At 44.1% G+C, this 286,449-nt stretch overlaps 16 protein-coding genes and 1 non-coding gene across 26 annotated transcripts in view; 9 read left to right on the forward strand and 8 right to left on the reverse strand.

Annotated features, from left to right (window-relative positions):
* Nucleotides 1-15,483, reverse strand: part of LOC121575422 (dihydropyridine-sensitive L-type skeletal muscle calcium channel subunit alpha-1-like) — a 28,638-nt gene extending 13,155 nt beyond the window's left edge. The window contains exons 1-14 of the mRNA XM_041888536.1: nt 14,951-15,483; nt 12,848-12,953; nt 6,264-6,403; nt 5,819-5,961; nt 3,256-3,408; nt 2,960-3,165; nt 2,477-2,580; nt 2,244-2,389; nt 1,704-1,785; nt 1,415-1,575; nt 1,025-1,250; nt 615-822; nt 273-393; nt 1-91 (exon numbers count right to left, since the gene is read on the reverse strand). The exon at nt 1-91 is cut by the window's left edge and continues 124 nt beyond it. Coding sequence (XP_041744470.1) covers nt 1-91; nt 273-393; nt 615-822; nt 1,025-1,250; nt 1,415-1,575; nt 1,704-1,785; nt 2,244-2,389; nt 2,477-2,580; nt 2,960-3,165; nt 3,256-3,408; nt 5,819-5,961; nt 6,264-6,403; nt 12,848-12,953; nt 14,951-15,141 — 2,078 coding nt within the window. The 5' untranslated portion in view covers nt 15,142-15,483. The remainder of the gene's footprint in view (nt 92-272; nt 394-614; nt 823-1,024; nt 1,251-1,414; nt 1,576-1,703; nt 1,786-2,243; nt 2,390-2,476; nt 2,581-2,959; nt 3,166-3,255; nt 3,409-5,818; nt 5,962-6,263; nt 6,404-12,847; nt 12,954-14,950) is intronic.
* Nucleotides 15,484-18,104: 2,621 nt separating this feature from the next.
* On the reverse strand, nt 18,105-18,884 carry LOC121574640 (achaete-scute homolog 5-like). The gene has a single exon (XM_041887178.1). The coding sequence runs from the start codon at nt 18,774-18,776 to the stop codon at nt 18,105-18,107; it is 672 nt and encodes a 223-aa protein (XP_041743112.1). The 5' UTR covers nt 18,777-18,884.
* Nucleotides 18,885-39,596: 20,712 nt separating this feature from the next.
* Nucleotides 39,597-57,819, forward strand: LOC121575433 (differentially expressed in FDCP 6 homolog). Its single transcript, XM_041888550.1, has 12 exons — nt 39,597-39,692; nt 44,975-45,115; nt 45,251-45,433; nt 45,601-45,828; nt 45,966-46,112; nt 46,357-46,465; nt 46,867-47,054; nt 47,306-47,416; nt 50,651-50,817; nt 55,034-55,232; nt 57,316-57,406; nt 57,581-57,819. Exons 1-12 carry the CDS (start codon nt 39,597-39,599, stop codon nt 57,691-57,693), a joined length of 1,773 nt encoding a protein of 590 aa, XP_041744484.1. The 3' UTR covers nt 57,694-57,819.
* A 10,586-nt stretch (nt 57,820-68,405) lies between these two features.
* LOC121575434 (peroxisome proliferator-activated receptor delta) lies at nt 68,406-115,832 on the forward strand. 2 transcript variants are annotated; one of them, XM_041888552.2, is made up of 8 exons: nt 68,406-69,013; nt 94,029-94,485; nt 108,553-108,704; nt 108,914-109,052; nt 109,184-109,389; nt 110,928-111,134; nt 111,399-111,642; nt 111,902-115,832. In XM_041888552.2, exons 2-8 carry the CDS (start codon nt 94,095-94,097, stop codon nt 112,147-112,149), a joined length of 1,587 nt encoding a protein of 528 aa, XP_041744486.2. In that variant the 5' UTR covers nt 68,406-69,013; nt 94,029-94,094; the 3' UTR covers nt 112,150-115,832. The 2 variants fall into 2 exon arrangements, with proteins under 2 accessions (XP_041744486.2, XP_041744485.2); XM_041888551.2 differs by having other exon boundaries at nt 68,407-69,013; nt 109,184-109,404.
* A 3,569-nt stretch (nt 115,833-119,401) lies between these two features.
* LOC121575449 (60S ribosomal protein L10a) lies at nt 119,402-122,060 on the forward strand. Its single transcript, XM_041888577.1, has 6 exons — nt 119,402-119,477; nt 119,970-120,041; nt 120,247-120,327; nt 121,084-121,232; nt 121,413-121,585; nt 121,850-122,060. Exons 1-6 carry the CDS (start codon nt 119,473-119,475, stop codon nt 122,018-122,020), a joined length of 651 nt encoding a protein of 216 aa, XP_041744511.1. The 5' UTR covers nt 119,402-119,472; the 3' UTR covers nt 122,021-122,060.
* Nucleotides 122,061-127,032: 4,972 nt separating this feature from the next.
* LOC121575452 (inositol 1,4,5-triphosphate receptor associated 2-like) lies at nt 127,033-129,107 on the forward strand. The gene is made up of 6 exons (XM_041888581.2): nt 127,033-127,123; nt 127,252-127,324; nt 127,435-127,465; nt 127,543-127,683; nt 128,567-128,698; nt 128,894-129,107. Exons 3-6 carry the CDS (start codon nt 127,445-127,447, stop codon nt 129,077-129,079), a joined length of 480 nt encoding a protein of 159 aa, XP_041744515.1. The 5' UTR covers nt 127,033-127,123; nt 127,252-127,324; nt 127,435-127,444; the 3' UTR covers nt 129,080-129,107.
* A 136-nt stretch (nt 129,108-129,243) lies between these two features.
* Nucleotides 129,244-131,390, forward strand: LOC121574641. The gene is made up of 6 exons (XM_041887179.1): nt 129,244-129,324; nt 129,496-129,546; nt 129,675-129,772; nt 130,191-130,313; nt 130,446-130,631; nt 131,075-131,390. The coding sequence occupies exons 1-6, from the start codon at nt 129,244-129,246 to the stop codon at nt 131,229-131,231; spliced, it is 696 nt and encodes a 231-aa protein (XP_041743113.1). The 3' UTR covers nt 131,232-131,390.
* Nucleotides 131,391-140,559: 9,169 nt separating this feature from the next.
* LOC121575439 (calcium/calmodulin-dependent protein kinase type 1D) lies at nt 140,560-147,809 on the forward strand. Of its 2 annotated transcripts, none has more exons than XM_041888562.2 (12): nt 140,560-140,663; nt 143,393-143,518; nt 143,589-143,663; nt 143,838-143,976; nt 144,125-144,248; nt 144,373-144,448; nt 144,613-144,725; nt 144,892-144,970; nt 145,134-145,221; nt 145,343-145,650; nt 146,513-146,620; nt 146,808-147,809. In XM_041888562.2, the coding sequence occupies exons 1-11, from the start codon at nt 140,578-140,580 to the stop codon at nt 146,583-146,585; spliced, it is 1,287 nt and encodes a 428-aa protein (XP_041744496.1). In that variant the 5' UTR covers nt 140,560-140,577; the 3' UTR covers nt 146,586-146,620; nt 146,808-147,809. The 2 variants fall into 2 exon arrangements, with proteins under 2 accessions (XP_041744496.1, XP_041744495.1); XM_041888561.2 differs by lacking the exon at nt 140,560-140,663 and adding an exon at nt 143,213-143,289.
* A 641-nt stretch (nt 147,810-148,450) lies between these two features.
* Nucleotides 148,451-176,836, reverse strand: LOC121575423 (laminin subunit beta-3). 3 transcript variants are annotated; one of them, XM_041888537.2, is made up of 21 exons: nt 176,693-176,836; nt 168,180-168,294; nt 168,006-168,079; nt 167,550-167,741; nt 167,177-167,240; nt 166,781-166,968; nt 157,386-157,506; nt 156,980-157,168; nt 156,664-156,819; nt 156,225-156,515; nt 155,664-156,036; nt 155,310-155,470; nt 154,820-155,031; nt 154,052-154,255; nt 153,744-153,888; nt 153,298-153,505; nt 152,949-153,090; nt 152,542-152,718; nt 151,766-151,928; nt 150,526-150,668; nt 148,451-150,390 (listed from the first exon to the last, which is right to left on the reverse strand). In XM_041888537.2, the coding sequence occupies exons 1-20, from the start codon at nt 176,786-176,788 to the stop codon at nt 150,529-150,531; spliced, it is 3,411 nt and encodes a 1,136-aa protein (XP_041744471.1). In that variant the 5' UTR covers nt 176,789-176,836; the 3' UTR covers nt 148,451-150,390; nt 150,526-150,528. The 3 variants fall into 3 exon arrangements, with proteins under 3 accessions (XP_041744471.1, XP_041744473.1, XP_041744472.1); XM_041888539.2 differs by lacking the exon at nt 176,693-176,836 and adding an exon at nt 171,300-171,504; XM_041888538.2 differs by lacking the exon at nt 176,693-176,836 and adding an exon at nt 171,285-171,504.
* Nucleotides 169,177-169,231, reverse strand: LOC121576091. The gene has a single exon (XR_006002443.1). It is a non-coding gene; the product is annotated as a U7 small nuclear RNA (small nuclear RNA).
* A 7,752-nt stretch (nt 176,837-184,588) lies between the features above and the next one.
* Nucleotides 184,589-185,677, forward strand: LOC121575454 (G0/G1 switch protein 2). Its single transcript, XM_041888583.1, has 2 exons — nt 184,589-184,665; nt 184,810-185,677. Exon 2 carries the CDS (start codon nt 184,839-184,841, stop codon nt 185,187-185,189), a length of 351 nt encoding a protein of 116 aa, XP_041744517.1. The 5' UTR covers nt 184,589-184,665; nt 184,810-184,838; the 3' UTR covers nt 185,190-185,677.
* A 5,291-nt stretch (nt 185,678-190,968) lies between these two features.
* LOC121575438 (low-density lipoprotein receptor class A domain-containing protein 2-like) lies at nt 190,969-196,585 on the reverse strand. 4 transcript variants are annotated; one of them, XM_041888556.2, is made up of 6 exons: nt 196,171-196,585; nt 194,806-194,948; nt 194,203-194,533; nt 193,329-193,529; nt 192,823-192,960; nt 190,969-191,838 (listed from the first exon to the last, which is right to left on the reverse strand). In XM_041888556.2, exons 1-6 carry the CDS (start codon nt 196,259-196,261, stop codon nt 191,537-191,539), a joined length of 1,206 nt encoding a protein of 401 aa, XP_041744490.2. In that variant the 5' UTR covers nt 196,262-196,585; the 3' UTR covers nt 190,969-191,536. The 4 variants fall into 4 exon arrangements, with proteins under 4 accessions (XP_041744490.2, XP_041744494.2, XP_041744493.2 ...); XM_041888560.2 differs by having other exon boundaries at nt 193,380-193,529; nt 196,171-196,583; XM_041888559.2 differs by having other exon boundaries at nt 193,371-193,529; nt 196,171-196,583.
* Nucleotides 196,586-201,807: 5,222 nt separating this feature from the next.
* On the forward strand, nt 201,808-225,963 carry LOC121575426 (ubiquitin carboxyl-terminal hydrolase 48). 2 transcript variants are annotated; one of them, XM_041888541.2, is made up of 27 exons: nt 201,808-201,993; nt 202,451-202,585; nt 207,434-207,554; nt 207,752-207,893; nt 207,985-208,112; nt 208,299-208,423; nt 209,313-209,421; nt 211,245-211,378; nt 211,536-211,618; nt 212,795-212,977; nt 213,206-213,343; nt 213,703-213,852; nt 219,346-219,546; nt 219,638-219,752; nt 219,938-220,080; nt 220,307-220,506; nt 220,848-220,970; nt 222,128-222,189; nt 222,291-222,401; nt 222,536-222,666; nt 222,796-222,902; nt 223,025-223,135; nt 223,331-223,513; nt 223,601-223,726; nt 223,907-223,955; nt 224,089-224,115; nt 225,237-225,963. In XM_041888541.2, the coding sequence occupies exons 2-27, from the start codon at nt 202,452-202,454 to the stop codon at nt 225,257-225,259; spliced, it is 3,159 nt and encodes a 1,052-aa protein (XP_041744475.1). In that variant the 5' UTR covers nt 201,808-201,993; nt 202,451; the 3' UTR covers nt 225,260-225,963. The 2 variants fall into 2 exon arrangements, with proteins under 2 accessions (XP_041744475.1, XP_041744476.1); XM_041888542.2 differs by having other exon boundaries at nt 212,798-212,977.
* A 4,547-nt stretch (nt 225,964-230,510) lies between these two features.
* On the forward strand, nt 230,511-238,677 carry zbtb40 (zinc finger and BTB domain containing 40). 2 transcript variants are annotated; one of them, XM_041888543.1, is made up of 13 exons: nt 230,511-230,606; nt 231,297-231,459; nt 231,630-232,156; nt 232,295-232,410; nt 233,217-233,418; nt 233,647-234,054; nt 234,258-234,464; nt 234,598-234,762; nt 234,910-235,124; nt 235,999-236,158; nt 236,333-236,383; nt 236,516-236,742; nt 237,239-238,677. In XM_041888543.1, the coding sequence occupies exons 2-13, from the start codon at nt 231,311-231,313 to the stop codon at nt 237,422-237,424; spliced, it is 2,613 nt and encodes an 870-aa protein (XP_041744477.1). In that variant the 5' UTR covers nt 230,511-230,606; nt 231,297-231,310; the 3' UTR covers nt 237,425-238,677. The 2 variants fall into 2 exon arrangements, with proteins under 2 accessions (XP_041744477.1, XP_041744478.1); XM_041888544.1 differs by lacking the exon at nt 230,511-230,606 and adding an exon at nt 230,632-230,723.
* A 770-nt stretch (nt 238,678-239,447) lies between these two features.
* LOC121575448 (probable transmembrane reductase CYB561D1) lies at nt 239,448-245,724 on the reverse strand. Its single transcript, XM_041888576.2, has 3 exons — nt 245,023-245,724; nt 241,563-241,600; nt 239,448-240,038 (listed from the first exon to the last, which is right to left on the reverse strand). The coding sequence occupies exons 1-3, from the start codon at nt 245,177-245,179 to the stop codon at nt 239,538-239,540; spliced, it is 696 nt and encodes a 231-aa protein (XP_041744510.1). The 5' UTR covers nt 245,180-245,724; the 3' UTR covers nt 239,448-239,537.
* Nucleotides 245,725-246,596: 872 nt separating this feature from the next.
* Nucleotides 246,597-259,875, reverse strand: LOC121575455 (ataxin-7-like protein 2). Its single transcript, XM_041888584.2, has 11 exons — nt 259,696-259,875; nt 258,339-258,407; nt 256,120-256,453; nt 255,737-255,898; nt 255,477-255,586; nt 255,125-255,207; nt 252,530-252,744; nt 252,267-252,438; nt 250,061-250,182; nt 247,186-248,056; nt 246,597-247,021 (listed from the first exon to the last, which is right to left on the reverse strand). Exons 1-11 carry the CDS (start codon nt 259,823-259,825, stop codon nt 247,004-247,006), a joined length of 2,286 nt encoding a protein of 761 aa, XP_041744518.1. The 5' UTR covers nt 259,826-259,875; the 3' UTR covers nt 246,597-247,003.
* Nucleotides 259,876-267,931: 8,056 nt separating this feature from the next.
* Nucleotides 267,932-279,416, reverse strand: sypl2a (synaptophysin-like 2a). The gene is made up of 6 exons (XM_041888575.2): nt 279,195-279,416; nt 278,924-278,998; nt 270,852-270,970; nt 270,317-270,515; nt 269,463-269,636; nt 267,932-269,266 (listed from the first exon to the last, which is right to left on the reverse strand). Exons 1-6 carry the CDS (start codon nt 279,207-279,209, stop codon nt 269,144-269,146), a joined length of 705 nt encoding a protein of 234 aa, XP_041744509.1. The 5' UTR covers nt 279,210-279,416; the 3' UTR covers nt 267,932-269,143.
* Between the last annotated feature and the right edge of the window lie 7,033 nt (nt 279,417-286,449).

Here is a 286,449-nt window from a genome sequence, read left to right on the forward strand (position 1 = left end):
TCCTCAGACTTCTCCTTCTGGGCCATGGTCAGACTCTCGGCCTCTGCCAGGTTGTCCACGGCGATGGCCAGGAACACGTTCAGCAGGATGTCTAAGAGCTAGGGGTCAAAGTTCATTACAGTAGGAAATGGAAGAGAGACTAATTTACCCAATGACAGCATTTAAGTCTAATTTCTGTCTGTTGAGGTTTGTTTTAGTTTAGACTAGCAAGTTGAGTGTGCAGACACAACGCAGACACACAACACACACACACACACACACACACAGGATACAGTTTCCGCAGACGAAGAGGATAATGAAGTAGATGCTGACGAGGATCCCGGGCATGGTGGGACCGCCATGCGCCATGATGCCGTCATACATCACAGAGTTCCAGTCCTCCCCTGTCAGGATCTGACAGAGAGAGTGAGGCAGGGAAGCAACACAGTCAGGGTCCCATTGACAAATGATCGGCCTGCTTTTCCACAGTGAATGAAACAAAAAGCAAGTGCTAATGTCCAACATTTTCATATCATACATGTACATATGCTCCTTCAGATGTCCATATCATCCTTCATCTTGTTAGTGGGATACATCTGTTATAATAATGAATAAAACTGTGTTTCCTTGCCTACCTGGAAGACACTGATGAGAGCTTGGGGGAAGCTGTCGAATGTGCTGCGGGGTTTGGGCGCATTGGGGAAGTTGAACTTGCCTCCGAACACCTGCATGCCCAGCAGGGAGAAGATGACGATGAAGAGGAAGAGGAGGAGCAGCAGGCAGGCGATGGAGGGGGTCGAGTTCAGCAGGGACACCACCAGATTACTGAGAGACGTCCAGTACCTGAAGCACACACAGAGAGTAAGTGCTACACACTTCCTGTGAAGCTACTGGGGGTTGGGGGATGTAAGACGCAATCAATTAATCAATCAACCCATCAACTGGACCAATCCTGGACCTGGAGAGCCGTGGTGTGTGAAGGATATTAATCCAGTCCACCACTAACACACCTGAAACCCTAATGCAGCCTAATGTAAAGTCTTACTTGGTTACTTTGAGCAGCCTAAGTAGTCGAATGCAGCGCAGCACCGAGATGCCCGTGACGGTCATGACGTCCATGCGGACCAGGATGAGTTCCAGAATGCCGGTGGAGACCACGAAGCAGTCGAAGCGGTTGAACAGAGACATGAAGTATTGCTGGAGACCCAGGGCGTACATCTTCATAAACATCTCAATGGCAAACAGAGACAGCAACACCTTGTTGGCAGTGTCTGGGATGGGGAAGGGAGAAGTGGTGGGGAGAGAGAGACATGGGGTAGAGAGAGAGAGAGGTCTGCATGTGTTAGCCATGGCATAGACAACAGCCTTGTTAGATGCTGGGATTGTGTATATACAGTATGTGTTGAAGCTATAGATGTGATATGTAGATACTGACCTTGCCACTCGGTGAGTTGCTGGGACTGCTGGTGGTGTTCAGTAGCGATGGCCAGCGTGTTCAGAAACACCAGAAGGATCACCCACCAGTAGAACATTCGGGACTTCACATAAACAAGACACTTACGCCGGAAGAAAATGTTCCATTTACGCGCCAGCTTGCTGAACAGAGTGAGAGATGAGAGAGAGGAGGAAGAGATGGTATGTTAGGAGGAGGTCTGTCAGACTTTTCTTTCATCAAAACACCTGAGTGTTGTCCCAGTCAGAGGCTGGTGTAGGTGTGTACTTACTAGTAGTACATGATTTTTTGCATGGTGTCCATGTCCTTTAGGCTCCCTGCCTCGGATTCTCCATCCTCCAGGGTTAGCAGGCCTGGGGACAAGAGACACTGATGTCAGCAGGTTGACGTTTATTGTCATAAGTCTTGTCCTGGAGGCAGAACTGAGCGATTTCCTCTTAGATAGGCCAGCTGCAAAGTCAAAATTGTCTATATTGTAAAAATTCATGAAAACAAAAATATTTAAGGTTAGGGTTAGCCATTAGAGTTAACATTGTGGTTAAGGTTAGGGTCGAGGTTAGGATTAGGGTTAGGTTTAAAATCAGATATGATGACTTTGTGACTGTGCCAGCTAGTGACCACTCTGCAGACCTGCCACCAGAACAAGATTCATGACAAAAAATGCTAACCTGCATGACGTTTGCAACGGGCTGACTCCTTACTAACTGTAAGTCGCTCTGGATAAGAGCATCTGCTAAATGACTAAAATGTAAATGTATGTACTCCTCTATTCTATTGTGTGTTGGTGATAGGGTTAGGAAGTCATAAGTACCCTGTCCCTCCCCATTGGCATCCATGACTTCGGCCTGTGTGATCCACTCCATGTAGCCCTTCAGATCCTCATCCAGCTGCTGGGTCTCCCTCATCTCTGTGTACTCTCCACGCGCCTTACCCTTCTCTCGCTCCTTAGTGAATTCACTGATGGAGGGGAAAGAGAGATATAGAAGGACAAGGTGTGTGTGTGTATGTGTGTTTGTTTGTGTGTGTGTGTGTGTGTCCTCTTACCCACTGAGCACACCCAGAACCAGGTTGAGTACGAAGAAAGAGCCAACCAAGATGAGCGTCAGAAAGTACATCCACGGCCACTCCATACCTATGGCATCATTCACCTGAGGGAGCGAGAGAGAGGGAGTGAGAGAAGGAGTGGAAGGAGAGGAGAGAGAGAGAGAGAGAGAGAGAGAGAGAGAGAGAGAGAGAGAGAGAGAGAGAGAGAGAGAGAGAGAGAGAGAGAGAGAGAGAGAGAGAGAGAGAGAGAGAGAGAGAGAGAGATGGATGGATGGATGGATGGATGGATGGATGGATGGATGGATGGATGGATGGATGGATGGATGGATGGATGGATGGATGGATGGATGGATGGATGGAGAAACAGACAGATAATGAGACTGAGTGAGAGTACAGGTATGGGCTACATTAAGAGGGGAACATAATGGAACAGGATGAAACAGTGCAGTAATATTAAGGTATAGGGGTGATGTAACACAGTACCCAGTAGAGCACGTCGGTCCAGCCCTGGGTAGTGATGCACTGGTAGACAGTGAGCATAGCGAAGCCCAGGTTGTCAAAGTGTGTGATGCCGTTGTTGGGTCCGGCCCAGCCTGCCCTACACTCTGTCCCATTGATGGTGCAGCGCCGACCATTACCAGCCTGAGCACATGGAGATGCCTTCTCATTCTCCACTGTGGCTATGATATCTGCAGGACAACGGGGGAGAAGATATAGGTAGTGTGTGTGTGTGTGTGTGTGTGTGTGTGTGCATGCACGTGCATGTGTGTGTTTCCTACTTGTGCCTGTGTAGTAGCAGGTTTTGTGCATCTTGCACTTGAACAGCTCCAGTCCCACGATGGCGTAGATGGTGACCATGAAGAAGACCAGCAGGGAGATGTGGAACAGAGGTAGCATGGACTTCAGGATGGAGTTCATCACCACCTGCAGGCCTGCAGGGGAAGAGCAGACACATTTTAAACCAGTAGACCTAGTAGTCCAGTTGTTCTCAATCATTTTCAGTTACTGTACCACCAAATGAATTTTGCTCTGCCTGGAGTATCCCTGAAGTACCCCCTCGTACATTTTACCAGTAGGCCTATGGTGTCATGAGTCTTCTCAAGTACCCCCTGTGGATAGGCCAAGTACAGCGCATTCGGAAAGTATTCAGACCCCTTGACTTTTTCCACATTTTGTTACATTACAGCCTTATTCTAAAATTGATTAAATTGTTTTTTTCTCTTCATCAATCTATACACAATACCCCATAATGGCGAAGCAAAAACAGGTTTGTAGACATTTTTGCAAATGTATAACAAATGAAGAAATTAAATATACATTGCATAAGTATTCAGACCTATAACTCAGTACTTTCTTGAAGCACTTTTGGCAGCAATTACAGCCTCGAGTCTTCTTGGGTACAACGCTACAAGCTTGGCACACCTGTATTTGAAGAGTTTCTCCCATTCCTTTCTGTAGATCCTCTCAAGCTCTGTCAGGTTGGATGGGGAGCATTGCTGCACAGCTATTTTCAGGTCTCTCCAGAGATGTTCGATCAGGTTCAAGTCCTGGCTCTGGCTGGGCCACTCAAGGACATTCAGAGACTTGTCCTTAAGCCACTCCTGCGTTGTCGTGGCTGTATGCTTAGGGTCGTTGTCCTGTTGGAAGGTGAACCTTCGCCCCAGTCTGAGGTCCTGAGCGCTCTGGAGCAGGTTTTCGTCAAGGATCTCTCTGTACTTTGCTCCATTCATCTTTGCCTCGATCCTGACTAGTCTCCCAGTCCCTGCCGATGAAAAACATCCCCACAGCATGATGCTTCCACCACCACGCTTCACCGTAGGGATGGTGCCAGGTTTCCTCCAGACGTGACACTTGGCATTCAGGCCAAAGAGTTCAATCTTGGTTTCATCAGACCAGAGAATCTTGTTTCTCATGGTCTGAGAGTCTTTATGTGCCTTTAGGCAAACTCCAAGCGGGCTGTCATGTGCCTTTTACTGAGGAGTGGCTTCCGTCTGGCCACTCTACCATAAAGGCCTGATTGGTGGAGTGCTGGTTGTCCTTCTGGAATGTTCTCCCATCTCCACAGAGGAACTCTAGAGCTCGGTCAGAGTGACCATCGGGTTCTTGGTCACCTCCCTGACCAAGGCCCTTCTCTCCCGATTGCTCAGTTTGGCCGGGCGGCCAGCTCTAGGAAGAGTCTTGGTGGTTCCAAACTTCTTCCATTTAAGAATGATGGAGTCCACTGTGTTCTTGGGGACCTTCAATGCTGCCAAAAAAAATTGGTACCCTTCCCCAGATTTGCGCCTCGACACAATCCTGTCTTGGAGCTCTACAGACAATTCCTTCGACCTCATGGCTTGGTTTCTGCTCTGACATGCATTGTCAACTGTGCGACCTTGTATAGACAGATGTGTGCCTTTCATGTCCAACCAATTGAATTTACCACAGGTGGACTCCAATCAAGTTGTTGAAACATCTCAAGGATGATCAATGGGAAAAGGATGCACCTGAGCTCAATTTCGAGTCTCATAGCAAAGGGTCTGAATACTTATGTAAATAAGATATTTCAGTTTTTTTTTTTTTATAAATTTGCTAACATTTCTAAAAACCTGTTTTCAATTTGTCATTATAGGGTATTGTGTGTAGATTGCTGATGATTTTTATTTATTTAATCAATTTTAGAATAAGGCTGTAAAGTAACAAAATATGGAAAACGTCAAGGGGTCTGAATACTTTCTGAAGGCACTGTACCCCCAGGGATCTTAGTACCCCTGGTTGGGAACCACTGTAGTAGTTGACCAATATAACTAGATCAAACTGCAAACTCACTGTAATGAACCAAATCATATTGTATTTAACACTAGCATGGTTGCTGAAGGTAAGTGTTTTCAGAATATGGTTGTGGTGAAGTGAGTGCTAGGCTCCTCTTACCACAAATGAGCTAGCTCTCTGCTTCCCACCAATTCAGGAGCATTCATTGTCTTGCCCTTGGTTTTTTAAATGCTTAGCAATTACCCTCTAAATATATCACCAGTAATGAGTTTACCGTTAATCCCTGTCATTTCCCAGTAATCTATAACGTTAGCGTTTTGTTATATCGGTAATTTATTTTTATTCATTCAATATATTATCACATTAATTTACCATTCACATTCTCGGAATAGACATATTGTTTGTAGAGCTTATACAAACTATGCTACACTTGTGAGAAATACGTTTTGGTTTATTTAATATAAATAGGACATGTTAAGCCTGATTCAGAGGCAATTTATTTTGTAATTCTACACTTTAACCTGCCTTGCCTTTTGCTGATTTCCTGCCCTTACGACTGCTACAAGGTCCCTATTGTACAGTGGTCCTTACTGGGGACTCCAGAGACGAGCCTGAGGGGCCGGAGCACCCTGAACGCCCTGAGGGCCTTCATGTCGAAGCCTCCTCCCTTGTCCCCTGGTTGAGCCTCGACACCACTGATATAGGTGATGAAGTCCCCGATGACAGCAAACAGCCTGGAGAGGGAGAGAGGGAAGAGAGATGGGAGGGGAGAGGAGAGGAGAGGGAGATGGGAGGGAGAGGGAAGAGGTTGAAAGATAGAGGAGGACAAAAGGGAGTGCAGAGAGAGATAAACAAGATCATATAGTCACAGAAGAGTTATGACATGACAGAACATGACAGAGCATGACAGAGCATGACAGAGCATGACAGAACATGACAGAGCATGACAGAGCATGACAGAACATGACAGAACATGACAGAGCATGACAGAGCATGACAGAACATGACAGAACATTTTCATATCTTCCCTACATACCCCACAGACACACAGACAAAGTCCAGTATGTTCCAACAGTTCCGCAGATATGCATTCTCGTGAAATAGAAATCCATAGGCTATTATCTTTAGAAAGCACTCTATGGAGAAGACGATGAGGAAGATGTACTCCAGACTTTCCTGTGAAACAACGATAGAGGCTTGTTAGGGTATCATGATGTACTAACTACATGACTACAGTACCCATAATACAGTACCCCTAATTAATATGTGTAATGGAGTACAATTCATTGATTCTGCTTGGTGACAAATGCTCCAAATACATTCTAGCTGATGGCTAGTTGTAAGAGTTTAGGAGTCAATGACACAACAACCATTTCAAGTGTATTCATTTTACACTCAACTTGAAATATTGCGTTATTTAGAGTATTTGCAAGAGTTAAACTGACTAAGTCATTGATCCTGCTTGGTAAATCCCTCAGCTCAGTAGCTCCCTGGTGTTCTGTGTATTTGTGTCTCTCCTCCTCTCCCATTACAGGCCAGGCATCCAGAGAATGGCCCCACTGACTAACAACTGGGCACCTCAGAGCTGAGGTCCCTACGATGGCACCCGCTCACTCACCACCCTGTCTGTTGACTTGCAAGAAATATAATGTTTGTATACTGTTGTGCCTGTCCTCTACATGGCAAATTAACTTAAACTTGAACTTAAAACGTGATTTTGAGCATGGACAAGCGATTAATAAGAAAACAAATAGGCATACGTCAGTGATGATGGATGCAGTAACAAGTGGCAATGGGTAACATGTAATGCTATGTTCTATTTGATGCTTGATTTCTTAATAGGGTATGACTATTCAGATCACCAGGGAAATGGCATGGGCAGGGAGTTTTATAGCGTAAATAACAGTCCTGTTAATAAAGTTTCAAAGTGCTGTACTGTACTGCTTGTAGCACAGTGACCATAAATTACATTGGGTTAGATTCTGGCATGTCATGGACATTCCTATAGGGGCATTTATAGTATGTGTCTTTAGGTTTCCAACATACACACACACACATTTCACCATCATTGTAAAGCCTTAGGTATTTTGTTGCTTTGACAAAGTCATTTCTGAAGATTATTATTTATTTTATGTGATTAGTGATTAATTTATGTCTGTCCCTCATTTTAAGGTCAACCCTGTTGCGTGAACTAAACTCTCATTTTAATATGGTGAAATTATTCCTTTTTAAATGTTTTTTCAAAAGCGAACATTGAACATCTGATAGCCAAATCATAGTATAGAAGCAGGTGAGCTGGTTCTACTCTTTTTGGCCATTTTCTGGTGTTTTGTAGTGGAAAACTGAGATAGACAGGCAATAATCTTTTTTAGCAATTTCATTTGTTTGAGGTGAAGCTTGCATTCAATTGCCACTCCCTGTTGCACACAACAAGCTTCCATTCCCCCTGTCACAAGGCTGATTTAAGATGAAATCGTCAACCCTGTTACAGTCAACCCTGTTACAGTCAACCCTGTTACTTTATTTGGCACTTTATAGGTACTTACTAACCTGTTGAGATGGGAAAACATGTTTTGTATTAAGTTGAACATGTGCTCTTAATGACAGAATGTTAAAATTAGGTGAAATCATTTATCATTATTTTTATCATGTTATACACACTTCCCATAAGGCACCGAATCGGTGGAACGACCCCTCTATCTTTGTCTCCGGATTGGGGTCACTCAGATACAGAAATATCTGTCTATCCATTTCTCACATGGGCATTTTGTGGTTGATTTCATGATCCTTTTCAGATAGTGTTACAAAACTCTAAATGAGCAGAACTATCAGAGTTGGACAGCAGTTAGTTCCATGTGGGCAGTCTAGCATCTTGCCCAAACAAACAAACCAGGTCCACTTTCTAGCACTTGCTGCTGGCTCAGATTGCACTGATGATGTCAAACTGGATTACACCAAGAATCCAGGCCTTTGTGCCCATCAAAAGCCAAGGTGACTACACTAGGCTCCAGAGATCCCAGTCTGCTTGATTTATGAACTGTGCTCATACAACAGAACAGTGACCAGTTAGCAGCAGGACCATGAAAGAATCAGGTAATTCACCTCCATGATAGAGGTATGCATACAGTGCTCACTACACATTCAGACATATGCACACACACATGTTCTGTGTATTCATGACAGACGGGGAGGCTTCATGAGGAAAACTCAAGGTTACTAGAATAACCCAGTTTTCTGAGAATATGAGTGAGATGTCTCACAATGGGATTCACTGGATAGTCGCATAACTAAGGAAGAACCAATCACACAACGTCTGTCGGAGACAGACAGGTCGAGTGGCGAATGAGGTGAGCCCCTCCCTCTTTATAAGGCACCACTCGCCCCACCCTCTGGCCATTCTCAAGCATGCCTCTCTTCCTTGCACTCTTGCGAGCAGGGAAATTAGGTGAGACATCGCACTCGTATTCTCAGAGAACCGGGGTTACGCAAGTAATCTTGAGTTCAATTTCAAATACTTGTTTCGATGTATCACTATGGGATATGGCCAACTCCCTTATCGCAGACAAGCTATTCAAATCCATTATCACCCCTCAGAGGCTCCGACACTGAGGACAGTATGCACCAAAGAAGGTGCAGTGACATCAGTTAACAAAGTCACCTTGTGAAAACCCCGGAGCAAACTGTAGGCACGAATGGTGGACTGACAGTGCGTGCAGCTCACTCACTTGCTTTGCAGACGCAAGGGCAATCAGTAAAGTGGTTTTGAAGGAGAGATATTTCATAACCACGCTTTCCAGCAACTCGAAAGGTTGCTGTGAAATAACCTCAAGCACAATAGACATGTCCCAAGACGGTGCTAAAGGCTTAGAGACTTGACGTAACTGACGCACCCCTTCATAAAATGACATAACGGGGATGCCTCCCTACTGTGTTGTTGTCAAAGCCTGTATGGCAGGCAGAGATAGCGGCTAAATATACGCTTACAGTGGAGAAAGCCTTCCCTCTGTCCAGAAGGTCCTGCAAAAAGCATAAGATCTCGGATGCAGAGCATTGGTAAGGAATGATCTGCCTTAGCTCACACCACTTAAGAAATGCACCACTTGTTACCATACAGTGAGCATGTAGAAGGTGCTCTGGCACTCTGGATAGTCTCAATTACTCTGAATGGCAAGCCTGTCGCATTCAGATTCATGGGCCAGGGCCAAAGGGCCGGGTTTCTGGGTGAGGGTGGAAAATCTCTCCATTAGCTTGGAGAAGAAGCAGAGCTTCCCTGGCCATCAAGGGGCTACCAAGATGAGTAGACTAGAGTAGGGAGTATCAGGCCTAGGGGAAGAAAGCTGTAGAGCATCACCCTTGGCCAAGGGTGTGCCAGTGCGTCCACCCTTAGTGATGCGTCTCCTGCCAGCACTAAGAACAACGGGCAGTGTGCATCTTTGTGCGATGCGAAGAGATCTACGGTGGCTCGACCATATCTCACCCAGATCTGGTTCTCCACTGGGGGATGGAGTCTCCAATCCCTGTACAGGGGATTCCCTGTACACCCGGGACATGAGTCACGCATAGTGAAAGTAGGTATGCTCCGCAGAACAATCTTGACAGCTAGTCTGTGTAGATGCTGAGAGTGGGTGCCGCCCTGGCGGTTGATGTATGCCACCAGAGTCGTATCGTCGTCCAGCTTGACGCCTAGGTATTCTATTCTCTGTGTTGGCACCAAACAGCTCTTTTTCTGGTTGATCTTGAAACCTAGGGAAGCCGTGTCCCGTACTGCTTGCTCCTGTGTCGTGGAGCAAAACAGATAATTGTCTATGTAGGCATAGACTCTGAGTCCTCTGATTCTCAGGGGCGCTAGAGCCGCCTCCACACACTTGCTGAACGTCCAGGGAGCTAGTGCTAGCCCGAAGGGGACAGCGAGGTATTCGTTGGCTTTACCCTGGGTCACACTTTATTTGGATAGTCCGGATAGTCCATATGTATCAGATGGTCTACAGATATCTACAGATGGTCATACTATCAACAAACTATCTGTTGGTAAGCAACTGCTTACTAAGGTTACAGTTAGGGTTAGGGTTAGGTTTCGAATAAGGGTTAGGGTAAGGGTTAAGTTTAAGGTTAGGATTAGGGTAAGAGTTAAGAGTTAAGTTTAGGGTTAGGATAAGGTTTAAGGTTAGGGCTAGGGTTAGAGTTAGTAGATAGTTGAAATGTTACTGATTGTCTGTAGATAGTCTGTAGAGCATCTACAGATGGACTATCCAAATAAAGTGTTACAGAGCCCTGAAAGGCAAACCCGAGAAAGCCTTCTGTGTGCTGGCAGAATACTTATGTGAAAATAAGTGTCCTGTAGGTCGACTGAAGTGAACCAGTGGCATTGAGAACCAGGAAGTTCCGGGAGTAGAAACCGAAATGGCTCTCTGCGGCTGGTATAGCTCTGATTGCCCCTTTACTCAATTGATAGGAGATTTCCTGCTCTAGCATGCGAGCTGAGTCATTACTTGCTACTGAATTCAGAATTCCGTTGAAAACGGGTGGCTTCATAGCGAACTGCGGACAAGACCCTGGGCTGGACTGCGCATTTTGCAGTTCCCTGCTCTTGCAGCAAGTCGCCCACAAGTTAGATGACTCTTGCTCACCGGTGGTGACGAGTCGCCCTTTTGTTGTATTTTTGCTCTGTGGCAAGGAGGGCACTTGGGGGTTGAGTGAGCTCCCTTCGCCTTCCCTGTGAGCAGACGCATAGGAATGAGCCATTGCACAGGGGATAGGATTTAAGGAGCACGGATGTGCCTCTTCCCCATAGTGATGTGGGGGGAAAGTCTGTGCTCCACCTGAGAGGGAACAGGCCAGGACATGGTGTGAACTGTTGGCTGCCCCACTCTACCGCTGGAGCCAGTGTGCTGCCCTCTCCCTGCCGCGAAGCCTTGGCTTGTGGAAGGGTAGACCGGGTTGCCATGGTACCCGGATCTGCAGGGCAGGCAGAAGTCGAAGGCTTCGCCCTCCTTCTTTCAATGTTCGCATTTCCGCCGCATGGTGGTGACAGCCGGCCAAAACAGTTCCTTAGGCTCGATCAGAGCGTCAAGGAAATCTGCTTTCTCCTTGTCCGACAAGCTGGACAATTTTAACCATAGGGCTCTCTCCTCCCCCACAGCGAGGCTCATGGCACACCCACAGCCTTGTATGGAGGCCCAGAGGTTGAGGTCTGCTACAACGCAGATCTCCTCCCAGAAGTCGGAGTTGGCTGTGCCGATGGCAACAAACCATTCTGATAAGCCATCAGTAGGGACGTAACTTTCAACGCCCGTACTGAACGTGCCGCCTACACATACACCTTCTGGAAGATGGAGACAGAAAAGCGCTCCGTCTTTCCAGGGAGAGTTGTGCTGGACAGTGACGAGGCATGGATGGCTCAACCACCGGGTTCTCCATACCCTTCATGTCCATTCCGACTAAGTGTCTGGTCAGGACCTTGCAAGACAGGGTTTTCCGCCACACAAGCTGGGACTGCTGGGAGGAGTTGTTTCCCTGGGATGGTGTGAGAGGGGAGCCTCCTCCCATTGAGACAGTCCTCCTCCCATTGAGCCAGTCCCTTTCACGCCCCACGGGTACAGGCCACTCAATATTGAGCCTGGTCGCTGCCCGCCTGCAGGTATCGATGAGCCCGACATTTTGTTGTCTGGGTAAAGATGCTGTGCTTAGGGTGCTAGAGGGCCTCGAGATGTCCCCTCCCCCCTTCCCCGCTGCTAGGTCTTCAAAACCATCCATTACCTCAGCCCAGGAGGGTTGGGGTTGCGGGGTAGCCTCATTGCCCTCAGGCTGTGAGGGAGAACGGTCCGTTTGAGGCCGGTCTTAGGCATCTTCCTACAATGCACACAGGACTCAGGGTTAGTGAGTGCTACTTTGGCATGCTCAACCACCAAGCAGGTGATACACAAGGAGTGTGTATCCTTGCCTGCTATCATGGCCCTGCATGGACACAGGTGTGTGGTGCTAGGGCAGGGGCCCTGCTCGGGTAGCAGGTTCCATAACTCAGAGAAGAAAACATAAAGGTTGTAGACTTGGGTTAAGTGAGTGCTAGCCGCGTGTAGCTGCGAAGCTAGTTGTAGCTAGCCGGGTTAGATAGGCCTTGCGGCTTGCGCTAGCCAAGTCTCAGTAGCTAGCCATGTGACGCTAGCTGCAACTGGAGACTTAGAATGAGTAGAAGACTTTGAAAACAAATTATACTCTAAGCAAAAACGTTCCTTTCGGTCAATACTCAACACAAAGAGCGAGAGCTGAGGTCCTACGTTTGGCAGCGTTAACCTTGCGGTTCGCCTGAGAACAGTTAAGCAGGAAGACAGGGGTCAAGTCGTGCTGAGGAGAGCTTCAGAGAGCGTATTGATCTTCGCAAGGAAGAAAGCAATAATGACCAGAGGGTGGGGCGAGTGGCACCTTATAAAGAGGGAGGGGCTCACCTCATTCGCAACTCGACCTGTCTATCTCCGACAGCGAATCCCATAGTGAGACATCGAAACAAGTATTTGAAAGAGAACCCTGTTTCTCAACCTACATTAATTAAACCACAACTAGTAGCATCACGATCTCCATCACTTTCAATCCATATGAAATGGTGGGTACTGGGTCCATACTCACCAGGTTGCTGTTGGTGTTATTGCTGTCCTCCTCAGGCATAGGCAGAAACACAGCCAGGGCCACACAGTTGGCAAAGATGGTCAGCAGGATGATGATCTCAAACGGTCTGAAGGGGAACACTCAGGAAAGGTTCAACCGACATTATACACATCCAGCAGATGACAGAACTGCAGGGTATAGGAAATAATATCATTTTTAAAGATACAATAAGATGCTGTGTGGGGTATTTTCCTTTCTTTTTCAAACACTCAGGAACACACTGATATTACCTAACCAAGCTATATGGATGGATATGGATAGCTATTCCACCATTCGAGGCCTACAGGAAGTACACATGCATCTCAATGAGATCTTTCAACCTCACCCACCTATTAAATGAAGTACACTATCTAAGTAGCCATAAGGTGTATGGTTTAACATGCCACCGTAGACTTCATATTACAGTAAACTAGTGCTCGGGCTAGTTTTGTATCAGTTACAGGATAACTATTGACAGAGTAACCATAACTAGCAATCTTGGCCATGCATCTGAATCATAAAATGTCAAACACATCAATAAAGTGAGTCTATTTCAGTTTAACTGATGTATGTGCAACCCCTCAATAGGGACTCTCCCATATAGCCAGGGCTATCTAAAACACACTGGAAGACATTTGAGGCCAACAATGGATCAGTTAGAAGAAAATCAGATCTATTTATGTTGGCACCTGTGGTAAAGATGGTGGCGAGTTCAAATATCTGGGTCCCTTCAGTACAGCACATTCAAACGGTCAATACTGTGCAATATTGCACTCCTGGGTGTGTAATACTACAAAGCTGTAATCAGGGTAACACCATGGATAATCTACTACCACTACATTATTATAGTAATCATGCTGTTCCCCTCTCAAACTGCAGTACCTAGTTCCACCACCAGTCTGTGTCTGAGGCAGCATTCTCTTAGCTTAGCGTGTCTGTTTTTAGGCTGTGACGTGGGAGGACAGCTGTCCATCCATCCCCAGGAATATCATCACGCCGCTTGAACAAACTCATATTTTACATATTTCCATCAACAGCTTCACTGGATTATAACACATCTCAGTGGACCATTACTGCAGCCACAGTCATTACTCACTACCAAAACAGAACTGTAACCTTGGATGTGGGATTCATGGTATGCACAGGGTTAAAAAGTGATTCTGAGCTGTGGTGGATTTGTCCTCAAGACCATTTGCATTTACAAGATGATTCTAACAGAAATGTACTCTGTATGTTGTCTCCCAGTCACAACCCAATATGGGTCATCTCCACTCTATCCTGATGCTACGGCATGTTGTTCTAAAACCTATAGTTTGAGCCAATAGCTGTTGATTTAGCAGGGATATCAACCTGTTGCTCTGGTGCTCAAGCCACTCTACAGTTCAGCAGGTCTGCATACTGGACTGGACCACCGGAAAATGTAAGGGCTGTGTCCAGTGATTATAATGTGTGACCATATCAGAGTGATTATAACTCTATGGCTATACATAGATATGGTTATTCAATACAAGACAATACAAGACTCAACGAGAGATGCTTTATAAAGTGTTGAGTCATCACTAAGTCAGCCATTCCTCAGATCCCTGAAGCAGTTGTTCCCAGACGCTCTGCTGCTACCACCCATTCAAAGACTTCTCTTTCATCCACCAAATACACAAAGCCTTAACTCTCTAACAACCCAGTTGTTATCCATAACCTCAATAGAAACTGGGCTTGGGGCACGATGTGCGAAACACTGCTGGGTTGCATTGACCATTAATACAAGACCAAATGTATCAATGTCATAAACAGTCATTTACTATACCACCAATCCACAGACAGGCTTCACTATTTGGCCATGTTAGAAACAATGGAAGTGCAGTGCATTCAAACCACAAATGTCTAAAAGCTTGACCATGATTCATGGTTTAAAAGTCAGTGGCCAAACCTTTCATATCTAGCCAGCTGTGTTGACAAGACAGCACAAACAGATCTGGGACGAAGCTACGTAATTTGAGCATGGTTATCTAGTGACAGCCGTTACCTGTTCCCACACCCTCCTGACCCCTAACCCCTGACCTTTGACCCCTGACCCCTAAAGGATACTTCCATTCCACAATGTTGATGGCAGCCTTGCGGAAGGGGTTCTTCAGTGTGAGGAAGAAGAGGGAGCGTGCGGGCCGAGGGTTTCCCCCTGTGGCCAGGAGCTTCTTCAGCTTCTCCTTCTGCTTCCTCTTCAGAGTTTCCTCGTCCATAATGTAGGACTGCAGGTTAGGCTCGCCGCCACTGTCCGCCATCTTGGCTCTACCTGGGGAGTTTGGATGAAGTGAAGATGGTTGCTAAAATGGCCTCTTCAGCCAGCCAGCTACTGTACCCCCAACTTGACCTGGTCGTCCAGATACTGGACCAAGTTGGCCCAAGTGAAGATGGTTGCTTTCAGTGCTGTATTCCACCAGGTCAGCTAGCAATTCACCTGCTCAACTAGTCCAGGTCTGCTCTGGTGTTCTACTCCTACTAGTCCTCTTCATAACCTGCTGGGTATGCACTTGTTTATTCGACAACACTCCTATCTCCTCTCTGTTGTCTATATCTCCCTGTACTATTTCTCGGTCATTCCCCCTCTCTCTCACACACTCGCATTCTCTCTCTCCCTTTCTGAGATGACAGATCTGTGCCTGTGTATTGGTTGGACGAACAGTTGGTCAGCGGAGAGAATAAATATAGACAATGAGTGTCATTCTGGTGGGGGTGTTGGAAGGGGGGGGTACATTTACCAAGAGTGAAGGTTAAGGCAGGGTAAGGCAGATACTATGTTGTTGTCGGCCCTATAGTACTATCATGTCATTGGCTAACAGGGTTGGAGTGATGTCCTGTCATTGGTTGTAACACCGAGTCCCCAGACATTGGTTGTACTATTTGACTTTCAAAAGTTTTTTCTTGGCCTTGACAGACATGATGGCTACTACGGTGCCTAACGGAGTTGGGGTGTCTCCTCATTGGTTGAGAGTTAACATCATGGAATGGAGTCGATGGTGGGAAACGTGTCTGTGAATTATTGCCTTTGAGATCTTTGTCAACAGTTGGTGACTCTTAAGATTGAAACACATACTATTTAAGGTATCAATTTGTGCTCTATCATGCCCAATGCTTTGTGTTATATAACATGGTTTGTGAAAGGCTTTGTATATATAGAACCCAAACATTAATGACAGGCCCCAGGTCTGAGGAATGAGCACAATTATGCTGAACTACTGTATTGCATCAAATTAGACAATTAGATTAACATTATTATAAATAAAAATAAATGTGCCTCCAAGTATCAGTTGTCCCATTGTAGAATCTGTTTATTTTCCAAAAACTGTATTTGTGAAAAGAGGAATCACATTTCTTTATTACCAGCTTTGTGACTTAATATCACACTGAAATTTCCAAAAGATGTCTTGTGCTGTAATAAAATGAACTACAGTTTGTTTTGGGAAATATTGTTTCTTTTGATAACAGTAATGTGTTGCTACAATGATCAGTTTCTCATCTTGAAATACAATAAACATAGCATACTTTAATTCATCCCAGTTAACACATTTGGTTCCTTGGAAGTTGTGGAAACGTATGTTTTTAGTTTCACATTGGTTGTAGGAACTGAACATTTTTTAAACGTTCTGTGAACAGAAGTGAAAATGTTGACTGTTCTGGGAATGCTTATTTTTAGGTTGCAGGGAGGTTCTGAGAACATTTTACTCTGGTTCCTTGAAATCTTTCCTGGGAGGTTTTATTAATGCTCTGAGAACTGAAATTATAGGTTATTTTGAACTTCCTTAAAACTTTCACTGAATGTTTCTTTTAATAACACTGCTAGCTTATTTTGGGTTAACTTTTTTGAATTCCAAGCCCAGATAGGACACATGGAAACTCCTTTTCTTAGGCATTAATCATGCAAACATATATTTTTTAATTTTTTTATTCAGCGAGATTCAAACCTATAATCTTCTCTTCTTTACATTTTACATTTTACATTTTAGTCATTTAGCAGACGCTCTTATCCAGAGCGACTTACATGAGCAATTAGGGTTAAGTGCCTTGCTTAAGGGCACATCGACAGATTTTTCACCTAGTCGGCTCAGGGATTAGAACCAGCGACCTTTCGGTTACTGGCACAACGCTCTTACCCACTAAGCTACCTGCCTTTATTCATGGGAATAATCCACTGCGCCACCAGGATGGAGCTAGCATGCCATGTTTTTTTATGCATACAAAGCTGTTTATTTTAGTCTATTCAAACAGACCCCATTTCAAAGGAAACAAGCACTCAATAAGATCAGGTGTGGCCAATTAGTGGGCTCAGCCAACACACCTTAACACACTTAACAGGATAGTGGATAGAGAGAGTTTTGTTGATGCCGAGAATAGATTGTATATGTTCTCAGCATTAAAACGTTTTTTTGTGTTTATTCTGGTAAATTTTCTTCACGTTCTGCGTTCTGAGAACAGTGTGTGTTTTTAAATAACATTCTTTGAACGTTCTCTGAACATTACTTACATTTTCTTGTGGTTTTAATGGTATGTTTTATTCACGTCTCGGAACAATTTGAGAACTTCACTTTAAGAAACGTTATGCTAAAGTACTGACATTTCCACAGAAAAACATTGTTTCTTAACGTTCTCTGAACTATTTGAGAACATTCCCAATGTCAAACCAGTTGGAGAACATTCCAAGATCATTACCAAAATTGAAATGAAATGTAACCCTGTTTGAACATTTAAGAAACTTTATTTTAAAGTAATGAAATACTACGATTTATTTCTGTTTTGTCAAGTTCCTTAAAAGTGTGGAGACTATTCCAAAGCCAAACAACTATGCACCATTCCCAGAAAGTTGTGGGGAGGTTGTATGCAAAATAACCATAGGACAACCACTGTCTCACCAAGTTCTAAAAAACGTAGAGCTGTTCTCAGAACGTTATGTGCTAGCTGGGATTGCTCTCTGAGTTTCAGGTGTTAATCTTCAAATCTGAAGTGTTCATGACATCATGCTTTAACATAATCAGCTTCCGAAAGTGTTTTGGTAAATCATTTCAGTGGCAAGAAACAAGACACATTGCCAATACATAACATAGTATCTAGTGGAAAAGTCTTAAATTATATATCTTTGTGCTCAGGGTTTGATGTTTTTGTGGGCAGTCCTTGGAGAGAGGGAAGTCCTACCTCATTTCACAAATGTCTATCCACAGTCTCTCTCACAAACTACACTGCCCATAATCCCCTAGGTCGCAGAGCCCTCTGACTCCTCACAGTCTATCCCCGCAGAGGAAGAGGAGGAGTCTGAGAGAGAGCGAGGTGACCCCCCATTGCTGTGGTCCGAGTCTTCCGTCCTACAGTGGACAGAACTGGGGCTGTGGCACACCTGTCCCCCCTCATACACCTCTCTCCCATTCCCCTGCCCGTCCACCAGCCCCTGCAGGTATTTAATATAATTAATTGCTGCCCTCAGTGTCTCCACTTTACTGAGCCTCTTCTCACTGGCACCCCCTGGCAGGTGGTCCCTCAGCTTGGCATAGCCCTGGTTCACACACTTCACCCTCTGACGCTCCCGCTCGTTACGCTTCTGGATGAACGCCGGCTCGAAGGGGCACTCGTACACCCCAAAGTGCCCGTGGTGGAATGGGGACAGGTAGGGGAGGAGATTGGGGCCTCCAGGGCCCCGGAACGAGGCTTCATATAGGCCTCCAGGGTCCATTGTGGTTGGGTAAAGGAGGAAGGGCACTGTATGGGCCAGAGGGTCAGAGCCAGAGTGGAGGCGGTGGGAGTGGGTGTGGGTGTTGGGGCGGTTCTCATAGTGGCCATTAGAGGGAGACAGACTATAAGGCAGGCTGCTGCCTCTGTTTAGGTAGGTGGGCCGCTGGTCTACGAAGGGGTGGGAGAATGCAGCACTCATGTTGATGGTGCAAAGGAACAGAGAGAGAGCCTCTTAAGATAAATGGATGGATAAGGAATCGGAGCAGCGAGTCGTGAGTTTCCTCCACTTGTGACATCCAGTTTTCCCCTCAAGTAGAAGGAGAAACAAGGTGGAGCTTCATCATCAAACGCTCTCCTCTGCTCTTGTAGATCTGTGGAAGTGAATTAAGACAGGATGAAAGGTTAGAACTTAGTTAAATGAGCCACCTTCATCAAACACAGGAGGTTTTGAGGATAATAATAATTATTGCATGTATTTAAAGATAAAATGAGGCTATATAAACTTCAGAGGTAAGGGATTAGATAGCTGCACTTTGTGCTAAGAAACTAAAGGAAGATGAGGATCTTTACAGTTACCTGAAAATCAGAACATTTATAATCACACTGAAAGTATGCAAATTCAAGACTACTATCTGGCTTTATTGTAGGGGAGAGTGGGGTATGTTGAGCCAAAGGGTATGTTGAGCCACCCCTTGTTTCTAGGAAACCATACACAAAATGAATCATGTGATCAAATATTTAGGAAGAGGTCATCATTTCATGAAGTCTGTGAAGGAAGAAACCACATGGAAAAAGTGGTAAGCAAGTTAGGTAATAAAACAGAAATGAATTTATTGTGTTATAGGTTTCATGATGCTGGTATCTAAATCAAAGTAGATCGTTTTAAGATGGATTGTGCATCAGTTGGGGTCTCTATAAGCTACAATATGAGGTCCTACACCTAGTTATTTTTATGTGCACTACGTCATAACACACAGCCTTTTATCCGCAACAAGTCAATTTGTTGGAAACACATCTCTTGTGGGAAAATGTGCATATTGTTTTAATGCATATTTTTGAATATTTGCATGAAAATCTGTCGCCAATTGGATGGAAACATAGATAGTGAAGCTGAATAGCTACATTGACAAAAAAGAAAACAAACATGTACCTGTGTGAAAGAGAGGCTATGATAGAGTAGCAGAGGCACACAAGGTCTTATCTGGTGACATGGAGTCTGAGCTTGCTAATCATATCAAGAATCTCGCAGACCAGTTTCATGGGCTTAGTAGCCTCAAACACAGTGCATATGGAAAGTATTCAGACCCCTTGACTTTTTCCACATTTTGTTACGTTACAGCCTTATTCTAAAATTGATTAAATTGTTTTTTTCCCTCATCAATCTACCCACAATACCCCATAATGACAAAGCAAAAATAAGTTTGTATAATATGTGCACATTTATTAAAAATCAAAAACGGAAATATCACATTTACAAAGGTATGCAGACCCTTTACTCAGTACTTTCTTGAAGCACCTTTGGCAGCGATTACAGCCTCGAGTCTTCTTGGGTATGATGCTACAAGCTTGGCACACCTGTATTTGGGGAGTTTCTCCCATTCTTCTCTGCAGATCCTCTCAAGCTCTGTCAGGTTGGATGGGGAGCGTCGCTGGACAGCTATTTTCAGGTCTCTCCAGAGATGTTAGATCGGGTTCAAGTCTGGGCTCTGGCTGGGCCACTCAAGGACATTCAGAGATTTGTACCGAAACCACTCCTGCGTTGTCTTGGCTGTGTGCTTAGGGTCGTTGCCCTGTTGAAAGGTGAACCTTCGCCCCAGTCTGAGGTCCTGAGCTCTCTGGAGCAGGTTATCATCAAGGATCTCTCTGTACTTTGCTCCGTTCATCTTTCCCTCGATCCTGACTAGTCTCACAGTCCTTGCCGCTGAAAAACATCCCCACACCATGATGCTGCCACCACCATGCTTCACCTTAGGGATGGTGCCAGGTTTCCTCCAGACGTGACGCTTGGCATTCAGGCCAAAGAGTTCAATCTTGGTTTCATCAGACCAGGAATCTTGTTTCTAATGGTCTGAGATTCCTTTAGGGGCCTTTTGGCAAACTCCAAGCGGACTGTCGTGCCTTTTACTGAGGAGTGGCTTCCGTCTGGCCACTCTACCATAAAGGCCTGATTGGTGGAGTGCTGCAGAGATGGAACTCTTGAGCACTGTCATAGTGAACATTTGGTTCATGGTCACCTCTCTGACCAAGGCCTTTCTCTCCCGATTGCTCAGTTTGGCTGGGCGGCCAGCTGTAGGAAGAGTCTTGGTGGTACCAAACGTCTTCCATTTAAGAATGATAGAGGCCACTGTGTTCTTGGGGACTTTTAATGCTGCAGACATTTTTTGGTACCCTTCCCCAGATCTGTGCCTCGACACAATCCTATCTCGGAGCTCTACGAACAATTCCTTCAACCTCATGGCTTGGTTTTTGCTCTGACATGCATAACTGTGGGACCTTATATAGACAGGTGTGTGCCTTTACAAATCATGTCCAATCAATTGAATTGACCACAGGTGGACTCCAATGAAGTTGTAGAAACATCTCAAGGATGATCAATGGAAACAGGATGCACCTGTGCTCAAATTTTGATGAGGATTTTTATTTATTTAATCAACTTTAGAATAAGGCTGTGATGTAACAAAATGTGGAAAAAGTCCCTGTTTCAGACAACTGGTCAAGAAATGGAAGAGATATTGAACAGAGAGCTCTCTATCTGAATGTAGGCATACATTTAAGATATACAATATACCACACCCCAATACCATGAATTAAACGTTGACCTACTAGCACCATCACCAACTGTCACAGAACACCATCACCACTTACCCCAAGGCGGCTCAACTTCCCCTGTCCCTATGCTCAATTTATGTTGACATGAATTCTGATTATTTCCAACATCCTGAAATATATGTAGATATCTTTGTTATAAAGAATACTATATTTCGCTTGATGTAGTAATGCTGAATGTAAGAAATGGCTCAACATACCCCACTCTCGCCTACTTCTACTTTATTGTAAATCAAAAGTCAATTGATCTGAGAAGCAACAATGAACATGAAAGCGTTAACATTGTGGGCAGAATCATTTCCCTCAATAATCTTGAAATATCTTCTAATCCCACTCTCCACCTCCCTTTTTCTCTTTCTCTCCCTCTCCTTCACAGAGACTTGCATCCATGGCTGCTGCACAGAGAAAGAGTGAGAGAGAGAGAGAGAGAGAGAGAGAGAGAGAGAGAGAGAGAGAGAGAGAGAGAGAGAGAGAGAGAGAGAGAGAGAGAGAGAGAGAGAGAGAGAGAGAGAGAGAGAGAGAGAGAGAGAGAGAGAGAGAGAGAGAGAGAGAGAAGAGGAATTCCCCTCTCTTTAAGCCAGTGTTGGGTTTCCCAAAGACAGTTTGGAACGTCTGCCAAAACCACTTAAGCATTTGAAGGCGAGGGTTATTGTATATAACTTTGACAGTTGGATATGTCTTTTGAAGTGAAAATTAACACACACAGACCCATAGACACAAACTCAGACACACACCACACCACCATTGCCACACTGTGTCCTTATAGTGCTTGGGGAAAAACCACCCCAGAGTGAAGTAATTAATCATCAAGATGAGGAATCATGTATGATGAGGTTGTCTTTGCATTCAATGTATTAGGACTTAGATAGAATATATGTAATACATACATAGTTATAATTACTTATTATTCATAAGTACAATGGCATGCATATAATCTGTAGGACTTTATATGATCTATCTATACTATCTATATTCTACTATCTATATTCTACACATTATCATAGAACCTAACACAAGAGATCATATTAAATATTACGTTGGTTTTTGCATTGGGTATAACCTAATGACAGAAAATATAGAACAAATAATTTATATTTACTGTAGATATTTACTGTGTGGCCACACAAAATATCTCTTCACCCTGCATTATTTACATGTTACATGTCCGAGTTCATTGAATTTATTTGCATGGAGTCATATGTACTCCAGAAAGACAAATGTGTTTTCTCCATTGCGGATGTGTTCATTCTACTCTCTCCATCTTACCTTCAGATGAACAGGTGATACTCAGGGTCCTCCACATTTAGTACCAGGCCTCCAGGTGCTCAGGGGGGAGACAGGCAGGACCCTACCCAGCCTGGGGTGCTCTGTCTGGGGTGAGGAACTCAGTGTGGTTCCTCTCAGGTGTTCCGTGGTGGTGTGGTCAGTATGGTGTCCTCTGTAGTAGTGTGTCAGGTGGGTGGTGGATCCCAGCTATTACCTACTCTCACCCCTGGATGCCCCACCCACAAAGAGATGGGTGGGAGATCAACTGAGATGAAGATATTGTACTTGGCTTAAAGAAGTATCGCAGGTGTGGTATTTTATAAAACACCCACTCCCAGTGGTGATTACATAGTTTAATGATAGTTTGACATCAATGAGAAGCCCGACCTTACTGCATTAAGTTGTGTCAAGTCAGACTTCACTGATCTCTTAGACAGGTTAATCCAGCGTTTCCAAAACTCAGTCCTGGGGACCAAAGGGTGCACGTTGTCACGTTGTATAATGAAAGGAGACAGGCGCAGGAATACGTAATAGGGGTTTTATTTTACTCCACCCAACACAAGGTACGTCATGAAAGAATGACGGGGACAAAGCCCAAAACAAACACGTATATATATAACAAAAGGATGATGGGACGAGACCCGAAATAACAAGTGCACAATTCCACAGTATGTAACCCGTAATACAAAGTACTCACGAGACCAACGGACATGGGACAATTATCGACAAGGACAATTGGGAACAGAGGGCACATATACACATACTAATCAGGGGGAATGGGAACCAGGTGTGTGTAATGAGACAAGAGAGTCCGGGGTTGGTGGTAATGATCTAGTTCAGTAACACCTAGAAGGCTGGTGACGTAGACCTCCGGAGCTGGTGAACGGAATGAGCAGCAGTACCGGGGGGATCCGTGACAGTACCCCCCCCCCCCCCGTTGATGAGATACTGGAAATACCTGTCTGAAGCCTCGAATCCAGGACTTCACGGACCAAGTACGCCGGACCTCCCTCGATGTCCAGAGGAGGAGGCGGGGCGTCACTGGGTCCAGCCTCAGTGAGGGGACCAGGCACCACTGGCCTGAGGAGAGAAACATGAAAAGTCGGGTTAATACGGTAATCAGCAGGGAGTTGCAAACGGTACGTTACCTCATTAACCCTCCTCAGGACTTTAAACGGCCCCACAAACCGCGGGCTCAGCTTCGGCAGGGGCTGGTTTGGGTGGAGAGCCAGTCCCGGTCGCCTGGAGAGAAAACAGGCTCCTCACTGCGGTGGCGGCCTGTTTTATGTGCCGACGCACAGGCCGCTGGAGAAGAATGTGCGCTGTGTTCCAGATCTCCTCAGCGCGCCGAAACAACTCGTCCACCGCAGGGGCCTCGGTCTGGCTTGGATGCCAAGGTGCCAGCGCCGGCTGATACCCCAACACACACTGGAAAGGAGTGAGGAGTGGCGCAGGGAATTCTGCGTGTACTCAGCCCAAGGTAGAAAATCCGCCCACTTCCCCGGCCGGTCCTGACAGTAACATGTCAGGAACATGCCCACTTCCTGATTGATCCTCTCCACCTGCTCATTAGCTTGAGGACGGTACCTGGAGGTGAGACTGACCGTGACCCCCAGGCGTTCCATGAAAGCTTTCCATACGCGTGAGGTGAACTGAGGGCCACGGTCTGACACAATGTCCTCCGGGATCCCGTAGTGCCGGAAAACGTGCGTAAAATGAGCCTCCGCGGTTTGCATGGCCGACGGGAGCCCAGGCAGAGGAAGGAGGCAACAAGCTTTGGAAAACCGATCCACAACGACAAGAACGATGGTGTTCCCCTTGGAGGGGGAAGGTCAGTGACAAAGTCCACCTAGAGGTGAGACCAGGGTCATTGTGGAACCGGCAGGGGAAGGAGCTTTCCATAAGGGAGGTGTCTGGGTGTCTTTGACTGGGCACAGATGGAGCAGGAAGAGACGTAAACCTGGACGTACCTAGCCAAGGTGGGCCACCAGTACTTCTCAGTCAGGCAGGCGATGGTACGGCCTATCCCAGGATGACCCTACACAGGGGCCGTGTGCGCCCAGGTAAGGAGGCAGTCCCGCACACCCATGGGCACGTAGGCGCGGTTCTCCGGGCACTGTGCAGGTGCGGGTTCCGTACGCAGGGCCTGCCGTATGTCGACGTCCACGTCCCACACTACTGGCACAATGCTACCGAACGGAGGGATGATGGGGGGGGCGATGAGGAGGCAGGCGTGTAGCCTGGGTCTTAGAGAAAACCTGATTCAGATCCTGGTATTCCTCCGGTAAATCCACTTGAGGGGCATGGTCCGGACTTTCCACCGTAGTGGTGTCGACCTCCCCTGACACTCCTGTGACCAACCCAGCAGTCTCCTCTTGGACCAGGAAATAACAGGGTTATGCTAACTCAACCAGGGGAGACCTAAAACAACGGGTTGCGTGGGGGTGTCTATAATCAAAAAGGTGATCTGTTCTAAATGAGTGTCATGGGTCAGCAGAGAAACGGGAACAGTGATGTGATGTACGAGCCCTGTCCCTATTGGACGATTATCCAGGGCTCTAACCGGAATGGGTGACCGTAGGGGAACCAAAGGAATGCGTAATGCAGTGGCCAGTGCTCTATCTAAAAGATTCCCGGCAGCTACAGAATCAATCAGAGCTAATGGGAGTGAGGAGCTAGGGTATTCAGGGAATTTAATGGGAAAACACACTGGTTGAGGTGACAGAAAAGGAGAGGAGAACTTGCATCCCACCGGGGTTGGAGCAGGGGAATTCCCTGGCTTGTCACCTCCTCGCCTATTAGTGGATAGAGGGCTGGTCGGGGAGAAATGACCCCTTTCTCCACAATAGGAGCAGAGGCCCAGATTCCTCCTTCTCCTACGCTCTGCCTCGGGCAAACTTGCAGAGCCCACCTCCATCGGCTCTGCCCACGGAGCAGGTGTAGCCATAGGCTCCGGATTCCGCGCAGGTCTTCGTCAGAACCGCAGGAAGTTGTCCAACCGGATCGCCATGCTGATGAGCTGGTCGAGTGACAGGTTGTCATCACGGCAGGCTAACTCCTTCTGTACCTCCTCCTGCAGAGCCGGCGCAGATGGGACGGAGGCAGGTAGTGGTGGTGTGGGGGCTGGTGCTGGAACCGGTGCTGGAGGCTGGAGGGACTGCACATTCCCCTCCAAACACAGGATGGTTGCCAGCACACTGTCCATGGCGCTGCAGAGTCTGGAGAGACAGTCCTCGTGATGCTGGACTGTCTCTATGATGGTCGCCAGCTAGGCCTTTACCGCTGTCTCCATTTAGGAGGGTCGATAATTCTGTCACGTTGTACAATGACAGGAGACAGGCGCAGGAATATGTAGTAGGGGTTTTATTTTACTCCACCCAACACAAGATACGTCATGAAAAAACGACGGGGACGAAGCCCAAAACAAACACGTACACTACCGTTCAAAAGTTTGGGGTCAATTAGAAATATCCTTGTTTTCTAAAGAAAAACATTTATTTTGACCATTAAAATAACATCAAATTGATCAGAAATACAACTCTGCCTAGGTCAGCATCCCGGAGTCGCCTCTTCACTGTTAACGTTGAGACTGGTGTTTTGCGGGTACTATTTAATGAAGCTGCCAATTGAGGACCTGTGAGGCGTCTGTTTCTCAAACTAGACACTCTAATGTATTTGTCCTCTTGCTCAGTTGTGCACCGGGGCCTCCCACTCCTCTTTCTATTCTGGTTACAGCCAGTTTGTGCTGTTCTGTGAAGGGAGTAGTACACAGCGTTGTACGAGATCTTCAGTTTCTCGCATGGAATAGCCTTCATTTCTCAGAACAAGAATAGACTGACGAGTTTCAGAAGAAAGTTCTTTGTTTCTGGCCATTTTGATCCTGTAGTCGAACCCACAATTGCTGATGCTCCAGATACTCAACTAGTCTCAAGAAGGCCAGTTTTATTGATTATTTAATCAGCACAACAGTTTTCAGCTGTGCTAACATAATTGCAAAATGGTTTTCTAATGATCAATTAGACTTTAAAAATGATAAACTTGGATTAGCAAACACAATGTTGGAACACAGGACTGATGGTTGCTGATAATGGGCGTCTGTACGCATAGGTAGATATTCCATAAAAAATCAGCCGTTTCCAGCTACAATAGACATTTACAACATTAACTATGTCTAAACTGTTCTTCTTATCAATTTGATGTTATTTTAAAGGACAAAAAAATAGCTTACTTTCAAAAACAAGGACATCTCTAAGTGACCCCAAACTTTGGAACGGTAGTGTATAACAAGGACATATCTCATTATGATACTAATCTTTTTTATTTACTTTTTGTTTTGTTCACTAAGTTTCATCGATAATTATAAACACAGGACGATAACCAACAATCGATGACAAGAAGATTAAGTTGTAGAAGTTCAGTGGTAGTTATGATAATAGTGCATTTGTGCTGGTAGTGGGGACTACAGTGGCTGGCGAAAGTATTCACCCCCTTGGCATTTTTCCTATTTTGTTGCCTTACAACCTGGAATTAAAATGGATTTTTCTGGGCTTTGACTAGGCCATTCCAAGACATTTAAATGTTTTGCCTTAAACCACTCAAGTGTTGCTTTAACAGTATGCTTAGGGTCATTGTCCTGCTGGAAGGTGAACCTCCGTCCCAGTCTCAAATCTCTGGAAGACTGAAACAGGTTTCCTTCAAGAATTTCCCTGTATTTAGCGCCAACCATCATTCCTTCAATTCTGACCAGTTTCCCAGTCCCTGCCGATGAAAAACTTCCCCACAGCATGATGCTGCCACCACCATGCTTCACTGTGGGGATGGTGTTCTCGGGGTGATGAGAGGTGTTGGGTTTGCGCCAGACATAGCGTTTTCCTTGATGGCCAAAATGCTCAATTTTAGTCTCATCTGACCAGAGTACCTTCTTCCATATGTTTGGGGAGTCTCCCACATGCCTTTTGGCGAACACCAAATGTGTTTGCTTGAATTTTTCTTTAAGCAAGGGCTTTTATCTGGCCACTCTTCCGTTAAGCCCAGCTCTGTGGAGTGTACAGCTTAAAGTGGTCCTATGGACAGATACTCCAATCTCCGCTGTGGAGCTTTGCAGCTTCAGTGTTATATTTGGTCTCTTTGTTGCCTCTCTGATTAATGCCCTCCTTGCCTGGTCTGTGAGTTTTGGTGGGCGGCCCTCTCTTGGCAGGTTTGTTGTGGTGCCATATTATTTCAATTTTTTTATAATGGATTTAATGGTGCTCTGTGGGATGTTCAAAGTTTCTGATATTTTATAACCCAACCCTGATCTGTACTTCTCCACAACTTTGTCCCTGACCTGTTTGGAGAGCTCCTTGGTTTTCATGGTGCCGCTTGCTTGGTGGTGCCCCTTGCTTAGTTGTGTTGCAGACTCTGGGGCCTTTCAGAACAGGTGTATATATACTGAGATCATGTGACAGATCATGTGACACTTAGATTGCACACAGGTGGACTTTATTTAACTAATTATGTGACTTCTGAAGGTAATTGGTTTCACCAGATCTTATTTAGGGGCTTCATAGCACATATGCACACACCACTTTTCCATAATTTAGTTTTTAGAATTTTTTGAAACAAGTTATTTTTTTAATTTCACTTCACCAATTTGGACTATTTTGTGTATGTCCATTACATGAAATCCAAATAAAAATCAATTTAAATTACTGGTTGTAATGCAACAAAATAGGAAAAACGCCAAGAGGGATGAATACTTTTGCAAGGTACTGTAGTTGTAGTAGTATATTGGGAGTATTTCAGCAATTGTATTTCACTTTAGATTGTTGAGGAACTCATTCCTGCTGTTCTATATTTGGAGGAGCACTTGAAGCCGCGACTTAAAAAGGGCATATGGATGCTGTTTTGAGGGGCTGGCCATTCGAGTCCACACCAGTCGTCATATGGCGATAATTGTTGTTTGGGGTCTTTAAAGTGTGTCGTCTGCGTTTGATGTGAGTGTGTGTGGATGTGTGTGTGTGCGCACGTTTGGCATCCGTGTGTGATGTGTGTAAGAGACAGACGTGGCTGCAACTCAATCCCCCTCTCTCTGACTGTCTGCGGCTCAGTCCCGGGTGTAAACCATTCAACCATGGGAGACACACTCTTCTCTAATCACAGAGAACACAGGCCCAGACATGCCCTGGGCAGCCGTGCAAATCACATGACATTTAGATATTTAGTCATTTTAGTCATTTATAATCCTTTAAACTGGTAAGAAATAGGGAAGAAAGAGTCAAGAACCGGTTCTAATTTTCAATAATGGCATGGCAAGAATGAAGTGACCCATAGTGCAGCTACATGTTCAGTGTACCACTCTCAAACAGAAACAGTTCAGTAGAATCTGTGCATTAGTCATCACAATAATATTGTACAATGTTGATTCAGAGAATGGTTAATAGCAGGCACAGGTAGCAGGTATGGTGCATTTACTGTAAATAATTATTATTCCAAGATTTAGGAGAAGAGGAAAAGTGTGCTTCCTAGAAGGGGGTTCCACCCTTTAAATACCCTTTATTTAGTAGCCTATATCTTCATTCATTTCTATGATTCTGATGTAGACTGTTTAATCTTGGTTGGAAGTGGGGGATTAGGGATAGGAAACAGCAAACAATCATTTCCAGGATGCAGCTCTTTGATTCAGCTCTGAACCAGTAAACCTTGCTATTACTGCAACTGACATTTAGAGGCAGTTTAAGAACAGTACCTTCCTTTAACTAAATTAGTTTTCTCCGAGTTTGAGATGATCCTAAACCAGGACAATGTGATTCTCTTTTAGACAATGCTCACTGCACTAATAATCTAAGAATGCTGTGATATACTTATTAACCGAGCTTTTCCCAAACTCAGTCCTGCTCCCCCCCCAGCACTACACAGCTGATTAAAATAATCAACTAATGATCAAGCTTTGATTATTTGAATCAGCTGTCCAGTGTTAGGGCAAAAACAAAACGTGTGTCACGGATCCCCCCGGTACTGCTGCTCATTCCGTTCACCAGCTCCTGAGGTCTACGTCACCGGCCTTCTAGGTGTCACTGAACTAGATCATTACCACCAACCCCGGACTGTCTTGTCTCATTACACACACCTGGTTCCCATTCCCCCTGATTAGTATGTGTATATACAGTGTCTTGCAAAGGTATTCACCCCCCTTGGCGTTTTTCCGATTTTGTTGCATTACAACCTGGAATTTAAATAGATTTTTATTTGGATTTCATGTAATGGACATACACAAAATAGTCCAAATTGGTGAAGTGAAATGAAAAAAATTACTTGTTTCAAAATATGCTAACAAATAAATAACGGAAAAGTGGTGCGTGCATATGTATTCACCCCCTTTGCTATGAAGCCCCTAAATAAGATCTGGTGCAACCAATTACCTTCAGAAGTCACATAATTAGTTAAATAAAGTCCACCTGTGTGCAATCTAAGTGTCACATGATATCAGTATATACAGTTGAAGTCGGAAGTTTACATACACCTTAGCCAAATACATTTAAACTCTGTTTTTCACAATTCCTGACATTTAATCATAGTAAAAATTCCCTGTCTTAGGTCAGTTAGGATCACCACTTTATTTTAAGAATGTGAAATATCAGAATAATAGTAGAGAGAATGATTTATTTTCATCACATTCCCAGTAGGTCAGAAGTTTACATACACTCAATCAGTATTTGGTAGCATTGCCTTTATATTGTTTAACTTGGGTCACACTTTCCAGGTAGCCTTCAACAAGCTTCCCACAATAAGTTGGGTGAATTTTGGCCCATTCCTCCTGACAGAGCTGGTGTAACTGAGTCAGGTTTGTAGGCCTCCTTTATCGCACACGCTTTTTCAGTTCTGCCCACACATTTTCTATAGGATTGAGGTCAGGGCTTTGTGATGGCCACTCCAATACCTTGACTTTGTTGTCCTTAAGCCATTTTGCCACAGCTATGGAAGTATGATTGGGGTCAATGTCCATTTGGAAGACCCATTTGCGACCAAGCTTTAACTTCCTGACTGATGTCTTGAGATGTTGCTTCAATATATCCACAAAATGTTCCTTCCTCATGATGCCATCTATTTTGTGAAGTGCACCAGTCCCTCCTGCAGCAAAGCACCCCCACAGCATGATGCTGCCACCCCCATGCTTCATGGTTTGGATGCTGTTCTTCGGCTTGCAAGCCTCGCCCTTTTAACTCCAAACATAACGATGGTCATTATGGCCAAACAGTTCTATTTTTGTTTCATCAGACCAGAGGACATTTCTCCAAAAAGTACGATCTTCATCCCCATGTGCAGTTGCAAACCGTAGTCTGGCATTTTTATGGCGGTTTTGGAGTAGTGGCTTCTTCCTTGCTGAGCAGCCTTTCAGGTTGTGTTGATATAGGACTCGTTTTACTTTGGATATAGATACTTTGTACCTGTTTCCTCCAGCAACTTCACAAGGTCCTTTGCTGTAGTTCTGGGATTGATTTGCACTTTTCGCACCAAAGTACCTTCATCTTTAGGAGACAGAACGCATCTCCTTCCTGAGCGGTCTGAAGGCTGCGTGGTCCCATGGTGTTTATACTTGCGTACTATAGTTTGTACAAATGAACGTGGTACCTTCAGGCGTTTGGAAATTGCTCCCAAGGATGAACCAGACTTGTAAAGGTCTGCAATTTTTTTTCTGAGGTCTTGGCTGATTTCTTTTGATTTTCCCATGATGTGCATGGAGGCACTGAGTTTGAAGGTAGGCCTTGAAATACATCCACAGGTACACCTCCAATTGACTGAAATTATGTCAATTAGCCTATCAGAAGCTTCTAAAGCCATGACATAATTTTCTGGAATTTTCCAAGCTGTTTAAAGGCACAGTCAACTTAGTGTATGTAAACTTCTGACCCACTGGAATTGTGATACAGTGAATTATAAGTGATATAATCTGTCTGTAAACAATTGTTGGAAAAAATACTTGTGTCATGCACAAAGTAGATGTCCTAACCGACTTGCCAAAACTATAGTTTGCTAACAAGAAATTTGTGGAGTGGTTGAAAAACGAGTTTTAATGACTCCAACCTAAGTGTATGTAAACTTCTGACTTCAGCCGTATACACCTGTTTTGAAAGGCCCCAGAGTCTGCAACAACACTAAGCAAGGGGCACCACCAAGCAAGCGGCATCATGAAGACCAAGGAGCTCTCCAAACAGGTCAGGGACAAAGTTGTGGGTTGGCTTATAAAAAAATATCAGAAACTTTGAACATCCCAGGGAGCACCATTAAATCCATTATAAAAAAATGAAAAGAATATGGCACCACAACAAACCTGCCAAGAGAGGGCCGCCCACCCAAACTCACAGACCAGGCAAGGAGGGCATTAATCAGAGAGGCAACAAAGAGACCAAAGATAACCCTGAATGAGCTGCAAAGCTCCATAGCGGAGATTGGAGTATCTGTCCATAGGACCACTTTAAGCTGTACACTCCACAGAGCTGGGCTTAACGGAAGAGTGGGCAGATAAAAGCCATTGCTTAAAGAAAAAATTAAGCAAACACATTTGGTGTTCACCAAAAGGCATGTGGGAGACTCCCCAAACATATGGAAGAAGGTACGCTTTTTGGCCATCAAGGAAAATGCTATGTCTGGCGCAAACCCAACACCTCTCATCACCCTGAGAACACCATCCCCACAGTGAAGCATGGTGGTGGCAGCATCATGCTGTGGGGATGTTTTTCATTGGCTGGGACTGGGAAACTGGACGCTAAATAAAGGGAAATTCTTGAAGGAAACTTGTTTCAGTCTTCCAGAGATTTGAGATTGGGACGGAGGTTCACCTTCCAGCAAGACAATGACCCTAAGCATACTGCTAAAGCAACACTCAAGTGATTAAGGGGAAACATTTAATTGTCTTGGAATGGCCTAGTCAAAGCCCAGACTTCAATCCAATTGAGAATATGTGGTATGACTTAAAGATTGCTGTACACCAGCGGAACCCATCCAACTTGAAGGAGTTAGAGCAGTTTTGCCTTGAAGAATGGGCAAAAATCCCAGTGGCTAGATGTACCAAGCTTATAGAGACATACCCCAAGAGACTTGCAGCTGTAATTGCTGCAAAAGGTGGCTCTACAAAGTATTGACTTTGGGGGGGTGAATAGTTATGCACACTCAAATGTTCTGTTTTTTTTGTCTTATTTCTTCTTTGTTTCACAAGAAAAAATATTTTGCATCTTCAAAGTGGTAGGCATGTTGTGTAAATCAAATGATACAAACCCCCCAAAAATCAAATTTAATTCCAGGTTGTAAGGAAACAAAATAGGAAAAATGCCAAGGGGGGTGAATACTTTCGCAAGCCACTGTAGTCCACACTACCAGCACAAATATACTATTATCATAACTACCACTGAACTTCTACAACTTAATCTTCTTGTCATCGATTGTTGGTTATCGTCCTGTGTTTATAATTATCGATGAAACTTAGTGAACAAAACAAAAAGTAAATAAAAAATATTAATATCATAGTGAGATATGTCCAGAGGCGTCATGCCCATAGGGGGCACAGGGGCACGTGCCCCCTCAGATTTGTCCTGTTTAAAAAATGAAGCTGGTTGAGAGAATGCCAAGATGGTGCAAAGCTGTCATCAAGGCGAAGGGTGGCTACTTTGAATAATCTCAAATCAAAAATATATTTCGATTTGTTTAACACTTTTTTGGTTACTACATGATTCCATATGTGTTATTTCATAGTTTTGATGTCTTCACTATTATTCTATAATGTAGAAAATAGTAAAAATAAAGAAAACCCTTGAATGAGTAGGTGTGTCCAAACATTTTTTTTATTACATTATTTTGTTGTTTCTCTGTAACACTACTGGCCACCTAGCTTTAGCTGGCAGAGATAGGTTCCCGATCTCCCAACCTCATAAGCTAGCTACCAAAAAAACATTTCAGGATATCAATCAAGTTAGAGTAGCTAGCTTGTCTAACTATCTTAGCTGGCATGCCTGCTGGCAAGGTTGGTAGACTTTAGAAAAGCAAGCAATAACTAAATGTACTGAATAAGACTCACATTCCTTTCAATATTTTACCCAGATTTTAGCAGGGATGCAGAGAAGCATATTTAGTTTCTTTATAAAAAGAACCACCAGTCAGGAGGATACAGACAGCTCAAAAGGTTTGCTTTGATATTCAGAAAGATTGACATATTTTTTACATAGAATTAAACATAATGATTATGACTCTAGATTTCAGGAAAAATCTGCTTCAGGTGTTTGAAAAATGCAACTTTCTTCAACTTACGGTCGGGACCACCCCCCAGCCATGCTCATGTATTTTGTGCCCCATCAGATTTTTTGGGGTGCATGACGCTCCTGGTTATGTCTGAAATTGAAGACTGGCAGAGGCCACATAGGCTAATGTGTTCAGTGACTCAAAGTAACCCCAATGCAATCATTTAGAGGCTGTATGATACTGTGTCCATTTATATCAGGAAATGTTTTGCACTTACCATAGTGATCTGTGGGAGACTTGGTAAGGATTGGAAGTCAACAAGTACAGGAAATGTACAGAATGCGACAGATGAGAAGTGACAGGTAATTTCTTTTAAAGAGAAGAACAGAACTATGTCACACTCTCTAAGTGTGTGTCAGACCACAACATGCACACCTCATCTGTTTGGATAAATACTTTGAAGGGTGATGGAGGTGAAGAGTGTCGCTCACCATTGGACGGATGTGAAAACAAGGATCCGCTCTTCAGAAGAACAAAACTAAACAAAATACAACACCAACCAGACGCCACAGGCCCAACACACACACACACACATACACACACATACACACACACACAACCACACACACACACAGCCACACACACACACACACACACACACACACGCACACACACACACACAGCCACACACACACACACAGCCACACACACAACCACATACACACACGTCCCCCATCTCTCTCTCTCTTCTATCTCTTTTTCTATCTGTCTGGAGAAGTGCCCAGTCCAGTGAAATCAGAGGATGTTTTGGTGAGATCAGCAAGGCCGTGGGGCTGCTTTTGAAGTCATCACCTTCGTTGAACAGTGTGGAGACGTACCACTGACAGCTCCACAGTGACACACACACACACAAACACACGCAAGCACACACTCAAAGTCTATAAAAACCTCCAACAGGCTATTGTTTCTGTTCTAGATTATTCTATTCTACAGTACCAGTCAAAAGTTTGGACACACCTACTCATTCAAGGGATTTTCTTTATTTTTACTATTTTCTACATTGTAGAATAATGGTTGGGTGATTGTGGAGGCCAGGTCATCTGATGCAGCACTCCATCACTCTCCTTCTTGTTAAAATAGCCCTTACACAGCCTGGTGGTGTGTTGGGTCATTGTCCTGTTGAAAAACAAATGATAGTCCCACTAAGCCCAAACCAGATGGGATGCAGTATCTCTGCAGAATGCTGTGGTAGCCATGCTGGTTAAGTGTGCCTTGAATTCTAAATAAATAACAGACAGTGTCACCAGCAAAGCACCCCCACACCATAACACCTCCATGCTTTACGGTGGGAAATACACATGCGGAGATCATCCGTTCACCCACACAGCGTCTCACAATGCCAAGGTGGTTGGAACCAAACATCTCCAATTTGGACTCCAGACCAAAGGACACATTTCCACCGGTCTAATGTCCATTGCTCGTCTTTCTTGGCCCAAGCAAGTTTCTTATTATTATTGGTGTCCTTTAGTAGTGGTTTCTTTGCAGCAATTTGACCATGAAGGCCTGATTCCCACAGTCTCCTCTGAGTAGTTGATGTTGAGATGTGTCTGTTACTTGAACTCTGTGAAACATTTATTTGGGCTGCAATTTATTGAGGCTGGTAACTGAAATGAACTAATTCTCTGCAGCAGAGGTAACTCTGGGTCTTCCATTCCTGTGGCGTTCCTCATGAGAGCCAGTTTCATCAGAGCGCTTGATGGTTTTTGCGACTGCACTTGAAGAGACTTTCAAAGTTCTTGACATTGACTGACCTTCATGTAATACCAACATGTTTCAAGCAGACCACCATAGTCCCCGTGCCCAAGGACTCTAAGATAACCTGCCTAAATGACTACCGACCCGTAGCACTGACGTCTGTAGCCATGAAGTGCTTTGAAAGGCTGGTCATGGCTCACATCAACAGCATTATCCCAGAAACCCTAGACCCACTCCAATTTGCATACCGTCCCAACAGATCCACAGATGATGCAATCTCTATTGCACTCCACACTGCCCTTTCCCACCTGGACAAGAGGAACACCTATGTGAGAATGCTATTCATTGACTGCAGCTCAGCATTCAACACCATAGTGCCCTCTAAGCTCATCACTAAGCTAAGGATCCTGGGACTAAACACCTCCCTCTGCAACTGGATCCTGGACTTCCTGACGGGCCGCCCCCAGGTGGTAAGGGTAGGTAACAACACATCTGCCACACTGATCCTCAACACGAGGGCCCCTCAGGGGTGCGTGCTCAGTCCCCTCCTGTACTCCCTGTTCACCCATGACTGCATGGCCAGGCACGACTCCAACACCATCATTAAGTTTGCCGACGACACAACAGTGGTAGGCCTGATCACCGACAACGATGAGACAGCCTATAGGGAGGAGGTCAGAGACCTGGCCGTGTGGTGCCAGGACAACAACCTCTCCCTCAACGTGACCAAGACAAAGGAGATGATTGTGGACTACAGGAAAAAAAAGAGGACTGAGCACGCCCCCATTCTCATCGACGGGGCTGTAGTGGAACAGGTTGAGAGCTTCAAGTTCCTTGGTGTCCACATCACCAACGAACTATCATGGTCCAAACACACCAAGACAGTCGTGAAGAGGGCACGACAAAGCCTATTCCCCCTCAGGAGACTGAAAAGATTTGGCATGGGTCCTCAGATCCTCAAAAAATTCTACAGCTGCACCATCGAGAGCATCCTGACTGGTTGCATCACCGCCTGGTATGGCAACTGCTTGGCCTCCGACCGCAAGGCACTACAGAGGGTAGTGCGTACGGCCCAGTACATCACTGGGGCCAAGCTTCCTGCCATCCAGGACCTCTATACTAGGCGGTGTCAGAGGAAGGCCCTCAAAATTGTCAAAGACTCCAGCCACCCTAGTCATAGACTGTTCTCTCTGCTACCGCACGGCAAGCGGTACCGGAGTGCCAAGTCTAGGTCCAAAAGACTTCTCAACAGCTTCTACCCCCAAGCCATAAGACTCCTGAACAGCTAATCATGGCTACCCAGACTATTTGCACTGCCCCCCCACCCCATCCTTTTACGCTGCTGCTACTCTGTTAATTATTTATGATAGTCACTTTAACTCTACCCACATGTACATATTACTTCAACTACCTCAACTAGCCGGTGCCCCCGCACATTGACTCTGCACCGGTACCCCCCTGTATATATAGCCTCCCTACTGTTATTTTATTTTACTTCTGCTCTTTTTTTCTCAACACTTTTTTTTGTTGTTGTTTATTTTTACTTTTTTTGTTAAAAGAAATGCACTGTTGGTTAAGGGCTGTAAGTAAGCATTTCACTGTAATGTCTGCACCTGTTGTATTCGGCGCATGTGGCCAATAAAATTTGATTTGATTTGATTTGATGTCTTAAAGTAATGATGGACTGTCGTTTCTCTTTGCTTATTTGAGCTGTTCTTGCCATAATATGGACTTGGTCTTTTACCAAATAGGGCTATCTTCTGTATTACCCACCTACCTTGTCACAACACAACTGATTGGTTCAAACACATTAAGAATGAAATAAATTCCACAAATTAACTTTTAAGAAGGCACACCTGTTAATTGAAATTCATTCCAGGTGACTAACTCATGAAGCTGGTTGAGAGAATGCCAAGAGTGTGCAAAGCTGTCATCAAGGCAAAGGGTGGCTATTTGAAGAATCTCAAATATAAAATATATTTTGATTTGTTTAACACTTTATTGGTTACTACATGATTCCATATGTGTTATTTCATAGTTTTGATGTCTTCACTATTATTCTACAATGTAAACAATTTTAAAAATAAAGAAAAACCCTTGAATGAGTAGGTGTGTCCAAACTTTTGACTGGTACTGTATATTCCACACTACCAGTTGAAAGGTCCACAGTTTAGAGGTTGAAACTTGTTTGATCCAACCTGCCTGTAACTGCTGTTCCTGTGCAGGTGTCTCACTCTGGCTGGAGGTATGGACCAGGTGTGTGTTAGAGAGGAAGTGATGAGTTACTCTTTCAAAGTCATACCTATACACACACACACAAAACACGTGTGTTTGAGGGGGGTTAGATCACAGTACTGTCAATCTGACATGCTGTGGACAAGCAGAAGCACTCAGACTGGCCTCCCAAACGGCAACCTCCTCCTCTCTCCAATATCCCTCCACACACACACACACACACACACACACACACACACACACACACACACACACACACACACACACACACACACACACACACCACCAGCCCCTCAAAGCTGTCTGTCCTCGCCTTCTATCAATAACAATCCCTAAGGCTCCCTGTGGAGACAGAACCACCATACTGTGGAACAGCAGAAGTCACCACTAGGTAATGACATCCAGTCACACAGATGACAGAGGAAATGACTAGAGGCTGTTCCCTCCTCTGGTGAAAAGATAGTCCATATAAAGAAAGGTCAACACAGGCATCTTGTCTTATTTCTAGGAAAAGCACTCAACTGTATTGACATACTTTTATAGGCTGAGTTACATATCCATCTCGGCAACCCAGAACCGAATCTCGCGTGAACAATTTTGTTAGGTTGGGAGAGGTTATTTGGCCTAGTGCGTTGAGGAACCAGGGCAGATTCTCTTTAGTATCAAAGACTCCCTCCCCTCTGAAAGCCTCTGCCAAGTCTATGGGCCTTCTGAATTTCAAAAGATGCCAGCCAGGGGTGCGTTCAGTTCAACGTTTACTATGTTTCCTGACAGTTTGTACTGAACAACATGTTTCCCCAAAACGGTACACATCCTTCTTCAACAGCCTTTGAGGTATATTTGCTCCTGTTTGGTGGGTGTGGTGAGGTGTGGCCTGATCAATACGGGTGTGACCATTTAAATTGCAAAACTCACCCTCTGGGCAACCATAATCACGCCAGTCTTCAATTGGTAGTTCGGTACAGTACCGTGTCCATTGAATTAAACGTTGAACACCGTTCTGTCATACTGAATGCATCCCTGGTCGTTTAGTACAGTACAGTTTCCGTTGAATTAAACGTTGCACACCATTCTATCGTACTGAACACGCCCCAAGTGTAGGCGCACCCCTGCAAAATCGCGATTGGTCCAAATGGAGTTGGTGTCATTTGGTGCCTTATATTCTGACCTGCCTTATTAAATAACCAGGAAAAAAAAATTTTGATTATGAGAAGCACATTTAATAATTGTATTTAATAATGAATAACAATGGCTGTTGAAGCCTGGTCATTCCATTCCTGGTTAGAAAGGGGTAAGGTTGCTATACTGGCGTTTTTATCATGCATGATTGAGGCCTTTGTTATTCAGAGCTCTGCTTTCAGTTATTAACAGATTATTTTATTTCCCACAGATTAATTTGATGGGCTCCCTACTCCGTTAGTGGTGGCAGGTAGTACGAGGAATTTCGATTGTCTTCCTCTTCTCACCCATCCCTGGTTGGGGAGAGATTTGCATCCGGGACATAATATCGTACAACCACAAGGCTATCCAGGACCCAAACTACTTGGTTTATAATTCCAAATATCCCCAACACTGTTGCAATTGGTGACCCTTTACGGTTTTCCCATTTGCTATAGATAGGTGGCGTCAGTGAGTTTCAGGGCAGCCATTTAGCAAAGAGCAGGATGTTGGGGTTTACTGAGACACACACAGGTCTGTGTGCCGTGTACACACACACAAGGCAGTTATGGAGTTGCGAGCTGACCTGCTGAAGTCCATCTGGTATGCTTTCACCTCTCTGGATGTGGAGAGGAGCGGGAAGGTGTCCAAGTCCCAGCTAAAGGTGAGAGGTCAGAGGTCAAGTAAGGGGTCAGAATAGGGGTTTGCAGGGATTTTCTTCAGTGAGTCTCTCAGCCTTTCCAATGTGTTGGTTTGTGTGTTATTGACGTTTTTCCTTGTTTGAGGAAAAGTATGTTTTTTATATCATTGGCATCAAAAATGGTTTTATTGTTTATTTATTGATCTAGTTCCCAACCCAATTAGACAAGACACAGATTTTCAAGGTCTAATCTCTTTCCTGTTAGCTAAATGCTTTCTCTCACTTCCCACTGGGCAAAAACTGGTTCAATCAACTTTGTTTCCACTTCATTTCAACCCAAAAATGATATGTGATGAAGTTGAATCAACCTTTTTACGTAATTTTGTCTCTTTTTTTTCCACCCAACTTTTAACCTAAATCCAATGACATGGTGAAATGTTTGGTTGATTTCACATTGAATTCATGTTAGTTGACAACTCAACCGAATGTAAATCAAAACTAGATGTTGAACAGACATTTGTGCCCAGTGGGTTGGTGTGTTTGTGTGTGGGTGTGATCTTTCCTGTAGCATGAGCTTCACAACACTGATTGGTTTCTTAGACAATGTTATTGCTTGATCAAACCCCTTGTATTGACATTTGATCACCTTGATCATTTGATCGCACAGCCCTAGTTTTGACCTTTGCCATCCCTCCCCAAATCTAGAATAACATACACAAGACTGTAACTGGGCTAATTCCTGGGATTATGTATAGGCCAGACTACCTCTGGAATGGAGAGGCAGTAATCAGTAATCTGCTATGGTGATAGGCCTATCTCTATGTTCAGAGGCAGACCCTCTCTGAGCCCCATCATGCATCTGGGTGGCTGGTGGTGTGTTATTGCTCTGGTGTTTGGGTGGATTGGTAGCTGCTGAATTGTTGTGTGTTATGGGTCAGTGATGCTGTGTTGTGTTGCGTTGTGTGTGAGATCAGGCATTGTGACATGTTTAATCCCAGTCACACTGAGGGGCTTGGACTCTAAACCCCAGCTGTTGCTATGACGATGTTGTCAAAGAGGCCCTGTGTCTCCCCACTTCCATATTTTTGCTCTCGAGTCTAGAGCAGAGGCTTCAAACCCTGGAATTCTGGAAGTTTTAACTGACGTTTTTAATGCTGGCAAGAATGTTTTCGATGTTTTGGTCTCTTCCTCTGTCTTTCTGTCTGTCTCTCTCGCGCTTATCTCCCTGTGTCTCCCTGTCTCTGTCTGTATCCCCACTGGGCACAGACGTCAATTCAATGTCTATTCCACATTGGTTCAACATAATTTCATTAAAATGACGTGGAAACAATGTGTGCTCAGTGGGTCTCCTTGTCTCTCCTTGTCTCTCCCTGTCTCTATCTCTTTCTCTCGCTCTCTCTTTCTCCCCCACCCCTCTCTCTCATAACCTGTACACACTGTTGATGAGTTCTACTGCACTTGTAGGTCCCCAGTAAGAGACAGATCACAATTTACTGGGGGGGAGGGGTGGTCCAAAATAGGGGACGGTTGTCAAACTTCTTATTTTTGATTTGGGGAGGGTTGTGTGGTTTTTATTGGCCACATGGGAAGATAGGGAATTTTTTCCCTGGTTTACATTCGCTCTTTTGCAGGTGTCTTGGATATTCTACACAGGGACACTCGAAGTCAATCTTAAATGAATCATTCTTTATTATCAGCATGCTGGAGAGGTTCCAACCAACTCAATTCACCAAGTACACATGTCGATCAGGAGCAGTTAGTTCTCTTATTTACAGACAAGTTATATTTGCATGACTTAGCTTATTCATCATTCATAATTAACGTTTGCTTCATGCATGTGACAGACCAATACCTCACGAGGCTTCTTCTCTCTAAGCTGAGACCTTGAAACTGAAATATCTTTCGTTCTCAAAACAAGAGTCTGGGCGTACTGCCAAATTGCAGATACTGATAGTGAAGATTCGTTCAATCAGTCACTTGCATGAACACAGAAATTGGTTATTAGAAAAGCACAAACATAGAACACAGAAATTGGTTAATAGAAAAGCACAAACATAACATTTTCCATCACACAGGTTTTGCTATATAATTTCTTCCATCCTAGACTAATTTCCTCATCTGCTTGCAAGCACCTCCCCTTTATCAAGGTGTTTTGGTACTTCCCTTATGCACTACGCTTTTCAGTGTGCTAACTTTTACTATACAACAGGTCAATATAGTCTACCAGTCTAACTGTCTATCCTGCCCTCTATCCACCATTCATAGTGACTATAATGGTAGGTGGATCGTTTGTCCTGATCTGCAATAGGCTAACTAGAATTCATACCACACATAAAAGCATTCAAAGCTGCATACATTTTTTTGATGAATCGACAAGAACAAATAGGAATAGCTGATAGGCAGCGGAGAGGTCAGGTGCATCATTGTGCATGAAAGAACAGTGAATACATGAGACACACAGCTAAACAATTCCCCTATTGATCTTGTTTAGGGAAAATAGAATTATCCTACCTAGACTAGCCTACAACACCACAATGCAATGAATAATTGCATTATTGTTTTCAAGTGAGTACAACATTCTAGCCCACTCTAGGCTGCAGTGAAAATGTCCTTTGAGATCAGTTGTGGGTCTACACTCGACAGTTGATAAGGTCTAGAAAGGTCTAGAAAGGCACAGTAGCAGGCCAGTCTGGCTGTATTTTTACTTCTGATACTGAGATGCGCTGTCTGTTGCAGATCATCATTCTCCCAAGTCGTCCTATAATAATGTGGCCACATATGCTCCTGGCAGGCCCAGTTATTCAGGAAAGCTTAACACAAACTCTGCCTCCTCTCCAATCCGAGCGGCTATTCCTAGCGCACATAGAACATAACGCTTCAATATAACCTAAATATTTATCATTTAACTTTTTTAATGTATTAACCTTTTATATGTGGCATAAACAAAACCAGTTTTTTTTTTATCTGATTAGGCTACTTCAAAAGTCTCCTGTAGGCATGCCCACTTTCATCCAAAATATAATTCCAGCATCCTCAAAATGGCTTGATATTAACCAGGTTTCCATTCAACCTTTTTATGCGAGTAAAGTAGCCTACATGTTTGATAAAAAAGGTCACCACATCATGGGAAAGCGTGCAGTTTATTAGGCTACAGATTAAATAAGCTATGATGAACTTCACAGGGTGGTGAAAGTGCACAGTGATGAGGTTGATGCTCCTTTCAATAAATATCAAGGGTCTTATTCTGGTGACATGATGATCAATGCTCGGCTGCCATTTGACAGATACAAATAATCGCACATTTTTGTCCATAATAATCTCATCATGTAGTAGGCTATACCTGCACTGTATCTGCAAGCTGTTGGCTAGAGCGCACCTGCCAATGCCATACTAGAGCGGGCACATTCACTATGCCTACGCAACATTTTTTGTGACAAAACCATCAGTATGCAATGGAAACCCATTTAACTTGTATTTTTTATTCGGTACATGGGAATTTAACCTCAAAAGGTATGTATTTAAGCACAGACTTTTATCTGCAACAAGTCAATTTGATGGAAACAAAACTCTGATTGGAAAATGCTCCAGGGTTTCCCTTAGCTGGTAATTGCCAGCATTTGGCAAATAAAAAAATGAAAAGCCTATGAATAAAATTGTAACAGTCCAAATTGTCCAGGAGAGGCTGTCTATCATAGCCTACACTGCGAATTCGCACTTCAGCACCATTCTCTCACACCTTGCTGTACAGTACAGTGCAGTCTAATTCAGTAGAGTACAGTAGAGTACAGTACAATCACGTTTAATCAGTAGAGTAGAGTAGAGCAGACTTCTATGTTTGGGCCAAATCAAGGCCGGTCCGGACCCAACCAAATCTGAACCAATTAAAGACGTCTATGTTTAGGCCTAATATAGAGAAGGGTGTAATTGCAGACCGCAATTAGGGGCGTTTTCTGATATTGGCGTTTCTTAATGTCAAGTTACACCCATTGATGCTCGCCATTGGTCCATGGCCGTCGGGGACAACAGTTGTTGACAATTGTGCCATTGTAGCTAAACCTAACCCTAACCCTAAACCTTTTCCTAACCTTAACCTCATTCACCTAACTTGACACGTTAATTATCCTAACCTGCTATGTAAACAAATCATCTGTGTCGAGAAACCATCACTCTCATACCACCGGAACTGACCAATGGCATGTATCAATTGACTGACCAATGGCAGGCACCAATGGGCGGTTCCTGATATCAAGGAACGCTCACATCAAGAAACGCCACGAATTGCAGTCTGCAATTACACCATATTGCTAATATAGGCCGGTCCGGAACGGACATCTGTGGACGTTGAAATCCAGACCAGTCCATAGACGTCTATGATTGGTTCAGATTTAGTCCGATCCGGACCAAAAATCTAAGTCCGTGGATGTTGAAATCAAGACTGGTATGGAACGCACCAAAAAAATACATCCGGTCCGGAGAAGACCAAAAAAAGACGTCCAAAACATGTAATCGGCGGTCCATGCTTAGTGGGTCTTGTCTCATAACCTATACACTGTGTTGATGAGTTGTAGGTGTTGTCTCATAACCTATACACTGTGTTGATGAGTTGTAGGTGTTGTCTCATAACATATTCACTGTGTTGATGAGTTGTAGGTGTTGTCTCATAACCTATACACTGTGTTGATGAGTTGTAGGTGTTGTCTCATAACCTATACACTGTGTTGATGAGTTGTAGGTGTTGTCTCATAACCTATACACTGTGTTGATGAGTTGTAGGTGTTGTCTCATAACCTATACACTGTGTTGATGAGTTGTAGGTGTTGTCTCATAACCTATACACTGTGTTGATGAGTTGTAGGTGTTGTCTCATAACCTATACACTGTGTTGATGAGTTGTAGGTGTTGTCTCATAACCTATACACTGTGTTGATGAGTTGTAGGTGTTGTCTCATAACCTATACACTGTGTTGATGAGTTGTAGGTGTTGTCTCATAACCTATACACTGTGTTGATGAGTTGTAGGTGTTGTCTCATAACCTATATACTGTGTTGATGAGTTGTAGGTGTTGTCTCATAACCTATACACTGTGTTGATGAGTTGTAGGTGTTGTCTCATAACCTATACACTGTGTTGATGAGTTGTAGGTGTTGTCTCATAACCTATACACTGTGTTGATGAGTTGTAGGTGTTGTCTCATAACCTATACACTGTGTTGATGAGTTGTAGGTGTTGTCTCATAACCTATACACTGTGTTGATGAGTTGTAGGTGTTGTCTCATAACCTATACACTGTGTTGATGAGTTGTAGGTGTTGTCTCATAACCTATACACTGTGCTGAACATCCCACACGACCCTGTGGCTCTAGAGGACCACTTTAGAGACAATGATGATGGGCCGGTGTCCAACCAGGGGTACATGCCCTACCTCAACAAATTCATACTGGACAAGGTACTGTATACACACACTAACACACACACACACACACACACACACACACACACACACACACACACGTATACACACACACGTATACACACACACACACACACAAACACACTTGACATCCTCTCTTTCTGACCCCAGGTGGTTGAGGGCACGTTTGATAAGGAGAATGTAGATGAGTTCTGCTGGACTCTCTGTGCCAAAAAGAACTACCAGCCTAAAGATGGCGTGGGTGTTCTGCCTGATAAAGATGCCTTCCATCTTTGGTGCCTCTTCAACTTCCTGTCTGAAGACAAGTATCCACTGGTCCTGGTCCCAGAGGAGGTGAGTTCTTAGCCCACTGTAATCCAAATCATTTGCCTCCTTTCTTCCTTCCGTTCATCAACCTTTCATGCAAATCTTGCAATAATGGGAGATTTGGGCGAAAATTCTGTCTCAAGTTAGGATTTGTCCCATTTTGTGCTCTATTCATTCCCTATGGCCCCTCGCAGGTAGAATATCTCCTGAAGAAGATCTCCTCAGCCATGAGTGTGGAGTTGAGCTGTGTGGACATGGAAGACTTAATCTCCCAGGAGGCTGTGCAGCAGAGCGGCATCACAGTGTGGGCCTTCCTGGACTTTGTCAACACCGGGAGGCTGACCAGAGGTGTGGAGAAGGACGCTGTTAAGATGGCGATAGATGAGGTCTACCAGGAGATAGCGGGCAATATCATAAAAGAGGTGCTTTTAAACATAAAGAGAATTTATAGAAATGTTTATGTTAGTATGCACGTAATATATATGTAATAAACCTGTAATATGGTATTTATATAATTAGGCATGTGTAACTTTGTGTGGACGTATGTATCTGTCCTTAGGGGTATTTGTGGAAGAAGGGCCACTTGCGGAGGAACTGGAACGAGCGCTGGTTCTCTCTCCAGCCCAGCACTCTGCATTACTATGTCAGTGAGGACCGCAAGGAGTGTAAAGGCTGTATAGAGCTGGGCCACAACTGCTGTGTGGAGGTACACAACACTGGGATAGTGGTTATGTAGAATGGATGAAGGTACAATGGGGGGTAGGCCTACACTAAATCCTAATGCATAGGGTGTCAATGTGGGCAGGGCTGAGGGATTTGTTCAGAGAAGATGTCTATAGGGTAACATATTTGCACCCCATTCTTTGTAAAAAAAAAATAAAAAATGTAGAGTGTGCATGATGCTGTTTGTTATGGTGGTTACTTTCTCACCACTGTGGTTGCATTGACAGGTGCTGCCAGAGAAGGAGGGGAAGAGGTGTATGTTCTGTGTGAAGACACTCACCAAGACCTACGAGATGAGCGCCCCCGACACCAAGCAGAGACAGGAGTGGACCACAGGTCAGAGGTTATACAGTACAGTACACACTGGGCTTTTAAAGCCTGGAGAAAATAGCCATTTCACACCCTGATGAAGGCGAAAGCCACAACGCGTAGGTGTTTTAAATGCTCAACATGCTCAATATCTAAAGGCTTTTTATGAGTGCCCGGACCTGGATTTTTCTGTTGCCCTTCATCTGGCTTGGTTTACGACGACGCTTCAGGCATACTGTATGATGTATAGGCTACTGTATGATGTATAGGCTACTGTATGTTGTATAGGCATACTGTATGATGTATAGGCTACTGTATGTTGTATAGGCATACTGTATGATGTATAGGCTACTGTATGTTGTATAGGCATACTGTATGATGTATAGGCTACTGTATGTTGTATAGGCTACTGTATGTTGTCACTGCAGCGATCCAGACAGCCATCCGTCTGTGTGTGGAGGGGAAGAAGTCCCTGCATAAGGACCTGAAGCTGCGACGCAGGGAGCAAAGGGAGGAGAGGGTGATGAGGCGCACCGCCAAGGAGGAGGAGCTGCAAAGTCTGCACCTTCTCCAGGGGGAGAGGGAGAGCAAGCTGGCCGAGCTGGAGCTACTACAGGTGTGTGTGTTGTGTGTGTGTGGCTGAGAGAGAAAGAGAGAGAGAGAGAGAGAGAGAGAGAGAGAGAGAGAGAGAGAGAGAGAGAGAGAGAGAGAGAGAGAGAGAGAGAGAGAGAGAGAGAGAGAGAGAGAGAGAGAGAGAGAGAGAGAGAGAGAGAGAGAGAGACGACCAAGAAGAAAACTGAACTTTGAACTGCAATGTGATAATAGCATCACAATAACTGTTGTTATATTTGCATAATCTGTGTGCAGGTTGCACAAAGGCAGGCCCAGTCAGCTCTGCTGCAGGAGGATCAGAAGAGGAGACAGCAACATGTGGAGCTGCAGAGAACCCTACAGGAGCAGCTACAGCAGGCTGAGGAGGTGAGAGGGGTAGAGAGGAAGAGGGGGTTAGCGGGGAGGGGAAGACGAGGTGCGCTGAGCAGGGTAAGGAAAGGAGGTGGATGTAAGAGGAGGAAGGAGAATTTGAATTTTTACTAGGATCCCCATTAGATGATGCTATAACGTCAGCTAATCTTCCTGGGGTCCAACACAGAAGGACAATTCCATGGTAACAGAGTGATGCTGAGACTCCGATTTTTCACTTTGAAATGTATGCCAAACAAAAACAAATGATTGCTAAATTAAACAAACCATACAACGCTATACACAAGGATTAATTTAAATACATTTCCACAGAAAATGTTACAAAAATAGATTTACTTGAAGAACATTTTAGATGCATAATTTCGTAACAAAATGACGGTTTGTGCTGTTGGTGCCGTCATTCTGTTACCAAACATTGTTATTTTTGTGTTTTCTTGAAGGTGAATTTAGTTTTTGTCTGAGAAATGTGATTTGGAAAATAATTCCATTCAGTGATGGCTCCGTATATTATTACTGTAGATTTGAGGAAATATGTCCTTGGTCTGGGGGTTATCAGATGTCCTGAACTAGCCTGCCTGGGTTGGTGGTTATGTTTGTTCCTAGTATACGGTACCAGTCAAAAGTTTGGACACACCTACTCATTCAAGGGTTTTTCTTTATTTTTACTATTTTCTACATTGTAGAATAATAGTGAAGACATCAAAACTATGAAATAACACATATGGAATAATGTAGCAACCAAAAAAGTGTTAAACTAATCAAAATATATTTTAGATTTTAGATTCTTCAAAGTAGCCACCCTTTGCCTTGATGACAGCTTTGCACACTCTTGGCATTCTCTCAACCAGCTTCATGAGGTAGTCACATGGAATGCACTTCAATTAACAGGTGTGCCTTGTTAAAAGTTAATTTGTGGAATTTCTTTCCTTTTCAATGCATTTGAGCCAATCAGCTGTGTTGTGACAAGGTAGGGGTGGTATACAGAAGATAGCCCTATTTGGTAAAAGACCAAGTCCATATTATGGCAAGAACAGCTCAAATAAGCAAAGAGAAACGACAGTCCATCATTACTTTAAGACATGAAGGTCAGTCAATACAGAACATTTCAAGAACTTTGAAAGTTTCTTCAAGTGCAGTCGAAAAAACCATCAAGCGCTATGATGAAACTGGCTCTCATGAGGATCGCCTCAGGAAAGGAAAACCCAGAGTTACATCTGCTGCAGAGGATCAGTTCATTAGAGTTAACTGCACCTCAGATTCCCAAATAAATGCTTCACAGAGTTCAAGTAACAGACACATCTCAACATCAACTGTTCAGAGGAGACTGCGTAAATCAGGCCTTCATGGTCGAATTGCTGCAAAGAAACCACTACTAAAGGACACCAATAATAAGAAGAGACTTGCTTGGACCAAAAAACATGAGCAATGGACATTAGACCGGTGGAAATCTGTCCTTTGGTCTGATGAGTCCAAATTTGATATTTTTGGTTCCAACCGCCATGTCTTTGTGAGAAGCAGAGTAGGTGAACGGATGATCTCCGCATGTGTGGTTCCCACCGTGAAGCATGGAGGAGGAGGTGTGATGGTGTGGGGGTGCTTTGCTGGTGACACTGTCAGTGATTTATTGAGAATTCAAGGCACACTTAACCAGCATGGCTACCACAGCATTCTGCAGCGATACGCCATCCCATCTGGTTTGCGCTTAGTGGGAATATCATTTGTTTTTCAACAGGACAATGACCCAACACACCTCCAGGCTGTGTAAGGTATATTTGACCAAGAAGGAGAGTGATGGAGTGCTGCATCAGATGACCTGGCCTCCACAATCACCTGACCTCAATTCAATTGAGATGGTTTGGGATGAGTTGGACCGCAGAGTGAAGGAAAAGCAGCCAACAAGTGCTCACCATATGTGGGCTCCTTCAAGACTGTTGGAAAAGCATTCCAGGTGACTACCTCATGAAGCTGGTTGAGAGAATGCCAAGAGTGTGCAAAGCTGTCATCAAGGCAAAGGGTGGCTACTTTGAAGAATCTAAAATTTTAATATATTTGGATTTGTTTAACACTTTTTTGGTTACTTGATGTCTTCACTATTCACTATAGAAAATAGTAAAAATAAAGAAAAACCCTTGAATGAGTAGGTGTGTCCAAACTTTTGACTGGTACTGTACACTAATTGGTGAGAAGAAAAACGTTGGTTCCTTAAAAAACATTAAGTTCCTAAAGAAAATCAAAAGACTGGATAATAATTTGTGTTCAACGGGAAGCCATGAGAGATTATGGTGCAATTGGTTGACATTCATAAGGGTAGGCCAATGAAGAGCTAATCTGGCAGCCTTGTTTTGAGCGAGTTGGAGCTTTTTAAGATATATTTTTGCTGCAGATGACCATATGACTGGACAGTACTATAGGTCTGACAGAACCAAAGCGTATGTTACATACTCAGAACATTTTATTGTTATAGTAATGCCTTTACCCATTTTAATTACAATGTTATGCATATGTTCAGACCAGGATAGAGCTGTGTCCAACATGACACCAAGTAGTAGTAGTTCTTTTAACTTGTTCCACAGACAACCCATCCATTGACAAGTTTAATTGAGGGTCACCAGCAAGCATATATCTTATACCAAATACAATACGTTTTGATTTAGAAATATTCAAAACCAATTTGTTAATGTTAACCCCCTAAGACACCATTCTTAGTTCTTTGCTCAATACATCTGTGAGTTCATTATATGCTGATGCAGCGCTATACATTGTAGAGTCATCAGCATACATAACCACTCTTGCTTTATTAATTACTGGTGGTAAATCATTAGTCAAGATAGAGTAGAGGAGTGGTCCTAGGCAACTGCCTTGAGGAACACCACAATGTAAATCTTTACAGTCCGAAAAGCTACCATTAAAGAAAAAGTTTTGCTTTCCCCTGGAAAGGTAGCCTTCCATCCAGGATAAAGCGGCAGACATAAAACCATAACATAACTTTACCTAGCAAAAGTTCATGATCAATTACATCAAAAGCAGCACTAAAGTCTAACAGCACTGCACCCACTAGAGGAGAGGTGGAGAGGAGGACGGGGGAAGGATAACAAGAAGGAACTCAAGGAATGTAGAGGAGGGGGAAGGTGTGAGCGGTGAGACAATGAGGAGAAGGACCCTACTCTATAGATCTTTACAGGTTCAACTGTGGCTTCGTCCTGGTTTAAGTGTGTGTTTGTCGTGGGCCAGGCGCGAGCCAGCATTCAGGCAGAAATGGCCCTCAAGGAGGTGGAGACGGAGCGTCAGAGGAGGAGGATCTGGGAGCTGGAGGAGACGCAGCTCCGCCTGGAGGATGCCCTGCACCAGAAGATCAGAGTGAGACAAGACGAGGAAATCTACCGCCTCGCACAGGCCAGGTAACACACACATACAGATATATATAGCATACACACACACACACACTCTGGTCAAGTAACACACATACAGTGGGGGAAAAAAGTATTTAGTCAGCCACCAATTGTGCAAGTTCTCCCACTTAAAAAGATGAGAGAGGCCTGTAATTTTCATCATAGGTACACGTCAACTATGACAGACAATATGAGAAAAAAAAATCCAGAAAATCACATTGTAGGATTTTCTCAATACTTTGTTATAAACCCTTTGTTGGCAATGACACAGGTCAAACGTTTTCTGTAAGTCTTCACAAGGTTTTCACACACTGTTGCTGGTATTTTGGCCCATTCCTCCATGCAGATCTCCTCTAGAGCAGTGATGTTTTGGGGCTGTCGCTGGGCAACACGGACTTTCAACTCCCTCCAAAGATTTTCTATGGGGTTGAGATCTGGAGACTGGCTAGGCCACTCCAGGACCTTGAAATGCTTCTTACGAAGCCACTCCTTCTTTGCCCGGGCGGTGTGTTTGGGATCATTGTCATGCTGAAAGACCCAGCCACGTTTCATCTTCAATGCCCTTGCTGATGGAAGGAGGTTTTCACTCAAAATCTCACGATACATGGACCCATTCATTCATTCCTTTACACGGATCAGTCGTCCTGGTCCCTTTGCAGAAAAACAGCCCCAAAGCATGATGTTTCCACCCCCATGCTTCACAGTAGGTATGGTGTTCTTTGGATGCAACTAAGCATTCTTCGGGAGAAGAGGGTGTAGAATGGATAGACAATGCGTGGGTGGTAGACAGATAGAAACAAGTAAAGTTGGAGTGGTACATGGGGAAGCATATGTGTGGAGACAGTGAAGAACGGGGGGGTGGTTAAGAGCGTTGGGCCGGTAACTGAAAGGTCGCTGGTTCGAATCCCCGAGCCAACTAGGTGAAAAATGTTGATGTGCCCCTAGGTGAAAAGTGTCGATGTGCCCTTGAGCTAGGCACTTAACCCTAATTGCTCCTGTAAGTCGCTCTGGATAAGAGCGTCTGCTAAATGACTAAAATATAAAATATATAATATTTGTCCTCCAAACACGACGAGTTGAGTTTTTACCAAAAAGTTATATTTTGGTTTCATCTGACCATATGACATTCTCCTAATCCTCTTCTGGATCATCCAAATGCACTCTAGCAAACTTCAGACGGGCCTGGACATTTACTGGCTTAAGCAGGGGGACACGTCTGGCACTGCAGGATTTGAGTCCCTGGCGGCGTAGTGTGTTACCGATGGTAGGCTTTGTTACTTTGGTCCCAGCTCTCTGCAGGTCATTCACTAGGTCCCCCCGTGTGGTTCTGGGATTTTTGCTCACCGTTCTTGTGATCATTTTGACCCCACGGGGTGAGATCTTGAGTGGAGCCCCAGATCGAGGGAGATTATCAGTGGTCTTGTATGTCTTCCATTTCCTAATAATTGCTCCCACAGTTGATTTCTTCAAACCAAGCTGCTTACCTATTGCAGATTCAGTCTTCCCAGCCTGGTGCAGGGCTACAATTTTGTTTCTGGTGTCCTTTGACAGCTCTTTGGTCTTGGCCATAGTGGAGTTTGGAGTGTGACTGTTTGAGGTTGTGGACAGGTGTCTTTTATACTGATAACAAGTTCAAACAGGTGCCATTAATACAGGTAACGAGTGGAGGACAGAGGAGCCTCTTAAAGAAGAAGTTACAGGTCTGTGAGAGCCAGAAATCTTGCTTGTTTGTAGGTGACCAAATACTTATTTTCCACCATAATTTGCAAATAAATTCATTAAAAATCATACAATGTGATTTTCTGGAGAAAAAAAATCTCAATTTGTCTGTCATAGTTGACGTGTACCTATGATGAAAATTACAGGCCTCTCTCATCTTTTTAAGTGGGAGAACTTGCACAATTGGTGGCTGACTAAATACTTTTTTCCCCCACTGTATATATACAGTGCCTTCAGAAAGTATTCACACCCATTGACTTTTTCCACATTTTGTTGTGTTACAGACTGAATTTAAAGTTGATTACAATTTGTGACAGTCTTACACAAACTGCCCCATAATGTCAAAGTGGATTTATGTTTTTATACATTTTTACAAATGAATTAAAAATTAAAAGCTGAAATGCCTTGAGTTAATAAGTATTCAACACCTTTGTTATGGCAAGTCTAAATAAATGTAGGAGTAAAAATGTGCTTAACAAGTCACATAATAATTTGCAGGGACACACTCTGTGTGCAATAATAGTGTTTAACATGATTTTTGAATGACTACCCCACACATATAATTATCTGTAAGGTCCCTTAGTCGAGCAGTGAATTTCAAACAGATTCAACCACAAAGACCAGGGAGGTTTTCCAATGCCTCACAAAGAAGGGCACCTATTGGTAGATAGGTAAGACATTTTCAAAAAGCAGACATTGAATATTCCTTTGAGAATAGTAAAGTTATTAATTAAACTTTGGATGGTGTATCAATAATCCCAGTCACTACAAAGATACAGGCGTCCTTCCTAACTCAGTTGCCGGAGAGGAAGGAAACCGCTCAGGGATTTCACTATGAGGCCAATGGTGACTTAAAAAAGTTACAGAGTTGAATGGCTTAATGGCTGTGATAGGAGAAAATTGAGGATAGATCAACAACGTTGTAGTTACTCCACAATACTAACCTAAATGCCAGAGTGAAAAGAAGGAAGCCTGTACAGAAAACATGCATCCTGTTTGCAATAAGACACTAAAGTAAAACTGCAAAAAATTAAGGAACTTTATGTCTTGAATACAAAGTGTGAACAGTCAGACCTGTGCACTCTGTCACGAGGAAACAGAATCAATAGAGCATATTTTCTGCTACTGTCCATCAGTGGTTGGCTTTTCGAGTCAGGTCTAGGAATGGTTGTCATGTCATAAATTCAGGGGTCAGATGGACCTGCAAACTGTTTTATTAGATGATCTGAAAAACCATGAGCAGTCAATGGGAAATATCATTATACTCATGGGTAAAGTATTTATTTTTAGGGCAATATCGGTTGAAATGTTACAAATAGTGAGGTTCAAGACCCTCGTAAGACATCAAAGTAAAATGGAGGGATGTATTGCAAAGAAAATAGCTAAATGGTATTATACTGGGAAATGTGGGTTAATCTGTGGACATCGGAAGTTTGGAGTTAAGATCAGAATGAATGGTGGATTGGCCGCTGTGGTTGAAAATCCTGCTCTTGCAGAGAGGAAACTAGGAATATATGTTTATTTATTTAACTATTTATTTAATGTACCTTACATGTGGGTACATGTAGTAGCAGTAGAAGTATTGTTGTCCGTTAGTTTACTCCAATCAGGGGAGGGGTGGTAGGACTGGGGGGAAAAATACAAAATAAAATAAATAAATAAGGGGGATTAGAAATTATGCAAACAATTAATTTGATGGAACCCAAAACCTATCTGCAATATTAAAGCTGATCTCCCTCCCAAAAAATTTCAGAAATAAATAAATAAAAAACACACACAGATATATACAGTACACATGCACACGCTCAGGCCACAAACATCAGGGAAAGGATTGAGGTGTGACTATATTACATCCCCTGACACTTACATGTATGCTCTAAATGTCTGACATCACTACATTTCTGACACCACAAAGTCACACTTTCAAAAAAAAGAAAGGGGAAAAAGTTTAACTTTAAAGATTATGGCTTTGACCTGCTATATGCTTCATTTAGCGAAATCTGCTAAACATTTATGGTGTGTTTTTAAATATAACCCAAGTCAAAAGCTAACCTAACCAAAATGAACACTAATATTAACCTGAAGTGATTTGGCTGTACCTCTGTATAGCTCAAATGCATGGCACCCTCAGTCAAGCGCACACACACAACGTTTTTTGTCAGTAGACGTGTACTCTCAGAGAGACGCCAACGATTTCCTGTCATCTCTGTGCGGTACTTGTGGTTTGTCTACTTTCTCAGGAACTGAACATCTTAGGGTGTAATTATTTTCATGTTTACTTTCCATAACTCTGCTCTCTGATTGATCCTTTCATTATGACATTGTCACAACGGTCACAAAATAAGCTTTAGAATACACAATACGTTTGGGCATTCCTATTCTGTAACTGTAACATTATTAACATAGGTCCAGCCCATTTTTTTAGAGCTCCAAGAAGGGTCAGTGTACTATTGTGACTAGAACCCTGCATGATGGTAGCTCTCCTTCTCTCTCTCTTCATCCCCAGGCTGCTGATAGAGGAGGAGGAGAAGATGAAGGCCCTGCTGGCCCTCCAGGAGGAACAGGAGCAGTACATCCTGAAGACCCAGAGAGAGAAGCAGGAGCTCAGGCAGGAGATGGTAACCAAGTCCCAGGCTTTGAAGGAGGCCCAACACCAGCTGGAGAAGGTTCAGGCCAGCCGGCACAGAATGGACCAGGACATTGCGGTGAGTTTAACAAAATGAGTATCGAACCCAGATTGTCTGCTAAATGTACAGTATATCTGGGAACTACTGTCCAGACAACTACAGCAACTCGACAGCTACTCATCAAGCAAGCATAGTCCGCTTAACCACCTCTGCTGCACACATGTGTCTGTGTGAATGTGCATATGTGTGGGTGTTGAACGTACTGAAGCAAGCCACAGGACGGCAAGATAACTTTCAGGGTCTTAAAGGTCAGTGTAGATAGACGTTATGCAGTACTTTCCCCCACTCGGGTCCCATGATGACTATTTTGTATTTGCTGTATGTGTGTCAGTGTGCACCCTGTGTTATACAGTGGGGGAAAAAAGTATTTAGTCAGCCACCAATTGTGCAAGTTCTCCCACTTAAAAAGATGAGAGAGGCCTGTAATTTTCATCATAGGTACACGTCAACTATGACAGACAAAATGAGGAAAAAAAATCCAGAAAATCACATTGTAGGATTTATTTGCAAATTATGGTGGAAAATAAGTATTTGGTCAATAACAAAAGTTTCTCAATACTTTGTTATATACCCTTTGTTGGCAATGACATAGGTCAAACGTTTTCTGTAAGTCTTCACAAGGTTTTCACACACTGTTGCTGGTATTTTGGCCCATTCCTCCATGCAGATCTCCTCTAGAGCAGTGATGTTTTGGGGCTGTCGCTGGGCAAAACGGACTTTCAACTCCCTCCAAAGATTTTCTATGGGTTGAGATCTGGAGACTGGCTAGGCCACTCCAGGACCTTGAAATGCTTCTTACGAAGCCACTCCTTCGTTGCCCGGGCGGTGTGTTTGGGATCATTGTCATGCTGAAAGACCCAGCCACGTTTCATCTTCAATGCCCTTGCTGATGGAAGGAGGTTTTCACTCAAAATCTCACGATACATGGCCCCATTCATTCTTTCCTTTACACGGATCAGTCGTCCTGGTCCCTTTGCAGAAAAACAGCCCCAAAGCATGATGTTTCCACCCCCATGCTTCACAGTAGGTATGGTGTTCTTTGGATGCAACTCAGCATTCTTTGTCCTCCAAACACGACGAGTTGAGTTTTTACCAAAAAGTTATATTTTGGTTTCATCTGACCATATGACATTCTCCCAATCCTCTTCTGGATCATCCAAATGAACTCTAGCAAACTTCAGACGGGCCTGGACATGTACTGGTTTAAGCAGGGGGACACGTCTTGCACTGCAGGATTTGAGTCCCTGGCGGCGTAGTGTGTTACCGATGGCAGTCTTTGTTACTTTGGTCCCAGCTCTCTGCAGGTCATTCACTAGGTCCCCCCGTGTGGTTCTGGGATTTTTGCTCACCGTTCTTGTGATCATTTTGACCCCACAGGGTGAGATCTTGCGTGGAGCCCCAGATCGAGGGAGATTATCAGTGGTCTTGTATGTCTTCCATTTCCTAATAATTGCTCCCACAGTTGATTTATTCAAACCAAGCTGCTTACCTATTGCAGATTCAGTCTTCCCAGCCTGGTGCAGGTCTACAATTTTTGTTTCTGGTGTCCTTTGACAGCTCTTTGGTCTTGGCCATAGTGGAGTTTGGAGTGTGACTGTTTGAGGTTGTGGATAGGCGTCTTTTATACTGATAACAAGTTCAAACAGGTGCCATTAATACAGGTAACGAGTGGAGGACAGAGGAGCCTCTTAAAGAAGAAGTTACAGGTCTGTGAGAGCCAGAAATCTTGCTTGTTTGTAGGTGACCAAATACTTATTTTCCACCATAATTTGCAAATAAATTCATAAAAAATCCTACAATGTGATTTTCGGGATTTTTTTTTCTCAATTTGTCTGTCATAGTTGACGTGTACCTATGATGAAAATTACAGGCCTCTCTCATCTTTTTAAGTGGGAGAACTTGCACAATTGGTGGCTGACTAAATACTTTTTTCCCCCACTGTATATCATGCTCCTTCTCGTCTGATAGTAATAAACATCTCAAAAAGAAGCACAGTGGCCTTTTGATCCAGCATAAACCACAAAAATGTATTCCCTGACTGCCCTCTCTCATTCTCTTCCCCTCCATCTCTCACCCTGTCCCTCTCCATGGTCTCACTCAGGCTACTCAAAGGAAGCTGCGACAGACCAGCACCAGCTTCAAACACTGGAACATCCAGGTGAACAGACTGACGCATCCTGTTGGACCAGCAGGTGAGCTTAGTGGAGAGGGAAGTGTTCTAGTGCGTAAAGCTACGTTTGAACAGGTGCCTGTGTCAACCTCCTTGTCCTTGTCCTCCCTGCATTTTGTTTCTCTTTCTTTCACTTTTTCTACTCTCTCTCTCTGTCACTCTAATTCTCTCCTCCCCCTCCCTTTCTCTCTCCCAGAGAGAAGACCCTCTCTTGGAAGCTCAGGGGTCCCAGTTGTGCGTGTGCCCTCCCTACGAGACCCGGGCCTACGCATGTACCATCAGAGGAGCAAGAGCGAGAAGGAGAAGTGAGGAGTGAGTGAGCATCAGTGGAAGAGAGGAGAGGCATCTGTCTCAAGCCTCCAATGGGGACATGGACAACACCCCCAAGCTAAGAATGTTAATATACACTGCTCAAAAAAATAAAGGGAACACTTAAACAACACATCCTAGATCTGAATGAATGAAATAATCTTATTAAATACTTTTTTCTTTACATAGTTGAATGTGCTGACAACAAAATCACACAAATATTATCAATGGAAATCAAATTTATCAACCCATGGAGGTCTGGATTTGGAGTCACACTCAAAATTAAAGTGGAAAACCACACTACAGGCTGATCCAACTTTGATGTAATGTCCTTAAAACAAGTCAAAATGAGGCTCAGTAGTGTGTGTGGCCTCCACGTGCCTGTATGGCCTCCCTACAACGCCTGGGCATGCTCCTGATGAGGTGGCAGATGGTCTCCTGAGGGATCTCCTCCCAGACCTGGACTAAAGCATCCGCCAACTCCTGGACAGTCTGTGGTGCAACGTGGCGTTGGTGGATGGAGCGAGACATGATGTCCCAGATGTGCTCAGTTGGATTCAGGTCTGGGGAACGGGCGGGCCAGTCCATAGCATCAATGCCTTCCTCTTGCAGGAACTGCTGACACACTCCAGCCACATGAGGTCTAGCATTGTCTTGCATTAGGAGGAACCCAGGGCCAACCGCACCAGCATATGGTCTCACAAGGGGTCTGAGGATCTCATCTCGGTACCTAATGGCAGTCAGGCTACCTCTGGCGAGCACATGGAGGGCTGTGCGGCCCCCCAAAGAAATGCCACCCCACACCATGACTGACCCACCGCCAAACCGGTCATGCTGGAGGATGTTGCAGGCAGCAGAACGTTCTCCACGGCATCTCCAGACTCTGTCACGTCTGTCACATGTGCTCAGTGTGAACCTGCTTTCATCTGTGAAGAGCACAGGGCGCCAGTGGCGAATTTGCCAATCTTGGTGTTCTCTGGCAAATGCCAAACGTCCTGCACGGTGTTGGGCTGTAAGCACAACCCCCACCTGTGGACGTCGGGCCCTCATACCACCCTCATGGAGTCTGTTTCTGACCGTTTGAGCAGACACATGCACATTTGTGGCCTGCTGGAGGTCATTTTGCAGGGCTCTGGCAGTGCTCCTCCTGCTCCTCCTTGCACAAAGGCGGAGGTAGCGGTCCTGCTGCTGGGTTGTTGCCCTCCCACGGCCTCCTCCACGTCTCCTGATGTACTGGCCTGTCTCCTGGTAGCGCCTCCATGCTCTGGACACTACGCTGACAGACACAGCAAACCTTCTTGCCACAGCTCGCATTGATGTGCCATCCTGGATGAGCTGCACTACCTGAGCCACTTGTGTGGGTTGTAGACTCCGTCTCATGCTACCACTAGAGTGAAAGCACCGCCAGCATTCAAAAGTGACCAAAACATCAGCCAGGAAGCATAGGAACTGAGAAGTGGTCTGTGGTCACCACCTGCAGAACCACTTCTTTATTGGGGGTGTCTTGCTAATTGCCTATAATTTCCACCTGTTGTCTATTCCATTTGCACAAGAGCATGTGAAATTGTGTCAATCAGTGTTGCTTCCTAAGTGGACAGTTTGATTTCACAGAAGTGTGATTGACTTGGAGTTACATTGTGTTGTTTAAGTGTTCCCTTAATTTTTTTGAGCAGTGTATATACATACCACTGGGGTTGTACTAGGGAGACAGGTAGCCTAGCAGTTAAGCGTGTTAGGCCAGTAACCGAAAGGTCGCTGGTCGAGTCCCCAGACTGACTAGGTGAGAAATCTGTTGATGTGCCCTTGAGCAAGGCACTTAACCCTAGTCGCTCTGGATAAGAGTGTCGGCTAATTGATTAAAATGTAAATGTACTATCAGATCATTTGATAGCACCTTCTGTTTACTTAGAGGATGTGTTTTTGCGTGAAGGATATCTTTAAGTTCTGTGAGTGTTTTCACCTTTCTTTTCTCTCTTTCCCTGACCTTAGTGAATTATTATGATGGTAGGACTATTTGCCAAATAATGCTAATAATGCTTGGTGCCTTCATGGGGGGGAATGTTTTCAAATTGTAATTGTAATTATAAACTCTGTTACTGACACATACATAGCAGTTGTCAATCAATTGACAAGTTTGATGTTTATAATGAAACAAACTGAGTCTAAATAAATCCACAGGATGATGACACTTTTTTATATTTTCTTTCTCCTGAACTGGCAGAAGAGTTTGAAATGGAAATAAATGCATTAGGATTGTTACATATTGGATCCTGTGGATGTGACTTCCTTCTACTTCTCTTGAAGCAGTCTGCTTTTATACACATTGGGGTGTCCGAGACAACGATGCTGATTATGCTGTGATGACAAGAAATCCGCTGACACTGTCCTTGATTATAATGGTTTATTACATCAAAGATCACAGTATCAATTTACAGACTCCTGCAGAAGTCCGGAGAACAACTGACCCAATCTCTAATATGTTGTTCCTCTCTCTGTCCTTTGTTTAAAACATGGTATTTATATCCTATGTAACATAAGATGGGTGGTTTTTGATAGACCAATCCCTGGCCTCCCCATATCTCCAAATGTCCTCTATTCCAAGAAGCCTATGTAGTAATGCTTTCCAGATGTTTCACCAAAGCAGAGTAAAGTTCCTCTATTACACCATTTGCAAATGTCAGCAAAATCATATATTTTCAGATACTACAACATCCTACACCAAACTATGCTGCTGATGTACTATGCTGCTGATGTAAAACCCTGCCAAATCTGTACTCAACATCTGCAGGAAACATGGTTAAGATAGACACCTAGAGGCAATATGGTTGACAATACTGGCAATAAAGCCAAATGGAAAGGTGGTGAACAGAATACCAGTATAACAGAATAGAATAGAATTGTTAGGCTATGGTTCAACCCAGCACTCAGAGAAACAACACGACAAAGGGAGTGGAAGAAACAAAAATATTTAATCAAAGTTAAAATTGTCTTAGTCCAAAAACAACTGAAGTAAAGGAACAGAGTGGGCTAGTCGGCTCCGGAGGAAGGAGAGGCTGAGGCAGGCAGGCAGGCAGGCAGGCAGGCAGGCAGGCAGACCGACAGGCAGGAAGGCAGGCTGGGAGATATGTCCGAAACTAAAGACAAAGCAAACGACAGGTTAAGGAGAGTGGAGAGCCAGGCTGAAGACAAAGACAAAATAACTTTACTGGTGAGCCAAGTTACCGCTCTGGTAAGAACAACGATCTGGCGCCGGTGGAGAGCCATGCCCCGGAATTAGTAGTGCAGGTTGATTAGAGAATAGGATGCAGCTGCGTAGGCAGGAATCACTGGAAACAACCCGCAGCTGCACAGGAGAGGCAGATCCTGAGCACGCCCCTGATCCACTCCAGACACACCCACATAAAGGGGACACACACACATACAGATACAACAGAAAAAGAGGGGACAAAACAAGGAGGAAGGGAAACAGAAAAGGGAGAGACAAGCTGCCCACATAACAGTACCCCCCTCAATGGTCGCCACCTGGCGACCCACCAGGCCTGTCAGGGTTGTCGTGATGGAAGTCCGTGATCAGCTGAGGATCCAACACAAAAACGCTTAGGGACCCAAGACCTCTCCTCTGGTCCATAACCTTCCCAATCGACTAGGTATTGGAGACCCCTACCCCGCCTCCGAGAGTCCAGGAGCCTACTGACGGTGTAGGCCGGATGGTCGTCAATGAGGCGAACAGGTGGAGGTGGATCAGCCGGGCGGACACAAAAGGCTGGAGGACACAGGTTTCAGTTGGGAGACGTGGAAAGTAGGGTGTATCTTCATGGCTGAAGGCAACTTCAAACGAACCGCAGCGGGGTTAATGATGGACTCCACCACAAACGGACCCAGGTACCGAGGAGACAGCTTGCGTGATTTGGTACGAAGAGGTACGTTCTTAGATGACAGCCAAACCTCTTGACCAGGATGAAACACAGGTGCGGGAGTCCTGCTCCTATCCGCTGTTGTCTTGTTCCTGTCGGTGGTCCGAAGCAATGCTTCCCGAGCGTCGCTCCACACTCTCTGGCAGCGGCGGAGGTTCTCCTGAACCGAAGGAACAGCCAATTCCTTCTCCTGAGCAGGAAACAGAGGGGGTTGATAACCCATGGTAACCTCGAAGGGTGAAAGACCGGTGGCAGAGGCGGTGAGGGAGTTGTGGGCGTACTCTATCCAGGGCAGATGTTTGGCCCAGGATGATGGATGTTGAGCAGCCACACAACGAAGGGTTGCTTCGAGGTTTTGATTGGCTCTTTCTGTTTGACCGTTGGTCTGGGGATGAAACCCTGAGGACAGACTAACGGAAGCACCCAAAGCAGAACAGAAAACCTTCCAAACACGGGGAAGTAAACTGTGGGCCTCTATCAGATACGATGTCCACAGGTATTCCATGGGGACGGAATACATGTTGGACTAGGAGGTCCGCTGTCTCACTGGCAGACGGTAATTTTGGTAATGCTATATAGTGGACAGATTTAGAGAATCTGTCCACAATGGTAAGTATAGTATCATTACCTTCAGACTTGGGTAGGCCGGTGACAAAATCCATGGCAATGTGGGACCAGGGACGGCTGGGAACTGGGAGGGGTAGCAGCAGCCCCGAAGGGGACTGATGGGAGGCTTTGCCCCGAGCACAGGTTGAACAGGCTGCCACAAAAGCCCGAACGTCAGTTTCCATTGAAGGCCACCAAAAATGTCTCCTAAGCAGCGTCAACGTGCGTCTCATCCCAGGGTGACCAGCAAAACGGGAGGTGTGAATCCACTGCAACACCTGAGACCGGACCGTCTCGGGAACAAAGAGTAGGTTGGGAGGTCCATCACCCGGTCCCGGGTCCGTGGCAAGTGCAGTCTTCACAAGAGACTCGATCTCCCACTGAACAGCCGCCACGACGCATGAGGAAGGCAGGACTGCCTCAGGCTCGCTGGTCTCCGAAGGGTCAGCAAACTGGCGGGACAAAGCATCTGGTTTAACATTTCTTGACCCCGGTCTGTATGTAAGAATAAAGTTAAACCTACTAAAAAACAGGGCCCATCTGGCTTGGCGTGAGTTGAGTCTCTTAGTGGCTTGGATGTAAGCCAAGTTCTTGTGGTCTGTCCAGACCACAAACGGCAGTTCAGCTCCATCCAGCCAGTGCCGCCATTCTTCCAGTGCTAGCTTGACCGCCAGCAGTTCTCGGTTTCCAACGTCGTAATTCCGTTCTGTGGGTGACAATTTTTGGAGAAAAAAGCACAGGGGTGAAGCTTTTGGTCAGTGGGGGAGCGCTGGGAGAGGACGGCTCCCACACCTGAGTCCGACGCGTCCACCTCCACAACAAACTGCAGAGAGGTATTGGGGTGTATCAACACAGGGGAGGTGGAAAACAGTTCCTTCAAAACCCCTACCGCCTGCTCCGCCTCAGGGGACCACAGAAAAGGGACTTTTGGGGATGTGAGTCTAGTAAGGGGTGCCACCACTTTACTAAAACCCTTAATGAACCTACGGTAGAAGTTAGCAAAGCCCAAAAATCGTTGAAGTTGCTTACGGGTGGTGGGTATGGGCCATTCCGTCACTGCCCGGATCTTCTCGGGGTCCGCCTTCACCTGCCCGCTCTCAATGATGAAACCAAGGAACGATGTAGACTGTTTGTGGAACTCACACTTCTCTGCTTTGACGTACAGCTTGTTCTCCAAGAGCCGTTGAAGGACTTGACGGACGTGTGACTCATGCTCCTCGGGTGACTTGGAAAAAACAAGAATATCATCCAGGTATACAAAGACAAAACGGTTCAAAAAATCCCTAAGAACATCGTTCACCATGGCTTGGAAAACCGCAGGGGCATTTGAAAGCCCAAAGGGCATGACCAAATACTCAAAATGTCCCAGTGGAGTGTTGAAAGCGGTTTTCCACTCATCTCCCTTTCGGATACGGACAAGGTGATAAGCATTCCTGAGGTCGAGCTTGGAAAACACTGTGGCGCCATGCAGAGGTTCAAAAGCTGAGTTGATGAGTGGAAGGGGATACTTGTTTTTAACAGTTATGTTGTTTAAACCCCTGAAATCGATACAGGGGCGTAACGACTTGTCCTTCTTTTCCACGAAAAAGAAACCTGCACCCAAAGGAGACGACGAGGGACGGATTATGCCAGAGACCAGAGAATCACCAATGTACTGCTCCATTGCCTCTCTTTCCGGTCGGGACAGATTGTATAACCGACTAGAGGGCAAGGGAGCACCAGGAAGCAGTTCAATAGGGCAATCATAAGGCCTATGTGGTGGTAGAGACAGAGCCTTGTCCTTACTGAAAACCTCCGCTAAGTCATGGTATTCTTTGGGGACAGATGACAGATCAAGAGGAGCTGAGGGAGGAGTTGGGTTACACTTAGTGGGGGGAACCGCTGACCTCAGGCACTCGGAATGGCAGTTAGTGCTCCAACTGAGAATGGTATGACGTGTCCAATCAATTTGTGGGTTGTGAAGAGCCAACCAGGGGAAGCCAAGGATTAGGGAGGTAGCTGAGCCAGACATAACTCTTAGCTGAATGCTTTCACAATGATTGCCAGAAATCACTAGGGGAAACGGGGGTGGTTTGATGAGTTATCTCCGCGAGGAGGCGCCCATCAAGGGCTGTGACCCGAATGGGGGTAGGTAGTGGCTCCATGGGGATACGAGCTTGTGTAACGAACTGGTGGCTAATAAAGTTATCTTCTGCACCTGAGTCTATGAGAGCTGAGAGTGGCAGGGAATGACTCTGGAAACGTAAGGTTACAGGTACTTGTAATCGGGGAATGATGGGTTCAGGATCTAACTCTGGGCTCGCAAGTAGACCCACCGTTACGAGCGAGCCTTGTCTTTTGGCCGCTTAGGGCATGTAGCCAGAATGTGTGTGGCGTCTCCACAGTACAGGCACTCACCCGCCTGGAGGCGCCGTTGCCGCTCTGCTGGAGGTAGTCGAGCTCGACCCACTTGCATAGGTTCCTCCTCTGTGCTCGGGATGGAATCAGGAACAAGAAGCTGCCGACTCCGGAGAGGCGAGACTCGAGTGGTTGAAGGCTGGGGAACTCGTCCTCCTAGATGTGGCCGATCGCCTCTCTCCCGACGCCTCTCCCGCAACCGATTGTCTAGCTTGATGGACAGGGAAACGAGAGAATGTAAATCATGTGGCTCATCACGAGCAGCCAGTTCATCCTTAATGGCTTCATTCAAACCGTTTAGAAATGCTCCTTGAAGTGCCACATTGTTCCACTTGGAGTCCGCTGCCAACGTCCAGAACTCAATAGAGTACTCTGCCACACTGTTAGAACCCCTGCCTCAAATTAAAAAGTATCTTGGAGGAATTACCCACATGGTCAGGATGGTCAAAAACAGTCTTCAATTTAGCAGAGAAATCAGCAAAAGTCAATCCAGTCAACGTTTGATCTGAGCACACAGCCTCAGCCCAAACCAGAGCTTTCCCTCTTAACAGCCCCAGAACATAATGTACCTTAGATGAATCAGTAGAAAACGACAGTGGTCTCTGCCGAAAAATCAAGTCACACTGAAGCAAAAATCCCCGGCACTTGTCCAATTCTCCATTGAACGGTTCAGGCGACGTGACAGGGGGTTCCCGACGGAACGAAGCCTGCCTAGTGTCCGAGGAAACAACTTGGGGTGCATCAAACTGGGGGTCAGAGAGAGATGGAGAACTGATAACAGACAATTTAGAGACGTGTGTAGTTAACTGAGTCACCTGGTTCAGCAGTTGATGATTATCTTCCACAAGAGTCCGAATCAACTGGTCATGCTGTCCTAGCAACGTTCCTTGAGCCTGGATAGCTTGTTGGAAGCCGTCTTTGTTTGCCCCGTGCTGTTTCTCTGTTGGGTCCATGGCCAGATCGTTCTGTTAGGCTATGGTTCAACCCAGCACTCAGAGAAACAACACGACAAAGGGAGTGGAAGAAACAAAAATATTTAATCAAAGTTAAAATTGTCTTAGTCCAAAAACAACTGAAGTAAAGGAACAGAGTGGGCTAGTCGGCTCCGGAGGAAGGAGAGGCTGAGGCAGGCAGGCAGGCAGGCAGGCAGGCAGGCAGGCAGGCAGGCAGGCAGGCAGGCAGGCAGACCGACAGGCAGGAAGGCAGGCAGGTTGGGAGATATGTCCGAAACTAAAGACAAAGCAAACGACAGGTTAAGGAGAGTGGAGAGCCAGGCTGAAGACAAAGACAAAATAACTTTACTGGTGAGCCAAGTTACCGCTCTGGTAAGAACAACGATCTGGCGCCGGTGGAGAGCCATGCCCCGGAATTAGTAGTGCAGGTTGATTAGAGAATAGGATGCAGCTGCGTAGGCAGGAATCACTGGAAACAACCCGCAGCTGCACAGGAGAGGCAGATCCTGAGCACGCCCCCTGATCCACTCCAGACACACCCACATAAAGGGGACACACACACATACAGATACAACAGAAAAAGAGGGGACAAAACAAGGAGGAAGGGAAACAGAAAAGGGAGAGACAAGCTGCCCACATAACAAGAATAGAATAGAATACTTGAATATATCATAAGGAAATGTGCTTTTCAACAAGCTACAGGCATACATACAGTGGCTTGTGAAAGTATTCACCCCCCTCTGCATTTTTCCTATTTTGTTGCCTTGCAACCTGGAATGAAAATGGATTTTGGGGGGGGTTGTATCTTTTGATTTACACAACATGCCTACCACTTTGAAGTTGCAAAATATTTTTTCTTGTGAAACAAACAAGAAATAAGACCAAAAAAAAACACAGAAAACAAGAGCGTGCATAACTATTCACCCCCCCCAAAGTCAATACTTTGTAGAGCCACCTTTTGCAGCAATTACAGCTACAAGTCTCTTTGGGTATGTCTCTATAAGCTTGGCACATCTAGCCACTGGGGTTTTTGCCCATTCTTCAAGGCAAAACTGCTCCAGCTCCTTCAAGTTGGATGGGTTCCGCTGGTGTACAGCAATCTTTAAGTCATACCACAGATTCTTAATTGGATTGAGGTCTGGGCTTTGACTAGGCCATTCCAAGACATTTAAATGTTTCCCCTTAAACCACTCAAGTGTTGCTTTAGCAGTATGCTTAGGATCATTGTCCTGCTGGAAGGTGAACCTCCGTCCCAGTCTCAAATCTCTGGAAGACTGAAACAGGTTTCCTTCAGAAATGTCCCTGTATTTAGCGCCATCCATCATTCCTTCAATTCTGACCAGTTTCCCAGTCCCTGCCGATGAAAAACATCCCCACAGCATGATGCTGCCACCACCATGCTTCACTGTGGGGATGGTGTTCTCGGGGTGATGAGAGGTGTTGGGTTTGCACCAGACATAGCGTTTTCCTTGATGGCCAAAAAGCTCAATTTTAGTCTCATCTGACCAGAGTACCTTCTTCCATATGTTTGGGGAGTCTCCCACATGCTGAACACCAAATGTGTTTGCTTATTTTTTTCTTTAAGCAATGGCTTTTTTCTGGCCACTCTTCCGTAAAGCCCAGCTCTGTGGAGGGTACAGCTTAAAGTGGTCCTATGGACAGATACTCAAATCTCCGCTGTGGAGCTTTGCAGCTCCTTCAGGATTATCTTTGGTCTCTTTGTTGCCTCTCTGATTAATGCCCTCCTTGCCTGGTCCGTGAGTTTTGGTGGGCGGCCCTCTCTTGGCAGGTTTGTTGTGGTGCCATATTTGTTCAATTTTTTAATAATGGATTTAATGGTGCTCCGTGGGATGTTCAAAGTTTCTGATATTTTTTCATAACCCAACCCTTATCTGTACTTCTCCACAACTTTGTCCCTGACCTGTTTGGAGAGCTCCTTGGTCTTCATGGTGCCATTTGCATGGTGGTGCCCCTTGCTTTGTGGTGTTGCAGACTCTGGGGCCTTTCAGAACAGGTGTATATATACTGAGATCATGTGACAGATCATATGACACAGATTGCACACAGGTGGACTTTATTTAACTAATTATGTGACTTCTGAAGGTAATTGGTTGCACCATATCTTATTTAGGGGCTTCATAGCAAAGGGGGTGAATACATATGCAAGCACCACTTTTCCGTTATTTATTTTTTAGAATTTTTTGAAACAGGTTATTTTTTTCATTTCACTTCACCAATTTGGACTATTTTGTGTATGTCCATTACATGAAATCCAAATAAAAATCAATTTAAATTACAGGTTGTAATGCAACAAAATAGGAAAAACGCCAAGGGGGATGAATACTTTTGCAAGGCACTGTATAGCATACAGACAGACAGACATCACATCAGATAACATACATCAGACTACATATATCAGGTGGTGAATAAATGAATAACCAATCCAATTAAATCGTGATGATTCTCATTTAGGATGTGGAATAGGGAGAGAAGAACACTCTGTGGGTTACTGACTGTCACAGAAGCTTAAAAGTTCTCAAACATATGATTTGGGTGAATTTAAACCTTTATACATGTTTTTTTTCTCCACAGTAAGACTGAATTTCAATATATGGATGTGCTAACTTAAAGCACTGTGCACATTCATTCCTAAAGTCTAAGTAAATGTTTTGTAAGCTAAACGTGAACTTTGCTCGTGCTGTTATTTGCTTTTTTATTCTGAAAAGCAAAGGACCGTAAAATCAATACAGGTGAAAGCACTGACTCACATGCGTTGGTGACACACTACGCTACGTGGTACGTGCTCATCGGACGGTGTGATGTCAACCACCGACATAAGTATGACAGAGGGTTGTCGCTACTTACCACAAGCACAAAGTCAAAATTGGCTATTATCGTAAAACTGAAAACAAAAATTTGCTTTTTGGTCTTAATTTAAGGTTAGGTTTAGTCATCAGGTCAGCAGTGTGCTTAAGGTTAGGGTTAGGTTTAAAATCAGATTTTAAGAAGATAATTTGTTTAAAAAAATAGGCGGGGTTTAGCAATAATTATGACCTTGTGGCTTTGGTAACTAGTGACTACCGTATGGGTTTGACAGATCGTGGAGCGGAGCGGAGCTGACTGATGGAAAACCAAAGAAACTATGGGAATAACAAGCCCTTCTCCATTCGACCAACCTTCAGGATATGCAACGAATGAACAAATAGGCGACAAAGCTAGTAACATTTTAATTTAAACATGTCCCACCTCTAGTTTGTCAAGTAGAAGAAGCGGGGAAAAGTAGAAAGGTGATGCTGCTGAACAGAAATAATGTTCCCGTGTTTTCGACGTTAATGAACGTGGAATAGAGCAGGCGAGGAACACATCATCAGGCGAAAGTCGGACTGTCCAGGATCCAACTAGCTCAGCTATCTAGCTACTGCTTGGATCAATTGTTTGCATGCAACAAAGGTAAAATGATATAAACTTGACTTTAACCAACGTTAGCATATCGTAAAGCTTGCCAGAACTGTGCTGAGCCTTAAGCATAGCTAGCTACTATAGTTAGCCAGCTAACGTTAGCATTAGGTCGTTAGCTAGCTAGCTATCCCAAATCAGAGCCCGTTCAAGCAGACATAGGAATTGGTTTGGCTAGCCAATTTAGCTAGCTAGCTTGCTCCAACCAGCTCACAATCAACATTTGGTTGCTAGATAGTTAATTCACTTTAGAGTTAGATAGCAAGCTAGCTAAACTGTTTGTCTAATGTCTCGGCATGGGACAAATAATTTGTTTTTGTGTTATGGATAGATTAAGTATCACGTGAGGGATTAGAACCCGATGACAGGCTAATTAGTTAGCTAGCAAGCAAGCTATTTTAGCTAGCCAGCTAGCTGCTAGCTATCAAACTCCAATCCGTTCAGTTTGCTGACAAACTACATTGGGTCACCCACTTGAATAACCATTTCAACATTCACGAAGTTAACTATCTGAGGCTAGTACAGTACCAGGCGATAACATGGCTAGCTTTCGATTTTACTAGGTTACTACCTAACTAGATTCTAAGAATCCTACTACCTAACTAGATTCTAAGAATCCTCCTACCTAACTAGATTCTTCCACCACATTGGTCTAGTTTTCAGACGGTCCGTGCTCTCTGGAATCCTTGGGACGTTTTCAGACTGTGCGTAACTAACTGAAGTACCCATTTCATCGCAATCCCATGTCATTGCTTTGGTGACAGAATATTTATGACCTGAGAAAGATATGATATAACTACATACGATAACCTCAAGTGTAAACGGTAGAAAGCTACTTTTATGACAGTTATTACACAATCTGCTTCCCTTTTTAATAATAATAATAATAATACAATTCTTCATTATTGTAATAAAATGTGCTGACGTTATTGTTAAATATGACAAGCTGTAGCTCGCTATATGTGCGGTATATGCTATAGTTATGCAAAAGTTGTTAACCACAATATTGATTTTTCCTAGAATCTTATCTCATTTCACAACTTCATCAGCGCGAACTGTTTGTTCAGTGTCTTATCTAATCCAGTTGGGAGAGAGATTCCACCAGTGACCCATTCCTTCAGTCTGCAGGCTGACTAGGGTTCCGGCTCATACCACTTGGAGAGGGACATGTCTCTCAAATTGACACTTGCTCCCACCATGTCCCTACTTCACAAACAGAAAATGAAACAGTCCAACTAAAGGTTGAACTTTTAGTGAACCCTCGTAATTTTAGCTGTTGATGAGGTTTTGAGTTGGTCTAGTTGTGGTTTGTTTGTCTGTCGAGTAGTGTTGGTGGAAACAGTTGCATAATGGCTGTGGTAGTGTTTGTTTCTCCTAAACTCTTGTTCCCCAAGCAGATACCAGAGAGAAGCAGACCACACTGGGCCGAAGGGCACTCGGAATACAGAGCAGACATGATGCTGTTATGTTCTCATCAGCAATCTAGCCTCTCTCTCTATCTCTCTCTCTCTCTCTGTGTGTCTCATATTTTAGTCCTCTTTTTTTGAGACCTCACTTCCTCTCATACACTCCCTCAGTCTTTCTTTCCTTCTGAGCTATTTCAGTCCATCCCCCTCACTCCGTCTCCTTTAATACCTCTTCAACTCCCACAAACGCTCCAACTCTTATTTAAAATCTTTATTTCTCTCTCTCTTTGTCAGTCTCTCCCTCCCCTGTTCTCTCCCTTTTCCTCTTTTACCCCTGCTCCCCCCTTATGGCAGGGGGTAACACTGTCTGTCTGGTGGAGAGTAGAGTTTCCTTTTTTCCTTGTACTCCATGCCCTCAAGCTAGCGCTGTCTCCCTGTCAGCTCTCCTGGTGGTGTGCTGTTACACACACACACTTACTTAATACACTTACAAACTTAATACACACATACACGTCTGGCTGTGGGGGGTCTTTTTAGACTAGCTGGGAGGCTAGATTTTGCCACTCGGCACATTAACGGTTGCATAGGCCACAGTGCATGGTGCTGTGTTATAAGGTCACTTATAAACTGGGTGGTTCGAGCCCTGAATGCTAATTGACCGAAAGCCAAGGTATATCAGACCGTATACCACGGTTATGACAAAACATTTATTTTTACTGCTCTAATTACGTTAGTAGCCAGTTCATAATAGCAATAGGCACCTTGGGGGTTTGTGGTATATTGCCAATATACCACGGCTAAGGGCTGTATCCAGGCACTCTGCGTTGCGTCGTGCAAAAGCACAGCCCTTAGCCATGGTATATTGGCCATATACCACACCCCATCAGGCCATATTGCTTAAGTAAACTATGGCAGGGATTGGTTTGTCAAGATGGGTCAGATTTTTTTCCCCCGTTGTCAACAAATGTAGCGACTAGCAAGCAACAGTTGTTTGCCAGCAGTGTCTATAAGCAGGATATAAGGGGTCTGCGAATAGTACTTTCTCCAGAAAGTGGGTTGATCTATCCAATTAGATGCTTAATTGCATCACTCAATTTATTATGGGTTTAGCGGTCGTGAAGCAAGGTAAGCTACCAGCTGGGTTCATCTCAGTGATAAGGGTCCCTTAACTTATTAGTTAATAGGACTGTAGAGGTTAGCGTTGCTATAAGCATCAAGTCACGCTTTTTGTGGAAGCAGGATATAATGCTATATTTGGCAACTTGGCGTCATGTCTGTTTTTTCTATAAGCAAAAGTCTTCCTCAGCCTATCATTTGGTCAAGTCTTTGGCATTTGATGTATTAATATTTCATGTTCATTGCTCTTTGGGGCAACAGCAGTTTAGTTACATTTACGTCATTTAGCAGACGCTCTTATCCAGAGCGACTTACAAATTGGCGCATTCAACTTATGATAGCCAGTGGGACAACCACTTTACTATATATATATATATATATATATATTTTTTTTCTTTTCTTCTTTCTTTGGGGTGGGGTAAGGGGGGGTAGAAGGATTACTTTATCCTATCCAAGGTATTCCTTAAAGAGGTGGGGTTTCAAGTGTCTCCGGAAAGTGGTGAGTGACTCCACTGTCCTGGCGTCGTGAGGGAGCTTGTTCCACCATTGGGGTGCCAGAGCAGCGAACAGTTTTGACTGGGCTGAGCGGGAACTGTACTTCCGCAGAGGTATGGGGGTCAGCAGGCCAGAGGTGGATGAACGCAATGCCCTCGTTTGGGTGTAGGGACTGATCAGAGCCTGAAGGTACGGAGGTGCCGTTCCCCTCACAGCTCCGTAGGCAAGCACCGCTGCTAAATGACGTAAATGTAAAACATTTAAATGTTGACATCGGAGGGATCGAGTGTAGGTTTTTTGAGAAGGGGTGCAACTCTCGCTCTCTTGAAGATAGAAGGGACATAGCCAGCGGTCAAGGATGAGTTGATGAGCGAGGTAAGGGAGAAGGTCACCGGAGATGGTCTGGAGAAGAGAGGAGGGGATAGGGTCAAGCGGGCAGGTTGTTGGGCGGCCGGCCGTCACAAGTCGCAAGATTTCATCTGGAGAGCGAGGGGAGAAAGAAGTCAAAGCATAGGGTAGGGCAGTGTGAGCAGGACCAGCGGTGTCATTTGACTTAACAAACGAGGATCGGATGTCGTCAACCTTCTTTTCAAAATGGTTGATGAAGTCATCCACAGAGAGGGAGGAGGGGGGAGGAGGATTCAGCAGGGAGGAGAAGGTGGCAAAGAGCTTCCTAGGGTTAGAGGCAGATGCTTGGAATTTAGAGTGGTAGAAAGTGACTTTAGCAGCAGTTACAGTGGCACCACACACACTGACTAGAGCTGTGAGGACGCATTGTGTGGTTTCACACCTCGTCAGTCTGACTAGGCAGTAACCACTGTGTGGGTTGGCTTGGGCATGTCTGCTGATGTTGACTTATTCATGCTGCATTGGGAGGTGCAGCAGGCACTTGCAGTGTTTCCCCTATATTCATTTAGCAGCGACGGGCCGCCGCTGCTAAATCGTGGCCTCCACTCCAAAAAATATGATTGAAAAAAGATATACACTGAACAAAAATATAAACTCAACATGTAAAGTGTTTGTCCCATGTTTCATGGTGTCCTGTGGACAAACGGTTTGCTGATGTCAACGTTATGAACAGAGTGCCCCATGGGCAGGCATAAGCTATGGACAACGAACACAATTGCATTTTAACGATGGCAATTTGAATGCACAGAGTTACCATGACGAGATCCTGAGGCCCTGTCGTGCCATTCATCCTCCACCATCACCTCATGTTTCAGAATGATAATGCACAGTCCCATGTCACAAGGATCTGTATTCAATTCCTGGAAGCTGAAAATGTCCCTGTTCTTCCATGGCCTGCATACTCACCAGACATATCACCCATTGAGCATGTTCGGGATGCTCTGGATCGACGTGTACGACAGCGTGTTCCAGTTCCCGCCAATATCCAGCAACTTCGCACAGCCATTGAAGAGGAGTGGGACAACATTCCACAGGCCACAATCAGCAGCCTGATCAACTCTATGTGAAGGAGATGTGTCACGCTGCATGAGGCAAATGGTGATCACACCAGATACTGACTGGTTTTCTGATCCACGCTCCTACTTTTAAAAAAAAATATATCTGTGGCCAACAGATTAATATCTGTATTCCCAGTCATATGAAATCCATAGATTAGGCCCTAATTAATTTATTTCAAGTGACTGATTTCCTTATGAACTGTAACTCAGTCAAATCTTTGAAATTGTTGCGTTTTATCTTTTTGTTCAGTATAATTGAGAAAAAGTTTTCAGTGTATACCAGATATAAAGTATGTAGAAAATATAATTGAGCGATATATTTTTAAAATAAGATAGTCTTTGAGAACTAACAACTACCAGAATAAAAACTAGACGGCCATTTCCATTGAAAAGAACCCATGAGCACCAACAGGTGATGTTCAAAGGAGCATATCAAATTTGGTGTCAAATGAAAGCTGAGTCTATATTTTTGGGAAATGAAGGCAAAGATACATAAAGGCTTTGATTTCTGAATAAACAGATGGAAAAGAGGTCATAGAAAACATCTACCAGAAAGTCTTAAAGGTATCAGAAATACATCAAAACACAATGTTGAAGTACTGACCCCTGCCAACTAATATCAACACTTATATTTCGTTTTGGAGAAATTGTTTACCTTCAGCAAGTTTAAGAAATATGACCTTGTAATTTTGTTACCAAAAAACCCCACATATCTTTAAGATGTTTTCTAATTTCTCTCCCTCATGAGGAAGGAGAATATTGAAATTTCACAGAAGTAACAAGTAATGGTAGACCTACCAATTTAGTTACAGGGATTTTACTGATATCAATTTTGTTCATAAATTATTAAAGGGATACTTCAGGATTTTGGCAATGAGAACCTTGATCTACTTCCCTGGAGTCGGATGAACTTGTGGATACCATTTTTGTCTCTCTGTCCAGAATGAAGGAAGTTGGAGGTAGTTTGGCGAGCCAATGTTAACTAGCGTTAGCGCCATGACTGGAAGTGTATGGGTATCTGCTAGCATATCCCTTTAAGTAATTAAAACTCTTAATTCCGTTACCAAATTGGCAACAGGGTTACCAAAAATTCTGCAACGAATAACTGCAACTGATTTGGCTACAATTGGAAATCATAATAGTCCCAAACCACAGTTGGGTAACCTGCTACTGTTCTCCATTCCACTGGCATACTGTTTTCTTTCTTTCTGTGGTCTGGTGGTCAAACCAAGAGTGTTAAAACAGTCTGAGTCTGGACAACTCTACCCTCTATCTCTCTCCTTCTGCCTCTCTCTCTCAATCTCCAGTTAATGTCACCTCTCCCAGCTCTTACTGACACAGATCCAAATGTTGCATGCATCGGTCAGAAAATCGATTCAAATGTTACGAATCGCCTGTTCACTAAAATGTTTTACTCATATTACTTTCTTTCTACCTTCCGAAAATACCTCATCTTTTGTGACAACTATGTTGAACAAAGCATGTAACTGTGTTGACAGTCATTGATCAACAAGTCATTTTGTATGCCGACCAACCCAGGCAATATCAGTAGCCTAGTCAAACTGTGCACTGTGCGCTGCTTCGCACGCTGTCCAATGAGACGTAGGCTACGCATCACCTTCACCATTCAAATATTTGTAAAATGGCTTGCGCAATATTAGGCTTTATTAGTTGAGTGACAATCAATGTAATTTGCTACGTTATTATCAAATGCGCTGTTAAATTGTGTTCTACCAGAATAAAGTAGCCTAAGCAACCGCCTGAGACAGGACTCACATCTGGCTATATAGCCTACCTGCTGATCTGGGCTTAGGCTACATTAGATGTTATTTTGATTGTTCAGGGTTCACCATCAGCAATAGATTAGGTTGTTTTGCTTTAAACAGTGTATTTTCTTGATATACAGGGGAATGTTGATCATTCCATAATCAGGACAACAATTGCTTTTTCTACCCGCACTGCACAGTCAAAGCGGGAGGAAACGAAAAGTTCACTTCCAAATTTTGCCCCGGGAGCCGCATTCGGTCTTCAACGAGGTCCGGAGGGCCGCCCTGAAAATTGGTTATATTTTCTTGCCGTCAAAAATATTGTCCTCTATCCATTGTTTTTGGAATTTGATGCTCCCTGACGGTCTAGTGACTTTGCGACCTGGACAGTCAAGAAACTGTATGAATATAGGTCCAATATCATTTCTACACAGTTTTGATTTGGTTTTAGTCATTTGAAAGTATATTGAGTTTGTGTATTTTAATTTCTTTACTCAAACCACCCGTGGGCCGGATTGGACCCCCTCACGGGCCGGATCGTGGGCCGTATGTTTGACACTCCTGGTCTAAACCATTCGATTTTGAGACTGGGGTGAAATCCAATGTTGTGCTATATAGTCAGTATACAAACATGAAGAACTGCTCTTTCCATGACACAGACTGACCACGTGACAGCTATGATCCCTTATTGATGTCACTTGTTAAATCCACTTCAATCAGTGTAAATGAAGGGGATGAGACAGGTTAAATAATGATTTGTAAGCCTTGAGACAATTGAGACATGGATTGTATGTGTGTCATTCAGAGGGTGAAAAGGCAAGACAAAAAAATTTAAGTGCCTTTTGAACGGGGTATGGTAGTAGGTGCCAGGCGCACCGGTTTGTGTCAACAACTGCAACACTGCTTGGTTTTTCATGCTCAACAGTTTCCTGTGTGTATCAAGAATGGTCCACCACCCAAAGGACATCCAGCCAACTTGACACAATTGTGGGAAGCATTGGAGTCAACATGGGCCAGCATCCCTGTGGAACACTTTCGACATCTTGTAGAGTCAGTGAAATAAGTAATGTAGAGATGCGGTCTTAAGGGCAGATATTCAGGAGGCAGAAGGTTCAGGTGCATAAGTGTTGATATTTAAATTCAGACACATTGACTTTTTCCACATTCTGTTACGTTATACAGTGGGGAAATAAAGTATTTAGTCAGCCACCAATTGTGCAAGTTCTCCCACTTAAAAAGATGAGAGAGGCCTGTAATTTTCATCATAGGTACACGTCAACTATGACAGACAAATTGAGGAAAATAAATCCAGAAAATCACATTGTAGGATTTTTTATGAATTTATTTGCTAATTATGGTGGAAAATAAGTATTTGGTCACCTACAAACAAGCAAGATTTCTGGCTCTCACAGACCTGTAACTTCTTCTTTAAGAGGCTCCTCTGTCCTCCACTCGTTACCTGTATTAATGGCACCTGTTTGAACTTGTTATCAGTATAAAAGACACCTGTCCACAACCTCAAACAGTCACACTCCAAACTCCACTATCGCCAAGACCAAAGAGCTGTCAAAGGACACCAGAAACAAAATTGTAGCCCTGCACCAGGCTGGGAAGACTGAATCTGCAATAGGTAAGCAGCTTGGTTTGAAGAAATCAACTGTGGGAGCAATTATTAGGAAATGGAAGACATACAAGACCACTGATAATCTCCCTCGATCTGGGGCTCCACGCAAGATCTCACCCCGTGGGGTCAAAATGATCACAAGAGCGGTGAGCAAAAATCCCAGAACCACACGGGGGGACCTAGTGAATGACCTGCAGAGAGCTGGGACCAAAGTAACAACGCCTACCATCGGTAACACACTACGCCGCCAGGGACTCAAATCCTGCAGTGCCAGACGTGTCCCCCTGCTTAAGCCAGAACATGTCCAGGCCCGTCTGAAGTTTGCTAGAGTGCATTTGGATGATCCAGAAGAGGATTGGAAGAATGCCATATGGTCAGATGAAACCAAAATAGAACTTTTGGGTAAAAACTCAACTCGTTGTGTTTGGAGGACAAAGAATGCTGAGTTGCATCCAAAGAACACCATACCTACTGTGAAGCATGGGGGTGGAAACATCATGCTTTGGGGCTGTTTTTCTGCAAAGGGACCAGGACGACTGATCCGTGTAAAGGAAAGAATGAATGGGGCCATGTATCGTGAGATTTTGAGTGAAAACCTCCTTCCATCAGCAAGGGCATTGAAGATGAAACGTGGCTGGGTCTTTCAGCATGACAATGATCCCAAACACACCGCCCGGGCAACGAAGGAGTGGCTTCGTAAGAAGCATTTCAAGGTCCTGGAGTGGCCTAGCCAGTCTCCAGATCTCAACCCCATAGAAAATCTTTGGAGGGAGTTGAAAGTCCGTGTTGCCCAGCGACAGCCCCAAAACATCACTGCTCTAGAGGAGATCTGCATGGAGGAATGGGCCAAAATACCAGCAACAGTGTGTGAAAACCTTGTGAAGACTTACAGAAAACGTTTGACCTGTGTCATTGCCAACAAAGGGTATATAACAAAGTATTGAGAAACTTTTGTTATTGACCAAATACTTATTTTCCACCATAATTTGCAAATAAATCCTACAATGTTGTTTTTTTTCTCATTTTGTCTGTCATAGTTGACGTGTACCTATGATGAAAATTACAGGCCTCTCTCATCTTTTTAAGTGGGAGAACTTTTACAATTGGTGGCTGACTAAATACTTTTTTCCCCCACAAGTGATAAGCTAGTGTTGTCACCCATCAGACTATTCTTAATTTAATCTTGTCTTTACATATACATTTATTATTTATACATAAATAATATGTGACATTTGTTTTGATTTTAGAATGGACCATTATCATGCACCTGTATCGAAACAGCGGCATCGGGAAAAAATACATGTAATCTGTGCACTTAAATAGCGAATGGAGGACGCTTTTCCCTGTGGTGTATTTTCATGCCAGCCAGGTAGGCTATACTCCTGTTGTAAATATAAGCAATGTGCTTAATATTAGGAATGTTGAGAAATAAATATAGCATAGCCTATAGAAGTGTTGAGCAACATGAGCTCATGGGCTCTCATTAAGTTTGATTAGATTTTCGAAAACATTTGCATTGATGTCAGAGTAATTAGAGGGACAATAGAGTGCTGAGTACCAGGCAGTAAGCAAGTTTGGTAGGCTACTAATGACCAGCAACAGCATCAAAGCTTGGAGAAGCCTAATTACCGTCACTAAACGGTCATGTGGAATTTGACTGCCTTCATGACTCGTGACCGCCGGTGTGGCAGTAATACGGTCACCACAACAGCCCTAACCACAGGTGGACTCCATTCAAGTTGTAGAAACATCTCAAGGATGATCAATGGAAACGGGATGCACCTGAGCTCAATTTAGAGTGTCATAGCAAAGGGTCTAAGTACTAAATAAGGTATATCTGTTTTACTTTTTTTTTTTTGCAAAAAAATCTAAACCTGTTTTCGCATTGTCATTATGGGGTATTGCGTGTAGATAGATGAAAAATAAAGCTGTAATATAACAAAATGTGGAAAAAGTAAAGGGGTCGGAGTACTTTCCAAATGCACTGTATACCCGAGGCACACTTCCTGGAACATACCAACATATGTATGGCAACAACACCAAAATCTGGCTAATACAATTGTAACTGACTTAACTGGGGTGCGCAACTTAATATAAGGAAGGTGTTCCTAATGTGTGGTATACTCAGTGTATATACACAGGGCTCTACATTGTGACAATTTTACTCGCATATGTGCGTAACAGTTTTTCTGTGTGATTTTTATTTAAGATCACTAGTGTGCCTAAAGAATTAAGGATTCTAGCTTTATTACCTCATATTACCTCATGTGCTCCTAAATTTAATTGTGAAATTTCAACTTAAGCGCACAAGTGGGGGGACAAAAAGCAAACATTGCCCTCTTTATCTGATAGTGGGGTGGTAGATGCCCAGTTTCTGTTGTGGCTCAGCTCCGGTGCCTACATGCACTCACCGGCCAGTTTATTAAGTACACCCTCCCATTCACAAACATTGAACGCTCCTACAGACAGTGAGTCACGTGGCAGTGGCTTGCTATATAAAGCAGGCAGACAGGCATCGAGGCACTCAGTTACTCTTCGATTGAACGTTAGAATGGGCAAAGCGAGTGACCTAAGCTTCTTGGAGCATGGTATGATTGTTGGTGCCAGGCTCCGGATCCAGTATCTCAGAAATGGCTGCCCTCCTGGGCTTTTCACACACGACAGTGTCTAGGGTTTACTGAGAATGGTGCAACAAACAAAAAGCATCCAGTCAGCGGCAGTCCTGTGGGCGAAAACAGCTCATCGAATGAGAATGGCAAGAATCGTGCAAGCTTACAGGCGGGCCACAGACAAATAACGGCGCAGTACAACAGTGGTATGCAGAACGGCATCTCAAAATGCACAACTCTTCGATCCTTGTCACGGATAGGCTAATGCAGCAGAGGGGTTCACTCCTCTCAGCTAAAAACGTCAGCATGGACCAACTTCCCTGTGGAACATTTCTGAAACCTCCTCCACCCTGTTCTGGAGGCAAAGGGGGGGACAGCCCGGTACTAGACGGATGTACCTAATAAACTGGCCAGTGAGTGTACAGTCGTGGTCAAAAGTTTTGAGAATGACACAAGTATTGGTCTTCACAAAGTTCGCTGCTTCGGTGTTATGAGATATTTTTGTCAGATGTTACTATGGTATACTGAAGTATAATTACAAGCATTCCATGAGTGTCAAAGGCTTTTATTGACAATTACATTAAGTTTAGGCAAAGAGTCAATATTTGCAGTGTTGACCCTTCTTTTTCAAGACCTCTGCAATCCGCCCTGGCATGCTGTCAATTAACTTCTGGGCCACATCCTGACTGATGGCAGCCCATTCTTGCATAATCAATGCTATGAGTTTGTCTAAATGTGTGGGTTTTTGTTTGTCCACCCGCCTCTTGAGGATCGACCACAAGTTCTCAATGGACCCAAAATGTCGATGTTTTGTTCCCCGAGCCACTTAGTTATCACTTTTGCCTTATGGCAAGGTGCTCCATCATGCTGGAAAAGGCATTGGTCATTACCAAACTGTTCTTGGATGGTTGGGGAGAAGTTGCTCTCGGAGGATGTGTTGGTACCATTATTTATTCATGGCTGTGTTCTTAGGCAAAATTGTGAGTGAGCCCACTCCCTTGGCTGAGAAGCAACCCCACACATGAATGGTCTCAGGATGCTTTACTGTTGGCATGACACAGGACTGATGGTAGCGCTCACCTTGTCTTCTCCGGACAAGGTGTTTTCCGGATGCCCCAAACAATCGGAAAGGGGATTCATCAGAGAAAATGACTTTACCCCAGTCCTCAGCAGTCCAATCCCTGTACCTTTTGCAGAGTATCAGTCTGTCCCTGATGTTTTTCCTGGAGAGAAGTGGCTTCTTCGCTGCCCTTCTTGACACCAGGCCATCCTCCAAAAGCCTTCGCCTCACTGTGCGTGCAGATGCACTCACACCTGCCTGCTGCCATTCCTGAGCAAGCTCTGCACTCGTGGTGCCCCGATCCCGCAGCTGAATCAACATTAGGAGACGGTCCTGGCGCTTGCTGGACTTTCTTGGGCGCCCTGACGCCTTCTTCACAACAATTGAACCTCTCATCTTAAAGTTCTTGATGACGCAATGATGACGGCACGTGTTTCCTTGCAGGTAACCATGGTTAACAGAGGAAGAACAATTATTTCAATTACCAACCTCCTTTTAAAGCTTCCAGTCTGTTATTCTAACTCAATCAGCATGACAGAGTGATCTCCAGCCTTGTCCTCGTCAACACACTCTCCTGTGTTAACGAGAGAATCACTGACATGATGTGTAAATGTTTTTGGGGGATTAAGTTCATTTTCATGTCAAAGAGGGACTTTGCAATTAATTGCAATTCATCTGATCACTCTTCATGACATTCTGGAGTATATGCAAATTGGCATCATCAAAACTGAGGCAGCAGACTTTGTAAATTAGTATTTGTGTCATTCTCAACTTTTGACCACGACTGTACATGTATATCATTCACAAAAACACACACACACAGAGAGAGAGAAGTCAGCTCAGACAGGCCCCCGCTAATGAGCTCCATCTTTAAATTTAGAATGGAAAATGTATGGTTATGCAACAAATGTTTAGCACATCGCATCGAACTAGGGGTGTGATGTTTAAACATTTAAAAGAAATTGGGATCGTTAACGTTTAGACAATAAATCATACATGTGCCACTAGAGATCCTGGTTCAAGTCCAGGCTCTGTCGCAGCCGGCCGCGACTGGGAGACCCATGGGCGGCACACAATTGGTCCAGGGTAGGGGAGGGTTTGGCCGGCAGGGATGTGGGTTCGTTTCCCACGGGGGGCCAGTATGGGAAAAAATAATAATAATACATGTATGCATTCACTAACTGTAAGTCGCTCTGGATAAGAGCGTCTGCTAAATGACTAAATTGTAAATGTAGAAAACCTGGTTGTCTACTTTCCACCTGACACTGAGATGAATTCACCTTTCAGCAGGACAATAACCTAAAACACAAGGCCAAATCTACACTGGAGTTGCTTACCAGTGTTCCTGAGTGGCTGAGTTACAGTTTTGATTTAAATGGTTGTCTAGCGATGATCAACAACCAATTTGACAGAGCTTGAAGAATTTTGAAAGTAGAGAGTAGTAGTAGTAGAGACTTACCCAGAAAGACTCAGCTTTTATCGCTGCCAAAGGTGCTTCTACAAAGTATTGACTCGGGGTGTGAATACTTATGTAAATGAGATTTCTGTATTTAATTTTCAATAAATGTGCAAATATTTCTAAAAACATGATTTCACTTTGTCATCATGGGATATTGTGTGTAGATGGGTGAGGGGGGATTTTTTTATATTTTGAATTCAGGCTGTAACACAACAAAGTGGAATAAGTCAAGGGGTATATGAATACTTTCTGAAGGCACTGTATGTATCGAATTGGCTTGAAAGGGAAAGGTGCACATCCTTAGTACAGTGAGTAGAGTACAGTATATTGTACAGTACTATACTCTACTGTACTGAACTCTACCCTGCTGTGCTGTACTGCACTGTACTCTACTTTGCTCTGCTGTGATGTCCAAACTTGTGGAACATTACATTTACATTTACGTCATTTAGCAGACACTCTTATCCAGAGCGACTTACAAATTGGTGCATTCACCTTATAGCCAGTGGGATAACCACTTTACAATATGTTTTTTTTTTTTTTTCTTTCTTTCTTTGGGGTGGGGTAAGGGGGGGTAGAAGGATTGCTTAAAGAGGTGGTGTTTCAAGTGTCTCCGGAAGGTGGTGAGTGACTCCGCTGTCCTGGCGTCGTGAGGGAGCTTGTTCCACCATTGGGGTGCCAGAGCAGCGAACAGTTTTGACTGGGCTGAGCCGGAACTGTGCTTCTGCAGAGGTAGGGGGGCCAGCAGGCCAGAGGTGGATGAACGCAGTGCCCTCGTTTGGGTGTAGGGACTGATCAGAGCCTGAAGGTACGGAGGTGCCGTTCCCCTCACAGCTCCGTAGGCAAGCACCATGGTCTTGTAGCAGATGCGAGCTTCAACTGGAAGCCAGTGGAGTGTGTGGAGGAGCGGGGTGACGTGAGAGAACTTGGGAAGGTTGAACACCAGACGGGCTGCGACATTCTGGATGAGTTGTAGGGGTTTAATAGCACAGGCAGGGAGCCCAGCCAACAGTGAGTTGCAGTAATCCAGAAGGGAGATGACAAGTGCCTGGATTAGGACCTGTGCCGCTTCCTGTGTAAGGCAGGATCGTACTCTCCGAATGTTGTAGAGCGCAATCCAAGAGTGAGCCGCGCGGGAGATGCCCAGCTCGGAGAGGGTGGAGAGGAGGATCTGATGGTTCACAGTATCAAAGGCAGCAGACAGGTCTAGAAGGACAAGAGCAGAGGAGAGAGAGTTAGCTTTAGCAGTGCGGAGAGCCTCCGTGACACAGAGAAGAGCAGTCTCAGTTGAATGACCAGTCTTAAAACCTGACTGGTTTGGATCAAGGGGGGGAGGATTCAGCAGGGTGGAGAAGGTGGCAAAGAGCTTCCTAGGGTTAGAGGCAGGTGCTTGGAATTTAGTGGTAGAAAGTGGCTTTAGCAGCAGAACCGGAGGAAGAAAATGTAGAGAGGAGGGAGTGAAAAGATGCCAGGTCCGCAGGGAGTCTAGCTTTCCTCCATTTCCGCTCGGCTGCCCAGAGCCCTGTTCTGTGAGCTCGCAATGAGTCGTCAAGCCACGGAGCAGGAGGGGAGGACCGAGCCGGCCGGGAGGATAGGGGACATAGAGAGTCAAGGGAGGAGAGGAGGGTTGAGGAGGCAGAATCAGGAGATTGGAGGGAGAAGGATTGAGCAGAGGGAAGAGATGATATGATGGAAGAGGAGAGAGTAGCGGGAGAGAGAGAGCGAAGGTTGCGCATTACCATCTGAGTAGGGGCAGAGTGAGTAGTGTTGGAGGAGAGCGAGAGAGAAAAGGATACAAAGTAGTGGTCGGAGACATGGAGGGGAGTTTTTACATTTACATTTTAGTCATTTAGCAGACGCTCTTATCCAGAGCGACTTACAGTTAGTGAGTGCATACATTATTCTTTTTTTCGGGAATCGAACCAACAACCCTGGCGTTGCAAACGCCATGCTCTTATCAACTGAGCTACATCCCTGCCGGCCATTCCCTCCCCTACCCTGGACGACGCTGGGCCAATTGTGCGCCGCCCCATGGGTCTCCCGGTCACGGCCGGCTACGACAGAGCCTGGATTCGAACCACGATCTCTAGTGGCACAGCTAGCACTGTGATGCAGTGCCTTAGACCACTGCGCCACTCGGGAGACTCAGTTGCAGTGAGATTAGTAGAAGAACAGCATCTAGTAAAGATGAGGTCAAGCGTATTGCCTGCCTTGTGAGTAGGGGGGGACGGTGAGAGGGTGAGGTCAAAAGAGGAGAGGAGTGGAAAGAAGGAGGCAGAGAGAAATTAGTCAAAGGCAGACGTAGGGAGGTTAAAGTCACCCAGAACTGTGAGGGGTGAGCCATCCTCAGGAAATGAACTTATCAAGGCGTCAAGAGGAGCATGAGGAGAATGACTTTCATATCCACAATTATGCATTTCTGTGTAGTACAGATCAGGGACCAATTATGTAATTCTGTTACCGTAATTCTGTTAACAGGTGTAAATCCACTTCACATACTATAGTTCAATAATGAAAATATTTATTTTTCTAACTCAAGTTGCCATGTCATAGTTGACACCCCATTCTTTCTGCAGACATCTTTGAATCTTAATTCGGAGCAGATCGTTTTTGGAAAAAGTGGTCTCATAAAACCCTGAGGGAGATTTTACTGCATCTGATCGGTTTTAACACTAAATTAGTATTTGTACATTTTTCTGTGCAAATTGTTAAAAGTAGTCCTTGTGCATAGAATTGAATGGTGTTGTTTTTTAAACTTTGAATTCAATCGTTTTTGTTTTGGCATACATTTGTTTAAGTAAAAAAAAAAAATGAGTCAAAGGCTAGCATAATTCCATTATCGTGGAATTGCCCACAGTCCGGGAGGATCTAAAATTCATGGCATGGGGGGCCATTGATTTTATGTTTGAGTCACTCAGATAGGATAAGAACATGGCATAAGCCATGACAAAATGTGTAGAATTGCAGGACATTTGCTTTAAAGTAACTGTCCAGTGTTTCCAGAAATATGACCTATAAATTACTTATCAGTGAAATAGTTTTCAATCCAAAATGGTTTAATTATGCATGTTAAAAATCAGTTTTCTGTGTTAGAATGGTGTGAGCGTACCCTAACAGAATGGTGTGGGCGTATACCGGTCAGTAAAAATATTAATACTAGTAGGCCGCTGATTGGCCAGCTCATCCTCCTCTAGACCGCTGATTGGCCAGCTCATCCTCAGGCGTGTGAAATCATACTCTGAGAAAATAGCAAGCATTTTTTAAACTGTCTGTCTGTGATCCAAGTTTGAGGTGTTTTTTTTATTTTTTATGTTGTAGGTTACACCGGCAAGTATAATAATATTTGTCAGGGCATGTTATTTCATTATAAATCAGATTATTTCACATGGTGATGTAGGAAGTTAAAAGGTTAGCTAGCTTGCCGTGTTTAGCCAACTTGCTAGCAAGGGAAGACCAGAAGAGAGAGACTTATTTTGCTTTCACATCAAATGAAAAGACAACAAGAGAACCTCTGTCGCCCCCTTGTGAATGTTGCTATTTGGGAGTCTGGATCGGTGAGGTATCATGTTACCAAAAGGTGCACGTTCCTCTAAAATATGACTCCACCCAGCTCACGCACGTGCATAGATCTACGCACGTTAAGTGTGTGGAAACTTTTGGCAGGATATGTCAGTGCTATTGTCTGTCCGCATTCCTTCTCTTTTGTTTTCAATACTTTACAGTTTGACTTTGGGCTATATTTTGTCTTCAAATGTCATGTGTGGAGTAAGATTTAGGCTACACAATGTTTTCATTGTTTAGAAAACCAGGAGCAAGGCTGTCTGTGATGCTGCAGAAGCATAGCATAGGCCTAGTTGAAGTTGATAGGCTAGTATTTTGTATTTCGCAAGGATGTTTCTAGAACTTCAGTGTTTTGTGACTAAGAAGATTTATCTGTCTATGTGGACACTAAGCCTGGTTGATTCTTGCTTTCTTAAACAACGCGCTACAAAACTCAGTTACTCTATCGGCTGCCTTCAGAGACTGATGACTTAAGGTTATGTTTCCACTCCGGTGACTTTTCCCAAAGAAATCAAGAGCATTTAGACTTGTCCCACACCCACAACCTGTCATACTGGTATTCAGATTTCCCTAGTATAAGCGTTTTTGAAAGTGATAATTTTGTCTCTTATGACTGTCAATGGAAACCAGTCCATTCATACTTTGTGTACAACAGAAACCCATAACCTAGATTGCAAATGAACCCATAGACATCATGAATATAGAATGTGTAGACTTGACTGATATATACCATTGTTGTGGCATTCATTTCTTTGGGGTAAGAGAGACAAGTAAGAATGTGCCAAATTTGTCCATCTAGGCCTATAGTAGGCTAATTCCCAACCATTAAAAGTCGCTGCCCGTTTGAAGAGCTTATAGTTGGAGGAGCTCTATAGAGTCCACCTAGGGCATATTCCCCTTATTTTAAAAGACTCCCTCTGGTCTTTCACAATGTGTGTTTATCACTGATCTGGGTCTGAGGTGAACGGATGTCCCATTCAGTGGGCTTTAGCGAGCACAGAGGGAGGAGCAGCAGTTCATCTGGTCTGTTTCAATGGAGATGGGAGGAAAGGTGCATACAGGAGCTTGGTGGAGAGAATGGAGAGGGCACTCCGAGGATAGAGTTTGTGCAGTGGAGAGAAATTCACAACATCAACCACTCAAAGAGAATTCCGCAAAACAGAGTCCTGGCGGAGACCTGTTGGGATGCTTGTACAATTCAACCCTACCTTCCTTCCTCCTCCCTTGAAGCAATCCCAGATCTCTGAGCGAGTGTTATTGGGGACATTTTTCCAATCACATACAGGTCAGTGATTCCCTCCAGGAAGGAAGGATGCATTTTTATAAGTGTTGAAACAGGCCAGTCCCAGGGGACAAGACTAACTACCAGGCAACTCTGACCTTGATTGGCTCTATTGTTTCATAGGTAGTTGCCAGCAGGTCCCAATCTACTGGCCTATAGTGTCTTTCCCCACCCTTCCCTCTCCATCCATCCTTCCTTCCCTCTCTCCTGTCGTTCTTTGCTCTTTAAGTCCAGCCCGTAGATTAACTTTGACCCAGCCAGCCTCAATCATTCCTGCCTAAGCTGCTCTTATTTAACACTGGGAAATGAATGCATTCTTTGCTTTGTCTTAATCGCAGAAAAGCTGGGGACTGTTGGGAAAGATTTGAGAAGTTTAGCATTACGAACCCCTGCCAGGGGCTCCGGGCAGTCAGACTCGTCTAGCCGAAGTCATTGATTCGTCAGAGAATGTGTTCTCTTTGATCTTGTCACTGTTATGTATCGGAGTTTAGCCAATGGGCTTTGATTCGCTTACTGTGTTCAGAAATTGAGATTTGATGACGTAACTAGTTTGAATGCAGAATGGGTTGTTTGACTCATGCACACTTACAGTAAGGGAAAAAAGTATTTGATCCCCTGCTGATTTTGTATGTTTGCCCACTGACAAAGAAATGATCAGTCTATAATTTTAATGGTAGGTTTATTTGAACAGTGAGAGACAGAATAACAACAAAAAATCCAGAAAAACACATCGAAAATGTTATAAATTGATTTGCATTTTAATGAGGGAAATAAGTATTTGATCCCCTCTCAATCAGAAAGATTTCTGGCTCCCAGGTGTCTTTTATACAGGTAACGAGCTGAGATTAGGAGCACACTCTTAAAGGGAGTGCTCCTAAGCTCAGCTTGTTACCTATATAAAGACACCTGTCCACAAAGCAATCAATCAATCAGATTCCAATCTCTCCACCATGGCCAAGACCAAAGAGCTCTCCAAGGATGTCAGGGACACGATTGTAGACCTACACAAGGCTGGAATGGGCTACAAGACCATCGCCAAGCAGCTTGGTGAGAAGGTGACAACAGTTGGTGCGATTATTTGCAAATGGAACAAACACAAAAGAACTGTCACTCTCCCTCGGCCTGGGGCTCCATGCAAGATCTCACCTCCTGGAGTTGCAATGATCATGAGAACGGTGAGGAATCAGCACAGAACTACACGGGAGGATTTGTCAATGTTCTCAAGGCAGCTGGGACAATAGTCACCAAGAATACAATTGGTAACACACTACGCCGTGAAGGACTGAAATCCTGCAGCGCCCGCAAGGTCCCCCTGCTCAAGAAAGCACATATACAGGCCCGTCTGAAGTTTGCCAATGATCATCTGAATGATTCAGAGGAGAACTGGGTGAAAGTGTTGTGGTCAGATGAGACCAAAATGGAGCTCTTTGGCATCAACTCAACTCGCCGTGTTTGGAGGAGGAGGAATGCTGCCTATGACCCCAAGAACACCATCCCAACAGTTAAACATGGAGGTGGAAACATTATGCTTTAGGGGAGTTTTTCTGCTAAGGGGACAGGACAACTTCACCGCATCAAAGGGACGATGGACGGGGCCATGTACCGTCAAATCTTGGGTGAGAACCTCCTTCCCTCAGCCAGGGCATTGAAAATGGGTCGTGGATGGGTATTCCAGCATGACAATGACCCAAAACACACGGCCAAGGCAAAGGAGTGGCTCAAGAAGAAGCACATTAAGGTCCTGGAGTGGCCTAGCCAGTCTCCAGACCTTAATCCCATAGAAAATCTTTGGAGGGAGCTGAAGGTTCGAGTTGCCAAACGTCAGCCTCGAAACCTTAATGACTTGGAGAAGATCTGTAAAGAGCAGTGGGACAAAATCCCTCCTGAGATTTGTGCAAACCTGGTGGCCAACTACAAGAAACGTCTGACCTCTGTGATTGCCAACAAGGGTTTTGCCACCAAGTACTAAGTCATGTTTTGCAGAGGGATCAAATACTTATTTCCCTCATTAAAATACAAATCAATTTATAACATTTTTGACATGCGTTTTTCTGTTTTTTTGTTGTTGTTACTCTGTCTCTCACTGTTCAAATAAACCTACCATTAAAATTATAGACTGATAATTTCTTTGTCAGTGGGCAAATGTACAAAATCAGCAGGGGATCAAATACTTTTTTCCCTCACTGTATACTCGCGAAATACCATTATTAGGGATGTGCACGGTTATTTGAATATCCGAACGGACATTAGTATTTGAATACTTGAATACATTTTTGCTAGGAAAAAAGTATTATAGGCCTATTTTAACACTGAGCAATAGAGCGCCAGCCGCTCTCCCTCGCGCAGCAGTTTTCAGGTTAAAAACGGAAGTAAAAAAATAAATATTACATGTATTTTGAATATCCGGATATCCAACAAAAATGCATCATACTATTTGAATATTGGAATTATCTCTAACCGTGATATAGGCTATAGACATCCAACGTTTCGGTCTCAAATACGTAGGGTGTTTCTCAATATGACTACTACTATGCTCAGAGCACGCAAATAGGCGTATGAGTCCAAATCAAAGTATGCAAAACGGAGCACGGAGGGCACTTCTCAGAAGCGTACTCCGCTTGTACACATTTCGAAGCATGCGTCAATGCAAGCATCAACGTGAAGTATGCACAGAAATATGAAGCAACCACATAAAAAAAGATGCAATATGTCTTAATCAATGTCACTCATTATTTGAGCTGAAGCAAGAGAAGATAAACTCAGACTTTAGAACGAAATGTTGCCCATTCACATCTCGTATGTTTGCCTGACTTCAATATTTGATTTTGATGCGTTAATAAATACGTGTTAATTGTAGCATGTTTACCTGCCTATAATACTCACTGTAGTGTGCGTAGGTCGCAAGCCCATAGTTAGTCAATAGGACCAAGTTGCTAGCTAGCTAGCTAGCCACAAATAATTGACAGCTAATCATTTACCTGGCATAACATTAGTTTAAGGTCATTTTTGCCAGTTAAACTAGCTGGCTAGCTAGATTATTATGGTTCACATATAGCTAGCTGATAGTTATGAAGTTACAAGTTTGTTTATGTAGTTATATTGTCGTCTGTATTGCCATTAGCCTGTCTGGCAGCAGATTGAGTGAATAGGCAGTAACGTTACAGGGCATAGTTGTACTGAGGTTACTCTCGTCTCCTGACTCCCGCCCTTTCAATTTAAAAATGTAATCTGACGGAGAGGATGGCGACCAGTGCTGACTGCGTGATATCAGCAAACCACAACTGATCATCTGAAGTCATTGTGAAGACCCACGAGATGCCTGCACTGACAGTGCAATGACATAAACCCTCAGTGCTTACTCCCACCTCCGTCGTCTAGCTGCTCTCCTCCGGATCGATATCCTTTTAGCTGTTGGGTCCGTGTATTGTCCTGATGTTTATTTGTAGCATAGCTAGTACTAGGTTCGGGACAATATCAGTATCGAAATATATTTTTTTAGGGCAAAAATGAAAAAACAAAGCAGACCAAACGCTTTGGTCCTTTAAAAACCTGCTCTATGTAAAATATTGTGTGCTATAGCTTGGGAAACAAATAACTGTGACTCTGGATGACAACATAATGTTGGTTTCCAACATTAGGGCTGTTTTCCTAAAGAAGTTAAATCCCCTTCGTGTTTTGTTTCCCTTGCCACTATACTAATGAGTATTGCGATACTGGTATCATCCGGCCCTAGCTAGGGCGGCAGGTAGCTTAGTGGTTAAGAGCGTTGTGCCAGTAACCGAAAGGTCGCTGGTTCTAATCCCCGAGCCGACTAGGTGAAAAATCTGTCAATGTGCCCTTGAGCAAGGCACTTAACCCTAATTGCTCCTGTAAGTCGCTCTGGATAAGAGCGTCTGCTAAATGACTAAAATGTAAATGTAGTACCAGGTTATATTGTAGAGCTGGGCGATATTTTACATTAGCGGCAGACTCTAGACAATTGTTTTCCAGTGCCAAGTATGATTCCAAAAGTAAGCTATTTCATATAACATATCCAGGGAATTGATATTTTGATGTGCAACCTGTCAAACTAGGATTTATCACATTTATTTTTGCTTTTCAGAGAATTTGCAGACATCTTTGTGCATATTGGCCTATAGGCTATTATTCAGCACCTGAGGAAGTGGTGATCTTTAACCAAAGATCAATTCTTTTTTTTATACTGTAAAACTATTTGGTGGAATGTGCTTTGTAGCTGCCCGAACGGGCAAGTGAAATTTTGTCTTGAAGACAACATAATTTGCTTTCGCTCTAGTGTTCCATTTGTACATGTGCATTTGCGGGGCACAACAAAAAAGAAAACAAGCCAAGCGTAACACAGTTCTTCTCTCTAAATTCCCTTTCCCCTCCGTGTCCCATTCACTAAATTGCGTTCCGACTGCTCCTTTCACACACGCGTTCGGAGAGCGCACACAAGCTCCCGTTAGGCCTACAGAAATAAATGCCTATAAAAACCTATCTGATGGGATATACAAGCCAAATATTCCTTGCCAAATGATGAGAGTTTTATCACAAATTCAAAATGGACTGGTTGATGGAAGTAGGCAAATATGTGTTCCAACAATGAGCTGCAGTTATGGAATAATTGCATCCAGTCTATTTTTCAATTGAGCTACTTTGTGAACTGCTAGTGCCATTGAGAATTGGGTAGCCTAGGCTATAACCCCCCTAAACATAGATAGGTTCCACACTGAAAATATGCACAAATAAACGGATGTCGCTGCCGGAATTAATCACCATGTGGAATTGTTCATCCATTTTGAAAATGACAAACAACAGGCAGAATAAACTAAATCCAACATCTGTATATTGAAAAGACGGCATATTTTGGTTTGTAACCCTGAAAGAATTGTCTTTCAACTCACCAAATTGAGCCCCGTTTCAAATTATTACTCTTTGATAATAACTGTTCGATGCACGAAATGCGCATCACTTCGCACTGGCAACTTTTTTCATTTGGAAAAATAGTCTGTTCTATTTTATTCTGTTATATTTCATGTTGTTTTTACTATAAAATAAGTGTCTTGACTGTTATAATGGCTAGGGAAATAAGAGCATATGTCTGTTAAATTAACAAAACAAGGCTATGCCATTGCACAGCCATAGGCTTCTACAAGAAAGCACTGCTGCTGAGGTTACTGCGTTTTTAAGATTGTGTTCCACAATATAATAGAACAGTTGATATTACGGTTTCAATAAATTAATCTTAAATGGCACTTGCTTTTTTGCTTTTTTACTGTTTTATTAGGTACACCACCCCATTCACGAAAATGGTTTGCTCCTACAGTGAGTGAGTCATGTGGCCGTGGCTTGCTATATAAAGCAGGCAACCAGGCATCAAGGCATTGTTACTGTTCAATAACATTTTAGAATGGGCAAAACAGGTGACCTAAGCAACTTGGAGCGTGGTATGATCGTCGGTGCCAGGCGCTCCAAATCCAGTATCTCAGAAACGTCCGCCCTCCTGGGCTTTTCACGCACAACGTTGTCTAGGGTTTACTGAGAATGGTGCGACAAACAAAAAACATCCAGTCAGCGGCATTCCTGTGGTCGAAAACAGTTTGTTGATGAGAGAGGTCGAACGAGAATGGCAAGAATCATGCACGCTAACAGGCGGGCCACAAACGGACAATTAACGGCGCAGTACAACAGTGGTGTGCAGAATGGCATCTCGGAACGCACAACTCGTCGATCCTTGTCACGGATGGGCTATTGCAGCAGACGACGACACCGGGTTCCACTCCTATCAGCTAAAAACAAGAAGAAGCGGCTCCAGTGGGCACACGATCACCAACACTGGACAATTGAGGAGTGGAAAAATATCACCTGGTCTAACGAATCCTGGTTCCTGTTGCTTCCATGGACCCAACCTGCCTGGTACAGGCTGGTGGTGGTGGTGTGGGGAATGTTTTCCTGGCACGTTAGGTCCCTTGATACCAATTGAGCAACGGACATTTTTGACACCTTGTAAAATCCATTCCTCAAAGAATTCAGGCTGTTCTGGAGTGAGTGTATGTTGTACAGAGCGGAGGCGTTTTAAATTCCGTGGCTCTAGTGTATTCTCTCTTCCCTCTTCTAAATGCACCAGATTGATAAACTTGGTGATCCCACATGAAATCAGCCCTACAGCCTCTGTTCCCTTGAACCCTATTTCTACTTGGCAGACACACGCACATAAACAACCACCGAAGGCCAGTGGGGGAAAGTGCATGGCTGTTCAGTAGAAAGTGGGGAATGTGGGGAAAGGTCAGTGGCGCTGGCTGATCCAAAGAGCAGAGCGTCCCTACACACACACACGCAGCACGCAGAGCGTCTTCAGCTCAGACAACACCAGACACCCAGACATTGTGCGCTCCCTCCCAACAACAGGTGTCTGTAGAAAAACACCAGCCTTGCCTGCCCCATGGCCCACACGTGCTGGGACCTGGAGGCTAGCTTACTCACTGTGTGTGTGTGTGTGTGTGTGTGTGTTTTTCTCACGCATATCTCCTCCCTATCTGGTACACAAAGCCTCAGAAGTTACACTGCGTGTGTGTCGGTGCATTATTTTTTTGTTGCATACTCCTCTCGCTCGCTCTCTCCCCCCCCACCCCATTTTTTTCACTCCCTCTCTCTGTTAGTGGTTAGCTGGATCAATTACAGTCATTTAGAGTTTAACAGCTGGCTCTCATCTGCAGCAGGCCAACTCCAGGCCCGCATCGGAGACCTCTAACCTGGCCCATATGCTGTGTCTCTGTGGGGGAGGCTGTTCTATCTCTCTGGGTTGGAGGTGCACTGGGTGAAGCTGTCTCAGCTTTGGAGGGGCCTGTTGAATGGAACCAGGTCAAAGCCTCTTCTGACAAGTGTTTCCAGAAGAGACTGTGCCTGTTACACTGTTACATGGAAGCCTTTCATCATCTCACAATGTGTTGTTTTAACTGGAGAGAAGTGTTTCATGGATCTAATTGGATGTCTCGATTTGTAAAAGGCATTCCGATTGGACAGTCACTGTATTCTGTGAGAACAGCTCTGATTTGATTGCAACACACCAATGTATCCTCCTGAACCACCACCAATTTGGAATAAATCATTCCTGTAACTAATCTGTAACAGATCTGTACTAACTGGCTGTTCCCCTCCTCACCAGCAGGGCGGGAATGGTGGCGCCATGACCGAGGGTGGCTGAGAGTCAGGGGAGAAGCCACACAGCGCCATGGAGGGCACCAGGGCCGCCATCTTGGCGCCGGTCAGAAGCGACGCCCCTCGGCGGGATCGGAAGCGGCGTGTCGGGGGTCCGGTAAGGAAGGGGGGGGTCTGCCAGAACAGGACCACCTCCCCACATGGGGAGCGCACCTCGGACGGCGAGAAGGAGCCGGAGTCAGCCTTGAAGGAACTGAAACCACGCCCGCTGCTGAAGGGGCTGGGTAAATGGGAGACTGAGGGGGAGCGAGGAGCGGAGGTGTCACCTGAGGGGGAGGATGGCCTTTGCTCCTGGGACATGGACTCTCAGGACGACGAGGCGCAGCAGCAGGAGAAAGAGGAGGAGAACCAGAAACAGAAGAAGGGGAGTAGTAACAGCCCTGCCCCCTCCAGCAGCTGCACAGGTGAGAGAGACACATACACACTCACACAATTGAAATACTGTGGACAGTATCATAAACTTTATACTAGTTGATGATGATTAGTGAAATGTTTCACCATGTGTGCTACGTCTGTGTTGATCAGCCAATGACAGGGGTGTTCTTATAGTACGAACACACAGCATCACATTTCACTCTATTTATACTCGCACAGTAAAGTGTTTACTTTTAGACATGGCTCCTATAACTAGTGAGTCCCCTTGTTGACTTGAAATAACTGTGTTCCAATCTAGAACTCAATGTTCCGATCTGTACTGAACAAAAATATAAACGCAACATGTAAACTGTTGGTCCGAAGTTTCATGAGCTGAAATAAAAGATCCCAGAAATGTTCCATGTGCACAAAAACCTTATTTCTCTCAAATTTTGTGCACATAAACTCAGCAAAAAAAGAAACATCCTCTCACTGTCAACTGCGTTTATTTTCAGCAAATTTAACGTGTAAATATTTGTATGAACATAACAAGATTCAACAACTGAGACATAAAAAAAAATGTGACTAACAGAAATTGAATAATGTGTCCCTGAAGAAAGGGGGGGGTCAAAAGTAAGTCAGTATCTGGTGTGGCCACCAGCTGCATTAAGTACTGCAGTGCACCTCCTCCTCCTCATGGACTGCACCAGATTTGCCAGTTCTTGCTGTGAGATGTTACCCCACTCATCCACTAAGGCACCTGCAAGTTCCCAGACATTTCTGGGGGGAATGGCCCTAGCCCTCACCCTCCGATCCAACAGGTCCCAGACGTGCTCAATGGGATTGACATCTGGGCTCTTCGCTGGCCGTGGCAGAACACTGACATTCCTGTCTTGCAGGAAATCACGCACAGAATGAGCAGTATGGCTGGTGGCATTGTCATGCTGGAGGGTCATGTCAGGATGAGCCTGCAGGAAGGGTACCACATGAGGGAGGAGGATGTCTTCCCTGTAACGCACAGTGTTGAGATTGCCTGCAATGACAACAAGCTCAGTCCGATGATGCCGCTCCAGAGTACAGGCCTCGGTGTAACGCTTATTCCTTCGACGATAAACACGAATCCGACCATCACCCCTGGTGAGACAAAACCGCAACTCGTCAGTGAAGAGCACTTTTTGCCAGTCCTGTCTGGTCCAGCGACGGTGGGTTTGTGCCCATAGGCGACGTTGTTGCCGGTGATGTCTGGTGAGGACCTGCCTTACAACAGGCCTACAAGCCCTCAGTCCAACCTCTCTCAGCCTATTGTGGACAGTCTGAGCACTGATGGAGGGATTGTGCGTTCCTGGTGTAACTTGGGCAGTTGTTGCCATCCTGTCCCTGTCCCACAGGTGTGATGTACGGATGTACCGATCCTGTGCAGGTGTTGTTACACGTGGTCTGCCACTGCGAGGACGATCAGCTGTCTCCCTGTAGCGCTGTCTTAGGCGTCTCACAGTACGGACATTGCAATTTATTGCCCTGGCCACATCTGCAGTCCTCATGCCTCCTTGCAGCATGCCTTAGGCATGTTCATGCAGATGAGCAGGGACCCTGGGCATCTTTCTTTTGGTGTTTTTCAGAGTCAGTAGAAAGGCCTCTTTAGTGTCCTAAGTTTTCATAACTGTGACCTTAATTGCCGTCTGTAAGCTGTTAGTGTCTTAACGACCGTTCCACAGGTGCATGTTCATTTAATTGTGTATGGTTCATTGAACAAGCAAGGGAAACAATGAAGATCTGTGAAGTTATTTTGATATTTACTAATTATCTTTGAAAGACAGGGTCCTGATAAAGGGACGTTTCTTTTTTTGCTGAGTTTATTTGTTTACTTCCCTGTTAGTGAGCATTTCTCCTTTGCCAAGATAATCCATCCACCTAACAGATGTGGCATATCAAGAAGCTGATTAAACGGCATGATCATTACACAGGTGCACCTTGTGCTGGGGACAATGAAGACCACTAAAACGTGCAGTTATGTCACACAACACAATGCCACAGATGTCTGAATTTTTGAGGGAGCGTTCAATTGGCATGCTACTGCAGGAATGTCCACCAGAGCGTGCCCCATTGTGGCAGTGGGGTTATGGTATGGGCAGGCATAAGCTACGGACAACGAATACAATTGCATTTTATCGATAATGCACGGCCCTATGTCGCAAGGATCTGTACAATTCCTGGAATCTGAAAATGACCCAGTTCTTCTATGGTCTGCATACTCCAGACATGTCACCCATTGAGCATGTTTGGGATGCTCTGGATTTATGTGTATGTCAGGGTGTTCCAGTTCCCGCCAATTTCCAGCAACTTTACACAGCCATTGAAGAGGAGTGGGGACAACATTCCACAGGCCACAATCAACAGCTTGATCAACTCTATGCGAAGGTGATGTGTTGCGCTGCGTGAGGCAAATGGTGATCACACCAGATACTGACTGGTTTTCTGATCCATGCTCCTACTTACTTTTTTTAAGGTATCGGTGACCGACAGTTTCATGTCTGTATTCCCAGTCATGTGAAATCCATAGATTAGGGCCTAATTAATTTAAATGGACTGATTTCCTTTTATGAACTAACTCTGTAAAATCTTTAAAATTGTTGTATGTTGCGTTTATATTTTTGTTCAGTGTAGAACTGTGTTCTGACGCGTATCGGGATATTATTTTTGACGTTATATCGTATAGTTTTGACTATTGCAATATTGTTTTTGTTTTAGTTTGCTGTACCTGCACCAAAACTCCAGTATTTTTCATTCATAGCCTCATTATAAATTTTTTTAAAGGTGGGAAACAAGCTATGAATTAAAAATACTGAAGTTTTGGTGCAGGTACAGCAAACTAGACCAAAACTAAATGATATATCGTCAAATCTGTTTTCAGCACTTTTATTTACAGTGAGGGAAAAGTATTTGATCCTCTGCTGATTTTGTACGTTTGCCCACTGACAAAGACATGATCAGTCTATAATTTTAATGGTAGGTTTATTTGAACAGTGAGAGACAGAATAACAACAACAAAATCCAGAAAAATGCATGTCAAAAATGTTATAAATTGATTTGCATTTTAATGAGGGAAATAAGTATTTGACCCCTCTGCAAAACATGACTTAGTACTTGGTGGCAAAACCCTTGTTGGCAATCAGAGGTCAGATGTTTCTTGTAGTTGGCCACCAGGTGTGCACACATCTCAGGAGGGATTTTTGTCCCACTCCTCTTTGCAGATCTTCTCCAAGTCATTAAGGTTTCGAGGCTGACGTTTGGCAACTCGAACCTTCAGCTCCCTCCACAGATTTTCTATGGGCTTAAGGCAGGGGTGTCAAACGTCCGGCCCGCGGGCCAGATCAGGCCCGCAAACGGGTTTAATCCGGCCCGCGAGATGATTTTGTAAAGTATAAAAATGAGCTGCAATTTTTCAATAAAATTAACTGCTGTTCCAATTGCGTCCACTGGATGGCGCAATAGCAATTGTGTTAAGCAAGCAAACTGTTTATACCGGGGCAGAGCAAGTAGGTCAAGCAAGTGCAGCCAGTCCGGATGAGCTACTTTGTTTTGCCCGCGATATTTATTACGGCTTCTACTTTTAACATTATGTGCTTAGGCACCCTCATTGCCCCAATATGTCTCTGTCAAAAAAGAGAAAAGTGGATGCAGAGTGTTCCAAGAAAAATGGTCATCCTCCTATTTATTCACGGAATTGAATGGGAAAGCTGTATGTTTGGTGTGTTCACAGCATGTTGCAGTGCTGAAAGAATATAACCTTCGTCGCCACTATGTGAGTCTTCATGCCGACAAATATGACAACTTTCAAGGACAGCGGAGAAGAGAGAAGGTGAATGAACTGTTGGCGGGTCTGAAGAAACAGCAGTCTGTGTTTACTCACAGCAGAGACAGCAGTGACGCTGCAGTGAAAGCTAGCTACCTCATTGCTAATGAAATCGCAGTGGCTTCAAAACCATTTAGTGAGGGTGAATTTGTAAAAACATGCATGATGAAGGCAGCGGAGATTGTGTGCCCTGAAAAGCGCCAGGCTTTTGCAAATATCAGCCTGACAAGAAACACAGTTGCAGACAGGATTTCCGATCTTTCAGTGGATTTGGACAGCCAGTTGAAGCAAAAAGTAAAGTCATTTATTGCATTTTAGGTTGCAATTGATGAAAGCACGGACGTTACAGATGTTGCACAACTGGCCATTTTCATCCGCGGAGTTGATGACACATTGACCGTCACCGAGGAGTTTGTGGAGTTGGTGCCGATGACAGATACAACGACAGCAGCTGATATTTTCACCGCACTCGTCAGCGCGCTGGACAGGGTCGGAGTGGACTGGTCCCGCGCTGTCAGCCTGGCTACAGATGGTGCGCCCTTAATGATCGGGAAAAAGCAGGCGTTGTGACAAAGTTCAGAGAGAAAGTGCAATCTGCAAATGGAGGACATGATTTTTGGACTATTCACTGTATTTTGCACCAGGAGGCTTTGTGTTGCAAGTCATTAAGGATGGATAACGTCATGAAGGTGGTCATCCAAACTGTTAATTTCATCCGATCCGGAAGCCTGAATCACCGTCAGTTTGACAGCCTTCTCAGAGAGAAAGACCACATCTATGGCCTGCCATACCACACTGAGGTAAGATGGTTAAGCTGAGGTGCTGTGCTGAGGCGTTTCTTTGATTTACGAGAAGAAATTGAACAGTTCATGGAAGAAAAGGGCAAACCAGTGTTAGAATTTAATTCCGCAGAATGGATGCAGGACCTAGGACCTTGCATTTATGGTGGATGTTACAGAGCACCTGAATAACTTGAACAAACAGCTACAAGGGCGCAACAAAGTTGTCACGCAGTATTATGACAGCATACGTTCTTTCAAGTTGAAGCTGTCATTGTGGGAGACGCAACTCGCCGGTGGTGATGCAGCTCACTTCCCCTGTCTGAAAAATGTGTGCGCGACCCAACATGTGGCAGACATGAAGCGGTTCAAAGATAAAATAACGGGACTGTTACGGAAGTTTGAGCAACGCTTTCATATTTATGGTGAACTGGAGAAAGACTTCAAAGATTTTTGCTCGCCATTCACCGTGAATCCCTCTGATCTGCCCGTCAGCATCCAACTTGAAATAATAGACTTGCAGTGTGACTCGGATCTGAAGGGAAAATTTTCCGCAGCTGGCTTGGACACATTTTATCAGAATCTCTTGCCAGGTTACCCCAACTTGACAGCCCTCACTGCAAAACTGTTGTGCATGTTTGGAACCACATATATTTGTGAGCAAGTTTTCTCTGTAATGAGCATAAATAAAACAAAGCTGCGCTCAAGGCTCACGCACAAGCACTTGAATCACATCCTGAAGTTGGCTGCCACTCAGGATGTGATGCCTGATATTGATGCGCTGGTGAAAGCTAAAAGATGCCAGGTATCAGGAGTCAAAAACTATGCAACCCCACTTAAAGTGCTGCATGAGACACCCTGATATAGTTCTGTGATCTGTGATATACTTCTGTGAATCACTGAGGCATTGTGTGTTTGTGTGTTCTTTGTCCTCAGAATTTTCAAATAACTTGAGGGGTTTTATGATTAATAGTGACGTTGTGCTTTTGGACACACTGTCCTCAGGCTCCAGCTTTATGTTTTTATGTTGATGTGCTTTTGTTTTTAATTGATTTTTATTTTATTTGTATATTTAACCTATTCTTGACTCTGTGGTTCTTGCACTTGTTTGGGGAACAGGATTTCATTATTTTTATCTAAATTTCTGCCTGAGAAATGACACCCTGATATAGTTCTGTGATCTGTGAAACAGTTCTGTGAATCACTGAGGCATTGTGTGTTTGTGTTCTTTTTCTTTAGAATTTTCAAATAAACTTGGTGTTTTATGATTAATAGTGATGTTGTGCTTGTACTATTTTGGACACACTGTCCTCAGACTCCAGCTTTATGTTTTATGTTGATCGTATTAAAACAAGGAAAACAATCTGAAGTTGTTGTTTTTAAGTTATATATATACCATGATTTTACCGGTCCGGCCCACTTGGGAATAGATTTTCCTCCATGTGGCCCCTGAGCTAAATTGAGTTTGACACCCCTGGCTTAAGGTCTGGAGAATGGCTAGGCCACTCCAGGAAATAAGTATTTGACCCCTCTGCAAAACATGACTTAGTACTTGGTGGCAAAACCCTTGTTGGCAATCACAGAGGTCAGACGTTTCTTGTAGTTGGCCACCTGGTTTAAACACATCTCAGGAGGGATTTTGTCCCACTCCTCTTTGCAGATCTTCTCCAAGTCATTAAGGTTTCGAGGCTAACGTTTGGCAACTCGAACCTTCAGCTCCCTCCACGGATTTTCTATGGGATTAAGGTCTGGAGACTGGCTAGGCCACTCCAGGACCTTAATGTGCTTCTTCTTGAGCCACTCCTTTGTTGTCTTGGCTGTGTGTTTTGGGTCATTGTCATGCTGGAATACCCATCCACGACCCATTTTCAATGCCCTGGCTGAGGGAAGGAGGTTCTCACCCAAGATTTGACGGTACATGGCCCCGTCCATCGTCCCTTTGATGCGGTGAAGTTGTCCTGTCCCCTTAGCAGAAAAACACCCCCAAAGCATAATGTTTCAACCTCCATGTTTGACGGTGGGGATGGTGTTCTTGGGGTCATAGGCAGCATTCCTCCTCCTCCAAACACGGCGAGTTGAGTTGATGCCAAAGAGCTCGATTTTTGGTCTCATCTGACCACAACACTTTCACCCAGTTCTCCTCTGAATCATTCAGATGTTCATTGGCAAACTTCAGACGGGCCTGTATATGTGCTTTTTTGAGCAGGGGGACAGGATTTCAGTCCTTCACTGCGTAGTGTGTTACCAATTGTTTTCTGGTGACTATGGTCCCAGCTGCCTTGAGATCATTGACCAGATCCTCCCGTGCAGTTCTGGGCTGATTCCTCACCGTTCTCATGATCATTGCAACTCCAGGAGGTGAGATCTTGCATGGAGCCCCAGGCCGAGGGAGATTGACAGTTATTTTGTGTTTCTTCCATTTTGCGAATAATCGCACCAACTGTTGTCACCTTCTCACCAAGCTGCTTGGCGATGGTCTTGTAGCCCATTCCAGCCTTGTGTAGGTCTACAATCTTGCCCCCAGACATCCTTGGAGAGCTCTTTGGTCTTGGCCATGGTGGAGAGTTTGGAATCTGATTGATTGCTTCTGTGGACAGGTGTCTTTTATACAGGTAACAAGCTGAGATTAGGAGCACTCCCTTAAGAGTGTGCTCTAATCTAGCTCGTTACCTGTATAAAAGACACCTGGGAGCCAGAAATCTTTCTGATTGAGAGGGGGTCAAATACTTATTTCCCTCATTAAAATGCAAATCAATTCATAACATTTTTGACATGCGTTTTTCTGGATTTTTTTGTTGTTATTCTGTCTCTCACTGTTCAAATAAACCTACCATTAAAATTATAGACTGATCATTTCTTTGTCAGTGGGCAAACAAACAAAATCAGCAGGGGATCAAATACTTTTTCCCCCTCACTGTACATGACTGATGGCACTCTCTTGTCCCTCTGCAGCATACATGAGAAATATGTTTTAATTGCTAAGCCCCTTTTTGATCCAGAAAATACCCTGGATAATATCGTATCATGAGGTCTCTGGCAATTCCCAGCCCTAGAACTCAGTGTCCGGACCTAGAACTCAGTGTTCGGATCTAGAGCCCAGGGGTCGAGTTCTGTGTTTTGATCTCACATACTCACACATAGACTTTCACACTCACCACATACGCTGCTGTCTATTATCTATCCTGTTGCCTACTCACTTTACGCCTACCTACACTAAGTGTACAAAACATTAAGAACACCTTCCTAGTATTGAGTTGCACCCCCTCCTTTTGCCCTCAAAACAGGCTCAATTTGTCGAGGCATGGACTCTACAAGATGTCGAAAGCGTTCCACAGGGATTCTGGCCCATGTTGACTCCAATGCTTCCCACAGATGTCAAGTTGGCTGGATGTCCTTTGGGTGGTGGGCCATTCTTGATACACACGGGAAACTGTTGAGCGTGAAAAACACCGTAGCGTTGCAGTTCTTGACACACAAACCAGTGCACCTGGCAACTACTACCATACCCCATACAAAGGCACTTAAATATTTTGTCTTGCCCATTCACCCTCTGAATGGCACACATACACAATCCATGTCTCAATATTCTCAAGGCTTAAACTCCTTCTTTAACCTGTCTCCTCCCCTTCATCTAGACTGATTTGAAGTGGATTTAACAAGTGACATCAATAAGGGATCATAGCTTTCACCTGGATTCACCTGGTCAGTCTATGTCATGGAAACGGCAGGTAGCTTAGTGGTTAAGAGCGTTGTGCCAGTAACCGAAAGGTCGCTGGTTCTAATCCCCGAGCCGACTAGGTGAAATCTGTCGATGTGCCCTTGAGCAAGGCACTTAACCCTAATTGCTCCTGTAAGTCGCTCTGGATAAGAGCGTCTGCTAAATGACTAAAATGTAAATGTAAAATGAAACAGCAGGTGTTCTTAATGTTTTGTACACTCAGTCTGTATGTACATAGCTACCTCAGTTACCTGAATGCCTGCACATCAACTCGGTACTGGTACTCCCTGTATATACAGTGGGGAAAAAAAGTATTTAGTCAGCCACCAATTGTGCAAGTTCTCCCACTTAAAAAGATGAGAGAGGCCTGTAATTTTCATCATAGGTACACGTCAACTATGACAGACAAAATGAGGAAAAAAAATCCAGAAAATCACATTGTAGGATTTTTTAATGAATTTATTTGCAAATTATGGTGGAAAATAAGTATTTGGGTCAATAAAAAAAGTTTCTCAATACTTTGTTATATACCCTTTGTTGGCAATGACACAGGTCAAACGTTTTCTGTAAGTCTTCACAAGGTTTTCACACACTGTTGCTGGTATTTTGGCCCATTCCTCCATGCAGATCTCCTCTAGAGCAGTGATGTTTTGGGGGCTGTCGCTGAGCAACAGGGACGTCTCAACTCCCTTCAAAGATTTTCTATGGGGGGTTGAGATCTGAGACTGGCTAGGCCACTCAGGACCTTGAAATGCTTCTTACGAAGCCACTCCTTCATTGCCCGGTGTGTGTTTGGGATCATTGTCATGCTGAAAGACTCCAGCCACGTTTCATCTTCAATGCCCTTGCTGATGGAAGGAGGTTTTCACTCAAAATCTCACGATACATGGCCCCATTCATTCGTTCCTTTACACAGATCAGTCGTCCCTGGTCCCTTTGCAGAAAAACAGCCCCAAAGCATGATGTTTCCACCCCCATACTTCACAGTAGGTATGGTGTTCTTTGGATGCAACTCAGCATTCTTTGTCCTCCAAACACGAGGCAGTTGAGTTTTTACCAAAAAGTTATATTTTGGTTTCATCTGACCATATGACATTCTCCCAATCCTCTTCTGGATCATCCAAATGCACTCTAGCAAACTTCAGACAGGCCTGGACATGTACTGGCGAAGCAGGCGGACACGTCAGCACTGCAGGATTTGAGTCCCTGGCGGCGTAGTGTTTTACTGATGGTAGGCTTTGTTACTTTGGTCCCAGCTCTCTGCAGGTCATTCACTAGGTCCCCCGTGTGGTTCTGGGATTTTTGCTCACCGTTCTTGTGATCATTTTGACCCTATGGGGTGAGATCTTGCGTGGAGCCCCAGATCGAGGGAGATTATCAGTGGTCTTGTATGTCTTCCATTTCCTAATAATTGCTCCCACAGTTGATTTCTTCAAACCAAGCTGCTTACCTATTGCAGATTCAGTCTTCCCAGCCTGGTGCAGGTCTACAATTTTGTTTCTGGTGTCCTTTGTCAGCTCTTTGGTCTTGGCCATAGTGGAGTTTGGAGTGTGACTGTTTGAGGTTGTGGACAGGTGTCTTTTATACTGATAACAAGTTCAAACAGATGCCATTAATACAGGTAACGAGTGGAGGACAGATGAGCCTCTTAAAGAAGAAGTTACAGGTCTGTGAGAGCCAGAAATCTTGCTTGTTTGTAGGTGACCAAATACTTATTTTCCACCATAATTTGCAAATAAATTCATAAAAATCCTACAATGTGATTTTCTGGATTTTTTTTCTCAATTTGTCTTTCATAGTTGACGTGTACCTATGATGAAAATTACAGGCCTCTCTCATCTTTTTAAGTGGGAGAACTTGCACAAATAGTGGCTGACTAAATACTTTTTTTCCCCACTGTAGCTATGTTATTTTTACTCGTTATTGTTATTCGTTATTCACTGTGTTAATATATATCTTTCACTCAGCATTGTTGGAAAAGGACCTGTGAGTAAGCATTTCACTAAGTTTACACCTGTTTTCGAAGCATGTGAAAAATAAAATATGATTTTGATCTAGAATTTGGTGTGCTGATGATTTAGAACTGTGTGCTGATCTAGAACTCAATGCCGCAATCTAGAACTGTTTTCACTGTACAGTCGGCCTTTACCTCCATTTTGTCTGTATTTATACTCCCCAAGAGAAGTGGTGCTCAGTAGCCTGTCATTGTTTTCCAGTAAAAAACGTAGGGGCAGATTCCGACTTAGGAATTTACGCCTTTCCTACGCACTTCTCAGTATTTGGTATTCAGACTCTCAGATTCTCATTCTTAAGTTCTAGGTTAGAATACGCATAAAGAGAAAAGTGCATAAAAATGCAAATACGTTCCTTTTACGTACGCTTAACTCGGGTCGGAATCGGGGACATTATGCATACTCAGATTTGTGTGAAATTTGCTGTTGAAGTAAGGCACATGGAGGACAACACCTACAGTGTGACCTGTCAGTCACGGGCTGACGTGACAATGCCTGTAAAGAGAGGGCTTTATATGACTATTACATTACAACAGTGAATTCTCCATTGAGATCATTGTGGTGAGAAGAAGAGTCACTTTGCTAAGTCATGATAATGAAATCCTGAAATCCTCACAGGAGGTCCAAAGACTGTGCAACAATTTCTTCTCACATAACACACTCACATAACACATGGAGCTACTCAGAAAAGACTCCCCAATGTTAAATCTGGTTTCCCTTGACACTGATTTGAGTTGGGCCTACATGTTTCATACCCAGCTGTGATGGCTCGAACAGGGTAAATAAAACTAATAAAATCAAACTTTATTTTAAAAAACTATCTCAATGTACTTTACCATACTCCTCTTCACAACCTTGACACAGCCTAGCTTATAAACCAAAGTTTGGCAAGTAGCCTTAACTTAATTTGCAGGCCTAGATCTCATCAACAAACGGCTTTAGAATGGCAAGCCTTGTGTCCTTGTGAGAGGGCCGTTGACTTCTACAGATACAGATACCCTTTGATACGGAGCGCTGCCTGGCTGTTTGTGTTTGTTTAACGGCAGATAGATCGTTATCTCTAGTCCACTTCCACACATACGCACACACACATGCGCAGTTACATACTCATGCACACTTACCCACAAACACCCTCAGTACATGGAGCAGTTCAGTGTGTCCCATTAAAGGGCTCTGATGGTGTTCACATTGAGCTGCTCTCAATCAGAGCAATCAGACCAACCACAGTTAGACCAGCCAGCTACTGTAACCACTGTGTCCTCCACCAGTGGCCCCTGAGACATCCTCCATGGTTGCTGCAACATAACTAGGTGGAGGTCTGGAAGTAATGGAAGGAGAAACCTTGTTTGGGAAACCCTGGTCTAGAGGGCTATGTATACATTCTTTCCTGTTTTCTCCAGTATAGGATAAGTTTCTATTTCCTACAATCCGGTCAGATTTGACCTCCTCTCCCAGCTCTGCCTACCTACATTTTCCACTCTGGTCAGTAAAGCTATGCTTGTGTTTGCCTTGGCAGGTGGGAGATGGCGAATTCGCAAAGGAACCAGAGTGTGGATAGGCTGTGGTCTAGTACAAAGGTCAGGCCAGTTGAGGTCTTTCGGTTAAGGTTTTTTTCCGTAAACATTGAGAATGAGTCCGACTACACCACGCTCTATTAGGCTTTTTAGTTTCTTACTGATCAACGTATTACACACGGTACCTGGGCTTCAGGTAAACCGTATCGCTGCAGACAAGCAACATCTAGTGTTCCTCTCGAAACGGCGACAGGCTCTGTCACACAACGGCGACAGGCTCTGTCACACAACGGCGACAGGCTCTGTCACACCACGGCGACAGGCTCTGTCACACCACGGCGACAGGCTCTGTCACACCACGGCGACAGGCTCTGTCACACCACGGCGACAGGCTCTGTCACACAACGGCGACAGGCTCTGTCACACCACGGCGACAGGCTCTGACACACCACGGCAACAGGCTCTGTCACACCACGGCAACAGACTCTTGTCACGCAACTTTGCCACTGACACTAATAACACTCTTCTCAGGTGGTGGGCTACAGGCAACCACCATGCTTAAAGCGGCAATCAGCAGTAGAAACAATAACAAAGTGTACTCCCTGTTTCGGTGAAAAGCTGAAGGATGGGACTGGTAGAATGTTACCTCTCTCAAATTCATAGACTGAGCTATGGATGCAAAGACTGACCATCCATGATATCAAAATTATAGTTTATCCATGTTTTGAGGCTATATAGAGTTTGTTTACATTTGCTTTGTTTACAAACATTGGAGTAAAACAAGCTTATATTTTGGTTTCTGATGGGATATGACAGTTAAACTAAGCTCATGAGGCATTTATAATATTCTTCGGGAATCAGTGGGTATATATAATTGGTCAAGAAATGGATGTAGCAACTGCTGATGGCCCCTTTAAGTGATGACAGTGGGGGGGGGAAACACTGGAGATAGAAAACAACACCAGAGCTACTCACCGGGTGTGTCCTGCATGTGACTTTTGTATAAAAGAAAATGCAAAGGAGGCATATTAAGGTGGCAATCAAGGGCTTCACGTTTAATGGCGGTAAGCAGAATCTAGGTTATACAAATAGAAAAGCAAGTGGACTGAATTCTCTGTCATCAAAACCTAGTGTTGGAGTGACTGACACGCATGCACACTATGGCTCTTTCTCAATTCTTTGCATCCTCTGTCCTCGCCTCCTTCTAAGCCTTCTTGGAGAAGACCCAAGGTCCCTCCCTTCTCACCCTCTTCTCCAATGGGTTTTGGGAAGGAGGCAAGGAGAGATGAATTGAGTGGGAAGTGGTCATGGAGGCATGGAGCACCACCTCGGCTGGTTTCGGTCAGTCTGCTCTTGCGGTGTTACTTCTCCTCGTGATAAATTCTTCAGGGGCCTAGGCCTCTCCCACACACAGAGAAACTCACTCTCTCGCTGTGTGGCTCTATGTTGCCTGCCCCGGCTGTGTTGGGTTTCCCATGCTTTCATCCTGGCCTAGCCTAGCAGCGCAGCTCTCAGGTTTTTATCCTAGAATTAGAACAGATAGAATAGAACACCCATAACATGGTTCTAACATGGTTACATTGAAGTGGATTGTCCCTCCTACCTACTCTAGTTCTATGGAGTGGGTAGAACAGCACTCTGTTCCAAATTCTTAAAACAGAATATCCCTCCTAGGCTCCATTGGGAGAACCCTTTGGCAGGCAGCAGCAGAGATCAAACCCCAGGGAGGGAACTGGCTGGAACTCACCAGCACTGGGCAGATTCCTGACACGCTTGCACGTATAGAAACATGCACATAAGCACACACGTGCACGCACAGCTCACATTGCACATATACATAATATCTTTGAGGTATTGTTGGTAAATTGACATATAGCCCAGTCATACCCAGAGCCATAGGAAAACCGAACTGACTGTCCAGACTGGTGGCACCAACAATAACTTTTTAATTTGTAGTCTTGACTCCAGTCTCATCCTTATCTTACGTTCAGCTCTGTATGGTCATTCCAGTATTACAGAGAAATGCATCCAATGTTTTTATATTACACATGTTTATGTGGATTGTGAAATATATGAGTTATTGGACCTTTCAGTAGTCCAAAATATAATACTAGTACATTTATATGAGGAGGAAATGTTCCTTGTCTGGTCTTGTGATCAGGACAAACTCCGGTCCCTAGTTAAACTCAGAAAAGATCCTATAATAACAGAACCTCCCCCTGTCTGTCTTTCCATTTCCAGATCTGTCCCAGACGTCGTCTCCATCGCTGTCGGACCAGCTCTTCCTGGGTCGAGAGGAAGGGACTGGGGCCGGGATCAACGTGGAATGTCGGATCTGTGGAGACAAAGCCTCGGGGTTCCACTACGGAGTACACGCCTGTGAAGGCTGCAAGGTGAGGAAGCAGAGGGAAGGGATGGGGACATCCCAGGAGACTCCCAGATGTGTTACACAATGTTTTGGAGCAGTTCATTGCATAATTCATGAACTTTTCACATTTCCAATCAAATCTGCTGCTCTTTATATCTATTAATTTCCATCTAATAATTGATATCTAATAAACACTTTTTTTTCTTCCACCCCTCTGCTTACTCTTTCTCTCAGGGGTTTTTCCGGCGGACCATCCGTATGAAGCTGGAGTATGAGCGCTGTGAGCGCAGCTGTAAGATCCAGAAGAAGAGCAGGAACAAGTGCCAGTACTGTCGCTTCCAGAAGTGCCTGCTGCTAGGCATGTCCCATGATGGTGAGACACACACACTGATCACCTTTCCATTCCCACATTTTTACTTTAGAGAAAGTCAGGGATGTACCCTATCTGTGAGTATCCCCAATTTATGGATGTACACTGATAGGGGTTTTCCTGGTTGTTCCCAGCGATCCGGTACGGCCGCATGCCGGAGGCGGAGAAGAGAAAGCTGGTGGCGGGCCTCCTGGCGGGAGATACGACTCCGACCACCAACCCCAACGGCTCGGACCTCAAATCCCTGGCCAAGCAGGTCAACAACGCCTACCTAAAGAACCTCAACATGACCAAGAAGAAGGCTCGCAGCATCCTCACCGGCAAGAACAGCGCCAGCCCGGTAGCGTATCCATATGTAAATTAAATATATTTAATACTATAACACTAGCTCAATACTGTATCCATATGTAAAAATGATACATATAATGCATTAACAACAGGTTAGCTCAATACCGTATACATATTTCAATATGATGCATACAGTGCCTTCCTAAAGTATCCATACCCCTTGACTTATTCTACATTTTGTTGTTACAGCCTGAATTCAAAATTGATTAAATAAATACCAATTCTCACCCATCTACACACCATACCCCATAATGACAAAGTGAAAACCTGTTTTTAGAAATGTTAGCACATTTTTTGAAAATGAAATTCAGAAATATCTCATTTACGTAAGTATTCACACCCCTGAGTCAATACATGTTAGAATCAACTTGGCAGCGATTACAGCTGTGAGTCTTGCTGGGTAAGTCTCTAAGAACTTTACACACCTGGATTATGTTTTTGCTTATTATTATTTTCTAAATAATGTCAAATTGGTTGTTGATCATTGCTAGACAACCATTTTCAAGTCTTGCCATATATTTTCAAGCAGATTTAAGTACAAACTGTAACTTAGCCACTCAGAAACATTCAATGTCTTCTTGGTAAGCAACTCCAGTGTATCTCTGTACCCTACACATACAATTATCTGTAAGGTCCCTCAAGACATTTCAGCTTTTCATTTTTTATGAATTTTGTTACAATTTCTAAAAACATAATTCTACTTTGACATTATGGATTATTGTCTTTAGGCCAGTGACACAACATCTCAATTTAATCCATTTTACAATTCTGGTTGTAACACAACAAAATGTGGAAAAGTTGAAGGATGTGAATACTTTCTGAAGGCACTGTAATTGTTACCCAGAAATGATTTGATATTAATATAAAAACGGCTGCATTGGGCCTTTAAGTAATTTCCATGCACTTCAGTTGTGTCCCTGGCCTTTTTCATTCTGTAATTTCAATCCACACTAATCGAAGTGACAAGAATGTAGCCTTTATACTCTAGAAGGGCACTAGAGCGCCAAGGAGCATAGGCTGCACTGAAACGTCACCTCTGCTCTCACTGCCTAGCTCTCCAGTAGCAACCTAGCAGCTGTGTATAAATGTGTTGTAAAAGCCCTGGTTGTCTTAATGCCTTATCACTGTTGTGTCTGAGATCGGGAGGACAGGGCAATGGGCCAAATGTCGGTGTCACTCCAACAGCCTACGCTTTTCATAAGAGTTGATTTACAGGCTGACTGTATGCTTACATTTACATTTACATTTTAGTTATTTAGCAGACGCTCTTATCCAGAGCGATTTACAGTAGTAAATGGATACATTTTCATACTTATTTTTTCTCCATACTGGTCCCCCGTGGGAATCGAAGCCACAACCCTGGCGTTGCAAGCTCCATACTCTACCAACTGAGCTACACGGGACTTGTCTGCAAACACTATTTCTTCCTAAACTAGGCCCAGGCAGAATGCCCTTACAGAATGCAATTTCAAGTGAAAGGTCTGTTTAGTGTTGTTATACTGCTATTACTTAACTAAATAACCCCCGTAGCCCTTTGTGATCCACGACATGGACTCGTTGCACCAGGCTGAGAATGGGCTGGTGTGGAACCAGCTGATCAACGGGACGCCGCCCAACAAGGAGATAGGGGTGCACGTGTTCTACCGCTGCCAATGCACCACGGTGGAGACGGTCAGGGAGCTCACGGAGTTCGCCAAGAGCATCCCCGGCTTTGTAGACCTCTTCCTCAACGACCAGGTATATACAGGAACACAACAATTAATCAGTCGTTATCAATCGAGACCCAGGTACTGTAAAGCAACATTCAATCAAATCATCAATCCAGAGTTTTGATGTCCAAGTTGGGTAAGTCATTGTACAGCCAGGAATCGAATCTATAATTGGCTATGTAACATAATGTAACATTATAGAACATGTATACATGCTTGACAAAATCCCAGTTAAAAACATTTGAGATATTGGACAGTGATATTCAGGCTGCTGTTCTCCCTCCCCCACCAGGTAACGCTGTTGAAATACGGCGTGCACGAGGCCATCTTCGCCATGCTTCCCTCGCTCATGAACAAGGATGGGCTGCTGGTGGCCAACGGGAAGGGCTTTGTGACCCGGGAGTTCCTGCGCAGCCTGCGGCGGCCTTTTAGCGAGATCATGGAGCCCAAGTTTGAGTTTGCCGTTAAGTTCAATGCCCTGGAGCTGGATGACAGTGACCTGGCCCTGTTTGTGGCCGCCATCATCCTCTGTGGAGGTATGTGCTGGTTCTATCATAGTACTACCGTTAGAACTCAGTACTATGCTGCCACAATACACTGGCACTGTCATAATAACCCTAACCATTCTACTATCATAATAAGCTTAACTAACGTAACTAAGCCAAGCTGAGGTTAATGCTGAAGTCAAGTTTAGAACGGGCTTGCATACAAGTTTGTTTTCTACCAGTTGACATACAGTATACTTACCCCTTCTACTGCTCCTCTCCCTCCCCCTCTGTTCTCTCCTCCTCCCAGACCGTCCGGGGCTGATGAACATCAAGCAGGTGGAGGAGATTCAGGACAGCATCCTGCAGGCCCTGGACCAGCACCTGCTGGGCAACCACGCTGACTCACATTACCTCTTCCCCAAGCTGCTCAACAAGATGGCCGACCTGCGCCAGTTGGTCACAGAGAACGCCATACTGGTCCAGAAGATTAAGAAGACTGAGTCAGAGACCTCACTTCACCCGCTGCTGCAGGAGATCTACAAGGACATGTACTGACTGGACTGAACTGGACCGCACTGGTTTTAGCTTCCTAGAACAGCGGTGGTGTTCACTCACTCCTTTCCTGTGAGTGGGAGTCACGGGTGCATGTTTTTATTCCAGCCCAGAACTAACACACCCGACTCAACTCCTCAGCCAATCAATCACGACCTTGATCAGTTGTCAAGTGTGTCAGCGTTTTATTCTAACGTTTTTAATAAAAGCATGAGGAAAACGGATACCTGAATTGGCAATGTGCAGACTGGGGGGAGTAATGACTATGAATATAGCTGCACACTCTTGTTCCGATGCAATTGATTTATAAAGAATCACCATAGTTTGGGCAGCAAGCTGCCTTCATCAGGGTCTCTTGACTGTCTCTGGACTGGATGGAATGACATATTTAGAACATATACTGATTGGGAATGGAGCAATGGACTAATGGGAGATATACAAAGTAACACACTCTACCACATATTAAACATGTGTGGAAATGGTTGGGTGTCCCAAATATAAGCTGATTTTGAGCTGTTTCAAGACATAATCGATGCAGTTGTATAGCAGGCTTTTAACTGTGGTTGGACAGGACTGACAGTTGACAGGCTTGTAGTGTCCTGCTCTCAACGTGGTGACGGTGCAGAGGTATTCCAGGAGAATAGCAAACAGCTCCCCAACCAACGCCACAACAAAACCAAGACTCCTCATTTTCCCCATCTATTTTTCGACCGATGATCTGCGTTGCTATTTTTATACAACAGATTTTTGTAGTCTCTCCCAATCGCGAGTGTTTTTTACAACGGTCAACCCATTCTTAACCCTGCAATTCAGGGTTATCACCAGACTGTTCTGCCATTGTTGTTTGTGCTACAAACTCTCTGAGAGGTCGTGATGCTGATATTCAGAAAAATGCTGGTTCTGCTTGCCTGTACAAATAAGAGGGTCGTCGGCAACCATGGGTGTCCCCTTTCCCATTCCTAAGGCCCTTACACTGGTATAAGCTAACACCAAACCCCCTTAACTCTCCTTTCCTCATATGGATACCTTCAGTACAAATTCACACTCGTAAACCTCCCAATTATCTGCCAATCATAGAACGGATTTGATTGATAACTCACAACCCCCCTTCCATGTCACTCCCCCAGAGACTGTGTCTGATAGTAGGAGCAGTTAATATTTGTAGATACCCCCCCTCCTCCTGTTAGACCAGGAAGCACATGGACATACTCAGTCAGTCTCACTTCTCAATGGACACATACATTTATAGATTCTTACAACCTCCTAACCTCAATACCTTTTGTTTTCTTTTGTGTACAACTGTTGGGTCTAAAACCATGGGGCGATTCTGTGTTGTCACACTGTGAAGGTTAACCTGACCACAGGGTCTGTGTAAGATGTCTCCGTGCATGATTTTACTTATATGTTTAAGTTAGATTACTTAATTATGTATAATTGGAAGTATTATTTGTATGTATTCTTTCAGCCAGGCGGTGTTCTGTAACCTGCGCACTGTCGATAAGCCAAACTCTGAAGCCGGTCGCATGCTTTCCAGTCGAAACAGTTCACGCATATACACTTTTGACCGGTAGTGTATTACGACAAACTTTATTGACGGTTTTGTTTGTTTTGTTGTTCGGTAGGGTTTTTTCCGGCTGTTCCCACACACATTTTTTCTTGAGGCAAGTCTAAGTTCGGTAGCCGACGCGTACGCCCCTTCATCGGTGATAGGTCAACAGTAGGGGTGGGAACTATGAACGGGATTGTTAAATGAAGTGTTTGCTGTCATTCAACGAGAGCACAGCAGCAGCTTATTGTCTGCACTGCACTACTAGTTTTCATGCACATTATTTCACTTGAAGTACTGCACCAAACATCTTAGTCGTGCAATTCTACATCTAAGACCTCCTCGGCAAAAACTTCAATTTTCTATTTTGAAGAAGTGTTACTGGCTATGCTGCTATGGTGGCTCAAGAGGAATAAATAACAGTAATATTGCTGCTTTTTTTCTCTTTTTTCAAGAGAAGGACTTAAGGGAGTATGCGAGCACAAACATTCGCTTCGCCTAGCCGAGTTCTGCTAGGAGCAAACCGAACCTATGTATGCGGATGCCTTAACAGTACATTTCTCATATGATGAGCTTCCCTCTCTTTCCTTCTTTCCCTCTCTTCTCATTCTTCCGCAGAGTATGGTGCGAAGGATTTGGCCAACTATCGGTCACTCGCACAGTCTAACTTCAGACAGGGAATGAACCATTTTGTAATACTTAGAGAAAAATGGATCCTCCTCCTTTAGTTGCTTCGCTCCTCCTTTCCCTCTTTCACTTCCTCACTGGTCTGAAAGGCCTGATCAAGTGAAATCAATACAGCAAAGACTTCTGTAGAACTTCCACCATATAGACTTTACCTATCCATTTATTTTAGATCAGTGATCAACTGAAGGGAGTTGAAATGCATGCCAACGGTTAAGACATCACTGCTAGAAATATATTGACTTGATCTATTGCTCTGGACAAACCATCAGAATTCTGAAGCTGTTGGAGTTCTTAGATGCAGGGGGACCAATCTATTTTGCCATGAGAGGAAATTGGTTTATCCTCATTCTTTAGGTCAACCAATTATGGTAACTGATGAAATACTGCATTTCCTACATAGCAATTATTTAAGTGATATGCAAATCAATGTATGTTTCTATTTTTATTATTTTCTATATTGTGACATAGAATTACTGCAAAAATGTTTGTATTAGTGGAGGACATATGTGACTCCTTGCCTATACAGTAGATGGGTTGCCAAATTGTTACATAGATATCTCTTGAATAAGCGCTTCAGCTGTCTATTTCAGCTCACAGGAAGTTGCTCAAGCACAACTCATTGATCTGATGCTGATGACCTACAGCAGAAATGTTCACACAATGCTGCATTGGCCATGTTCTGTTGCCAAGTTGAGGATGATGATGATGAAGTGAAAAGTGTTCAACCACCTGATCTGGTTACAGTACTCTGTATCCACTTGGAGTCAGTGTACCCTGGGGGGGGGGGTCGTTTTTCCCCCTGTGCGCACCTTTTTCTTCATCTAACAAGTCTTCCTTTCTCTCAGTATGAATATTCTTCTATTTTTTTCTGCTTTTTGTCTGATGCCCCTGGTGTCACAGACCACCTGTGGTTATTATTAAACATGTATTGTCACTTTTGTGTCAGTAAACTTTTAGCGATATGGTTTGGTGCTGTACTGTTCTAAGTTACTGTCCATGCTCTTTTCTGACTTCTCGCAGTCAAATGACTATGCCGCCCCCTCTGAATTCCCTTAACTTGCAGCACTGTTACCTAACTAAAGAAGTTGTCAATTAAAAACCCTTCTCCTTGTTGTGTTTCAGTTTTTGTTTTTACATTTCCTTGTTACTTTTCAGTTACTGAATAGAACTTGTTACAATGAAATGTCAGCAAAGTATTACTGCTGCACAACATATTTTCCAGGAGCAAGAAGCTAAAAAATATATTGGAATCTCAATGGTTGACTGAATTTATTTCCCCATAAAATGTATGAGCACAACAACTAGCACAGGTCTGAAATATTCTACCGTCTACAACCGCAAACTGCATTTCCTCCGTGTAAACACCTGGTGTTAACTGTCTGATGGATAGGATTTCTACCTTCTGTACAGAACTTCCTACAAATGGTTGAATAAAACATTGAGTAATACTTTTGATGTGTCTCTTACTTGCTTGACTACATTTGATGTACTTGTTTTCAATTATTTGGATTAAATCTCACTATCACCACCCTACAGGTGGTAAATCATTGGATCGGATTCATTTGATTCAATGCAATTCAATCTTTGAGGACTGCAACCATAGAAATACAATTTATTTATACCTATTAATAAGCCATTGTAAATGTATTGTCTATGGTTATTTGACTCACTGCTCAGGAATTTGCTCACTGTCACCCTATTTTTATCACCCTATTTTATCAGGGACTCCTACTGAGCCATTAGGTCTCTTTTACAGAGCCCTGAATTACAGAAAATAGACATACAAATATAAATACAAAATTCAAGCAGAAAGAAAAAGTCATAAAAAACAGAGGCACAAAAAACTAAAATGTAAGAACATTTTGAAGATTGTTCCACAAATAAGGTGCGAGAGAACTAAAAGCTGATTTACCTAACTCTGAGACCAAAGGAATTTCTAGAGTTAGCCATCCCTGAGACCGGGTGTAAAAAATAATTGGTTTGCAAATGCAACTAGGGCCATGTAAATAATTGTTAAGCTACTCATTTTTAATCTGTGTGCGACCAGGCACAGAAAAATAATTTGGTTGCACTTTAATGTGCATCCCGCAACCTACGGAACAAACTACCAAAAAAATTCAAACAAATAAACTAAATCAAGCAACTTTACTGTTAAAAAATAAACAGATCTGATCCCTACACAGGCTCAAGGGAAGCCTGGGAGGGCGGGCCGTTTTCCGGCGCCAGTACACCTTGCAAGTCTTCAGATGTAAAATCTTTAAATCCCAAAAACGTTTCTGCCACAGCCACAAATGTCCAGTTTATTAGACTTCTTTGAGCCTTGAGCCATATAGTTTACAACAGTGGCAATGAACGCCACAAAATCCACCTTTTTAACACACAGGGTATCTTTTGACTGGCAGCAAACATTTACTACAGGCTGTGTTGCATCCGCTACCATATCTTCACTAGCATCACACGCTGCTTAATTCGAACTCAGCATCCACCTATCCGATCACCCGTTGTGAGGTCAGAACACTCGGATCAACCCTACTCCTCAGCCAGTGTCCAGTGTAGCATTATGGTTAATGTAGTCATTCTACAGACGCTTACATCATTTGCATTTTGCCAGCTGAATCTCCCATAGTAACCGTAGCATTCCAAACACAAAAGCCGGGAAAAAATACAAAACACAGCTAAATATAAGGTGCCATGTAAGAGGATGACGTGCTTCTTTTGATCCTAAAAGGAAGAAAATCTGTGCAAAATTTTAGGTGTAGAACCTCCCTCAGCTGAGAGGCTTATGGTTATTGTATTATAATATAGATGATTTACCGTTCATCAATGGTTGGATCATGAAATTATTCTATAAAAGTTATACTTTTAAACTAATAACCTATCAATTTATATTCCTGTGTCTATCCGATCCTCTTCTTTAGTTGTCTTTCGATGTTGTGCAATGTTATAGGCCTAGATATAAACGTTTATTAAGTAATGATTTGTCGTTTATAATGGTTGGAATCCAACCGTTGAATCAATCAGTTATTATAGGTTGGGAGGGGTGGTGAGGTCAGGTAGGTTACCCGGCCTGTCTAACGCTTCCTGCGGAATGCAGAGTTTGGTTTTCGCCAGGCATTACTGGAACCATCTCGTCCAGAAAGTTGACTCAAGTTTGCCAAAAAGCACCTGGATGATCATCAAGACTCTTGGAAGAACGTTCTATGGACAGATGATTCAAAAGTATAACTTTTTGGACGAGATGGTTCCGGTAATGCCTGGCGAAAACCAAACTCTGCATTCCACAGTAAGAACATCATACCAAAGGTCAAGCATGGTGGTGGTGGTGTGATGGTTTGGGGATGCTTTGCTGCCTCAGGACCTGGACGACTTGCCTTAATAGAAGGAACCATGAATTCTGCTCTGTATCAGAAAATTCTACAGGAGAATGTCAGACCATCCGTCTGTGAGCTGAAGCTGAAGTGCAGCTGGGTCATACAGCAAGACAATGATCCAAAACACACAATCAAGTCTACATGAAAATTGCTAAAAAGCAACAAATTGGAAGTTTTGGAATGGCCTAGTCAAAGTCCAGACCTAATCCCAATTGAGATGTTGTGGCAGGACTTGAAACGAGCAGTTCATGCTTGAAAACCCACACGTCACTGAGTTAAAGCAGTTCTGCATGGAAGAGTGGGCCAAAATTCCTCCACAGCGACGTGAGAGACTGATCAACAACTACAGGAAGCATTTGGTTGGAGTCATTGCAGCTAAAGGTGGCACAACCAGTTATTGAGTGTAAGGGGGCAATTACTTTTTCACACAGGGGAATTGGGTGTTGCATAACTTTGTTTATGAAATAAATATGTAATTGTTGTGTTATTTGTTAACTTATGTTCCCTTTATCTAATATTAGGTTTTGGTTGAAGATCTGATAACATTCAGTATCATGAATATGCAAAAGTAGAGAAAATTAGAAAGGGGGCAAATACTTTTTCATGGCACTGTATGTGTGTGTGAGAGCGAGAGATGGGGGGCGGGGGGGTAAATAATATTTGTGCAAAGGAGAGAGAGTGCATGTGTCCATCTGTTTACAAGTGTAAGTGTTAGTGTGTGTGTGTGAGCGAAATAAAGAAAATCAATAATCTACAACAGAAGGGGTCAGGTCTGTATACCGACTGTCAGGAGGCAGCCTGTCGCCCCTGGTTTCCTTCCTTAGAGTGTTTCCTTTGTTGAGGTGTGTGTGTGTGTGTGTGTGTGTGTTTGTGTGTGAACTGCATGTGAACCCAGTGAGCTATGCCAGATCAATGCGTTCAGCAGATGTGTCTGAACAATGACACCCCAGAGACCTCACTGACCCTCCAACTATTGTTTTTCAAGGACAGGCTCAGGCCGGGGTATCCAGCCTACATACAGAGCAGAGTGGAGCGCACCCGATGGTTGCCTGGTTACCCAGACTCCTTGCTCCGGCCAAACCCTCCCCATTCCCTGGGAAACCTAACCTGACATTTGTTTGGAACTCGGACTGTTAGCCCCCACTGTGTTTGAATGGGGATAGGAATGTGAGACTGTAAAAGTTAGCAAATAAGCACTTAGTTTACAGGCATTGTGACAATTGTGGGGTGTTATGATTTATGATCGATTTATGTCTTATGTGTTAACTCAAGTCTCTCGTCAATCCCCTTGTCGCTGTAGCGCAAGAGCATCAGTATTACCAGAGTAGCAGCCACTGATCTCTACTTTGTCTTATAAATGGACAGATCACTTGGGCAAGGCAGGTCAGAGTTCAGCATAAATTCATGATTATGTCTCACTGTACCTCCAATGCCACATCATGCCTGAGGACTTTGATTTGTTCATTTTGGTCTTTGAAACTGCAAGAACCAATACTATTTACAGGGATGAATATTGTTATTACCAATGCCAGTGACATAAATGTCCAAATCCACATATTCATTGCAGAAAATAGGCTAGAGATTATTCACAGGGGAAAAACTACAAATATGTCCGGAGCGGCAGCGCAGAATTTACGTCACCGAACCACGTCTATAAACGGCGACGGACTGCCCTTCATCCTTCTTTTCAGCAATCTGTCGCGTGTGAGCAATACAGTCAAAATGAGGTGAGAGAAAATTATAGCAAATAAAGAATAACAAGAAGTCAGATATGCTATATTATCATCAGTGATCCGTTAAATCTTTTCTCTAGCTCTGCAGCGTGACTGCGTTCACTTTCAACTTCATTTTATGAGGAATTTGTGAATTCTCCACCTCTACTATAGTGCTACTAGCTTGCATGCTAACGCTAGAATGTGAGCTACATACATCCACATCCATCTAACATTAAATCGTAATCCTTTTTATTCCGAACTTAACTAAATTGTGCCGTACATGACTGGTAATTGTTAAAATTGCAATAGTTTTGTGATTTCCACTCTTTACTGGCTTTTACCCGTTTGTAATGTCGACTGCTGGCGAGAACTTGCTATGGCATGAAGTCAGTTAAGTCAGCTAGCTGAATGTGGTACAGGGATGCACATTCATGAATTCTTAGGGCTATGTATAATTTTGTACACTGTCATTGACACTGACTAACATTTTGTGTTTGATTACAGCAAGGTGTCCAGGGATATGCTCTATGAGGTGGTCAAGGAGGTCCAGGCGGGATCTCTGGCCAAGCCACGCAAGTAAGAACCTTTCCTTTCTCTAGTCAATAGCGGTCCCTTGGCAGCTGATCTGTTCTGACTGCTAAAAAGACATGTTATTGCACATTGGTCTTTCCAATAATTTGATATACTGCATTTTTTGTCATTACCCATTTTGTTAAATCTCGCGTTGATGATCTCTTGCTTTGTTCCTGAACCTGTGATGTGCCAACTTCCTTTCTTGAAGGTTCACGGAATCTGTAGAACTCCAGATCAGCTTGAAGAACTACGATCCCCAGAAGGACAAGCGTTTCTCTGGCACCGTCAGGTTCGGCCCCTTTCCCGTATCACCCATCCTTCTGCCTGTCTGCCCCTCCTAGTCCTGAGTGAACTGGCCTGGTTTGGCCCTTCGATCTGGACATTCATAACTTACTTGCTCACACCCAGTCCCATTCATGCACACTCAAAGACACTTATGCAGTCAAGTACAATCTCTCAAACACACTTTTGCAGCAGACCTCTCATACACTCGCACACAAACTAAATTCCACTAGCAGGACTAGTGTGGGACAGGCAGTGCAGAAGTGTTTGGGTAGTCCGACTGAACCCCTCCCTTGCCCTGGGAGAGGGAACCAGCGGGCGGACCCTTACCCTGGGTCTTAAAACATGAGGGGAGGCAGACGGGGGGGTCTTCGCACCTCCCTTGAGCCGACCATTTTAGTTAATGGTGTTGCTGGTGGAGTCCAGAAGAGAAGCCAGTTGGTGTGGTCCTGGTAAGACTCCAGAGTGCTCTTCTCTGGTATGAGTCGTCCCTCCGGGTTTGAATCGGGTCCAAGTTGGAGAGTCACTGGATGGCCATGTTGGAAAGGGTGAAAGTGACTTGTCTGTACTGATCAGAAAGTGCATAAGCTAGCGGTGTAAGTATTTAGGTTTGGAAAGGGATGGTGTAAAGGTGGGTTTAGGGGTTAATCTAGTCAGAAATCATCCGTTCTAGCATGGCCAGATGGTGATGACCCTCATGGTTTGTGTGAGCGTTACTGGGGCGCCATATAGTTTTGTGAACTGTTATGATTCATCCCTGTAGACTGAAGACCACCCCCAGGCCCAAGTTCTCTGTGTGCATCCTGGGAGACCAGCAGCATTGTGACGAGGCCAAGGCTGCAGAGCTGCCCCACATGGACATCGAGGCCCTCAAGAAGCTCAACAAGAACAAGAAAATGGTCAAGAAGCTGGGTGGGTGGCGCTTTGAGTCACTTCCAGATAGTTTTCGTCTTATGAGCCGTCTAGGTCTTGCACTTGTTTTTCTACATTTAAATCTGTCTTCGATTGTCCCTGTCCTGAGGCACTGGGTCCAAGTCTCGCGTTCTGGTCTTGGTAGTTCTGTTGACGCCATCTCTTCGTCTGCCCCAACAGCAAAGAAGTACGATGCCTTCCTGGCCTCTGAGTCTCTGATCAAGCAGATCCCTCGTATCCTGGGGCCTGGGCTCAACAAGGCTGGCAAGTTTCCCTCCCTGCTCACCCACAATGAGAACCTCAACGTCAAGGTTGATGAGGTCAAGTCCACCATCAAGTTCCAGATGAAGAAGGTATTGCTCAGTTTGGTGCCAGATATAGTGTATGTAGTTGTATTTTCATGATTCGTGCATCCAGACTCTGAAGTCGTTGTGTTGTATGTGTAGACAACTTTGGGAACTCTGTTTTAAGGTAGCGGCCTTGTTCATTAGGCACTTTGTTACATGTCTGTTAATCCAAAGCTGCTCGGATTTCTGAAACACAACATTTTGTCAACACATATATTTTTTAATGCAGCAACCTGTCCCGTCTCATTGTGACAATGTCCTCTATTCCAGGTGCTGTGTCTGGCAGTGGCTGTGGGTCACGTGAAGATGTCCGAGGAGGAGCTGGTGTACAACATCCACCTGGCTGTTAACTTCCTGGTGTCCCTGCTGAAGAAGAACTGGCAGAATGTCCGGGCCCTCTACGTCAAGAGCACCATGGGAAAGCCCCAGCGCCTCTACTAGAGGACAAACTCTTTTACTACCAATAAAAGGACAAATCGCATCTTCTCTCGGTGGTTATTCTTATGTTGTGCCAGATGTATTTGTGTAGGTTATCCCCTCTGCAAGGGATCGAAAGACATATGATCCTAAACTTAAGTCACTAACCTGTTTATGGAAGTAACGCACAATGCCTGAAGATTTTATCCATTGATGTTTAAATGTCAGAATGCTGTGAACTGTTTCTAAACTGGGCAAATGGGCTACAGATGAGATTTAGTGTTAACGCATATTATATTTTAGTCATTTAGCAGACGCTCTTATCCAGAGCGACTTAGTTATATTGTCTGCCCCAGTTCTACTGGACCTTGTGATAATACCAGAACATGATGGGAGTGGCCAGTGTATGGCACAAAGCTGATGAAGGGGTTTAGTGGGGTTAGTGTTGATCTCTAGATGGGATGCAGCTAATGTCAAAAGTTGTATGTTTGGGTCAAGTCAGAATTTACTGTAATGCTCATAACCTCTTAATTCTAACTCCATGTGAAAAGTCAATTCTGACATTTGCTCTATCCCAACTAGTCAGAATCTGGTTAAGTTGCATTGGGCTAGCAGTGTACACCACTTGGGTGCTGGGTAAAATGGACAAATCTAATGCAGGATGGTATTTGTTATTGCTAAAAGTGACATTTCATTTGAGTTTGAAGTGGGCATGGCTGACATTTTCAATTTGTCTGTTAGTAGCCGTTCAGTTTCGGAGTGGTTTAGTGGGGTCTTAAAATGTCAATGTTAAGCAAGGGTCAAATGACCCCTAGTACAGTGTAGTCAGAGCAAAACAACGTGTACAATTACAGAATGTATATTATGTAAGCACAGTCCCTTGTTGACCACCCTGGTGATCCTGCCATGTGCCCTGGCTGTCACCTCTCCACCATAGAGCACAGGAGGCCGACATGACACTTAATCAGATTACATCTGCCTCTTCCTCTCTGCTCTGAGTAATACAGCAGGAGGCAGAGTCACAGGGTAAGAACTGTCAAGGCTTTTGTCGTCCTGTCTGGCATTCCATAGAGATCTAAATGTATGTATGGTTATAACCCCACCATTACCTCTGAATCTGTTGGTGGAAATTGCCATATAGTTTATACCTATCCAATCCTTTCAGCTCTATAGAAGTGGCTATAGGCATTCAAGTTGATTCGTAGTTGGGCGTGTGAAGGGCAGAATGAGTCGGTACCGACCACCAAAGAGTGACTCCAGCTTCACTGGAGCTCTGACATCACAACCAGGGGTAAGCAAAGGAGGGCTCTTTGTAAGTCTGTAGCTCTAGATTCATTGTCAGACGGGTGTATCTCTCACTGTATGTCATTTTGACAGTAACCCTCCAAAAAGTCATTCATAAACCTTTTAAATTGCCATATGTAGTAGAATGCTGTTTCATGGGCTTTAGGAATGTGACTGAAAAAGTAAAAAAAGAACAAATAACCTGAAAGTATCAGTGAAGGCCGTGGTCAAGGCTACGACTGCGCCAGGAAATGAATGGTGTTTACTCAGGCGTTCAAAAGCGCATATCACACCAAGAGCTTACTGCATCTTATGTAGTTCTTTATTAGTTTTAGTTTAGAAAACGATCTTTCCGCAGAAGCAACAGTTACAGGGATGGTAAAAACATCTTGATTGCCATAGTAACATCAGGGAAACTGCAGAAGGGAGTTGTGCTTCAAATACAGCAGTTCTGTAACATTTAATTGAGCCTCTCATTCTTCTTAATTGCCGACCTTACGGAAAGAGATTAACTGAAGGCTATAGGAAGCTCTGGGACAGGTTGTCTGGATACTGGACATCCAATAAATTGTGAGATGCAAACAGATTGTGTTTCGGAGACAACAGTTATTGAGGGCTTGCCTTGAGCAAAAAAAAAGCTGTTTGCGATTTCGTTAATACTGGTGAACCGGGGTTTGAATTGTGTGTTGCAATATCAACAGTCCCTCGTCTCTGGTATAGCCTACATACACATGCTACATTTAAAAACTTTTATAGCGCTTTTCAAAGGATCTCGAAGCGCATAAAAAGTAAAACAACAAACAAAAAATGTAAATGATGGAGATTGAAAGTCTCAGTCGGTTTGGGATGAAGTTGAGGCAGTTTGGGCTGGAAAGGCAATGTAGGTTCAGTGGAGGGGGTATCGATGGGACCGCCAAGGAGAAACAACGACAGTCTGATAAAGCAGGCCCGGAGCTTTTCAACAGCCCACCACACCTGCTTCTCTAAATGGTCAGTCACTCCATTGGAGCCGCTTATCTGGTACTGGTCCTCCATTGCTAGGAATGTATACTGAACAAAAATATAAACGCAACAATTTCAAAGATTTTACTGAGTTACACTTCATAGAGGGAAGTCAGTCAATTGAAATAAATGAATTAGGCCCTAATCTATGGATTTCACATGACTGGGCAGGGGCGCAGCCATGGGGGGGGCCTGGGAGGGCAGGTGAAGAAGCCAGATGTGGAGGTCCTGGGCTGGCGTGGTTACACGTGGTCTGCGGTTTTGAGGCTGGTTGGATGTACTGCCAAATTCTCTAAAACGAGACGTTGGAGGCAGCTTATGGTAGAGAAATGAACATTCAGTTCTCTGGCAACAGCTCTGTCAGCATGCCAATTGCACACTCCCTCAACGTGAGACAAGATGCACCTGTTTAATGATCATGCTTTTTAATCAGCTTCTTGATATGCCACACCTGTCCAGGTGGATGGATTATCTTGGCAAAGGAGAAATGCTCACTAACAGGGATGTAAGCAAATTTGTGCACAAAATTTGAGAGAAATAAGCTTTTTGTGCATATGGAACATTTCTGGAATATTTTATTTCCACTCATGAAAAATGGGACAAACACTTTACATGTTGTTCAGTATAGCACCCAGCACCCACTGTGATGCCACGGCTGCTGAAAAGCGACCACATTTTGGCAGTGGTTACGAGCGTTCCATGAACAGTCCCTGAACTTCCTCTGCTACCTCTGGACACAGCATGCAGTCTTTGGTGTAATACTTCCAAACAGATTAAACAAAAAGCTGCATTATTGGAATCCAAACAGCCAGCTAGCTATCTATCAAGCCAAAATATAATTTTCATCATGATCCTGCAACTCTGAGAGTCAAGACCACAGAATATAGTGATTAAACCCTAGATAATACCAGTGGAGGCTGCTGAGGGGAGGACGGCTCATAATATTGGCTGGAACGGAGCGAATAGAATGGCATCAAACGCGTGGCAACCATGTGTTTGCTGTATTTGATACCATTCCACTCATTACGCTCTAGCCATTACCACAAGCCTGTTCTCCCCAATTAAAGTGCCACCAACCTCCTCTGGATAGTACACTGCATAATAAAACAATCCCTAGTAAGCTAGTGTTTTGAGGGTGGACTGACAGCATTATTTGGCATTAACAGACTGGTTTTACGCACAACTTTCTATCCAAACTGGGATAGAGCGCGAGGAAGGCTCGTGTCATGCAGGTTCAGGTAGCCTATACAGGTAGTCACCTGGAATGCATTTAAATTAACAGGTGTGCCTTGTTAAAAGTTAATTTGTGGAATTTCTTTCCTTCTTAATGCGTTTGAGCCAATCAGTTGTATTGTGACAAGGTTGGGGCGGGATACAGAAGATAGCCCTATTTGGTAAAAGACCAAGTCCATATTATGGCAAGAACAGCTCAAATAAGCAAAGAGAAACGACAGTCCATCATTACTTTAAGACATGAAGGTCAGTCAATACGGAAAAGTTCAAGAACTTTGAAAGTTTCTTCAAGTGCAGTCGCAAAAACCATCAAGCACTATGATAAAACTGGCTCTCATGAGGACAGCCACAGGAAAGGAAGACCCAGAGTTACCTCTGCTGCAGAGGATAAGTTCATTAGAGTTACCAGCCTCAGAAATCGGCAATTAACTGCACCTCAGATTGCAGCCCAAATAAATGCTTCACAGTGTTCAAGTAACAGACACATCTCAACATCAACTGTTCAGAGGAGACTGCGTGAATCAGGCCTTCATGGTCAAATTGCTGCAAATAAACCACTACTAAAGGACACCAATAAGAAGAAGAGACTTGCTTGGGCCAAGAAACACAAGCAATGGACATTAGACCGGTGGAAATCTGTCCTTTGGTCTGATGAGTCCAAAGTTTTGGTTCCAACCGCCATGTCTTTGTGAGACGCATAGTAGTTGAACGGATGATCTCTGCATGTGTGGTTCCCACCGTGAAGCATGGAGGAGGAGGTGTGATGGTGTGGGGCTGCTTTGCTGGTGGCACTGTCAGTGATTTATTTAGAATTCAAGGCACACTTAACCAGCATGGCTACCACAGCATTCTGCAGCGATACTATCATTTGTTTTTCAAGAGGACAATGACCCAAAATACACCTCCAGGCTGTGTAAGGGCTATTTGACCAAGAAGGAGAGTGATGGAGTGCTGCATCAGATGACCTGGCCTCCACAATCACCCGATCCCAACCCAATTGAGATGGTTTGGGATGAGTTGGACCGCAGAGTGAAAGAAAAGCAGCCAACAAGTGTTCAGCATATTTGGGAACTCCTTCAAGACTGTTAAAAAAGCATTCCAGGTGACTACCTCATGAAGCTGGTTGAGAGAATGCCAAGAGTGTGCAAAGCTGTCATCAAGGCAAAGGGTGGCTACTTTGAAGAATCTAAAATCAAAAATATTTTTTAACAGTTTTTTGGTTACTACATGATTCCAAATTATTTCATAGTTCTGATGTCTTCACTATTATTCTACAATGTAGAAAATAGTAAAAAAAATAAAGAAAATCCCTTGAATGAGTAGGTGTGTCCAAACTTTTGACTGGTACTGTATATTTTGAAGTTATTTTTATTAAGTAAACACACACAGTGATTTATTAGACGTGCAGTGATGATTTAAAAATAACATTACAAAGACTGCATTGGAGCTTTAACCAGTCTGTTGAGAACTTGTTCTCATCTACAATAACAGCCTGGCCAAGAGCTTGTTGACTGATTTGTGTGTTGTCCCTCTCCCAGCCCCCTGCTAAGGAGGCCACTCCCTGTGAGTATGCTGGCATACTGGGGGACAGCTCGGAGTCTGACCAAGGTAAGGAATCCGATTGGCTGCCTGAGCTGCATTGTTACCAGCAGCAGGACATGGCAATACTTCAATTTCCTCTCTCTGTTGTTGTATGCTAGCAAAGCTGTGAACACCCTGTCCTCTCTTCTCCTCAGAGCCCAGTCCAGAGGACCAGCTGGCTGTCTCCTGGGAGAACCTTCCTATACTGGAAAGACTGGGCCTCAGCACGTCAGTTGATACTCAGACACACTTTTAACGCTTTTTCGATATTTACAACCTCACCATTATATTCCCCCTTTCTTTCCCTTTCCTCAATACCATCTCTCTCCTGCCCTTAGTGGTACAGAGATGACTGAAGAGGAGGTAGAGGTGAGAATTCTTTGTGATTAGTGCACTTAGACATACACACTCCACACATCACACACACACTGTTCTGTCCCCTATAGAGTGCGTTTACCCAGCTGGCTCTGGCGTTCCGTTGTGACCAGTACACCCTGGCCCAGAGACTGCAGGCTGAGGAACACGACAGAACTGTGGCCCAGGAGAACCTCAACCTGGAACTGGAGCGTGCCAGAGACACTCTGCAGGTAGGTATGTATGCATAGCAGCGGGAAGTAGTTTGGGGGTGCTGCGCCAACTCACAACTTACAGTAGTGAGTGCATACATTTTCATACTTTTTCGTATTGGTCCCCCGTGTGAATCAAACCCACAACCCTAGCGTTGCAAGCACCATGCTCTACCACTCAGCCACATTATCACATCATCACAAACCACTTGATGTCTCAATGTACTCAATTACTGTATTGTGCATTGTTTTTCTTCATGGTGATGGAAGGTCTACAGGTATAAACCTAGATGACCAGCCTATGTACAATACAGTAATGTACATTTACATTAAGTGGTTTGTAAGGATGGTTGTTTTCCATGTTATTTGATCAAGAAAAATATTTAATTTGATGTGGATGTTTTGGGTCTTTTCCCATAACTTTGCACCTTTTGATGTAAATGTTTGAGGACAAGGTTTTGTTCTTTCTGGATTCCATTAGAATGAGGATTGCAGAGAAAGGGACACGGCAACAACACTTACATTTCCAACTATTGAACCCTGCAAGATACTGTTCTTAATTATACAACTAGCTGAGATGCTGAAAAAATGGTTTGCCTGCGCTACAGACGTCTATATCGGTCTGCTAATATAGGACAAAAAATCAATTGTATTAATATATATTTTTAATTCCGATTTTTCAGGGTGTGCTGCAGCACCCTCAGCACCCCTACTTCCTGCGGCTGTGTATTTGTGCACGTGTTTGACCTGGCTGCTTGACTCTTGTACAGTAGTTGATGGTCTGATAAATTTCTGTTTAAACCTTATCTCTCTCGTTCTCCTCTAATCCTCTCTTCCCCTCCTCTCTTCTCTCCTCCCTCCCTCACTCCTCTCCTTCCCCCCTCTCTCACTCCCTCTCTCCCAGTCTCTGAGAGGTAGGTGTGTAGACGCTGAGCGGTCAGAGATGTTGAGTTGTATCGAGGCCAGTCTGGACACAGTGCTGGACGGCGTGAGTGACATTATCGCTGCTGCTGAGATGCTGGGGTCCGTGCACCAGGTGAGGAAGTGATGTCATCACGACAGCGACACTGTCTGACGCCCTAGGCTTGCTCTTTTGGGGTATAAGTCCAGGTTTTGATTAATGCTCAATGAAAAATTACTTTGTATAAAAGTGTTATACAAATAGTTTAATTGATTGATTGATTGGTTTATTGGTTGGTTGGTTGATTCATCGATGTCTCTGCTGGGTCAGGAAGCGCGTGTGTGTTGTTCTGTGGAAATGATGGAGGTTCATGTGGAACACCTGAAGCGTCGACATGCCGTGGAGAGCGCCGAGCTGCTGGAGACCAGGAAGCAGCTCTACCGCAGGATTCACAGCGACTCAGGCAAGTGCTGCCCCTCTGTGGCACGGAGGAACTATGACACAGACAACAGATAATTGATTTGTTGGGGGGTTACTTTGTTGTGGACATGTGAAAGTACATTTAAGCACACTGCACTATTTTCTGAATCAATCTATTATTTGAAGTATTGATTCTTATATGATTATCATAATAGGGAACAGTTTAATCAAACTGTACAGTGTAACAAGATAGTTCACATATGGAAAGGCTGTGTTCTGACTGTTGGCTTTCAGAGGAAGGAGACGTCAGGAATCGGTTTGTCAGACGAGACTCCCTACAGGTAACAGACACTTCACTTCAATGTGTTTTTCTGTCCTGTCTTCACATATTCTGCCCTTAAATATCTCAGTTAAATGAATGAAAATATCAGTGGGGGCAGGCCAGATGCCTTTAAAAATGTTTTTCAAATGTTTCACTTCTTTTTCTCTCCTTCTTTCCCCATCTTTCTTAGACCCTCACTCGGCGAAGAGTCAGCGTAACACTAATCCCAACGGGGTCCCAGGTTAGAAACAATAACAATATAAGACTTACTCCCATTGTCGCCCTGTGACCATTGTATACATAACTCTTATTCTGTCCTGTCTTTTCTCCCTCCTCTTCCATCTCCACCTCTCATTTTCCCTTTCTTAGCTCAGTGACCTAGAAGCCAAGTTCCAGGAGGGTTGCAGGGTCGGTGCTGACACTGACAGCCAGGGGCCAGAAGGAGGCAGTGTGAACCAAGCCAGCAGGTACAGTAAAACCTGCCCTGTCATTTGCACGGTTGTTCGTCACTAGTCGCTAGATGGCCATGCTAGTCACTAGTCAAAGTGAAGGCGAGCCTTGGCTTTCATAAGTATGTGCACCACACAGGCTTAGACGCAAGTGCACAGACTGCAGTATAAACCTATGATGACTAACTGCTGATGAATAAGAACTGCTGTAGAGAACACATTGTGTGTGCATGGTGTCTGCTGATCTTGTGGATTATCTTGTGGATTATCATCTTGTGTTCATAGCATCAGAACTATGTTGACCTCTGCAACGGCAGCATTGTTTCTTGTGTATTACATTCCGTTACCTTGTGAGGACTTTAGTCTTATAAAACACAAAGTAAATGTGGATCTAACTGATGAAAGTGGAAATGTAACTGTTTCTCTCCTTTTAAAGGCCCTCTGAGATGATGTCCCCCCTGGCAAGCCCATCCCCCCACGCCACCCTCCTCATTAGACAGAGCTCCACACAGAGCTCCCAGAGCCTGGAGGACGAGAGCGAGGTAGCCCCTCACACCAGGTAGCCCCATCAACTGGTTCACCATTGTCTCATTGAGATTTGAATAAGGACCTGAGCAAGGTTCAGGTGTGGCTGATGCAGGGCTTTCCCTTCCTCTAATGCTGTGTGGCTGCCTGTGTCTGTGTGTGTCAGTTCCCTACAGATGACGCTACATCACAGGCGGAGGTCTGCCATCCTGGAGCGTGAGGCCAGTTCAGAGGAGGCCGAAGCCGAGGGTTCAGGGGTGGAGTCAGCAACGGGGTCAAGAGCAGGGTCAATAGCTGGCACAGCCGAGCCCAGTGAGCTCTCTATGGCCGAATCAGTCTGCACCTCAGAACCGTGAGTATTAAGATTACTTAACATTATTAAGATGTTATTAAGTTGCTATTAAATCGTACTAAAATGTACTAAGATGACTTACAACTTCATATTAGTAATCTGATATAGCAGATGGTTGTCATTATCTGGCCATGCTAGAAAGTGTGTATGTTGAAGGCAATAGTCCCCTGTAGCTCAGTTGGTAGAGCATGGCGCTTGCAACGCCAGGGTTGTGGGTTAGTTTCCCACGGGGGGCCAAAATGTATGCACTCACTAACTGTAAGTCGCTCTGGATAAGAGCGTCTACTAAATGTCTAAAATGTAAAATGTAAATGTAAAATGTAATAGTGATAATGATGACGTGGGATAATGGGATAATGATGATGTGGGATAATGATGAGAAATCTGGCCATAGCATGTACATTTACTGAGGTCATGATTTGAATCTGCTTGTTTCCCTCTAGGCCAGTGGTTCTGTCAGAGCAGCATCCCCTAGCTTCCTGGCTGTCTTACTGTCGCTGGGTGCTGGTGCTACTGCTCCTCCTGGCTCTCTCTTTCTTCCTCATGCTGGGGTTCCTACTCTGGGGCCTGAAGGTTCCTCACCACAGCCCTAGCTTCTGACATCTCACTTCTGCTGCACTGTGTCCCAGCTCTACACCACAGAGTTCTGGGTTCCACGGTCTGTGTTCAAAGATATTACTTTTGTACCACTGAGTGCTGAGGTCTATGTTATAATAAATAATAATATGCCATTTAGCAGACGCTTTTATCCAAAGCGACGTACAGTCATGTGTGCATACATTTTTACGTATGGGTGGTCCCGGGGATCGAACCCACTACCCTGGCGTTACAAGCGCCATGCTCTATCAATTGAGCTCTGCACCCCCACCATGGACTGGGCCCACTCTACCTGCTGTAATATGTTGAACAAATTGCTTGCGCTGAACCTGTAATATGATGGAGGTAATATGTTGTATGATATCTGTGGATGTTGTTTTTGTTTTGAGCCGTGCATGAAAAATTAAATTAACAAAATTGAGATTGTACCTGCTGTGTTTAAATCAAAATCAAATCAAATGTTATTCGTCACATGCTTTGTAAACAACAGGTGTGGACTAACAGTGAAATGCTTACTTACGGGCCCTTCCCAACAATGCAGAGAGAAAGAAAATAGAGAAATAATAGAAAAGTAAAACACGTAATAATAAAAGTAATAAGTATATAGATACGATAACTTGGCTATATACAAGGGTACCAGTACCGAGTCGATGTGCAGGTGTACAAGGTCATTGACGTAATATGTACATGTAACTAGGAATAAAGTGACAGTAAAGTAAACAGTAGCAGCAGCGTATGTGATGAGTCACAAAAGGGTCAATACAGATAGTCCGGGTAGCTATTTGGTTAACTATTTAACTATTTAGCAGTGTTATCGCTTGGGGGGAGAAGCTGTTCAGGGTCCTGTTGGTTCCAGACTTGGTACATCGGTAACGCTTCCCGTGCGGTAGCAGAGAGAACAGTCGATGACTTGGGTGGCTGGAATCTTTGACAATATTTAGGGCCTTCTTCTGACACTGCCTGGTATAGAGGTCCAGTGATGTACTGGGCCATACGGATTTCCCTCTGTAGCGCCTTGCGGTCGGATGCCAAGCAGTTGCCATACCAAGCGGTGATGCAGCCAGTCAAGATGCTCGCAATTTTGCAGCTGTATAACTTTTTGAGGGTCTGAGGGCCCATGCCAAATCTTTTCAGCCTCCTGAGGGGGAAGAGGCGTTGTTGTGCCCTCTTCACGACTGTGTTGGTGTGTTTGGACCATGTTAAGTCCTTAGTGATGTGGACACCGAGTAACGTGGCACGTCCTATGCTGTCCTGACTCAAATGTTCAAGCTCATATCAAACTCTTTATATATCTTTGGGGTGGGCCAAAGGCAACATCAGCAGAGCTGGGGCACGGTGGAAAAGATGGCCAGACACAAGTGCAGAGCCTTTGCTTCTGCAATTTGCACCAGCCGGTGCGACAGGGATGAGTGAGTGAAAACTCTTTGTCTTTTGCTTATTATGTTTTCCATGATCCAAATCAGTGTCTGTTTTATCTTCTTATGCTTATACAGGAAATAGGCTTTTTTGTCAATTATGTATGAAAGCAATATTTATTATACAAGTCAAGTAGCTGAATATTAAAGCAGTAAGCACATTGTTAAGGGTTCTGTTCTCTATCTCAATGACACAGGAATACTCAGTGTCCCCCTCTAAGTCCAGATGCTCATGATATTCAGATGACTGTCAGGGACAGACAAAGCATGCTGAGACCTGGTTGACCCTGGCTATGCTCCCTAATTAGTAGGAAACCGATATATATATATATATACATACATAAATGTATATTAGTATATACTTAAATACAGAGGGTTTCACAACATTAAGACATCTTCATTATTTGATTTTTTTATTAATACAAACGTCTATACATTTTCTTTCACTTTGAGAATGTGGAGCAGGTTGTGCAAATAAGTAGAAATACAAATCTAATTTGATCCCATTTTAGATTTAATAATAAGGCAGCAAAATGTGAAAACTGCAAGGGGTGTGTAGACTTTCACTAGGCACTGTATATACCCGTCTTTTACCATAACGAACCGATAGGACCTGTTAAGAGCAGACAATTCATGTCACCACACAAACCAAACCTCTTCACCCTCCCTTAACCCTCCTTGTTAACCGCTGCCTATATGGGGATCATATAGAATCACATATCTAATAGATATGATTACTGGCCCATGATCCCTCTCCTCTGAAAGCCCCTCAGCTCTCTCAGCCACAACGACTGACATATATACATATATAGAGCATTAGTGACATATAACGCTACACAGGCTCTCTCACCCAACCCCTGCACAGCTAACCATCGTCTCCTGATCATGTTACCTGCAGTTCACTCCAGTGAGTTCGTAAGATCATGTTGGTTCTGGCACTGCAGCTCATGGTCTTTATACAGTAAAGAGGTGATGATAACAATGATACAATCCCTGTGAATAGCACCATGGTGAGCGCATCACTCACTGCATTAGCTGGTTGGCTGTGTCGCTAATCTGCTAAGTGTGGCTATCAATACCCTGGCAGCCATTGACTGACAAAAGGTCCAGCGCTGTATCAGGTGCATTCATCTAGGCATCCAGCGGCAATGAGGCTAAATTAGGTCAGAGGGTATCCAAGACTAACCTAGCACCGCCTTCTTTCCGGAAGAGCAGGGACATTCTGAGGCTGCTAAAATCTCCATTGAACTACAGTGGGGAGAACAAGTATTTGATACACTGCCGATTTTGCAGGTTTTCCTACTTACAAAGCATGTAGAGGTCTGTAATTTTTATCATAGGTACGCTTCAACTGTGAGAGACGGAATCTAAAACAAAAATCCAGAAAATCACATTGTATGATTTTTAAGTAATTAATTTGCATTTTATTGCATGACATAAGTATTTGATCACCTACCAACCAGTAAGAATTCCAGCTCTCACAGACCTGTTAGTTTTTCTTTAAGAAGCCCTCCACTCATTACCTGTATTAACTGCACCTGTTTGAACTCGTTACCTGTATAAAAGACACCTGTCCACACACTCAATCAAACAGACGCCAACCTCTCCACAATGGCCAAGACCAGAGAGCTGTGTAAGGACATCAGGGATAAAATTGTAAACCTGCACAAGGCTGGGATGGGCTACAGGACAATAGGCAAGCAGCTTGGTGAGAAGGCAACAACTGTTGGCGCAATTATTAGAAAATGGAAGAAGTTCAAGATGACGGTCAATCACCCTCGGTCTGGGGCTCCATGCAAGATCTCACCTCGTGGGGCATCAATGATCATGAGGAAGGTGAGGGATCAGCCCAGAACTACACGGCAGGACCTGGTCAATGACCTGAAGAGAGCTGGGACCACACTCTCAAAGAAAACCATTAGTAACACACTACGCCGTCATGGATTAAAATCCTGCAGCGCACGCAAGGTCCCCCTGCTCAAGCCAGCGCATGTCCAGGCCCGTCTGAAGTTTGCCAATGACCATCTGGATGATCCAGAGGAGGAATGGGAGAAGGTCATGTGGTCTGATGAGACAAAAATAGAGCTAAACTCCACTCGCCGTGTTTGGAGGAAGAAGAAGGTTGAGTACAACCCCAAGAACACCATCCCAACCGTGAAGCATGGAGGTGGAAACATCATTCTTTGGGGATGCTTTTCTGCAAAGGGGACAGGACGACTGCACCGTATTGAGGGGAGGATGGATGGGGCCATGTATCGCGACATCTTGGCCAACAACCTCCTTCCCTCAGTAAGAGCATTGAAGATCGTGGCTGGGTCTTCCAGCATGACAACGACCCGAAACACACAGCCAGGGCAACTAAGGAGTGACTCCGTAAGAATCATCTCAAGGTCCTGGAGTGGCCTAGCCAATCTCTAGACCTGAACCCAATAGAACATCTTTGGAGGGAGCTGAAAGTCCGTATTGCCCAGCGACAGCCCCGAAACCTGAAGGATCTGGAGAAGGTCTGTATGGAGGAGTGGGCCAAAATCCCTGCTGCAGTGTGTGCAAACCTGGTCAAGACCTACAGGAAACGTATGATCTCTGTAATTGCAAACAAAGGTTTCTGTACCAAATATTAAGTTCTGCTTTTCTGATGTATCAAATACTTATGTCATGCAATAAAATGCAAATTAATTACTTAAAAATCATACAATGTGATTTTCTGGATTTTTGTTTTAGATTCCGTCTCTCACAGTTGAAGTGTACCTATGATAAAAAATTACAGACCTCTACATGCTTTGTAAGTAGGAAACACTGCCGATTTTGCAGGTTATCAAATACTTGTTCTCCGCACTGTATATCCTAAACTGGCTTCTAACTTTACATTGACCTTTTGTGCCTAACCATATGCTAGATTGACCTAAGAATAGTGGGTTGGGATGACTTTAATAGCTTCAGTGCCTATTGGTGCTGCACAAATGGGTGTGGCCAGCAGCCCAGCAATCTCCTAATTTGAACCCTGAACCTAGTGTAGACTTGTGTGACATGGACTAAACATGTTAGAGAATACAGCAGACTGTATGCAGTTGCAGTCAGACTATGCATGCATATATCCTGTCAGATCATACCGAATGAATACCCCTCCTTTGATGCCCTTTGTCTGTCATCATCATTGTGGTGAGGAAATTCACATTGATTGAATGATTGAATGTGTGTACATGAAAAATTAGTTGGCCGCAAAGTCTACATGCACCGAATATGGTATATACTTTATCTCAAGTAAATGTTGGCACACAACAATCTGAACACAACCTTACAAACCTAAGGTAGAGATAATCATATGTCTCAGATAGATAGGATGTGACCCCTCATGACCGCTCACACTGCAGAAATAACTGCAATTGTATACTAGGTACACAGCAGCAGCAACCACAACAGCAGTGGATGGTGAGGTAAGAGAGAAAGCGCTAGCACCCTCTCTTAATCTATTACAGGGCTGCACTGCTCCGAAACTCTTCTTCATCAGGCTTTAGTTTACTGTGTCCAGTGTTTTAGAAGTGTGAGCCTTATAAAACATGTGTGTTCTAGAATTAGAATGCTACAGAATTAGAATTGTAGAGACAACCAACTACCAGATATTCACACAACACTGAATAATCACTCACAGTATATTGTAATGCATTGAGTGAAAGGTGCCAGAGTGAAAGGTGGCACACGAACCCACTCCAGACTGCCACACACACACACACACACACAAACTATTGCCAATGCTACAGAAGAGAGAATGCTTGTAGCTGGGTGTGAACCAGGACAAGTACAGCTTTCATATCAGAGGGAGGAGACACGGTGGGATTTATTTATGAATAGCCTACAGAGTAATATTCATCAGTAGGTTGCCTAATCATGTGTCATGTTGGGGTGATGGCATCATATTTAGGCTGTAGATTATATACCCTGCAAAAATTGTGCACCTGCAGTTGGGTACATGCTGATATATTATGAAACAGTTTGATGCATGGAAAGATATGAAAAGCCCTGTGAGAAAGCCCACAGGACAGGTTTAATGCATTATACATGGCAAGAATTTACATAAGCACTTATTACACACATAACAATGTATATCACAAAGATTAGATATTATCAACCATTTTGATTCTGTAAAATACTGTATATATGCATGAGTTGAATAGATAATAGAACATTACAAGCAGCACTCATATATACTTCTTTAAATAATGTATGCAGGCTTTATGTGGAATCATAGACATCTCTGCAATTATGTAGTTGTTCAATGAGTGAAAAAGTATTGCCATAGGTTCACAATGAGGCCATCTAAAAACAAAGCAAAGCATGCAAACCTGGCAGCTGTGGATTTGCTTTCCTATACAGTAACCTAGGTCAGTGTCCGCTGGCACTGCACTGTTGCCAATTAGCTGTGCAGGATGTGAGGGACACTGCAACAAAGTGACACCTAGATGGTAATTTTCCATGAAGCAAAATTGTGGGACTTGCTTGAGCTCTTTAAAAGTATTTTTGTGGTCATGGAAGAAGTGTTCTAATTTTAGATTTGAAAAGCAGAGAGGTAAAGATTTCATACGTTCTAAGTTATTGTCTAACTTGTTGGGGAAGTGGCCAAAGCAGCTGATTTGTGTCAAAAGTTACTTTGTTTACAGTGAATTCAATCATGGAAGTCGGCCCCGTGTAGCTCAGTTGGTAGAGCATGGTGCTTGCAACGCCAGGGTTGTGGGTTCGATTCCCACGGGGGGCCAGTATGAAAAAAAAAAGTATGCACTCACTAACTGTAAGTCGCTCTGGGTAAGAGTGTCTGCTAAATGACTAAAATGTAAAAAAATGAGAGTTTTTTAAGCCTATGTCACACGAAGCAATTTGGACTCAATTTCTGTTGCAGATACAAGTTGCAAGTGACATCATCTCAAGCAACTTTGCTGATACAAGAAGCAATGCAAGCACTATTGAAATTGCATGCAACATCCAATCCTGTAATACATCACATCATAGTTTCATAAATGATTTGTTTATCCATACGTTTAATAATTGTAATAGCATCGATATACACAAAATGCTGGCTGTACAATTTCGCTAGCTAGTCAAAATGTTGCCTATTTTCCAACCATGTTTTACCAGGCTAGCTTACCAAGCTAGCTAGCTAACCAAGCTAGCAACAAGCTAGCTAGCTAGCTAGTGTAGTTCATGTTGGACAATTTCAGTTGAAACTAGACAGAGAAAGGTCTGGGTTGCCTATTTGCCAACCATGTTTTACCAAGCTAGCTAGCTAGCTAACCAAGCTAGCAATGAGCTAAGATAGCTAGCTAGTGCAGTTCATGTTGGACAATTTCAGTTGAGACAGAGAAAGGTCTGGGTTAACTTTTTAAATTATATTTATTGACTGCCAGACCATGTACATAAACCATGACTAGCCATGGCGTCTAGAATTGTTTATACATTTCCCATTCGGCGTGTCTTTCTTTGTGTGCATTCGGCGCATCTTTTTTTTCGTAATTTTGCAGCAGCAGCACTGGCAGCTGTGTTGACATGACAACTGGTTCGGAGTTCCGAACAGAACTATATGATGAGCACAGGAGGTTGGTGGCAGCTTAATTGGGGATGATGGGCTCGTGGTATTTTTTTAGGAGGTCAAAAAGCTTAATAGTTCAAAAAGTAGAAATGTTATAAAAAAGTTGTATACAAGCACGCTATTCCTGACGGGTCTGCACGTTTTAAAGTTTGAATGACCTTTCTAGCTTAAACGGTGTACGAAAAATAGTGTTCTAAATAATAATAATAATAAAAAGTCCGAAATATTTTTTACAATATTTAAAGTGGGACGTTTTGCCTTTGCAAGTCTTACTAATGATGGGGAGGGCAGACCACGCCCCCTGGACGCTCCGCTGTTTCCATGTCTGCAGGGAAGAGGCAGGTAGGTCTATCGAGATACCTCAACAAGTGCCCTCTCGCTCCTTCTCTGTAGATAAGGTAAGAACAAATGCCCATTCACTTTTCTATTCAGTTATTTAGATCTAAAGTGACTATTGCTGTGTCAGTGTTTTCTGTGTTAAGTTTAAGCTACATTATAAGAGAAACTAAATTTGTATGTTTCAATTTCTTAAAAAATAGAGCATGTTATATAACTGAAATTCAGCGCCATCTCTGGCTTCAAGTAATGAACCATTAACTGTAGTTTAATATGGTCATGATCTTCGACATTTCCACCAAAACCATCCATGTGTAAAATGCATTCAGAACATTTTACGCACAGTTCTGAGGACCACTTGAATCAGATGCGCTATCGGATGATCACCCGGATTTTTCCCACGGTGCTACTGGACATTATGAATGACCTGGAAAAGACGTTGTTTTATGGATTCAATCATTTTAAACCTGACAAATCTTACAAGAAATCCACATTGAATGGACACATGACAACACCATGTATGCATTACCCCAAATGGGATTCTACCATATTCGACCAACATTTTAGTATGTATTTTGGCTGAGGTATCCACTGACATTTGTATTTAATTAAGCAATACTGCATGAGGGGGTGTGGTATATGGCCAATATAATAATAATAATAATATGCCATTTAGCAGACGCTTTTATCCAAAGCACATACAGTCATGTGCGCATACATTTTTACGTATGGGTGGTCCCGGGGATCGAACCCACTACCCTGGCGTTACAAGCGCCATGCTCTACCAATTGAGCTACAGAGGACCATATACCATGGCTAAGGGCTGTTCTTATGTATGATGCAATGCGGAGTGCCTGGAAACAGCTCTTAGCCGTGGTATATTGGCCATATACCACAAACCCCAGAGGCGCCTTATTGCTATTATAAACTGGTTACCAACGTAATTAGAGCAGTAAAAATATTTGTTTTGTCATACCCGTGGTATATGGTCTGATATACCATGGCTGTCAGCCAATCAGCTTTCAGGGCTCGAACCACCTGTTTATAATCATCATTATAAACCGGGTGGTTCGAGCCCTAAATGCTGATTGGCTGAAAGCCATGGTATTTCAGACCGAATACCACGGTTATGACAAAAACATAAAAAAAAAAACGTTTCTAATTACGTTGGTAACGCGTCGTACCTAAGAACAGCCCTTAGCCTTGGGATATTGGCCATATACCACACCCCCTCCTGCCCTATTGCGTAATTATATTATATGCTCCATCTATGGCATTGCGAGATCACTCAGGGGGGTTTAGGGTACTTTTTTATTCAGATGCTGATTTGTTTAAAAAAAGAAGCAGAACCAACTTCGTGAGAGTTTTGAGGCACAACAATGGCCTCTTGTGAAGGTCAATATAATAAGTCGACCCAGTTTTGGGGGTTTGTCAGGAAATCAGCAGTAATCTGCATCCTGAATTGGCACTGGAAGGAGAGAGAGGGGAGGGAGAGGGTGGAAAGAGTAACCATCAATAGGCATTACAGCACTAATCCTGCACCTCTTTGGGCCTTCTGTAAGTGATAGGTACAAATGAGCTTAGGCCAATCATGAATTACCTCATACTGAACATGCAAGCTTTTATATAAGGAAAATGGTGTGTTTACAAGATGGCAGTACTTAACAGAGATATCCACCAAAGCTGTGGTCCCCACATTATTTTTTGTTGTTGCTTTGTGAGCTACTTGAAGCCTTTCAAACATTCTTGTGCCCAAACGATGTGTCTAGCCATATTAGTCCTAAGACATGACCCAAGAGGAAATGGCTGTGACCTACCAGTGGGTCGGTCCCCATCCGCCATATGTGAAACACTGTCCCAAAGTGTTTGGTCATCTTGGGGTTCTTTGTGTGTGGTGAGGGTTGTCTTTAGAAAAGGAATGTGTATATACATCTAAGACAGTCCAGTGTTCTCTAGACAGAAAAGTAAAGCTTGTCTGTCTGTTGTTGTTCCAGGAGCCTGCTGTGACGACAGAGCCACCATGGGTCGCACAGAAATAACCTGCAGTTGGAAGAAAGTCACCAACAACATCAGAGATGTGTTCGAATTCAAACAAGCGCTGGGATCGTAAGTACTTTGTCTGTTAAGATTAAATCCTGGAAGTTTTTCCTGGCCAGGTCACAGTGATTTAAACCAGCCCTTTATGATAAAAGGGACAATTAATTCAAACCTTGATGTCTAGGTTTTAATTTCAGATTAACTCTGTGGGTCAAGCCATTACTGTGTTTTGCATGTATAACTCAAAGCACTTTTACTTTGAGGATAACTCACCTCATCCGATGTGTAGCACCCACCTGGGTGATGCAAGGCAGCCATTTTGTGCTTGGTTGTTTTCACTGGGCCTTTGTTGCTGAGTAGTGGCTCTTGTTAGCTTCTTATCTCCGACTAAAGAGCCATTATTACAGGATTGAGTGCATCTTCAGGATATCTACTTTACCTGTTCCCAGAGAAGGATCCTAGTTAGGCACTATAATCCTGGAAAGTCCTACCCAGATTATAAGAGTATTAGGACCCGGGTCAGGGCAGGTCATCTTTATCAAGGGAACACTTGGCGCTCACATAATACAGTCTCTCTCACCTTAAAGATGGACCCTTTGTTAGAGAGTTTTGAGTTTGAATGAGGTAGCAACAGTAACCAAAAGGGGACAGGACATGGCAAATTTGGGGAAAATGGTTGACCAATAGTTGCCCAATGTGTAACGTGATTTCATGTGTACATACATTTATGATCGTGTGAGTGTGAGCATGTGGGTCTGTGCACATGTGCGCTAGTGTGGTTGTGTACATGTGTGCATGTGTGGGTGTATGCGTGTTTGTAGGTCTATGTACAGTAGGTCTATGCATAGTACAGTATATGAGAGCTTTATGAAAGGAGTTGTTCTATGTGAAATCGAATAGAAAGGTTTTATTGCCCACACAATGCTGATAACTGCAGAGTGAGAGAGGTCTGTCTGTTGCCCCTGGCCTACCTGTTGCCTGAGCCTCCTGCTCACCTCCTCAGCCTCTCCTCAAGCAGCTTACAGCATAATATATGAGAAGGCTGAGGTTGAGAGAAATGTGAGCCAGGCAGGTGAGCAATGATGTCATTACAGAGCGGACACAGCCTATCACTGCTCAATTATAGGATTAAGGGCCTGGCATTGTGTGTTGACAGTGTGCATTTGCACATGAGGTGAGGTGTGAGGGAATGAGTGTGACTGTGTGCCTGCATGCCTGTGTGAGTTTGTGTGTGAATTTGACTATCTTTATATGTGTGTGTTCATCAGAGCTGGGTTCAAATAGTATGCTTTCTTTCAAATACTTTGAGTGTGATTGAGTCTGCCAGGAGTGCCAGATGAGAGGCATTTGCACTTTTAGAACAAATCTATTTTTGCACTTTTGGAACTTTTCTATTGGTCCCATTTCGCCAGGAAGTGAAGTAGCAAGCCCAATCAAAGTGTTTGAAAGAAAACAAATACTGCAGTATTTGAACCCATGCCTGGTGGACATTGTCTCTTTTTGTCTCCGTCTGTATGTCTGTCTCTCCCAGAAATGATGTCTTTGGACACAGAGCACACTTATTGCATCAGTATCACAGGTGTTGGAATATGAGTGTCTGCCAAACAGAAGATTACCCACACCTTGGTCTCCCTCAAACAGGACAGTCAGCAGATGGAGGTTGGATCCATTTATGAGGTTTAGGATCCTCTCGGCTCCCTCCCACACATGAACACTTCTCTCCTGATGTCATGTTACGTCTGGGGTGTTTGTTGGGTCTGACAAAGAAAACACCCACCCACAGTCTTCTCAGGGTTCATCCAGGGTTGACTGTGCAAGATCAGACAGAGACAAGCAGACACAATGAACACATTAGGACCACAATGATTGTGTTTTTCTTCTCTAGGAGCCGCCTACTACTTTTCATTATCTAATCAATTAAATCAAGTAATCAATCAATCATCTCAGGGGTCTCTTCTCTGGGCCTCCTGTCCCGAGCTTCAGGCTGGGCAATGGAAAAGGCTTGAGTACTAATCCTCCTGTATTGCCCTGCTTCTATTCACAGGCCTCAGGAGCACAGGCCATACCTGATCCTCTATGGCTGCGTTTAGACCGGCAGCCCAATTCTGATATTTTTTTCATGAATTGATCATTTGACCAATCAGATCAGCTCTGAAAAAGATCTGACGTGATTGGTCAAAATACCAATTAGTGGGAAAAAGATTAGAATAGAGCTGCCGGTCTAAACACACTCTTCCTAGGCCACACTGGTCTCGTGCCTAGCCATGTGCAGCTATGAGCCAGGAGAGTGAGGCTGGGTGGTGGTGACTCCACCTACAGCACTGTAGCCTTCCAAAGTGTGTATGAGAGCTTCCGCCATCTTGGTTACACCTATCCAATTATCTGTGGATAGGGGTACATTTTTCTGGGTTGTTTTCGAGCTATTATTTCATTGGATTAGAGCACAGGTGTTAAAGTCATTCATTCGAGGGCCGAGTGTCTGCGGGTTTTCGCTCCTCCTTTGAACTTGATTGATCAATTACGGTCATTAATTAGTTAGGAACTCCCCTCACCTGGTTGTCTAGGTCTTAATTGGGCACAAATTGAACAGAAATAACAAAAACCAGCAGACACTCAGCCCTCCATGGAATGAGTTTGACACCCCTGGAATAGAGACTAGAATCGTTCCTGTAGTTAACCCCAGAAATCCGCAAATGTATGGAACCTAAAGATTCAAAGGTTAATTGACCAAAGAGCTTAAACCCATGGGTTGGAAAATGGACATTGCCTTATAACCATTTCTCTGTCTGTGTGTGTAGGGGTTCGTTCTCCGAGGTGTATTTGGTGAGAGAAAAGAAGACTGGAAACCTCTACGCCCTAAAGTGTCTGAAGAAAAAACACCTCAGCTGTAGTAAACTAGAGAACGAGATCACTGTGCTGAAGAAGTGAGTACACACATACACTCTCTCACACCTTGAATGAACAACGTCACAAATCTCTCCCTCTTCCTCTCAGGATAAGGCATGACAATGTGATTGGATTGGAAGACTTCTATGAAACTCGGACACACTACTACCTTGTCATGCAGCTGTGAGTAGGAACCATTCTCTACATATTCTAAATGCAGTTATTAACATACAGAGAAATGTTACTGTTTTAGAAAACCGGCTGTATTAGTAGGGTCTAATAAAGATTTTAAAGGCTGTTGATTCTGATGATGGTGAATGTAGTGGTGGAGATTCTGATGTGTATGTTCTTTCCTAGGGTGTCTGGTGGGGAGCTGTTTGACCGTATCATAGATCGGGGGGTGTACACGGAGAAGGATGCCAGCCAGCTGGTCCACCAAGTACTGGAGGCTGTCAACTACCTTCATGAGAACAGCATAGTGCACAGGGATCTCAAGGTACGTTACACACACAGTCAAAAAGTAAATAAACACACTTAATATACAATATGCCAAACATATTTTACACACACAATACTATTATATACTATGTTGGGAGAATAGTTTCTCTGCCGGTTGTTGACCCTCTCTCCCTCGGTGAGTGCAGCCAGAGAACCTGCTATACTTCAACTCAGATGAGAACTCCAAGATCATGATCAGTGACTTCGGCCTGTCCAAGATGTCCGACCACGGAGTGATGTCCACGGCCTGCGGCACGCCAGGATATGTTGGTGTGTGTGTGCGTGCGGCAACCGTGTGTTAGTTGGTTGGTCATTGAAATAGTGTAAAGCTTCATTGCACAGATTTAGCGGATTAGCATGGTATCTAATCCTGTGTATATTTGACCTTCTACAGCCCCTGAAGTTCTGGCTCAGAAACCCTACAATAAGGCAGTGGACTGCTGGTCCATAGGAGTCATCACATACATCCTGTGAGAACCTATCTAGGACTTCTAGATCTATATCCGCCAGCACCTCTTCTCAACCCTTTCATAGTATTAGGATGACTGCATTGTGAGATGGTATTTCTATATAACGTTTGGGGAAAGTTATTGTAATAACTCTGTGATAACCATGTTCCCTCTGTTTGTAACAGGCTGTGCGGCTACCCTCCGTTCTTTGAGGACAACGAGACACGTCTGTTCTCTAAGATCATGAGGGCCGACTACGCTTTCCACTCGCCCTTCTGGGATAACATCTCAGAGTCAGGTAAGACCTACCACCAACCCTACAACAAGGGTATTAACACAGAACGACTATCATAACTACATAGTAAATATATTCAGAAGTAATCTGAGTGCTAGAATACCTTTTTACTGTATATGCTGAAAGTTCCATGTCAGTTGTTGACGATTGTCTGTCTCCGTTTCCATAGCAAAGGACTTCATCCGGAACATGATGCAGAAGCACCCTAAGAAACGCTTCAGCACAGAACAGGCCCTCAGACACCCCTGGTGAGTCACAAACAGATCCAGGATATGCCCATCCTCCCCTCATCTTACTATAACCATTAGAGGGGGCAAATACAAAACTGATCTAAGATCAGTGTCTGGGTATCCCACTTTCTTGTTTATTCCTAGATCCTGGTGGCCCTAACAATGTCATTTCCTGTTGCAGGATCATTGGGAAGACTGCGAGGGATCAGGACATCTATGAATCAGTCAGCATGCAGATCCAGAGGAACTTTGCCAAGTCCAAATGGAGGGTGAGCAACATGTCATAGGGCTACATACAATATGCTATCATACATGCATACATTATTATTATTAAAACATGATTATTTATACAAATATATCAATCATAGTATTCCTGTGTGTTTGTTACAGCAAGCCTTCAACGCCACAGCAGCCATCAACCACATGAAGAAGCTGCAGTTGGCCCACGCCGACCCCGACGCCCCTCTCCCTCCTATCCCCGCCATCAACCCCTGCAACTCCCAGAATCCTCAGCAGGGCGTCAACAACATCACCGCCAAGGACGTCGACACTAACCTCCCAATCCCAGTGTGTCACGTGACCCCTCCAGAGGCGCAGTGCCGGGGCCTGCGAGCCAGTCATAGTGAGCCCAGGCACGCGCCGGTCGTTATGGAGACGTGTAACGCGGAGAATTGCTCCTCATTCGCAGCAGCTAAAAGGTGAGTCCGAGTGGACTGAGGGGAGGGGAATATACACTACCGTTCAAAAGTTTGGGATCGCTTAGTAATGTCCTTGTTTTTGAAAGAAAAGCAATTTCTGTCCATTAGAATAACATAAAATTGATCAGAAATACAGTGTAGACATTGTAAATGGCTATTGTAGCTGGCTATTGTATTTGTCCTCTTGCTCAGTTGTGCACCGGGGCCTCCCACTCCTCTTTCTATTCTGGTTAGAGCCAGTTTGCGCTGTTCTGTGAAGGGAGTAGTACACAGCGTTGTACGAGATCTTCAGTTTCTTGGCAATTTCTCGCATGGAATAGCCTTCATTTCTCAGAACAAGAATAGACTGACGAGTTTCAGAAGAAAGTTCTTTGTTTCTGGCTTTTTTGAGCCTGTAATCGAACCCACAATTGCTGATGCTCCAGATACTCAACTAGTCTCAAGAAGGCCAATTTTATTGCTTCTTTAAATCAGCACAACAGTTTTCAGCTGTGCTAACATAATTGCAAAAGGGTTTTCTAATGATCAATTAGCCTTTTAAAATGATAAACTTGGATTAGCAAACACAACGTGCCATTGGAACACAGGACTGATGGTTGCTGATAATTGGCCTATGTAGATATTCCATAGAAAATCTGCGGTTTCCAGCTACAATAGCCATTTATAACAAACAATGTCTACACTGTATTTCTGATCAATTTGTTATTTTAATGGACAAGAAAATTGCTTTTCTTTTGAAAACAAGAATTTAAGTGACCCCAAACTGTTGAACGGTAGTGTATGTCATTCTGGGGGGGTTGAGCTATGTCCAATGTTTAAAATCTGTGATTCGTAAGGCTCTGCTTTTTGCTGTCTGTTTCAGCTGTGATACCATTGACAGGGCGACCAATAGGAATGGGCACACCGTGCAGACTGGGGTGTGTTCTGTTATGTGATTGATTGACCTAAGGATCAATTCAATGGCTTAAAGGTAAATTGGTCTCACATACACAATGCGCATTTGCTTGTAAGTCGCTCTGGATAAGAGCGTCTGCTAAATGACTAAAATGTAAATGTACACAATCAAAAAAATACAGAGTTGATAGGAAAACACCCACACTATCTCACATGAATTATATGAATCTTCATGTGAATTTACACTCCCCACGCGCCTCCAGTGCTTCTGCAGTGTTGCAGTCAAGAGGTTGGAGCCACTCTACAGTTGTCAGCTGTCTCCTGCTGGTTCAGGAGTAGTTTCTCTGTAGTGCCCAGAGGCCCATAGCAAGGGCCTGAACCTTATCCAGAGAACACAGGAAGTCCTGGGATTCATACCCAACTACAATGTAGTACATTTACACTCACACAAATGTTGATTTCTTTGACCCAATGTGTACATTCTGTACTTCTATCTCAACAAAAAATATATACATTTGAAGTATACAAAGACATACTGTATTTGCAATGTATAATTGTCTATGAATAATGCTTATTGACCTATGGAAAACAATATTTAATTTTTGAATATTTGTTTCTGATAGCTGCGACGGCTAGATTGTAACTCGTTAATTAAATTGGCTTTGGCTACTATGTGTTGCTGTCTGAACTAAATTAAACTGTTCTTCTTTCACTCACATCTGTTCCTACCAATGGGTCTGGAGAAACCAGAGTCCTATGGCTCTGAAGAAAATGTATAGATAAACTTTACAATGAAACCATTTTACCAGGTTATGAATACTGTGTGACATCTATTCAAGGAGAAGGGCTTTGAGATGTCGTTGTCAAGTGTTAAATCGAAGATATGTATTTTTATAGTGTGAATTATTTGTATCTTTTATCATCCTAAATGTAAGGATTTTGACTTATGAATCTTACCGACAGGTTTGAATGTCGTTGACCCGTTGTTTGAATCCTAACACCCATGTCATAACAATGACTTTGGGGTGAGGAGGGTTTGGAGGGCTGACGTTTCTCTGTAAGAGAAGATGGTTATTACTGTGCTTAAAGTGGTCCTGTGTAACACTAACACCACTTTATGTACAGAGATGATAACATGTGCCACTTTTATGCCATAAGCTGCTGTAGAGATCCTCTTGTAGTGCCGATGCCATTGTAACTGTTTGACTGGAGATGCTATAACCACAAGCGCTATACTTTGTTTTGTTTCTTAATAAAACATTAATGTAAAACTTCCTGTACTTTTCTTACCTCACATCTCTCTTCAGCTAGCCTAATCCACCATCCTGACCACTGCGTTTTCATTTCACTTCATCAGTCTGGGCCTCCTACGATTGAAACTATTGTAGCTGAGGGGCATTGCGCAAAACAAATGTAAAAGCTTTTGGATCACTGAATCTTTGTAGCGAAACAATGTCAGCTCTGGAGATCAGGATGGTCAAACGAGGCTACTCTACAGCTATTGGTGGCATGGTTTGAGAGGGGTCTTGTTGGGCCAATTAGGACGTTCAGGGGCGTTTCTAGGATTTGAGGACATCGTAGGCTTAGGCCATTGAGCTATAAGGGGGAACCCTAGCAGGGGATCCAGGGGAATACTCCCCCGGAATAAATTACATTTCAACAGCATCAATCTGAACATTGAGAGATTAGATCTAAGAATTGTGGTAAAAATGTAATAACATGAATTACTGTCAAAGGCAGGTTGCCTATTTTGAATGCACTGGTTGAGGTAGGAAGCATAGAACTGTTGATGTGCCCTTGAGCAAGGCACTTAATCCTAATTGCTCCTGTAAGTTAAATGACTAAACCGTTGGAGCTGATACAGGTGCTGGTGTCCCGGTCAGAGGACAAGGATGGGGAGAGAGACTTGGGGCTTCGGTTTATTTTCTTCAATCAATCATAATCGATTATTGACTTGTGTGCTAAAAATAAACCAAAAATAGAAAGCAAAACATTTGCATTAGGAAATGTCATAAAGAATTCACATGATCATATCTTAGATCATAAACATAATTATCATACACATCATTTCCATATCAGTATCATCACTTCAAAGGATATCCAAAATAGATGAATGATTCATGTCCATACGCAACATGCTGCAACAACTCAACAGTCTACAACTACTGATACAACAGTGCATCATTAAATGCTCATATATTCACACATGAAACAGAAAGTAAAATGGAAACAATGTTGCGGGTTACTCACGTTGGGTATTGGATGCACAGATAACAGAAATAAAATTGATAAATGCTGGAGAGTATCTTCAAGAGGCATGGGTTGTTTGGCACTGAACTAAAGACAAAGGGAACTCAGGTATTTAATAAGGGAATTGGTTGCAGGTGCGCTCAGAGCAAAATCAAATCAAATGTTATTGGTTCTGTACACATATTTAGCAGATGTTATCGCAGATTTCTAGCTCTAGCAGTGCAGCAATACCAACAATACAAAACACACACAAATCCCCAAAATTAAAAGCATAGATATGTATAGTATCCAGTGCTCAAAAGCCTATATTAACATTTGTTGTGATACGTTGTTGTGATGGCTCAGAAGTGCCTGCAGTTAAAGGCAAAGTTAACTAAAAAGTGCAAATTAAAGGGACAGTTCCCTAAAAAGTATATTAAAAATGAGAGCCTTTTTTCTACAATGTGGGTGAGCTATCCCTTTAAAATACAGCTTTAAGAAAGAAAGTCCTGCAGGGGTGGTATGTTTCCCAAGTGCAGGGGGTTTGAAAATGTTAATGCTATAACAATTAATTTCTTCAAGTCACCCCACCTTCAAGAAACATCTAAAAGGTGAGGCTGACTAGTTGCAGACACTTGTCATCTTACAATACATAGGCAAGATCTTTTGCGTTTATGAGCTATTGAGAGTCCCCTTACCATCACTGACTAGCTGCTTGTGCACACTACTAAAATAAAACAAATAATTGATGTAACAGGCATTTCAATATAGCCTATTCTTGTTTTATGACTTACAATCAACATGACCATGACATAGCGTATACCTATATGAATGCTGACAAAATTGGGAAGAAGTGGAATAATAAAAGAAGTATGAGGAATAAAAATACTGTTCTTGCTGACAAACACACTCATTATCCTATAATATGATAGCCCATTATAAGGAATAGGAATTGTGCCACTGTCTTACATCAGCTAATGTGAAAGAAAGAAATTAAACAGAAAATCTTCTGAAGACAACATGGCATAGCCTAAATCTACCCAGGACTACACCCTACCCAAATGATGTCTATTTATTTTTTCCCACGCCCCCCACTAGGATAAAACATATACTTTTGGGATCACTATCTCTTTCTCCATGTTCCATCTTAAACCAAATGTGTGCCTGTCCGATTACCAGGTTGTTAGCTAATAAGGTAACATGACTGAACAAGCTTGTTTGTTATTGAACAAATAATCTAATTAGCGATCCTCAAGTAGCCTAGTTTTAATACAGCAGGGACATGGTTTATTTATCTTTATGCTTCCCGTGAATTCACGATAGTAAAAAACAACAACATATCTCCGGTAAAATAAATCACATCTTTTGAACAATTTGGGCTAGTGACACACAGTTTTCAGTAAAGTAATGCTAAAATCATGACAGTCTCTATGGCATACTGCCTAGAGTGTAAGTAATATGCCAGTATGGGAACTCATACCAGACATACAGCCTGCAATTTCTATATTCTTCAACCATCAAAAGGTTTGGTGCTGGACCAAAAACATTCAGGGCTGCAGCCCCAGAAATCCCAGGCCTAATGATGTCACTGGGATGTAGTAGGATAAAGATACAAATCTGGAAAAAGGGAAACTCAACGTCATGAAAAATATATTTATTGGGACATTTATTCTACAAAATGGGACAAAATAAATTACATCGCTCCTCTATCTCAATGAACAGGCTATTTGAGGATGACCTCTGCCCTTTTACCTCTCAGCCCTGGCAGGTGGAGAGGATCTTGACCTTCTGTCTCATGTCAGCCAGGAGGTCCCGCAGTTTGCCGTCCAGACCGGTCAGCCTCTGGGACTTCAGTAGGACCTCATCCTGTAGTCTACGCAGAGAGTCTGCTTTACCTGAAGATAGAGGGGGAGGGAGAGCGAGGAGAGAGAGGGGGAGGAGAGTAGGTGAGAGGGGGAGGAGAGCGAGGAGGAGAGGGGGAGGAGAGCGAGGAGGAGAGGGGGAGGAGAGTAGGAGAGAGAGGGGGAGGAGAGCAGGTGAGAGGGGGAGGAGAGCAGGTGAGAGGGGGAGGAGAGCGAGGAGGAGAGGGGGAGGAGAGCGAGGAGGAGAGGGGGAGGAGAGTAGGAGAGAGAGGGGGAGGAGAGCAGGTGAGAGGGGGAGGAGAGTGAGGAGGAGAGGGGGAGGAGAGTAGGAGAGAGAGGGGGAGGAGAGCAGAAGAGAGAGGGGGAGGAGAGCAGGAGGAGGAACAGGAAGAGAGGGGAATGTTTTTTTTATTTTGATATGGTGCAAATTCATCACGTCAAATATATATAAAAGCCAGAGATCCTCATCATCACAGCATTCAGTGCCTTTAGTGCTCGATTCAATCCATAGTTCTGAAGATCAGCGTTGTAGCGGCGATTGACATTTAAAGGCAATGTTCCCGCGTTAGCGGAGACTGCATTCACGGTAAACGATGCATATGTCTAGCCTGGCTGACGTGACCCACGTGACTCACAGCGCAGGAAAGGAGGCCGTTCGTTAATGCAATATTCACTCAGAAATTGTGTGATGGGTTTGATTGGTTCTCTTAAATGTAATTTTTGGGATTTAAAAATCCAACCGTTGTAATGGAAGGGGGCGGCGCTCTGAGGCTGTGTGTAGCTGTGGGTGTTTGAGTGAGAAAGACACAGAGGAGAGCCAACCAGTAAAAGCACAGCCCCCTTCATCATCGACACATTGTGCCAACAACATCAAAGAGCCATTCCAGACTCTAAAGTCAGGAGGACTTCAAGAGTTAGGTGTTAGCCAGACTAGCATATGTCGGCTCAATCGGAAATTACCATTAAATCATTTCAATCTCGCCATAACGCTGAACTTCAGCGATATGGATTGAATCGAGCCCTTAGTCAATGTTCCACAAATGCATATATGCCCGCATACTGGATGGGCTGTGAAAACAGTCATGATGCCAGGTGTGTGTGTGTGTCCCCTCGCTATCCTCCATCCGTACCTGCTAGTGACTTCATCATGTCTCCAGTGTCCTGGGCCAGAGAACCAGCCTCCTCCTGCAGCTTCTGGAGACGCTCACCTGCTGCCCCCGTCCCATCGCCATGACCACTGGTCCTCTCTGCAGCACGCAGCTTCTCCAGCTGCTTCTCCAGGGATGCCAGGTCCTACAAACACATAAGCAAAGAGACAGGCAGTTGAGCACACACACACACACATACAGACAGAGACACACATACAGACACAGACACGGGCAAACACATGGACGCACACACACACACAAACACACACACACATACATACAGACAGAGACACACATACAGACACAGACACGGGCAAACACATGGACGCACACACACACACACACACACACACATACAGACAGAGACACACATACAGACACAGACACGGGCAAACACATGGACGCACACACACACACACACACACACACACACACACACACACATACACACATACAGACACACATACAGACACAGACACGGGCAAACACATGGACGCACACACACACACACACACACACACACACACACACACACACACACACACATACACCACAGGAGGTTGGTGGCACCATAATTGGGGAGGACGGGCTCGTGGTAATGGCTGGAGCCGAATGAGTGGAATGGTATCAAATATATCAAACACGCTCCGTTCCAGTCATTATTATGAGCCGTCATCCCGTCAGCAGCCTTGATTGACATACACATACACACACACATAAACAGTAGCACACACACAGATACTCTAACACACACTCACCCTGGCCGCAGCATCTGCCTCCTTCTTAGCCTTATCGGCCTCTCCCTTAGCATTCTGGGCCAGCAGACCTCCAGAGTGCACCAGCACCTTGAGCCCCTCCAGCTGAGGCTTCATCCCCTCAGCCAGGGCAGACACCTCCCCTAGAGCCTTCACCGTGGGAGTCAACTGGGCCTTGGTCTGGAGGGAGTTGAAATACGGGTGTTATTGGGGGGATGGAGAGAGGAGGATGGAGAGAAGAGGATGGAGAGAGGAGGGATAAAAATTAGAGAGGAATAAAAAGGTAAGAAGCTGTGAAGGATATGGAAAATGGAGGCAATACAAGCAATGTCAGTGTCAGACTAGTTTGAAAGTGTAATTGTATTTATTTGAGCACATTAGCTCAATGGACTTGTTCATCTCTCTCCCACCTGTGTGAGACTGTTGCTGATGTCTTCCACTATGTCCAGGCTGTCCTGCACTTTGTCGTTCAGGCCAGAGAGGGAGCCCTCCACGGTGGTGAAGCCCTCCAGCAGCCCGTCAACATCAGCCTTCACACCCAGCGCAGCATCGCTGTCATACAGCACACAACAATGTTATAACAATGTTACAGCAACCTTTCTGCAACATTCACAGCAGTCACAACAATGTTAAAGTGACTTCTGAAACCACACAGCATTTTCATACATCAATTACAACTAACACTTTACTTAAACCATAGATGCTTACAGTACATAACCCTGTCATAAGACTGACATAAGAGGTCATAAGGTGTTATACCTGGCATCCTGGGCCTCCTGTAGCAGGCGTTGGGCGGTGTCGAGCTGTGGTCCAGCCTGGTCCAGGACTGCAGTGCTGTCTGGGAGTCCTGCCGCCAGGTCTCTGATCTCCTGAAGCTTCCTCTTCAGAGCTGCCAGACTGAGAGGCAGCTTGGCGTTCAAGATCCACTCACTTGCCGTACTGATGGCTGTTGGGTCTGACGACGGGTCTGGAGACAAGGAGGGAGAGGAGGGAGAGAGAGAGGAGGATTGAAGGAGGGAGGATGAGAAAGAGGGGAAGATGGAGGGGGAGAGAGAGTGGAAGAGAGGGGAAGGGAGAGAGGAAGGGAATGTCAGTAAACCACACACTCACAAAAATGCAATGCTACTACTTCAATACTTCTACTACGAGTAAAAAAGTATAAATAGGTTATTGAAGGTACTGGAACATAACCATCGATGTGTCACCTGACAGGAAGTCCTTCAGCTCTTTAACAAAGTATCTTGTCTCCTGCAGATCTGCCTCCAAGTCATCCCTGGTCCGCCTCATCTGATTGACCAGATCATCCGTGGACTGTCTGACCAGATTGACTGTGTCCTGTGTTTTCTGGATCTGTGAATTGAATGGAGAAAGGAGCAAAGCATTGAACACCATATGATGAAACAAACCACTTGAATGACTGAAGGACATATCCTACATGTAAGTATTCAAACCCAATAAACAGTTATATATGTTATAAAATACAGTAAACAAACAAACAAGTGTCAGCTCCTACCTGTGCAGCAGCCTGTGTGATCTTCCCATTGAGCAGCTGCAGTCTGTCCTTTACCTCCTCAGCATCCCTCACAGCTCGGGTCCCCAGAGGCAGAGCCCCAACGCAACTCTCCCCATGACCACAGGGTGGCGCACCCTCCGCAGGGCAAAGCTCACCATCACACCAGGCAGGGTTACAAGGGGCAGAGCGCACACTGCCACACACCTGAGAGACAGGGAATAAAAATACACAGTCACGTTAAGGTGAAGTTAGGGTAAAGGCTAGGGCTACGTCTAGGGTTAAGGGTTAAGGCTAGGGCTAGGGCTAGGGCTAGGGTTAAGGCTAGGGCTAGGTCTAGGGTTAAGGGCTAGGGTTAAGGGCTAGGGTTAAGGGTTAATTGTTAAGGGTTAAGGGCTAGGGTTAAGGGTTAAAGCTAGGGTTAAGGCTAGGGCTAGGTCTAGGGTTAAGGGCTAGGGTTAAGGGTTAAGGCTAGGGTTAAGGGTTAAGGTTAGGGCTAGAGTTAAGGGTTAAGGCTAGGGCTAAGTCTAGGGTTAAGTGTGAGGGCTAAGTCTAGGGTTAAGGGCAAGGGTTAAGGGTTAAGGGTTCAAGCTAGGTATAGGGTTAAGGGTTAAGGCTAGGTCTAGGGTTAAGGGTTAAGGGTTAATGCTAGGGCTAGGGTTAAGGCTAGGGTTAGGTCTAGGTCTAGGGTTAAGGGTTAAGGGTTAAGGCTAGGGTTAAGGGTTAGGGTTAGGGTTAAGGGTTAAGGGTTAAGGCTGGGGTTAAGGTTACCTGCTTGGCAGTGGGTGTGAGGTCAGGTTTGGTGTTCAGCTGCTGGTTGAGTTTCTCCAGGTCTCTGGTGTTGGCTGGTTGGACCTGGTTCTGGAGGTCAAGAGCGTCCTCTCTGACCGCTAAAGATTGATCCACAGTCTTCCCACTAGCCTCCACACTCTTGGCCGCATCCGTGAACTCATCATAGGCATTCTTTATAGAAGAGAAGGCCCCTGAGAGAGAACCAACCAAGACGACAGACCAACAATTGTGTTAGCAGCCCCTTGAGCAAGGCACTTAACCCTAATTGCTCATGTAAGTCGCTCTGGATAAGAGCGTCTGCTAAATGACTAAAATGTTAAATGTTAAATAAGTGAGCCAAAACAAAACCAGAATGGTATGGTAAGTCTATATGGTTCTAATTCTGATTCTGGATTCTAAATTCCTCACTGAGCCTTTTTGTGGTCACACAAGGATGGTGCTCACAGCTCTGCAGCGGCATCTCTCTCACCTGCATTGTTGGAGTTGATAGAGTTCCTGAGAGCGTCTCTCTTGGTGTTGTACAGCAGACCCAGGCCGTCCAGGAGAGCCTCAAACTCGTCCAGCTGTGAGCCCAGCTCGAGGCCTCTGCCTTGGGGTGACAGATCCCCATCCACCTGATCTAACTGGTCCCTGGTGGATTACAACGGGGATGAGGGATAGTGAGCTAGGTAATGAAAGACTGTGTCCTACGGATCTAGTGGTGTTTACATTTAGACAATGAAATGATGTACTTTTGAAAGCAAAGTATTGCAGGTTATGGAATCTGATGCCCACGTTTATTTGGACATTCTAAGTTTGCCGGGGCAGCCGAACATCTCCCTACCTTAGTCTGCGTAGCTGAAAGAGGGCATCGTTGACTTGTCTGGTAGAGGGAGGTGGGAGTGGGAGAGAGTCACGTATCTGGGTGAGAGTGGCCTCCAAAGCTTGGATGCGGGGACCCAGACCAGTGGGCAACGAGCCCCCAGGACGAGAGGGGATTCTGGGGGAGAGTCTCTCTAGGCCCAGGGTGAGGTTCTGGATGTAGGAGTCCAGAGAGAAGAAGCAGGAGGGGCAGACCTCACAGTCAGGAAAGGAGTCACAGTGGCCACGGCTACAGGCATCGCAACGGGCACCTGTGACACCAAGACGACACCGGCATGTCCCTGTATTCTTATCACAGCCTCCTGGTACCATGGCCCCAGCAGCACACTGGCACGCTGCAGAGAGAGGGAGAGAGGGAGGAGAAGGAGAGAGATGGAGGAGAAGGAGAAAGGGAGGGAGAGATGAAAAGGAAAGAAATGGTTTGACTTAGTTGTCCATTTGGACTGAATTGATCAAAGCATTGAACAAAGCATGTCTAAGAACCTTTGAACCTTTCTATGATAGAACACGACTGGTCACTTACGTCTGCAGCCAATGAGGGGGTCTCCATAAGTGTTGTCAGGGCATTCTGTACAGGTACGACCTCCGAACCCTGACCTGCACAGACACTGACCCGTACTCTGGTCACAGGTGTCACCATGGGAGTTGGTGGGGTCACAGCGACAGGGCACACAGCCGCGGGGGGAGGAGGGGTTCCAGTAACCATGGGAACAGAGGTCACAGGTCAGCCCCTGGAGGTAAGGTCGACAGGGACACTGACCGCTCACAGGGTCACACACACTGGACAGGGAGCCCTCTGCACTGCACGAGCACTCTGGAGAAGACAGACACAGAGTCAGATGGGGATAGACATACACACACACTCTGGACACCCCCACAGTATGGTGAATACAGTTGTAAGTAATCATAACATAGGGAGACTTTGTGAACGGGTTCATGGTCAAGGGTGAAAGGTGACTCACTCGTGCAGCCCAGAAGGTTGGAGGCGGTCAGGCCATAGTATCCCATCTTGCAGCGGTCACATCTCGGTCCGTCAACGTTGGCCTTACAGCGACACGACCCTGTGACATCATCACACTGACCCCCATTCTCCGCCCCCTCTGCACTGCAATGGCAGCCTGTACAAAACACAGGAAACAAAACAGAAACACAACAAAGATATGATAACACTGCAGCATATTGTGGTGGTGATTAAACCTATAGTAGGAGAGAAAGAGGAATAAAGGTAGTAGTATTTGATTAATATATATTATTTAACTCGGTCTTAAGATCACTCACGTGTGCAGGCGTCAGGCCGGTCTATACTGCTCCAGTGGTTGGGTTGGAATCCAGGGGCACAGCGGTCACACTTGGGCCCGGTTGTGTGGTGCAGACAGCCCTCACACACACCCCCACTCCTCCGTCCGCTCGCCTCATACACAGCTGGGTCGAAACGGCACTGCTGTGCATGGTTGTTACACTCACAACCTACAGGGGGCAACACCAAGGGAAATATTCAACACGCTCATCTGTGACTGTATATGTTCAGTCCACTCACATGCAACTGTACTGAGGGTGTTCAGTCTTCATAGGAAGATTACTTATATTTGCTGCTTGTGCGCTACTTTAGCAAAGTCCTCCTATTTCTGAACACATGCAAATGATCAACAATATGTAGTCAGTGTATTAAGACATTAGTCCGTACGTTTGCAGGTGTGTGTGTTTCCCTCCTCTGCAGGTCTCCAGGGCAGGTCGTTGTAGAGATCAGCACATCGTTCACAGTTCATACCTGCTGTGTTGTGCTGGCACTCACACTGAGCACTGACCTGCAACACACAGAGAGAATTAGACACAAAGCTGTGTGTTGGGTATACACTGAGTATACAAAACATTAGGAACACCTGCTCTTTCCATTACATAGACTGGCCAGGTGAAATAGGTGAAAGCTATGATCCCTTACAGATGTCACCTGTTAAATCCACTTCAATCAGTGTAGAAAGATGAAGGGGAGGAGACAGGTTAAAGAAGGATTTTTAAGCCTTGAAACAATTGAGACATGGATTGTGTGTGTGTGCCATTCAGAGGGTGAATGGGCAAGACATAATATTTAAATGCCTTTGAACGGGGTATGGTAGTAGGTGCCAGGCACACCGGTTTGAGTGTGTCAAGTTTCCCGTGTGTATCAAGAATGCTCCACCACCCAAAGGGCAAAATGGGGTGCAACTGAATATTAGGAAGGTGTTGCTGTTTTGATGGGCCACAGCATTTCATCGCATTGAGTAAGTCATTACATTTATATTTACATTTACATCATTTAGCAGACGCTCTTATCCTCTCCTTGCTGTTTTTATGTTGGCCAGTTTTGTGCCTTGGTTGTGTTTATTGTGGGTCCTAGTACTGGTTTTTAGTCTGTGGTTGGTTCTGACTTGCTGCCAATTACTGTGGTGATTCAATCTAACTAACTATCACACTGTGTGGATTGATTGACTTTTAGCTGATTCCTAGCCAACCATTTCTTCAAAATGGCGTCTGACTTTTACCAGACTGGCAGCAACCACCTTCAGAGACTACGGTTTCATCCCATGTAGGACCTAAACCTATTTTGCACATTTCCAGGATAATATTGGCCGGCCAAATTTCCAATGTGGAGGAATATATGTCTGTACTGGATGCCCAGAGTAAGCAAATCGAGACATTGCAGTGTATCCTGGATAGGTCCCACTCTAAGAGCTTTTCCTTTTCTACTCCTCAGCCTGGTCGTCGTGCCACTGCCTCGCCACCATGTTGCCACTCTCTGACTGACTGGCCAGGGCTGCCCTGCAAAGACCCCTCCCTAGTGAAGTCACCTCTCCCCTACCATCTCACCTGCCTCCCATCCTACTCCGAACTCCCATCCCATCCCAGCCCACCCCCCACCCCCATTGGAGAATAAAGGGGCAAGGACGCTTTATGAGGAGCTGGCAGATGCCATAGTTATCGATCCTGCATTCCAGTGGAGGCACGTCACACACCGTAAGCCAAGCGCAAGGCAGTGGTCTTTGGTGAATGGGGCTGAAATGGATTTGGTGGATCCCATCCTGCTGACCAACAGTTTCGACCACCTGCCTCCAGAGATTGCTGCTCCTTTATCCTGAGGGTCCAGCTCAGGGTGTCACGGTTTCGGCCGAGGCTGCCTCTCTCCCTTGTTCGGGCAGGCTTCGGCGTTCGTTGTCTCCGGAATACTAGCTGCCACCGTTGTATGTTTCATGTTCGTTTGATTTTGGTCTGTCGTGTGTAGGGCTTCATTTGTATTGTCGCTCGGTTGAGCTTCCCTCCACTGCGTTGGAGTGTTACGCACCTGCTTTGTGCGCTTTCGTTTTGTTTCGCCTTCGTGCGTAATTTCGCCTTCGGGCAAGAGTTGTCTTATTTCCTTGTTGGAGATTACTAAAGTCTGTTGGACTATACTTCGGTGTCCTGCGTTTGATTCCACCACTGCACCCACCTACAGCACGCGTGACAGAATAACACACCTAAGAATGGAATCAGCAGGAGCCGCAGCAGCCCAGGCGACGCTGGAGGACAGGGTCCGGGAACAAGGTGACCAGATCCTGCAGATGGGGACCGCACTGCAGGAGGTGATCACCACCATCCGAGGCTGGGGACGCCGCCACCGCCACCCTCCCTGCCAGCACCATCGGCCAGTCAGCCCATTCCCGCACCGGAACCCCGAGGAGTCCGACTCTCGCTCCCGAGGGCTTACGATGGGACCGCGGCCGGATGCCAGGGTTTCCTTCTCCAGGTGGAGCTGTACCTGGCCACCGTGCACCCGGCGCCCTCGGGACATGAGAGCGTGTCCGCCTGATCTCCTGCCTGTCCGGGAAGGCGTTGGAATGGGCCAACGCGGAGTGGAGGAGGATCGACGCGGACACCATAACTTACGACGAGTTCTCCCGCCGCTTCAGGGCGGTGTTTGACCATCCCCGGGAGAGCGGCGGGGGAGCGTCTGGTCTTCCTCCGGCAGGGAGGAGGAGTGCCCAGGAGTTCGCCCTCGAATTCCGTACTCTAGCGGCAGATGCAGGGTGGAATGATCGGGCTCTCGTCGATCACTACAGATGTAGTCTACGAGAGGACGTCCGTCGGGAGCTGGCCTGTAGGGACACCAGCCTCACGTTCGACCAGTTGGTCGACATGTCCATCAGGCTGGATAACCTGCTAGCTACCCGCGGGACGTCCCGAGGGGGTCCGTCCATTTCACCCTCCAGCGCCTCCGAGCCGTGCCCCATGGAGCTCGGGGGCGCTGGCGCTAGAGAGAGGAGGGGTCGGCTTACTAGGGGGTCCATCCCCTGCACCAACTGTGGTCGGGGAGGACACACCGCGGCTAGGTGCTGGGGATGGCCTCCTAGGGGAGAGGACGACAGGTCCCGCACTGGGGATTCCTTCCAGGTGAGTAGGCGCCCCACTCACCCAGAGCTCTCTGTTGCACATTTCTGTATGCCTGTGAGTTTTCCACAGGTAGCACCTCATTCCCAGCATAAGGCGCTGGTAGATTCAGGCGCGGCTGGGAATTTTATTGATAAGAAGTTTTGTTTAGCTTTAGGGATTCCCCTTCTTCCTGTTGATGTCCCTTTCCCCGTTCATGCCCTAGATAGCCGTCCGTTGGGTGCGGGCTTGATCAGGGAGGTCACTGCGCCACTTAGGATGTGTGCGCAGGGGGGTCATCAGGAGATGATTCAGCTATTTCTGATTGACTCTCCTGCGTATCCGGTGGTGCTGGGCATGCCCTGGTTGAGTACCCATAACCCATCTATTTCGTGGCAGGAGAGGGCTCTGATGGAGTGGTCTGCCCAGTGTGTGGGTAGATGTTTAGGCGTTTCCGTAGGGGCTACCTCGGTGGAGAGTCCAAACCTGGTGCCCGCATTGCACGTTCCCCCTGAGTATGGGGATTTGGCTATTGCGTTTAGTAAGTCGAGGGCGACGCAGTTGCCGCCCCATAGGCAGGGAGATTGTGCGATAGACCTCCAGGCAGGAGCTGCGCTCCCACGGAGCCATGTGTATCCTCTGTCTCAGGAGGAGAAGAAAGCTATGGAGACTTACATAGACGAATCTCTGAGACAAGGATACATACGGCCTTCCACTTCCCCTGCGTCCTCGAGTTTCTTTTTTGTGAAGAAGAAGGATGGTGGTTTGCGCCCGTGCATCGATTACCGTGGTCTCAATCAGATCACGGTGAAGTACAGTTATCCACTCCCGCTGATTGCGACCATGACTGAGTCCTTGCATGGGGTGCGTTTCTTCACTAAATTAGATCTCAGGAGCGCGTACAACTTGGTGCGCATCAGGGAGGGCGATGAATGGAAGACAGCCTTTAGTACCACCCCGGGCCATTACGAGTATCTTGTCATGCCATACGGGTTGATGAACGCTCCGTCAGTTTTCCAATCATTCGTGGATGAGATCTTCAGGGACATGCAGGGGCAGGGGGTCGTGGTGTACATAGATGACATTCTCGTGTACTCGCCTACCCGTGTCGAGCATGTGGCCCTGGTGCGCAGAGTGTTGCGGAGGCTGGTGGAGCACGACCTGTATGTTAAGGCAGAGAAGTGTCTGTTTTTCCAGGAGTCGGTCTCCTTTTTTGGGGTATCAGTTGTCTGCGTCAGGGGTGAAGATGGAGGTAGACCGGGTGTCAGCCGTGCGTAATTGGCAAACACCAACCACTGTGAAGGAGGTGCAGCAGTTTTTGGGGTTTGCGAATTACTACCGGAGGTTTATCCGGGGTTTTGGACAGGTGGCAGCTCCCATCACGTCTCTCTTGAAGGGGGGCCCGGTGCGTCTGCAGTGGTCTGCCGAGGCGGACAGGGCGTTTGGGAGGCTGAAGGACCTGTTTACCTCGGCTCCAGTGCTGGCGCATCCGGATCCCTCTTTACCATTTCAGGTAGAGGTGGACGCGTCTGAGGCCGGTATTGGAGCCGTGCTTTCACAACGGTCAGGCGCGCCACCTAAACTCCGCCCCTGTGCCTTCTATTCCAAGAAGCTCAGTCCGGCGGAGCGAAACTATGACGTAGGGGACAGGGAGCTGTTAGCCGTGGTACAGGCCCTAAAGGTGTGGAGGCACTGGCTTGAGGGGGCTCAACACCCTTTCCTCATTTTGACGGACCACCGTAACCTGGAGTACATCCGGGCAGCGAGGAGGCTAAACCCTCGGCAGGCTAGATGGAATATGTTTTTGACCCGGTTTACATTTAAGATCACGTACATCCCTGGGTCACAGAACGGTAAGGCAGATGCGCTGTCTCGGCGGTATGACACGGAGGAGAGGTCCGTGGAGCCCACTCCCATACTGCCGGAGTCGTGTCTGGTGGCACCGGTAGTGTGGGAGGTCGATGCTGAGCTCGAGCGGGCGTTACGCACCGACCCTAGTCCACCACAATGCCCGGAGGGTCGGAGGTATGTTCCGCTCGAGGTTCGGGATCGATTGATCTATTGGGCTCACACGTCACCCTCCTCTGGACACCCGGGTATCGGCCGGACAGTGCACTGTCTTAGTGCCAAGTACTGGTGGCCCACGTTGGCAAGGGATGTGAGGGTTTATGTTTCCTCCTGCTCGGTGTGCGCCCAGTGTAAGGCGCCTAGACATCTGCCTAGGGGTAAGTTACTACCCCTGCCCGTTCCACAACGACCATGGTCCCACCTCTCGGTGGATTTCCTTACTGACCTTCCTCCTTCACAGGGGAATACCACTATACTGGTCGTTGTGGACCGGTTTTCTAAGGCCTGTCGTTTGCTCCCCATGCCGGGCCTTCCTACCGCCCTGCAAACTGCCGAAGCCCTATTCACCCATGTGTTCCGGCACTACGGGGTACCCGAGGATATTGTGTCTGATCGAGGTCCCCAATTTACCTCCAGAGTCTGGAGAGCTTTTATGGAGCGGTTGGGGGTCTCGGTGAGCCTCACCTCGGGTTACCACCCGGAGAGTAATGGGCAGGTGGAACGTGTGAACCAGGATGTGGGTAGGTTTCTTAGAACATACTGCCAGGACCGGCCGGAGGAGTGGGCAAGGTCGTTCCCTGGGCCGAAATGGCCCAGAATTCCCTACGCCATTCCTCCACTAACCTAACCCCTTTCCAATGTGTGTTAGGGTACCAGCCGGTTCTGGCACCTTGGCAGCAGAGCCAGATCGAGGCTCCTGCGGTGGATGAGTGGGCGCGGCGCTCGGAGGAGACATGGAACGCTGCACACGTCCACCTGCAGCGGGCCCTCCGACGTCATAAAGGCGAGCGCCGATCTCCACCGCAGTGAGGGACCGGTGTACGCACCTGGTGATCGAGTCTGGCTCTCTACCAGAAACCTGCCCCTCCGCCTGCCCTGTCGGAAACTGGGTCGGCGGTTTGTAGGGCCATTTAAAGTCCTGGGAAGGTTGAACGAGGTGTGTTACAAATTACAACTACCTGTTGAATATAAAAGTATTAACCCCTCGTTCCATGTGTCCCTTCTCAGGCCGGTGGTAGCTGGCCCACTCCAAGAAAGTGAGATCAGGGAGACTCCTCCGCCCCCATTGGACATCGAGGGGGCAGCGGCGTACTCCGTGAGGTCCATCTTGGATTCGAGACGTCGGATGGGGGGTCTCCAGTATCTAGTGGAGTGGGAGGGGTACGGTCCGGAGGAGCGGTGCTGGGTGCCGAGGAGAGACATTTTGGACCCGTCTCTCCTGACGGAATTCCATCGTGAGCACCCGACGCACCCTGCTCCGCGTCCTCCGGGTCGTCCCCGAGGCCGGAGTCGGCGCACGTCTGGAGCCGCGCGTCAAGTGGGGGGTACTGTCACGGTTTCGGCCGAGGCTGCCTCTCTCCCTTGTTCGGGCAGGCTTCGGCGTTCGTTGTCTCCGGAATACTAGCTGCCACCGTTGTATGTTTCATGTTCGTTTGATTTTGGTCTGTCGTGTGTAGGGCTTCATTTGTATTGTCGCTCGGTTGAGCTTCCCTCCACTGCGTTGGAGTGTTATGCACCTGCTTTGTGCGCTTTCGTTTTGTTTCGCCTTCGTGCGTAATTTCGCCTTCGGGCAAGAGTTGTCTTATTTCCTTGTTGGAGATTACTAAAGTCTGTTGGACTATACTTCGGTGTCCTGTGTTTGATTCCACCACTGCACCCACCTACAGCACGCGTGACACAGGGAGTCTCTACCACAGGCTGTCTAGGCCCCTTACTTTTTTCAATCTTTACTAATGACCTGCCACTGGCTCTGAGTAAAGCCTGTGTGTCTATGTATGCAGATGACTCGACACTATACATGTCAGTTACTACAGCGAGTAAAATCACTGCAACACTTAACAAAGAGCTGCAGTCAGTTTCAGAATGGGTGGCAAAAACTAAAAGCATTGTATTTGGGACAAATCATTCACTAAACCCTAAACCTCAACTAAATCTTGTAATGAATAATGTGGAAATTGAGAAAGTTGAGGAGACTAAACTGCTTGGAGTAACCCTGGATTGTAAACTGTTATGGTCAAAACATATTGGTGCAACAGTAGCTAAGATGGGGAGAGTCCATAATAAAGCGCTGCTCTGCCTTCTTCACAACAATATCAACAAGACAGGTCCTACAGGCCCTAGTTCTGTCGCACCTGGACTACTGCCCAATCTTGTGGTCAGGTACCACAAAGAGGGACTTGTGAAAATTACAACTGGCCCAGAACAGGGCAGCACGGCTGGCCCTTAAATGTACACGTAGAGCTAATATTAATAATACGCATGTCAATCTCTCATGGCTCAAAGAAGAGGAGAGATTGACTTCATCACTACTTGTTTTTGTACGAAGTATTGACATGTTGACTGCACCAAGCTGTCTGTTTAAACTACTCGCACACAGCTCGGACACCCATGCATACCCCACAAGACATGTCACCAGAGGTCTCTTCACAGTCCCCAGAACAGACTATGGGATGCGCACAGTACTACATAGAGCCATGACAACCTGGAACTCTATTCCACAAGTAACTCACGCAAGCAGTAAAATTAGATTTTTAAAAACAGATAGAAATACAAGGACTGTGAAGAGTCACAAACACACATACAAACACACATAACATACACACTATACACACATGTACATCTGGATTTCGTGTTGTAGTAGAGTAGTGGCCTGAGGGCACACACTTAATGTAATGTGAAATCTGTTGTAAAATGTATTTTAAAGTTTAAAATGTGTATTATAATGTATATTACTGTCTTAATTTATGCTGGACCCCATGACGAGTAGCTGCTGCCAAGGGGATCCATAATAAATACAAATAATAAATACAAATACAAACAGCATATAAACACTCTAAATAGGTCAGGAGCCTAAGATGGAACAGAAATGAATTACTTAGGCTATATTATTTCAATTATTTCAAGGCTATAGCCTACAAAGAAATACATTGTGAAATATTTGTGAGTGCGACAAACTAGGCTGGTAGGGAGTCAGGAATATTATAGCGCTCAGCATTTAAACTACATTTCGTTGTATTAAATCATTATAGTCTATAAATTGTGCATATAGGCTGTGACTTACTTAGAATTAAATGCAAATTAAACGAAAAATGCCTTATTAGGCTCAGTCTACAGTGCCTTTGAATTCATTTTTAGAAACACCAGAGTCTGTGGCTTCAGGCTCATGCGATGGTGCCTGGAGAGCAGGCCAGCAGCAGAGAATATCCTCTCCGCGCTTGCAGAGCCACTGGGGATGCTAAACACCCTTTTGGCCACTCTTGCCAGGCCGGGCAGGGATGCAGAGTTTTACAGATCTACACTACCGGTCAAAAGAACACCTGCTCATTCAAGGGTTTTTCTTTATTTGTACTATTTTCTACATTGTAGAATAATAGCGAAGACATAAAAACTATGAAATAACACATATGGAATCATGTAGTAACCAAAAAAGTGTTAAACAAATCAAAATATATTTTATAATTGAGATTCTTCAAATAGCCACCCTTTGCCTTGATGACAGCTATGCACACTCTTGGCATTCTCTCAACCAGCTTCACCTGGAATGCTTTTCCAACAGTCTTGAAGGAGTTCCCACATATGCTGAGCACCTGTTGGCTGCTTTTCCTTCACTCTGCAGTCCAACTCATCCCAAACCATCTCAATTTGGTTGAGGTCTTGGGATTGTGGAGGCCAAGTCATTTGATGCAGCACTCCATCACTCTCCTTCTTGGTAAAATAGCCCTTACACAGCCTGGAGGTGTGTTGGATCATTGTCCCAATTTGGACTCCAGACCAAGGGACAAATTTCCACCGGTCTACTGTCCATTGCTCGTGTTTCTTGGCCCAAACAAGTCTCTTCTTCTTATTGGTGTCCTTTAGTAGTGGTTTCTTTGCAGTAATTCGACCATGAAGGCCTGATTCACACAGTCTCCTCTGAACAGTTGATGTTGAGATGTGTCTGTTACTTGAACTCTGTGAAGCATTTATTTGGGCTGCAATTTCTGAGGCTGGTAACTCTAATGAACTTATCCTCTGCAGCAGAGGTAACTCTGGGTCTTCCATTCCTGTGGCGGTCCTCATGAGAGCCAGTTTCATCATAGCGCTTGATGGTTTTGGGACTACACTTGAAGAAACTTTAAAAGTTCTTGAGATTTTCCGTATTGACTGACCTTCATGTCTTAAAGTAATGATGGACTGTCGTTTCTCTTTGCTTATTTGAGCTGTTCTTGCCATAATATGGACTTGGTCTTTTACCAAATAGGGCTATCTTCTGTATATCTTCTGTATATATTTTATGTCTTCACTATTATTCTACAATGTAGAAAATAGTACAAATAAAGAAAAATCTTTGAATGAGTAGGTGTTCTAAAACTTTTGACCGGTAGTGTATATAGGTAGGTGCATGCTGGGCCGGGCATGCCCTGAGCTCATGAAGTGAGTGAAATTGGAGCAGGCAAGAAGGCCTTTAGGAATCTCGCTCCGCGCTCCAGTCAAACTGGGCATGCTCAGCTCCACGCTCTGCTTCGCTCACAAACTCTGGTTGGGTATAGGCGGTTGGTAATAGTCTCAGGCAGACAGCGGTTGGCCTGCAGCTGTGTGTTGTATGTGTTAGGTATACTATACCTGTGTGTTAGGAGGTTGACAGTGGTATCATACCTGTGTGCTAGGTAGCTGGTTGGTAGTAGAATCCGGCAAACAGCGGTTGGCATGACCGTGGCAGAGGCAGGTGCCCATTACTCTCATCTCTCTGAGGGCATAGAACAGAGAGGGAGCGCGGCCGGGCAAGCGGGGCACAGCACCCAGCTCAGTCAACCTCACCCGCAGGCCTGTCAATCCTGACACCTCTGTGGACCAAGAAAGAGCTGTCAATCACTGGGCAAAGCACCTCATTGGATCAGGAATGTGTCAATCAAGAAAGGTGTAAGTGGCTCTGGAGGAGAGCACCTGCTAAATGGCTAAAAGGTAATGTATAAGGACATTGTATTGTCCATAGTAACAATGGGTGAATGTTATGGATGGGTAACTGGGTATGGTTGATTATTTTTATCTTACCTTGAATCTTCTGCCCATTGGGGACGCTGATGGTAGAGAACTGATGCAAGGGGCTGAATTTAATCTGTGTAATGCAAAGGAAAAAATATCTAAAAGGGGAACAGCAGAACATTTAATCTCTGGATACCACAAAATATCATGTGATTTTCCTCCAGCTTCCAACGTTGTTACCCCGTTATCTCGTAAACCCGACCCTAAATTGTAGGAGGCAACTGTCTGCCTAGGGAGCACAGGAGGTTGGTGGCACCTTAATTGGGGAGGACGGGCTCGTGGTAATGGTTGGAGTGGAATAGGTGGAATGGTTTCCATGTGTTTGATGCCATTCTATTCGCTCCGTTCCAGCCATTATCTGCTATGGAGACTATTCCCTTACTGTCTGGTCCTGGTAAGTGTTAGCCGGGATGGGGGGAAGGGTGTAGCAGTAGGTCTGGTCCAGGGAGCGTGGTGTAGTCAAGGCAACACCAGAGAAGGCCGAGCGGCAGTCTGAGGCCATGTAGAGAGACGGTTGCCAGGTTTGACCATTATTCAGTGTCCTCTCCACCACCAACGCACTGGCACGAGGACCCTGTGTGTAGAGGCAACCAGAAAATCAGTCCATCAAATTCTACTACAGGCCCTCCTGTAGCTCAGTTGGTAGAGCATGGCGCTTGCAATGCAAGGGTTGTGGGTTCAATTCCCACGGGGGGCCAGTATGAAAAATGTATGCACTCACTAACTGTAAGTCGCTCTGGATAAGAGTGTCTGCTAAATGACTAAAATTTAAAAATACTATTTTGCCCTTACACATTGGAAAAGCCCTGACCATGCTGCTCTGGGGGCTGGGTCTTACCTTGAATGTCAGAATGAGGGTGTCCAGCTGAAACAGGTTCTGTAGGTCCAACTGTAGGGTGACCTGACTCACATCTAAAGAACCATAGTTTTTGTTTATTTGGTGGGTCACAATAAGAAAGTTTTAGGATGGGTCACTCACATCATGTGTCCTATAGCTCTGTAATCCCCTCACCTTTCCTGGCCTGCCACCACCTGTTGGGTCCAGCGGTGGATAGAACGTTCTGGATGGTGTGAGCTAACTGACTGGATGGGTTCCTGGAGTCACAGGGACAGCACTTCATCCTCCACTGAGAGAGAGAGAGAGAGAGAGTTAATACTACTTAGCATAATTTACTGTATATAAGGTCATGCAAATAAAGCATGTTTGATTTTTAGAGCGTAGGGGGGATTAAAAAAATATGTGTGTGCTCTAGATATTTAAACACATCTAAACCAGATTAGATTGGTTTATCATTAATGGAGTCCTGGGCATTCATGCTGTGCTCTGCTCTGCAACGTAACCCAGAACTGTAACAGTATACACACACAGTGTGTGTTTGTGTTTGTGCATGCATGTGTGCGTGTGTGTCCCATGACCTCTTTGTAGAGAACGTGAGTCATTGGTCAGCACACATTCAAACAGTACACTAGTCGTGGGAGGTTTAAGTGCCTTTACTTTGACAAGAAATCCTAGTTTATCAGACAATATGGACTGAGGGAACGTGAGAGCAATCACAGAGCAACAAGACAGAACAAGGTATCAGTTCGTCCTCCAACACAATGGAACCACTCAAAACGACCAATGTGCAAGTAAATGTTCATGTGGATCTTCCCACAGACACCATAGATAACACTGAGGTAAAGCCATGATATCTCAAATCAATACAACACTGATGGGAAGGCTCTTGCGTAACACTACTGAAGTGGTTTTTCTACGTGCATTATGTGACCCAAGATCACTTGGTCCACACACAGGACTAAAGACCGCAAAAACACTACAGTGAATACTGTAGTATTTACTGTAGTATACTGTATTACACTGTAGTATTTACAGTTAACTAAAGTATAAATATTGTAGTAAAAGAAAACTGTAGTATATACTATAGTAATTAATGTAGTGTTTTTGCAGACTGTAGTATACTGTAGTATTTACTGTAGTGTTTTTGTTTTATTATCTTTGACATAGAAGTGGAGGCTTTCTCCTTTAGGAAACCTACTGGAGAAAAACTAAAAGAGCAAATGTTCCATAACCTGTAGGTAGGACTAGGGTCTGAACGGCTAGTTCAGCGCTTCTGCTCTTTTTTATAACCTGTAGGTTTCTCACTTATACCTGGCACATATTGCGATATTGGGGAGAGTAATGGGCAGGGTATATGCAAATAAGATACTGTAGTATTTACTATAGTAAAACAAGTGTAGTGTTTTTGCAGACTGTAGTGTTTTTGCTGATTTTTTTAATTTTTTATAATACTTTCGTATTTACTATAGTATTTTACAGTATATTACAATATTCTATAATAAGTACTACACATGAACCAGGGATACTACAGTGTGTAATATAGTATTCTACAGTATACTTCAGTTTACTATTCAATTCTATAATAAGTAATGTAGTATTCTATAGTTAACTGTAGTAATTTTTCATGTGGGTTCCCTGACCGCCAACATCCTTCTACCACCCCTCGCAATCAAAAAATCACCTATTTAAAAAAAATATAGAACAGCAACTCCTCCCCCTCTCCACTACAACAATCACCTCCAACCCCACTACCTATACCTCCAACCCCACTACCTATACCTCCAACCCCACTACCTATACCTCCAACCCCACTACCTATACCTCCAACCCCACTACCTATACCTCCAACCCCACTACCTATACCTCCAATTGCCCTTCCCTCCAACCCCACTACCTATACCTCCAATTGCCCTTCCCTCCAACCCCACTACCTATACCTCCAATTGCCCTTCCCTCCAACCCCCTTGTGTCCACTACCCTTCACCTCCACCTCAGCTTGCCCTGGCCTGCAGCGGGTTGGGACTGGGGCTGGAGCAGTTACTTGGCCTGAGTCAGGCTGGCTGGGCTCTCTAGTCTGTCACAACAGAGGCCATGGCTTTGTACCACACTGGGGGAAAGGTCTCTCTGCACTGGACGTTTCAACACCAGCTATCGCCCTGTCAGCTTGCTCGCTCTCTTTTTATTACTCCTGTTTTCCCTCTCCAGGCACCATCGCATGAGCCTGAAGCCACAGACTCTGGTCAAACTGGTGTTTCTAAAAATGAATTTAAAGGCACTGAGCCTAATAAGGCACTTTTCATTTAATTTGTATTTAATTCTAAGTAAGTCACAGCCTATATGCGCAATATATAGACTATAATAATTTAATACAACAAGATGTTGTTTAAAACCCTTTAGAGTCAAAGCCCTGTCTAAGCGGGGGGAGATGGAGGGGGTTCTAAATTAACATATGGAATTGTTTTAAGATGGTCATACCAAGGATTATTTAGCTATTTGATTTAGAATTTTAAGACCCCATAATGTATCAAAATAAAATATAAAAACAATTATTGGATGAAACATTGTCTTTCTTGCTCTCTTTCTCTCTCTCTCTTTCTATCTCCTTCTGCTGATCCCCCCCCCTCTCCCTCCAAACCACGATTTCACAAGTCAACAGGCAAGCTGCTGATTTCGTCAAACAAACCAAAATCTGGCAACTGTTAGACGTGTGCACACATGCGCCCACACACACACACACACACACACACACACACACACACAATCACATACATTTACTGCAGATTCAGTGTATAAATACATTATTAATACACTGGTATAGACAGAAATATGTCCATTAATGTGTGAAGTATTGTCCATGTTGTATAACAACGTTATAATGTAATGTCAATTGGATGGTAATGATGTGATAATATTATTCATGTCTTCTGGTAAAGTCCCTGTGAATTGTACCCTAACCAATGGCCTGGTAAAGAGGGAAATATATTCTCCTGTACTGTATGGGGAGATGCAGGCATGCCATTTCCGTCAACCCTGACACAATGGCAAAGTTCATAATTCAACAGTGGGTCGGAAATGATTGACACCCTCGATAAAGATGAGCAAAAATGAATGTATATAACAAGTAATTAAAATACTCATCTATATTGTATGCAAAAAAAAATGAAATTATATAATTTAAACTAATACAATTGCTCAGAGAAATATATTTAGTTTAACAAATAATACAAAAAATCTCAAAAAGGTAGGGGTCAACATTATTGACACCCTTGTTTTCAATACCTTTCAATTCCTCACCTTCTGAGGATAAACATTTTGGGAGAGATCTTAGACCATTCCTCCATACAAAATCCTTCCAGGTCCTTGATATCCTTTGTCTGTGCTTATGAACTGCCCTCTTCAATTCAAATCACAGGTTTTCAATGGGTTTCAAGCAGAGTATGTAAACAGAGTGGGGAGCGGAGCGTGCCCAATTTGACTGGAGCACGGAGCGAGATTCCCAAAGACTGGAGTGTCGGCCTTCTCGCCCGCTCCATTTTCGCTCCAATAGCGCTCCAGTAGCACTCACTTTACGAGCTCAGGGCATGCCCGGCCCAGCATTCATTTTTTAGTCTACTTGTGTGCTGCTATAGCCCCTTGCTTTAGCTACTGTCATGGAGTTCACTAAATATTGAGAGTCTTGAGAGTCTCAGCTTTCCACAGAGGGGTCATATTAGCCTAAACCGTTCGGACGCTACAGACGTTTTCGTGAGAAGACCGATTTTCGGGATGTCTCATGGTCTGACATACATCGCTCTAGCTATGTCACCTTTCACCGCAGATGTGGAAAGAGGAAGGGTGATATTGGCGGAAGTGGTGGATTGAGACACAGCCCATGCAAAAAACAGATTTCTCTAGCTTAAACAGGCGGACTTTGATGGGGATTTTTTATAATGTTAATTGAATTTCCACTGGGTTATTTTAATACAGCAAAATGTTGTTTAAATGCTGAGCACTTACATTTCGCTGACTCCCTACCAGCCTAGTATGTCGCACTCGCAAATGCTTCAAAATGTATTTCTTTGTAGGCTATAGCCTTGAAATAATTGAAATAATGTAGCCTAAATAATTCATTTCAGTTCCTGACCTATTTAGATTGTTTATATGTTGTTTAATATGACATGCAGCCTATTTGAAATGATGAGCGCTTCTTACTTTCACCTATTCATGTTTATTATAATATTTTTCATTCAAATCATATGATTTGATTTAAATACTTAAAAACCAAATGGTAGGTCCAATTAGTCGCAAAAATTGGTGGGTGTTGGTTAAATTGTGATGAATGGATCGAATGGAAAGGACTTGGAGCACAGGAGCTTGTGCAAGCACTGATGAGCGGGATTTTCGTCCGCTCAACTCCGCTCACATACTCTGGTTTCAAGTCCGGAGACTGAGATGGCCATTGCACTGTATATCCCATGCAAAAAACAATTCCACATTCAAACCAACAACTCCGGCCATCAGAACCACTGTGTTATCTAAATAGATATGGGTCATTCCACCAATTCGTACCCTTTTGAGATATGTAACTTGGTGGAACAAAAGCTTTTGATATTCCCTCATTTTAACATTTTGTCATAAAGAGCACATGTTCAGCTTAGTAAAAAACATGTTTTCCCATCTCAAGAGGTTTTAAAACTGTAACAGGGTTGATGATTTCATATTAAATCAGCCATAAATCTCCTCGTGACAGGGGTAATTAAAGTTTGTTGTGTACAACAGGGAGGGGCAATTGCATGCAAGCTTCAAACATTTCTAGCCTGTCTATCTATTGGTTACAGGGTTGAAGTGTTATACTCAACCCACTCAGTTTTCCACCACAAAACACCAGAAAATGGCCCAAAAGAGTAGAACTAGCTCACCTGCGTTTACACTATGATTTGACTATTAGATGTTCAATGTTTATTTTGAAAAACATATTTAAAAAGGAATAGTTTCACCATATTAAAACGAGAGTTCAGTTCACATAACAGGGTTGATCTTAAAATGAGGGACACGTTGTTGTTTTTTACCTTAAAATGAATCACTAATCACATTAAATAAATAATAATCTTCAGAAATGACTTTGTCAAAGCAAGAAAATAACCAGGGCTTTACAATCATGGTGAAAACTTGTTCGGGTTAAAGTGGGTTCAAATCTTCCTGTCAATCACAGAGGGCGCACGGAGGGACACTTTAGCAAGTCTTTATTCATATTAAAAATCTGATTGATTGAATTGTCCATGTGGTCTACATTAAAGGGCACTTCATAGAATATAATAGGCTTTTCAAATGCAATATTGGTGCACAATAAAATATCAAAGGGCCTCATTTCGTGGAACAACCCATATGCTCTGGCATCAGCCCTGACCCTGGTCTGTCAGTGTGTCTATTTCTGGACCAGTGGTCAGTACTCAGAGATTGACCCAGAGACAGAGATGCTGACAGGACAGCACTGTTCACTGTTTGAGTGGCTTTCTAAGACTTTGAGTGAATGTATCGTTGGTAGGGAACAGCATTCTGGCTATTCATTAACTACAGAAACAACTTCCCAATTTGTCAGAACACAACCAGCAGCATCAGATGGAACACAAATTATAATTATTGTCAACTTTTTCCTCATCTTAACAATCCCACATATTGGAGAATTCAGATAAATGCATGTCTCCTTCTAGCTTTATAGGCTTATAGCTTTATAGCTTTACACAGGCAGCCCATTTCTGATCTTTTGCCGAATTATTGGCAAAAGACCTGATCTGATTGCTCAAAAGACAAATTAGTCAGAAAAAAAACATAATTGGGTTTCCTGTGTAAACGCAACCTTTTTTTAAATACAGTTTGGTGTAGTCTGCTTCAGGCACAAGACCCCCTGGACCTGGTCAGTGTCCAGCCAGTCAGTGCCCCTTGGGCTGAAGGCTGCTAAGGACAATATGGAGAAACTCTGCCAGACCACTGGAATCTGACCAGAATAGATTAGTCTGCCAATGTAGCAGCCTGTATCAAAGTGTGAGTGTATGGCCAACTGGACGGCTTTTTGGACCAGAGTACAGACACTAACGCCACGGAGGCATGGACCATGGTACCACGGGGAGAGAGTTCTGGCCTGGGCCACTCATGGTACCCTCCTTCTGGTAGCACTTTATTGGTACCTTTTGTATTATAAAGCCGTCTAAATTGAATCAGAATTCCATGGTGGGTGGACTGATGGCAATATTTGATTCCCCATTTTAAATGTTTGAATTACGCTCACTGTAGAAGGCTGCTGAGGGGAGAACGGCTCATAATAATGGCCGGAACCGAGCAAATGGAATGGCATCAGATACCTGGAAACCATGTGTTTGATGTATTTGATACCATTCCAGCTATTCTGCTCCAGTCATTAACAAGAGCCCGTCCTCCCCAACTAAGGTTCCACCAACCCCCTGTGCTGTGTATCTCTCGAAAAGTAGTACCTTTCCACAGTTCTACACAGGGTACAATGGATCATTCTATAAAGAAATTTAAAAAATGTAAACTGAAAATATATGAGTAAAAGCCATGGTATGAAATTAGGTCACAGAGTGGAACCTGATATGGTTAATATGCTCGACCTGGTCTCGAAGCCAGCTATTGGCTAAGATCCCCTCCATCCCTGAGGAAAATGGGACCAGCCTTGCCTGTCTCATCTCTGATTAGTTCATACCAAACCCTGATGTAAAATCACTTTGAGCCATGTTGGCTTGTTGCTATCGGCGACTCTCTGGCAACTACCAGTGCCAAGGTCGGGTGAAAGGTAGAGGAGAGTGTTGGGCAAGAGAGCGGAGAGATTTGGCCTGTCTGACTGTGCCAAACCAACTCCAAACATACACTCCAGAATAGATCTGTCAGCACTGGACAGGAAGGCCAAGGCTCCTATCCCCTCTCTCTATATCTCCTATTGTATCCTTTATTCTACCCCTCTCTCTATCCCTCTCTTCTATACCTCTTTCTCTATCTCTTCTATCCCTCTCCTTCCCTCTCTTCTGTCCCTCTCTCTCTCTATCTTCCAGTACCCTCTGCGAGGGCATCACGGACATCGAGGCCAGCCATTAAAGGGTCACTGGCATACGTGCCACTGCCTTGACACTGAGTGATAAAGCCCTGGCAAACTGTACTGGCCAACTCCCCATCTGTCTGCAACTTAGCTCATCTTCAGTCAGGACATTCCACAGATCACATCACCAGGGATGGCCAACTGGCGGCCCATGGGCCGCCCCCCTTTTGAAGACCTTTAGATCGATTCCCCCCAAAAAAAAATGCAGACCTGCGAGCAACTGAGGCCCCTCATGATGAGTTCAGATGTTTTGTGGCCCCCACACCATCAGAGTTGCCCATCCCTGGTCTACGCTATCTCACCTGTACTGAGTGATACAGAGTGTGTCAGAGAGATAGTCAATGCACAACCACACCCTTCGGACATGATTCAACACACACAGTCATACAGTTACAGTAGAACCACAGTCCAGACAGGTTTCTATGGCCTGGGGCACCTCTCCTCACACGCCCAACATTAAAAACATCTTTCACGTTTTGTGTGATCAGCACAATCATCCAGTGAAACACAATCACTTTGAGTAAATATCAAAACACAAAAGTGCTGAAGTTTCAGAAACTCAAGCCAGAACCCACAACCAGCAGACAGCAAAAAGATCTACAGTCTGGTGTGTGTGTGTGTGTGTGTGTGTGTGCCTGCAGAGGCAGACTAGTAATTGTGAGCTTTAAGAGCAGAGTGACTGATACCTGCCCTGCCCAGCAACACCAGAGGGTGGGTGTGGCTCAGATGAAAGGCTCGACTGTAAATCAAACAGGCAGCGCCACAAATTAAATCAGAATATTTTTTCCTCTGTTGTCCTTTTAACTGGTTTTACCTCCTAGTTTGTCGAAAACAAAGGGATGTTTCAAACTTGGCCCATAAATAAATCTACAGTAATAAACCTACAGTAATAAACCTACAGTAATAAACCTACAGTAATAAACCTACAGTGATAAACCTACAGTAATAAACCTACAGTAATAAACCTACAGTAATAAACCTACAGTGATAAACCTACAGTAATAAACCTACAGTAATAAACCTACAGTGGTAAACCTACAGTAATTCACTAACTGAAATATTATGAGAAAATAAATGTCCTTATGTATTTTTACCCTGTCAACACATTATATTTGATTTTCTTTCTTTTCAAATCAAACAAATAATTCCCCATCCAACGTTTTTCTCTTCAGGACCTTAGCAACCCAGACTGCAGTCTGTAGTTGCAACATCTGGCATCTGTGTGTCTCTGGCACCAGATCCAGACAATTTCACAAATTACACCAACCAGCTCTCCCCTGACCCTCTATCCATCCACCCTCTCCCTCTCCCCATACCATCCGTGCACCCTTTCCCCCAGGTCTCCTACTGTGCATGGTCAGCACAGAGAGCAACAGTCACGCACCTTAAATCTGGACAGTGTGTGCGTGTGTGTGTCTGTCTGCCTGTCTGTCTCTCTCTCATGTCTGACTCCATAGTTATAGCTGCTCTACAAACCTGAAATGTTACACATTAAAAGCCTGGTGAACAACTCATGACAATTAACAGCTATTGCCCCACTTTTCTCCCATCTCTTACAGTGCCTCAGGTGTCTTTCATAGCAATAAGAGTAGGGTCTTACCTGTCCAAAGTAGGTGCAAAAGACCTCAGAGCCGGTGAGGCCGCAGGTGGAGGAGGCATGGAGCTGACGGTCCCTACCCAGGAGCAGGTCTCCCATTGGGGGGTAACAGGCCCCCTGAGAACAGTCCCTCTGGGTCGCAGCCACTGCTGTCAGGGCTGGGGGAGGGGATCAATTAATCAATCTATCTATCATTATCATCATAGATAGAAGTATGAACACAATTACATATGTCCTCATATCCTACACAAAACTATCACCACAATCTAGATGTTAAGACTAAAACTAAATCTAAATAAAAAAATATATGATACAACTGTAACAACTCATGGATCATTTTCGATTAGAAATCAATGAAGTGTTAACACAAATATCGTGAGCACATACCTGCTAATTGGAATAAAATCCACATTTTTGTTTCCTACTATGAGAAACTATTCACAAGACAAAAAGAAAAAGCCAACAATAGAGCAAAATATTGTCAAAGGTCAGACATTCACGACAAAGACCAGATAATTGGTTGACTAAATAATTGGAAGAAATGAACAATACAGTAGATGGCTACAGGAACACAAAAAAATGTTGAACTAAATTGAAAATAAAAAGTCAAATATCCAGTGAAAGTAAAATATTAATCAAACGGGCTGAGGACTTACCAGTTGTAGGTGTATGTACGTAGACAAGGGTGTGTGTGTGCTGCTCAGAATCTGTCTGTCTAAGTGTGTGTGGGTTCTTGGTTGTATCCTTATAAACACTGTCTCACCTGGGCCTCATGATACAGAGTGTGTCAGAAAAGTAGCTGGCAGACACACCCTTCCCCTCCGCAACCGGCTGGGATGAATATATATATATTTTTACATTTTAGTCATTTAGCAGACGCTCTTATCCAGAGCGACATACAGTTAGTGAGTGCATATATTTTCATACTGGCCCCCTGTGGGAAACGAACCCACAACCCTGGCGTTGCAAGCGCCATGCTCTACCAACTGAGCTACAGGGGACCTGTACATCACAGGAGGTTGGTGGCACCATAATTGGGGAGGACCTGTATGTGCTAATTGCTGGAGTGGAATAAGTGGAATGGTATCAAATACATCAAACATGGTTTCCATGTGTTTGATGCCATTCCATTCGCTCCGTTCCAGCCATTATTATGAGCCGTCCTCCCCTCAGCAGCCTCCACTGGAATACACACACACGCGAGATAGAACTTCACATGGGACATCTATCAACAACACATTCTTCAAAAAAGGGTGGCTCAACCAAAACTAACAGTGGAGCGATCAACCACACTGAAGAACATAAACAGTTCTCTGTAACGATGTGGTAAAACATAGTTGTGGATCGGTGGTTGGGATAGCAGCTTGTCTCGACAAGGACAGTAGGCTTAGTGTGCAGTGAATGTTTAAGATACAACCTGCAACAAAAACTCTGCTCACCTGTCTGTTGAAAACCATTGTAAATTATCCATGTTATTATCTTTGATATGCCCATCTGAATCAGTGTCTCTACACACATACATACACACACACACACACATAAACACACACACCTCTAAATGTATATCCTGCAGGCAGTAAAACGGTAACCCTGGCATTCTGTGTGTTGGCGTATGGCGGTGTGTGTTGTAATAAAAGCTATACTCAAGGCTGAATAAACACACTGTTTTTCTCCATAGCCACTGACTAACAGACAGGACCAGGGTGTGTTCTGTGGCTCACCTCCTTCTCACACACAGACACACACACAACTGCCAGACGGCTGCAGCCACACCCATAGCTTCCGCTTATACCTAAGGTAAGGAAAGGTAAAGTATCCGTGACAACAACAGGGAATACTTTGGTATAATGTTTTTTGGGGGGTGGGGGGTTCTAATGACTAAAGACCACAGACCTTGACGGTCCTAGCCCCCCTTTCCCCACCACGCGACTCTACATAAAATGGTCAACTTTGTCATGACATGTCGAATGTTGTCGAACCGCTTACAAAGCAGATTTCCCCCTGGGAAGATTACAATAGCCTAGAGGTGCAGTTATATCACAACCAAAGCTATAGCCACTTTAAAGCACATAGTCTCAGTCTAGCACTGCCTGAGTCCAGTGAGGGCAGTACAGTAGATATTACACTTGCATTTACTTGTCTCTGTGAAATATGCCCTGTGTCTTGCTCTATCTGTGGTTAGACATTTTTTACATTTTTACGTCATTTAGCAGACGCTCTTATCCAGAGCGACTTACAGTTAGTGCATACATTATTATTTTTTATTTTCATACCCCATGGGAATCGAACCCACAACCCTGGCGTTGCAAACACCATGCTCTACCAACTGAGCTACCTCCCTGCCGGCCATTCCCTCCCCTACCCTGGACGACGCTGGGCCAATTGTGCGCCGCCCCATTGGTCTCCCGGTTGCGGCCGGCTACAGCAGAGCCTGGATTTGAACCAGGATCTCTAGTGGCACAGCTAGCACTGCGATGCAGTGCCTTAGACCACTGCGCCACTCGGGAGAGAGACCACATGCTGTAAAGGTCTGAATAATGAGAGACAGTGTGTCCTTCTGATTATATACACACAATCAGCAGTAGGGTGTTACTGTGCTGAAAAAAACTACTAGTACTCATCTCAAATGACTATATACTATCCCAAAGCACATCAGAAGTCACCAACCACTTGTAATGGAAGAACAGGTCAGAATTGCCAAATGGCCCAGGTCTCATGATTCAAAACAAACAAACAAATTGAAGAGTTTCATTCCAAATTGCTATATAGAAATGTTCTGAAATGTTGTTAAATTAGATTTTATTGTTTAAAGAATTATGAAAGAGATTGGTGTGTTTTTTCACTATCTAATAATGGCATGGGGTTGTTCAATGACAGACATGTATTTGTTTAAAATCTATCACTTGATCGTTTCATTTCAGACAGACAAATAATCATTGCCAAATGCTATATATCTGCCTCACTCTCAGAGAAATAAGTAGTACTACTAGGTTTTACACAGTCAATTGTAACAAATAACTACATTTTTTATTAAGAAATGTACAAATTATACATTTGTGACATTAATATAATTATTTTGGGTGAAAGATTCTATACAGTAATATGAGATCTGTATATCATTTACATTTGACATTTTAGTCATTTAGCAGATGCTCTTATCCAGAGCGACTTAGAGTAAGTGCATTTACCTTAAGATAGCTAGGCGAGACAACCACATACAGTGAGGGAAAAAAGTATTTGATCCCCTGCTGATTTTGTACGTTGTCACGCCCTGACTCTGGGGACTCTTATTTGTTGAGTCAGGGTGTGATTTTCTATGTTGTGTAGTTCTATGTTTTCTATCTAGTATGTCTAGATCTATGTTTGGCCGGGTGTGTTTCCCAATCAGAGGCAGCTGTCGCTCGTTGTCTCTGATTGGGGAGCATACTTAGGCAGCCTATTGGCAATTAGGTGTTGTGGGATCTTGTTCCATGTGAGGTTTGTTGTGTGTTACCTTTGGACGGCACGTTTCGTTGGTTTATTGTTTTGTCGTTGTTTATTAAGTTTAAAATAAACATGCATGCATATCACGCTGCGCCTTGGTCTGACCCGTCTATGAACGAACGTGACATACGTTTGCCCACTGACAAAGACATGATCAGTCTATAATTTTAATGGTAGGTTTATTTGAACAGTGAGAGACAGAATAACAACAAAATAATCCAGAAAAACGCATGTCAAAAATGTTATAAATTGATTTGCATTTTAATGAGAGAAATAAGTATCTGACCCCTCTGCAAAACATGACTTAGTACTTGGTGGCAAAACCCTTGTTGGCAATCAGAGGTCAGACGTTTCTTGTAGTTGGCCACCAGGTTTGCACACATCTCAGGAGGGATTTTGTCCCACTCCTCTTTGAAGATCTTCTCCAAGTCATTAAGGTTTTGAGCCTGACATTTGGCAACTCGAACATTCAGCTCCCTCCACAGATTTTCTGACTGGCTAGACCACTCCAGGACATTAATGTGCTTCTTCTTGAGACACTCCTTTGTTGCCTTGGCCGTGTGTTTTGGGTCATTGTAGTTTTGGTTTCTCAAATGACTGCCTCGCCTGGTTCACCAACTACTTCTCAGAGTTCAATGTGTCAAATCGGAGGGCCTGTTGTCTGGACCTATGGCAGTCTCTATGGGGGTGCCACAGGGTTCAATTCTTGGGCCGACTCTTTTCTCCGTGTATATCAATGATGTCGCTCTTGCTGCTGGTGAATCTCAGATCCACCTCTACGCAGACGACACCATTTTGTATACATCTGGCCCTTCATTGGACACTGTGTTAACAAACCTCCAAACGAGCTTCAATGCCATACAACACTCCTTCAGTAGCCTCCAACTGCTCTTGAACACTAGTAAAACTAAATTCATGCTCTTCAACCGAACGCTGCTTGCACCCGCCCACCCGACTAGAATCACTACTCTCGACGGGTCTGACCTAGAGTATGTGGACAACTACAAATACCTAGGTGTCTGGTTAGACTGTAAACTCTCCTTCCAGACTCACATTAAGAATCTCCAATCCAAAGTTAAATCTAGAATTGGTTTCCTATTTCGCAACAAAGCCTCCTTCACTCATGCTGCCAAACATGCCATCGTAAAACTGACTATCCTACCGATCCTTGACTTCGGCGATGTCATTTACAAAATAGCCTCCAACACTCTACTCAGCAAATTGGATGTAGTCTATCACAGTGCCATCCGTTTTGTCTCCAAAGCCCCATATACTACCCACCACTGTGACCTGTACGCTCTTGTTGGCTGGTCCTCACTACATATTCGTCGCCAAACCCACTGGCTCCAGGCCATCTATAAATCACTGCTAGGCAAATCCCCACCTTATCTTAGCTCATTGGTCACCATAGCAACACCCACCCGTAGTATACGCTCCAGCAGGTATATCTCACTGGTCATCCCCAAAGCCAACACCTCCTTTGGCCGCCATTCCTTCCAGTTCTCTGCTGCCAATGACTGGAACAAATTGCAAAAATCTCTGAAGCTGGAGACACTTATCTCCCTCACTAACTTTAAGCATCAGTTGTCAGAGCACCTTACCGATCACTGCACCTGTACACAGCCCATCTGAAATTAGCCCGCCCAACTACCTTATCCCTATATTGTTATTTATTTTGCTCATTTGCACCCCAGTATCTCTATTTGCACATCATCTCTTGCACATCTATCATTCCAGTGTTAATACTAATTGTAATTATTTTCCACTATGGCCTATTTATTGCCTTACCTCCATAACTTGCTTTTTTGAACACACTGTATTTATATTTTCTGTTGTATTTTTGACTTTATGTTTTGTTTTACCCCATATGTAACTCTGTGTTGTTGTTTTTATCGCACTACTTTGCTTTATCTTGGCCAGGTCGCAGTTGTAAATGAGAACTTGTTCTCAACTGGCTTACCTGGTTAAATAAAGGTGAAATAAAAAAAATAAAAAAATTGTCATGCTGGAATACCCATCCACGACCATTTTCAATGCCCTGGCTGAGGGAAGGAGGTTCTCACCCAAGATTTGACGGTACATGGCCCCGTCCATTGTCCCTTTGATGCGGTGAAGTTGTCCTGTCCCCTTAGCAGAAAAACACCCCCAAAGCATAATGTTTCCACCTCCATGTTTGATGGTGGGGATGGTGTTCTTGGGGTCATAGGCAGCATTCCTCCTCCTCCAAACACGGCGAGTTGAGTTGATGCCAAAGAGCTCGATTTTTGTCTCATCTGACCACAACACTTTCACCCAGTTCTCCTCTGAATCATTCAGATGTTCATTGGCAAACCTCAGACGGGCCTGTATATGTGCTTTCTTGAGCAGGGGGACCTTGCGGGCGCTGCAGGATTTCAGTCCTTCACGGCGTAGTCTGTTACCAATTGTTTTCTTGGTGACTATGGTCCCAGCTGCCTTGAGATCATTGACAAGATCCTCCCGTGTAGTTCTGGGCTGATTCCTCACCGTTCTCATGATCATTGCAACTCCACGAGGTGAGATCTTGCATGGAGCCCCAGGCCGAGGGATATTGACAGTTCTTTTGTGTTTCTTCCATTTGCGAATAATCGCACCAACTGTTGTCACCTTCTCACCAAGCTGCTTGGCGATGGTCTTGTAGCCCATTCCAGCCTTGTGTAGGTCTACAATCTTGTCCCTGACATCCTTGGAGAGCTCTTTGGTCTTGGCCATGGTGGAGAGTTTGGAATTTGATTGATTGATTGCTTCTGTGGACAGGTGTCTTTTATACAGGTAACAAGCTGAGATTAGGAGCACTCCCTTTAAGAGTGTGCTCCTAATCTCAGCTCGTTACCCGTATAAAAGACACCTGGGAGCCAGAAATCTTTCGGATTGAGAGGGGGTCAAATACTTATTTCCCTCATTAAAATGCAAATCAATTCATAACATTTTTGACATGCGTTTTTCTGGATTTTTTTGTTGTTATTCTGTCTCTCACTGTTCAAATAAACCTACCATTAAAATTATAGACTGATCATTTCTTTGTCAGTGGGCAAACGTACAAAATCAGCAGGGGATCAAATACTTTTTTCCCTCACTGTATCACAGTCAAATATACAGGATACGAACATTCCAGCTAAACAATGGATATATAGCGTTTTTCATACACATCTAAAATCTATTAATAAAACATCTGAGAACAGTATTATATATTACACACACATGAAGGTAACCATAAGCAATTCGTTCTGGTGAAAAAACACAAATGTGAAAAATTGGTGGATGTAGCGTTTTGGAAATAAACTCTTCAACTGCAAAATGACAAGCGTAAGTGTCCACTAATACAAGGTCTTCGTTAAACCCCTCAACAAACTCCTATTGTCTGCAAACAATGGTGAAGCGAGAAAAAACCCTTCACATGCTTAACACTGGCCAAGAGTCCTCTCGTTTTCCACATTTCTGGTTCCCAAAACTCACTCATTGCTCAAATTCATAGGGAATTATGTATGACTGGTCAAGTCATGAAACTATAACATTGGTCAGCTGCAATCGGCTGCATTCCCAAATTAGTCACAGTTGCTCAGGAAGTGGTGTGTGTGTGTGTGTGTGTGTGTGTGTGTGTGTGTGTGTGTGTGTGTGTGTGTGTGTGTGTGTGTGTGTGTGTGTGTGTGTGTGTGTGTGTGTGTGTGTGTGTGTGTGTGTGTGTGTGTGTGTGTGTCAGTACAGACAGAGTTCACAGTGTCTGCAGACGTGATGGACGTGACAGCAGAGTGACTTGGTTTTTATGGCTTTTGACTTAATTGAAACAGTCTGATCTCAGCATCTGCTTATGGCCCACAGGTGTCAAGTTTAACAATTTTATACAGAATAACAATTAAGAATTTTAGTATGTACAACATTTTATTGAATTTTGTTGTACATATTTTAATTGTGCACTAAAAAGATTTGGTAGGCATAGTACTGGGTTTCTGTATAAGCACTTTATGACATCTGCTGATGTAAAAAGGGCATTATAAATACATTTGATTTGATACTTTATTTTATAGTAGATAAACGACCAGGTATTGAAGATGGTAATTAAACAGTAGCCTAATAATAACCTATGAAAATAGTTTGCATATTTCTATGGGATTAATCAAAACAAGCACCACTTAGCATAATTTGGTACCGGCAGCTACAAGAGGCACAGAGACACATATAGGCTACACACACAAATAAGCCATCGTTTACAGAGTGGGTGAGAGAGTGTGAGAAGAGTTTGCATCACTATTGTAACACGTAGCTCACGTTCAACTGGACTCATGCTCCTTCTATTTTGGCAGAAGATTGGGCTCGTGCTCAATCTTCATAAAGCGTCACCAAGTGGGCGTGGATTAAAAGAACCACGTCTTTATAAACGAGAAGCTCCCATTGCGTAGTGCTCAAGCGACACAGAACGCACTTGGAGTGGCAAATAACATCTCCTGAAAAGGACAAGATCAACCTACTTGAATAAAGTAAGTAGCCTACCATTGCACGTGATTGTCCTGCTTTTTCGCACATTGATGTTGTGATCATAAAAAGTGCTTATTTGTTACAATTTACAACTGCATACACAAAAGGTAACACCTGTGACTAAAACTCTCTTCTTCTCTCCCCAGTCAAAATCAGACAACATAATCCAACCGAAATGGACACCATGCACGAAATCATCCCTTTCGCCAAGGAGATGCTGGCGCAGAAGCCCAGCCGCCGCATGCTGAAGGTGTACCTGGTGGGCTCCGTGGTGGCCTTCTTGGGAACGGTTCTGGGCCTGGTGGAAACCGTCTGCCAGCCCTTCTCCTCCGGGGAGCCGCTGGACGCAGAGCTGGCTCTGCTGATAGCCCGGGAGCAGAAGACACTGGAGGCGGAGGAGAGAAGGCGACAGGAGGAGGTAGCAACACTTTCAGCCACCGAGCAGATCACCATTCCCAAGAAGCTGCAACAGGCGACGGGGGCGCAGAGATGCGCATGTGCTGTCAACCGACTGCACGCATCGTAAAGAGCGTCCCAGAGCCAGCGCCAAAACACTGTTACATATTTAAAAGGAACTGTATAAGTCCTTGCCACGCCAAATACGGTGCGCTACACACGCACTCGAAATAGCTTCACAAGACGAATGAATGGCAACCTCAAGCAGTCAACAGAAAAGTGGTCTGACTGTCTGTGTTTAACTGCGCTTCGCTGCGCTGCTTTGGGTAGCCCACCTTGACGCGTCAAGTGGAATCCCCCAAGCTGAAGTTTGAGTCCGGGTTCGCAGGAAGGCAAAAGATCCGCTGTCAGACTTACTGTCGGCTAGTGAGAGATAGCAGGGCCGCTGCTGTGCAGTCAATGACCTGTCTCATTCTGCACTTCTCTCAAGTTGCCCAGGTTCCATCCCATGGTGCCAAAAGAGTTACATTTTTGAATGAGATTTTTAAAAGTGCTAATTTGTCAATGCTGTAAATATATTAGATGTTTTGCTACTCAATAAATTCATATTTTTATTCACATTGTCTGAAGATGGTATTTTTCCGTAGAGAGGGATATATTATTTATAAGCGCCCAAATATGAACACATTCATGATCAACTTTGTAATACGAAAATGAGTAGGAGTATCAAAGTGTATTAATTATCAATAGTGGCTCTTTTTCTTTGTGAACATTCTTGCATCACACCAACAGCCACTAGAGGTCGCCTTCATACTGGGTACGCAGAGGGCCCCAAATGTAGCCTATAAGAAAGGGCCATATGTGCATTCTTCCTTCCTGCTACCACCACACCTTGAGACAATCATTGAACTAGACGTGATTGGATAAGTGAAAGCAATGTTACAATTTTTTTCATAAATTCAACCTTGTCAAATCTGTAAGAAGCTGCTTCAAGAGAGTAATGAATGAAGGATAAATTCCTTAAAAGGGTCTTACAGGTGTAGCTATGGAAGGGGAACAGGCACGGAGGGGTATCTGTGACCCATGCATTTGCAGAGCAAGTCTCTACCTCTTGTACCACAAAGGCACAGACACCTTGGCAGGGGAGAGGACATAGTGGGCAGGAAGGCTACACAGGGAGGCTATGGGTAACCTTTGATTGCTCTTTGTGAGTAAGATGGTAACTGCTGATGTTGAATGGTTGCTATTAAGACTGGAATGACCTTAACATGTGCAACATTTAATCTAGGCAAAATCTAGAAATCCACGATTAAATGGATTTCATGCACTTTGCAGCATGAGACAGAAAGGAATTTGTGTGAAACAACTCCATCTCACAATAACTGTTTTCTATGTCTGCTGTGCATCATCCAGGTTGGTTCTATACATTGGTGTTGGATGAGGTCATCCCTGCCTTCCCCTTACAGTGTAAAGTGCTTGCCATCTATTATTATTTCCATTGTGTGCCAGCAATCATTACTCTTATGAGGGTCTGGGCTCAAGATTCTAGCCTCCCCTGCAATAGGAAGATACAGTTTTGTGTCATTGGGTTCGGTGTGTTTACCTTTTCCCCTGTAAAGCCAATGTCCATTGAGGCCTGGCCTAGTTAAATAGGGTCATGAGGCTGACGCGCTGTGGGTGTGAATCATAGATGATGCTTCCTGTGGCTTGGCCGACTGAGATACCAAACGAACAATGTGGCACATTTAGCTCAAACAAAGATAATCACAAGTGATTAACACCAGAAACTGGGCCGAGCTGAAAAGAGAGAAATATGTCTTCTTCCTACTATGTAAATGTGTCTAATAATAGTGTTTGGATATCCAAAGATATCCAAAGACAGACACATTACTAGCTGGAGGTGCTCTAAATCGGGAGAGATACTGTAGAATTGTCCCTGAGCTGCAAACATGTTTGTCTTACTCATCTAAATAGTCTGATGCGGTAATAACATTTGGATTCATGTGGCACCAAGAACTGTTATTCCTGTAGACTCTGAGTCCCTTGGGCATATATACTTGAGAAAGCTCAAACAACTGAATGCTCACCTTGAAAAATCGACTAATCGAGAAGTAATGTTTCACCAAGGCAACAATAAACCCAGAATCAATGTCAGGCTGTAGTGCATAGAGAGGTAGGGATTAAACACCATTCAAACAGCAGAGGGTTCTCTTTGTAGAAGGAGAGGGATTTGTCCTGAAAGGTTACCAGTAGTTACAGTGGCAACAGACACAGTTTGAGATTTGTGAGACCTTGCCAAGCGCTTACAATTGTCAACAAGGCTCTCTGAGAGGATGAACAATCAGGCAGCAATTATATTCTGCTCCAGATGAATACTCTACCTACCCTCATTTTATAACATAAAACAGAGGCAGAGATAGACAAGGAGACAGAGAAAGAGACAGGGAAGACAGAAACAGAGGGAGAGACGGGAGAGCGAGACAGACCAGTCAAAGTTCATTGTCTTATGTCTTATGTCTGCCAAATATCAGACAATTGAAAGGTAAATCCAAATGAATTCAATCACTTTTTGACAGCATCCCTTTTGATTTAAACACAACTTTCCATACATGTTTGCCCATGGAAGAAGTGGTCACAAAGGGACTTTTTGGACCTGAATGCCAAAACATTCAGGAGATAAAAGGTGCTTAAAGTATTCAAGAGCACGTTGTGTCTCAACTGATGGTGGGCACAACACAAAACCTCAGATGATGTAAAATAGGGTCTAAGTTACAACATATGTGAATATAAAAAAATATTTTTGATAATTCACATTTAAGGATAAATAAATAAAATATTACTAACCTTTTTTCAATATATTCTAAAATAGTTTGCAACCCTGTTTGTAAGCTTTTAAATTATATCAATCTCAGCCGTTTATCTTTTCCACTGATGAAGACATGGGATGGTGGGGTATGCAAAATAGGTCAACTTTGAGCACTTTTATCTCTTGAATGTTTTGTCATTCAGGTCCAAAAAGTCACTTTCTGAGCACTTCTACAATGGGCTAATATGTATGGAAGGTTTTGTTCAAATCAAAAGGGGTGCTGTCAAAAAGTGATTGAAGTCAAATGGATTTACCCTATAACATGAGGCAATGTCGAATTCATCTTTAATGTTCTAAGTTTAATATTGTCAAACATATATTTACATATTAGACTGTGGTGATTACGCATACGGTTTCCTTGTTATTTGTGGATCAAATACCATGAGAAATTAAGTATACATAGATAATGATTACCAGACCTGGGTTCAAATACTATTTCAAATATCTCAATTACCTTCACATAACATTTCGAAGTAAGTATTCAGATATCTTATATTTTAAAAGAGAAGTAGTTGAATATTTATACACGTAATATACACTTGGAAAGTATTTAAAAGTACACTGACTAATACACTTCCATGCATTTAACCCTGGTATTTGAAAATGGTATTTGAAATAAGTATTTGAAAATACAATTTGGTAGACTATTTGTTTTTACAAATAACCATTCAAATACAATTTTACTTGTTTTGGGCTGTATTGAGTATTTTCAAATATATATATAAAAAATAAAAATAAACAGCTACTCAAATACACATGTATTTGAACCCAGGTCTGATGATGACATTTCAGACAAACGTATATACGACTATAAGCTTTAAAAAAAAAACACACTTTGCTTTTGAATATGGAGGTTGTGTCAATAGTACAAAGGTAGTGGTAGAAATCAATTTTGCCTTCTGAATAAAAATAAACCTGAATCTGAAACATACAGTGGGGAGAACAAGTATAAATCACTGCCGATTTTGCAGGTTTTCCTACTTACAAAGCATGTAGAGGTCTGTAATTTTTATCATAGGTACAATTCAACTGTGAGAGATGGAATCTAAAACAAAAATCCAGAAAATCACATTGTATGATTTTTAAGTAATTAATTTGCATTTTATTGCATGACATAAGTATTTGATCACCTACCAACCAGTAAGAATTCCGGCTCTCACAGACCTGTTAGTTTTTCTTTAAGAAGCCCTCCTGTTCTCCACTCATTACCTGTATTAACTGCACCTGTTTGAACTCGTTACCTGTATAAAAGACACCTGTCCACACACTCAATCAAACAGACTCCAACCTCTCCACAATGGCCAAGACCAGAGAGCTGAGTAAGGACATCAGGGATACAATTGTAGATCTGCACAAGGCTGGTATGGGCTACAGGACAATAGGCAAGCAGCTTGGTGAGAAGGCAACAACTGTTGGCGCAATTATTAGAAAATGGAAGAAGTTCAAGATGACGGTCAATCACCCTCGGTCTGGGGCTCCATGCAAGATCTCACCTCGTGGGGCATCAATGATCATGAGGAAGGTGAGGGATCAGCCCAGAACTACACGGCAGGACCTGGTCAATGACCTGAAGAGAGCTGGGACCACAGTCTCAAAGAAAACCATTAGTAACACACTACGCCATCATGGATTAAAATCCTGCAGCGCACGCAAGGTCCCCCTGCTCAAGCCAGCGCATGTCCAGGCACGTCTGAAGTTTGCCAATGACCATCTGGATGATCCAGAGGAGGAATGGGAGAAGGTCATGTGGTCTGATGAGACAAAAATATAGCTTTTTGGTCTAAACTCCACTCACTGTGTTTGGAGGAAGAAGAAGGATGAGTACAACCCCAAGAACACCATCCCAACCATCTTTGGGGATGCTTTTCTGCAAAGGGGACAGGACGACTGCACCGTATTGAGGGGAGGATGGATGGGGCCATGTTTTGCGAGATCTTGGCCAACAACCTCCTTCCCTCAGTAAGATGGGTCGTGGCTGGGTCTTCCAACATGACAACAACCCGAAACACACAGCCAGGGCAACTAAGGAGTGGCTCCATAAGAAGCATCAAGGTCCTGGAGTGGCCTAGCCAGTCTCCAGACCTGAACCCAATAGAAAATCTTTGGAGGGAGCTGAAAGTCCGTATTGCCCAGCGACAGCCCTGAAACCTGAAGGATCTGGAGAAGGTCTGTATGGAGGAGTGGGCCAAAATCCCTGCTGCAGTGTGTGCAAACCTGGTCAAGACCTACAGGAAACGTATGATCTCTGTAATTGCAAACAAAGGTTTCTGTACCAAATATTAAGTTATGCTTTTCTGATGTATCAAATACTTATGTCATGCAATAAAATGCAAATTAATTGCTTAAAAATCGTAGTAGGAAAACCTGCAAAATCGGCAGTGTATCAAATACTTGTTCTCCCCACTGTATCTGAGAAAGAACGTATTCACACAATAGTAGTTCTAGGGACACAAATCGTTTTGGTCTATGGGACAGAAAAATAGCCCTATGACTTCTTATTTGTGATATTGACAACACGTTTTTGGTATCACGTCTGAAAGTTAGACAGAAGCCCTAGTGTAGAAAAGTAATGCACTTGATTCATTGTTCATTATGAGCTCTTTCAGCTCAGTCCATGACCTCGTGAAGAAAGTGTTGGTTATATCCATGCGCGTTAAGTCTGAGAGAGCGAGAGCGAGAGAGAGAGAGAGAGAGAGAGAGAGAGAGAGAGAGAGAGAGAGAGAGAGAGAGAGAGAGAGAGAGAGAGAGAGAGAGAGAGAGAGAGAGGTTGAGTGGTTGGGGGGAGCATACCTTCAATTGTCGCTTGGCAACTCAAGAGTAGAGAAACAGCATTTAGTCAAGCATGTCACCCTTACGAAGCCTCAAGAGCAGCTCTCAAAATCAGGCGGGGGAACTGTGTAATCTAGTTACACAATAAGCACGGAGGGAAAATTAAGAAAGGTTATGGGTCTACTCAAGGCAGGGTCAGTGTACATGGCAGACATGAGCACCGACATATGTGTGGTTGCCCCCAACATGGTACATAAAGTTCCTCAAAAACAGATGAGTGGGATTTATTTTATTAACAAAAATATAGTCCCTGCTGGGTAAGGGGCATACATGTGTGGGAAGTGAACATTTCAGTGGGAGCAGGTTGATGGGTGTGGAAAGTTGAGGGGAATAGGATTTCTCATGCTTTTGTAACTAGGAGACTTATTCCAACATAGATATAATTCAATAGGTGAACCTGGGTTACTTATACACTCAGAGAAGAACCCTCTATGTTGGTCCAATCTAACACACTTTTAAATACAAAACAGTCCGAAGAAGGTAGTGTCAGTCATTCATTGTGTAAAGCACCAAAAATCAAGAACCTACACTGACTCAAACATTCTAATGTAAAGCCTCTCCCCGTTTTAAGAACAGTCTCAGCTTTGCAGCACTCCTTCTTCCATGACATTAACAGTCCTTGTAACCCAGCAAAAATATGAGTATCATCTCAGTCCATCAGTCTAAAACAGGAAGTATGGGTCATCATGTCCGTGAGTCCATCTGTCTCACTGTTAGCCATCATAGCAGTTATGCTTCATTGCGACAACAGTTCTGAGCTACATAGCGACTGCATTGCCCTCCTACACAGCGAGAGTGGTGGCGTTAGCCGTGGATGTGGTGAGGGGGGCCAATGCAGCACTGTTGGTTGGGACCTCTCCTTGTGGTGAGACCTTAGCTGGTCGGTGCTCCTTGTTCTGGACACAGCTACGGGCACAGAGTTGGCAGGAGGCACAGGCTGAGTTACAGCAGGGTAAGAAGCGGCAAATGCTGATCCTCCAGAGGAACCAGCCCGGAGACCAGCAGCACCAGCACAGCAGGACCACACCAGCTATCACACCCAGGACAATGTAGAGCGCCAACAGGGACAGGTAGGGAGGAGAATCTGTGGGAGTGTAGAGGGATGAAAGCAGAGTACAGTTAGCAATGGGATCTGCTTGCTTGTAATAGTAAAACCATCCAAATACTTTGTTGCCAAATCACAGTAAAGACTTTTCCTTGTATTCTTCGATGATCAAATCATCCTTCAATTTAAGACAAAAAATATACAATTTACACACATGTCCTGTTAACAAATGACTGGCCATTTCCACAGCCAATTTTTTCTCCCCTTCGCCAGACATTTCACATTTACATTTTAGCAGATGCTCTTATCCAGAGCGACATTATTTTATACTTTTTTTTTTTTTTTTTTTTTCATACTGGCCCCCCGTGGGAATCGAACCCACAACCCTGGCGTTGCAAATGCCATGCGTTGCAAATGTCATTCCCTCCCCTACCCTGGACGACGCTGGGCCAATTGTGCGCCGCCCCATGGGTCTCCCGGTCACGGCCGGCTACGACAGAGCCTGGATTCGAACCAGGATCTCTAGTGGCACAGCTAGCACTGTGATGCAGTGCCTTAGACCACTGCGCCACTCGGGAATGAATAAAATAACTTTTGTAGTCTTGGCTGGACATCTGGTGGCTTGGCACAGACAAAAAGGCAATCTAGCCTCAGTATCTATTTGCACCAGTGTCATTAGAAAAGCAACAATGGTGACTGGGAACTCAAAGGGGTCATATTCACCACTGAGAATCCATCACAGTTTATTGGTTTACAACCAGTAAGGTGGAAGTTAAGAGCTATGGGCATCCCAATTAGTTTTATGCCCCCTGTCATTGATGTGCTTTGCATTTCAATTAGGTTCCCGTTACTTTGTGCTGAAATAGAGTTTCCAGACACAAACAATACCCCATTCCCTACACAAGTTGTGTGGCTTACCCAGCAGTTAAGAAGTAAGGGATCTTTGAAGAAAGCCACTGTGAGATACAGTACAAGTAAAGCAGTTTGGGTTGAGCTATTTATTCTGTACCAGTTGTCACTCACCTGTCACTGAGTCGTGATTGGGTACGCCGTCCGGAGTGCCACAGTTCCTATAGGTGGACATGGGCAAAGTGGGCGGGTTTAAGACAGGAGGGGGTGGGGTCACTACTGGGGGAGGGGCTTGGGCTGGGGTCAGCTGACCTGCTGAGGAGATGACACAGGTGTTATTTACCTTTTCTTTACTAGGTAAGGTAACTGAGAACACAGTCCAATTTACAGTAACAAAACGTTGTACAGGTTAGAAGAGTGGTAGAATAATACAATTGGGTGGCTTAAGGTGGTCTTGTGATCTAAGCCGTTGCACATACTGTCTACTGCTGCAGTATGGGTTCGGATGCGGCCTACCGCTTTTTCAGGACACTCTCCTCTTCCTCTCTACTTGTGTCCTAACCAATAAACAAATATGTGAGGAGTGGGACTGCCCCACTCCTTTAAAAGTTTATAAACAGTGGAATAGTGTAATAATAGTGAGATTTAGTCTGAAGTGTGTTAGGGGCTACATAGACCACCTTTAAAGGCCTGTTGAACAGGTAGCTGCACAGGTGTGATACCTGAGTGACCTTTGCACCCTGAGGGCAGGTGATCCTCCAGGTCGCTCCCGTCCCCACAGTTATCGATGCCCTTGTCATCACACACCAGACTCATGGGGATACACTTCCCATTACGACATGGGAAGTAAGGCTCACCGCTGCACGCTGATTGGTTAAAACCTGAAAATGGATAGACCAAGATGGTACATTTGATTGGTTACAAACTGCACAAACTACAGCTCGTGAGTAGGCTACAATTGTGTTGATGAGTTAGATTATAATTTTTTATTTTGGGGGGGGGGCTAATTTCCTGCAATTCTACACATTTTACCATGGGGCAGAGGAAAATGTGAAGTTTTGTAGCTAATATCATGCTATTCTACACATTTTACCATGAGGCTGACAGAAAATGTTGCATTTTTAAAACTAATTAAAGCTAAAATATAGGTGTGTTGACTGTGATAGAGGCACTGGATTATGGGCTGTCTTGTTTGCTAAATTAACAAATGAAGCTGGCAGTGGCATGGTGTATATAGCCATAGAATCACAGTGACATATGCCTCAATGCAGTCATATTCGTCGCTTATTAGGGGTGTGGCGTTCAGTTAGTTATTTTTGGCCACCTTTCCCATGAGAGTGAATGTCATTCCAGTTCATCTGAATGTCATTCCAGTGCACTGCTTGCTATGAATTCTATCTGATGGTGTTTGCATGTTTAGGTAAAAAGACAAATACATTTCGGAAAACACTAATAAGTGTTTATTTTTTTTGCTCAATCTGATTCGGTGGGCCTGGCTCCCCAGTGGGTGGGCCCGGGCCCACTCAGGCCCACGTGGCTGGCGTCATGTCTCACCCAGTCTGAAGGAGGTGAAGTCCCCCACGAAATCCACTCGAGGCAGAGTACCTCGGGTCACCAGACGCAGGGTCAGGTGATTCCCCGTGGACAGCACCGGGCGAGGTGGGCTCTTCCCACACAGCGTTGGTCCAATAGGAGGTGAGTTCTTGTCCCGCCCGTCATAGAACTGAATGTATGACCCCGCATGACACGGGTCCCCTGGATCCACCACTGGAGTCGAGGGCTCCAATTGAGTGCCCCGGGGGGACTCAGGGAAGAGGGGGGATGGACTTTGGGGTGCTAAACGAAGCAGGCTGTAGACCAGGAAGAAGCGGAAGTGGAACTGGACCTTCAGGGGGAGAGGAGGAGGGGGGGCATGTTTAGCTGACAGACATTGCAAGGAAGATAATGTGTAAAATATTGGGATTATCACCCCTAACCCTTGCCTTGGATCTGAGAGGAGTGGATAGGTGTAAGAAGTCAAGGTGAACATATTACCATATTGCATATACCTATCCAAACCTTTAAGATCTATACAAGGACTAGGAGTTGATTTGGGATATTAGGCATACATGTGTATAGTGAGCACAAAAGGGAGGGGGTGTGGCTAGTGGTGGGCACCTTGTCCTTGGGGGAGGCGGCCTGCATGGTGAGATGGCAGTCCGTTCCCATGGTGACAAAATAGTACTTCTTGGACTCCTGGTGTGAGTTGACGATCATCCCATCGCCCCGGATGTTCTGGCCACAGAAGTCCACCACGTTGACTGGAGGAAAACCAACAGATGTCTAAATGGAAGTAGCATGAAGGAGCAAACTACTTGTCTGTGAGGATGTGATGTGTAAACATCTCTCTGTTTCTCCACAGTCCCATTGACCTATACTGAAATATTAAAAACTATGACAAACTAAAACACAACTGAGTTAGTCTACAGCTGATTGTTACAGGTGAATAGAAGAAACAAATAACCAGAACAGGACCTGAGCCAGCAACCCTGCAGTTACAGGTCAAGTATACTATCCCTGTGCCATGTAAAAGTCCAGACATCTTGGCTATGGTGGCTGGGGGCCAACTGATGCTGCTACACACCCACTCTGGACAGTGAGCCAGATAATGGGAAGATTTACAACCCCTTCCTGGGTTTATAAGCTCTGTTTCCCCAGGCAACCACTGGATCCTCCTGCACTGACCTCCCGGAATGTCCCAAGGAAGAGGACTGGGAAGTACTACTGATGGGAAATCACCAGTCCAACAACACTACCCAAATAAACACGTTGCCCGCAAGAGAAGCACTGTCCAAAACATGGACAACAGCAGAACAGCAAGTCCCCAATAAAGGGTTTTACAGGTAAAAATAAACAGCTCTGGTATGTTCTCACTGGGATAAAGTCCAGTGGGGAAAAGACAACTATGGTGGCATGGGGCAACTCCTGATGTTTCTTTCCCAATTATTATATTTTGTTGATAATGATAAAAGCATAGATTTCTGAAAAGTTAATTAAGTTTAATGTCAAAAGTCTGTAGGCTATTTCTGTGGAATACAAGTGAACAAAAAGAAAACTAAATATTTCATTAATTAAAGTTGAATAAAACTCATTCAAACCCCTGTGTAAACTATTATTTCACAAATTAAGAATTGTCACATGACAAATGATCATTCAGCTGCTGGCCTATCCCCTAACTCCTTGGTCATCCCTTATGCCTTCTTTTCTTATCCATGGTATCTGCTTGTTTGAATGGCAATTTGTTTCAGAAAAAAGAGTTCAAATCAACGGCTATTTAGGTAACGAATATAATATTGATGCTTCATTACAGTGACTCAGAAAGACACACTGTTTTAATTTACAAAAGCCCAGTGGCGCAATGAGAGAGCCAGGAGCAACAAATAAATTACGCGCACAAGGCAGTTCTTCACAGTAATGGCAAAACGTGTCAAGTAGCTGAATCCGCGACGGAATACATCTGAAATTGACCTTCCATCTTCTTACCCGTCTCAAGTGGATTGGTCTTGACTGTCATAACGCTGAGCAGAACAAACACTTTTGACAGGCTCTGAAGTTGATTCCCCTTCTTGGCCATCTCGGTAGCCTACTCCCAAGCGCAAAGGCTGTTGTTCCACTCTGGCGCGCACTCCCTATGTCACTCGGAGACTGCGTATCCCAAGCCCCCAAACTCCTCAAATGTGTTGCATGTGTGTCTGTTTCGGTGTAAAATTATCTTCTTCACGGAAAGTAACCATCTTGCTAAATGCACTTTGTGGACATTCGGTTGCTGGTGTGCCAAGAGAAGCGCGGTCTTCATATGAGGGAGGCATGAGGAGTATTCCCTTTTAATGTTTCTGACGCCTTTAGGAAAATTACACTTTGGCTTTTGTTCCTTTGAAGCCCCCATCTTTGTCGAATCCAACTACGTGTCCTGCGGTTTCCATGACAACAGCACCAATACAATGTTTCCAAAGTAGGAGGGGATCGGTGGCCCCTCTATCCGCACCCATTCACCGACTCTCAAGTAGGGCGCATTCAGCTCTCCATCTGTCTCTCTTCCTCTTTTGAAAAAGTTAACGTCGGTAGTTTTACTTGCAAGACTTGATTTAGCTAAAGGGATTGGTGCACTTGGATATGCTAGTTAAAAACATTTTTCTTAGTAGCCTAATTGTTAAATGCACACAAATGCTTAGATGTGTTTACCCAAAATACATTGGTTTCCTTACTCTGTAAACTGTCTATGGACACGGTATGACAGCAATTCATGTGTTGGTTTAGTTTCCCTGGCACTGTTTCCGCATGCTTACGTTTTAGCATTTATGGCATAAATCGCAGTGCCAGGGAAAACAGTGCCAGGAAAAATAAACCAAAGCATGGATTGCTGTCATACCGTGTCCATATACTGCTTACAGGGTAAGGGGACAATTTAATCCCTGGCTTTACAGTGACACTTAGACCTCTAACTGACACCTCTTCAAGGTCAAGGATGATGGGGGCTCATTAAAAGAGATTCACAAGAGAACCCTGGAGTGACACTCACTGAATTAGGGATTTACTGTGAGTGTAAATCTGAGCACCTGTTATTTTCAGAATAAGAAATTAATCAATAATTAAGATGCCTTTCAAAGTAACTGTCTTGTAGTACAATACAGCTATAATGTTGTCGCCGGGCCACTCTGCTTCAAGCAATTGGATCACCAAAGCACAGATGAAAGGGGGTTAGTTAGTTATCATAATCTTTTACCATCCTAGAGAGGCCTAAACTAGATATCCTCACTGAACTATTACCTATATCACCACTGTTATCCTACAATTGCTGCATGGTATTTCCCAGGTTGAAACAGTGGAGTTATACAGTACAGTATATTCCCCTCCATTGGAAATGCATTAAGTTTACAGCTAATGAAATAAGAGAAGCATTCTATTGTATTCCTTTTGACCTGTATTTTCAGTGAGCACTAACCTGTCATTCCTGGACAGACTTGAATAAAGGTTTCATGGTAGTCTAAACATGGGATGTCCCGGCCAACTCTGACTTCACCCATTTGAAGTTGAAATTTTAAACGATTAAAGGTGCAATATGCAGAAATCGCTCCGCCATTTCCTGGTTGCTATAATTCTAATAGTTCAACTAATTTCAGTTTATGTGTCAAAACAAACATCATTGTACCATCTAAATCGCTGTATTTTTTTGTATTTTTAGCTGTTGAAGCTGTTGTACAAAACTGAAAGTAAAAGAGCAAAAACTGCTTTTAATGCGAATTACAGATCTATAACTCACATTTCTATGTGAATTTGGTTGGGAAAGGTAGTCAGCAATATGATGTAGATGCAGAAAGTAAACAGCATACTGGGTACATTTCTGCAACAACCAGAGCGTTGAAGCACGAGGCTCAACTTCTCTGCTGTTTTGGTGCCCTGGCTACCACGCTGTAACAGCGTGATGTGAAACCATGCACATACGCAGATACTGTGTGTGGCTATGTGAGAGCGAAGTCTTGCATCTTGCTCATCTCAATATATGTGGTGCTACATTTAGCTGAGTCTACCTTTAAGGTAGGGGTTAAGGTTGGGGTTATGTAAGGATTATGGTTAAGGTTAGGGGTTAAGGTTAGGGTTTAGTGTAGGGATGTCCCAAGTATTCCAGATAGCACTAACCAAGGTTTCATCCAATCATGGACAAATGCGTCCAATAATGGTTCTGATTAGGTGGAATACAGTTAAGACTGGAAGTTTCTTTTCGTAGCAGGTTAGGAGAATTTACGCAGCAGGTTAGGAGAATTAACGTAGCAGGTTAGGAGACTGAGGTTAAGGTTAGGAAAAGGGTTAGGGTTAGTTAAATTGCTCTCCTAATCTGCTACGAAAAGACACTTCCAGTCGTAGCTGTACTCCATCTAGTCACAACCTCCAATAATTGAGGAGAAAAACCTCAACCGCTCGCTTTTGGAGATTCCCTAAAAACTTTGATACAGCTACGACCGAACATTACTTTTCCATAGCAGATTAGGAGAATTAACATAGCAGGCTAGGAGAATTAGGTTAAGGTTAGGGAAAGGGTTAGGGAAAATGCTCTCTAACCGGTTGTCACAAATTTGCTATATCGTACAAATTCATGAAAACAACAATTAGCTTTTTGGTTATGGTTAGACATAAGGTTAGCAGTGTGGTTTGGGTTACGCTTATAATCAGATTTTAAGAAGATAAACTGTAGAAATAGGCGGGTTTAGACATAATTATGACTTTGTGGCTACAATAACTAGTGACGACCCTCCTAACCTGCTACGAAAATTCACTTTCGCTCGTAGCTGTTTCAAAGTGCCAGGTTTTTAGCATAGAGCCCCTCAGTGGAGTTGTCTTAATAACCATAAAACCTAGCGGTCAAACAGGGAAAAGGTTCCAATCGTTTTTCCACCATTACATTTTTCCCATAGGGAATTTTAGAAACACTTAAAATAAGGGCTGTGTTTCGTGTAGGCTTACCCTGGCATAATGTTTTGATAACCATGTAAATCTCTCTTAGACAAGGTGACTTTTATCAATATATTAGTCTCTATTTACTCTCAGATTCTAAAATGCTAATTACCATCAAAGTAGACATCATGCAAGACTACAAATCCCTGCAAGCTCCTGCACGTCATCTCTAGCTGACACCTTTGCTAACAGGTATTGTGTCAATTTAAAACTTGCACAAGACAGTTCACAGAATTGTCAATTTAAAGAAATGTTGCCAATTTATTTATTACAAAATGTAGCTAACATTTGATAGTTCATCCAGAGATTCTTACCTTTGCCTCAATTCAGCAGTCTCGTCCAGATCATCCTGGCATTTGTAGTTCTTTATGATAGCCACATTAGCAGCTATTTAGCGTTTCATTTTTGGGGGGTAAATACAGGAGAAACACAGACCTTATTTTAAGTCTTTCTAAAATCCCCTATGGAAAAAATGAATGGTGGAAAAACGATTGGAACCATTTCCTTGTTCGACTGCTAGGTTTTATGGGTATTATGCCTCATACTGTAGTACTCTATTATATTGACAAGATAGTCAAATCAAATCAAATGTTATTTGTCACATGCGCCAAATACAACAGGTGTAGACCTTGAAATGCTTACAAGCCCTTAACCAAAAATGCAGTTTTAAGAAAAACAAGTGTTAAGTAAAAAATTGATAAATAAAAAATAATTAAAGAGCAGCAGTAAAATAACAGTAGTGAGGCCATATACAAGGGGTACGGGTACAGAATCAATATGCGGGGGCACAGGTCAAGTGACCACTAACAATGGAAATACACAGCCTCAGATAGAAGGCAGGCAGGAGGCGAGATCAGGTGGGACCATTCTAGCCAATGAGAGGGCAGATACACATGCGAACAACAGGCCATAGAGATACATAGAGGACTCATCTTTGTATCTGTGCCATTATAGCGTCTGTGATACCATGGGCAACGCCATTGAGGTTATCTCCATTTTAAAGTCGTCAATTTTCTTCTTCATTGGCTGATTGCTCCCAACTCATAGGAATCCCCACCCAGTTGACTACCTTTAAATGGTGGAAGCCGTCTATGGCAAATATCCATGCTGAAACTATATCCATGATGAGTACTCTGTCTATCTCTGTGACAACAGGTACAACTCCTATAAAGTTATTATTTTCAAAGTTGCCGAAATGCCATGAGTGTCCACTTATCTCCAATATTTTATATATACACACTAGATGACTGATAGGGGGCGCTGTGTTACATTTTACATTTACATTTTAGTCATTTAGCAGACGCTCTTATCCAGAGCGACTTACATATATATATATTTTTTATACTGGCCCCCTGTGGGAATCGAACCCACAACCCTGGCGTTGCAAACGCCATGCTCTATCAACTGAGCTACATCCCTGCCGGCCATTCCCTCCCCTACCCTGGACGACGCTGGGCCAATTGTGCGCCGCCCATGAGTCTCCCGGTCGCGGCCGGCTGCGACAGAGCCTGGATTCGAACCAGGATCTCTAGTGACACAGTTAGCACTGCGATGCAGTGCCTTAGACCACTGCGCCACTCCGCCATGCCTCCATCTTGGCACTCTCCCACATTGTAAAAAATATTTTGCCACATGTATTCTATTACAAACACCTTGATGTATACTTTTAAATTATATTATGTGAGCTAAACATACAAATAAAAAAATATCTAAAAACATTTTCTTTAAAGTATAATTTTTGAGATTACTAATGTTACTGTCCCCACTACAACAATAAAAATACTTAAATACATGTAATTTTGTACTTAAAACATTTCACTGAATGAAATACTATCGAAATCCCATTCATTCCTATGGAGGACTGCTCCTACTTGGGAGTGCCGTCTCTCATTGCCCTCCATTAAAAAATTCCTCACTTCATGGGCTTTTTTCCTGGACAGAGTCAAACCAAAGATTTGTATAACTAAACCAAGATAGACCACAGCCTGTCATTTCCAATGTCATAGTGGGCAGAACAAGCATGCGCATGCGTCTACATATTTCCGTTAGGGAACGCCTCTGTGAAGTGTGCCTGTGCAATAATTCAATTCGCCTTTGCACTCCTAAACAACGCGATTTTTAAAAACTTTTACAAAGGGTAAAGTCTACAAAACGTCATCCACTATGTTCATAACATACCGTAGTTTTGGGAACAGAAAACTGTATTGACATGAAATGATTCATCGATGAGAAAATTTGCAGAATGTCGGCCAAAATCCATCTCGTTCCATCTTCTCCCACTGCCGGCCATTGGGCTTCCTCTCAATTCAATTCAATTTAAGGGCTTTATTGGCATGGGAAACATATGTTTACATTGCCAAAGCAAGTGAAATAGATAATAAACCAAAGTGAAATAAACAATAAAAAATTAGCAATAAACATTACACTCACAAAAGTTCCAAAATAATAAATACATTTCAAGTGTCATATTATGTCTATATACAGTGTTCTAATGATGTGAAAATCAGATAATATAAAATCTCAATATCATATTTGGTAGTGAGTGGAAACGACAAGCGCATGTTTCACATTTATACATCCGGTGAAATATCTGTCTCATTGTTCTATCTGTGGTAAAAACTCTCGCTTCGCCACTTCTTCTCTATTTTTAGGGAGTCCCCCGCGTTTTTTAAAAAAGTGGCTACGTAGCTGCGTCAAACAATCGCATGTCATGCGTAGGTACTTGCGCCTAAAACTGAAGGAGGAAATTATTTATTTAAAAACTGACGCAAGGGCGCTAAATCTAAAACAAAACTGAATAAAATATGAAAATATATGCAGCTGCACAATCAGAAGTTTGTGGTACACGCACGAAAGGTTCGAATGTACATTTAATTAAAAAAAGTATATATATATAATCCGCTAACAAGAAATGATGGGTAGCTAGCTAGCTAACGTTAGCTTGAGACCTAGCTAGCTAGCTACGCAGTTATTTGCAGTGGGGAATATCCGACAAGCTAGCTAGCATTATGATTGGTAGCTAGTTAGCTACGACAAGCACCAGTTTATATGATTCTAGCGTTAGCCTATGTTGGAAGAATGTTTAGATGATGTAATTTGAACTGCTTGCCTGATGTGATTAACATTGTAGCTACAGTATTATTTTGGCATTTTCTTCGCCGACGGACTAGATACCTACATTTAGACAACTGGCTAACGTTAGCTAGCTAACGACGTTAAGTGACTGCAACTGTGCCAGTAGCGCGAGTTAGGCCGCAGCATCCTCGGCACCTCTTTGTCAGGGTACCCATGGTAGGCTCTGTTTTTCTTGCAGAATGGCGCCTCGCGTACAGCTTGAGAAAGCAGCCTGGCGCTGGGTCGAGTCGGTGAGACCAGAGGACATACAACGGGAACATATTGAGATAGCTTACCGAATCTGTGTACCGGCGTGCAAGAGGGGAGCATGCAGGTAAATGTGCACATTTAGCTACCAAGATTTTCTCCAAGCTAATTTCTTCTATTCCCATCCTCAAAACGTGTCCCTTATGGCATATTCAACTGCTATAATGTTGCCAGAACATTAAGAGTGAATTGATTGTGTTGCACAACTATATTTTCTCTGCTATTTTATTATCTTGTAGTTAACTAGTCGGTTGAATATAATGTGTATACATAGGCTACACAATGAGATTCCATCTATGGAAAGATAGGCGAAACACTTGTCATGACATGTTTTCTCTAGTATTTTGATATTCACATTACTGAATAGTATAGACAATTCAATGGTAACAGAATTACGCGGAGACTTTAAAATGTATACCAAACAAAAAACATTGATTTCAAGTTTAACAAACCATAGAACTCTATGCACAAGGACTACTTGTCATGGGACAGTCAAAATCATGTTTCATGAAATTGGATGATATTTGAAGAAAAATATGATGACCAAAGTATGAAAAATGACTGTTGCTTCTACATTGATAACGTTTGATCATAGTTATCCTACTGGTCCCCTCCCCCATGTCAAACACTTGTATTCAGGAGGCTGGATTATTTAAGGGAAATAAGGTGACACCCTAATGCTCATTTGAATACACCAATGGTAACATGATATTCTCTTACCTAAATTAAATAAGTACCCCCATGTAACCAACATAGGAGAAGGTGTTTGCAGAGGGGCGTGGTTTATATAGCTAAATAGCTACTCTACTGGTGGCAAAATGTGTCTAGGGTGTCAGCAAATATAATTACAAGTTTATACTTCATCTATGGCAAAGATACTTATGTTTCCCATTTCATCTGTGTCTGGTGTTAGCTAGTTACTGGCTAGCTAGGTCTTCAGCCAGCATGGCACAAAAGGGGGGAAGGGTCATTCAAAACTCTGACACAGTTGTCATGTCAACACATCCGTCAGTGCTGCTGTGAACTGCATCACAAGAAACAAACATTTTTTTGTTTTTTTTGTTTCACCTTTATTTAACCAGGTAGGCCAGTTGAGAACAAGTTCTCATTTACAACTGCGACCTGGCCAAGATAAAGCAAAGCAGTGCGATAAAAAACAACATTGACATCATTAACCAGGTTTCCATCCAACCTTTTTACACAAGTAATGACAGGCCTGATGGAAACAGACCATTCTTTTCTGTAAACGTTCCAAATTTCGATAAACCAAAATACGCTAGACACGGGAACTTTTTGTGTCGGTAAAAGGAATTATGCAAGAAATGTCAGTGTAAATGCTTTTGGTGCAACATATCGAAGTAAACTTTGTCACGTGATGACATGGGTGTGGTCCTCTCACTATGACTCATCGGGAAAGCATGCAGTTTATTAGGCTACAGATGAAATATTAACTTCACAGGGTGGTGAAAGTGCAAGGTGATGAGCTTGATGCTCCTTTCCAATAAATATCAAGGGTCTTATTCTGGTGACATGATCCTCAATGCTCGGCTGCAGTTTGACAAACAAAAATAAGGCTATACGTGTGCTCTAGCCAACAGCGCGCAGATACAGTACTGTTGACTAGAGCGCACGTGCCAATACCAGAATGGGCACACACACTATATAACGCAAGTTATTTTGTGAGAAATCCATCAGTAGAGTTTAAAATGCGATGGTAACCCATTTAACAGCAAAAGGTATTTTTTATATAATAATAATAATAATAATAATATGCCATTTAGCAGACGCTTTTATCCAAAGCGACTTACAGTCATGCGTGCATACATTTTTTTGTGTATGGGTGGTCCTGGGGATCGAACCCACTACCTTGGCGTTACAAGCGCCGTGCTCTACCAGCTGAGCTACAGAGGACCACCCATATGCACTACGTCATCATGCATAGCCTTTTATCTGCAACAAGTCAATTGGATGGAAACATCTCTGGTGGGAAAAAGCACATTGTTTTTATGCAGATTGTAGAATATTTGTATGAAAATCTCTCGCCAATTGAATGGAAACCTAGCTACAGATACAATTTCAATGTTTGAGTTGCTTGATGATTTTACTGCAACACTGCTCACTGCAACCAAGTTTCTTGATATAGATGTTTCAAAGAGCTGTCAGTAAAGGTGAGCTCATGAATATAAGCTCCCACCCACTCAGCCTGTCTTTTCAATCTTCCTGGTAGTAAGCCATGAGAGAAAGTAAACTACATGACCAAAAGTATGTGGACACCTGCTCGTCGAACGTCTCATTCCAAAATCATAGGCATTAATATGGAGTTGGTCCCCCCTTTGCTGCTATAACAGCCTCCACTCTTCTGGGAAGGATTTCCACTAGATGTTGGAAAATTGCTGCGGGGACTTGCTTCCATTCAGCCACAAGCATTCGTGAGGTCGGGCACTGATGTTGGGCGATTAGGCCTGGCTCGCAGTCGGCGTACCAATTCATTACAAAGGTGTTTGATGAGGTTGAGGTCAGGGCTCTGTGCAGGCCAGTCAAGTTCTTCCACACCGATCTCGACAAACCATTTCTGTATGGACCTCGCTTTGTGCACGGGGGCATTGTCATGCTGAAACATTAAAGGGCCTTCCCCAAACTGTTGCCACAAAGTTGGAAGCACAGAATCGTGTAGAATGTCATTGTATGCTGTATCGTTAAGATTTCCCTTCACTGGAACTAAGGGGCCTAGCCCGAACCATGGAAAAGAGCCACAGACCATTATTCCTCCTCCACCAAACTTAACAGTTGGCACTATGGCAGATGCCAGGAGAACGTTACCAAACCCAGATTCGTCCTTTGGACTGCCAGATGGTGAAGCGTGATTCATCACTCCAGAGAACTCGTTTCCACTGCTCCAGAGTCCAATGGCGGCGAGCTTTACACCACTCCGGCCGACGCTTGGCATTGTGCATGGTGATCTTAGGCTTGTGTGCGGCTGCTCGGCCATGGAAACCCATTTCATTAAGCTCCCGACGAACAGTTCTTGTGCTGATGTTGCTTCCAGAGGCAGTTTGGAAGTCGGTAGTGTTGCAACCGAGGACAGACAATTTTTAAGCGCTTCAGCACTCGGCTGTCCCGTTCTGTCAGCTTGTGTGGCCTACCACTTCGCGGCTGAGCTGTTGTTGCTCCTAGACATTTCCACTTCACAATAACAGCACTTACAGTTGACCGGGGCAGCTCTGGCAGGGCAGAAATTTGACGAACTGACTTGTTGGAAAGGTGGCATCCTATGACGTTGCCACGTTGAAATTCACTGAGCTCTTTCAGTAAGGCCGTTCTACTGCCAATGTTTGTCTATGGACATATTTAGCATTTCTATTCCCCAAAAAATATTATGGGTGATTTATTTTAGTCACTCAAAATACTATTTTACATGAATCAGAATGACTGTTTGGGACCTTGTAAAATGTTCAGTGGAAATTGTTAAAACATATTTACAGGCACTGTAGAGATACAAAGTTTGGTAACATAATAGAACTGAGGGAGATTTAGCATCTGCACAGTTTTTCCAGTAAGTTTATTTTATTTACTTTATAAATTCTTCAAAATATTGTGCATAGAGTTGTATGGTTTTTTAAAACTCAGTGGTTTTTGTTTGGCATGCATTTTTTAAAGTGAAAGATTGGAGTCTCACAGGGAATTCCACTGTAATATAATTACTTTATCTGCTTCCTAATGCTTGATGTCATTCCTTGGTATTAAAGGAAAGGTTGACCCATTTTGAATGTTATATTGCTTTTGTGCATCTGAGTGATGTTCTATCGATTCCTTGGGTCATTTAATGTTTTCATGTGTATCTGAGTTATTGGCGTTCAAGCAGGCAGAAATCCGGACAGTATGATGTAGCACTGTGATAGTCGCTCTCACTACACTGGAAGTTAATAGGAATACGACTTTTAGATCGCGAAACCGTCTATCATACATGTCAGATTTCAATACTAGTCAATGTCATAACTCGGGAGGATGTCTTCTCGCGAATGAGCCATTGATCGTATTTTTGCGATATTCCTTCCACGAGAAATGTGTAATTTAACGGAGGGTCTAGCACATTCTTCCTATCTGTCTGCCTCTATAGTCCAGGGTGCATTGCATGGTGCCGTTATCAGAGATATTATAGAAAGGAGATAGCAATCCAATGAATGAAGGAACGTATAACGCCCCACCCAGCAGACTGTCATGCTGCGTCACACAATCCCTTCTCAAAGTCGGTGTATATGTCGAGAAACCTGCCTATTTTCCTCAAGTATGTAATGTACGATTTTAAAGCTATACGATATTACAGAGAGCAAGTTAATTATCTCACATCTAGGAAAATATTTGTAATGTTGTACTTCAGGTTGATGAAATTCGTGCTAATGTTGGGTTTTTGAGCAAGCGCCCAATAGACTCCCATTCACTCCTTGAAGAAGAGCGCTCCTTGTCCCAGAATCGCTTGAATGCACCGCGTGGCCCATTGACGTAGCATGGGAAACGTTTCCCATCTCCTCAAAAGTATATCTGCCGTTGCGAATGTCAGACTCCACTCTGAGCCACACCGATCTGCAGGTTCAAAATGTTGAGATTAGTGCATGTTTTTTTTTGGCGATTTTACAGCTAACTGTCTTTGGTATTATTGTGTGTAGCTTCGTTCGCTTGCTAGCCACAACGATTTTCCATGTTGCTACCAAACTTATTATAAAGCCAAAATGAAACATTTGTTCACAGAAAATATTCTTCTCACATATTAGTGTTGTCTAACACAGTAAATAAGGAATGAGTGGTTTTGGTTGGATTTTTCCTTTAATGCCTGAAGCCACTATCTTTGCTTAAAAAATATGTGAAAGAGATTGTTGTTAGGATACTGACGTCTCTCCCCCTGACTTTGCTTATACAGGAGGAATTGCAAAGGGAACCCAAATTGTCTTGTCGGTATTGGGGAACATGCCTGGTTGGGAGAGATCGACGAGAACACCTTCCACAATATTGACGATCCAAACTCGGAGCGTCGGGACAAGGTAGGCCTACCTCCACAACGTTCAACATGAACACAGATTTACACCTGCAAGGATGTGCTCCTGCCTATTTGTGAATCCACATTACTTAGTTCCACTTCAAGTTAAACTGTCTGCCTTTTGATCTGCACTGATTTGAAAACACTGGATGAGTAAGAGACAAGTTTGTTTGAACTTCCTCCCTCTCCCCTCCCTCTTAGAACACGTTTGTGGGTCTGACAAACCTGGGCGCTACGTGTTACGTCAACACCTTTCTGCAGGTGTGGTTCCACAACCTGGAACTGCGCAGGACCCTGTACCTGTGTCAGAACGCCAGGGCAGAGGAGCACAACATGGACTCAGGTGTGCAAGCCCTCAGAGATAAGCCCAACCATATAGATGACCTCAGATAAACCCAAATTGTAGAGCTGAAACACATTTTTCCCTTTCTCAGACTACGAGCCTCGCAGCATATGTGAACACCTGCAGTACCTATTTGCACTGCTGCAGAACAGCAACAGAAGGTACATCGACCCATCAGGGCTGGTCAAGGCTCTGGGGCTGGACACAGGACAACAGCAGGTAGAGACCAATTATATTTTTACATGTACAGGAAAAGTCTGTGTGAAGAGTTCACAATGTTTGGAAGAAGGTTATTTGTTTTGACAGTGGCTATAGGAAGAAAACAAATAATACAATTAAAATTGAAACTGTGTTTTTATTTTACTCTCTCTTTCTCCTACCTGTCTTCCTTTCTTTCACTTTCAGGACGCGCAAGAGTTTTCCAAGCTCTTCCTCTCGCTATTGGAGGACACCTTATCCAAACAGAAGAACCCAAACCTGCAGAATGTCATCCAGCAGCAGTTCTGTGGACAGATGTCTTACTTCACTGTGTAAGCCAGGAATACATTCACCCATGAACTTTAATCAGACTTAAATAACATTCTAACAACCTAGTTGTAGTTTTATTTGTTAGAATTTGGAATCTTCCGGTTGCCATGAGAGATGTCCTTGTCCTTTCTTGCTTTATGGGTGGGTTTTTATAAAGTCAAGCGTCTGACTATTTTGTGCTTTGATATCAGTGGTGGTGCCAGTCAGAAGTGAAATAGGATTTAACAGTCTTTTATTAGCATCATAAAGGCAGATGGAAAAGTGCTGTGTCAGGTTAACTGGATGGTCTATGTCAGGCCAGACACTAGGGTTTTTTACTAGAGGTTCTGGCTTTGTGGCTACAAAGGTTATGCTTTTATCTGGGCCACGCTTTTGCCATATATGATTTTGGATCAAGATCAAAAAAACGTTTTTGGACTACCTTGTTTAGTTTTGTTGCCAACCTCCCGAGTGGCACAGTGGTCTAAGGCACTGCATCGCAGTGCTAGCTGTGCCACTAGAGATCCTGGTTTGAATCCAGGCTCTGTCGTAGCCGGCCGCGACCGGGAGACCCATGGGGCGGCGCACAATTGGCCCAGCATCATCCAGGGTAGGGGAGGGAATGGCCGGCATGGATGTAGCTCAGTTGGTGGTGGGTTCGATTCCCACGGGGGCCCGTATAAAAAATAATGTATGCACTCACTAACTGTAAGTCGCTCTGGATAAGAGCGTCTGCTAAATGACTAAAAATGTAAAAAATAAAAATAAATTGTAAATCAACCCAGACTTCTACAGAACACAGATACATTTCAGTCCTCTGAGAAAAAGAAATAACAGGTGCAGACTTTGCACTTGTACGGACACTGAGTAAACCTGTCCCTGAGTGTTTCCCTCTCTGGCTTTATGACACAGGTGTAACCAGTGTGGTCGTGCTTCTCCTCTGCCGTCCCGATTCTACGAACTGGAGCTCAACATCCAGGGCCACAAGAACCTTACAGAATGTGTCACAGAGTTCCTCAAGGTAACCATGTATTATGACATCAGTTCCCCAAGGTAACAATGAAGCCATAAGACTGCTAAATAGCTAACAAAATGGATGATCTGAGTTGGCCCTTGTATTACATTTTTTATTTTTGCACGGTCTCTATGCACACTCACAGGACTCTACACACTCATGCACACTGACACTTCAACACACACACTCCATTTGCTCGCACACACATTAATACTGACTCTAGACACACACTCGCATACAATCATCATGTACGCTGCTGCTACTCTGTTGATCAAATATCCTGATGCCTAGTCGACTTGCGTCTATACATATCGCTCCACTATCCCTGCACATTGTAAATATGGTATTGGAACTGACCCTGTATATAGCTTCTTACTACTCGTGTTTTTCTTATTTTTATTTCTTGTGTTTTTTTCTACCTTATGTTATTTTTAGTACTACATTTATATTGATTACTGAGTTGTTGGGTTTAGAATGTGCAAGAAAGGTATTTCACTGTACTTGTGCACGTGACATTGAAACTTGAAACAATGTGTAATGATATCAGTGTTCCCAACGGTATTAATGCATTGACATCTGTTCCCCAAGGTATCAATGCATTTTGACGTCAGAGTTCCGCAAGTAACAATGAATTAGGACATCAGGGTTATTTCCCCTAGGTAACAGCGGAGGTGCATAAAGATAGGGCCCGGCACAGTCCAATGGCCACCCACCAAAAATGGAATTGCAAAATTTCAACTACACTATGTAGTTAATGTTTTGAACATGAATACTGTGCGATTCAAAACGTGTAATATTTGCCCATTTTTATTTAATCAAAGTTTTGAAATTTAGCATCAAATCACAGCGCGTGTGCTCCGACGTTGCTAAGTTTAGTCTTGGTTACTTTTGTTGCACACTGGCAAACATAACTATTTGTGCGTTCGGTGTTCATCCTTGCATCAGCTCAACCAACATAGTAAAGTAAATATGTTTTAACCATGTACAGTAATTTTTCTCTGTTAATATAAGACATTTTGTCAGCTGTATTTAGCCTACAAGGGCCGTCATTGCTCTTGCCTGCTAGCCAAACTAAAGATGGCACAACGTTTGCTAGCTAACACAGCTCTCAAAACAAGCAAGGACCTGACAGCTAAATAAAGCGCTGTTCTGGCTTCTGTGAAATATCTATTCAGCATGTTTCAACAGCTTCTTATCTCGTATTGTTTCGTGATTCGTCCGGTCCGGTACATGCGTTGCTTTCTGCAAGCATGGACAACGGAACGTGTGTAACAATTGTAACCAAGATGCAACCTCGTACTGTTGCTAGGGGAAATTACCCAAAATGTGCAATGATTTCAAAATCGGTCCTTTGATTTATAATTTTAAATTAATGTGCAACTTTTACAAGTGTTGAACAACACAGTGTTCATATTCATAAAATTATCTATGTAATGATGTTGAAACGTTGTAGTTTTGTTTCCTGAGTCACAGAATGCCTTTTCTGAAGCCTTTTTTGGTGTGTGGCCCTTAGGCAACCATGCACTTACCACAAATGCCTTGTTTACCAAGTTAGCCGTATTGTACATTGCTCTCCGTTAATCTTTTTTTGTATCGTCATTAGCATAGTATACATGCTCCAAGACGCAGGCAATTTGAGAATCAGAAAAACGTAGATTGTGCTGATATATTGCTGCATTGAACTCAATGGATGGTTTTTAAATAATGACGTCATATCTGAATTCCGACATCTTTATGCACATTTGACATTAATTGTGACAACACTCAATATTTGTGAGTTGGGTTTATTTGAGTTTTTTATTAAATCACCCTGTGAACTCTCCCTGCAGGAGGAGAAGTTGGATGGTGACAACCGCTACTTCTGTGAGAGCTGCCAGAGCAAACAGAACGCCACTCGACGCATCAAACTGCACAGCCTCCCACGGGTACTCAACCTGCAGCTCATGCGTTTCGTTTTCGACAGGTCAGTTTGATTCATTCAGTCTGTAGTCTCTAGTCTAGCACCCTTTACTACCCACCCTGAGGAGTGGCCATATGCATTAGACTATCACTGAGGGTCAATGCAACAACTCTAACTCGGTGGTGTTGCTCAATGTTGTCTTTCCTCCTCTGATTTCCAGACAAACTGGTCACAAGAAGAAGCTCAACACCTTCATCAGTTTCCCAGAGCAGCTGGACATGGGCCCGTTTCTGGAGGAAAAAGGTATTGCCAGCCTCATTCTGAACATGTGACCAAATATTTCATGATAAAGATGGATATCGCGTCATCTTCTATGCTCGGACAGGGCACGTATGCTCGGACACGCCTACCCGTGACGTATTTGATGTTGCGCTACATGACCGAAGTTCTGTGAGAGTATTTTTGACAATGGTATGAAGGTTGTTCCATTTGATTTCAATCACCTTTTAACGGCACCCTTTTGATTTGAATGAAACTTTCTATGCATATTTGCCCATGGTAGAATTGGTCCGAAAGTAACTTTTTAGACCTGAATGACCCATTTTGCATACCCCACCATACCATGAGATGACATCCTTGTCTTCACCACTGGAAAAAAATTAATGATTGACATTGATATCAATTTGATAAATTATTTTAAAAAATGTTTTGTAATAAGTAATTTTCTTATCCTTTCTCAAATTATTTAACGCGTAAAGTCAGTTTGTTTTTCATTTTTGCATATGTTATAACTTAGATAATATTTTACATCATCTGAAGTGTTTGTGTTGTGCCCGCCATTGGTTGAGACACAGTATGCTCTCGAATACAGGGAGGGTGTCATGTTTTGGCTAATAAACGTTTTAAAATGAGAATACAATTAAAATGTCAACTTTCAAATGGTAGCACAACGATGGTTGGAGGTCCACACATCTGAGATACTGACTTGAATGGGAATGTAATTTCTTTAAAAGTACACTGTCAATCTGCCATTTGGAAACCTATTGAAATATAGATAATCGAATAGACATTACTATTTAGGTCGACATTCAACGTTTGGTGGAACAGCGGCCATCTTTGTGATAGTAATTAAAGTAGAAAATGTAATTCAAATAAAATGTCAATGATTTACTAGCTAAATTGCAGTATATTTGTATGAATTTTAGATGTACTTTTTATAGAATTTTTATAGAAATAATAAATTATAAAATAGTTTGACAACCCTGTTTGTAAACTTTTTTTAAGTATATCAAACTCAACCATTGATCTTTTCCGGTGATGAAGACATGGATGTCTCATGGTAGGGTGGGGTCAAAAAGTGAATGAAATCAAATGGAACGACCCATGATAAGGCTGCAGACACACATAATCCATGCTGTGGAAAGTTGGTTAGTCTGTGTGTGTGTGTTTGTTTTGGGCCTCTTTGGGTGACATCCCCAGAAGATGAGAAGTGTGTGTACGAGCTGAGTGCAGTCCTGATCCACCGCGGGGTCAGCGCCTACTCGGGTCACTACATCGCCCACGTGCGAGACGCCCGCACCAGCGACTGGTACAAGTTCAACGACGAGGAGATTGAGAAGATGGAGGGCAAGAAGCTACAGCTGGGCTTAGAGGAGGACATCGGTGAGCCTCCCTGAGTCCCTGCTCCTCCCTGCCTTAGTCCACTTGTACCCCCCTTCACCTCTCCTCCCTTTTCTTTCCATTCACTTCCCTGAATTGTAGCTGTATCGTTTTGTAATACATCTTGGTTAAAAATGGGCAGCTGTTTAGTGGTAAATGTCCCGCCCTTACCACTCTTCATCGCTGCTTCTCTTATACGTATTCTCTGCTGTTCTTCTGGTCTTTCTCCAGCCGAGACTGTGAAGTCCCAGACCCGTAAGCCCAAGTGCAGTAAAGGATACCACTGTTCCAGGAACGCCTACATGCTGGTGTACAAGAGCCAGGGAGAGGAGGACACTGACCCAATGGAGACCAACGTTGAGGTGCCAGGTGAGAATCTAACTACTGTACTGCACCTGGTGATCATGTGCAAGGTAAGAATTGAGCTAGCTAAAGGGCTGCAGTTTGTACAGACCTTTGACATACTTGATTCAAATAGTCACGAAGTCAACACCCCAGGTAAAAATAGGTAAGAATAAATGTATAGGTGGTAAAAGCTATGCCCTAGTAAGATTATTCCCTAGTGAATTGTATTGTTCTATATTCCCTGATATTGTAAAATTGGCTAAATGTGCATGGTACACTACCTGTTGCTGCAGAAGCCTTGTGGTTAGAATGTTGTGGTTGTATGACCTTTGAACCCAGCAATGGGAGCTGTGATGTCAGTGGGATCCCTCTATCTGTGCCAGGCTTTCTGGAGAGGCTGGTGGACCGAGACAACAGGAAGTTTGAGGAGTGGTGCCTGGAAATGGCCGACATGCGCAAGCAGAGCGTTGACAAGGGCAAGGCCAAGCACGAAGAGGTGAAGGAACTGTACGAGCTTTTACCAGCGGAAGATGGTTCGTAAAAACATTACCCCAGACACATCACAATATTGCAATATGAAAGTAGTTCTATGTTCATGATGGTGTATAATGCCTGTGTTTTTCACTAGTGCTGGCTGTCGGCTTAACAGACTCATTTTCAGCCGACTACCTTTTCCACTTACATTAACTACGCTACTTTTCAATAAATTTGTCAGAAAAAGTCAGCCGAGCCCTCTCCCGCAAGAATGAACGATATGCATCTTCTAGCGATCTATTGATAGGGCAGGCGCCTGTCATTCAAAGTGAGCGACGAAAGGGAAACACTGCTAGTTTGACAGTTTGCTGTCTGTCCCGCCTCCCGGTACCTGTGGGCAGTGTGATTTGTGTGCGCTGTGGTTGGTTGCAGTCTAATTTCTTTATACTGAGGAGGGGGAGAGCATGATGCTCCTTCATCATCTCTGTGAGTGAATTTCAAGACACTACAGTGTGACCATTTTACTAGCATTTGCACCTAAAAATAAATGTGTGAATTGAAAAGATAAAGTATGAGCACATGTGTGAGTTGTGATTTATAGCAAAAAAAAAGTGGAATTTTAAGATGGTTGTGTTGGATCCCGTGTAGCTCAGTTGGTAGAGCATGGCGTTTGCAACGCCAGGGTTGTGGGTTCGTTTCCCACGGGGGGCCAGTATGAAAATGTATGCACTCACTTAACTGTAAGTTGCTCTGGATAAGAGCGTCTGCTAAAAAACTTAAATGTAAATCATTTAGCTATTTGATTTAGAATTTTAGGACCCCTCTAGGTATAAAAAAAATATATATTTGATATAACATTGAATTTGGCCTTTACCGCTATAGCCCATATAAACGCATTGAAAACACATTCATAAATGATAAAAAAGACAGTCAAAAAATAAATCATAAGGAAGAATGTTTTGAAGTGTCTGTCCTATATCTAGGAGATACAAGACAGCTCAGAAGAAGAAGAAAAAACACTTAGCAGCTGAGCCGTTGTTGCTCCTAGACATTTCCACTTCACAATAACAGCACTTACAGTTGACCGGGGCAGCTCTAGCAGGACAGATATTTGACGAACTGACTTGTTGGAAAGGTGGCATCCTATTACGGTGCCACTTTCAAAGTCACTGAGTAAGGTCTTCAGTAAGGCCATTCTACTGCCAATGTTTGTCAATGGAGATTGCATGGCGTTGTGCTCGATTTTATAACTGTCAGCAACGGGTGTGGCTGAAATAACCGAATCCACTAATTTTAAGGGGTGTCCACATACTTTTGTATATATAGTGTATTTAGTTTTGAACAGTTTGCGCTAGAGACAAGCAGTTTGCTGAATTGTAAAGGTGCAACCACGGACACGAAGCCATGCTTCGTTTGTTTCTATGGCAGAGGCTGTGTGGTACAGCTAAGCCTAATCAGACTTGCCTGTGCTAATGGTTCTCACAGGCAAAGTCAATTATACATATGACTTTGCTTGTGATGCGCGCCCCTCAAATGATACCGTAACAACAGCCTGAGCGAACTAGACTTGAAACAACGATACAGATGTAACCATGTGCCTGCCATTCAATGTATTATCTTTGCTGCACTGGTACTCCCAAGTCAAAATTCCATGTTCATTCCACAGGTCACGTTTAAGTGAGTGTTAAACAAATGTATCAAGATTAGGAAATGTTTCGCGGCACACCAGTTGAAAACCACCAGTGTTGGGGAAGCTACTCTGAAAATAGTGTTTACCAAGCTACCAATTACTTTACACTGGAACAAGTTAAGCTACAATAAAGCTACCCCTTAAGAAAAATGTAGTTGACTTAACTAAAGTTACTTTTAAAAAGTAGTTCACTACATCCAAATTAGAAAAAAATATGTTTACAGAATGTGAAATAGTTTCAAGTGAGAATGAGGCAGGTCTGATGTGAAAAAGAAAGGATATTCTTGCCTACTTCACCCATATTTTATTTTTGCCCCAAAATAGTGTAGTTCCAGTAGTTAGCTACACGGCAAAAAAGTAATGAACTACTGAAAACACTACCTAGATTTGACTTTAGTTCAACTACCACCACGCTACAACAAAATGTAGTTAAATTACTAGTTGAACTACATGTAGTTCACTACTCCAGCACTCCACTGCAGTAGGCTTGCCAAGATGAATGCTTTTTTTATTTTTTTTTATGCTATCAACAGTAGCCAGCCTATTGCTGGTTTGTTCGGTATAGAAGGTTTACTTTTGTAAATCACTTTCCCTAAAATAAATAAATAAGCTCAGCGTGTGGATTGATGAGTGCTTCTTTTTGCTCTGCAGTCTGCACAGCTCCCGTGTGCAGTGCATCAACTGATGTACTTCTCCAGAATGACAAGTTGTGACATGCAGGGAGCGTGGTGCGGGTTTGATGACATTTTTACATTTGAGTCATTTAGCAGACGCTCTTATCCAGAGCCACTTGCAGTTAGTGAGTGCATACATCATTTTTTTTATTTTTCATACTGGCCCCCCCTGGGAATTGAACCCACAACCCTGGCGTTGCAAACGCCATGCTCTACCAACTGAGCTACACGGGATCCAACACAACCATCTTAAAAATCCATGTTTTTTTTGCTATAAATCACAACTCACACATGTGCTCATACTTTACCTTTTCAGTTCACACATTTATTTTTAGGTGCAAATGCTAGTAAAATGGTCACACTGTAGTGTCTTGAAATTCACTCACAGAGACGATGAAGGAGCATCATGCTCTCCCCCTCCTCAGTGTAAAGAAATTAGACTGCAACCAACCACAGCGCACACAAATCACACTGCCCACAGCTGCCGGCCATTCCCTCCCCTGCCCTGGACGACGCTGGGCCAATTGTGCGCCGCCCCATGGTTCTCCCGGTCGCGGCCGGCTACGACAGAGCCTGGATTCGAACCAGGATCTCTAGTGGCACAGCTAGCACTGCGATGCAGTGCAATATTTGATATTGCTCAAATACAAATGGCATGACTTTTCCGTGTGTTGTCTTCAATGGTTTTCAATGGCAGACTGTGACGGGTCAGGTACATGTCGCTAAAACCGCATTATAAACTGGGTGGTTCGAGTCCTGAATGATGATTAGCTGACAGCCATATCAGACCGTATACCATGGGTATGACAAAACATATTTTTACTGCGCTAATGATGTTGGTAACCAGTTTATAATAGCAATAGGGCACCTCAGGGGTTTGTGGTATATGGACAATATAAAGTCTTGGTCAAAAGTTTGAGAATGACACAAATACTAATTTTCAAAGTCTGCTGCCTCAGTTTTGATGATGGCAATTTGCATATACTCCAGAATGTCATGAAGAGTGATCAGATGAATTGCAATTAATTGCAAAGTCCCTCATTGCCATGAAAATGAACTTAATCCCCCAAAAACATTCCCGCTGCATTTCAGCCCTGCCACAAAAGGACCAGCTGCCATCATGTCAGTGATTCTCTTGTTAACACAGGTGAGAGTGTTGACAAGGACAAGGCTGGAGATCACTCTGTCATGCTGATTGAGTTAGAATAACAGACTGGAAGCTTTAAAAGGAGGGTGGTGCTTGAAATGATTGTTCTTCCTCTGTTAACCATGGTTACCTGCATTGAAACACGTGCCGTCATCATTGCTTTGCACAAAAAGGGCTTCACAGGCAAGGATATTGCTGCTAGTAAGATTGCACCTAAATCAACCATTTATCGGATCATCAAGAACTTCAAGGAGAGAGGTTCAATTGTTGTGAAGAAGGCGTCAGGGCGCCCCAAGAAAGTCCAGCAAGCGCCAGGACCGTCTCCTAAAGTTGATTCAGCTGCGGGATCGGGGCACCACCAGTGCAGAGCTTGCTCAGGAATGGCAGCAGGCAGGTGTGAGTGCATCTGCACGCTCAGTGAGGCAAAGACTTTTGGAGGATGGCCTGGTGTCAAGAAGGGCAGCAAAGAAGCCACTTCTCTCCAGGAAAAACATCAGGGACAGACTGATATTCTGCAAAAGGTACAGGGATTGGACTGCTGAGGACTGGGGTAAAGTCATTTTTCTCTGATGAATCCCCTTTCCGATTGTTTGGGGCATCCGGAAAACACCTTGTCCGGAGAAGACAAGGTGAGCGCTACCATCAGTCCTGTGTCATGCCAACAGTAAAGCATCCTGAGACCATTCATGTGTGGGGTTGCTTCTCAGCCAAGGGAGTGGGCTCACTCACATTTTTGCCTAAGAACACAGCCATGAATAAAGAATGGTACCAACACATCCTCCAAGAGCAACTTCTCCCAACCATCCAAGAACAGTTTGGTGACAACCAATGCCTTTTCCAGCATAATGGAGCACCTTGCCATAAGGCAAAAGTGATAACTAAGTGGCTCGGGGAACAAAACATTGACATTTTGGGTCCATGGCCAGGAAACTCCCCAGACATTAATCCCATTGAGAACTTGTGGTCGATCCTCAAGAGGCGGGTGGACAAACAAAAACCCACAAATTCTGACAAACTCCAAGCATTGATTATGCAAGAATGGGCTGCCATCAGTCAGGATGTGGCCCAGAAGTTAATTGACAGGGCGGATTGCAGCGGTCTTGAAAAAGACAGGTCAACACTGCAAATATTGACTCTTTGCATAAACTTGATGTAATTGTCAATAAAAGCCTCTGACACTTATGGAATGCTTGTAATTATACTTCAGTATACCATAGTAACATCTTACAAAAATATCTCATAACACTGAAGCAGCAAACTTTGTGAAGACCAATACTTGTCATTCTCAAAACTTTTGACCACGACTGTACCACGGCTAAGGGCTGTGTCCAGGCACTCCGCGTTGCATCGTCCCTAAGAACAGCCCTTAGCCGTGGTATATTGGCCATATACCACACCTCCTCTGACCTTATTGCTTAAATAACATCTGCGAAATATGTGTATGCAACCAAAATTGTATTTGATGTCAAACTGGAACGAACTGCAAAAATCTCTGAAGCTGGAGACACTTATCTCCCTCACTATCTTTAAGCATCAGTTGTCAGAGCAGCTTACCGATCACTGCACCTGTACACAGCCCATCTGTAATTAGCCCACCCAACTACCTCATCCGCATATTGTTATTTATTTTGCTCATTTGCACCCCAGTATCTCTATTTGCACATCATCTTCTGCACATCTATCACTCCAGTGTTAATACTAAATTGTAATTATTTTGCACTATGGCCTATTTATTGCCTTACCTCCATAACTTACTACATTTGCACACACTGTATATAGATTTTCTATTGTGTCAGTGACTGTACGTTGTCGTTTATTCCATATGTAACTCTGTGTTGTTGTTTTTATCGCACTGCTTTGCTTTATCTTGGCCAGGTCGCAGTTGTAAATGAGAACTTGTTCTCAACTGGCTTACCTGGTTAAATAAAGGTTAAATAAAAAATAAACTGGAATGCAAAATGCGCTGAGAAGTTCCTGGCCCCGGGCCTGCGGGCCATTGTTAATGTCGGACCCTGCATGTTTCTGTGTTTATTTCTTACAGGCCAAGAGTATGAGTTTGTGCCTCTGGAGTGGCTGAAGAAATGGTTGGATGACTCGACGGTCACCAAAGAAATCGACAACGGCAACTTCCTGTGTTCTCACGGTAAACTGCACCCCGACAAGGTGGGGGAGGCCAAGAGGATCTCCGTCAACGCAGCAGAGCTTCTCTTCAACAAATATGGAGGAGGACCCAGGCTAGATGGTAAGAGCCGTTGCGATGGCTGACTTGCAGTGGATATTCTCAGCTGCTCTCTGCAAACTCTGACCTCTTCTGTGTGTGACCCTGTGTCCAGGTTCAACTCTCTGTGAGGAATGTGTGGGGCAGAGATGCAGAGTGCTGCGGCTAAAGAACCAGCTGGCCGAGGATTACAAAGAAGTCACCAACCTTGTCAAGGGCCCGCCCAAAAGGTAACCACTGACTCCCTCAGATTCATGGCAACATTTTGTGTCCGTAAAACGGTAGGTCAAATTAACCGTAACTTTGTAAGTAGACGGAATGCACTTATACAAAATAAAATAAAGTTAGTAATACTGCAGCTAGTGATTGTATCCTGTGCACGTATGTGTTCTTACGTCCCACCCCTATCCGACAGTGATGAGGGGTACTGGGCGGGCAAGACGTCTCTGCGGAGCTGGAGACAGCTGGCCTTGGAGCAGCTGGAGGAGGACGAGGAGGAGACCAAACACAGCGATGGTAAAACCAACGGAGAGGGACCAGAGATCACTGCTACTAAAGGTACACAAACCAGCAGAGATCACAAATCTTACAACGACCAGTTATCACAGTGACTGAAGGTAGAGTAGAGAACTACATTATTATTATTATTATTATTAGAATCAAGTGAGAAATAACATGTATTCCCCTCTTTGTGCAGAGATCATGATGATTTATTATTGCTGTCTGATTCTTGTCTTTATCAAAGTGTGGCCCGCTATGTTTGACTATTGCTGTCTGATTCCAGAGTACGGCCCAGAGAACCAGGATGGAGAAGAGGAGGAGATGAAGACCTTCAACGAGGACATCCTCTGTCGGCACGGCGGTCTGAGTATCCTGGAGAGCGAGCGGCGGCTGGTGACTGAGGAGGTGTGGTCCAAACTGAGGGTGTACTTCCCCAAAGCCCCCCAGTTCACCCAGCTACAGGAGCCCTGTCAGCAGTGCCTGGTAAGAAGGGATGGACGGACGGACGAGGTGGGAGGGATTAGAGACCCTGTAAAACAATGTCTCTCCCTACTCCTGTCTACTCTAGCCTTGTAAAGAAAAAAACCTAATTGTTCAAATCACATTCCTATTAATGGGCGGCAGATAGCCTAGCGGTTAAGAGCGTTGTGTCAGTAACCAAAAGGTCGCTGGTTAGAGCCGACTAGGTGGAACATCTGTTGATGTGCCCTTGAGCAAGGCACTTAACCCTAATTGCTCCTGTAAGTCGCTCTGGATAAGAGTGTCTGCTAAATGACTCAAATGTTAATGTGTTAACTGTGTGATATCCCTGTGTTTTCTTGTAGAGGCTGGAGCGAGAGGGGAAAGAGAATGAGGCTCTGAACAGGATGATGGCATCAGAACAGAAGAGCTCCCTACTCAACCTGTTCCAGGAGAAGAACAGGCCCACACTCACCAAGTGGCCACAGGTAATAACACTAGGTAGTACACGGCTAATAACAGCTAGTACACTGGTAATAAAACTGCTAATAACTGCTGTGACACTGGTAATTAATCAGCTAATAACTGCTAGGACACTGGTAATAAATCAGCTAATAACTGCTAGGACACTGGTAATAAAAAGGCTAATAACTGCTGGGACACTGGTAATAAAACTGCTAATAACTGCTGGGACACTGGTAATAAAACTGCTAATAACTGCTGGGACACTGGTAATAAATCAGCTAATAACTGCTGGGACACTGGTAATAAATCAGATAATAACTGCTAGGACACTGGTAATAAAAAGGCTAACTGCTGGGACACTGGTAATAAAACTGCTAATAACTGCTGGGACACTGGTAATAAATCAGCTAATAACTGCTGGGACACTGGTAATAAATCAGCTAATAACTGCTAGGACACTGGTAATAAAAAGGCTAATAACTGCTGGGACACTGGTAATAAAACTGCTAATAACTGCTGGGACACTGGTATTAAAACTGCTAATAACTGCTGGGACACTGGTAATAAAACTGCTAATAACTGCTGGGACACTGGTAATAAATCAGTTAATAACTGCTAGGACACTGGTAATAAAAAGGCTAACTGCTGGGACACTGGTAATAAAACTGCTAATAACTGCTGGGACACTGGTATTAAAACTGCTAATAACTGCTGGGACACTGGTAATAAATCAGCTAAAAACTGCTAGGACACTGGTAATAAAAAGGCTAATAACTGCTGGGACACTGGTAATAAAACTGCTAATAACTGCTGGGACACTGGTATTAAAACTGCTAATAACTGCTGGGACACTGGTAATAAAACTGCTAATAACTGCTGGGACACTGGTAATAAATCAGTTAATAACTGCTAGGACACTGGTAATAAAAAGGCTAACTGCTGGGACACTGGTAATAAAACTGCTAATAACTGCTGGGACACTGGTATTAAAACTGCTAATAACTGCTGGGACACTGGTAATAAATAATCTAATAACTGCTAGGACACTGATAATAAAACATAAGGCAGGCCTCTGTTCAAAAACCTAAATAATTCCTTCCTTCAATTCTTAGAGTAGATATACTATTGGATGAACTGAATATATTTGTTGACATACTGATGAACCCCATCTTTGTTTTAGGAGACAGATATTCTCTACATAGTTCCTCTGTTTTTTGTGGACGAGTGGAGAAGGTTCATCAGGTAAGTCCTTTCCAAATCCAACAGTTTGGATGGTGAAGCAGTCCCAAAAAAGTCAAAGATGGCATGAATGACTCTGTCTCTGTCTCTGTCTCTCTGTGTAGGAGGCCCGCTAAGACCACACCAGTGTCTAGCGTAGGGAACAGTTTGCTCCTATGTCCCCATAGAGGCTTCATGTTCACCTTCGACTCCATGTTGAAGGGAGACGCCCAACAGTGAGTGACTTCACCGACCTCTGACCTCTCTTGACTCAAGTTGTTGTTTTCATGTTGTGTTTTATACAGTACTTCTCTGGTCTTTATCATCCATCCCTCCTGGTCTCATGTTGTGTGCTGTTCCCTCTGCACAGTATAGCTCTTCTCTGGCCCGACGAATGGGAGGTGATCAGCAGACACTTCCTGGTTGATCAGCCAATCTCCATCTGCCGGATCAGCGAGGCCACGCCCAACGGCTCCAATGTGGAGTACACCACCCAGCCTGGTGAGATTCGAGCCCACGTGATTTTCCCTTGACTGTGTGACTGTTGTTCTGTTCTGATTCTTTGAGAAGTGCAGAGGAACTGTTTGACTGTGTTGTGTGACAGTTGACTGTGTGTTTGTGTGTGACCAGAGCTGTGTAGGGACTGCAGAGAAGGCTTCATTTTCCAGCAGCAGAGGGATATGAGAGAGTATGCACAAGCCACAGTCTACGTACGCAAGGTCATGGACGACAAGAGGGTGAGTCCCTTTCTCGCTCCCCCTTCTACCTCTTTCTCTCTGAAGTAAATATGTCTGTCAGAGTGTAATATGTAAATAGTATGAATCTCCAGAGAAGAATACAACTCTGTCTTCCTCTGTAGTTAATGAAGGATGCAGCTCCTGAGATGAATGTGAGTGGGTCGGAGGCAGAGGATGAGAGGGAGGAGCCTGTTGCTAAGGTGGATGGAGAGCGAGACCCTGACTTCAGCCAGGTAGGATACAAACCGCTCACCTCAGTTACACTTTTTATGGCTCATAAGTCTCTAAGAATCACATTTTTGAGTAGTTTTGTGGAAACTAAACCATTTACTAATAATGTAAAAGTGAGGAGTGCTTTAGAGGATGATTGACATGGATTTTGCCCAATGTTGCCCTTGCTTCCTGGTCACATGACCCTCTCTGTCCAGTCAGAGGACGGGGCGAAGCGTCAGAAGCTGAGTGACGGCACCATCGGTGCTGCGTCAAGTCCCGCACCCATGGCCAGTGGTGGCAAATCGGGGATTAGGAGGAGCACGAGGCACAGGAAGCTCCGGGGAGAGAAAGCACTCATTGTCTCAGCCAATCAGACGCTCAAGGAGCTCAAAATACAGGCGAGGGGTTCATAATAAATCATCCTTGCCTTTGAATCTAAGAATTCCTGATCCTAACTCTGGTGTGTTGTAATGGTTCTCCCTCAGATCATGCACGCCTTCTCCGTGGCCCCTTTTGATCAGAACCTATCGATTGACGGCCGGTGTCTAACGGACGACTCTGCCACCCTCGGCAGCCTAGGAGTCATCCCAGAGAGCGTCATCTGTCTGAAGGTACAAACACTCCCCATTAGATTATAAACTTGAACTTTTTTGAAAGATGCACCCAGCATTGGACAGATGGATATCTAATGGGAAAGTGTACACGTCGTCACGTGATTACTGGAGACGATCAGCGAATAGTTCTTGAAGTTGCTCATTCCTGAAGCTGTGGTTTTTTACTTTTTCTTTCAGGCTGATGAACCCATAGCAGATTTTGCCGCAATGGATGATGTTTATCAGGGTATGTTTATTTTTGTTTCTTTCCATATTTTTTTCAGTTCGTTCTTTCGTACACCCAGGAATTCCTTTTTCGCGGTCACCTATGAATTGAAAGATCCCATTTTCAAACAACTGTTTCTGTGTTCTCTTCTCAGTGTGTATGCCTGAAGAAGGATTTAAAGGTAAGGATATTTTCTGATCACTATCATGCTTAGACAATGGTCGTGACCGAATACCCATACTTTGAGTAGTATGTGACGTTTTGAAAATCGAGTATAGTTTAAATGCCCTGATGCCATACTAATTTTGGCTTTGACAACAGCTGATAATAAGGTATGGGGATGTGCTACCGAAATTAACCAATAACCCGAAACAATGCAATCGCGCACGACGCATTCGCAATATGCGAAAATATCAAGTTTTATAGTATGTACATTTTCGAAAATAGTGTTTTAAATGGCAGGATGTTATACTCATTTCTGCTTTTCATCTAGTAGAATTTGATGCACACTTTTCCACGATTCATTGGAAGAGGTGCGCTGCGAGTTCCCTTCCAAGTAGCCAAACAACAAAAATAGGCTACCTATTTCATTTATTGATCAAGCCTTAGCAGTCATTCTGATGTCGTTCCCAATGATCAGTGTTTTAGTATATTATGTTGCTGTCCAGCGGTTCTAAATTTGCGATTCACCAAACTGTCTTTTTTTTTTGTTCAATAGCCTTTTGATTTGAAACATTTTGGTGTATGTACTAGGCTATTTAATTTAATTTATGTATGTTACAGCACTTTGGTTTCACTAATAAATATGTTGAAATGGAACCAAATGATCTGTTTCTGTCTTCAGTCCTTTTTAAATAGGATAGATGGGCTATGGTATAGGTGGAATGTGATAGTCTGCCTGTAACCAGCCTGAGTAGCCTATTATTACTCCATTCCTATTCTATTCAGAGTTTGGAGAAATTAATAGAATTGGAAATGAGCTATTATCAGGCTGGTTAATGCGATGCAGGTCGGTTGAATTTGGAAAAATCCACCCTCACTCGGCCCGCCCCACCTACTCAGCCAATCAGGAGCCACTACTGCGTTGCGGCCGTGGCATACGGCATACTTTTTACTAAACGGTATGTGCTAAATAGTATGCGACAATGAGTAACATAGTATGCAGTTTAAGTATGTGGTATGCTAGTATGGGTATTCGGACATGGCCAATGTCTACGTGCTTGAGCTGCAGTATGTTAAATTTGACCAGATTTATCGATTTGTATGTCAATGTTGATAAAACATGCGTATGTATCCATTTAGGCACTGGGCTTCTTGGCCACTGAAGAGGACATAAGTCGCTGCCCTCGAAGCGGACTGAAGCTGGACAACAAGAATAAAATGCTTGAATTAGTGTCCATAAATGGAGAAAAAGTGCTTTAATTTTTTTTCTTTGTTTTTATATTTTAAACTGTGACTATGTTGCAAACCCTTTCTTTATCACTCAGTTCAAAAGTAGCGGCTGGCTTTTAATATTTAAAGACGTTTATGCATTCTCTGGGACTTTGTGGTCACTCTCTCTTTGCCCGGACTGTGAGTAGAAACGGGTCATTAGTCGAGTGGCATCTTCCAATGTGGAGCCCAAACTTCTCTCTTCTGTCTGCTTCCGTAGGCTTCTGAGAGGATAGGCCCAGTCGTAGAAGGTGCCCATTGTATTTCGATTGTAGGACAAAATTTTCCTTGAATTTTACAAGAGAAATTTTTTCGTTCAATGGAATCTTGTGGTCATATTTAAAGAATGCATAGTACATATTTAAATAATGCAAATGTTAAATATTGAATATTGTAACTGTTTGGTGGTTTAACAACCTCAACAAAGTTAACAAAATACTCCCTTGTGACATTTAGAAGAAGAAAATATGTATATTTCTTAAATGAGTAAAGCAACATTACAAATTTAGATTAGATTTGTCAGAAACAGATGCAGGCCTTATTGTGAGCTGTTCTTTTCTCTCTTTCATATGGGCAATAAAGTTATGTTTTCTTCTAATTTGAATGTACAGATTCTCACACATTAATTGTTTTGGACTTATTTGTGCGCTGTAGATAAATACAATGGGCGGTTTCCCCGACACAGATTTAAGCCTTTGTCCTGGAAACCGCCCATCTGACCACTATGATATTGGATTAAGTAAGTATAGACTCATTTTGTATTTCATTCTCTAATATACACATTAAACCAAGTCTGGATGTATTGTACTGCAGCTACAAGAGCGGATGGTTGGTGTTTTAGTACTGCTATTTGCATACATTCTTTAGCAATTGAAGAAAAAATTATTTCACTCATTTTTATTTCTCATAAGTGAATATACATTGAGCACAGTTGAGTTTTCCTTAAGCACTGATCTTGGGTCAGTCAGGGTTGTGTAGGGTAAAAAGTATGTGTGGCCAAAGAGGATAAACTGATCCCAGATCTGTGTCTGTTAATGTGATGATTTAACAAAATGCCTTTTGGAGCATGCAGTGAGTAATGGGTAACTGCATACGTGGCGTGTGTCTGGAAGTGGGTGTGTCAACAGAAGTGTATGGAAAGCTGATTCAAATGACATGTGGAGAATGATAGGCTACATTTGCATCTGTTGGCAATCAAGTAGGCTATTAATTTCTATGCCATTGCAGGCTACTGTAGCCTACCATTTGATACAATAAATATATTGAAATTAAGATATCAGTCATTGCAAACCAGTTTGTGCCACTTGCCGGCAAACTGATTTAATAAATAGCCTATAACTCAAGTTTGTTGTTGTAGCCTTGTGTTATTATGCAATTATTAATGGCCATGTTTACTTAATTAAATTGGAAGTTATAAATTGGGATCATGGTCACAGCTCTGTCGCAAATGTATCATTCTCCACATTTAATGTCAGTTTCATTGTGGACTTTTCCCTGAAATGAGATGCTTTCAGGGGCTATAGGCTAACGTTACCTGCATCTAGCTCAGCAAACCATGGCAAAGTTGAATTGCAATTATAAACCCAGATTTGAGTCAGTAGGCCTAGCCTATGCCTATTGAAATAAGTCAATCTCACAAATAGGCCATTTAGAATGCTTTGTAGTCTTAACATCTGGCACATAGTGAACGCACAATTGCCAGAAATAGCCTAACATTATTTTTTAAAAGTTTGTCCAAGTGTTTCTTGCACAGAGATTAAGATCCTCTGTCCAACTTTCATCACTCAAACTCTCCTGTCGGATTTATCTATAGTTATGCACATGTGCAAACAGGATTTATTTACAATTATAAGCTGGGTGGTTTGAGCCTTGAATGCTGATTGGTTGAATGCCATGGTATATCAGACTGTGTACCATGGGAATGACAAACACTTTTTACTATTGTACTTACATTGTTAACCAGTTTATAATAGCAATAAGGCTCCTCAGGGGTATACTATGGGATATTGGCCATATATCACACCTCCTAGGTCCTTATTGTTTAATCATAGCAGTCAAAACAAATTAAATCGACATCCATTGATAGAAAACGATCTGGAGAGTTTAATAAGGGTGATTTATATTTTCTCTTGCAACATTCTTAAACTTGCAATAATTATTATTTTGATGGAAAACTGTATTTTGCTTCTTGGCATACAGTACCAGTCAAAAGTTTGGACACACCTACTCATTCAAGGGTTTTCCTTTATTTTTACTATTTTCTGCATTGTAGAATAAGTGAAGACATCAAAACTATGAAATAACACATATGGAAACATGTAGTAACCAAAAAAGTATTAAACAAATCAAAATATATTTGAGATTCTTCAAATAGCCACCCTTTGCCTTGATGACAGCTTTGCACACTCTTGGCATTCTCTCAACCAGCTTCACCTAGAATGCTTTTCCAACAGTCTTGAAGGAGTTCCCACATATGCTGAGCACTTGTTGGCTGCTTTTCCTTCACTCTGCCGTCCAACTCATCACAAACCATCTCAATTGGGTTGAGGTCGGGGGATTGTGGAGGCCAGGTCATCTGATGCAGCACTCCATCACTCTCCTTCTTGGTAAAATAGCCCTTACACAGCCTGGAGGTGTGTTGGGTCATTGTCCTGTTGAAAAACAAATGATAGTCCCACTATGCCCAAACCAGATGGGTTGGCGTATCGCTGCAGAATGCTGTGGTAGCCATGCTGGTTAAGTGTGCCTTGAATTCTAAATAAATCACAGACAGTGTCACCAGCAAAGCACCCCCACACCATAACACCTACTCCTACATGCTTTACGGTGGAAAATACACATGCAGAGATCATCCGTTCACCCACACCGCGTCTCACAAAGATGTGTCGGTTGGAACCAAAAATCTCAAATTTGGACTCCAGACCAAGGGACACATTTCCACCAGTATACTGTCCATTGCTTGTGTTTCTTGGCCCAAGGAAGTATCTTCTTATTGGTGTCCTTTAGTAGTGGTTTCTTTGCAGCAATTTGACCATGAAGGTCTGCTTCACACAGTCTCCTCTGAACAGTTGATGTTGAGATGTGTCTGTTACTTGAACTCTGTGAAGCATTTATTTGGGCTGCAATTTCTGAGGCTGGTAACTCTCATGAACTTATCCTCTGCAGCAGAGGTAACTCTGGGTCTTCCATTCCTTTGGCAGTCGTCATGAGAGCCAGTTTCATCATAGCGCTAGATGGTTTTTTTGACTGCACTTGAAGAAACGTTCAAAGTTATTGAAATGTTCCGTATTGACTGACATTCATGTCTTAAAGTAATGATGGACTTTCATTTATCTTTGCTTATTTGAGCTGTTCTTGCCATAATATGTACTTGGTCTTTTACCAAAAAGGGCTATCTTCTGTATACCACCCCTACCTTGTCACAACACAACTGATTGGCTCAAACGTATTAAATTCCACAAATTAACTTTTAAGAAGGCACACCTGTTAATTGAAATGCATTCCAGGTGACTACCTCCATGAAGCTGGTTGAGAGAATGCCAAGCGTGTTCAAAGCTGTCATCAAGGCAGAGGGTGGCTACTTTGAAGAATCTCAAATATAAAATATATTTTGATTTGTTTACCACTTTTTGGGTTACTACATGATTCCATATGTGTTATTTCATAGTTTTGATGTCTTCACTATTATTCTACAATGTAAAAAATAGTTTAAAAAAATAAAGAGAAACCCTGGAATGTGTAGGTGTGTCCAAACTTTTGACTGGTACTGTAAATCTCAGAATATGACAAGTGATCCATTGCAACAGATTTAGCTGACAGCTAATTTACATCTGCAGTCCCCGGGCAGGTGAACATACAGTATAAACATGACAACATTATGTACAAACAGACATTTAAAACCATAGATTCGGACATACACATTTTACAACATTTAATCAGGTGTAAAGCGTAATATTTGCCAAGATAAATAGGCTATGTATCAGAATGACATGTAGGCCTATCATTCAGGACCATCCATTGTGTTCCAAAGGTAATTCAAGATTTACTTTATTGTCCCTAAGGGGAAATTTGTCTTGGACACACATAGCTGCTGCATACAGTAACAATACAAACATGAGAGTACATTCAATAACAAACATTGCACGTGTCCCTATCATACATAGCCCATCAAATCACAGATTAAGAAACACCTTCCTATTATTGAGAGGCACCCTCCTTTGTTATCAGAACAGCCTCAATTTGTTGTAGCATGGACTCTACAAGGTGTCGAAAGCGTTCCACAGGGATGCTGGCCCATGTGGACTCCAATGCTTCCCACAGTTGACCAATAATCATCTTTCCATAGAGGGGTCATAATAATTTGTAGGCCAACGCTACAGAGAACACCAATTTTCGGGATGTCTCATGGTCTGACAAACACCGCTCTAGCTCTGTCTCCTTTCACCGCAGGTGCGGAAGTGTTACATGAGACGCATCCAATGCAAAAAAAAAACCTGATATCTATCTTAAATTGACAGATTTGCATTATGCTAATTAGATTGCCGCGGGGGCGCGGACATTGACATTAGGAGGTTAAGAAATGGTAAAACAACACGCTCAATCAAAACCGTCTAACCAATTACAGAGCGCTGGTCTAACGCCTTTCGCTGTTGAGCCGCCTACTTATGTTGACACGCCCACTTTCAGACACTCCACGTATACAGTTACCCATACCATTGATACTTTTGATGAGATGGGAAACATTGTTTCCCATGCGTCTTCAATAGACTGCGCGATGCATTCGGGGTGATTCTGGGACAAGGAGAGCTCTCGTTCAAGGAGTGTATGGGAGTAAATTGGGCGCTAGCTCAAAAACCCAACATAAGCATGAATTTCGTCAACAAGAAGTACAACATGACACATATTGTGAGATAATTAACTTGTTCTCTGTAATATCGTATAGCTTTGTAATCGTGACATTACATACTTTCGAGGAAAATAGGCAGGTTTCTCGACTCATACCCTGACTTTGAGACAGGATTGCGTGACGCAGCATGACAACATGAACTCGATTGGTCAACAGTCTGCTGTGTGAGGCGTTATACGTTCCATTCCTTGCCCAATGGGATTCCTATCTCCTCTTTTCTGTATCCATACTTGCGAGCAATCGCCATTTCAAAATACCGAAGCTTTATTGCGCTGTTTAGTTTGTTCATCGATGGGGTTTAAATAAAGAGCCGGATTATTTGAATAACATTCAAGGTAAAGAGAACGAGGAGTTGTTTTAGCTTGTGTTCTAATCAGTTTATTTAGTAGGTGCTTATCGTTTCTTTCTGACATTTCGTGACCTAATTCCACTGTCCTTTTCATGCTAGCAGGGTAGGTTCAGGTTGTAGCATGGTCTACTTTAGAATAAAAAAACAAATGTTGGTGAGCTAATGTTAGCTACTTTTCTGTGTTTCTGCAATATTTTCACATCAGATTACTTTGAACAAGTAGGTAACTTGATGTAGTTACCTATTAGAGGTTAAAGGTTAACCAGTTAGCAAGGTCATTTGCTATCTCCCTCGGTGCATAACATACTGTACATCATTTGTATTGATGATTACATCACAACACTGCTTAGTGTTTTCCTCTACACATCAAATCAATTCCATTGGAGCTGATGATTGTATGCATAATTTCATGTGCCTTCTGTAACATGGATTCAAAAACAAGAACAGACTCCCCATCCCTCCCTGCCACACACACACCCGTGTGATAACCAGTCCAGCGTGAAGCTTATTTCTTAAGGCTTTATTTTCAATAATCATGCTGTATGGTTGTTTCATAAAACCTGGAAAGATGAGGGTAAAAAAAAAATGTCACCACTCTAAATCTCTAAATGACTAAAATGTAATGAAGATTGCCAGTCGCCATTACCATGTTTCCTCATTCCCCATACCTGTGCAGGTAGACTGATTGTGATGGAGCTGCCCAACTACAGCAGGCAGCTGATGCAGCAGCTCCGTGCCCTGAGGAAGGAGAGTCAGTTCTGTGACTGCTCTATCCTGGTGGGGGACACACCCCATCGCGCCCACAAACTGGTGCTGGCCGCCTCCAGTCTGCTCTTTAGGTTGATCAATTAATCATTCATTTCAATCAAGCAGCTTTGTCACTTATACTGTCCAATTAAATGGCACTGTCCTCATTTATGAAAAGTGCATAGCCTACAGTACACAAATTGTAATTTATAAACAATGTATAGTCTACATGCACCCACAACTTCCCTCTCTTCTGTCTCAGGTCTCTGCTGGAGGGCTCGGACAGCATCTCCATCGACACGGCCGTGGTGTCGTCCCAGGAGTTCTCCTGCCTGCTGGACATGGTGTACACCGGAAAGCTGCCCCCAGGGAAACACAACTTCACCCGCATCATTGCCGCCGCAGACAGCCTGCAGATGTTTGACGTAGCTGTGGGTTGCAAGAACATCCTCACCAACCTGATGAATCAGTCGACTACCACCGCCACCACACACACTACACAATCAGCCTCACCAACCCCACCATCCGCCGCCATACAACCACAGCTCCAGAGCCAGGAGGCCGAGCACACAGCTTCCCCAGAGACAGCTGCCCCTAGCATGGGAGAGGGTGGTGTGAAGATTGGCCCCTCTGGAGCCCAGGGGAAGGGAAAGGTGGAAGAGGCAGGTTTGGAGAGTGAAGTGACCACAGCAGCCACACGGAGCGAGCCAGTGAATGTGAAAGAGGAGAGGAAAGAGAAGGATGGGCCACCATCTAAAAGAGCTCGCCTTCAACTTCCAGAGAGCACAGGTGGGTTTCAATTCAAACGGGCTTATTGCAGTGTTCTGGTTTGTTACTGTTATGTCCTGATTTATTTTTATCAGTTCTGTTATGACGCTCCTGTGAGTCAGGTGACATGTCAAATAAGATTTTATTTCCTGGTTGCAGCTGATGTGGACCCCCTGTCCCAGGGAGGAGTCAAGATGGATGCAGAGGTGGCAGATGTGCAGCCGTGGCTCAGAGCACTGCAGACCTGGGACGGCATCTCCACTGAGGAGAGACAGGTGAGACTTTGGATTGACTGGAAGACAGTGCCCACTGGGCACACGTCATTTCTACGTGGATAATTGGGTAATATTTGGTTGAGAGGTTGATTAATGAGATTACAACCTATAGTCACACACTCAAAAACACAGCCAAAAGTTAGTTGAATTTCCAATGTGTTATCACTATGCTTTCAACCATCTAAAAGCACGACTACATTCCAATGGAAAAATAATGTCCGATTTCTGGTTTAGTTGTCACCCAAATGTCTATCAATGTGCTTTCATCCATTTAAAAGCACAGCAAAGTTCAAATGGGAATACAATGTCAGATATTTTGTTTATTTATACAACAGATGAATGTGTTATCACCAGCAGGGCTGGGCTTTGTTAAAACCCTGGATGGGAGAGTAGCAGTAGATAGATCAAAACTCCAGTAGGAGGTGCTGCCCAGCCTGTTGTTTTTTCTGATAGTGGCTATAACGTTGAAGATCTGACATTGTTTTAAAGGTACAAATTCAACATATTTTATACAAGGTTTGTCTATGTTAGAAATTTGGTTACCATGGTGACATAATCGTGTGGTTGAAATGTCACCCTCAAAATAACAGTTTATGTTGATTACTTTTTTCAAATCGATGTATTTTCCACATAGATTCCACGTCACAATACGTGGACAAATTACACTGAAACAACGTTGATTCAACCAGTTTGTGCCCAGTGGGTGGTCTCTGCTATAACAGAATGCACAATGAAATGCAACACTCCATTCCTTAAAACTGTGAACCAGTCTTATTCTCTCACGTGTTGACCCTTACCTATCTCAGGTGATACTGTCCTGCAGTGAGGGGGATCCCGGGGGTCCTGCTGTGTTTCAGAGACTCCAGAGCAGAGTGAAAGAGCAGAGGAGTCTCTCAGCTCAGACACTACTCACCCTGCTGGGCCTGCTCAAGGAGTTTAACCCCAATCTGGCAACCCTGCTGCAGGAGCACACTCAGCAAGGAGAGAACAGCAGCCAGGGAGCTACAGGTACAGAGTAGGGGAAATAAGGACAACAGCATGGTTGCCAGTCTGTTTCAAGCTTTAGCCAACATGTTTGGCAACACAACAACAATTGAGTTGACTAAAGTGTGTGAGTGGGATCCATCTATCGCTCTTCTGTTGTTTGGACTTTTTAAAAACCTTCTCAGGCAACCGATTCATTATCAAATGGTCAATCAATTAGCCTAATCAACGATTTGCTGCATTGATCCACAGGCTCCGAGGCTGAAGAGCCGGAGGAGCAGCCCCAGTCCCCCACTACTGCAGATGCAGACACCGCCGAGGAAGAAGAAGAGGAGGAGAATGAAGATGACGGTGAGAAAGAAGGAGAAGGAGAGAGGAAGGCTAGATCGAAGGCTAAGCGCTCCTCCCCCTCTCATCCGTACTCCTGTCGCTGGTGCAGTAAGGCCTTTGGCTTTAAGTGTCGTATGGTGGCCCACACCAAACGCTGCACCATGTCCAAGGAGGCTAGGCTGCAGTGCCCTGAGTGCCCAGAGGAGCTGCCCACATCGCGGGCACTGCAGCTCCACCGCAACAAGGCTCACCCAGAGTCCAAAGCCGCCAAGAAGAAACGGCCGCAGGTGTCCTGTGATATGTGTGGCAGGACCTTCGCTCACCCCTCAGGTCAGTTTGCCCGATCGGGGCTGGGAACGGATTGTGTTAGTGTAGAGGTTCTGCGTAGCAAAACACTTCACATTGAAGGGGAGAAACTCACTATCTTACCCATTACTAATATACAGAAGGCCTACCAGGTCTTAACTATTCTGCAGGTGCACCTGGTGTGTTATGTGTGTCCAGTTTCATCGACTGTGTGTGTATTCCTGCAGGTATGCTGTACCACAAGCGCACAGAGCACTTTGAGGAGAAGCCGTTTGCGTGTGAGGAGTGCGGGGCCAAGTTTGGGGCCAACTCGTCCCTCAAGAACCACATGCGACTGCACACTGGAGAGAAGCCTTACCACTGCAAAAACTGTGACATGAGCTTCAGTGTGGCTGCTGCTCTGGCCTACCACACCAAGAAGAAACACTCTGAGGGTAGGACACACACTAGCACCAGATTGAAGAGCTGTAACAGATCTCACATCTCAGGATTCACAAAGCAATACCAATTCTCAGAAAAAACAAAATACAAATGTGTTTGTGTAATGTGTGTGTGGTTTGTTTTTAGGTAAAATGTATTCGTGTCAGTACTGCGAGGCTCTGTTTGCCCAGTCCATTGAGCTTACGCGTCACGTGCGCACACACACCGGAGACAAGCCCTACGTGTGCAGGGAGTGTGGCAAAGGCTTCAGCCAGGCCAACGGGCTCTCTGCTCACCTACAGACCTCTCACAGTGAGTATGATACTCCTGTTTATGCTCCTAAAAAAATATGTATTTCAGAGTAGACACGACACCGAGGACATTTTAGAAATGTCTCTCAATCTTTTCACCCTTCTCTCTCTCTCTTTCCATTTCCTCTCCCCCTCCGCCCCTCTCCAGACATCTCGGAGCCTCACGACTGTCAGAAGTGTCGTCTCAGTTTCTCCTCGTTGGAGGACCACAGGAAGCACATCCAGGAGTGTCACCCTAAGGAGTTCCACCAGTGTCCTGAATGCAACAAGATGTTCACCAACCCCACCCTGCTGGAGAAACACATAGCCGTCCACGCTGGGGGAAAACCATTCAGCTGCAAGCTCTGCCAGAAGTCCTACCAGGTGAGAGAGAGTATCCCTGTAAAACTGCTATCCTTGGCTTGAAGGGAGTTTCTGGTCTATGATAATATGATTTAAGATGTCTTTGCATTTGAACTTGATTGCTCTCAAACACTCATAGGTCTATAGCATACCTTTATTATCTTCCTTTACTATTAAAGGATGAGTTGGTAGAGCATGGCGCTTGCAACGCCAGGATAGTGGGTTTGATTCCCAGGACCACCCATACGTAAAAGATATGCACGCTGTAAGTCACTTTGGATGAAAGCGTCTGCTAAGCGTCTGCTAAATTGCATATATTATATTATTCACTGAGTGTACAAAACATTAGGAACACCTGCTCTTTCCATGACATAGACTGACCAGGTGAAACCTATGATCCCTTATTGATGTCACCTAAATCCACTTCAATCGGTGAAAATGAAGGAGAGGAGACAGGTTAAAGAAGGATTTTTAAGCCTTGAGACAATTGAGACGTGGATTGTGTATGTGTGCCATTCAAAGGGTGAATGGGCAAGACAAAAGTTTTAAGTGCCTTTGAACGGGTATGGTAGTAGGTGCCAGGCGCACCGGTTTGTGTCAAGAACTGCAACGCTACTGGGTTTTTCATGCTCAACAGTTTCCTGTTTGTATCAAGAATGGTCCACTACCCTAAAGGACATCCAGCGAACTTGACACAACTGTGGGAAGCGTTGAAGTCAATATGCCAGCATCCCTGTGGAACGCTTTCGACACCTTGTAGAGTCCATGCCCTGACAAATTGAGACTGTTCTGAGGGCAAAAGGAGGTGGGGGGGTGTGCAACTCAATATTAGGAAGTTGTTCTTAATGTTTTGTACACTCAGTGTATATTACTTATCATATCTCTCCATCCACAGCAAATGTCGGGGCTGTGGTATCATAACCGTACCAACCACCCGGAGGTGTTTGCAGGTCAGACCCACCGGCAGCTCAAGTCTCTGCTGCAGTGCAGCGTGTGCTGCAAGTTCTTCCACAGTGCCAGTAGCCTGGCGAAGCACCAGAGGACCGAGCACACAGGTGAGGGAGAGACCCAGAAAATGCCCAAGCTTCCAAGCCTGTCCTCCCCCCGTAATCGCAAAATCTCTTCTTCTTTGTTATTCTCAGATTAAAGTTGTGCATCCCTGTTGTAAGGAATATACTATTCTTGTTTTTATCTCAAATAATATATATTTTATTTTGTATCTCCTAAAGGCATGTTTGATTCTGACGGGCTGCTGTTGGGGAATCCGGAACTGCAATCAGGTAAGAGCTGCGATAATGTCATACTTCTACATACCATAGCACTCATAACATACATATCAACCCGTTCTATCTGTCTGTGCCTGCTCTGCGTACATGTGTATTGATCTCCTCTCCCCTGCTGTATCCTCCCAGACCCAGACTCGTCAGTGGTGAAGTGCCTGTACTGTCCCAGCCTGTTCCCCAGCGAGGCTGAGATGCAGGAGCACGCCAGCGCCGAGCATTTCAGCCAGGAGGGGGCAGCGTTCGGCTGCTCTCTCTGCCCGCTGGTCTGCCCCTCCCAGCTGCAGCTCCAGGACCACTTCCTTTCCTGCCACATAGGGACGATAGAGGAGCAGGAGCAGGCCTCCACCTCCCAGACGGTAAGGCTGCATCCTAAGTCAACCCCTACAACCTACCCCCTATTCACTGAGTGTAGATCTGAAGGGATTGGATATGTGTAATGGCTCCATCTTGCCCTCTGATAGACCAAGGGCTCTAGTCAATCCGCATTGCGGAAGTTCAGCTTTACAGCGTGATTGAAATTCAAAGGCAATGTTCCTGCTTTAGCAGACACTGCATTCACGGTAAACGCTGCATATGTTGGCTCAATTGGAAATGACCTTTACATTTCTATTGCGGAATCTGTAACGCTTTAGCTTTACAGATTGAATAGAGCCCTTAGTGTAATTTTTACCATATTGCTTACACCTATTCAATCCCTTCAGATCTCCATACGTGAGTAGGGGTTGGGATGACAGGGTGGTTTTGGGATTGGGCTCTAGGCTCTCCTGTATTTTGTCTCTTATCTCAGTATATCTATGTTAGTAACTATGGCAAGTTAGTGAAATGTGATTGACATGTCATTCCTCCCATCAGGTGATTGAGACAGAGGAGGACCCCACTGGCGTGGCGGGACAAGTGATCTCTGTGGACCAATCCCAGCAGGTGTATGTTGCCCTGGGAGACACGGAGGACGGTCACTCCAGCACGGAGGTGATGGCAGTCACCATGGAGGATTTGTTGAACGGAACCGTCACTTTCATCTGTGGGGAGGGCCAGTGACCCCTAACCTCTGACCCCTGGTCTCTACTTCCTGGTGAAGGATGAACTGTCCTAGCAACAGTGGGCAGCTTGGAATGAATAAAACTAACTTATGCTACACCAAGGGACACTGAGACTGGTTTTGTATCCTGTTTGATCTGTAAATATTGAGGTGTTTAAGTAGATACACTAAGCAACGAAGCGTAACCTCTGAACCCTCAGTATTGGTGTCTTTTTAGAATCCATAATAATATTTACCTACAGTATAATGATTCCTCACAAACAGATCATGTGATTCAAGGTTTTTATTTAGACATCAGCAGGTTCACAGCAACCGTAGAGTTCTGGGTCATGTCCAGGAAGCATAAAATGGGAGATAACATTGTCAGGAGGTACAACCTCTTGCATGTGCCTCTTTAAAACAACCCTCGATTACGGACCATGAATAAATACTCAGCTCATCCAATGAACACACAAGGTAGAAGTTACCCTCAAACACAGATCTAGGATCAGATTTCCCTACACCCAATATCAAAATATCAATGCTAACCAATAGGGGGATGAGAAAATATTTTCTCCTGTATCAGTGGTTAGAGGCCACTTCCTACTCCAATGAGCACAGAGTTTGAAGGTCATAGCCCTGAGTAGAATAGCATTGAAGAAATAAACCTTTAAACACCTGAAGACACATTTGTTCATAGGTGCTCAGAAGTGAAAACTAGGCAGACTGGGTGAAAGGACTCACACTGTGTACTTGTTGCAGTCGGAAAATAAATATATTCTGCAAGTATACAGTGTGAGTCCATTCGCCCAATTCCCTGAACTCAAACATGACACAGACTCATACCATATAACTATTAGCGCATATAGATTTTTTTTTTTGATTATGTCTCTTACTATGTTATTCCATTTTTGTGTGACGTTTGACTTAATTACCCTTTATCAAAGTATAAAAATGGACCAACAACATGCTGGTATTTGGTCACGATTCCTTTAAAATGTTTTGACCTACTGAATAAGACTGGGAGAAGTTTAAGCATCGTGCTGGTACATCCAATAGGCCTTTGTGTGCCAGGGGTTTCTAGCTAATACCTTCATTCAGAAAATGCTAATACTTTCCGATGACACACACACACACACACACTTCTCCCGTTGATGGTGGACAAGACATAGTACACAGGTTTTAAAAAACATGCCATTTTTTTTAAACGCGTCATAGTGGCTAATGTTCAGTAACATATAGGCTGACGACACAGAAGAATCATAAAACAAAACGTATAAAGGGTTGGTAAAATACACACCCACATAGCTGCTCTGCTCACAACCACACATTCAGGTTGATACACAATAGTACAGTAGGTACTGTATTCCCATAAACCATCCAGATACAGTATATATACAGTGTCTCATAGACTTATTGTTCGCTGGATAAAATTTGCAAAGTAACCTCTGGAGAAACAGACGACGCAAAGGAGAGGACTTCATTTACATCAACTCTGTCCCAGTAGAGGTCAGCTTTCAGTAGCCTTTCAGGGCAGGTCCCATACAAGTTTATCAGGATACAACAGTCACACCCAGGTCTTCTTATAGATGTGTGTGGGTATGCAACTAACTCCCGTCACTAGTACTTTGTATATGTTTGTACTTGTGTAAAACGGAGTTCCTGGTGGTAATTTTTCAAGATTCGTAGAACGTATGTCTGTATCTATAGCAGTTTCCCCAGCCTCTCATGGAGTACCCACAGACAGTCCACTAATTTGATGTTTTCCATAACTAACACAGCTGATTTAAATGATCACCTAATAATCAAGCTCCTCATTAGTTAAATCAGCTGTGCTAGTTCTCGACTACATCAAATACGTGGACTGGCTGGGGGGTACTCTTGGGAGGTTTGGGAGACACTGATCTATAGGCTACTGTACGTGAAAGTCTACATCAGGACTGCCCGACCCTGTTCCTGGAGAGCTACCGTCCTGTAGGTTTTTGCTCCAACCCTAATCTAGCACACCTGATTCTAATAATTAGAAGGTTGATAAGATGAATCAGGTTAGTAACACCTGGGGTTGGAGTGAAAACCTACAGGAGGGTAGCTCTCCAGGAACAGGGTTGGGCAACCCTGGTCTACATCTTAGTCTCAGGTGGTGATCTTCTTGCGTGGCAGGTAGGCGTTAGTGATTTGGTTCATGATCACCAGGGCTGGGAACAGTGGCAGCAGCAGGAAAGCATACCACACCACCCCCTTCACCGTGGCTTGGAACCAGTCAGAAAACATGGCCGACACCACGGTCACAGTCGCCAGCAGGTATACCACCAGGCCACAGGTGGCGTGGTAGAGCTTGAGCCGCGGCGGGGACAGCTTGAGCAGCTTAGGGAAGAGGAGGCAGATGCCGCATGCGGCCTGGAGGACAGTGGCAGCCAGGGTGCCCACCCCCAGCAGGCTGTGCCAGGTGGCCAGGTGGGGGCGCTCTGACACATTCTTGCTGGCAACCATGAAGCCAACTCCGGTGGCTGCAGCCAATATGACCAGGGCCTGGATGAACCAGTGCAGACGGACTTTACCCTTCCGTGCCTTGAAGCAGAACGGAGTCCCCTCGGGAGAGAAGAGGAGGATCCCCTCGGTCAGGCACAGGAGGTACTGATAGACGAAAGAGGAGAGGTGGAAGACCATCAGAGGACAATCAGAGGGTTAACACTGTCTGAGGATAATCCACAGACAGAGGCTTTAACACCGAGAGACAATGGGCAGTGTTGTTATCTGTGTGTGTGTGTTGTCAGTGTGAGAGGGGGAGAGAGATGGTGTGTAGGAAGGAATCTCTTGTGGTGGGGAAATAATGTTTCTGAGCGGTCTTAGAAAGCTGGGTCAGTTCTGCCCAGTACACAGTGCATCTCATCTGCAACCTATATTCAACATTGTCCCACTAAACAACAACAAAGGACCTCGGAGCTCTGTTTTTGGAGACGGCTCTATAACGTTCCTCCAGTCAGTCAGTCCTCTGGGTCAAGTTACCTGGTTACATCATCAGCCCAGGGCTAAGGGTGAACCTGCCTGTCACATCTCTGTTCCACACCGTTCTATCCATTATTAAAGAGACAGGGGGAGAGGAGAGAGACAAGACGAGTGGAAATAGATAGAGCGAGAGAGGGGTGGATGTATAATTTATTTGCAGCTTCTCCTCGTCTGTCAGTGTGCCGCGGGCATGACAGGGCCCACATGTCGCAGCGGAGGTAAGATGGTCCTAGAGCTTAATCTCTCACAGTGACAGTACCTTACCTAAGACTAGAAGTATACTGAACAAAAATATAAAACGCAACATCCAACAATTTCATTGATTTTACTGAGTTACAGTTCATATGAGGAAATCAGTCAATTGAAATAAATGCATTAGGCCCTAATCTATGGATTTCACATGACTGGGAATACAGATATGCATCTGTTGGTCACAGATACCTTATAAGAAATGGGCCTCACAATGGGCCTCAGGACCTCGTCACGGTATTTTTGTGCATTCAAATTGCCATAAATAAAATGCAACTGTTCTCGTTGTCTGTAGTTTATGCTTGCCCATACCATAACCCCACCATGGGGCACTGTGTTCACAACGTTGACATCTGCAAACTGCTTGCACACACAACGCCATACACGTGGTCTTTGGTTGTGAGGCCGGTTGGATGTACTGCCAAATTCTCTAAAACAACATTGGAGGTGGCTCATGGTAGAGAAATGAACATTCAATTCTCTGGCAACAGCTCTGGTGGACATTCCTGCAATCAGCATGCCAATTGCACGCTCCCTCAACTTGAGACATCTGTAGCATTGTGTTGTGTGACAAAACTGCACATTTTAGAGTGGCATTTTATTGTCCCCAGCACAAGGTGCACCTGTGTAATGATCATGCTGTTTAATCAGATTATTGATATGCCACACCTGTCAGGTGGATGGATTATCTTGACAAAGGAGAAATGCTCACTAACAGGGATTTAAACACATTTGTACACAAAATTTAAGAGAAATAAGCTTTTTGTGCGTATGGAACATTTCTGGGACCAACACTTTACATGTTGCATTTATATTTTTGTTCAGTGTATATTATGGTATTTTGTGGTATAGTGGTACTACTGTCGGTGTGTGTGTCATGTTCATGTCATCAGGATCACTTACTGCGATAGACATACACACAGGATGCCAGGAAAATAGACCTGGAACACAGACACATTGTGAGATTGTCCACACTTACAAAACATTCCAAATGAAGGTTACTACTGCAGTCATCAAGTCCTTGGGATCAGTGATGTGTTTTGCTCTAGCCCAGCACTAGACATCTGATAATTGATCAACTGATACTTGATCAATGCTTGAGGTGCTTTGGTGCTGGTCTGGAACAAAACCTTGCACCCACTAGTTCCCCAGGCCTGTAGGTTTTTTGCTTAAAGGGATACTTCGGGATTTAGGCAACGAGGCTCTTTATCTACTTCCCCAGTCAGATACCATGTTATGTCTCTGTGTCCAGTATGAAGCGAGCCAATGCTAACTAGCGGTAGCGCAATGACTGGAAGTCTATGGTTATCGCTTCCAGTCATTGCGCTAACGCTAGTTAGCATTGGCTTGCGAAACTACCTCCAACTTCCTTCATACTGGACAGAAGCTAGGTTTCCATCCAATTGACGACAGATTTTCATGCGATATTCAAAAATCTGCATAAAAACAATATGTGCATTTTCCCACCAGAGATGTGTTTCCATCAAATGTACTTGCGGATGAAATGCTGTGGGTGATGACGTAGTGCATATAATAATAACTTTTGCAGTTAAATTCCCATGTACCGAATAAAAAATACAAGTTAAATGGGTTTCCATCGCATTTTCAACTCTACTGGTTTTGTCACAAAAAAAGGTTACATTATACAGTGAATGTGCCCACTCTTGTACTGGCATGTGCACTCTAGCCAACAGCTTGCAGATACAGTGAGGGTATAGCCTACATCAGCGATTCTCAACTGGTGGGTTTGAATGGGTCACGAGTGTCTGAGTAAAGTTGTATTTTTTATTTTTATGAAAAATACTCTAGTCTGAACTTAAATTACTAAAACCAGGTAGAAAGTGTTTAGAAACTATAATGAACCCATATTTTTTTATTTAACCTCTGAAGAAAAATAGTTCAATCACAGTATTTTCAATATATTGTAATTAGAAGCGCTTTTTAGTGGATTTGGTTGATTTTGTGGTCTCAAACCAGTGTTTAACATTCTTCATCAAGAACATGGGCAAAATGGAATTACTGACAATGGAAAAGGTGGGACTGTCGTTCCCTTGTCATAGAATTGGTACATTTACTACCAAATATATAATTTTTTTAAAAATCCAGATTGTATTTTGGCAACAAAACCACTGGCCTACATGATTAGATTATTATTGACAATAGAGCTAGATTATTTGTTTTTGTCAAACGGCAGGCAAACCAAGCATCGATCAAGCTCATCACATTGCACTTTCACCACCCTGTGAAGTTCATCATAACTTATTTCATCTGTAGCCTAATACAGTTTGGGAACCCCTGGCCTAATAAACTGCATGTTTTCCAGTGGCGACCCGTCATTCAGAGCCCCACCTGTTCGCATGTTATTTTGGCATTAATACGTGTCACATATCAGTTTGCAAACAATGTAAAAATAAAAAAAAAGAAGAAGAAGAAGAAAAAAAGTGACGTCAAATCACGTTATATCTACAGTAGCTTTGATTGGACTGATCATGTCAACATCATACTTTCAAAATCTTAGCTAGCAAGCTAGACAAGCAGTCATCATCATGAATCACATCGACAATCTACTGGCAAATCCTTTTCAATAATTGTCATATGACGATAAATAATGAAGAGAAATTATAGATCAAACGTATCGGTGCTCATCGGTCATTGGACATAAACATTACACAACAAGTTGGAAATCGCAAATTCAACAATGAGTGAATCAGTGGCTAACTGCAAGCATTGCAAAGCAATCACTAGTCTGCTATTCACTGGAGTGGATGTGTGGTCCCAGGTCTGGGTTTAAGGGTCTCTTTTCCAAGCTTAAAAGGATAAACATTTAACATTGGCCATGCTGTCAATCCAGCATGACTTCTGCTGTGCTCAAAACAACTGGAAACTCAGAACTGGGAAATCTGACTTCAGTGAGTTCATGACAACTGGGAACTCTGAAAAAATCTCAGACTGGGAAAATATGTTTTGAAAGGTCATCCAACTCGGAATTGCAAGTTGGGAACTCGGGCCTCTTTCTCGAGCTCCGACCTGAAGATCAATGACGTCATCATGATTCGACCTCATTGTCTTGAAAGCACCATAAATCCAGAGAATGCCAGACTTTGATGACAAAGTTTAATTACAAAATTTGCCCACGAAGGACCACCATGCCACCTTCCTGTTCAAGTGAGCATAGCACAAGGGGAGTCAAAAAATGTATTGTATGCTGTTGGATAAATTATGTAATATGCCAGGGATATATGTATACTGTAGTTAAGAAAGTAATACTAAGTGTATGTTGTGTAGTAAGCTGTTAGTAGCCCATGTGCCTCACCCTAATAATTTGGTCCCTTTTCCCCTCATAATTTCACCTACTGTTCTGACTTGGTGGTGCACATGTAGCCTATAGCCTGTTTTAGAGAAATATGATCATTGGATATTGTAAGAGCTTTCATTGTCTGCTTATATACCCCCTTTATTTATCCTACGCTTCTCACTTGGTGTACAGGGAGAACACTATAAGAATGGCCCATGTTCTGAATTCTGTCACTGTACATTTCAAAAGTGCTGAACAAATAGTTATATTGACTACGTCTGTCCTAGCTCGCTCATTAATGTCTTAATCGAAATTACGGTTTGCCTCTTATCCGCTCGTGGTTCCCTTATGCCATAGTTTGTACATCTCAATTGTCAGAAGAAACCACATTTGTTTAAGCAAGTCAGCCATATCAGCTATATTTTTTAAAGGCAGTAAATGAGGCTGAATGAACTGTTTCGCTGCCAGAAAAGGCTCAGCTGATAGCCAGGTGTAGAACCTGCTTTTGGGACAGCTTTATGTAGGCCCTAACAATTTGTGGGCACAATTTGTCACCGCTATAGTGCAATTACTGTATTGTTTAGTGTTTTGTTGTGGCTTTGCCTGCATGCATAAAAATAAAATATAAAATTTGCCCCACCAACATTTATACGCCACTGATGTTTTCCAAGTCTTAGTGGGAGGACCACACGTCATCGCGTGACTCCAAGTTTACTTCAATATGATGGTTATTATAGCAATATTTGTGCATAAAAGCGGTTCCACCGCTCTCTCTCGCATAAATCATTTTACAGACACAAAAAGATCCCACCTTGTCTAGGGTATTTTGTTTTGTCGACATTTTGAAAGTTTACTTACAATTTGCTGTTTCTATGAGGCCTGTCGTTACATTTTTTTTTTATCCGACACGTAGGCTACTGTACTCGCATAAAAAGGTTGGCTGGAAACCTGGTTACAGAGACATAAAAGTAGTATCCACGAGTTCATCTGACTCTGGGGAAGTAGATAAAGGGCCTCATTGCCAAAATCATTGTCAATTGCTTATAGGTCAACAAGAAGACAACTCACTTGTTCCAGGGCGGGATAGTAGTGAAATCAGTACAGTGAGACCCACCGCTATGACATGGGCAGCGATCACTGCGACCCTTCGCATCCACACATAGAGCCAGAACTCGCTCATCCCCAGTCCCTCGCCGACCGGGCTGTACTCCACATCTGCGCGCATCTCCCCGCACTTCTCGACGACCGGCTACATGGAGAGCATGCAGGCTGACTGTACAATGACAACCCGATGGCCTGTGTTCACTAAGCACCGTTGCAGATACATGGAGATTAGTTGGAGATTAATCTGGTCAGTTATTGGTCTTGAACCGTTAGCGCCAGTCTATCTGTGACCGCGCTCGGGACTCTTGCGCCGTAACAACGTATCAAATTGTATCACATTCATAAATGTATCACAAACTATGTTGAACAACACAACACAGCAAAACGAATTGTCCTAACGATGGATATGCGGTCTCTTCAACGGATTAGTCTGCAGCTAGTAAATCCCCTCCTGTTACAGAGATTATAAAACGGCAGCATGTTACTGTTCCGCACCTCCGTAGACTAAATCAAATTCCAAACCGGCCGGTTTCATTCCAAAACATCCCGCATATAATGACCAGTTGATACTTTTCGTCCAGCGCACCTGGAACATATACTGTAGGCCTACTACTACTGGTTCAAATTGATCAGGTGGGTTCTTGAATCCACTTCCTGGATAGGACCTCTTGGTGGATGAGACATGAGGGAGTTATTTTACACTGGCCCGGGTTGAATCCTGTGAAAGCGGGGAGGGAGGAGCGACCTCTCAAAACGAACAGTAATTTCCGCCGCTTGGTCATGTTGTCAACAAGGCATCGTCCAGAATTTTCAAAATAGTTTTCATTGGGAAGACATATACAATCACTTTAGCATGGGGAAACATATAATCCTAATAATTAATACACGTGCTTAATTATGTCACTTTTGTTTTGAGCGGTCTGACAGAGCGGGGCACCGGTTCCAAATGGAATGCAATCAACTTTCAGCCTGCGCAAGACACGCCTACACCTGCGCGATTAATCGAACACCCTAATTTTATAGAGGTTTGGGGGGTACAGCGACGTCACTGCCAGAGGAGCCAGTCCGCTGTCAAATCAGGGAGTCATCTAATGGCGCTATCCCCAGCAGCACGAGTTCCGCTATCCAACCAGGAACGGGCGATAGGGAATCAAGAGCGCGCATTGCACTAATTTCACACACACGTGAATAGCCTTTATAATACAGTACCTTTGTCTATCCACCCCATGTAAAAAAAACACCTCTTACTCCAGTTTTTTTTTTTAAGGAGTGGCCCCAATTTCATTAACATGGCGTGAAGGAATGCAGTCCATTGAGCATAATAGGCTACCTCAGCTCTCCCTGTCCAAACCTTGATGCAAAGCTACTGGTCTGTCACTTCTATACTGTCTTCATACAACAGTAATTAGACAATACAGTGAGATCATTTCTCAGACTGACATGGTTGTATATGATCTGGTATATCAAGGCTGCAAAAAATAATATCTGGTGACCCCCTCCCTCTTCCTATACCAGCCTCATAAAAGAAAAGCCACAACTTCAAGTGTAAAGGATATTTTTAAACAATTTTTATAAACCAACATATTCATTTAGCAGCATAACCAGAAGGTCTTGAGGTATTTATAAATTCATACATAGAAATTCACTTCACCTTTGTCCTGCACACACTCACCAACAACTGCAAACTCGCATACATACACACACCCAACTCAGGAACTGAACAACACATAGCTCATACTGTATTGGTCTTAAGCACCCTCTCTCACATACACACACCTGTACACTCATTCCCATATAGGCTTCAATAGACATACGCACCTGCACACACACATCGACATTGGCTTGAATATCCAGTCACACACACACACACATCTCTTGAGTCCTGTGATGTCTGACTACGCAGGCAGGGCTGTCTCCCTCATAGTGGCTTGTAAGGCAGGCACTCTTAATGGTGCAGTTTTGGCTGTGGAGAAAGAAGGAAGACTACAGTCAAATGGCTGCTTTATAGTCACAAAAACTAGGACAACATTACATACAATATCATTTGTACCATATGTATATAACGTACTCCTAAAATAATCATACGTAGTAAGATGAATGAGGAATAACAACTGCTCTCGAACCCACCTTCTGTGTGCCCATTTTCTTCTTCAACCCATCAGGCAGCGCTCCCCCCTTACTGTCCTTCCAGGGGTAGAAATTGGAGCGAGGGGAGGAGGGAAGGCGGTGCAATTTAGAGGGGGGCGAGGGTTCACTGCTGCCCCCCTTGCGTTTCTTGCCCAGCCCCCTGTGCTCGTACCCCGCCGCCCCCCTCCCGTGCAGTCCTGAGTCCACCCCTCGGCTGTGAGGGTCAGGTGGGGAGGAAGAGTGTCCAGAGGTTGGATGTGTCCGTTTAAACGCCCAGGCCGCCGCTGGCGAATGGGGCTCCGAGGGGGATGGCGGGGGGCGGGGTTTGCCGCTGGGGGAGAGAGTGCCATTGGTCTGGCTGTGAGGGGTGGGCGGGGCAGTCTTAGAGGAAGTGGAGGGGGGCCGTCCCCGGTCCTGGAGGATGATAGAGTTCCTGTCTGGGCCGGAGTGCTCACCCTCCTGTGACGGGGCTTTGCGTTTACGGAGGGCTGCAGCAGCGGTGGCAGCAGCCTCCTCTCTGAGTCTCAGCTGCTGCTTGCTGGGTCGCCCCACTGGGTTCTTGGGCCTCCCGGGCCCTGGTGGCCGCCCTGGGCCTGCCTGACGGACAGGAGGGGGCACTGGGGCTACAATTTGGCTGCCACTACCACTGGAGTCCTCTGATTGGTTAATGGCTGTGGAGTGGGAGGAGATTTGTAGGCGTGTCTCCCTCCTTGGTCCGTGGGAGGAAGAAGAGGAGGAGGAAGGCCTGAGGGAGGGGGTGCTGTGGCTTCCTGTCCTGACTTTAGAATGCAGGGAGGAAGAGGAGGAGGAAAAGGGGATATTCTTCGCAGAGGGACTCTGGGACTGGAGGTCTGACGCTTGAGGTATTTTCCTGCAGAGATAATATACTTGTATTACATAGACAGAAAACTACAATGTAATACTTTGTCCAGAGAGGAAACAATAAGGAAGATGGTGCTCGAACAGCACTACGTCGCTCTTATAACAAACTGCTGTACCAGCAGACCTTGTAGACCAGGGATCATCAACTACAGTGCATTCGGAAAGTATTCAGACCCCTTGACTTTTTCCACATTGTTACATTACAGCCTTATTCTAAAATGGATGAAATTGTTATTTTTCCTCATCAATCTACACACAATATCCCATAATGACAAAGCAAAAACAGGTTTGTAGAAATGTTTGCAAATGTATTTACAATAAAAAACGGAAATATCACATTTACATAAGTATTCAGACCCTCTACTCAGTAGTTTGTTGAAGCACCTTTAGCAGCGATAACAGCTCTTGGGAATGACGCTGCAAGCTTGGCACACCTGTATTTGGGGAGTTTCTCCCATTCTTCTCTGCAGATCCTCTCAAGCTCTATCAGGTTGGATGGGGAGTGTCGCTGCACAGCTATATTCAGGTCTCTCCAGAGATGTTCGATTGGGTTCAAGTCCGGGCTCTGACTGGGCCACTCAAGGACATTCAGAGACTTGTCCCGAAGCCACTCCTGCGTTGTCTTGGCTGTGTGCTTAGGGTCGCTGTCCTGTTGGAAGGTGAACCTTCGCCCCAGCCTGAGGTCCTGAGCGCTCTGCAGCAGGTTTTCATCAAGGATCTCTCTGTACTTTGCTCAGTTAATCTTTGCCTCGATCCTGACTAGTCTCCCAGTCCCTTCCGCTGAAAAACATCCCCACAGCATGATGCTTCCACCACGCTTCACCGTAGGGATGGTGCCAGGTTTCCTCCAGACGTAACGCTTGGCATTCAGGCCAAAAAGTTCAGTCTTGGTTTCATCAGACCAGAGAATCTTGTTTCTGTAGGTGCCTTTTGGCAAACTCTTTTGTGCCTTTTACTGAGGAGTGGCTTCCGTCTGGCCACTCTACCATAAAGGCCTGATTGGTGGAGTGCTGCAGAGATGGTTGTCCTTCTGGAAGGTTCTCCCATCTCCACAGAGGAACTCTGGAGCTCTGTCAGAGTGACCATCGGGTTCTTGGTCACCTCCCTCACCAAGGCCCTTCTCCCCTGATTGCTCAGTTTGGCCGGGGCGGCCAGCTCAAGGAAGAGTCTTGGTGGTTCCAAACTTCTTCCATTTAAGAATGATGGAGGCCACTGTGTTCTTGGGGACCTTCAATGCAGCAGAACATTTTTGATACCCTTCCCCAGATCTGTGCCTCGACACAATCCTGTCTCGGAGCTCTACGGACAATTCCTTCGACCTCATGGCTTGGTTTTTGCTCTGACATGCACTGTCAACTGTGGGACCTTATATAGACAGATATGTGCATTTCCAAATCATGTCCAATCAAGTTGTAGAAACATCAAGGATGATCAATGGAAACAAGATGCACCTGAGCTCAATTTCGAGTCTCATAGCAAAGGGTCTCAATACTTATGTAAATAAGGTATTTCTGTTTTTTATTTTATTTAACAAAATGTGGAAAAAGTCAAGGGGTCTGAATACTTTCCGAATTCATTGTAGATTCAGCCGTGCGCGGATGGTCGGGGGGCCGGAACATAATTACAAATCATTTGTAGACTGCAAATTGACCACAATAATCCCAAACAGATATAATATTTGACTAAAACATAATTTCAAACCTTGCTAACATTTGTATATGATCACGTCTCTCTATTATGCATGGAAATACTTGGGAACAGATTTCCCAAATTAAAATCACTTGGAGCTGATTTCCTGGTGTTTTTACTGTTTATTTTCAACAACAAAAATTCAAGCCCCCCCCAAAATGAGGATTATTATTATTATTTTTATGGATTTTTACTTGGGGGGCCAAATAAAAATACCTGCGTGCCAAATTCGGGATGCGAGCCGCCAGTTGGGGAACCCTGTTGTAGGAAGTTACCACAGGGCACACATCAAAAATAATCTTACTTCCAGAGGTGGGCGTTGATGTGCTGCTCCACCATGGCATTGAGTGCCGACCGCAGGTGGTGGAGCCTTCGGTCAAAGGTGTATACACCATGACTCATCTCATGACTTCCAAACGAGCACACCTAGGGAGAGGAGAGGAGACAGAGCGGGTTAGGAGACTGTTAACACAGTCAATGCTGGCAACATCTCTGCATTCTACAGCTATGAAAAGGTCACCATACTCCAGTGATCTACACTGAGTATACCAAACATTAGGAACACCTATTGAGTGACCCCCCTGTCATTCTCATTAAAAGCAAGTCTAAGAAGCAGTAGATCTGTTCTATGTGCGCTATTTCTATGTTTCTCATTCTTAAGATTCGTTTTTGAAACTTTTACTTTCAGTTTTGTACACCAGCTTGTACACCCCCCCAGGTGCACATTTTTTGTTTTTGCCCTAGCACTACACAGCTGATTCAAATAATCAAAGCTTGATGATGAGTTGGTTATTTGAATCAGCTGTGTAGTGCTAGGACAAAATCAAAAAATGAAGTGGATTTAACTATTGAGCGTGCCGTCTTTAGCCAACTCTCTTGCTATCTCTTGCTATCTCTCTCAGAATTACCTTCTTGATCCAAACCAGTCAGGTTTCAGGACTGGTCATTCAACTGAGACGGCTCTTCTCTGTGTCACGGAGGCTCTCCGCACTGCTAAAGCTAACTCTCTCTCCTCTGCTCTTGTCCTTCTAGACCTGTCTGCTGCCTTTGATACTGTGAACCATCAGATCCTCCTCTCCACCCTCTCCGAGCTGGGCATCTCCGGCGCGGCTCACTCCTGGATTGCGTCCTACCTGACCGGTCGCTCCTACCAAGTGGCGTGGCGAGAAGCTGTCTCCGCACCACGTGCTCTCACCACTGGTGTCCCCCAGGGCTCAGTTCTAGGCCCTCTCCTATTCTCCCTATACACCAAGTCACTTGGCTCTGTCATATCCTCACATGGCCTCTCCTATCATTGCTACGCTGACGATACACAACTAATCTTCTCCTTTCCCCCTTCTGATAACCAGGTGGCGAATCGCATCTCTGCATGTCTGGCAGACATATCAGTATGGATGACGGATCACCACCTCAAGCTGAACCCTGGCAAGACGGAGCTGCTCTTCCTCCCGGGGAAGGACTGCCCGTTCCATGATCTCGCCATCACGGTTGACAACTCCGTTGTGTCCTCCTCCCAGAGTGCGAAGAGCCTTGGCGTGACCCTGGACAACACCCTGTCGTTCTCCGCTAACATCAAGGCGGTGACCCGATCCTGCAGGTTCATGCTCTACAACATTCGGAGAGTACGACCCTGCCTTACACAGGAAGCGGCACAGGTCCTAATCCAGGCACTTGTCATCTCCCGTCTGGATTACTGCAACTCGCTGTTGGCTGGCCTCCCTGCCTGTGCCATTAAACCCCTACAACTCATCCAGAATGCCGCAGCCCGTCTGGTGTTCAACCTTCCCAAGTTATCTCACGTCACCCCGCTCCTCCGCACACTCCACTGGCTTCCAGTTGAAGCTCGCATCCGTTACAAGACCATGGTGCTTGCCTATGGAGCAGTGAGGGGAACGGCACCTCCGTACCTTCGGGCTCTGATCAGTCCCTACACCCAAACGAGGGCATTGCGTTCATCCACCTCTGGCCTGCTGGCTCCCCTTCCTCTGCGGAAGCATAGTTCCCGCTCAGCCCAGTCAAAACTGTTCGTTGCTCTGGCACCCCAATGGTGGAACAAGCTCCCTCACGACGCCAGGACAGCGGAGTCACTCACCACCTTCCGGAGACATTTGAAACCCCACCTCTTTAAGGAATACCTGGGATAGGATAAAGTAATCCTTCTACCCCCCCCCAAAAAAAAAAAAAAGTGTAAAGTGGTTATCCCACTGGCTATAGGGTGAATGCACCAATTTGTAAGTCGCTCTGGATAAGAGCGTCTGCTAAATGACGTAAATGTGCCCTTGAGCAAGGCACTTAACCCTAATTGCTCCTGTAAGTCGCTCTGGATAAGAGCGTCTGCTAAATGACTAAAATGTAAATGTAAATGTTAACAAGTGACATATTTAGGTGACATCAATAAGGGATCATAGCTTTCACCTGGTCAGTCTATGTCATGGAAAGAACAGGTGTTCTTAATGTTTTGTACATCTGATAATACACTAGGAGTAGTTGATGACACCCTGTAATCTTACCGCAGCTGGTTTGGGGTGCCAGGAGGAGGAAGGGTATTCGGATGGCTCCTCAGGCCCCTCTCCCTCGCTCTCGTCGCTGGATATGCGCCCCTGGGTGAGGGGTGATGGAGCGCTACCGTCCTCCTGACAAGGTTTGTCCTCTGGAGCGCTTTCTGAAGATGCCCTGGACCGACTGAACACACACGTGTTAATATTTTGTCCACATCTACCACAAGTACCTTTACTATGATTTTAACACATCTGATAACATAAGTCCCCCCCACCTGAAGGCAGGGTTGTTGGTGAGGGGTCTCCTGCAGTGGGGGGTTGCTGGGGGGTCCTCGGGGGCCTCTGGGCTGGGGGACCGACCAGAGCCGCTCCCCTCCTGGGTCTGACCCCCCTGCTCACGGATCCGGGCCCCCGTCTTCAGCTCGGCCACAAGCTGGTCAAAGTTTTTACTCCGACCAAGAACCTTCCGCCGCTGGTGGATGGAGTGAATCTAAGGACAGGGAGAGAAAACAATAAATAAATGATTGATTGATTTATCAAAAAATTTCTGTTTCTTACACACAAAGGTGACTTGGTCAATTCAAAACGCATCAGCCTATACTTCCCATCCGAATAGACATGATAAAATAGTCCTAGTGCGGTGAATATAGGTGGTGAATATAGGGTGACGCTGTCCAACTTTCCTTTGTGTTTTGGAGGGAAAACTATCGCACCCAGCCCCTATGACAGCCAAGTCCTGATAACCACTGACGGTCTGTAGTGATCTTTTTCAATCTAGTTCACTAACTCTAGGGTAAATCTGTTCTCTAATCACCATCTTCTCACATCCTCAGGCACAGATGGGTCTGAGACATGGTGGGATTCATTAGCATTTGAACTGTGCTGCTAGAGATGACCTGAATCACACACAACATAAGCCTGAGCAAATCTGTTTAGGGGAGTAACAAACTATGAGGAGAGAGATGATTTGAAGGAAACAAGCATCAGAAATCCCTCAGAAAAGCAGAACCTTAACCATAATATGAGCGATATGTAGAAAGCATTTAAAAAGAGCCTGGATTTCATGAAAAATATGTAGGTATAACCGCTGATGTCAAAAGTTTGCTCTATTAAATAGTCTTACTAAAGAGGGAGGATAAGCCCTGGTACAGCAGACAATTAGACATTAAGGAAGATCCAGTGTGGGCGTCTCTGAACGAGAAGCGAGGGAGGGAAGCAGTTTTCCTCAGATTCTTTCCCTTTCCTGTAAAAATTGGGTCATATCTGCTCCTGCCTACACGTGACCCCTCTGTGCGCTGAGAGACGCGGCTAGGTTCCTCTTTTAGACAAACCAGCAGCCAGCCGTTCACACACACAACCCCTTCCTGTGCTCTCAGCTCAGTACTTTGCCAAAAGCCTCATCTTAACTTGAAGTAATAACTGATCTAACATGGGGTGGGTGAAAGCAAGGTTTCCACTACTTTGCCTTCACCTCCCTAGTCATGTCAGATCAGTGATTTTAATAAGGAAAGGAGGAGGTAGGTTTGTCTTTTCCACTAACTCCAGCGGGGCTCCAGGACGAGGGGAAATTTTTTATTCTACAATGTCCTCAATACCCTACACAAAATACACCTTCCCTTATATGGATAACCTTTCAAATACTATGGCAACCCCACAATCACGAAACAACATGACATTTAGACAACTAGTGTATTATGCTGCCATAGCAATGAATAGCTGAAGTGTAGACTATAGGAGAGACATGAGTGTAGGACAAAGAGAGTGTCAAATGGAGCGAAATGATTCATCCTCATCATACTAAAAGGGCACAATTATGCCTACTCGACATTTTGTTTTTTCTCTGTTTTTTTGTTTTTGTTTTTTTTGTCATTTAGCAGACGCTCTTATCCAGAGCGACTTACAGTCAGTGGGTACATACATAATTTTTTATACTTTTCATACTGGCCCCCCGTGGGAATCGAACCCACAACCCTGGCGTTGCAAACACCATGCTCTACCAACTGAGCTACATCCCTGCCAGCCATTCCCTCCCCTACCCTGGACGACGCTGGGCCAATTGTTCGCCGCCCCATGGGTCTCCGCTACGACAGAGCCTGGATTCGAACCAGGATCTCTAGTGGCACAGCTAGCACTGCGATGCTGTGCCTTAGACCACTGCGCCACTCGGGAGGTTATATGTCATCCCTTTTGTTTAAAAGTGTCTATGTTTGAAATACATGCCTGATGTGACGTCATGAATGGAAGTAATTACTATGTTATATATGGGTTAATAGTTTTGAAGGAGATCATTATCATTGGAGTAATAACCTAGACATGTCTCTTATCTGTGTCTGACAGTTCCCCTTTCCTTATGGCGCTGAATCATCACAGATAAAAGAAACAGTTATTACTCTTGGTATATCACCGACTGTCTTTCTATTGGGAAAGGATCTTTATCTCTTGCCAGTTGGACCCACAATGGAGGAGCCAGCGTGTGTAGATCAATTCTAACAGTTGTAACAAGATATCTGACAGCAGTGAACAATGGGAAAAGTCACAATCCTCCAAACTTCACATCCTGTACAGACTCTTGTTGAGTGAACATAATTGGGTCAAAAGCATTAAGGACAGAAGTCGTTTTTTCCAATGCTTCAGTCACCCGGTTACTGAATACGTAACAGTGGGAGGGCTGGGGGAGAAAGAAGAGGAGGGAAGGAGGTGGGGAAGAGGGAGAGGAGGGAAAAAAAGAGGAGAGAAAAAAGGGGGGGAAATGAAGAGGAAGGGATGGAATACTGTAGGTGGCAAGGAGGAAATGGCTGGGCCAAGAAGAGAGGACACTGGGATAGAGGAGGAGGAAGATGAGGTTTAACATGCAGAGTGTGTCAACTTACATTGCAGGTCAGGAGACGAGTGCAGACTTTCTTCCTCTCAGGGTCTAGTACTCCGCAGTGCTTGTCTAGATTACACTCTCTCCCTGGAGATGACCGGAACAGAAGAGTGTCTTAATAGCAATCAGACTCAACGGCTGTGAATCAGTCTAAATTAGCTTCCTATCTTTGTGCCCTTTCCTCTCTGATCACTAGTCTGGTAAAAGATGATGTCACTTTATTTTAGCATTCTTCTATTTAAGAAACTCTTCACCCAACAAACAGGTCCTGAAGGGGAGGCCCATCTCTCTTAAAAAAATACATTGCATCTCAGTGACCCAAACCTGTATGACCTAAGATTAAAGGAAAGACTCACTGGAGGCCACTTTGTTGTAGGGTCTTGGTCCACGGAGGTGGGCAGGGAGGGTAGGGGCCGATGTGGCCTCCTTCCTCTGGGTGTTTGTCCTCTCACTGTTGGAGGGCCGACTGGGCGGGAAGGTGGAGGGCCGGGCGGGCGGGGTGGTGGCGGGCCGGCCGGGCGGGGTGGTGGCGGGCCGGACGGGCGGGGTGGTGGCGGGCCGGACGGGCGGGGTGGTGGCGGGCCGGAGGGGCGGGGTGGTAGCGGGCCGGAGGGGCGGGGTGGTAGCGGGCCGGCTGGGCGGAGTGTCTCCATGGGGCCAGGGTGGGTCTCTGAGGGAGGGGGGTGGGGAGCTCAGGGGAGGCTCCAGGGGTGGAGGCTGCTTGAACACAGCTGACTCCGAGTGACCACTGTGGGGGCTCTTATCTAGGGTGGAGTGGCTGAAGGGACAAAAAGAAACAGAGCGAGAACATGGTCAAATGTTTAAAACATGGAAATGAATCATCAGAATAAATGTTACCAATAAATCTCACAGGTGTTTATGGATACAATGGTTTTCACCCCTTTAAACAAAAAGGAAAATAATAGGGCAAAGACTACTACACCTATCCTCTTACTCAACCCCCGCCCTGAATCCCCTTCATCTATCCATCCCTCTTACCGTACTACATCCTTGGGGGGCTTGGTGTGTCTGAAGTGGGGCGGTGTGGATGGGGATGGGGGGGCTGCTCGAGGTGCTCCGGTCCCTTGCCCCCTCCCTTCCCAGGAGGAAGAGGAGGAGGTTGCGTGGGTGGAAGATGGGGAGTGGCTGTGGCGGGGGCGCTGCTGGGGGACTGGAGGGGGGGAGCGGAGGCGTGCATACAGCTTGCTCAGAGGGCCATGTCTCCTCTCACAATGCTTCTCAAAGGCCTGGGGCTTGACCACCTGGCCACAGTGGCTACACACCACCAGGTAGAAGTCATCTTGGCCCGGGTAGTGGCCGAAGATAGACATGTCTGGAGGAGGTAGGAGAGAGTGAGAGGAGGAACAGGTGAGAAATCACACATACAGGGAAAGCATGTATAGACACACGTGTGTCGTTCCATGTCATTTCAGCAAGCCATGACACCCACCATCTCAGATTGTTCTGAAATGGTTTCTGTAGTTAGAAACAGATAAGGTAAGTATTCTGGAAACATTATTTTGTTGAAATATAATTAGATCTCTGAGAAATGAAGCTAATTGATTGCACCTAATTGGCCATTTTAATTTATAGGACTCATAATATTCAATAATGATTGTTGCTAATATCCAATTTGGACCAAACTTTATTCTAACAATGAGTAAGACAGCAGGAATCTAAAGAAGTGGCCAAAAGCCATCTATAGACCCCCCACAGCCCACGCCAATCCCACCCCAACGATATATAGTATCAGTTCTCTATGTCTGACAAGGAGTATGGAGCTGCGGCTCGGAGTATTGTTTCTTCATCCTATTTCATTTATTCTCAGTGAATTTGGTGATGTTTTTTCCACCCTGTTCAAATAATAAATCATTGAAGTTATTGGGTCCCATCCTACATCCTACTAGGTTCTGACCACTAGATGGTGCTGTTCATGCTATTAGGTGATTATTTTAAAAAGAATCTCCCCCCCTCATTGTTAAAGGGATAGTTCACCCAAATTACAAAATAACATTGGTTTCCTTACCCTGTAAGTAGTCTATGGACCAGGTATGACAGCAACACAAGCCATCACACACACCTCATACTCACAAACACACGCACATACAAACACTCAAAGCCAACGCTTGTCACATGTTAGAGACATTGAACCACTGGACACTTCCCGTTTCACACTGTATTTAAATACAGTATCCCTAACATAGCACATTCTAATATATCTACTACTGTACATTGTATTGTAGTTACACTGTTTATACACACCACATATTTATTTATATACTGGATTCTTGACATAGCTCACTAATATATCTACTGCTGTACATATTCTTAGTATATCTTGTGTAAATTCTCCTGGTGTACATACGTATAGATTACATTTTGATTAATGCTACAGTGCCATTTGGGTTGTTAATTGGATTCGCCCCACTGTTCTTGATAAAAAAAAGTTTTACTTTTTAATTATTTGCGTACTTGTTTGACATTTTACTGCATTGTTAGGAGCTAGTAACGTAATAATTTCGCTGCGCCCGCTATAAAACCTCCTAAACTGTGCAAACGACCAATAAACTTGATAAACTAGCGTTAGTGCAATGACTGGAAGTCCATGGGTATCTGCTAGCATGCTTGGCTTGTGAAACTACCTCTAACATCCTTCATACTGAACATAGACATAAAAATGGTATCCACAAGTTAATATGACTATGTGGAAGTAGATAAAGGGCCTCAATACCAAAATCTCCAAGTATCCCTTTAATTTATCAGAGATCAAATTATATTTCAACAAAACAACGTTGCATTAATTTGGTAACAAAAACAATTTCAGAACAATCTGAGATGGTGGGTGTCTAAATCCTCTTTCTTGTGGTTTTTGAGGTGGAACGACCCACATCACAGTGTCTATGTCACCCTGAGAAACACACGCAGGCCAACAGGTACACACGTCAGACTGCCAGCCTGGTTGCAAGGGCACCTAAATACAGAGAGACCCTAGCAGGCAGCAGCCCCCCCTGTGCCCCCCAACCCTACACCCTATTCAGCTGTTAAGACAAGACACCCAGGGGAGCACTGGAAGAAGGAGCCAAATCTGGAGCCACACACACACACTCTGTGCAGAGGCTGTGTCCGTTGTTGCTAGGGGACCTGGATAGTAAGGTTCGATGCCAATCTAAACCTTAGTATGAAGGATGTAACCAACATGCAACCCAATAAAGACTTACCTTCCTTCCTAAGAGACATTGCCTCAGCTGCCTTCTTCCCATTCTTGCTGCAGTCATCTCCATCAGAGCCTGAAAACAGAGACTCTGTGACTGAGGTGCAGTGGTCAGGGAATGTCACCAGAGGGGACAAGGCACACAGGATACAAATGCAAGGCTAGTAGGCTTTGGGTGCATCTCAATAGTCAAGAGGTGGTTCCTCCATCGCCTCTTCTTCCTTTGATCCGCAATGATCTGAAAGGCAGGTCAAGTGAAAGCAACATGGAAGACGGACACCTTTGCCAGTCTAGTTATTCCATGAGTGGATAACAGGGAGGAGATGAGAAGGGAAAGCCATTTTAGATTATTAAAATTAATCCCCTTGTCTGTGTTGACTAGACAGGAAGTCACGATCAGAACCTGTCTCACAACTGGTAACTTGCACAACAGATCACAAAGATACACATTACAGCTGCCATACAGGATGTATAGATGGGAATTCCCTTTCAGTATGAATGTTCATTTAGAAGAAAACTGGATAGGTGACTTCATTTTGCATGGTGAATTTGGCACCTCTGTCTGTTGCTGTGCTTGATTTAGGCTATGACCATGATCTTTGACCTAATACGTGTGTTTACTGTTGGAATCGTGTTCATTTTGTGCGAGATAATTGTTGGTTTATAAGAAAGTTAGGGAGAGAGTAGCACTTGGAGAGGTGCCAGACAATGAATGCGCACGCACACACACTGATGGAACTGTGAAGACACTTATCTCGTCTTGAAACAAACAAACAAATGTATTGTGACTCGAATCCACAGTGCTTCCAACAACATAAATCGAGAATAGTTCGAAATTCGCCCTGAAATAACAATCTAGACTATCATTTACATGGTGTCAACAGCATCAGACTCCTCCGTCGCCGGTGTCTGTATCATCCAGTCATTGGTATCATCCTGTTAGCATTATTAGCTTCATTGCTAATACGGCTAGCTTGCTAGCTTTCCATGGCAAGAAGTTGCTCGCCCAACCATCCCTACAACTAATGCAAGCCGCCTTCCGCTGTGTAGGGCCACAGTTCTATTTGGGCGTGTAACGCTGTAATTAGAAAATACTGTCAAATGATGGCCATGACGTGTGTATGTGTACATAAAAATACATAATGAGGATCAAATAGACACAATTATCACTTATTTTTTGGGAAGACGCCGACCGCTACGACCAGGGAGAGAGCAACATGTTATCCAGCCAGCGCTAGGACCCAGCAGGGTCTTTGTTTGGGTAACATGGTTATGGCTGCCGCCCGTTTCCACGAAAATAAACCTCAACAGAATGGCCAATCGATTTGATATCTGACAATACCGATGCCAAAGTGCTCCCTTACCTTCCGACGCAGTCACACCAGCTCTCTCAGCCCAGGCGCTCCAGCTTTGGCCCACGAAATCATCGAGACTAGGCACCCGCTGTTCCAGAGCAGCCATTACTTTTACTGCGCGTTCACACACCGCCATCATCACTGCTCGGCAACTGACTTACGTCATATTCCGCGTTCACCACAGCGATGGGAAGTCCCTGCGTGCGCGTTCCTGAAACTACCGCACGTAGCTGTCGAGTCTGAAACGTTGCAGGGCAGAACTAAAGTGAACAACTGGCAAACAGCAGGGGGTCCCTGCTTAGTCCCCTCCTGTGCTCCCTGTTCACCCACGACTGCGGAGCCAAGCACGACTCCAACACCATCATTAAGTTTGCTGACGACACAACAGTGGTAGGCCTGATCACCGACAACGATGAGACAGCCTATAGGGAGGAGGTCAGAGACCTGGCAGTGTGGTGCCAGGACAACAACCTCACCCTCAACCTGAGCAAGACAAAGGAGATGATAGTGGAAAGGAGGGCCGAACACGCCCCCATTCACATCAACGGCTCTGTAGTGGAGCGGGTCGAGAGTTTCAAATTCCTTGGTGTCCACATCACCAACAAACTATCATGGTCCAAACACACCAAGACAGTCGTGAAGAGGGCACGACAACACCTTTTCCCCCTCAGGAGACTGAAAAGATTTGGCATGGGTCCCCAGATCCTCAAAACGTTCTACAGCTGCACCATCGAGAGCATCCTGATCGGTTGCATCACCGCCTAGTATGGCAACTGCTCGGCATCCGACCGTAAGGCGCTACAGAGGGTAGTGCGTACGGCCCAGTACATCACTGGGGCCAAACTCCCCCCCTTTGTTTTTACACTGCTGCTACTTGCTGTTTATTATCTATGCATAGTCACTTTACCCCTACCTACATGTACAAATTACCTAAACTAACCTGTACCCCCGCCGATTGACTCGGTACCGGTACCCCCTGTACATAGCCTCGTTATTGTTATTTTATTTTTTACTTTATTTAGTAAATATTTTCTTAACTCTATTTCTTGAATTGCATTGTTGGTTAAGGGCTTGTAAGTAAGCATTTCACAGTAAGGTCTACAACTGTTGTATTCGGTGCATGTGACAAATAAAATGTGATTTTATTTGATATTTTTGTGTTCACTGATCTGAAAGGACTGGATTTATGTAGGTAATATGGTCATATCTTTTCTTTCCAGTGCTTTGGGGTCTGTGAAGGGGATAGTGTCTGACTGCGTATTTTCATCCAGCTGTACCAGTGCAGTGCCTGGTTATGCAGAAAGATACAACATTCCATCGACAGCATCTGAATGGTCTGAACTTCTGAAGTGGTCTCTGTATAATTTCCTTCACCTGTGCTGATGCGGGAAAATAAAGTCAGAAGTTCAATTATACTTGGGTAACCAGGTGTGTGAAATAAAATATCAGGCCAATTAATGTTGTGGCACTAATTGAACTGTGTCAGAGAAACCGAAAACCAGCAGACTGTGGCCTTCACAGACTGGTGTTATGTATGCAACAACCCAGGACTCAGTCTGGGCTGACCACACGACCTTGTTATGTTGTTTGTTTCAGTTTCAAGTTTACTACTGAAGCACAGCAGAGCTTGAAATAGCAAGGCTTCCCATCTCGTCCACAGCATCCATAAACACTCAACACCCAATAGACAGTCAAATCAAATTGTATTTGTCACATGCGCCAAATACAACAGGTGTAGACCTTACCGTGAAATGCTTACTTTTGTATACATCTGGCCCTTCATTGGACACTGTGTTAACAAACCTCCAAACGAGCTTCAATGCCATACAACAATCCTTCAGTAGCCTCCAACTGCTCTTAAACACTAGTAAAACTTAATGCATGCTCTTCAACCGAACGCTGCTTGTACCCGCCCACCCGACTAGAATCACTACTCTCGACGGGTCTGACCTAGAGTATGTGGACAACTACAAATATCTAGGTGTCTGGTTAGACTGTAAACTCTCCTTCCAGACTCACATTAAGAATCTCCAATCCAAAGTTAAATCTAGAATCGGTTTCCTATTTCGCAACAAAGCCTCCTTCACTCATGCTGCCAAACATGCCCTCGTAAAACTGACTATCCTACCGATCCTTGACTTCGGCGATGTCATTTACAAAATAGCCTCCAACACTCTACTCAGCAAATTGGATGTAGTCTATCACAGTGCCATCCGTTTTGTCTCCAAAGCCCCATATAATACCTACCACTGTGACCTGTACGCTCTTGTTGGCTGGTCCTCACTACATATTCGTCCGCCAAACCCACTGGCTCCAGGCCATCTATAAATCACTGCTAGGCAAATCCCCACCTTATCTTAGCTCATTGGTCACCATAGCAACACCCACCCGTAGTCTGCGCTCCAGCAGGTATATCTCACTGGTCATCCCCAAAGCCAACACCTCCTTTGGCCGCAATTCCTTCCAGTTCTCTGCTGCCAATGACTGGAACAAATTGCAAAAATCTCTGAAGCTGGAGACACTTATCTCCCTCACTAACTTTAAGCATCAGTTGTCAGAGCACCTTACCGATCACTGCACCTGTACACAGCCCAACTGAAATTAGCCCGCCCAACTACCTCATCCCTATATTGTTATTTATTTTGCTCATTTGTACCCCAGTATCTCTATTTGCACATCATCTCTTGCACATCTATCATTCCAGTGTTAATACAAATTGTAATTATTTTGCACTATAGCCTATTTATTGCCTTACCTCCATAACTTGCTACATTTGCACACACTGTATATATATGTATTTCTGTTGTATTTTTGACTTTGTTTTGTTTTACCCCATATGTAACTCTGTGTTGTTGTTTTTATCGCACTGCTTTGCTTTATCTTGGCCAGGTCGCAGTTGTAAATGAGAACTTGTTCTCAACTGGTTTACCTGGTTAAATAAAGGTGAAATAAAAAAAAATTAAAAAAAAAATTACTTACAAGCCCTTAACCAACAATGCAGTTCAAGAAATAGAGTTAAGAAAATATTTACTAAATAAACTAAAGTAAAAAATAAAATAAAAAGTAACACAATAAAATAACAATAACGAGGCTATATACAGGGGGTACCAGTACTGAGTCAATGTGCGGGGGTACAGGTTAGTCGAGGTAATTTGTACATGTAGGTAGGGGTAAAGTGACTATGCATAGATAATAGACAGCGGGTAGCAGCAGTGTAAAAACAAATGGGGGGTCAATGTAAATATTCTGGGTGGCCATTTGATTAATTGTTCAGCAGTCTGATGGCTTGGGGGTACAAGCTGTTAAGGAGCCTTTTGGACCTAGACTTGGCGCTCTGGTACCGCTTGCCGTGCGGTAGCAGAGAGAACAGTCTATGACTTGGGTGACTGGAGTGTGACAATTTTTTGGGCCTTCCTCTGACACTGCCTAGTATATAGGTCCTGGATGGCAGGAAGCTTGGCCCCAGTGATGTACTGGGCCGTGCGCACTGCCCTCTGTAGCGCCTTACTGTCAGATGCCGAGCAGTTGCCATACCAGGCGGTGATGCAACCGATCAGGATGCTCTCGATGGTGCAGCTGTAGAACTTTTTGAGGATCTGGGGACCCATACCAAATCTTTTCAGTCTCCTGAGGGGGAAAATGTGTTGTCGTGCCCTCTTCATGACTGTCTTGGTGTGTTTGAACCATGATAGTTTGTTGGTGATGTGGACACCAAAGAACTTGAAATTCTCGACCCGCTCCATTACAGCCCCATCAATGTGAATGGGGGCGTGTTCGGCCCTCCTTTTCCTGTAGTCCACGATCATCTCCTTTGTCTTGCTCACGTTGAGGGAGAGGTTGTTGTCCTGGCACCACACTGCCAGGTCTCTGACCGCCTCCTTTTAGGCTGTCTCATCGTTGTCGGTGATCAGGCCTACCACTGTTGTGTCGTCAGCAAACTTAATGATGGTGTTGGGAGTCGTGCTTGACCATGCAGTCGTGGGTGAACAGGGAGTACAGGAGGGGGCTGAGCACGCACCCTTGTGGGGCCCCTGTGTTGAGGATCAGCGAAATGGAGGTGTTGTTTCCTACCTTCACCACCTGGGGGCGGACCAGGGCGTGGATCAGAAAACCAGTCAGTATCTGTTGTGACCACCATTTGCCTCATGCAGCGTGACATATCTCCTTCGCATAGAGTTGATCAGACTGTTGATTGTGTTCGACTCCTCTTCAATGGCTGTGCGAAGTTGCTGGATATTGGCGGGAACTGGAAAACGCTGTCTTACACGTCGATCCAGAACATCCCAAACATGCTCAATGGGTGACATGTCTGGTGAGTATGCAAGCCATGGAAGAACTGGGACATTTACAGGTTCCAGGAATTGTGTACAGATCCTTGCGACATGGGGCCGTGCATTATCATGCTGAAACAGGTGTTGATGGCGGCGGATGAATGGCACGGCAATGGGCCTCAGGATCTCGTCACGGTATCTCAGTGCATTCAAATTGCCATCGATAAAATGCAATTGTGTTCATTGCCTGCCCATACCATAACCCCACCTCCACCATGGGGCACTCTGTTCACAACGTTGACATCAGTAAACCGCTCACCGACACGACACCATACACGCTGTCTGCTATCTGCCTGGTACAGTTGAAACCGGGATTCATCCGTGAAGAGCATACTTCCCCAGCCTGCCAGTGGCAAATCGAAGGTGAGCATTTGCCCACTGAAGTTGGTTACGACGCCAAACTGCAGTCAGGTCAAGACCCTGGTGAGGACGACGAGCACGCAGATAATCTTCCCTGAGACCGTTTCTGACAGTTTGTGCAGAAATTCTTTGTTTGTGCAAACCCACAGTTTCATCAGCTGTCCGGGTGCCTGGTCTCAGACAATCCCGCAGGTGAAGAAGCCGGATGTGGAGGTCCTGGGCTGGCGTGGTTACACACGGTCTGCGGTTGAGGCCAGTTGGACGTAGCGCTAAATTCTCTAAAACAACGTTGGAGACGGCTTATGGTAGAGAAATTAATATTCAATTCTCTGGCAACAGCTCTAGTGGACATTCCTGCTGTCAGCATGCCAATTGCACGCTCCCACAAAACTGAGACATCTGTGGCATTGTGTTGTGTGACAAAACTGCACATTTTGGTGGCCTTTTGTCCCCAGCACATGGTGCACCTGTGTAATGATCATGCTGTTTAATCAACTTCTTGATATGCCACACCTGTCAGGTGGATGGATTATCTTGGCTAAGGAGAAATGCTCACTAACAGGGATGTAAACAGCTTTGTGCACAACATTTGAGAGAAATAAGCTTTTTGTGCGTATGGAAAACATTTCTGGGATCTTTTATTTCAGCCCATATAATGTGGCACCAACACTTTACATGTTGGATTCATATTTTTGTTCATTGTATAAGGATTTGGGGTTGGGCATGAAATTGTCTTCAAAACAGTACAACCTATTGGGCAAAAAAAGAACTGCAACCTTAGTTATGAAATGCAATAATACCATCTTGTGGCAAAAGAAATGCACTGTATCAAATCAAATCACATTTTATTGTCACGTACACATATTTAGCAGACCTTATTGTGGGTGTAGCGAAATGCTTGGGTTTCTAGCTCCAACAGTGCAGTAATATCTAACAATTCACAACAATACACACAAATCTAAAAGTAACAGAATGGAATTAAGAAATAATTAAATATTAGGACGAGCAATGTCGGAGTGGCATAGGCTAAAATACAGTAGAATAGAATACAGTATATTCATATGAGATGAGTAAAGCAAAAATATGTAAACATTATTAAAGTGACTAGTGTGGCCAGTGATTTCAAGTCTATGTATATAGGGCAGCAGTCTCTAAGGTGCAGGGTTACGTAACCAGGTGGAAGCCGTCTAGTGTTGGCTATTTAACTGATGGCCTTGAGATTGAAGCTGTTTTTCAGTCTCTCGGTCCCAGCTTTGATGCACCTGTACTGACCTCGCCTTCTGGATGATAGCGGGGTGAACAGTTAGTGGCTCGGGTGGTTGTTTTCCTTGATTATCTTTTTGGCCTTCCTGTGACATCAGGTGCTGTAGGTGTCCTGGAGGGCAGGAAGTTTGCCCCCGGTGATGCATTGGGCAGACCGCACCACCCTCTGGAGAGCCCTGCGGTTGCGGGCGGTGCAGTACCAGGCGGTGATACAGCCCGACAGGATGCTCTCAATTGTGCATCTGTAAAAGTTTGTGAGGGTTTTAGATGCCAAGCCAAATTTCTTCAGCCTCCTGAGATGGAAGAGGCGCTGTTGTGCCTTCTTCACCACACTGTCTGCGTGGGTGGAACATTTCAGATCGTCAGTGATGTGTACGCCTAGGAACTTGAAGCTTTCTACCTTCTGAACTGCGGTCCCGTCGATGTGGATGGGGCGTGCTCCCTCTGCGGTTTCCTGAAGTCCACGATCAGCTCCTTTGTTTTGTTGATGTTGAGTGAGAGGTTATTTTTCTGGCACCACACTCCCAGGGCCCTCACCTCCTCCCTGTATGCTGTCTCGTCATTGTTGGTTATCAGGCCTATTACTGTTGTGTCATCTGCAAACTTGATGATTGAGTTGGAGGCGTGCTTGGCCACGCAGTCATGGGTGAACAGGGAGTACAGGAGGGGGCTGAGCACGTACCCTTGTGGGGCCCCTGTGTTGAGGATCAGTGAAGTGGAGGTGTTGTTTCCTACCTTCACCACCTGGAGGCGGCCCGTCGGGAAATCCAGGACCCAGTTGCACAGGGCGGGGTTCAGACCAAGGGCCCCGAGCTTAATGATGAGGTTGGAGGGTATTATGGTGTTGAATGCGGAGCTATAGTCAATGAACAGCATTCTTACATAGGTATTACTCTTGTCCAGATGGGATAGGGCAGTGTGCAGTGTGATGGCGATTGCATCGTCTGTGGATGTATTGGGGGCGGTAAGCAAATTGAAGTGGGTCTAGGCTGTCAGGTAAGGTAGAGGTGATATGATCCTTGACTAGTCTCTCAAAGCACTTCATGATGACAGAAGTGAGTGCTACGGGGCGATAGTCATTTAGTTCAGTTACCTTTACTTTCTTGGGTAGTCTTATTTAATAGGTAACATTACAGTTATAGGGCAGCGAACACAAACAGAACAGCGGTTGTTGCAGCTCTCTTATCCTTTAATGTGTTGTCAATACAGAGGATGTACAGACATGTTTCTTTTGTACAAACAAGGCACAAAATACAAAAGAAAGTCACATTTCAGAAATCCCATCAGATAATATAGAAGACCCACAAGTGTGACTTTACCCTAAAAAGCTAGGTTCTTTCTATTAACATTTAAATGACAAAAATGATATAGATCACACTGTACTTTGATGACTGATATTGACTCAAGCCTTCCCTTTGTAAATCACTACAGAGGCCAAGGCGGTATGAATGGCACTGTGTGGATTGCACAATGTCTGCATTTCCCTCAAATCACAACTCAGCCAATTACAGCACTCTTAGTGCAAAGCAAAAAACCTCAACAAGTTCCATTCACTTCCCATAGAGCAGGACAGACTTTGTACGTCATCCCCACAGAACCAACAAATGCAATCGTTGCAGAAATTAAATGTAGGACCAATATAAATGAGTGAGAAAAAAAAAAAGAAGCATTAAGATTCAAGAAATACAGCAGGATTCATTCAATTTTGGCACCTACATGTTGCCTCGTGTTACTTGGCGGTGGCATTTAGCATTCTTCAATGATTAAGTCCATCTTGTCCAGTTCTGACAAATCAACAGCAAAAAATAAGACCCATGTTGGCATAAAAATTACTCAGGTAGAGAAGCTGCACAACAAAGATATTTTCTTAACACACAGAAGCCATAAATGAGCTTTTTTTAAATTGACCAATGAATGTAGGTTAAAAAATATATATATAAATAATGACTTTTCTAAAGTTGCCTTATCCTGTTCAAATAAACATTCTGAAAAGAGTCAAATACAGAGAGAACTTAGTGTTTGTTGTTTGAATGTCACCTGTACAATACAAGAATTTAAAAAGTTTGGCTTAGTTGTTGAAATTTCCACAAAAATGCCAGTTATCTGCAGGTTGTTGAACAAACATACACCAACCAGCGTTGTCCTGGAATATAGGCACTGACTGTTTGAATAACTAAAATAGACAGCTGTTACTAGTCCTGTGTAGCTCAGTTGGTAGAGCATGGCACTTGCAATGCCAGGGTTGTGGGTTCGATTCCCACTGGGGGCCAGTATGAAAAAAATATATTAAAAAATGTATGCACTCACTAACTTTAAGTCGCTCTGGATAACAGCGTCTGCTAAATGACTAAAATGTAAAAGTTACTAGAAATGTGTTATATCAACTTGACTGTAGCCAAAATAACTTGGTTACTCTTTCTAGAGTAAGCACTCTCTTAACCAGGCTTGATACTGCTATTTGGTGTAAATTACCAAGGCACTGTTCATATGAATAACAAAATAATGACAAAAAGCCATACCACACTTCAAAGAGAGAAACGCATTGAACATCAGGAGCGATTGCAATCAAGTAGCCAACACAGCTCTGACGAGTTTAGTGCACCAAAGCAATATGCTTTCAGACACAGAAATGCAAAATCCATATATCTATGAGGTCCATTTCAAAACATGTAGTAGTAGTAGTGGAATATTGGGGAGTTACTGAAATGCCAGTAGTTAAATTGTTTATTTTAAAGGAATACATTTAGACCTGAAAGGCAAGGCAACCTAGAGCAGGGGCTTTCAACATGACCTTTGACATCTCCTTTATCAGATTCATGAGAAAGGAGACCTATGGCCAGATAATTACTGTATGTCAACCCAGCATTACTGAACTTCCCCATATGAATCAAAATAGGCAAGAGGTAAGCTACAGTAGTTTGTCTGTGAGCCCTGTTTTGTGGTAGGCCTATGTGATCGAAAGCACCTGTTCTAGAGGAAGCAACCAAATCAAAAATTTTGGATATCACAAACACCCAGATTCCTATCAAAGTGTTCAACTCAAGCCACATTTGCAGTAACTGAATACATTTTATGTACAGTAAAGGCACTTAGTTTGGAATGGAAATTCCATCAAAAACCAGTAAAAAAAAAAGTTGTGATCCCTCCGTTTTCAGGGCTCACACCTGTAAATTGGGGTAGTGTTTACTGCAGCTAGCAAATCAATCACATTAACTGACCAATTCTATGAAGATTAGAAAAACAACAACCTGGGTCACTGTGGTGAAGGTTAGAGCTGGGCAACTAACTCTACTTTCCCTGAAGCTTGAGCCGAACACTTGTCATTGAAAAGGGGCCTGTGTTGTTGGTGATTAAAAAGCTTCATTTTGCTCTACAGTTTAGTTTCTTTCCTAATTGCTCTACAGATTAGTTTCTTTCCTAATAGGGTTACATGAGAAACGCTGTCGGTCCCAAGCACCTTGGCGATTGGCTTGGACTGTAGAGGTGGAGCTTCTATGAGCCAATTAAGAGCTGGGGACTCCGCCCTCCATGGTGGCTGCTGGGCTGTTGTCTTTGTGGAATGGAGTCTCCTTAAAGATGAACCAACAGTTACCTGCCCACAGGATGAGGTTCAGAAACCCGAAAATCTTGACAGAGGAGGAAAAGTGCGAAACATAAAGACAAAATACAGGATACAGACAAAGGAATTACAAATGCTACATTTTATGCAACCCTATACCTGTAGCCCTTCCATTCATGCTGGACTTAAACATTCACATTGAGAATTAGCTATAAAATGCAAAACGCTCTGAATAAAATGTATTTCTAAATCGAATAGCTCACCACAGAGGCATTGAGTTTTCCCATGGAGGGGTAGTCTCCAGGTGAGCACTGGGGCTGGCAGGCCTCAACCAGGTGTTCTGGGTTGGTGGCCCACTTCACATCAGTCAGGCCCTTCCCCCAGGCAGAGGAGGACACCAGCCACAGGAAGGCGAAGGCAGCAGTCACCAACAGGTCCTTGGAGAAACACAGGAGAGTGTCATCACTATATTACCCTGCTGGAGAGGATGGAAGTACATAGCTTTCCAATTATACATATCATTACAACTATTAGGCTCACACCTTAACTATTATAAAAATACTTATCCAGCTATACTACACTATACTGTAGTAGTAATAATAGTCTACTACACGGTAAATAACATACCAGTAGTAAACATGCGATACTACGGTATAAATATCATTACAACTATTAGGCTCACATCTTAACCCTAACATTATCTGTAAACCCAACCCATCAGCCAGCGACACCAAGACAAATGTTTACATTGCTAAAAAAAATCCAACCTGTGCAAAAATTAGCACTACTGTGTGGCTAACATTACAATCACTCAAGCCGAGAGAAAGATATTTACAGGTTAGCCCAGGTTATAAAAATTGTTCTCCAGCTATACTTCAACTATACTGTAGTAGTACTAGTCTACTACACGGTAACTAACATACCAGTTACTACGGTTTTATTTTATTTAACTAGGCAAGTCAGTTAAGAACAAATTCTAATTTACAATGACGGCCTACCAAAAGGCAAAAGGCCTCCTGCTGGGACGGGGGCTGGGATTAAATATAGAAAATATAGGAGAAAACACACATCACGACGAGATACACTACATAAAGAGAAACGATATTTATAGACTCACAATGGTGGGTCCGCGGCCCCCGCGGTACACATGCTGGTAGCCCAGGTAGAGCACCAGGGTGGCGGTGCAGTACAGGAAGCCGAAGACACCGACACAGACGTAGAACTCAGCTGAGGAGGAGTAGTCACCCTGGAGGAAAGTCTCATTCGGGGAGGTGCTGTTACACACGGGCACCTTGAAAGGGCCGTAGCTAGGCAACCTAGAGAGTAGTGGGGTGGGTAGAGAAAAAAATAATAATCTACAAATCAATTGCATGGCACAAATGCATTTCAACTACAAATACAAAAACACTTAAGGAGCAAGAGTCAGAGACAAAGAAAAGTATCTTGGTGTGAACGCAAACAACCAGCTTAAGAGTAAAAATAAAATCTTGCGGCCCTTCAGCAGATTTTGCATAACTTTTGTCAGGGATAGGCTTACTTACTGTGAAGACCATTAGGTAGGCATTATAAAAAAAGAAATCACAAACACAGTACGACAATTAGAGTGCTGTTGTTTATATGCAGCTCTATCTGTGAGGGACAACGTGTTTTACCTGAAGGGGTAGCCAAACCCAGCCTCTACGACAGTTTGCATCTCCCCCGGACAATTCACAAGGATGTGGGTCGTCCCAGAGTAACCCCCAGTGGTGGCAAAGGCAAAAATAGTGAACACCTGCACAGAGAGAGGAGAGTTAGGGTGCATCTCAATGGCCTGAAATCGCTTCCTTTCCTCATCGCTTTGCCTTAACCTGCACTGATCTAGGGCACATCATTCTCATACCTGGGCAGCAAAGAACATCTCTTTCCTGGTAGGCTGACTGTTTTCAGAGGCCTAGGCTGTGTTTTCAGATCAGTAGAGAGGGAGAGACAAGGACAGGTCCTTTAGAATTCATAAAATGAGACTTCCTCTTCCAAGGAACCAGAGAATTGTTGTGCACTGGCGGGAAGTGAGCTGGAAACCAGAGGGTTGCTGGTATCAAATCCTAGATGCCATTGCCTGCTGTTGTGCCCTTGAGCAAGGTACTTGACCCCCACAACGGCTCCCAGGGTGCACAGTGTGGCAGCCCTCCTTACCTTTCCAAAAACCTGTATGTGTATGTATGCGTGTCTTTCGGAGGGGTTGGGTTGAAAGCAGAAGTCAAATTCTGGTTGGACAACTGACCAATAAAGTGATCGTAATCTCCCGATTTACAGTCATTTAGTGGTATTAAGATTTTAACCAACATATCCTAATGTAGCCTACATAAGATAGTATCCAACTATATTTAGCTCCCACTCTGCATGCTCACCTCCATTATAGCTGTTCTGAGTTCTGGTTCTGTAACTTACAACAGAGAGGAGGGAGAGAGGCGTTCCACCGGCAGGACGTGGAGCCGTTTGAAGTGGTCAGGTGTTCCTGCTGCAGCAAAGTTAACAGGCCTGTGTAAAACTGTCATAAAGCCTGGGGATTGGTGACTCGGCAAGAAAAAGACCAACTCCAGCAGAACGCCCCACTGGGTTCAGGTCTGACAGGAAGAGGCCCCCTGACATGGCCCACATCACTGGCCAACGTTTGGAAAACCTGCCTGGGCAGAACAGTGAGGACCTCACCTCAGCCACCCTGGTAACCACTTCCTCTGCTCAGAGTAGTGGGAGAATGGCACGCACACCCCCACAAGCAAAAACATACACCCCTCTCTCTCCCAGAGTAAGACTTTCCCTGTGCTTGAACTCTTCCTCTTTGCTCACCACATCAGCTTCCCCTACAGCATCCTCTTTTGAGACAGGAAACTCCCTCCCTCAGTGAGTGCTGAGAGAGCTAACTCACTAACACTGACTAGCTCCTAACAGCACAATCTGACTTACTGACAAAAGTATAGTGGTGCATTTGAGGGCTTCAGGTTGAGCAATGCAAGGTGCAGAATCACTCATCTTGATCTGTAAGGTGATTTGTAGATCAGTGATTCTTTACAGTCTGACAGCAATGTAGTAGTCCATCTCAAAAACACACACTACCCACTGGGCACACACTGGTTGAATCAAAGTTTTTCCCACGCCACTTCAATAAAATTACATTGAACCAACGTGGAATAGACGAATTTACATTACATTTACATTTGAGTCATTTAGCAGACGCTCTTATCCAGAGCGACTTACAGTTAGTGAGTGCATACAGTTTAATTTTTTTCATACTGGCCCCCCGTGGGAATCGAACACACAACCCTGGCGTTGCAAGCGCCATGCTCTACCAACTGAGCAACACGGGACATCTCTGCTCAGTAGGTAGGTCTTCAAGGCTACGGGGTGCAGCGAGGAAATCTCTGTGGTAATGGGTGGGAGTAAGGATCCAAATATGTCATTATAAAACCGTTTTATGCAGTGACAGTGCGCAACGCTAGTATTAGATGAAAGGATATACAACTATATAGCTATCTGTATCCATCTTTCCTTCTCTCTGAGTTACTCCTCTTCCCCTAGGTGGAAATGTAACACTTGGGAATAACATACCTTCTGGAACTACAGAAATAAACCTGTCTGGAGGGCTGATTCAAATTGTCCGACAGCGAAGACGGCTCAAAACAAAAGTGACCTATGTTAAGCATGTGGAGTAATGAGTTTTCACATGCAAAAGTGATTGTTTTTGATAAAATGCTTGATTTGTATTCCCAATGAAAATTAGTTTGAAAATATGGACATATTTTCAGTGGTGTAAAGTACTTGAGTAAAAACACTTCAAAAGTACAATTTAAGTAGTTTTGGGGGTATCTGTACTCTACTATTTATATTTTTGGACAACTTTTACTTCACTACATTCCTAAAGAAAACAAATCGCTGACACCCAAAAGTACTCTTTACATTGAATGCTAAGCAGGACAGGAAAATGGTTCAATTCACGCACTTATCAAGAGAACATCCCTGGGCATCCCTACTGCCTCTGATCTGCTGGACTCACTAAACACAAATACTTCATTTGTAAATGCTGTCTGCGTGTTGTGTGCCCCTGGCTATCCGTAAATTAAAAAATACAAGAAAATGGTGCTGTCTGGTTTGCTTAATATAAGCAATTTGTAATGATTTATACTTTTACTTTTGATACTTTTACTTTTGATACGTATATTTAGTATCACAACATGACCGAGCGACGCAGATTACTGTTCGATTTGAGAAGGGCTTTTGCCCGTTCGCGTCACGGGCCATAGAATGGTGCACCCCGGTTCAGCTTAAACTAACCCTGCCAGTATTCCCTTGTTAAGTGCTGGAGGCAGCATTCCAACAAATAGGCGCTCGTGAGCAGATCCCTCCTCCAATGAAAACATCTGATAGTGGCATGTAGCACGCCTCAACTTCTTTCCCACATGATCACAATCAAACATAATTTACATAGCAGTTGAACAGTGCATCACAAACCATGAGGTTTTCAGGGACCATGACTTATTCAACTCACTAACAGACACTGTTGTTGATTGCAAGTCTATATTGTATCAACACCACAACAGTTCATGAAGTGTAAGGGTCAAATACTGGTCATTTCAGTGGCAACAGAGCCAGACAGGGAAGAAATGTTCTCTGTGATAAGCTACTACTATGGAGGTCAAGTGAACTTTGTGGGAACTGGTTTCATCTTTCAGGTGTTTGGCACAGTAAAACATTTCTCATCTTTCATATCTCCTCCCCCTCCCACCAAACCCATGATCATTCCAGCGATCCCCCCAGCTCAGCCACCCTCCAAATAAACCCTCCACTATGCAGTTTCCTGAGTAAGTAACACACCCAACCTCCCCGACTGTGAGAATGGGAGCACACATAGGCTTGTGTTTAGTTGGGAGTTAAGGGATATGGGGAAGTTAGCAGGCCTTTGTTATAAAAGCTGGTCCTCAAAGTCTGGCTTGTATGGTTATCATGGCATATTGAAGAAGCTATTATTTAAATACCGGAAGTCAAATGAAACCCCAACATTGAGAATGGAAGAATCAAACGCTTAATTGAAATATTGAGTAGAATCTTGCAAACATAACACAATTTAAAGTCATATGGGGCAGAGTCTTACAAGCATTAGAAACAACATTGGGTGTGGATACGATGGGAACATGTGGGTCTGAGCAAGTGTGGTGTTTGTGGAAATGTACGTAAATGTTTAGTTGTCTATTGTTTTTGTCTATGTAGGTTTTTGTTTATTGTATAAAAAAAATAAACTGAACTAAAATATAAAATCGCAACATGCAACAATTTCTAAGATTTTACTGAGTTACAGTTCATAGGAGGAAAACAGTGAATTGAAATAAATTCATTAGGCCCTAATCTATGGATTTCACATGACTGGGCAGGGTCTCAGCCATGGGTGGGCCTTGGAGGGCATAGGCCCACCCCTTGGAAGCCAGGCCCACCCACTGGGGAGCCAGGCCCAGCTAATCAGAATGAGTTTTTATACGATCCCGCAGGTGAAGAGGCTGGATGTGGAGGTCCTGGGGGTGGCGTGGTTACACGTGGTCTGCGGTTGAGGCCGGTTGGATGTACTACCAAATTCTCTAAAAACGATGTTGGAGGCGGCTTATGGTAGGGAAATTAACATTAAATTCTCTGGCAACAACTCTGGTGGACATTCCTGCAGTCAGCATGCTAATTGCACGCTCCCTCAAAACTTGAGACATCTGTGGCATTGTGTTGTGTGACAAAACTGCACATTTTAGAGTGGCCTTTTATTATCCCTAGCACAAGGTGCACCTGTGTAATGATCATGCTGTTTAATCAGCTTCTTGATATGCCACACCTGTCAGGTGGATGGATTATTGTAGCAAAGGGGAAATGCTTACTAACCGGGATGTAAACTAATGTGTGCACAAAATTGGAGAGAAATAAGCTTTTTGTGAATATGGAACATTTCTGGGATCTTTTATTTCAGCTCATGAAACATGGGACCAACACTTCACATGTTGCGTTTATATTTTTGTTCAGTACAAATTATCCTAAAGAGCACATCTTAAAGACGCAGCAACAAAACATAGCAAGGATACATGTTGCCTCACTTGAACTCTTCTTCCTACTTCCCTCATCCTATGCAGCAGCATGCAGGCCAGGGTTTTGCACCAGGATCACTGGTGTGTATAAAGTAACCCCTGCCTCCACTCCCTCTCTGCACTGACACTCTGAGAATGTTGTGTTGCAGTGTTGGCCAGGATTTACAGTGCATTTCTTGGTAACTGGCCACTCCCCTCTCTGGCCAGAGACAGGCATGTAGCTGGCTGGCACAGGACAGAGGAGAGTGTAGTCACTACACAGTCATGCTAGAATGGACCAAAGTGGAATTATGGTCAACGAACATAAGCCCTTTCTAATTAATTTAAGGTGAGGGTAAGGTTAAGGGTTAACGTAAAGCTTAGTGGTTTCAAAATTACATTTTTGCCTAGAAAGTCTACATTTATGTCATTTCTAGTGATGACTAAGGGAGAGGACGTCCTGGATTGGATTCAAACTCTAACCTAAAAGATAACGTCTGTCTTAATTACCTACAGGGCCTTGCCACTTGCCGCTCCACTACCTCAATATACACACACACACACACCCCTTAAGCATACACAGACAATACAGTAAATTAACGGCCGTCAACCGTTAGCCTCACGCACAGGAAAAACTTGCACATACACATACACGCACTGAGAACAGTCTGTATCGAGTGCATACAAAAACAATACCAGTACTGTACAGAGTACACACTCAAACAGATAGGCCCTACTGTGTACACACATATACAGAAACACAGACAGAATGCCCATGGAGCACAACCAGAGGCCCTCCTCCTTGTATCCTGAGCCAGCAACTCAGTCAGGTTATAAGTTCATGAATCCAAGCTATTTCTGTTGCAGCTGCTGACATTCACTTTGGCCAGCCGGCTACGCCTCTAAAAATGTCACTTCATCACATATCCTCCCTGCTCGACATTGTACACTTATCAGCTAATTAGCAAAATACCTCTTATCAGTGTACACGGTACAGCATACAGTGCCTTCGGAAAGTATTCAGACCCCTTGACTTTTTCCACATTTGTGACTAGTCGTATGTCGCACGTCACTACTTCACAGGAGCGCCATTTGTACTTAATCAAAATGCGTTTTTTGGCAGAAATGCCTTCTGGAACATGTGAACTTTCATGTGCCTTAATAACAAACTTGTATGCCATCTGTAAATACGAATAAAATGGTTAAATTATGAGCCTAGTTGGTTTAGCCACAGAAAAAGACAGCAACCTTCCTGCTAGCCATGCATGATAGGCTGAGATAATGAGTGGTCTGGACATGCCGAGAGATGAGTTCGGATTGGTCTGCCACGTAGCACACTTCTGTCTATAATATGAGCTGGTCAGTATGTGTTGGTAATCCATTCTAACGTGACTTTTTTGAAAGATATCAAGTAGTAGAACTGCATAAGTGTTGCGCACCACTTTCTGGAGGACCAAGTTTTGAAATCTGTGGAATTAGAGTATGATAGCTAAGGAGATGGAGAAAATTCAGGCGTTTGATTGCAAATATGTAGACGGAGTCGAAAGCTGGCTAGCTAGCTAACGTTACGTGTATGATCTGTGTAGTAATATTATTCATATCTCAGAGCCATTTGCATTGCTAGTTATAGCCTAATGTTAGCTAGCTAACATTGAACCTGGTTGGTTAGCTACCTGCAGATTCATGCAGGGTAGTAACGTTATGAGTTGGGATTATGGGTCAATGTTTAGCTAGCTACATGTCTAAACAAAAGAATCCACTATGCAAGTAACTATTTCAATAGAATGTTTATGATGTCACTGCGACAACTGTCGACAGTCATAGCTGGTAAATTCACTCTGGCTATCTACGTCCTCCCGAGTGGCACAGTGGTCTAAGGCCGTTGCAGTGCTAGCTGTGCCACTAGAGATCCTGGTTCGAATCCAGGCTCTGTCGTAGCCGGCCGCGACCGGGAGACCCATGGGGCGGCGCACAATTGGCCCAGTGTCGTCCAGGGTATGGGGAGGGAATGGCCGGCAGGGATGTAGCTCAGTTGGTAGAGCATGGCGTTTGCAACGCCAGGGTTGTGGGTTCAATTCCCACGGGTGGCCAGTGTGAAAAATAAAAAAAGAATGTATGCACTCACTAACTGTAAGTCGCTCTGGATAAGAGCGTCTGCTAAATGACTAAAATGTAAATGTAAATGTACTCCGATTTCAGAGCACTCTCTTCTGAGTGTGCCAGAGCGCAGAATAACTGACAAATATACGAATGCTCAACACCTGTTGAATATGGCCGTGTTAGTTGGCAAAAAAGCGTAATTAAATTGTTGCCAGCAGCACAGTTCCAGTCACCAACGATTTGGATAACATAAAAACAGCCAAAGTAAAAATGCTAGGGAAAGTAAAAATGGTCAGAGTGAGCTGTTCGCTCATTTGTGTCTGGAAGTAGCTAGCTTGGGAGCTTGACTGATGTTAGGTCAGAACGCTCGGATCAACACTACTTTTCGGCCTGAGCGCCCAGTTTGCGCTCTGAATTTACGAATGGCCAATCTGACAACGCTATGAGTTAAACACCCAGAGCACACTCTGGCACTCCAGACAAAATGTACGAACACACCAGTAGTATAAGTTTAGGTTGTTTAGTACATAGCCTCACGTGTGAATGCTTAAAAAGATGAGTGGGGCTAAAGCTTAAAAGGGTGTGAACGATGCTTAATGGGTGTAGACAAAGAAGAGCTCTCCAGTAGGTACCAAAACATTCAAGGGCCATTTCTCAAAAGTGAGGTTACAAGTAAACGTTCAAAGCAGAATTACTTTTCCATTGTTCCTCAACTGTAGTGTATGATATACCATTGACTAGCTCTGAGTCTACCTTTATCCAAAGTAAAAAATAAAATAAAAATATTCAATCAAATTTTGCTACATAAAGACCGAATCGAGCCGGTCGGTCACATTTTGTTAAGTTACAGCCTTATTCTAAAATTGATTAAATCGTTTCCCCCTCAATCTACACACACACTACCCCATAATGACAAAGCAAAAACAGGTTTTTAGAAATGTTTGCGAAATTATATAAATAAATAAAAATTGAAATAACATTTACATAGATATTCAGACACTTTACTCAGTACTTTGTTGAAGCACCTTTGGCAGCGTTTACACACCCACGCGTCGTGTAACACACCTTCCACGTCGTTCGACATTATTTTCCATAGAACGCATAGACAGACACTCCTTGATTATGCCTTACATAACGTTTACTATAACACCACAAGAGCATCAAGTTTATGATCATCTTGAAGGAGTGACTTGCTACGAGCCCTAGCTACATTGACAATCGCTAAAAAGGGTGTTGCCCGAGGAGATCTACGCATTAAGCTTTGGCGCTTGAGATTGTAGCTAGACAACGTTAGCTATCAAGTCAGATAGCTATTATGTCAGACAATCTACACACTATCTGCATCAATAAACTTGTCCAACATTACTCAGAAGTTGAACTACTAAAAAAAAACAAGTAGCTAGCTTGCTAACGTTAACTGGCTAGCGAGCAACATTAACCAATAATGACTAGCTAGTGAGTTTAGTGCATGTTTGACAGCTTCAAGACAAGAGAGACATATGTGTTTCACCACATTAGATTTAGGCGAAGATCTCTAATTAAGGGTATCTTACCCATTCTAGAACCCGAATAAATCCCAGAGGTTCTTTCAACGGTCCCAGGTCAAGACTGAATCCCGACAGCAGTTTCTGAAGTTGGAAAAAAGACGAAGACAAAACATCTGAATCATGACGGTGGTCAGGTATTATTTCAAACAAATTATTTAGCTATGTAGAAGTAGCTAGCTAGCTGGCAACAACACAACACATTTACGAATGTTAGTCACCTTCACAGTAGATAGCTAAAGCGTTAGCTAGCTATGCTAGCTCGTGTCAACCGACCCACCTGAATAAATTCCATGTTCGATGTTCAGCAGTTTGTTCCTTAAATTCACTTTACTGGAAGAAAACGTATATTCTCCCAAATTAACAATCTCAATCTTGTACCGGGGCGAACCTTTGGTTTACATTCGACTGAATGGTGGCAGAAAACAGCTAAACACGAAGCTGATGTTGTAAAACTGCTGTCAAACTTTCTAAACTGTATAGGCACACGTGACACGCAACTTGTTTTCTTATTCTTCGGTATAATGGCGATCGTACATTTTGTTTGTGCATGCCGCCACCTACTGTGCGGGAGTGTGTCGTCGCTCATGATACATTTTGTAATACCAAAAAATTAAAAGTAAGAGGGAAATGAACAAATTGCACCATCAACTACCCCTACACCACAGGAGGTTGGTGAGGGGCTCATAATAATGACCGGAACGGCGCAAATGGAAGGGCATCAAATACATGGAAACCATGTGTTTGATACATTACATTTTAGTCATTTAGCAGACGCTCTTATCCAGAGCGACTTACTGTTAGTGAGTGCATACATTTTTATACTGGCCCCCCGTGGGAAACGAACCCACAACCCTGGCGTTGCAAGCGCCATGCTCTACCAACTGAGCTACAGGGGACTATACCATTCCACTATTCCACTCCAGCCATTACCATGAGGCCGTCCTCCCCAATTAAGGTGCGACCAACCTCCTGTGCCCTACACCTATATACCACTATCCCATAACAACAACAAAAAACACCACCCCATTCCACTACTTTGACCCTAAGTGATCCTACACCAGGTCGATGGCCTGGGAGGACAGGACTCTTTCATTCAACCCACCTTGTGACTCTTCTGCAGTAAAATCTCATACACCCAAGTACTTCTCTGCAGCTGCCACCACAACATCTATTTTCTGTGATTTCTGCGATACCATTTCTGCCATACAGTTGATAACCACAAATTCATATCACTCTGTATTGGCCAAGGCCATATTACTCACCCTTGACCCATCATCCTCTACTCTTTTCACTGTCTCACCATATTAAACCTTCTGTTCTACTCTGGCAACCTCAACCTGTCTCTCTTGCACCAGACACTTCTGATCCCCAAAAACATGGGCACCCCCACAATTGACACAAACAGTTTTAACTTGTTCTTAAAGAGAAAGGGCATGTTTATTTGAAATCGTTTGGACCAGGATTTCCCAGAGTCGGTCCTGGGGATCCCTTTGGGTGCACGTTTTGTATTTTGCCCTGGCAATACAGCTAAATAATCCAAGCTTGATGATGAGTTGATTATTTGAATTAGCTGTGTAGTGCTAGGGCAAAAACCAAAAACAGCTTAAATTATTTCTTCCTATTTAACAATATTGTCTTATATAAAGACAAATATATGGTAAAGAAAGAGTGTTCTCTTTCCAGTCTTTTCGGTCTTCTGAAGCAGTAAAGTCAGGTAGTCACCGTCAAAAACACCATCCCTGGAGAGCGATTCCTCATAATTTTGCGCGGACTGAGCGAGCGTTTATGAGTTGAAAGAGAACTGGAACTGCCCGCGTCCTCTGTCGTCAGCGTCCGCTACAAGGTAAAAGAGCCAAGCAACCAGCATAGCAACGGACGCTTTGGTTCATTACGTAGGCTGGTCAGAATTATGGAAGTTCTAGCAACAGCCCTCGCAACGGAAGCTAGAACTAAATAGCCCTCGCAACGGAAGCTAGAACTAATCGATTTTGGCAGGGGGACACTGTTTGGCATGACAGGCCCCATGACCGACTTTGGGAAACCCTGCTTTGGACCATGAACTGACTGTCCATTCTTGTTCCATTCAAACCAGTGTCTGTATCAGCTGGGAATGACAATGAAAGATGCACATTGTTTTATTAGCATAACACTGCTTCTCTGGCAGGGAATGGATCATCAACTATACTGAACAAAAATATTAAAGCAACATGCAACAATGTTAACGATTTAACTGAGTTACAGTTCATATAAGGAAATCAGTCAATTTAAATGAATTAATTAAGCCCTCATCTATGGATTTCACATGACTGGGCAGGGGCTTAGCCATGGGTGGGCCTGGGAGGGAACATATTTCTTAAATTAAAATCACTTGGAGCTGATTTCCTGGTGTTTTTACAGTCTTATGTCCAACAATAAAAATAACGTTTAATTTTTTTCTAAAAACTTGGGAGGCCAAATAAAACCACCTGTGGGCCACCAGTTTGGGAACCCTGTTCTATAGTATTATGTAAAGGGTTGTTTATTCTACATGGACCTGTTACATTTGAAAGTTACCAAAACACTTAGTTTAGAATATCTACATAAATTCAGCAATTGCATTCTTATATTACTCTGCAGGCTACTGACCTATTCAAAGCTTCCTCCGGCATCTCACCATACATCTGCCTGTAGTTATTGAACTCAACCTGCAGGAGGTTTGTGTGTTGTGATTGTTGGTGGCAAGGACACACCCAAGAAACACCCACCTCAAAACAAACCCCCAAGCCAACTCGCATTAGGCTTCTGTCATGGCCGCCAGCCTTTCTTGAGGAGCAAGCCAAAAAACGAGGCCAAATCAGCAGGTGCAGTTCCCCTTTCAAGAAACAGGTTACAATTTGTATAAGTAATGTGCAAACTAGGTTTCTGTGATTATGGTTTCCAACATAAGATTGCCAGAACTTCACTGAAGAGCAAGTACATTTCTGTATTATGGCCATGTCACTATGTAACGCCTGCCTTCTACAGGGTTACCTAAAATGGCAGAACTACCAGACCACGGCAGTTCCTGTTTACTGAGGGGGAACACCTCAACCATAGGAAGACACAGGTTTGTGACAGGCCACCTATTAAGGTGGATCATGAGTTCTAAGCATTACAATGGACACTATCAAAAAATATATAATTTGATTTAAAAAATGTATTTAATTTACAAGATTAAACCACTGTCACTTTCTGTTTGTTTGCCAGTACCAATCGTCATCAATCAATAATACATACCCGGATGGTAGTATCTAAACAGACGTGTTGCCTTCCACAATGTACCAATGTTCTGGTTTACACGTCTGTACGTAAACAAGGTCAGTCTGGCATAGAGAAAAGGGCGGAGTTGGGACATCCGGCGTTCCTAAATCACTGCGTTATCCGCTTGTTGCCTTAGCACAGTGTTTCCCAAATCCAGTCCTCGAGTACCCCCAACAGTACACATTTTTACTGTAGTCCCAGACAAGCACACCTGATTCAATTAGTCAACTAATCATCAAGCCCTTGATGAGTTGAATGGGGTGTGTTTGTCCAGGGCTACAATGGAAATGTATATGGTTGGGGGTACTTTCGGAGAAACACTGCCCCAGCACAATGAGGGAGTTCTATTAACCTGAGCCGTATTGCACCGGTCTATGGCCCGTGACGTGAACGGGCAAAAGTGGTGCGGGAGGAGCGTCCTCTCAAACAGTAATCTGCACCGCTCTGTAATGTTGTCAACAAGGCCGCATGGTGCATCGTTCAGAAACATACAACATCTCTTTTCCATAAAATCTATGTTCGAATGTCTAACTAGTTTTCACTGGGAAGGCAGATAAAGTTATTTTATTCAAAGCAATCACTTTTGCATGTGAAAACACAGAATCCTACTAATTTCTACACGTGCTTAATCTAGCCTAGGCTACGTCATTTTTGTTTTGAGCCGATTTTGCCATGGGCTTTGAAAGGGGCACCTGGCTCATGCCTGGCAGGCGGTTCCAAAACGAATGCAATCACTTTTCACCCGTTGCAAACTCCTCCCACCGGGGTATAATCAAATCCCCTCAATTCCTGCCCATATTTTAAGCCCCGCCCACCCACATTTGTGATTTGTTGGGAGTTGTCTGTCTGAAGAGGACCCTCCCCACAAATGTTTTTTCTCCCTTTTTGAAGTTACCAGTAGTCCATCATTAATCCCAGACCTAGTTAGTCACTGCTGTTGCCTCGGTCGGTTGCCGAGACTACCCGGATGGTGCCTTGCGCTTTCCCCCTTCTGATAACCAGGTGGCGAATCGCATCTCTGCATGTCTGGCCGACATATCAGAATGGATGACGGATCACCACCTCAAGCTGAACCCTGGCAAGACGGAGCTGCTCTTCCTCCCGGGGAAGGACTGCCCGTTCCATGATCTCGCCATCACGGTTGACAACTCCGTTGTGTCCTCCTCCCAGAGTGCGAAGAGCCTTGGCGTGACCCTGGACAACACCCTGTCGTTCTCCGCTAACATCAAGGCGGTGACCCGATCCTGCAGGTTCATGCTCTACAACATTCGGAGAGTACGACCCTGCCTTACACAGGAAGCGGCACAGGTCCTAATCCAGGCACTTGTCATATCCCGTCTGGATTACTGCAACTCGCTGTTGGCTGGGCTCCCTGCCTGTGCCATTAAACCCCTACAACTCATCCAGAATGCCGCAGCCCGTCTGGTGTTCAACCTTCCCAAGTTCTCTCACGTCACCCTCCTCCTCCGCACACTCCACTGGCTTCCAGTCGAAGCTCGCATCCGTTACAAGACCATGGTGCTTGCCTATGGAGCAGTGAGGGGAACGGCACCTCCGTACCTTCAGGCTCTGATCAGTCCCTACACCCAAACGAGGGCATTGCGTTCATCCACCTCTGGCCTGCTGGCTCCCCTTCCTCTGCGGAAGCATAGTTCCCGCTCAGCCCAGTCAAAACTGTTCGCTGCTCTGGCACCCCAATGGTGGAACAAGCTCCCTCACGACGCCAGGACAGCGGAGTCACTCACCACCTTCCGGAGACATTTGAAACCCCACCTCTTTAAGGAATACCTGGGATAGGATGAAGTAATCCTTCTACCCCCCCAATTTTTTTTTTTTAAAATAAATAAATAAATACAAATAAACTATTAAAAAAAAAACCCTAACTGTAAGTCGCTCTGGATAAGAGCGTCTGCTAAATGACTTAAATGTTAAATGTTACTCAATCAATACTTTAAATAGCTTGGACTACAAAGAATTAAGTTACATCTCATAATCATTACATTTACATTTTAGTCATTTAGCAGACGCTCTTATCCAGAGCGACTTACAGTTAGTGAATATATATATATATATTTTTTTCATACTGCTCCCCCGTGGGAATCGAACCCACAACCCTGGCGTTGCAAACGCCATGCTCTATCAACTGAACTACATCCCTGCCGACCATTCCCTCCCCTACCCTGGACAACGCTAGGCCAATTGTGCGCTGCCCATGAGTCTCCCGGTCGCGGTCGGCTGCGACAGAGCCTGGATTCGAACCAGGATCTCTAGTGGCACAGTTAGCACTGCAAAGCAGTGCCTTAGACCACTGCGCCACTCAGGAGACATAATCATAACAAATACCTTAGCGAAGCCACCATCACACCGAACATTGGGGGGCATGTGGACAATGATACCAATTTAGCAATTTTGTTGCTAGATTTAGCAACTTTTCAGACTACCCTGGCAACTCTTTTTTCCAAACAGCACCTAGCAACACATTTAGTTACTTTTAAACATTTATTTGGAACATTTAGTAACTTTTGAAAAGTGACTCAAACGCTAAAATGCACGCATTTTCCCTCTAAATGACACAAAAACGATTTTCTCTGACTCAGTCACAACACACGTGCCTGGCTGCAAAAGTGCATTGTGAGTGACGTCAGCAGCAGGCGCTCAGCTTGTGCACAGGCAGCAGCAGGCCAGCCAAGCAGCACAACAACCTGGAGAGAGCTGGAGAGAGCTGGAGAAAGATGCCTAGCGCACACATCATTATTTGAGTTAAGTTGCTTGTTCAATAAGACAGCATATATACCTTGTTATTAGCTTGTACCTATAATTGTTGATCAGTTAGGTAGCATGTTAACTAACTACCAATGCACTGCTAAAACTATAATTGTTCAGAATGTGTAGGCTTACTAGTTAATAAGAAAATAAATAAAATGTAATTGTTCAATAATGTGTAATGTGTAATTGTTCAATAATTCAGTGTGTTGTGTTTAAAAATAAAAATATCTGATCATATAAAATGTGTTGTGTTTATATTACTTTTACAAATAAAAGTATGTGATAATAAACAAACAAATCTAAACAAACAAATGTAAATCATATTTGTCGCCGAGATGGCCAGTCAATTTGAGTAACGTTATTGTGTATTTTACGTAATTAAGCAGTTTTACGTTATTACGTAATTACATCATATAGCAACTTTTAGCAACAAATCGACCTGCCTCTAGCAACTTCCCCTGAAAATTAGTTGGCAACACTGCATGTGGAGTGACGCTTGGGGCAAGAACTACGATAGCCGACAACCCTTAATGCAGGGCAAACTATGTGAGGACGGACGCAAGACTGTGAGCTAGCTCCAACCAGAGCTCCGCAGCTCAGACATTTGTAGTTTGGACTGACAGCTTTTTTCTTGGACCCAAGCGCCACGGACATGCTCCTGCGCTGCCCTAACAGAGGTGCTCGACCCCAAACACAGGTGGACTACGGGTTATAAAGAGGCAGCGGGCGTGAACTGCAAGGAGAGAAATCGAGACAATAGTTAAGTAGGATGCTCCAATCACAGGAGGCGGGTGGTTAAAATGTAAACACAATTAAGCACAGTTGGTTGGAGTGGAGGCTCAGTAGTTGGAGTTTCGAGTACTGTAGGACAGTTGTGGTAGGAAGGAAGGTTTCTGGAAGGGAGATACTTTTGTATACAGTTGTGGTCAAACGTTTTGAGAATGACACAAATACTAATTTTCACAAAGTCTGCTGCCTCAGTTTTGATCATGGCAATTTGCATATACTCCAGAATGTCATGAAGAGTGATCAGATGATTTGCAATTAATTGCAAAGTCCCTCTTTGCCATGAAAATGAACTTAATCCAAAAAGGGGATTAAGGGTGGTGCTTGAAATCATTGTTCTTCCTCTGTTAACCATGGTTACCTGCAAGGAAACACGTGCCGTCATCATTGCTTTGCACAAAAAGGGCTTCACAGGCAAGGATATTGCTGCAGTAAGATTGCACCTAAATCCATTTATCGGATCATCAAGAACTTCAAGGAGAGAGGTTCAATTGATGTGAAGAAGGCATCAGGGTGCCCAAGAAAGTCCAGCAAGCGCCAGGACCGTCTCCTAAAGTTGATTCAGCTGCGGGATCGGGGCACCACCAGTGCAGAGCTTGCTCAGGAATGGCAGCAGGCAGGTGTGAGTGCATCTGCACACACAGTGAGGCGAAGACTTTTGGAGGATGGCCTGGTGTCAAGAAGGGCAGCAAAGAAGCCAC

Source organism: Coregonus clupeaformis, chromosome 10 (genome assembly GCF_020615455.1).
Source record: "Coregonus clupeaformis isolate EN_2021a chromosome 10, ASM2061545v1, whole genome shotgun sequence".
Taxonomy (NCBI): domain Eukaryota; kingdom Metazoa; phylum Chordata; class Actinopteri; order Salmoniformes; family Salmonidae; genus Coregonus; species Coregonus clupeaformis.

Bases quoted from the DNA above. Each gene is read 5' to 3' on its own strand.
- LOC121575426 (XM_041888541.2), top strand. From the start codon at position 202,452: ATGGCGCCTCGCGTACAGCTTGAGAAAGCAGCCTGGCGCTGGGTCGAG. The intron at 211,619-212,794 runs GTATTGCCAGCC...TGACATCCCCAG, and splicing joins CCCGTTTCTGGAGGAAAAAG to AAGATGAGAAGTGTGTGTAC. The intron at 213,853-219,345 runs GTTCGTAAAAAC...TATTTCTTACAG, and splicing joins GCTTTTACCAGCGGAAGATG to GCCAAGAGTATGAGTTTGTG.
- LOC121574641 (XM_041887179.1), top strand. From the start codon at position 129,244: ATGGAAAGGCTGTGTTCTGACTGTTGGCTTTCAGAGGAAGGAGACGTC. The intron at 129,325-129,495 runs GTAACAGACACT...CATCTTTCTTAG, and splicing joins TCAGACGAGACTCCCTACAG to ACCCTCACTCGGCGAAGAGT. The intron at 129,547-129,674 runs GTTAGAAACAAT...TCCCTTTCTTAG, and splicing joins TAATCCCAACGGGGTCCCAG to CTCAGTGACCTAGAAGCCAA.
- LOC121575423 (XM_041888537.2), bottom strand. From the start codon at position 176,788: ATGGGAGACCTGCTCCTGGGTAGGGACCGTCAGCTCCATGCCTCCTCC. The intron at 154,256-154,819 runs GTAACCTTAACC...CCTGTCTCTCAG, and splicing joins TCACACCCACTGCCAAGCAG to GTGTGTGGCAGTGTGCGCTC. The intron at 153,091-153,297 runs GTATAACACCTT...GCTGTATGACAG, and splicing joins CAGGAGGCCCAGGATGCCAG to CGATGCTGCGCTGGGTGTGA.
- LOC121575452 (XM_041888581.2), top strand. From the start codon at position 127,445: ATGACTGAAGAGGAGGTAGAG. The intron at 127,684-128,566 runs GTAGGTATGTAT...CCTCTCTCCCAG, and splicing joins GTGCCAGAGACACTCTGCAG to TCTCTGAGAGGTAGGTGTGT. The intron at 128,699-128,893 runs GTGAGGAAGTGA...CTGCTGGGTCAG, and splicing joins TGCTGGGGTCCGTGCACCAG to GAAGCGCGTGTGTGTTGTTC.
- LOC121575448 (XM_041888576.2), bottom strand. From the start codon at position 245,179: ATGCGCGCAGATGTGGAGTACAGCCCGGTCGGCGAGGGACTGGGGATG. The intron at 241,601-245,022 runs GTGAGTTGTCTT...TCTGTGTTCCAG, and splicing joins ACTATCCCGCCCTGGAACAA to GTCTATTTTCCTGGCATCCT. The intron at 240,039-241,562 runs GTAAGTGATCCT...TTCGTCTATCAG, and splicing joins CTGTGTGTATGTCTATCGCA to TACCTCCTGTGCCTGACCGA.
- LOC121575434 (XM_041888551.2), top strand. From the start codon at position 94,095: ATGGAGGGCACCAGGGCCGCCATCTTGGCGCCGGTCAGAAGCGACGCC. The intron at 109,053-109,183 runs GTGAGACACACA...GGTTGTTCCCAG, and splicing joins GCTAGGCATGTCCCATGATG to CGATCCGGTACGGCCGCATG. The intron at 109,405-110,927 runs GTAAATTAAATA...TAACCCCCGTAG, and splicing joins GCCCGGTAGCGTATCCATAT to CCCTTTGTGATCCACGACAT.
- LOC121575454 (XM_041888583.1), top strand. From the start codon at position 184,839: ATGGACACCATGCACGAAATCATCCCTTTCGCCAAGGAGATGCTGGCG.
- zbtb40 (XM_041888543.1), top strand. From the start codon at position 231,311: ATGGAGCTGCCCAACTACAGCAGGCAGCTGATGCAGCAGCTCCGTGCC. The intron at 232,157-232,294 runs GTGGGTTTCAAT...TCCTGGTTGCAG, and splicing joins TCAACTTCCAGAGAGCACAG to CTGATGTGGACCCCCTGTCC. The intron at 236,159-236,332 runs GTGAGGGAGAGA...TATCTCCTAAAG, and splicing joins CCAGAGGACCGAGCACACAG to GCATGTTTGATTCTGACGGG.
- LOC121575433 (XM_041888550.1), top strand. From the start codon at position 39,597: ATGGAGTTGCGAGCTGACCTGCTGAAGTCCATCTGGTATGCTTTCACC. The intron at 46,113-46,356 runs GTACACAACACT...TTGCATTGACAG, and splicing joins GCCACAACTGCTGTGTGGAG to GTGCTGCCAGAGAAGGAGGG. The intron at 57,407-57,580 runs GTGAGCTTAGTG...TCTCTCTCCCAG, and splicing joins GCATCCTGTTGGACCAGCAG to AGAGAAGACCCTCTCTTGGA.
- sypl2a (XM_041888575.2), bottom strand. The intron at 270,971-278,923 runs GTAAGATACCCT...CTCTCTGTGCAG, and splicing joins TTATTCGGGTTCTAGAATGG to GTGTTCACTATTTTTGCCTT. The intron at 269,637-270,316 runs GTGAGTCTATAA...TGTTTCTCCAAG, and splicing joins GGGGCCGCGGACCCACCATT to GACCTGTTGGTGACTGCTGC.
- LOC121574640 (XM_041887178.1), bottom strand. From the start codon at position 18,776: ATGAGTGCTGCATTCTCCCACCCCTTCGTAGACCAGCGGCCCACCTAC.
- LOC121575439 (XM_041888562.2), top strand. From the start codon at position 140,578: ATGGGTCGCACAGAAATAACCTGCAGTTGGAAGAAAGTCACCAACAAC. The intron at 143,977-144,124 runs GTACGTTACACA...CGGTGAGTGCAG, and splicing joins TAGTGCACAGGGATCTCAAG to CCAGAGAACCTGCTATACTT. The intron at 145,222-145,342 runs GTGAGCAACATG...TGTTTGTTACAG, and splicing joins TTGCCAAGTCCAAATGGAGG to CAAGCCTTCAACGCCACAGC.
- LOC121575449 (XM_041888577.1), top strand. The intron at 120,042-120,246 runs GTAAGAACCTTT...CCTTTCTTGAAG, and splicing joins TCTCTGGCCAAGCCACGCAA to GTTCACGGAATCTGTAGAAC. The intron at 121,586-121,849 runs GTATTGCTCAGT...CCTCTATTCCAG, and splicing joins TCAAGTTCCAGATGAAGAAG to GTGCTGTGTCTGGCAGTGGC.
- LOC121575438 (XM_041888556.2), bottom strand. From the start codon at position 196,261: ATGGCCAAGAAGGGGAATCAACTTCAGAGCCTGTCAAAAGTGTTTGTT. The intron at 194,534-194,805 runs GTGCCCACCACT...CTCCCCCTGAAG, and splicing joins CCGCCTCCCCCAAGGACAAG to GTCCAGTTCCACTTCCGCTT. The intron at 192,961-193,328 runs GTGGTCTATGTA...TCTCCTCAGCAG, and splicing joins TGTTCAACAGGCCTTTAAAG to GTCAGCTGACCCCAGCCCAA.
- LOC121575455 (XM_041888584.2), bottom strand. From the start codon at position 259,825: ATGATGGCGGTGTGTGAACGCGCAGTAAAAGTAATGGCTGCTCTGGAA. The intron at 255,899-256,119 runs GTAAGAGGGATG...TTGTCCCTTCAG, and splicing joins CCCCCCAAGGATGTAGTACG to CCACTCCACCCTAGATAAGA. The intron at 255,208-255,476 runs GTGAGTCTTTCC...GGTCATCTCCAG, and splicing joins CTACAACAAAGTGGCCTCCA to GGAGAGAGTGTAATCTAGAC.